Source organism: Oncorhynchus masou, chromosome 5, assembly GCF_036934945.1.
Source record: "Oncorhynchus masou masou isolate Uvic2021 chromosome 5, UVic_Omas_1.1, whole genome shotgun sequence".
Lineage (NCBI taxonomy): Eukaryota > Metazoa > Chordata > Actinopteri > Salmoniformes > Salmonidae > Oncorhynchus > Oncorhynchus masou.
Window position 1 is genome coordinate 53,636,696 of NC_088216.1, and position 237,729 is coordinate 53,874,424.

At 42.2% G+C, this 237,729-nt stretch overlaps 6 protein-coding genes and 2 long non-coding RNA genes across 13 annotated transcripts in view; 5 read left to right on the forward strand and 3 right to left on the reverse strand.

Annotated features, from left to right (window-relative positions):
- The first annotated feature begins 31,166 nt into the window (after nt 1-31,166).
- On the forward strand, nt 31,167-75,005 carry LOC135539854 (natural resistance-associated macrophage protein 2-like). Of its 3 annotated transcripts, none has more exons than XM_064966036.1 (17): nt 31,167-31,270; nt 42,308-42,424; nt 52,883-53,037; nt 53,705-53,824; nt 54,080-54,199; nt 54,366-54,472; nt 56,242-56,312; nt 56,427-56,494; nt 56,645-56,800; nt 65,438-65,596; nt 66,042-66,128; nt 66,301-66,420; nt 66,571-66,720; nt 67,053-67,126; nt 69,076-69,229; nt 69,429-69,491; nt 72,852-75,005. In XM_064966036.1, exons 2-17 carry the CDS (start codon nt 42,394-42,396, stop codon nt 72,972-72,974), a joined length of 1,758 nt encoding a protein of 585 aa, XP_064822108.1. In that variant the 5' UTR covers nt 31,167-31,270; nt 42,308-42,393; the 3' UTR covers nt 72,975-75,005. The 3 variants fall into 3 exon arrangements, with proteins under 3 accessions (XP_064822108.1, XP_064822107.1, XP_064822109.1); XM_064966035.1 differs by having other exon boundaries at nt 42,322-42,424; XM_064966037.1 differs by lacking the exons at nt 69,429-69,491; nt 72,852-75,005 and having other exon boundaries at nt 42,322-42,424; nt 67,053-67,178; nt 69,076-69,163.
- Nucleotides 75,006-78,329: 3,324 nt separating this feature from the next.
- LOC135539855 (HIG1 domain family member 1A, mitochondrial-like) lies at nt 78,330-81,629 on the reverse strand. Of its 3 annotated transcripts, none has more exons than XM_064966038.1 (4): nt 81,496-81,629; nt 79,312-79,420; nt 78,995-79,129; nt 78,330-78,814 (listed from the first exon to the last, which is right to left on the reverse strand). In XM_064966038.1, exons 1-4 carry the CDS (start codon nt 81,571-81,573, stop codon nt 78,750-78,752), a joined length of 387 nt encoding a protein of 128 aa, XP_064822110.1. In that variant the 5' UTR covers nt 81,574-81,629; the 3' UTR covers nt 78,330-78,749. The 3 variants fall into 3 exon arrangements, with proteins under 3 accessions (XP_064822110.1, XP_064822111.1, XP_064822112.1); XM_064966039.1 differs by having other exon boundaries at nt 79,312-79,407; nt 81,496-81,606; XM_064966040.1 differs by having other exon boundaries at nt 79,312-79,404; nt 81,496-81,602.
- A 338-nt stretch (nt 81,630-81,967) lies between these two features.
- LOC135539858 (uncharacterized) lies at nt 81,968-85,431 on the forward strand. Its single transcript, XR_010455670.1, has 3 exons — nt 81,968-82,151; nt 82,224-82,376; nt 82,998-85,431. It is a non-coding gene; the product is annotated as an uncharacterized LOC135539858 (long non-coding RNA).
- Nucleotides 85,432-87,411: 1,980 nt separating this feature from the next.
- On the forward strand, nt 87,412-121,163 carry LOC135539857 (carboxy-terminal domain RNA polymerase II polypeptide A small phosphatase 2-like). Its single transcript, XM_064966041.1, has 7 exons — nt 87,412-87,532; nt 102,602-102,753; nt 106,436-106,537; nt 114,921-114,977; nt 115,974-116,066; nt 116,574-116,759; nt 117,020-121,163. The coding sequence occupies exons 1-7, from the start codon at nt 87,472-87,474 to the stop codon at nt 117,143-117,145; spliced, it is 777 nt and encodes a 258-aa protein (XP_064822113.1). The 5' UTR covers nt 87,412-87,471; the 3' UTR covers nt 117,146-121,163.
- Nucleotides 121,164-122,401: 1,238 nt separating this feature from the next.
- On the forward strand, nt 122,402-158,752 carry LOC135539859 (advillin-like). Its single transcript, XM_064966042.1, has 20 exons — nt 122,402-122,574; nt 123,020-123,137; nt 123,228-123,302; nt 123,570-123,766; nt 124,149-124,257; nt 124,371-124,481; nt 128,316-128,521; nt 130,343-130,421; nt 130,538-130,636; nt 130,769-130,922; nt 137,763-137,863; nt 137,981-138,118; nt 138,248-138,406; nt 139,065-139,244; nt 139,441-139,592; nt 139,814-139,958; nt 140,096-140,284; nt 140,432-140,500; nt 157,632-157,742; nt 158,019-158,752. The coding sequence occupies exons 2-20, from the start codon at nt 123,078-123,080 to the stop codon at nt 158,130-158,132; spliced, it is 2,448 nt and encodes an 815-aa protein (XP_064822114.1). The 5' UTR covers nt 122,402-122,574; nt 123,020-123,077; the 3' UTR covers nt 158,133-158,752.
- An 857-nt stretch (nt 158,753-159,609) lies between these two features.
- LOC135539860 (probable Bax inhibitor 1) lies at nt 159,610-191,177 on the forward strand. Of its 2 annotated transcripts, none has more exons than XM_064966043.1 (10): nt 159,610-159,741; nt 165,641-165,739; nt 166,164-166,272; nt 177,949-178,069; nt 185,342-185,390; nt 185,494-185,591; nt 187,448-187,527; nt 187,690-187,790; nt 189,115-189,190; nt 189,423-191,177. In XM_064966043.1, exons 2-10 carry the CDS (start codon nt 165,684-165,686, stop codon nt 189,450-189,452), a joined length of 720 nt encoding a protein of 239 aa, XP_064822115.1. In that variant the 5' UTR covers nt 159,610-159,741; nt 165,641-165,683; the 3' UTR covers nt 189,453-191,177. The 2 variants fall into 2 exon arrangements, with proteins under 2 accessions (XP_064822115.1, XP_064822117.1); XM_064966045.1 differs by having other exon boundaries at nt 189,426-191,177.
- On the reverse strand, nt 190,370-194,081 carry LOC135539861 (uncharacterized). Its single transcript, XR_010455671.1, has 3 exons — nt 193,836-194,081; nt 192,434-192,571; nt 190,370-192,291 (listed from the first exon to the last, which is right to left on the reverse strand). It is a non-coding gene; the product is annotated as an uncharacterized LOC135539861 (long non-coding RNA).
- A 19,058-nt stretch (nt 194,082-213,139) lies between these two features.
- LOC135539862 (nck-associated protein 5-like) overlaps nt 213,140-237,729 on the reverse strand; it is a 135,850-nt gene continuing 111,260 nt past the window's right edge. The window contains exons 8-14 of the mRNA XM_064966046.1: nt 235,178-235,270; nt 225,876-229,177; nt 222,987-223,155; nt 222,802-222,880; nt 222,413-222,700; nt 222,022-222,164; nt 213,140-220,066 (exon numbers count right to left, since the gene is read on the reverse strand). Coding sequence (XP_064822118.1) covers nt 219,821-220,066; nt 222,022-222,164; nt 222,413-222,700; nt 222,802-222,880; nt 222,987-223,155; nt 225,876-229,177; nt 235,178-235,270 — 4,320 coding nt within the window. The 3' untranslated portion in view covers nt 213,140-219,820. The remainder of the gene's footprint in view (nt 220,067-222,021; nt 222,165-222,412; nt 222,701-222,801; nt 222,881-222,986; nt 223,156-225,875; nt 229,178-235,177; nt 235,271-237,729) is intronic.

Here is a 237,729-nt window from a genome sequence, read left to right on the forward strand (position 1 = left end):
AGACTTACCCCCTCCTTCTGGACACACTGGCTCACCTGAGCAAGGACAGGACTGTGACGTACCTCTCATCCAAGATGCGAGGAGATCACGGGACACCTAGCTTCTACTGAGACACTCTGCCTCCGTAGAAGGTTCCATGAAGAGCTTTTGCACCGCTACCCCACACAGAACATCAACATCTACCGCGCTACTCAGAGAGGGAAGTAGTAACCACAATGAGACTGGATAGGGTTGGGAGACTGTGATGAACAGTTGAATAGGTTGAGACCTGGAGGGGAATAACACAACAGTGAATCCTCTGGTCAAGAGGGAGTCTTCTAGACATCCTCTCTGAGACAAGTACATGACTGTTACTAGTATTTTACTGCCAGAACACGTATACCCTGATACATTACTATGGTCAGATAGAAAAGGAAGAACATGCACACATACAACAACTTTTTGTATGCGCTGGATACCAAAGGAGAGACTTTAGAATAGACATTAAAGAGCAACGGTTCCTCACTCAATTTTGAGTATTCCCAACTGTTATTTTACACAAATATACACCAATATGTGTTCATGTTGAAGTAAGAAACAGAGATAAAATAATACTTTGTGAGCAGTAAAAGCAGTGCACAGATACTTTTCCTGTCTTTGTCTGGTTACTACAGTCAAATCATGTGAAGTTGTGTTTGATCCAGTTTGATGAAGTGCTATATTGTAGAGGTTGAAGGGGTTGTTGATTACTGGTTAAAATATTGTTTATACCATGACCATCCACTTGCAGAACATTTTAGTCAACATCGACAGATTCTGCCCCCACTCCCCCTCCCTCTGCCTGTACATACTTCATCCCCTCTCTTCTGCTCTCTGCTGATGTGCAGAGTTTCTGTTCAGAAAAGAAAAGCCTGTTTGTTCCGCTGGAGAGTTTCAAAGAAAGAGAGACCGGCGGTCTTCCCCCCTCCATCTCTCTCTTTGCTATAGCACTCCTGACAAAACAACAGATCCCTATCTATATTCAGAGTCTACTCTCCACCAGCGATCCACAGAGTCCCCACACTAGAAACTGTCATTCACTGAGTGTGTAATAATCCTTTGATCAACATTGATATAGACCTTAATTGTAACGATAATGCCCAATGCAGGTTGGACGAGAAGTAACTTATTGTACAACATAAAATACAATGTTATATGCATTACTTTAAAATGCTTATTGTGCCTGTAAGATAAAGTCATATTATTTGAATTATCAAATGATTGATTTGGCAGCAAAACTTCAAAGAAATAAAGTCAATTAAATGTTTTTTTAAATGTTGCAACGTAATATCCTTGTCTGCTTTGTCGGTATAATTGATTACTTGTTGTTATGCTTCTTATAGTGCTTTTTTACTTTGTTTTGTAATGTCAGTCACTTATAAGCACATCAACAAAGTGAAGCATGTCAACCATCAGTGTCATTTCAGCATTGTACAAGCTAACATGACAATCAAGTCATTTCATATCAAATCTTATTGGTCACATACACATGGTTAGCAGATGTAAATGCGAGTGTAGCGAAATGCTTGTGCTTCTAGTTCCGAAAGGAGGACATCAGGACATCATTGGAAAGATATCATCTTGTATAGTGTCATCCTCAAATCTTCCACCCCTGCAGTCCCTAATCCTCAATCTGACCCCCATGCTTTCAGTTAGTCAGTCCCAATAAATTCATGGTGGACAGCCTTTGTCACCCCCAAACAATTGACTTCAGCCAAAAAACGCTGAAGTAAGCGTTTGGGAGCAACCGTTGTTTTTTGAACTACTATGCCACATTGGTATGTACAGACACAGTCCATTTTCCCACTTCTCTCATCCTTCTAGCTGTCAGTCTACAGAAGGTGACTGAGTGGGGGATGTTTGTTTTGACCAGGAGACTGTGCCTTTTAAAATACTTTAATTAAAGAATTCCATTGTGATGTTTTGACTGGGAAAGTTGGATGTGCACAAGAGGAGGAAGGCCTCTCTGGCGCTGACAGGGGAGTGAGGGTGTGTGGCATGAGGAGGGGGGGCTCAATATCATTCTCTTTTTAAACAAGCTGCCCAGTTGGCGTGGACAGCATCAGACCATACCCTAACAGCAAGGACCTTCATCCAGACGCGCTGACCAGCGGTATGTGTGATGTGACAGTCATTGGATTATTATGTGCTATAACTACATTTTTAGTTCATATTTATACAAACCCACACTTGTTGACATTTGTATGCAAGTCTGGACTATAAAAGTGTAGTTTTCAATAGTGAAACTGCATCTCATTTGATGAAACAGAGAAAACATATTTTTTCAAAATTCTAAGAGCTATTCTGTAGTCAAAAAGGCATACATTAGGGATAAAATAATAACATCATTTTTTCCTTCTACAATAATTTCAGAAGTCAGAAGTCAGTCCATGGTTTCAAACCTAGTGTGATGGAGTTCTGGTCTGGGAGTCAGGGGCAAACGCCCCTGTATGCCAAATTTGGGACTGTTCCTGGACAAAACTTTGCACATGCGTGAGTTCAGTTCACTTTAAGCTGTTTCAAGGTGATAGTGTGTTTGTCTCTGTGAGACACATTAACAAATAGCTATAGTCTGTTTAGATTGTTTTGATGTCTCTTTGTTTTCGAACATAAGCAGGGCAGAATGTTCATAATCCTAAACAAAAGAAACCTGCTTGCAATAGTATCACATAAAGATCATGTAAATAAGGTTGTTTGTATTCATACAAAAATACATTTGATTTACAAGTAAAGATGGATTAACCAGAATTGACTATATTATGCAATATGTTCTTTATTGTTTATGTGAGTTATTAGATGTCCTTGTAACATGTTACTACACTGTGTCTTGCAATGCTAGTTATGGGGGTAATCTCCATGTTTTATTTTCTATATCCACAGATATCAGGACAAGCATCAGGCAGCAGATTTTCAACCGTACCTTTGTGAGCGGCAAGACCGGGCCAGGGAGCCCAGCTGTTGGACAGTACCAGGTTCTAGGACCGGAGGGGTCCTACAGGACTATACCAACGGGACTGATCAAGACCTGTCACCCTCTGCCCCTCATTTCCCCTTTGCTCTAGACAGCCAGCCTCGACAGCTTCACGGTTTGAGGGACTATCAGGCTCAAGAGAAAAGAGAGAGAGAATGGCTGGTGGGAGAGGCTCATAGAGCAGCAGCTAGGGAGAGGGAGTGTGAGAGGAGGATGCAGAGGGAGGTGTTGCAGAGGAGGTGGGAGCCCTGTAGTCCTGTCCACTACAGGAGGGAGCCAGCCAAGAGGAGTTTGAGCAACACTAGCTATCGGGAGCTGGAGGCCTGGGCGGCACGCTACAGCCACTCACTCCCCAGGAAGAGACGCCTGGAGGCAGGGCTATGGGGATCCCAGGGGCCGCAGGAGAGTGAGAGAGTGCTGGAGAAAGATTCATGGGGCAACAGAGGTGGAACAGAACACAGAGCAATACATCTGGCGGGACCTCTTCAGCCGAGAGAATGGGGACAGTGGGAGAGAAGGGACACACAGAAAACTATGTCCCACTACTTGTCTCAGCCTGTCATTCCTGATACAACATACCCATCAGACACCAAGGAGAATGAGACAAGCTACCAGAAGAGGGTGTTTAGTCAACCTCCAGGCTACATTCCACCTCCGCCTTATAACACCCCACATAACATTTCACCAGTAATGCAACATGCTAATAAATATACCACTAAAAAAGCAGTGGCTTCTGTGTACGCAGGGTGGAATCAGGGAGCTAGCAGACACATATACTGCACACTGCCTACTCCAAGGAAGCAAGACAACTCTGTACTAGACTTTCATAGCGAGAGGGGAGGGGAAGATAGGTTTACAAAAGAGGATTGGAAGCAGAGGACCTGGTCTGATCCTGGAGGGCATAGGCAGCAAGGACATGCTGTAGTTGGTCAATGGACAGGTTCTTCTGCCCATCCACAGAACATCCGATCTGATAGCCTCTCACCTCTGCTGCAGTCCCCACAACAGCCTCAGACGTCCAACATCTGTGAGATGGCCAACCTCAGTGCCACCATGGAAAGGAAAGTCAGCCTAAAGAAAAGCAGAGGAGGGGAGACCATATTTTGCTTGGTGTCTCGCATGGGTGGAGCGGCAGGGTTGTCAAGTTCTCCTGAAGAACCACTAAAAACCCTTTCCCTGCCTCTCTTCACCACCTCACCTCGGACAACTGTGTCAAACAGTGAGGTAGACAGGGTATCTAGAGGCCTAGAGGAGTGTGGTGACATTAATGAATCGCATAAGCTTGCAGATGAAGTTGATTCAGATGTGCCATCACTCCAGCATGAGTCCAGTGCTCCAGCCCAGACCCCTGCCTACAAAAGAGACAGCAATTTCAAACCTAAACTGAAGGGGGTACTAGAATGGATGGGAAGTGAGCAGGTAGCAGCCCACAGGGAGGAGCTTCTCAGGGCCATTCAGAGCCGACCAAGACTTCAAGGAGAAGAAAGAGACCGTCAAAGCCTACCCAGTACGACGGACATTGAAGTTGCTTTGCCAGAAGGCACCCAGGTTAGTGCTTCATCCCCTGTATCCAGGAGAAAAGGGATGCAGACATTGGCTCCTGTGTCAGTCAAGTATCCCTTATGGAGGGAGCCCAGTTACATGGGCGGAGTCAAGAGTGACAACCCCTCACCTTGCTATTTGAAGGGTACTTGGAAGGAGGGCGAACCAGGTAAGAATCTGAATGATGATCATACAGAAAATAGCCCTGATGATGGCAATCATCCCCTTGATGTTGAAGTGAAGCGATTGGAGTTCAAGAGAGACACAGAGTCTGACGGAAGCAGTGGTCTTCTCGTCATCGACGCAACTTGTGTTGTAGTCAGAGTGGAGTTCATTTTCCCCCCTAAAAAAGAACATGTCCAGTATTTGTGCTCACCATCTCCTAGTGACCCAGCTGAGCCTGGTCTAGACCCAAGCTCCCCTATCGACCTTAACCCAATACATAACCAAGTCAAGGAAGATACTTCACCTGAACAGAGCACTGATATATCAGCCCAGGTCTGCCCCCTGTTAGATAGTGAAGAGCCTGTGATTGATTTTAAAAAGCTAGATGTAGAAGAGCAGGTGGATAAAGATCAACATACTCACTCTAACACACCTTTCACTGAAACATACTTACCTCAGCAGAGAGAGGACACAAGCCAACTCCCCGAATCGCTCTCGCTCTGGCCCTCAACTTCAATTACTGACAGTAAGACATTGGAGGAGCGTGCTGAAAGGATTTTGGGGATCCCTCTTCTGAGCTGTAGTGTTCTGGATCAAACAGAGGAGGATGAGTCGCCACAGCCAAACAATGACAACAATGACTCCCTTGAGGGCCTTCCCATGATTACTCTGGAGGAGTCAGTGTCAGAAAGATCACCTGAGATTGTTCAAGCTAAAGATGACATTTCAGTTGCAGAGGCTGGTGTCACTTTAGATGCCCAGTCTTCACCAGACATAATTGTGGAGCCCAAGATGGAGGTGAGAGAACAGACATGTGATTTCTCAGTGCAGTATTCCAGTGATGGTCTGCCTGACATACAGGTAATGTATTTGCAGAAGACAGATACCACAAATGTGCCCCCATTCAAACACTGTGTTCCGGTCAGCCCGGAGGCAGGTGAAATTGGTGATGCTGGTTTTTCCCCACCCATCTCTCAGTGCCTCAACCCACAGCGAAGTTACACTGATTCTCCCCCACACTCACCTTTAAATATGACTTCCCCCTCTAATTCAAGATCCTCATCTCCCTCTCATCACTTCTTGACTATACCCTCCCAGTTTTCTTCTCAATCTGCTCATCCTGAATCTAACACAGATCCCCTCTGTCTTCCTGAGGAAGTGCCACTCTCTAAATCAGACATAAGCTTACCTCTTCACCCTGATCCCTCTCCCTCGGTCCCACTCTCCATCTCTAGATCTCCCTCTCTCTCAATCCCACTCTCCCCCTCTCGATCTCCCCCATCCTCTCTCTCAGTCCCCCTCTCTCCCTCTAGATCTCCCCCTCCCTCTCCCTCAGTCCCACGCTCCCACTTTAGATCTCCCCCTCCCTCTCTCTCAGTCCCCCTCTCCCCCTCTAGATCTCCCCCTCCATCTCCCTCAGTCCCACGCTCCCACTTTAGATCTCCCCCTCCCTCTCTCTCAGTCCCCCTCTCCCCCTCTAGATCTCCCCCTCCCTCTCCCTCAGTCCCACTCTCCGACTTTAGATCTCCCCCTCCCTCTCTTTCAGTCCCACTCTCCCCCTCCAGATCTCCCTCTCCCTCAGTCCCACTCTCCCCCTCCAGATCTCCCCCTCCAGGCCCCTCCTCTAGACCCCAGAGTCCAGAGATACTGGTCAAGTCCTTTACCCCTGTCCTGTCCTCATCTTCCACACCCACCACACATAGAGAGGGGCCTGAATACCCCAAGTCCCTCTGGGATGCAGTGAAATGCATCCGGAAGCACACAGCACCTGATTCAGAGAATGAGGAGGAGGAGGGAGGTGAGCTGTGGGATCCAGAGAGTGCGGGTGAGGATGGTGCTCCACTAAATGATGAGTTTGATTTGGGCACGGGGAATATGTTGTTCCAGAGTAGTGATAACCTGAGACAGGGGATCATGTTCAGCTCTGGGGGAAGTTCCCTTGAAGTAGCAAATGACTTAGAGGTGCAAAGGGATCACAAAGAGGAACACATTTTGGTAACGGATGAAAAATGCAGTGAGAAGGAGCCCAGCAGGCCGGCTGAAGATGACACGCTCTCCTGCAGCAGCACAGACAGCCACGGCTCAGGGGAAACAGTCATCATGGGGGCCGAGGGATTGTCTGACTCTGAGACAGAGACTGAGACTGATGAGGAGACAGATTGTGAAGCTGAGCACCGTGTTACTGAGGGAGAGGAATGGAGCTGCACTGTGAGGCCAGAAAGCTATGTTGTAGTGGAGGAGGAGCGAGAAGATGAGAGAGATGTGGAGGTGAGGGACCCAGCTGAGCCTTGTCAAAACCAGGGCTATCTGTCTGAGATACAGGCGACAACACAACAAATTGAGGACAGGGATATGGTAAACTGTCAGAAAGCAGGGGAAGTGCGAAGCTCTGAGGGGGAGGAGAGCAGTGGTTTGGTCAATGCAGCCACATCTGAAAGGTTCTCTGTTGGGGCTATGGGTGATGAGGGTCAGTGTGGATGCGTGACAGTAGAGGGGCTAGAGGAGAGTGATAATGGGCAACATCATAACAATGGTGAAGGAGTTTACAGTAGTCCATGCACTGAGGTGGTGGAAAGGGTTGAGGAAATGTGTAGCAGCAATGTGACATCAGAAATGATGGATGATAAATCCTGTGACTCATCCTTAATGGAGGAGTCCTCTCAGGAGCATATTTCCTGTCAGTCAAGTCAATAAGTAGCGCTGCAAGTGGTATATCATGCTATCAGAGCATGAACTTGAACTTGCATACAATTGAAAATGAGCTAATTTACATTTTAAATTCCTTCAGAACCTTATATTGACATTGAGGACACGTCTATGTGTGTGGGATCTGACTTTTTATAGACATACAGGATTTTAAATAGTAGAACAAGGGTATTTAATTTATTAAAGCGCATTTTGCAAGACCGCCGAGATTTGTTGTATGGCAGGGTGTAGTTATTGCCAAAGCATCTCTCAATGGGTCCAATCTGTTTGCTGTGTTTTTCATTAATATTCATGCTGTGGGATTGTTGGTTTAGAGATGTGTGTTTTGAATTGTGCATTTTGACATACTCTGACATAATTTTGCTTCAATAATTGTGCTGTTTTAATGTAAAATGATGTAATAAATGAACCATACTTTAGTCTGTGTAAAACATGTTTTTTCAACATCCACAATTTGTTTATTGGTTTTGGTCGCCTTTTTAAGTATTGACATGTCCTCTTCATGATTTACATGACACAACAATAAACAACTCATTAGGCCTACTTTTAGCAAGTTGTCTTAAATATTTAATGAACAATTCATTCATATATGACAGAGATTACATTTCCATTTTGTAGAAATGAGTAAAACACACTGGAATTATTATCATAGAATTAAATGTATGCTACCATTTACTTTACAACTATTGAGGTTTGATAACTGTCCTATGCAAACCTTCCTTGAATTAGTCCTACATGATTCCGATATTTTCTTACAAACCTTATTTATACACTTTACAAATGCATTTCTATACAATTTGTGCATCACGTGAAAACGAAATATATATTGAACATTTTCATTTACTGTTCCATGTTTTATTTATCTAATATTTATTCTTCTGTCTTGTACAGAATACTATCTTAGTAGCAGTTAGATATTTATGTGCCATGAATACTTGGCCACTTTTTTTTGTTTGTTGCAAAAAAGCTATATAGTTAGCTACCTAGATGTTATTAGCAACATACCCTTATATTACCAGATCCTCTTCTTCTTCAGCCAGTGAAGGTCTTTATTTAAGCCCTTATCATTTCTACCATCTACAGTATATGGACGAGGTCAAATCTATTTCAATTCATGGTGTCAGAATGCACTGCTGTATTAAAACAATTCAGAACTAACTTGACATGTTCTGTTGCAGATTCAAATCCAGATGAACTCTTTACAGAATATATCCATAATCATGAATGAATAAGCATATTTATTTGACAAGAATGCACCTAGTCACCCATCAATCACATCAAACACCTGAACTTTACCAATTCCATTGTTTTAAAGAAATCAAAATAGTAAACAATGCATACATATGCATTTTATTCATAACATACAAACATCTGAATTTAAGTAAACATTCAATTATGTATTCATCAATGCCACAGACCTGGGACATCGAAGAGCACCATATGAACTATTATTACTATCCGAGAGCACACAGAATCTTATGCTTTTCCATTTTAGGAATTAGACCAGCACAAATAAAACAAAATGTAAAACAATGTTAGGTTCTAATTTTGAGTAAATAACTCACGGACACTAGAGAAGCTCAAGTTTAATTCTCCCTAAAGGCTCGATACAGCTGTAACTCAGACAAAAAAAACATTTCACACAAGCACTGATATTTAACCCTTTCTCCTAGACTGAGTCTCCTCCTCCACAACCGAACAGCCAATGCATCTCTGTTGCTAGACAGAACCTTAGTGATATCTGTTCTTCCTCACTTGTCTAACCTGACCTCGACCCCAAAGTGCTCACTCCTCCACAACTCAAGGCTGACATGGTTATTGATACCAGACTGTGTCTCTCCTCCTCCCAGAGGATCCCTGATGGCTAACAATAACATATCTTGACATAATGTAAACGTTATACATTACTCTCTCTCCCTCAGCGACAGTGTTAGTTTCTAAGATCTCCACCCGTCTCCTCTTATCAATGCCTGCCACATGTAATCGCTTCCCTGCACTCAACACATTCCAAGCTTAGTTGCTCACACTATATACCTTCCTCCTATAACCCTTAACCTCTGGTGTAGACCCTCTAAACCTTAGCACTCCATCAGTGACATGAATAAGTATATTTTCATATTCTCAGAACCCAACAACAGCATTATGGTGATTTTGGTGGCTGAGTTACAAAATGAGAAACTGGATGTGTAAGGTAGGTTTTATATACACTGAAGAAGAATATAAACGCAACATGTAAAGTCTTGGTCCCATGTTTCATGAGCTGGAATAAAAGATACCAGAATTTTTTCCATACAAACAAAAAACGTATTTCTCTCAAATTCCTTTGCCAAGATAATTCATCCACCTGACAGGTGTGGCATATCAAGAAGCTGATTAAACAGCATGATCATTACACAAGTGCACCCTGTGCTGGGGACAATAAAAGGCCACTCTAAAATGTGCAGTTTTGTCTCACAGCACAATGCCACAGCTGTCTTTGAGGGAGCGTGCAATTGGCATGCTGACTGCAGGAATGTCCACCAGAACTGTTGGCCAAAAATGTAATGTTCATTTCTCTACCATAAGCCACCAACAACGTCGTTTTAGAGAATTTGACAGTACGTCCAACCGGCCTCACAACCGGAGACCATGTGTAACATCGCCAGCCCAGGATCTCCACCTCTGGCTTCATCACTTGTGGGATCGTCTGCGACCAGCCACTCGGACAGCTGATGAAACTGCAGAATATTTCTGTCTGTAATAAAGCCCTTTTGTGGGGTAAAATTAATTCTGACTCCCCAGTGGGAGGGGGGGGGGGCTATGCCCTCACAGGTCCACACATGGCTGCACCCCTTCCCAGTCATGTGAAATCCATAGATTAGGGACTAATGAATTATAGAGTGCAGTGATGTGTCCTATAAGGAACATTGGACCAGTTGGAGTGAGAATTTTGGAGAGAATGGATCCTTGCCTTCTGGAAGATCCATATATGGTGTCAGGTTGGTTGGGGAATGTTGGGTCGTTGAAAGTGACTGAAATTGGAATCGTGTCCATTTTTGTTGCGTTTCTCCGCACCAAACGACTGGGGACAAGAACTGTGACTTGTTGAAATGACTGGGGTGGCGTTAAGTATTGAGAAGGTTCAACTGAATCGATGAAAATGTATATAAATCAGAATTCAACAACATTTGGATGGATCCTATAGCCTTCTTAGACTCACCAACAACGAAGAAATGATCAGCAGACAAATAAGAATGACTAAAAACAGAGCACCCAGAAATAAATATTAGATACTGTTAATAAAACAGTCACGTGGCGAAAAGTACGGATGGCTTTCCCATATAATTATTTTCAACATTTATGGGACAAAAATGCACACAAATGACAACACATATATCACTCAATTCAGTACTTCCTACTTCCATTTACCAAACAGTTATTTCAGTTATATTAAAACCAGGAAAATCTGCAGAGTTCCCTGCTTATTATAAACCCATAAGTTTAATAAATTGTGACAATAAAATAATAAGCAATAGAATGGCAAATGTCTTACCAGACTTGATACATATCAATCAAATAGGTTTATACAAAATATACACATAAAAACAAATACAAGGAAATGTTTCAGTTTAATACAATATGAAAAAAACCAAGATGTAGATTCATCAATAATGGTTGTTAATGCCGAAAAGGCGTTCAACCGTCTTGAATGGCCTTTTCTACTCAAAACTTTGGAAGCTTTCAACTGCCCAGCTAAAATAATACATTAAATAAACATATTATATAAATCTGCTAATATACCTGACTAATACTGATAATATTTTCATAATATTTTCATAATACTCTAAAATCTCAGGATATACAATGTTACGTGAAAAAATGAAATAATGGAAATAAGAAAAAGAATAACTCACGATCTACAGCAATCCTTTAAGTGGACCACACAAAATATTACATACTTAGGATACTTAATAAGTGACAACAAACAACAAATATATAAAGATAACTTTATTCCATTACTCAACAATATGAAAGCCGATCTAATTAAATAGAACAATCTTCCCATGAATCTTACAGGTAGAGTATACCTCTTCAGAATGGCATGGCTCCCACAGTTTTTGTATTTATTTTCTATCACACCAATTACCCCATCAAGGACATTCTTTAAAAAAGTTTACTCGATAACATCAGACTTTATATCGGCAAATAAAATGCATAGAATAAAAACGAAAGTTTTACATCTTCCCAAGACTGAGGGTATTTTTTACAATCAAGACTTGGAATTGTTTCAACTCGCTACCAAAGGCTTTTACTTGCTACTTATAGTTAAATTCACTAAATAGGAACAATGGATAACTATTGAAGACGCACATGCTCATCCCCAGAATATTTTTATTTTCAAAGGATAAAGCAAGGTACATTTAACAACGTCATACACTACATGGCCAAACGTACAGTGGGGCAAAATAGTATTTAGTCAGCCAACAATTGTGCATGTTCTCCCACTTAAAAAGATGAGAGAGGCCTGTAATTTTCATCATAGGTACACTTCAACTATGACAGACAAAATGAGAAAAGAAAATCCAGAAAATCACATTGTAGGATTTTTTATGAATTTATTTGCAAATTATTATGGTGGAAAATAAGTATTTGGTCAATAACAAAAGTTTATCTAAATACTTTGTTACATACCCTTTGTTAGCAATGACAGAGGTCAAACGTTTTCTGTAAGTCTTCACAAGGTTTTCACACACTGTTGCTGGTATTTTGGCCCATTCCTCCATGCAGATCTCCTCTAGAGCAGTGATGTTTTGGGGCTGTTGCTGGCCAACACGGACTTTCAACTCCCTCCAAAGATTTTCTATGGGGTTGAGATCTTGAGACTGGCTAGGCCACTCCAGGACCTTGAAATGCTTCTTACAAAGCCACTCCTTCATTGCCCGGGCGGTGTGTTTGGGATCATTGTCATGCTGAAAGACCCAGCCACGTTTCATCTTCAATGCCCTTGCTGATGGAAGGAGGTTTTCACTCAAAATCTCACGATACATGGCCCCATTCATTCTTTCCTTTACACGGATCAGTCGTCCTGGTCCCTTTGCAGAAAAACAGCCCCATAGCATGATGTTTCCACCCCCATGCTTCACAGTAGGTATGGTGTTCTTTGGATGCAACTCAGCATTCTTTGTCCTCCAAACACGACGAGTTGAGTTTTTACCAAAACGTTCTATTTTGGTTTCATCTGACCATATGACATTCTCCCAATCTTCTTCTGGATCATCCAAATACTCTCAAGCAAACTTCAGAAGGGCCTGGACATGTACTGGCTTAAGCAGGGGGACACGTCTGGCACTGCAGGATTTGAGTCCCTGGCGGCGTAGTGTGTTACTGATGGTAGGCTTTGTTTCTTTGATCCCAGCTCTCTGCAGGTCATTCATTAGGTCCCCCGTGTGGTTCTGGGATTTTTGCTCACCGTTCTTGTGATCATTTTGACCCCACGGGTGAGATCTTGCGTGGAGCCCCAGATCGAAGGAACTGATCAGTGGTCTTGTATGTCTTCCATTTCCTAATAATTGCTCCCACAGTTGATTTCTTCAAACCAAGCTGCTTACCTATTGCAGATTCAGTCTTCCCAGCCTGGTGCAGGTCTACAATTTTGTTTTTGGTGTCCTTTGACAGCTCTTTGGTCTTGGCCATAGTGGAGTTTGGAGTGTGACTGTTTGAGGTTGTGGACAGGTGTCTTTTATACTGATAACAAGTTCAAATAGGTGCCATTAATACAGGTAACGAGTGGAGGACAGAGGAGCCTCATAAAGAAGAAGTTACAGGTCTGTGAGAGCCAGAAATCTTGCTTGTTTGTTATTGACCAAATACTTATTTTCCACCATAATTTGCAAATAAATTCATTAAAAATCCTACAATGTGATTTTCTGGATTTTTTTTCCCTCATTTTGTCTGTCCATAGTTGAAGTGTACCTATGATGAAAATTTACTGGCCTCTCTCATCTTTTTAAGTGGGAGAACTTGCACAATTGGTGGCTGACGAAATACGTTTTTGCCCCACTGTATGTGGACATGACTCAATGAATTTAGCTATTTCAGCCACACCAGTCACTGACAGGTGTATCAAACGGAGCACACAGCCATGCAATCTCCATAGGAAAAACCTTGCCAGTAAAATGGCCGTACTGAAGAGCTACGTGACTTTCAATGTGGCAGCATCATAGGATGCCATGTTTCCAACAAGTCAGTTCATCAAATTTCTGGCCTGCTTGAGCTGCCGTTGTCAACTGTAAGGCTATTATTGTGAAGTGGAAACGTCTAGGACCAGCCGCGAAACCACAAAGTAGTAGGTCACACAAACTCACAGAACATGACCACAGAGTGCTGTAGTCTGTAGCGCGTAAAAATCGTCTGTCCTCGGTTGCAAAACTCACTACAGAGTTCCAAACTGCCTCTGGAAGCAATGTCAGCACAATAACTGTTAGGTCGGGATCTTAATGAAATGGGTTTTCATGGCAGAGTAGCCGCACAAAATCCTAAGATCACCATGTGCAATGCCAAGGCTGAATGGTGTCAAGCTAGCCGCCATTGGACTCTGGAGCGGTGGAAACGCGTTCTCTGGGGCGATGAATCACGCTTCACCATCTGGTAGTCCGATGGACAAATCTGGGTTTGGCGGATGCTGGGAGAATGCTACCTGCCGGAATGCATAGTGCCATCTGTAAAGTTTGGTGGAGGGGGAATAATGGTCTGGGGCTGTTTTTCATGGTTCGTGCTAGGCCCCTTAATTCGAGTGAAGGGAAATCTTAACGCTACAGCATACAATGACATTCTAGACGATTCTGTGCTTCCAACTTTGTGGATAAAGTTCGGGGAAGGTCCTTTCCTATTTCAGCATGGCAATGCCCCCATGCACAAAGCGAGGTCCATACAGAAATGATTTGTTGAGATCGGTGTGGAAGAATTTGACTGGCCTGAACAGAGCCCTGACCTCAACCCCTTCAAACACTTTTGGGATGATTTGGAATGCCGACTGCGGGCCAGGCCTAATTGCCCAACATCAGTGTCTGACCTCACTAACGCTCTTGTGGCTGAATGGAAGTCCCCACAGAAATGTTCTAACATCTGGTGGAAAGCCTTCCCAGAAGAGTGGAGGATGTTATAGCAGCAAAGGGGGGACCAACTCCATATTATTGCCCATGATTTTGGAATGAGATGTTCAACGTACTTTTGGCAATGTAGTGTAGTTAATTAAGAACACTATAACAATTATGGAAGAAAATGAAACGTATTCTAAAAGAACCAATATCACTCCCTAAAAACACAACCCTATGGAATAATCCTTGGATTGCTTTTCAGAATTCACTGATAAACTCCACATGGAAAACTAAAAGCATAGAAACCGTAAATGACTTGGTAACAGGAAATAAATGTATTTCCATCAAATAATTAAAAAGCAATTTTGGACTGACCAATGTGGATATTTTCAAATACATGATGCAACTTAAAAGTTACATTTCACAAAATGTAGATTTGAAATCTTTTGGACATCAAAGCAACTTTGAAGGAATCTTATTTGAGTCAGAAAAGGATGTTCATATGATAGGTAAGATATACAGTAGGTAATGCTACATTTGGTAATGCTGATGTGCCAACTTTTGTCTGTAGCGTCTGAACCATTTGGATGTAGAAAGGGGAGACTCTCAAGAACACAATAGTGTTCCCCGTTTTGCTCTATGACCCTCACAAGTGTCATGGGACTCATATAAAGGTAACCCATACAAATGAATAGTAGTATGTAGGAAGTTTTGTGCCCCCCAAAAAGGGGGTTAAATGTGTCCCAAAAACAAAAACATTTCCTGAGCTTTCTTGTATATCCTAGATATAGGACAGACATTTCAAAACCCTTTTCCTTGTGATTTATTTGGACTTTTCCTGCCGTTTATGAATGTGTTATTCAATGCTATTCAATATTGGCTATAGCAGTAAAGGTCAAAATCAATTAAATTCCAAATGTCAGCTTGGAGAGGACCTATGTCTGCACCAGGTACTCACACTACTGGTGTCCCCCAGGGCTCGGTCTCCACTTCTCTTTATACACCAAGTCACTCGGCTCCATCATATCCTCACATGGTCTCTCCCATTCTGACACCCAGGTGGCAACACGCATCTCTGTGTGCCTGGCAGATATCTCAGCTTGGATGTCGGCCCACTACCTCAAGCTTAACCTTGACAAGACGGAGCTGCTCTTACTCCCAGGGAGAGCCTGCCCGCTCCAAGACCTCGCCATCACGGTTGACAACTCCACAGTGTCCCCTCCCAGAGTGCAAAGACCCAAGACAACACCCTGTCGTTCTCTGCAAACATCAAAGCATTGACTCAATCCTGCAGGTTCATGCTCTACAACATCCGTAGAGTACGACGATACCTCACACAGTAAGTGGCGCAGGTCCTAATTGTCATCTCCCATCTGGACTACTGCAACTCACCTTTGGCTGGGCTCTCCGCTTGTGCCATAAAACACCTGCAATTTATCCAGAACGCTGCAGCCCACCTGGTGTTCATCCTTCCCAAGTTTTCCCATGTCACCCGCTCCTCCGCACACTCCACTGGCTCGCATCCACTACAATCCCATGGTTCTTGCCTACGAAGCAGCAAGAGGAACTGCCCCTCCCTACCTTCAGGCTATGCTCAAACCCTACACCCCAACCCGAGCACTCCGTTCTGCCACACCTGGTCTCTTGGGCCTCCCACCCCTACAGGAGGGCAGCTCCTGCTCAGTCCAGTCCAAGCTCTTCTCTGTCCTGACACCTCAATGGTGCTGTCCCCCTGAAGTATCTTAAATAATCCCACAGCACCTCCCCTTGCACCACCTCCTCACTTTTGTGATCTAACACATGCATTTGACTTTTTTCCCCCCTTACTAGCTCTGAACTTGTTGATCGCTACTTTATTGAGGAACATTTTTCTTACTATGACTTTGATATGTGGTTGTTCCACATAGCTACCTTAAGATGAATGCACTAACTGTAAATTGCTCTGGATAAGAGCATCTGCTAAATGACTCAAATGTATAATGTAAATGTATTTACATATTTGTTGTATTGGTGATCTTTTGCAGAAATATTTGAAATGGAGAAAGTGAAGAATTAGATGAAAATTCTGAAAATGAAGGAAAACGAGGAATGTGGAAACGGAACAATTAACTGTGAAAATGGTGAAAACCACTGGTCGAGTACCTAAGTTTGAGGCTACAAAATAGGATTTTGATTCCTATTTAGAACATTTTGAGTGTTGGCTGGCTGCAAATGAAGTCAAATATGAAAAGAAATCAGACATATTTCTCAGTGCTCTCAAATCCGTATGGATTGCTGAAAGGTCTCATTGAACCATATGCAGATCTGACTGAAACTCTCTCAAGGTATTTCAAGCCTAAGCCAATTCTCATTGCAGAATGCGTCAGATTCTACCAATGTTACCAGAGTCAAGGGAAACCGTGGCTGACCTCATCATTGCTTTGAAAAGGCTGGCAAGTACATGTGAGTTTCCCAATTTCTTGATGACGCTCCCCGAGTCACCATTGTGACTCAGCATTTTTAGGTCCTATATAATATAATTTTTTTCATTTCCAATTAGGCTCTCAGCCTAACAGTCAGAACAAGACTGTTGGACTGATGGTTTCATTATTGCAATAATTAATCAATATTAAATAAAGATGATTGTTTGAAGAAATGACCAAGTCTCTCTCAGTACTGAATTTCCACGACAGATGTCAAGACTGGAGAAATACGGAGTGAGATTGAAACACAGCAAGTGTGAGTTTCCCCGGGACTCGGTGGAGTATCTCAGATACAAGATTTACAGTGCCTTGCAAAAGTATTCATCCCCCTTGGCGTTCTTCCTATTTTGTTGCATTACAACCTGTAATTTAAGTGTATTTTTATTTGGATTTCATGTAATGGACATACACAAAATAGTCCAAATTGGTGAAGTGAAATGAAAACAATAACATGTTTGAAAAAATTCTAAAAAATAAAAACGTAAAAGTGGTGTGTGCATATGTATTCACCCCTTTGCTATGAAGCCCCTAAATAAGATCTGGTGCAACCAATTACCTTCAGAAGTCACATAGTTAGTTAAATAAAGTCCACCTGTGTGCAATCTAAGTGTCACATGATCTGTCACATGATCTCAGCATATATTCACCTGTTCTGAAAGGCCCCAGAGTCTGCAACACCACTAAGCAACAGGCACCACCAAGCAAATTTAGCTTTTTGGCCATCAAGGAAAACACTATGTCTGGCACAAACCCAACACCTCTCATCACCCTGAGAACACCATCCCCACAGTGAAACATGGTGGTGGCAGCATCATGCTGTGGGGACGTTTTGCATCGGCAGGTACTGGGAAACTAGTCAGAATTGAGGGAATGAAGGATGGTGCTAAATACAGAGAAATTCCTGAGGGAAACCTGTTTCAGTCTTCCAGAGATTTGAGACTGGGACGGAGGTTCACTTTCCAGCAGGACAATGACCCTAAGCATACTGTTAAAGCAACACTCGAGCGGTTTAAGGGGAAACATTGAAATGTCTTGGATTGGCCTAGTCAAAGCCCAGACCTCAATCCAATTGAGAATCTATGGTATGACTTAAAGATTGCTGTACACCAGCAGAACCCAACCAACTTCAAAGAGCTGGAGCAGTTTTGCCTTGAAGAATGGGCAAAATCCCAGTGGCTCCATGTGCCAAGCTTATAGAGACATATCCCAAGAGACTTACAGCTGTAATTGCTGCAAAAGGTGGCTCTGTAATGTATAGACCTTGGGGGGGGGGGGGTGAATAGTTATGCACGCTCAAGTTTTCTGTTTTTTGTCTTGTTTCTTGTTTGTTTCTCAATAAAAAATATTTTACATCTTCAAAGTGGTAGGCATGTTATGTAAATAAAAAATCAATTTTAATTCCAGGTTGTAAGGCAACAAAATAGGAAAAATGACAAGGGGCACTGTAAGCACAAGGCCTGCACCCAACCAACAGCAAGTTGGAAGCAATTGTCAACACACCAGCACCAACAAATGTCTCAGCTGAGACAAAATGTTTGTGGCAAACTGCTGCAGGCCGATACAAAGTGGAATTGGTCTCCACAATGCAACGAACCATTCAAGACTTGCAAACAGTGTCTGCTGAAGAGCAAGTGGCTTGCCCACTATGACACAGAGATGAAGCTGAGACTCGGGTGTGATGCATCTCCATATGGAGTAGGAGCCTTCGTTTCACATGTTCTACCATCAGGTGAAAAACACCCCATCGAGTTTGCATCATGGACTGCTCATATTGAGAAGGAAGCCCTGAATATAATATTTGGAGTGAAGAAGTTCCAACTGCTGACAGATCACAAGCCTCTGTTGGCCATCCTTGGACCAAAATCAGCCATACCAACCCTGGCTGCACTTTGAATACTCTGATATTGTTAGCCTACAACTACGAGATCGAGTACAGACAATCCAGTGATCAGGCAAATGCCGATGCACTATCAAGACTACCATGCAAAAGTGACACCAACAGTGAAGATGATAGAGTCTTCCAGATCTCTCTCATCGGTGAACTGCCCATATCTGCTTCAGACGTAGCAGAGGAAACAAGAAAAGACCCAGTGTTTTCAAAGTCTTGGACTTAACATTCGCCGGCTGGCCAACCTTCGTAAACGATGATAACCTTTGTCCAGTCATCAACAAGAAAGACCAGTTGTCTACTGATCAATGATGTGTTCTGTGTGGATCAAGGTTGTGGTGCTTCACAAATTCAATATGAGTATGCTCTCTGACCTGCATGAGGGACATCCAGGGATCAGTCGAATGAAAGCACTCGCCCGCAGTTATCTGTGGTGGCCTGGACTGGATCAGGACATTTAGCAGCATGTAGGCCACTGCTCACCCAGTAAAGCTGTTCACAACAAGCCTGCTACTGCACCTCTTCATCCATGGTCGTGGGCTGCAACACCATGGGAACACATCCATGTGGATTACGCTGAGATTGACAAGCAACATTTCCTTGTTGTCGTCGATGTCTATTCTAACTAGATGGAATTATTCCCTAGCGGAAAGAGCCATGCAAACCTTGAAGAAGGCCTAGACTCGAAGTTCAGTCTGTTCCCACCCACCAAAGGCTTCCCCGCTTCCTGTTTACTTACCGTAACACACCACACACAATAACAGAACGTGCACTTGCTGTTTCTGAAACGCCAACCACGTACCCGCCTGACATTGTTGAAAGCAGACTTGTCAAACAATGTGGCAAAGCACCAGCTATGCAGAAGAAAGCTCATGACAGACACTCAAAGACGGTCAGAGAATTCAAAGAGGGAGAGAGGGTGATGGTATGTGATTTCAGACACCCCAAGAGCCTGTGGAACTCAGGTGTATCTTCCGACACAGAGGACCTTTGTTGCTGTCCAACGCCCCAGCAGAGGCATGCTGAGAGAACAAGAACAATAATGACTCCCAGGACTATTCTCCTGACTGTGGACATACGGGTCAGACAGAGCCTGACCTTCCAACCAAACCTGGCCCACCACCAGAAGCCCAGGAGGAGCAGAGATATCCTATTCAAAAGCTTGACCTTTGAGTTGAGCTGTTTCAGGAGATAACGAAGAGTGAAAACAAAACATAAAAACTTGAATATGTCCTAGATAAAAGGAAAGAAAAAGGACATTACCTGGGTTAGTTATTAGGACACAAGTTCTATGTTCGTGGGAAGAAAAAGCCCCCAGATTTGTACTGGGCTCTGAAAAGTCTGCTTCAACCCAGTAGTTGAGACATTTTTAAGAATGCGTCGTTACGATATTGCATTAATATTTCACAAAGGTACTTATCTTGTCTTCTGGGAGTTAAAAGCTATTGGGGAGGAGTGTAGTATTGGTGATTTATATCTGTCTATATTAGTAGCTATGCTGTTACTAAGCAGTAATGTATTACGGTAGTGTTACATTACGACACCTAATAGAAAGTGCACATACGCATTATTGGGCCGGGGGCTGTAGAGCAAGAGATATTTTTACTAAACCACATTCAACTTTACTCCTGTCTCCTACCTGGTGATATTCTCCACTACACAAATACTACAATATTGAAATAGGATGGGTGACCGAGAAAAACAAAGTGGTACAATTTAAGGCCATGTGGCAAACAATAATGCAGGCACTAAGGATGGGGGTGTGAGCATGCGGGTCTGGGCAGAGGAGATTAGTTGTGGTTTGAGTGCGTCTGTAAGTTGTTGTTCGCATGTTTATTTGTGTATTTGGTGTGGGAATTTTTTAAATTGTTGAAGGTTCAAGGTGTCTGTGATGCTCACCGTTTGGTGAGACGCAGACCCAGTGGAGAGCGTGGTGAAACAGAGACTACTGAGACTACTGTACTACTGAGTTTTGATGCCGTCTTTAGGAGATAAAGTCAAATTAGGATGTGTCAGTTATCTCGTGAATGCTTTTCTCCCAAATCCATTATGGTGTTTTAGGTGTCAGGCTTATGGTCTAGTGGCAGCCGTATATAGGAGGGTGATTACTAGATGTGAGAAGATAGCAGGAAGACATGAGACAAAGGAATTTGTTGTATCGGTGGAAAAAGTTATGTGTAAACTACAGGGGTACACATGGTGCTGGAGATGAGATGTGTCCGATGAGAGAAAGGCAGGTCGAGGTTCCCAGGATCAGAGTAGTGCAGAAAGTGTGAAGAGAGTAGTAGAGGAAGATGAGTCCAGGGTAGGCTGAGGCCAGTAGAGAGAGATAGGAATAACATGTGCTTCAGTAAGGTTGTTTTTTTGGCGCTCATGGCCATGGTTGTCAATTGTACCGTAGGAATGGGTGCAGGTTTAGAATGTTGGGCAATTTTTTCACAAAGCGTAATGAATTCATACTACAGTATAGTAGGCTGATACACAGCCAATACAGTAGGTGGCGGCATGCACCTAAGAAGAAGAAGAAGGTGGGTATTAGAGAAAGGCCATCAGTGCGTGTTCTGCAAGCAATACTGTGGATGAAGGTGCGGCGAGAGCGTGGTAAACAGATAGATGTGGTTATGGACAGCGAGGAAGAAAAGAGAAGAGCCGAGTGCAAAGGGAAGATATGTGTCGAGAAAGAATGACGCCAAGTACAAACCGCACTCTGCTGTATCTGATAGCTCAGAAATTGAACTTGACGAGAGTGAGGATGAATTACCCGCCAGCCACACATTGGTGTGGCTGGCGCCACTGTGTCAAGAAGCACTATGGCTTGCTTACATGGCTCTCGACCTTCGCCTCTCCTGAGTCCGTATGGCAGTTTGAACGATGAGACTAGACTGTAACTACCAATTGGATACCACGAAATTGGGGATAAAAAGGAGTACATTTTTATTTTATTTTATTTTATTATAGAGACGTCTGGATACTGTGTACCAGGATTTTGTGGCCACTTACACAGATGGCTCAAAAGATCCAAGTGCTTAGTAGTAGGTATGTTGATGTTGTACGTGGAACGAGGAAGAGTTTGGTTTTGTTTGTTTGGAAAGTTTGTTGTAAAGTTTGTTGTTTAAAAGTATATTTGAAAGTTCTTGGTAGCTAACTAGCTTCTTATGTTGGATCCCACAACACAGTTGGCACCAGTTGCTGGGACTGCTTGAATCTTTCCAGTGATCTTTCCAGTGATTCAAGCCGACCAATGACGTGTCTCAGGAACTATTTGGCAACGAACATGTTAAGAGACCTATAAGCAGTTGTTACAACAACAAGAAGATAGTTTCAAGTTTTTTGTCCAAATACTCGTGGATTCTACTAATAAAAGAATGGACGACCTGACCAGAGAGGTCCAGGACCTGAAGAACAGTTTGCAGTTCTCCCAGGGTCAGCTAGATGAGCTGAAACAGGAGAACGGCAAGATGACAGCAATCTGTAAGTCATTGAGAGAGGACATCAGTTCTTTCTGTGAATCCATGATAACAATGACAGATAAATCAGATTCTCAAGGGTCAATCAAAGCAAAACAACATGGTTGCAGAATCACCACATGAGACCTGGATGGAGTCTGAGGACAACGTGAGGGAAATGATCTCTGAAAAATTGAAGATGGACCACAGGAAGATTGAGGTGGAGCACGTCCACAGGATTGGAAAACCCACCATTGGCACAGGTGATAGTCCCAGGCCGATGGTGGTCAAGTTTCTGAGGTTCAAGGGCAAGGTAGCTGTTCTGGAAAGAGCCAAGAACTTCAGAGAACGTATATCTTCCTCAACGAGGACTATCCTGAAGCTGTGCGCCAGAAGATGAAAGAACTGATCCCAGCCATGAAAGCTGCCAGAACGCGTGGGGACATTGCGTACATCCTCTACGATAGGTTCATTGTCCACCCTCCCTGCCAGAAGCCTGGAAGGGATGAGAGAGCCAAGCCTATGGGTTCATAGCCCCGCAGCACACACATACCAATTGATTAATGGACTGCTGAATGAATGAATTTTTTTATCTTGCTTTGTCTGCTCTATTCAATGATATGTCTATCTCTGATAAGCTACACAGGAAAGGGCTGAAAATAGCCCATATTAATACATGTAGCCTTAGAAATAAGGTTAATGAAATCAATAACTTGCTAACATCAGATAACATTCATATATTAGATATTTCTGAGACTCGCTTAGATAATTAATTTGATGATACATCACTAGCAATACAAGGAAATAACATTTATAGGAGAGACATAAATGCTTATGGGGGAGGAGATGCTGTATATATTCAGAGCCTTATCCCTGTAATGCTTAGAGAAGATCGCCTCACGGGTGGTGCAGTGGTTAAGGGCACTGTACTGCAGCGCCAGCTGTGCCACCAGAGACAATGGGTTTGCGCCCAGGCTCTGTCGTAACCGGCCGCAACCGGGAGGTCAATGGGGAGACGCACAATTGGCATAGCGTCGCCCGGGTTAGGGAGGGTTTGGCCGGGAGGGATATCCTTGTCTCATCGCACACCAGCGACTCCTGTGGCGGGCCGGGCGCACTGCACGCCAACCAAAGTTGCCAGGTGCACGGTGTTTCCTCCGACACATTGGTGCGGCTGGCTTCTGGGTTGGATGCGCGCTGTGTTAAGAAGCAGTGCGGTTTGGTTGGGTTGTGTATCGGAGGACGCATGACTTTCAACCTTCGTCTCTCCCGAGCCCATACGGGAGTTGTAGCAATGAGACAAGATAGTAGCTACTAACAATTGGATACCACGAAATTGGGGAGAAAAAGGGGGTAAAATTAAAAATATAAAAAAATGCTTAGAGAAGATCATATGTCAAGTGTTGTTGAAGTGTTGTGGTTGCAGGTTCCCTTGGCCTTTTCTTTTGGGGTGTTGCTATAGGCTAATATGTGTGAAATGCTTGATACTGTATGTGATGTAAACAGAGAGGTTACATTCTTGGACAAAGAATATTGACTGGTTTTCATCAAGCTGTCCGCTCAAGAGGAAGCTTCTTACTGTAACCAGTGCCTGTAATCTGTTTCAGGTTATTCATCAACCTATCAGGGTGTTTACAAACACTACAGGAACAAGATCATCCACATGTATCGATCACATTTTTACTAATGCTGTAGAACTTTGTTCTAAAGCTATATCTGTACTCATTGGATGCAGTGATCACAATATGTATTTTATTTATTTATTTATTTCACCTTTATTTAACCAGGTAGGCAAGTTGAGAACAAGTTCTCATTTACAATTGCGACCTGGCCAAGATAAAGCAAAGCAGTTCGACACATACAACGACACAGAGTTACACATGGAGCAAAACAAACATACAGTCAATAATACAGTATAAACAAGTCTATATACGATGTGAGCAAATGAGGTGAGATAAGGGAGGTAAAGGCAAAAAAGGCCATGGTGGCAAAGTAAATACAATATAGCAAGTAAAACACTGGAATGGTAGATTTGCAATGGAAGAATGTGCAAAGTAGAAATAAAAATAATGGGGTGCAAAGGAGCAAAATAAATTAATTAATTAAATACAGTAGGGAAAGAGGTAGTTGTTTGGGCTAAAATATAGGTGGGCTATGTACAGGTGCAGTAATCTGTGAGCTGCTCTGACAGTTGGTGCTTAAAGCTAGTGAGGGAGATAAGTGTTTCCAGTTTCAGTGCTTTTTGTTGTTCGTTCCAGTCATTGGCAGCAGAGAACTGGAAGGAGAGGCGGCCAAAGAAAGAATTGGTTTTGGGGGTGACTAGAGAGATATACCTGCTGGAGCGTGTGCTACAGGTGGGAGATGCTATGGTGACCAGCGAGCTGAGATAAGGGGGGACTTTACCTAGCAGGGTCTTGTAGATGACATGGAGCCAGTGGGTTTGGCAACGAGTATGAAGCGAGGGCCAGCCAACGAGAGCGTACAGGTCGCAATGGTGGGTAGTATATGGGGCTTTGGTGACAAAACGGATTGCACTGTGATAGACTGCATCCAATTTGTTGAGTAGGGTACTGGAGGCTATTTTGTAAATGACATCGCCAAAGTCGAGGATTAGTAGGATGGTCAGTTTTACAAGGGTATGTTTGGCAGCATGAGTGAAGGATGCTTTGTTGCGAAATAGGAAGCCAATTCTAGATGTAACTTTGGATTGGAAATATTTGATATGGGTCTGGAAGGAGAGTTTACAGTCTAACCAGACATCTAAGTATTTGTAGTTGTCCACGTATTCTAAATCAGAGCCGTCCAGAGTAGTGATGTTGGACAGGCGGGTAGGTGCGGGTAGCGATCGGTTGAAGAGCATGCATTTAGTTTTACTCGTATTTAAGAGCAATTGGAGGCCACGGAAGGAGAGTTGTATGGCATTGAAGCTTGCCTGGAGGGTTGTTAGCACAGTGTCCAAAGAAGGGCCAGAAGTATACAGAATGGTGTCATCTGCGTAGAGGTGGATCAGAGACTCACCAGCAGCAAGAGCGACCTCATTGATGTATACAGAGAAGAGAGTCGGTCCAAGAATTGAACCCTGTGGCACCCCCATAGAGACTGCCAGAGGTCCGGACAGCAGACCCTCCGATTTGACACACTGAACTCTATCAGAGAAGTAGTTGGTGAACCAGGCGAGGCAATCATTTGAGAAACCAAGGCTGTCGAGTCTGCCGATGAGGATGTGGTGATTGACAGAGTCGAAAGCCTTGGCTAGATCAATGAACACGGCTGCACAGTAATGTTTCTTATCGATGGCGGTTAAGATATCGTTTAGGACCTTGAGAGTGGCTGAGGTGCACCCATGACCAGCTCTGAAACCAGATTGCATAGCAGAGAAGGTATGGTGAGATTCGAAATGGTAGGTAATCTGTTTGTTGACTTGGCTTTCGAAGACCTTAGAAAGGCATGGTAGGATAGATATAGGTCTGTAGCAGTTTGGGTCAAGAGTGTCCCCCCATTTGAAGAGGGTGGATGACCGCAGCTGCTTTCCAATCTTTGGGGATCTCAGACGACACGAAAGAGAGGTTGAACAGGCTAGTAATAGGGGTGGCAACAATTTCGGCAGATAATTTTAGAATGAAAGGGTCCAGATTGTCTAGCCCGGCTGATTTGTAGGGGTCCAGATTTTGCAGCTCTTTCAGAACGTCAGCTGAACGGATTTGGGAGAAGGAGAAATGGGGAAGGCTTGGGCGAGTTGCTGTGGGGGGTGCAGTGCTGTTGACCGGGGCAGGAGTAGCCAGGTGGAAAGCATGGCCAGCCGTAGAAAAATGCCTATTGAAATTCTCAATTATGGTGGATTTATCAGTGGTGACAGTGTTTTCTATATTCAGTGCAGTGAGCAGCTGGGAGGAGGTGTTCTTATTCTCCATGGACTTTACAGTGTCCCAGAACTTTTTTGAGTTAGTGTTGCAGTAAGCAAATTTCTGCTTGAAAAAGCTAGCCTTGGCTTTTCTAACTGCCTGTGTATAATGGTTTCTAGCTTCCCTGAACAGCTGCATATCACGGGGGCTGTTCGATGCTAATGCAGAACGCCATATTATGTTTTTATGTTGGTTAAGGGCAGTCAGGTCTGGGGAGAACCAAGGGCTATATCTGTTCCTGGTTCTAAATTTATTGAATGGGGCATGTTTATTTAAGATGGTTAGGAAGGCATTTAAAAAAAATATCCAGGCATCCTCTACTGACGGGATGAGATCAATATCCTTCCAGGATACCCCGGCCAGGTCGATTAGAAAGGCCTGCTCGCTGAAGTGTTTCAGGGAGCGTTTTACAGTGATGAGTGGGGGTCGTTTGACCGCTGACCCATTACGGATGCAGGCAATGAGGCAGTGATCGCTGAGATCTTGGTTGAAGACAGCAGAGGTTGTATTTAGAGGGCAAGTTGGTTAGGATGATATCTATGAGGGTGCCCGTGTTTAAGGCTTTGGGGAGGTACCTGGTAGGTTCATTGATAATTTGTGTGAGATTGAGGGCATCAAGTTTAGATTGTAGGATGGCTGGGGTGTTAAGCATGTTCCAGTTTAGGTCGCCTAGCAGCACGAGCTCTGAAGATAGATGGGGGGCAATCAGTTCACATATGGTGTCCAGAGCACAACTGGGGGCAGAGGGTGGTCTATAGCAGACTGCAACGGTGAGAGACTTGTTTTTAGAGAGGTGGATTTTTAAAAGTAGAAGTTCAAATTGTTTGGGTACAGACCTGGATAGTAGGACAGAACTCTGCAGGCTATATTTGCAGTAGATTGCAATACCGCCCCCTTTGGCAGTTCTATCTTGTCTGAAAAGGTTGTAGTTTGGAATTAAAATGTCAGAATTTTTGGTAGTCTTCCTAAGCCAGGATTCAGACACAGCTAGAACATCCGGGTTGGCAGAGTGTGCTAAAGCAGTGAATAGAACAAACTTAGGGAGGAGGCTTCTAATGTTAACATGCATGAAACCAAGGCTATTACGGTTACAGAAGTCGTCAAAAGAGAGCGCCTGGGGAATAGGAGTGGAGCAAGGCACTGTAGGGCCTGGATTCACCTCTACATCGCCAGAGGAACAGAGGAGGAGTAGAATAAGGGTGCGGCTGAAAGCAATAAGAATTGGTCGTCTAGAACGTCTGGAACAGAGAGTAAAAGGAGGTTTCTGGGGGCGATAAAATAGCATCAAGGTATAATGTACAGACAAAGGTATGGTAGGATGTGAATACAGTGGAGGTAAACCTAGGTATTGAGTGATGAAGAGAGAGATATTGTCTCTAGAAACATAATTGAAACCAGGAGATGTCATTGCATGTGTGGGTGGTGGAACTAATAGGTTGGATAAGGTATGGTGAGCAGGACTAGAGGCTCTACAGTGAAATAAGCCAATAAACACGAACTAGAACAGCAATGGAGGGGTGATATCCAGGAAAGCCACAGTTCCAACAGCCGGGCCTAAAATAGTGTATAAGATTTGGTTGTGGTTGTGGATGATGTTAAAAAATATTTGTTGGTCTGATGTGATTAATGAGGAGCATCCAGACGCTGCACTTGATGAATTTATGAAATTGCTTCTTCCAATTAATGATAATTATTAATTATTGAACTGTTACGGCTCCATGGATTTATGAGGAATTGAAAAACTGTATGGTTGAAAGAGATGGGATAAAATTAGTGGCTAATAAGTCAGGCTGTACATCTGACTGGCTTACTTACTGCAAATTGAGAAATGTGACTAAACTCAACAAAAATAAGAAGAAACTTTATTATGAAGCCAAGATTAATGGTATAAAGAATGCTGGAAAAAAACTTGAGTACTTTAAATTAAATTATTTGATGTTGCCAAGTATTTTAATGATTATTTCATTGGCAAAGTGGGCAAATTTAGGTAGGAAATGCCCATGACAAACATTGAGCAATTATATTAATGTATAAAAATAAAAAATGAAAGAAAAGCAGTGCAAGTTTGAAATTTGTAAAGTTAGTGTGGGAGACGTGGAAAACTGATTGTTAACGATTGTTACGAATCCCTTTTGGCCCGACAGTTTAGGGGGGATGGTAATGAGACCCGTAACATAACTCATGCAAATTAGAATTGTGACAAAGTAAAAGTGAGAACAAAATAGCCAGGACAACTGAAATCTGTCAAACTCAAGGTTTATTTGAAAACACACGGTAATGGGGAGCAGGAAAAGGGGCAGAGCTGGACCAAAGGAAAGAAACAATAAGTATTCAAAAACCCCTAAGCTAGACTAGCCTACTTTAACAACAGCTAACTAACCAAAAATACAGTGGGTGGTCCGCCCAGTTCTAACTAGTGTATATAACAAAGTCTACCTACAGGTAGTGTATGCCCATGGGCGACTTGTCTTGGTTTCCCCTTTTCCCACCAGCAATCAAACACAAACACCATAACCAAAACAATACTCACAGGTGATGACAAAGTGCTATGGAGGTGCTCAAACAACGAGAAGTTAATAAACAACAAGAGGTTAATAAACAACAAGAGGTTAATAAACAACAAGAGGTTAATAAACAACAAGAGGTTAATAAACAACAAGAGGTTAATAAACAACAAGAGGTTAATAAACAACAAGAGGTTAATAAACAACAAGAGGTTAATAAACAACAAGGTTAATAAACAACAAGAGGTTAATAAACAACAAGAGGTTAATAAACAACAAGAGGTTAATAAACAACAAGAGGTTAATAAACAACAAGAGGTTAATAAACAACAAGCGGTTAATAAACACAGAGCCCTACAGACATGGCATTTACAGAAAGATTGAGCTGAAGAGCAAACAACTGACAGGGTTTTTAAACCAAGGGAAAGGAACTGTGATAGGGTAGGAAAACAGGAGGAGGTGTGTCTTCTGATTGATGATTGATTGGTGACTGATTGGGGAGTGATGATTTTCACCTGTGAGGGGAGAAGGAGAGCAAACACAGGATACATACACACACACACAGGATACACACACAGGATACTGGTATCCGTAACAACGATCAATAATGACAAACCTCCTGGCATTGACAACTTAGATGGAAAGCTTCTGAGGATCCTATAGCCACTCCTATCTGTCATATTTTTAACCTGAGCCTAGAGGAAAGTCTTTGTCCTCAGGCCTGGAGGGAAGCCAAAGTAATTTCGCTACCAAGAGTGGTAAAGCGGCCTTTACTGTTTCTAACAGCAGACCTATAAGCTTGCTGCAAGCTCTGAGCAGACTATTGGAAAAAATTGTGTTTGACCAAATACAATGCTATTTCTTTGTAAACAAATTAACAGACTTTCAGCATGCTTATAAAGAAGGGCACTCAACATGTACCGCACTGACACAAATGACTGATGAGTGGTTGAAAGAAATTGATAATAAGAAGATTGTGGGAGTTGTACTGTTAGATTTCAGTGCAGCCTTTGATATTATTGAACATAACCTGTTGTTGAAAAAACTTAAGTGCTATGGCTTTTCAACCTCTGCCATATCGTGGATTCAGAGCTATCTATCTAATAGAACTCAAAGGGTTTTCTATAATGGAAGCATCTCTAATGTCAAACATGGAAAGTGTGGTGTACCGCAGGGCAGCTCTCTAGACTCTCTACTCTTTTCTATTTTTACTGCCACTGGCATTAAACAAAGCATGTGTGTCCATGTATGCTGATGATTCAACCATATTACCATCAGCAGGCTCTAGTTTTGCCTAATCTTGATTATTGTCCAGTCGTGTTGTCCAGTGCTACAAGGAAATACCTAGTTAAGCTGCAGTTGGCCCAGAACAGAGCGGCACATTTTGCTTTTATTTGTAATCAGGGGGCTAATATTAACACTATGCATGCCAGTCTCTCTTGGCTAGGAGTTGAGGAGAGACTGACTGCATCACTTCTTATTTTTATAAGAAACATTAATGTGTTGAAAATTCCAAATTGTTTGCATAGTCAACTTACACACAGCTCTGACACACAAACTTATCCCACCAGACATGCCACCAGGGGTCTTTTCATAGTCCCCAAATCCAGAACAAATTCAAGAAAACGTACAGTATTATATAGAGCCCTTATTGCAAGGAACATCCTTCCATCTCATATTGCTCAAATAAACAGCAAACCTGGTTTCAATAAATAAATAAAGCAACACCTAACGGCACAACGTCTCTCCCCTTTTTGACCTAGATAGTTTGTGTGTATGCATTGATATGTAGGGTACGTGTGCCTTTTTAAAAATGTATGTAGTTTTGTCCTTGAGCTGTTCTTGTCTAATGATGTTCTGTATTATGTCATTCTGTATTATGTGTCATGTTTGTGTGGAGCCCGGGAAGAGTAGCTGCTGCTTTTGCAACAGCTAATAGGGATCCTAATAAAATACCAAATGAGCAAGGCAAAGGCAACACGCCTGATATGGAGATGGTGCAGACATGGCAGGAGCAGTGGAATAGATATATTAAGGCATTTATTTCAAGTACAGAGGAAGGTTGGGGAAGGTAGAACGGCAGGAAGGGACAGAAGAGAGGAGCCGATTCTTTACAAAATTAAAGGTGAGACCCAGCCGGTTGAATAAGATCTGAAATGTGATAGAAAAGCATCCAACAGGAAAGTGTTATTCTTGCCATTAAACAGATACAGTGGAGCATGTATTGCTACAGTGTGAGCAGTTTCAGATCTAGTATGAGGGATAAGGGGATACAGGAAATTAGTTTAATTGGAATATTGAGTAGAATGTTATTATATATAGTCTCAAATATTTGATTTTTTTTAAGAGCAACGGGGCTGGCAGATAGGATTTAGTTTCTCACTGTCTCTGGGCCGCACTCCAGTACAGTAGGTGGCAGTAATGTACCATAACGTTGGATGCCAACTACTGATAAACCCCACCGAAGAAGAAGTTGTGTTACTGGCTCAGTGGTGTCACTGCACTTGCTTGTGTCGACATCTAACGTCAGCTATGTGTTATTTAATGTAATGACATTTACACGACCATACTTTTTACACGCTATATCCAGGTAAGACGGCGCATTTTTTTTATTTATTCCAGTGGTTGTTTTATTTGTGAACTGTGCAGCTATTTAACCGGCTAATTGCTTGCCAGATAGGTCAAAGTTAGCTAGCTAGCTAGTTAACGTTGACTGTTAATAAAAAAACGAAAGTCACGATAACATCTTTGCTTCACTGCTTTATGGTAACGTTACTCATTTGATGTCTACTTTTTGGTCATTTTAAGTAGCTGCCAACCATAGAAATGTCTAGACTTTCTGGCTCCCTTCCTAATCCAGTTGACCACTCTTGCTTGCTATTTAACGTTAGTTGTTTTTGACTGGGTCTCAATGTCAAAGTGAGCCCATGTGGTCAAACAGTTTACACTAAATAAATATAGTCTAGTGTTAGTCCAAGTAGTACTCTTAAGGAGCCTAATGTTAGCGTTACTACTTAAAGTGGAACTGACAGCCTTTTAACTACTTTGCAGATATGAAACACAAGCATAATATCAGTAAAAAAAAAAAAATCGAATTCCCAGTTATGCTTAAAAACATTTTTTTTTAAATAGGTTTTATAGGTTTTTTTTCTACTGCCTGTGAACACAGTCCAATTCAAAGGGAATGATGGCAGGCCCGTGTGACAAATGCCTTATTTGCCTATAAGCCTATTGCAGCTTTGATTGGCTATGGGTCACCGGTCTGTGTAGACTGTCCTTGAAAATATGTTTTTATTAGGTTTTATTGACTAATTCTATGAATTTATGAAAATATGAAAATGACCATTTCTAACTGCTCGCTTGTCAGAAATTGTACAAAAAAAAGTGTCATATTCTTCCTGGGGGTGTATATGAACAGATTTGAATAAGATTTAATGTTGCTAAATTGTTGTCAGTTCCAGTTTAAAGGTCCAAAGACCTTAAGTCATTTTCAGAAGTAGACTGGCTCTGGCAGCCAATACTGCATCTAAACGTGAATCGGTTCTTCATTGCGATACAGTTCTTGAAATATAGAGCCTTTTACTTTCATATCACAATTTCACAAATACAAAACACACTTACTGTACACTGTTTTAACCAGCTTTATCACAGCTGCAGCCAACAGTATTTTTCTTCTGTTACCTGTGCTAATTATCTGTCTACAGTCTGTTTTCTGTAAACACATGTTTTTAACATGGATATATGCCCATGTGGGAATACTAACTCTAACCCTATAACGGTGTGTCTCAATTTAATGTATTTTTTAAAATATCACTCTGTGATATGAAAGATGAGGGCCTTATGCTTCCAAAAATGTAATGTAAGCGATGCGTGTTACTGTTCAGACAATGTCGGCGCTATTTACAAAACTCCACCGTACAAAATACTCCTTTGTTCAATGACTCTTATGTGTACTGTAATGGAACTGAGAGTCATGATCAAGGGCTAGTCTCGTGTATGCAGTGCAGGTTGCAGGTTCAAACATCTACCTTACATAACTTCACTGTTTGAAATACTGCTAGTTCATCATTTTAATCTTCTCAATGGAGTCGTGTGGATATAGGTACAGTGGCATATCCCATCCTTGCATTGAGGTATGTTTTCTGACCCATATCTCGCACCAGCACCACAGTGTCTTAATGTTTATTTTATTTTTATTTCACCTTTATTTAACCAGGTAGGCTAGTTGAGAACAAGTTCTCATTTGCAACTGCGACCTGGCCAAGATAAAGCTTAGCAGTGTGAACAGACAACACAGAGTTACACATGGAGTAAACAATTAACAGGTCAATAACACAGTACAAAAAAGGGGAGTCTATATACATTGTGTGCAAAAAGCATGAGGAGGTAGGTGAATAATTACAATTTTGCAGATTAGCACTGGAGTGATAAATGATCAGATGGTCATGTATAGGTAGAGATATTGGTGTGCAAAAGAGCAGAAAAGTAAATAAATAAAAACAGTATGGGGATGAGGTAGGTGAAAATGGGTGGGCTATTTACCAATAGACTATGTACAGCTGCAGCGATCGGTTAGCTGCTCAGATAGCACATGTTTGAAGTTGGTGAGGGAGATAAATCTCCCAATTTCAGGAATTTTGCAATTCGTTCCAGTCACAGGCAGCAGAGTACTGGAACGAAAGGCGGCCAAATGAGGTGTTGGCTTTAGGGATGATCAGTGAGATACACCTGCTGGAGCGCGTGCTACGGATGGGTGTTGCCATCGTGACCAGTGAACTGAGATAAGGCGGAGCTTTATCTAGCATGGACTTGTAGATGACCTGGAGCCAGTGGGTCTGGCGACGAATATGTAGCGAGGGCCAGCCGACTAGAGCATACAAGTTGCAGTGGTGGGTGGTATAAGGTGCTTTAGTGACAAAACGGATGGCACTGTGATAAACTGCATTCAGTTTGCTGAGTAGAGTGTTGGAGGCAATTTTGTAGATGACATCGCCGAAGTCGAGGATCGGTAGGATAGTCAGTTTTACTAGGGTAAGTTTGGCGGCATGAGTGAAGGAGGCTTTGTTGCGGAATAGAAAGCCGACTCTTGATTTGATTTTCGATTGGAGATGTTTGATATGAGTCTGGAAGGAGAGTTTACAGTCTAGCCAGACACCTAGGTACTTATAGGTGTCCACATATTCAAGGTCGGAACCATCCAGGGTGGTGATGCTCGTCGGGCATGCGGGTGCAGGCAGCGATCGGTTGAAAAGCATGCATTTGGTTTTACTAGCATTTAAGAGCAGTTGGAGGCCACGGAGGGAGTGTTGTATGGCATTGAAGCTCGTTTGGAGGTTAGATAGCACAGTGTCCAAGGACGGGCCGGAAGTATATAGGATGGTGTCGTCTGCGTAGAGGTGGATCAGGGAATCGCCCGCAGCAAGAGCAACATCATTGATATATACAGAGAAAAGAGTCGGCCCGAGAATTGAACCCTGTGGCACCCCCATAGAGACTGCCAGAGGACCGGACAGCATGCCCTCCAATTTGACACACTGAACTCTGTCTGCAAAGTAATTGGTGAACCAGGCAAGGCAGTCATCCGAAAAACTGAGGCTACTGAGTCTGCCGATAAGAATATGGTGATTGACAGAGTCGAAAGCCTTGGCAAGGTCGATGAAGACGGCTGCACAGTACTGTCTTTTATCGATGGCGGTTATGATATCGTTTAGTACCTTGAGTGTGGCTGAGGTGCACCCGTGACCGGCTCGGAAACCAGATTGCACAGCGGAGAAGGTACGGTGGGATTCGAGATGGTCAGTGACCTGTTTGTTGACTTGGCTTTCGAAGACCTTAGATAGGCAGGGCAGGATGGATATAGGTCTGTAACAGTTTGGGTCCAGGGTGTCTCCCCCTTTGAAGAGGGGGATGACTGCGGCAGCTTTCCAATCCTTGGGGATCTCAGACGATATGAAAGAGAGGTTGAACAGGCTGGTAATAGTAGTTGCGACAATGGCGGCGGATAGTTTCAGAAATAGAGGGTCCAGATTGTCAAGCCCAGCTGATTTGTACGGGAACCATGATTGCGTTCTGACCTCAGTGTAAACTATCATAACGGTATGGTCGATCTCTTTTGGCAAGGCCTATAGCCTAGTATAACATTTTAAACAACTTTATAAGATGTTCTAAAGTTGCTACGCTGTTCATTCAGCCCTCTGAGGCATTTCTAGGTCAAACTGTTCCTTGTCTTGTGAGGAATGTAGCCTAAAGATTTGTGCTTCAGTCCTAATTTAGGCTGTTGTACCTTTAAAAGAGATTGTGTGTGTGCAAGGTCCTTGTTCCGTTAGGGAGGTGACATATGGAGTGAGCTGTTTTTTACAGATTAGGTCTGGTAGAGAGAGGGGGGGGGGAGAGGCCTGAGGTTAGGGAGAGAGCAGAACTGCTCCCACTCTGTTCTCTCTCTTCTGCCCTCATTCTTCTCAGTCTCATGCGTCTGTTCTTGGGAAGAATGAATGACCGGGACTGGTAATTTGACAATTTTGACTAAGTAGTCCTATACACAGGTGCTATAAAATTTAATTTGATTTACATTGATTGGGGTGCAAGTCCAAGGTTGACAATGGATAGGGAGTCGTTCCATGTCATTTCAGCATGCCATGACACCCACCATCTCAGATTGTTCTGAAGTTGTTTCTGTAGTTCGAACCAAGTAAAATAGGCATTCTTGAAACATTATTTTGTTGAAATTTGATCTCAGAGAAATTAAGAATTGCACACATTGGCCATTTTTAATTTATAGGATTCAGATAATATTAAATAATTATATTACCTAACATCTGATTTGGGACCAAACTTATTCCTACCCATTAGGGCTGACCACATTTAGTCAATTGTTTGGAGGATAGGCTGTTGGTCAAGCATGATTTTTTTATTTATTCGAGCAGTGGCAAATAAATTATTTTTATATATGGCACACAAGTCACCTGTCTGAGTGGACTAATCCATTATGGAGGCCGCAGGGATGGCACACCAGTATCACCAGTAGTAACCTACATTTACTGTTAAATGAACATAATTTATCATCTAGAATGTTTGTTTGGTTATTTCGGTTGATACATTCAGCATACACTAAATGAAAATATAAATGCAACATGCATAGTGTTGATCCCATGTTTCATGAGCTGAGATAAAATAAAAAGCTTATTTCTCTCAAATGTTCTGTACAAATTTGTGTAAATCCCTGTTAGTGAGCATTTCTACTTTACCAAGATATGACACACCTGTCAGTTGGATGGATTATCAAGAAGCTAATTAAAAAGCATAATCATTACAGATTTGCACCTTGTGCTGGGGACAATAAAAGGACACTCTGAAACGTGCTGTTTGTCAGGCGTCACAATGCCACAGATGTCTCAAGTTTTGAGGGAGCGTACAATTGGTATGCTGACTGCAGGAATGTCCACATGGAGCTGTTGCCAGATAATTGAAAGTTCATTTCTCTACCATAAGCTGCCTCCAATGTCGTTTTTAGGGAATTTGGCACTACGTCCAACCAGCCTCACAACCACAGACCACGTGTCTGGCGTGTTGTGTGCGCGCAAGTGGTTTAATGATGTCAACGTTATGGTATGGGCAGGCATAAGCTAAGGACAACGAACACAATTGTATTTTATCGGTGGCTATATGAATGCCCAAAAATACCGTGACGAGATCCTGAAGCCCATTTTTTTTTATTTTTTTTATTTGTTGTCTTTTGTTTTGAGCACTCCTGTCAATTTTGATTAAGGACACTCACCCGATTATGCTTAGAAGGAGACCTCGGCTGCCTGGCCTGCATGCAAATTTAGGCCCCAAAATTTGTCCATTTGGGGATCTGATACTATTTCTGATTGTCTTAACTCAGCATCACTTTGGAGCTTCTCAAAGTAAGTTTTTCTTCGCCTCAAACAGCAAGTAAATTATGTCTATTTTTACATCCATTGAGAATGACAATAGTTCCTCAACTGTTTCCAGCTCTATCCCTTGCAATAACCACTCACCATGAAAGGGGAAACAAATGTGATGCTCTGATCCGGTGGAAATTTCATAAAATAGGCCTACCTGATTACAGTACTTTTTTGAAAACACCTTTGACAGCGATTACAGCCTTGAGTCTTGGGTATGACACTACAAGCTTGGCACATTTGTATTTGGGGAGTTTCTCCCGTTCTTCTCTGCAGAGCCTCTCAAGCTCTGTCAGGTTGGATGGAGAGCGTCGCTGCACAACTATTTTCAGGTCTCTCCCGAGATGTTAGATTGGGTTCAAGTCCGGGCTCTGGGCTGGGCCACTTCAGGACATAGAGACTTGTCCTGAAGTCACTCCTGGATTGTCTTTGCTGGGTGTCCTGTTGGAAGGTGAACCTTTGCCCCAGTCTGAGGTGCTGAGTGCTCTGGAGCAGGTTTTCATCAAGAATCTCTTGGTACTTTGCTCTGTTCAGCTTTCCCTCGATCCTGACTAGTCTCCCAGTCCACATCGCTGAAAAATATCCCCACAGCATGATGCTGCCACCACCATGCTTTACCATAGGTATGGTGCCAGGTTTCCTTCGGACGTGACGCTTGGCATTCAGGCAAAACAAAGCATGATTCGTTGACAATTATAATCCAAGTCCAACCTTATTTGTTGTCTTTTGTTTTGAGCACTCCTGTCAGTGTGACACACTGAGGTTCCAAACTCAGTTTTAGACTAGACTGACTTTGATAAAAATGATCCTATTTACACTTTGTAGTCAATTTTGACACCAGAATAAATGTTTGACTCGTCAATCCCACATAGACCGTTTTCAAAGGGATTAGTTTCTTTTTAGGGGCAGTCGCTCTTTACAACTGAATTAATGAGAATCACCCTGCTCTCTTAGGGGGCTATCCCTATGCAATTCTCAAATGAAGACTTTTCCTATAAGCCCAAAATATTGATTAAGAAATGGGAGAGGGACTACAATGTTGGGACTACAATGTTGTAATAACCTTAATAAAATAAATAATTGCATGGAAGTCTCATTTAAAAAAAAATGAAATAATCAGGAAACAGCTCTATCTATTGTGATTAGTGACATTTACCATTAAACCCAACACAACCCAAAACCATTAAAATTGCAAATCAATACACAGTGTGTTTGGGACTTTTACCATTGATGATCATTACAGACCATACCATTGAAACCATTAGAACTGCTGTAGCCTAATGGTTTGCTTGTTCAACAGGAATGGTCTAACAATAACTAATCCAGACCTTTCTTGAAGAGAGAACTACACACAAAGGGGTGGTTTCCTGGACACAGATTAAGCATAAAAGACCAACAAACAGATTTGCTTTCATGGAGGACTGGCTTGAATTGTGAGGATGACCGCACTTTTTTTTTTCATCATGAGGCAAATCTATTGGTTTTCTGCACAAAGTTGCAAAGAATATGTTGTGATCTATTTAATTAACATGAGACCTGCAAAATATATAAAAGACTGGCGGTATTGCGGGAACAGCTGCATTTAGTGAACAAAACCTGGGGTTTCCGCACTACTTCATGGTAAACAATATAAGTGACTTCAATTATTCTCTCTGAACAGGGAACACATTACATAGAATGGAGAAGCACTCATCAGTAAAAGGTACACTACAGCCCGCTTGGAGTTTGCCAATAGGCACCTGAAGGACTCACAGACCTTGAGAAACAAGATTCTCTGCTCTGAGGAAACCAATATTGACATTTTTGAACAATGAGAACTTTTTAAACTTAATATAATACATAAATAAAATCAATTTAGTCTCAAATAAATGATGAAACATGCTCAATTTGGTTTAAATAATGCAAAAACACAGTGTTGGAGAAGGAAGTAAAAGTGCAGTATGTGCCATGTAAAAAAGATAATGTTTAAGTTCCTTGCTCAGAACATGAGAACATTTGAAAGCTGGTGGTAAAATATTCCCAGTTCTTCAATATTCTCATTTAAGAAGTTTTAGGATGTATATATTATAGGAATTATGACGCATAGACTATTTCGCTCTATATACCATTTGTATTTCATATACCTTTGACCTTTGACCTATTGGATGTTCTAATAGACACTTTTGTATTGCCAGCCTAATCTAAGGAGTTGATAGGCTTGAAGTCATAAACAGCACTGTGATTCAAGAGTTGCTAAGAGCAGCTGGCAAACGCAATAAAGTTTGAATGAATGCTTACTAGCCTGCTGCTGCCTGCCACCACTCAGTCAGACTGCTCTATCAAATATCAAATCATATACTTAATTATAATATAATAAACACAGAAATACGAGCCTTTGGTCATTAATATGGTCAAATCCGGAAACTATTATTTCAAAAACAAAATGTTGATTCTTTAGGTAAAATACAGAACCGTTACGTATTTTATCGAACGGGTTGCATCCCTAAGTCTAAATATTGCTGTTACATTGCACAACCTTCAATGTTATGTCATAATTATGTAAAATTTTGGCAAATTAGTTTGCAATGAGCTAGGTGCCCCCAAACTGTTGCATATACCCTGACTCTGCGTGCAATGAACCCAAGAGAAGTGACACAATTTCCCTAGTTAATATTGCCTGCTAACATGAATTTCTTTTAACTAAATTTGCAGGTTAAAAAAAATATACTTCTGTGTATTGGTTTTTCTGATAAGGTAAAATGTTTCTGTTTCTGTCTGATAGGGTAAATATATCCAATGCAAAGAAAATCTACATTTAAATGGTATTAATATTAATTTGTCGGAAGTTGACAAACACCTTAGCCAAATACATTTAAACTCAGTTTTTCACAATTCCTAGTAGAGAATAATAGTAGAGAACATTATTTATTTCAGCTTTTATTTCTTTCATCACATTTCCAGTGAGTCAGAAGTTTACATACACTCAATTAGTATTTGGTAGCATTTAAATTGCCTTTAAATTGTTTAACTTGAGCCAAATGTTTCGGGTAGCCTTCCACATGCTTCCCACAATAATTTGGGCTCCTGACAGAGCTGGTGTAACTGAGTCAGGTTTGTAGGCCTCCTTGATTGCTCACACTTTTTCAGTTTTGCCCACACTTCTATAGGGTTGAGGTCAGGGCTTTGTGATGGCCACTCCAATACCTTGACTTTGTTGTCCTTAAGCTATTTTGCCACAACTTTGGAAGTATGCTTGAGGTCATTGTTCATTTGGAGGACCCATTTGCGACCAAGCTTTAACTTCCTGACTGATGTCTTGAGATGTTGCTTCAATATATCCACAATTTTCCTACCTCATGATGCCATCTATTTTGTGAAGTGCACCAGTCCCTCCTGCAGCAAAGTACCTCCACAACATGAAACTGCCACCCCCGTGCTTCACGGTTGGGATGGTGTTCTTCGGCTTGCAAGCCTCCCCCTTTTTCCTCCAAACAGGGTCATTATGGCTTCATCAGACCAGAGGACATTTCTCCAAAAAGTACGATCTTTGTCCCATGTGCATTTGCAAACCGTAGTCTGGCTTTTTTATGGCGGTTTTGGAGCAGTGGCTTCTTCCTTGCTGAGCGGCCTTGCGAGTTATGTCGATATAGGACTTGTTTTACTGTGGATATAGATACTTTTGTACCTGTTGCCTCCAGAATCTTCACAAGGTCTTTTGCTGTTATCCTGGGATTGATTTGCACTTTTCGCACTAAAGTCTGTTCATCTCTAGGAGACAGAATGCGTCTCCTTCCTGAGGGGTATGACGGCTGCGTGGTCCCATGGTGTTTATACTTGCGTACTGTTGTTTATACAGATGAAGGTGGTACCTTCAGGCATTTGGAAATTGCTCCCAAGGATGAACCAGACTTGTGGAGGTCTACAAATTTTTTTTGAGGTCTTGGCTGATTTCTTTAGATTTTTCCCATAATGTCAAGCAAAGAGGCACTGAGTTTGGTAGGGTAGGCCTTCAAATACATCCATAAGTACACCTCCAATTGACTTAAATGATGTAAATTAGCCTATCAGAAGCTTCTAAAGCCATGACATAATTTTCTGGAATTTTCCGAGCTGTAAAAAGGCACAGTCAAATTCGTGTATGTAAACTTCTGACCCACTGGAATTGTGATACAGTGAATTATAAGTGAGTGAAATAATCTGTCTGTAAACAATTGTTGGAAAAATTACTTCTGTCGTGCACAAAGTAGATGTCCTAACCAACTTGCCAAAACTATAGTTTGTTAAACAAGACATTTGTGGAGTGGTAAAAAACAAAAAAATCCCACGGAAAGTTTCCACCTGTGAATAGTCCACAAAATGTGCAAACTTAGTTTTGTCACAATCACCCAGCACTTGTGGGGACTATTCAAGGAGAGTTGGGCTGAAGCGTTAGGTTGTGATTAGGACAAAGTGAATTGCTTTCCTGGAGGACTGGCTTGATTTGTGAGGATGACCACACAATCTATTGGTTTTCTACCCAAAGTTGCAATGAAACTGTTGTTATCTATTTAAACACAAGAAACCAGCAAAATGGATTTAAGTGTTTGGTGGTATAGCACGAACAGCGGCATCTAGTAGTCTGAATTTGGTAATTTCCCATTACTTTATGGTAAATAATGCAAACGTCGATGACTTAATTTCTGTGAACATGCGAAAAATAAAGTAAAAAATCACCAGATTCACAGGGAATACATTACATGGTACTGTATGTAGAAGCAATACTCCAAGCCACAGCTTCTTACTACTTGTCAAAAGTCAAGAACTGATACTGTATAATCCTACAGGTTTTTAGTTTGTGATTGGCATGAGGGGTCTGAGTGGCTTTTGTTTTGTTTTTTTTCCCCTCATGTCTTACTCACCCTTAGGAAAAAGTTTGGTCCAAATCGGATATATTTATTTAATATTATCTGAATCCTCTAAATTTAAAATGGGCAATTTGGTTTCAATGATTTAGCTTAATTTCTCAGGGTTCAAATTCTATTTCTGCAAAGTCTTTCATGAGTGCTAATCGTGTCGATCTAAGATGGTGGTTGTCAAAAACATCTCATGCTTTTTGAGGTGGAACGACCCGAGGGGTTTCTGATATCTCTTGTATGGGCATTTGTAAAGCTGTACTGTGTAAATGAGGTGGGGAGGTTTTTGTTGACTTCACATTGAGGGAAGTACTGAATAAGATGTATTCTAACCATGGTGACCATATTGAGGTCAATTCAAGGCTTTTGTTATGTTCTCACTATTAGGCTAATATGAGGGAAGTGGTCATGTGCATTTCTTGCTGAGTCATTTTTCTGTTGCAGAACTAGTTACTTAACATCAATATCAGTTGTCTCCTGTCATAGCTTATCGATAGAGTGCTTATTGAGGATTTCATTGTTATCATTGTTATGAAAAACTTTGGAGGTTACTTTTGTTTAGTTTAGCTTAACTCCTCAAATCCTCAATTTTCTTCTCAGGCAAAGCAGTATTAAGCTGAGAAATGGTGGAAGGAAACGGAACTCTAACCGTACACAAACATTGATCCTTCTGTGATTTAGTGGCTGACTAGAATGAATGATACCCACAATGACCAGAGTTGAATTGGTCAGGATTTTAAGACTAGATCATTTTTAAAACTCTAAATAAGAGTGTTACTGGTCTCTGCAGTGTTTGAAATTATATTTGTCTTAATATTTTTGGTTTAATTTCAGTTGTCTGTTTCCAGACAGATCTCCAGTCCCTGCGTTTACAGAGCTCCCCCTCCCCTCGGGCCCCCCTTTGACCCCACCCCACCCTAATGAAGACAGCGCGGGAAGCAGACCAGGAAGGTAACTTATGATAACAGAAGCACGACACACTCACTCCTACGCCTTACTGTGGTCAGCTCAGCACACATGGTGCACTATAGGCCCTATGCCTGCCTACACAATACATAGAATTGTAGAATTGCTTTACTAAAACTCATTTATTGGTAACATTTCGGTCCAAGACCTTTTTTACAAGACAATGTGAGAATCACACATTGTTCTAGAATATAGAAATGCTTTTGCAAAAACGTCCTGCACTACAACGAGAAGCTTGGTAGTGGGAGTGATAACTCTCTTCTAAAGTGCACACAATAGATTCACTTACAGTGCCTTCAGAAAGTATTCACACCACTTGACTTTTTCCACATTTTGTTGTTACAGCCTGAATTTAAAAATTATTCTATTTTGATTGGCCTACATACATTACCCCATAATGTCAAAGTGGAAAAGCTTGAGTCAAGTATTCAACCCCATTTGTTATGGCAAGCACCTAGGGGGCAGTAATTTCATTTTTGGAAAAATAACGTTCCCAAAGTAAACGGGATATTTTGTCAGGACAAGATACTAGAATATGCATATAATTGACAGCTTAGGATAGAAAAGACTCTAAAGTTTCCAAAACTGTAAAAATATTGTCTGTGAGTATAACAGAACTGATATTGCAGGCGAAAGAAAGCCTGTGAAAAATCCAATCCGGAAGTGCCTCATGTTTTGAAAGCTCTGCGTTCCAATGCGTCCCTATTGAGCAGTGAATGGCCTATCAACCAGATTACTTTTTCTACGTATTCCCCAAGGTGTCTACAGCATTGTGACGTAGTTTTACGCCTTTATGTTGAAGAATACCCGTAAGCGGCTACATTGTGTAAGTGGTCACCTGATGGCTCTGAGTGATTCTCGCGTAAAATACAGAGGTAGCCATTTTTCCAATCGGTCCTACTGAAAAACCAATTGTCCCGGTGGATATATTATCGAATAGATATTTGAAAAACACCTTGAAGATTGATTATAAAACGTTTGCCATGTTTTTGTCGATTATTATGGAGCTTATTTGGAATATTTTTCAGCGTTGTCGTGACTGCAATTTCCGGTCGATTTCTCAGTCAAACGTGAAGAACAGGAGCGGAGCTATTTCGCCTACAAAAATATAATTTTTGGAAAAAAGAAACATTGGCTATCTAACTGAGAGTCTCATGAGTGAAAAATCCGAAGCTCATCAAAGGTAAACGATTTAATTTGATTGCTTTTCTGATTTTCGTGACCAAGTTACCTGTTGCTAGCTGGACATAATGCTATACAAGGCTATCGATAAACTTACACAAATGCTTGTATTGCTTTGGCTGTAAAGCATATTTTGAAAATCTGAGATGACAGGGCGATTAACAAAATGCGAAGCTGTGTCTCAATATATTTCACTTGTGATCTTCATGAATAGGAGTATTTTCTAGTAATATTTATGTCCATTGCGTTATGCTAATGAGTGTCAGTCGATGATTACGCTCCCGGATCCGGGATGGGGTGTCAGTAGAGGTTAAGTAAGTTCAGGAGTACACATTTGCTTAACAAGTCACATATTAAGATGTATGGACTCTGTGTTCAATAATAGTGTTTAACATGATTTTTGAATGACTTTGTCATCTCTACCCTACACATACATTTATCTGTAAGGTCCCTCAGCTGATCAGTGAATTTCAGACACAGATTCAACCACAAACACCAGGGAAGGGCACCTATTGGTAGATGGGTAAAAAAAAGAAGCAGACATTGAATATCCCTTTGAGCATGGTGACGTTATTAATTACACTTTTCATTACACCCAGTCACTACAAAGATACAGGCGTCCTTCCTAACTCAGTTGCCGAAGAGGAAGGAAACAGCTCAGTGATTTCACCGTGAGGTCAATGGTGATTTTTTTTAAAAATATGCTGAACAAAAATATAATCTGAACATGTGTTGATCCCATGTTTCATAAGCTGAAATAAAAGATCCCAGAAATGTTCCATATGCACAAAAAAACGTATTTATCTCAAATTCTGTGCAAAAACGTGTTTACATCCTTGTTAGTGAGCATTTTTCCTTTTCCAAGATATTCCATCCACCTGACAGGTGTGGCATATCAAGAAGCTGATGAAACAGCATGGTCATTACACAGGTGCACCTTGTGCTGGGGACAATAAAAGGCCACTGTAAAATGCACAGTTTTGTCAAACAACACTATGCCGTCGATGTTTTGAGGGAGTGTGCAATTGACATGCTGACTGAAGGAATGTCCACCAGAGTTGTCGCTAGAGAATATAATGTTAATTTCTCTATTATAAGCCACCTCAAGTTGTTTTTGAGAATTTGACAGTATGTCCAACCAGCTTCACAACTGCAGACCACGTGTAACAACACCAGCCTAGGACCTCCACACCCAGCTTCTTCACCTGCGGGATCATCTGAGACCAGCCACCTGGGTAGCTCATGAAACAGGAGTATTTATGTCTGTAATAAAGTCATTTTGAATAACTCCCCAGTGGGTGGGCCTATGCCCTCCCAGGCCCACCCATTGCTGCACCCCTGACCAGTTATGTGAAATCCATAGATTAGGGTCTAATTTCACTCTTTCAATTGACTAATTTCCTTATATGAACTCTAACTCAGTAAAATTGTTGTGTTTTATATTTTGTTCATTATACAATTTACAAAAATCACAATTTACAAAAATACACCTAATTTTACAAGTATAAGTACTGTAATTACATGCATGTGTTTTCAAAAGTCAAATGTGGAATTAAGCATAAGGTGTGTTTTTGAAAAAGTACTTTCACCACAAGGTTTTTCTAGGTAATATTGGTATTAGGATGTGGATATGTGTGGTTCAAATGTATTTTAGATGTATATATTGAATGGGCAAATGGCATAACATGATATGCCTATAAATGATCTAAATATGTGGTATATGGACCGAAAACTCTCTTTGGATCAATAAAACGGTATAAGTAAGTGCTAAAACAGGTACACATGTCAAAATGGGGAGATATCCTCATTTAAGTGTGCTTACTCTTTTCTGAAACACAAACTCCAGATTGTGGCTTTGAGTAAATTAAATGGGGTTTATATTATATTTATATCTGAATGGCGATGAATTAGGGCCGCTTTCAAGTTTTCATAACAATCGGAAATTGGTATTTTTGGACACCAATTTGGCCGATAAAAAAATAAATGTTTTTATTTTTATTTTTTAACACCTTTATTTATCCTTTATTTAACTAGGCAAGTCAGTTAAGAACACATTCTTATTTACAATGACAGCCAACCGGGGAACAGTGGGTAAACTGCCTTGTTCAGGGGCAGAATGACAGATTTTTACCTTGTCAACTCGGGGATTCGATCCAGCAACCTTTCAGTTACTGGCCCAACACTCTAACCACTAGGCTACCTGCCACCCCGGTAATGATGGGCCAATAGCTCAATTTGCAAGTAATAGGAGACAGCCATTATGAGTCTGCAAACAATTGTTTTCATCACTAAAGCCCATCCATGTCTCCATGTTGGTAAGTTAATGGTTCTCAATTTCCCAATTTTTGTCATTTGGGGTGACGATTTGGCAATAATAGAAATCAGGAGGTTGTGACCAAGCTTCCACGGATTGAAGGGGTTGTAAGACAGTCTTTGCCATTCTGACTCATATTGACATTGGAAGTTCTTGAGACATTCAGTGAGGTAGGCTACATATAGCCTACGGAACCGAAGTTCAGGTTAGAAAGAGGATTGGATTTAGACACCAGAGAGTCCGTGGGAGTTGAGCAAACAGAAAGAAGCACAATGAACACTCCAACCTGAGTGGAGTACTTGTCCTTGTATCAGACTCCGTACACTTCGGTGCTGTTATAGTGTGAGGACACATCAAGGATCTACTATACTTTCATAATGATGTGCTGTTACTAGGGCTGTTTAGGTGTCTATAATACCGCCACACCGGCGGTCACGAGTCATGACTGCAGTCAAATTCCACTTGACCTTTTAGTCATGGTAATTCGGATTGTCCAAGCTCTGCTGCTGCTGATGGTCATTAGTAGCCTACCAAACATGCTAACTGCCTGGTACTCAGCACTTTATTGTCCCTCTAATCACTCTGACATCGATGCAAATGTATTGCCTCTATTAAAAGAGGATCCCATCAGCTTTCTATAGGCTAGGCCTACTATATTTATTTCTCACATTTCCTAATATTAAGCACATTGCTTCTCTTTACAACAGGAGTAAAGCCTACCTGGCTGGCATGAAAATGAACCGCGGGAAGAGTGTCCTCCATTCGCTATTTAAATGCATACAGTAGATTACTTTTTTTTCTGCCCCTGTTTTCGAGACCCGGTGCATGATAATCATCTATTCTAAATCAAAACAAATTTCACATATTATTTAGTATATGACAAGATAAATCAAAAATAGTCTAATTGGTGGCAATATTAGCTGAAAACTTGTGAATTATATATGATCAATTGTGAGTGATGCCCAGCTTAAGGCAAGAAACAGCCATGCATTTGCAGCTTTTTAAAATCATTGTCGCACACCTCATGTAGCCTAGCCCATAGGCCTATAAGGTTTGTATCATAACTAAAGTGGCCAAATTTATGGTCACTTTTGAGAATGGTGTTTTCCTGCTAATGGAACAAATACGCATATACCCTACTGCCGTGTATGCATTTCTGTGCTAATAATGTGAAGAAATAGTCAAATAGTTTCTCAACATTTTAAGCTAAATGTTCTCATCTGTTGCGTAAACCTCATTGCTTAAAACTGTTTTTTTTATGCTAGTCGTTGTATTAATTTGGGATCCATTGCATCCCACAACTGTCCCAGACTATGTTTGGATAGTTATTTCTAGCACCAAATAGAATATGTAAACTTTTGTACTATGGGGATAGTAGATTGACATAGGCTACTGCTTTTGCTGTTTGTTAAACCTACTCATCTTGTTGGCTGACGAAAAGTAAAGGACAGTTCTTCCAATATCTTAATTATGCATCTCAGATTTGGATAAGGATGCGCGCAGTTGGGTCCCCGATGTGTCTGTCTTCACTTTTAGCCTGTGAGAAAGACCCAATCACCAGACAATGAGAGGTGCTTCGGAATGCATCCGGGAGAATGAAATTATAATGATTATATTCTGCCTAAGGGCGCAATGGCCACTGGCTGCAAAAGGCATGGATTTTTTGGGGAGGAATTACAGCCACACAAAGGGGATGAAGCTGGGAAATTTGAGGCATTATCAAGTGCTTGTCAAATTGTGAATGAGAGACTGATGAACTGTGTACAGCCTGCACAAAAAACAACAAAGCAAAGCTCATGCCTTTCATGCAACTTTTTTCAAATCATCATTAGTCGCATCATGTAGCCTTAGAATGTGTTGAATCAAAACATATAGCCCAACATATGTAGCACAAATAAATGTACATAAATAACTCTAAGCATATAAGACTACCTGTATCTTTGTTAACCGCTCAATGCAGAATAGCTTCCCTCAAGTCGTTTGGAGGAAATATATTAATTTTATTCAGCGATGATTAATTGTATTCAGAATACTATAAAATAATGCCACAGAATTCTAAGAAATCTTGTCTGCTAAATTATCTTGTGTAGCCCACAGCCTTATGGCATAGCCAGATCAGGCCCTAACATAAGGACAACGCAGAGTATGCTATTATGTTCTTCTGAAATAGACAACATTTTCTTCATATCATGTTTCTTTAGACCTGTCTAAAATAAATAATGGATTTATTGTGATGGTGTAGGCTATATTACATGGATTTATTCGATTTGTTTTAAATGTAGTTTTTCCAAAGGTCTGCATCAGTGGCTTGTATGCTGTGCGTGAAAGCCAGGAGATGCTAAATAGGTTTATGTTAATTAATGCTAAATTAACGTGAGACCGCTTTTCAAATCAAATTTTATTTGTCAGATGCGTCGTAACAACAGTTGTTGACTAGCAGGGAAATGCGTACTTACGAGCCCGTCTCAACAATGCAGAGAGGAAGAGAAGATAAATAATAGTAAAGTAAGACAAGTAATAATAAATACACAATCAGTAACAATAACTTTGCTATATACAGTGCCTTTGGAAGTATTCAGACCCTTTGCATATAGCAAAGACTCGAAATTGCGTTCAGGTCCATCATGTTTCCATTGATCATCCTTGATATGTTTCTACAACTTGATTGGAGTATTTTATTTTTATTTAACTTTTTAATTTAACTAGGCAAGTCCGTTAAGAACAAGTTCTTATTTACAATGACGGCCTACCAAAAGGCCTCCTGTGGGAATGGGGGTTGAGATTAAAAATAAATAAAATAAAAATATAGGACAAAACACACATCACGACAAGAGAGACAACACAACACTACATAAAGAGAGACCTAAGACGACATGCCATGTGTTGCTGCCATGCTATCACAGCATGGTAGCAACACAACATGACAACAACATGGTAGCAACACAACATGGCAGCAGCACAACATGGTAGCAGCACAAACATTGTTGGGCACTGACAACAGCACAAAGGGCAAGAGGGTAGAGGAGACAATACATCACGCAAAGCAGCCACAACTGTCAGTAAGAGTGTCCATGAGTCAAAACTGTCCAGTTTGAGCATTTGTTGCAGCTTGTTCCAGTCACTAGCTGCAGCGAACTGAAAAGACGAGCGACCCAGGGATGTGTGTGCTTTGTAGACCTTTAACAGAATGTGACAGGCAGAACAGAACATGTGGATGATGAGGGCTGCAGTAGATACCTCAGATAGGGAGGAGCGAGGCCTAAGAAGGTTTTATAAATAAGCAACAACCAGTGGGTCTTGTGACGGGTATACAGAGATGACCAGTTTATAGAAGAGTATAGAGCGCAGTGATGTGTCCTATAAGGAGCATTGGTGGCAAATCTGATGGCTGAATGATAAAGAACATCTAGCTGCTAGAGAGCACCCTTACCTGTCGATCTATAAATGACGTCTCCATAATCTAGCACGGGTTGGATGGGCATCTGAATCGGGGTGTGTTTGGCAGCTGGGGTGAAAGAGTAGCGATTACGATAGAGGAAATCAAGTCTAGCTTTAACCTTAGCCTGCAGCTTTGATATGTGCTGACAGAAGGAAAGTGTACCGTCAAGCTCTAAACTACCTCAAGTTCTAAACCCTCAGAGGTAGTAATCACACCTGTGGAGTATACTTGTGTGTGTGTGGTAAATTGAGTTGATTGGACATGATTTGGAAAGGCACACACCTGTCTATATAAGGTCCCACGGTTGACAGTGCATGTTAGAGCAAAAACCAAGCCATGAAGTTGAAGGAATTGTCCTTAGAGCTCCGAGACAGGATCGTGTCTGGGGAAGGGTATCAAGAAATGTATGCAGCTTTGAAGGTCCCCAAGAACACAGTGGCCTCCATCATTCTTAAATGGAAGACGTTTAGAACCACCAAGACTCTTCCTAGAGTTGGCCACTTGGCCAAACTGAGCAGTCGGGTGAGAAGGGCCTTTGTCAGGGAGGTGACCAAGAACCCGATTTTCACTCTGACAGAGCTCTGGAGTTCCTCTGTGGAGATGGTTGTACTTCTGGAATGTTTTCCCATCTCTACAGCACTCCACCAATCAGGACTTTATGGTAGAGTGGCCAGACGGCAGCAACTACTCCGTAAAAGGAGTAAACTAGGAATAAAAGCTATTAACTATTTAGCAGTCTTATGGCTTGTGGGTAGAAGCTGTGAAGGGTCCTGTTGGTTCCAGAACTGGTGCATCGGTACAACTTGCCATGCGGTAGCAGAGAGAACTGTCTGAGTGGCAGGAGTATTAGACCATTTTTAGGGCCTTCCTCTTACACGGCCTGGTCTAGAGGTCCTGGATGGCAGGGAGCTCGGCCCCAGCGATGTCCTGGGCCGTATGCACTACCACCTGTAGCACCTTGCACTCGGATGCCAAGCAGTTGCCATACCAAGCCGTGATGCAGCCAGTCAAGATGCTGTCAGTGGTGCAGCTATAAAACTTTGAGGATCTGACGACCCATGCCAAGTCTTTTAAGCCACCTGAGGGGAAAGAGGCATTGACGTGCCCTATTCACGACTGTGTTGGTGTGTTTAGACCATGTAGTGTGTTAGTGATGTGGACACCGAGGAACTTGAAGCACTATGGGGGGCGTGCTCAGCCCTCTGTTTCCTGTAGTCCACAATCAGCTCTTTTGTCCTGCTGGTTGTTGTCCTGGCATAGAGTATGTGAGCGGAGTTAAGAGGTTCTTCCCATCTATTTTTAACTACCTAGACCTGCCATTTGGTTTTGAAGTATTGAAACCAAACCATATGATTTGAATGATGAGTATTTTATTAAGCAACATGGAAAGGTGACTAAGAGGAGCTCATAATTTCAAATAGGCTACATGTCGTATTAAACAGCATATAAACACTAGGTCAGTAGCCAGACAGGTAGCCTAAAAAATGAATTATTTAGACTATAATATTAGCCTATTTCAAGGCTATAGCCTACAAGAAATTAATTGTGAATCATTTGTTTGTGCGACACACTAGGCTGGTGGTAACATTAAGCACTCAGCATTTAAGCCACATTTTGTTGTATTAAATCATTATAGTCTATAAATTGTGCATATAGGCTATGACCCTTGAATTAAATGGGCTCCCGAGTAGCGCAGCGGCCTAAGGCACTGCATCTCAGTGCTAGAGGCGTCACTACCGACACTGGTTTGATTCCAGGCTGTATCACAACCGGCCGTGATTGGGAGTCCCATAGGGTAGCGCATAATTTGCCCAGCGCCGTCCGGGTTAGGGTTTGGCCAGTGTAGGCTGTCAATGTAAATAAGAATATGTTCTTAACTGACTTGCTTATTTAAATAAAGGTAAAATAATTTTAAAAATGAAACGAAAAATGTGTTGCCTTTTGAATTCACTTTTAGAAACACGAGTTTGACCAGAGTTTGTAGCTTCAGGCTGATGCAATGTTGCATGAGCCTTAAGCTGAGAATACCCTTTCTCCACTCTTGCAGAGCCAATAGGGATGCTTAACACCCTTCGTGCCACTCTTGCTTGACTGGCCAGGGATGCAGAGTTAAAACAAAAAAAATCTGGATGGTAGGCTTAAAGGTTTTTAGGCAGAATAGCCCTATCAAAACAGAAAGCTCCTTGAAAGAGGTCATATGTCAGGTCTATTGGGCCAAAATCAATGTGTGTGTGTGTGTGGAGATAATAGAACGAAAATGAACTAAACTTTTAAGAGATCCGATTTTTCATTTATAAATGGTTGGCTACAATGACTCACTTAGCTAGCTACCAACCTCGTTCCTTTCTGTTAGCATATGCATGTAGTACACTATCAAGCTTTTAGGATATGTGTCTTTTCAGATTCCACAATGATTCATTAGTTGTGGACACTACATCACCGCACTCCCTCTCTTACTCTTGTTACTCCTCATCTTTGTAAGCACCTTTGTGTTTTATCAGTTTCTTTATGAAAATATTTAGCGAATTCCATGACAGTAGCTAAATCAATGGGCTTATAGCAGCACCCAAGTAGCCTACAAATGCATGCTGGGCTGGGCATGCCCTGAACTCGCGAAGTGAGCGGTACTGGACCAAAATTGTTGCGGGCGAAAAGGCAGACAAGGCAGACGCTCTAGCCTTTGGGGAAACTCGCTCTGCGCTCCAGTCAAATTAGGCACTCTCCACTCCTCCCTCCGCTCACATACTCTGTCCTGGCATCACACTGCCAGGTCTTTGATCTCCCTATAGGCTGTCTCAACGTCGTCGGTGATCAGGCCTACCAATGAATATTTATTCATATCACGTGTCGTGAACAGTCGTTTGATCAGTCTGTTAATATTTTAACTTTTAAGGAAATGCATATATAGCATTGAAGTACTATTCTTTGTTTACTTTCTAGATGTATAATTAGGCCTAGATATAGCCTATTTATGTAGACAAATGCCTTCAGAGAAAAAGGTGTCCTTCGTCGTCTTGCGTTAACCTATTGTTGACATTACATCTACTTTTACTTTTTAACCTGAAGTGTTTAAAATTGTGTCAAAACAGGTTTGTGGGTCCTTCCTGTGGACTCAGCTGATTTCAGAGTATTGATTGACGCACTCTTTACACATGACTTTGATGTACCGGGCTATATGTGGCACTTTCTTGTTGAAAATGGCAAATGCTGCCTTCTAGGCATTTATGACATTAATGACAGAAATGATTGTGGAGAATGAAAGTAGAGCTTTCAATCTGTTGACTCTGGCAAGGTTGCCAATGAAGGTCTGCTTTTATCTGGTGCTGTATAGAACAGATGGCTTGTCATGGGAATAGTGGGGGAAGAATAGAATCTCTTCATATTGTTTAGGGTCATATGCTCACAATTGATGTTTTCATGTCAACAGAATGAAGTATAGGCAACATGCTGCTTTTGTTGAAATTGTTGAGGGACCTTTTTGCCTCTCCCCCCCCCCTCCTTTCTTCAGAGGAGCCTCCACTGGAGAATGGGGTTATCCAGACCACCCAGGACCAGCACAGCTCCATCTCTCCGCCATCCTCAACAGTGTCTGGGGCCCCGGACGACGAGCCCTTCTCTACATACTTTGAGGAGAAGGTGCCAATCCCAGAGGATGTCACCCAGGTACTGAGGCCATTACATGGCTTATGACCTCACAGGGATTATTAACACAGCCTATGACCCCCAGGTTCTATGACATCACAAGGAATACTATGGTTCTTTCAAGACAATTCAGAACCTCAGAGTTAAAAGTGTGCATATATTGTTTTGCGTAGAGCTTTCTATTGGTTGATTCTGATACTTTCCAAGTAGGAAACTCAAACATTTGACTTGGAAATATAAAGGTGAGCTCTATTTCCAAGTCGAAAGTTTGAGATGTTTTGAACGCGGCATTAACTCAGAGCCTATGGCATTTAAGGGCTTTCATGACCGCATATGGACTCTGACCTCAAAGTTATTGAGTCATCGAGCCTATGGAATCACAAGAGTTATTATAACCTCACCAGGTATGACATCACAATGATTATTGAGTCATGGAGCCTATGACATCACAGGGATTGTTATCTGTCTGACATCACAGGGATTATTGTTACCTCAGTCTGTGACATCACAGGGCCTCAGAGCCTATTACATTAAGTTTATGACCTGTATAAAGTGATATACACAAAGTTGCTTTGACTATAGAATAGTTTAGAAATTATGAATCATTGTAACTTCAATGACAGATAATACTTCACGCTAAGATTTATTTTCAGGTGTTAATTGTGCTATTTGTGATTCTCTCATTCAGATGTTCAGTTTCCGTAAACTCTGGGCCTTTACGGGACCTGGTTTCTTGATGAGCATTGCCTATCTGGACCCAGGGAACATCGAGTCTGATCTACAGTCTGGAGCTAAAGCTGGCTTCAAGGTGAACACAGACACAACATCAGCCACGGGTGACCTCACTCTCTCGCGGCAGGGGTACTATGCTCAAAAACTATGGCAAAAAATGATTTAATCTGCAAAGTTCTATCTCCGTTTGACAGTGAAGTTGTACTTTATTCCATTCAATTCTATAATCAGCATTCCCTGTTCCTTCTGGTCGTTTTGCTCTTAGTTATCTCTTTCATTGACTCATTTAATCCCATGCTTCATTACCATTGTACCGTTCTCCCTCTTTCAGCTCCTGTGGGTATTGTTAGGGGCTACCATCATCGGCCTCCTCTTGCAGAGGTTGGCTGCACGCCTGGGGGTTGTCACAGGGATGCACCTAGCAGAGGTCTGCAACCGCCAGTACCCTACTGTGAGTATCCCTCCCTCGCCTTACACACACACTCCAGTTCTTCATACACACTCTGGGATAACACCATATAAAAGGGTTTGGTTTTGTTTAATGTAATTTAATGTGGTTGCTGGGCGTGTTATATCCAGTCTTGTTATTCACACCTCCATCCCCTCCTCACTCCCAGGTTCCTCGTATTATCCTGTGGCTGATGGTGGAGCTGGCCATCATTGGCTCAGACATGCAGGAGGTCATTGGCTGTGCCATTGCCTTCAACCTCCTCTCTGTTGGCAGGTAGCTACAGTACCACCAGCCAGTGCCCAACTAGACTACAATTTACTACACTAAGAATCAAATTCTATTTGTCACATGCTTCGTAAATAAGTGTGGACGAACAGTGAAATTCTAACTTACGGGACCTTCCCAACAATGTAGAGACAAACATATAAATAGTAGAAGAAATAGAAAAATAATAACACAAAGAGTTTGCTATATACACAAGGTACCAGTACTGGGTCGATATGCAGGGGTAATACCTGTATGTATAGGTAGGGATAAAGTGAAAATTAGTTAACTTTTGAACTATTTAGCAGTCTTCTAGCTTGGGAGGTAGAAGCTGTTCAGGGTCCTGTTGGTTCCAGACCTGGTGCATCGGTACAACTTGCCATGCGGTAGCAGAGAGAACAGTCTGACTTGGGTGGTAGGAGTATTAGACCATTTTTAGGGCCTTCCTCTGACACCGCTTGGTCTAGAGGTCCTGGATGGCAGGGAGCTCGGCCCCAGTGATATACTGGGCCGTACGCACTACCCTCTGTAGCGTCTTGCAGTCAGATGCCAAACAGTTGCCATACCAAGCCGTGATGCAGCCAGTCAAGATACTCTCAATGGTGCAGCTGTAGAACCTTTTGAGGATTTCAGGGCCCATGCCAAATCCTTTCAGCCTCCTGAGGGGGAAGAAGTGTTGTTATGCCCTCTTCACTATTGTGTTGATGTTTGTTGGCCATGATAGTTCCTTAGTGATGTGGACACCAAGAAACTTGAAGCTCTCGACCTGCTCACAACAGCCCAGTGGATGGGGGCGTGCTCGGCCCTCCGTTTCCTGTAGTCCACAATCAGCGCCTCTGTCTTGCTGACGTTGAGGGAGAGGTTTTTGTCCTGACACCACACTGCCAGGTCTCTGACGACCTCCCTGAGGCTGTCTCGTTGTCGGTGATCAGGCCTACCACCGTTGTCATCGGCAAACTTAATGATTGTGTTTGTTGTTGTGCGCCATGCAGTCATTGGTGAACAGGGAGTACAGGAGGGGACTAAGCACTCACCTCTAAGGGGCCCCTGTGTTGAGGGTCAGCGTGGCAGATATGTTGTTGCCTACCCTCACCACCTGGGGGCGGCCCATCAAGAAGTCCAGGATCCAGTTGCAGAGGGAGGTGTTTAATCCCAGGGTCCTTAGCTTAGTGATGAGCTTGAAGGGCACAATGGTGTTGAATACTGAGTTGTAGTCAATTAACAGCATTCTCACATAGGTATTCCTTTTATCCAGGTGTGAAAGGGCAGTGTGGAGTGCAATAGAGATTGTGTTATCTGTTGGAGTGGTATGCGAATTGGAGTGGGTCCAGGGTGTCTGGGATGTTGATGTAAGTTATGACCAGCCTTTCAAAGCATTTCATGGTTACATATGTGAGTGCTATGGGGCAATAGCCATTTAGACAGGTTACCTTGGTATTCTTGGGCACAGGGACTATGGTGGTCTGCTTGAAACATGTAGGTATTACAGACTGGGTCAGGGAGATGGGACGGACGGACGATTTAACCCATTTTAGAATAAGGCTGTAACATAACAAAAAACGTGGAAAAAGTCAAAGGGTCTGAATGCACTGTATAATGAATGCACTGTATAACCTTTGTTCAAAAGTAGTGCACAATATAGGGAATAGGGTGCCTCTGGTCAAAAGTGGAGATGCAGACATGCAGTGACTTTTGGGATGTAGACATAGGCATAAAACGGCCACTCTAGAGGTCAATTTATTGGACTCAAACTAACATTGTTGTTTGCCATCTACCAGGATTCCACTTTGGGGAGGTGTCCTCATCACCATCATTGACACCTTTGTGTTCCTCTTTCTAGATAAATATGGTGAGTGTTTCTTTGACGCACACCAAGATGTGTATGTGATGTAATGGTTCTTGGGTACTGGTGTGTATCAATTTCTGCCTGGGTGTGTTTCAATGTGATTTTCAACTTTTTTAGGCCTGAGAAAACTTGAAGCCTTCTTTGGGTTTCTCATTACAATCATGGCTGTAAGCTTTGGGTATGAGGTAAGAACAAGTTTTTTTCTCTGTATTGATCATTAACACTTTCCAACTTCTCCCGTGGTTGATAATATATACCGTAGCTTTGATAGAATTTGGTAGGTTTTTGTTTCTGCGTATGTGTATCTGACTGTCTTTTCTTGTATGTGCCTGTAGTATGTAATGGTGCGTCCGGACCAGGGGGAGCTGCTGAAGGGGATGTTTCTGCCGTACTGTGAGGGCTGTGGTCCTGCCCAGATGGAGCAGGCTGTGGGCATCGTAGGAGCCGTCATCATGCCCCACAACATCTACCTGCACTCAGCTCTCGTCAAGGTAGGTCTCTTGCATTATGACATGGTGCAGGGGAGTCAAAGACCTGCTTTGACATAGTATGAACCCTCAGATCCTCCGTTATACAGCTGAACCATTGAGAGCATCTTGACTGGCTGCATCACCTCTTGGTATGGCAACTGTGGCATCCGACCGCAAGGCGCAACAGAGGGTGCGTACGGCCCATAGTGTAAGAAGAGCTAAATGCCTTTACTGTGACAGTACAGTTTAGTCAAATAAGTAATTGGGACATAGTACAAGGAATCAGACCTTCACTATGACTTAAGACCAAACAAGGGCCAACCGAAATTTGACTTCCGCTTTTAACCCAACGCCTCCGAAAGATAGACATACATAGGCTTACGTAAGGGTCTTTCTATAAATAATGGGGCCAATGTGTGACATTGGGATCAACATTAAAAAATGCTTTGAAACGTAAATAAAAAAGATTTTCATGCAGTTCCACATATGTACTTAGAGGAATGAATATATGCAAATTGGCCCATAACTCCAGCTATACAACAATATAGGCCTAGGACTATACATCCTTTAAGCAGGGTTCATACAGACATCGATAGGTCAACTTCAAGGACTTTCATGGACCTTTTAAAATACTTAATTGTAATGTTCAAGGACCTCAATGTTATATAGGGCCTAATACAGACACCCCCCCCCCCCCAAAAAAAAAACATGCTAAAAGTGTCAGAAAAAGTAGACCATTATCACTTTAAGAATAATGCATTTTGTAGGCCTTGCCAATGTATTGATATTCAAATGATTAAATGTGAGAATAATGTGGACATTGCCTGACGAAATAGATTGGATGCATGCATTTATTTTCTGTAGACTATGGCAGACGCAGGCACACATAAAAAACGGTAGCATTAATCTCACCATTTTTAATCTCACAGTCGCTGTTTTTATAATGAGAAAGTGACCAAAAAGGTTGCTTTTTTAAACGGAAGGATTTGTATGGAAAGCCAAGTTGAAGCCAACATTGGATGTTGTCGTCCTCATAATAACCGCACATGGTTTTACCTCAACAGAGTAGAGTAACACCCTTTTATTTTACCAGGCAAGTCAGTTAAGAACAAATTCTTATTTTCAATGACGGCCTAGGAACAGTGGGTTAACTGCCTGTTCAGGGCAGAATGACAGATTTGAACCTTGTCAGCTCAGGGGTTTGAACTTGCAATCTTCCGGTTACTAGTCCAACGCTCTAACCACTAGGCTACCCTGCCACCCTTCAATTGAAGTAGCAGGAAACAAACGAAAGTGGCGACATCTCTCTCATTACAGATAATTATAAGGGTGTTAATTATGACTTATAAATTGTCTCCAATAATTACAAGGGCTTTTCAAGCAACAATGTCTAATTTTTAAGGCTGGCCTATTTGAGTATTTTAATTTCTGAGCTCCAAATTCAAGTTGTCGTCTTTAAGCCCCTCGTATTGTTTAAATTGCAGGTGTAACATGGAAAACAAAATGTATTTGTCATGTTATTTAATTACCAGAACATATTGTGAATAAGCCCACTGAACAAAAATATAAATGCAACATGTGAAGTTTTGGTCCCATGTTTCATGAACTGAAATAAATGATCCCAGAAATGTTCCATATGCACATTATGCATATGCATTTCTACTTTGCCAAAAGTAATCCATCCACCTTACAGGTGTGGCATATCAAGAATCTGATCTAAACAGCATGATCATTGCACAGGTGCACCTTGTGCTGGGGACAATAAAAGGCCATTCTAAAATGTGCAGATGTCTCAGGTTTTGAGGGAGCTTGTAATTGGCATGCTGACTGCAAGAATGTCCACCAGAGCTGTTGCCAGATAATTTAAAGTTAATTTCTCTACCATAAGCCGCCTCCAACGTGATTTTAGAGAATTTGTCGGTACGCCCAACAGGCCTCACACCCGCAGACCACATGTATGGCATCGTTTGGGCGAGCAGTTTACTGATGTCAACACTGAACAGAGTGCCCCAAGGTGGTGGTGGGTTTATGGTATGGGCAGGCATAAGCTACGGACAACAAACATAATTGCATTTTATTGATGGCAATTTGAATGCACAGATATAATGTGACGATATCCTGAGGCTATTTGTGGGGACCTTTTTTTTTAAGGTATCCGTGACCAACCGATGCTTATTTCTATTCCCAGTCATGTAACATCCATAGATTAGGGCCTAATGGATTTATTTCCTCGTATGAAATGTAACTTAATAAAAACCTTTTGAAATTGTTGCAATTTATTTTTATTTAACCTTTTATTTAACCAGGTAGGCAAGTTGAGAACAAGTCCTCATTTACAATTGCTACTTGGCCAAGATAAAGCAAAGCAGTTCAACACATACAACAACACAGTTACACATGGAGTAAAACAAACATACAGTCAATAATACAGTAGAAAAATTAGTCTATATACAATGTGAGCAAGTGAGGTGAGAAGGGAGGTAAAGGCAAAAAAAAGGCCATGGTGGCGAAGTAAATACAATATAGCAAGTAAAACACTGGAATGGTAGATTTGCAGTGGAAGAATGTTTACATATTTGTTCAGTATAATTTGTCATTATATCCAGAATAAATCATAGGAACATGGTTTGGTTTTGCGCAATATTCCATCCCAGTGGATCCCAAACTGTGCGCGGGGTTAAAGGAACTCTGTCTGTGGAAATCAACATCTAAGAGGTTAAAGGAACTCAGTCTGGCTTTAAACTTACTCTTGAAAGTTGTAGTAGTAGAATGCACAAGGTATAATTTTGAAATTGGAATCAGTTCCTCTTATCATGTCAGTCATTGCAGACCTTGGAGAGCTATTTATAACTTGTCAGAAATGTCCAGATTAACTGGCCCATGTCAGCTAATGTTTTTTTAGACCATAGATATTGGTGCTATTTTTTAGTATCTTTTAGTGACACATTAGACATGGCAACATGTATTGAATTGCAAGAAAACTTGATTTAAAATTGCAGATTTTTTTTTTTGCATCCCATGACAAAATATGTAGAATAGCATGAAATGAGCTTTAACCTGAAAAATTCTCTCCACCAACAAGTGGGTTGTGAAGAGTTTGTGTTATGAACAGTGCATTTACCCATATAAATAGGCGTGACTCATGCTCAGCGGGGGTGCAGGATGTTGCCCAATGCTGGAAGGGGGTGATAAAGTTTGGGAACCCCTGGTCTATCCTACTGTTAGGTTCTAATTATCAGTGTAAGAACTCGACGGACTATGAAGGCTTAAACCAAATGTATTCTTCCCAAAGGATCGAACAGGTGAATCGACAAAGACATGGTTACAATAGTGGTGGTATATGTACCCCACTTTGGGTGGGGTCTCCTCCTTCTCGCTAAACATTGCTTTATTACTAGGTAGGAAACTAAGTGATATGGGAAATAAACGGTTCCTCTTCCCTTAACCTGACCTGACCTCGACCCCCTCATCCACGGCTCTCTCCCCTTATCAGTACTGCCACGTGCGTGTGACCGTTTCCCCTGCACTCAGCCCCTCCCACCCACCATAACCCTTCCTCCTACAGACAACTCATGGTGTAAACCCTCAACTATTGCACCCCTCATGTCTCTATTAGATCTTATGATTAATAATAGTTAAAGCTCAGAAATCCAAACCCATCACTACACAATTGCACACAGCAGACTCATATGAACTCATTACCTTGATGCGTTCTCTATTAAATCTAACACGATGCTTCTGTAAATCAAGCAGACAACAACAGATCCATATCAATTTGCTAGGGATATTTTGAGCCAAGGTAGAACCAGGCACAACTGTCTTGACTTGCGTAATGAATGAGACTCCAAAATATGCTGGACGAGTGGTTCCCAAACTTTTTTATAGTCCCGTACCCGTTCAAACATTCAACCTCGAGCTGTGTATCCCCTCTATCACCAGGGTCAGCTGACACTCAGTTGTTTTTTGCCATCATTGTAAGCCTGCCACACACACACACACACACACTATACGATACATTAATTAAACATGAGAATGAGTATGAGTTTGTCACAACCGGCTCGTGGGAAGTGACAGAGCTCTTATAGGACCAGGGCACAAATAATAATATTCAATTATTTTGCTATTTATTTAGCCATCTTACATTTAAAACCTTATTTGTTCATTGAAAATTGTGAATAACTCACTTCAGCATAATGCGAAGGGTGTGCTTGAAAGGATGCACATAACTCTGCAATGTTGGGTTGTATTGGAAAGAGTCTCAGTCTTTAATCATTTTCCACACACAGCCTGTGCCTGTATTTAGTTTTCATTCTAGTGTGGGCTGAGAATCCACTCTCACATAGGTACGTGGTTGCAAATGGCATCAGTGTCTTAACAGCATGATTTGCCAAGGCAGGATACTCTGAGCGCAGCTCAATCCTGAAATCTGGCAGTGGCTTCTGATTAAATTACATTTTCACAGAACCGCTTGTTGCAATTTCGATGAGGCTTTCTTGTTCAGATATCGATAAGTGGACAGGAAGCAGGGCATGAAAGGGATAATCCAGTTTGTGTCGTCCGTTTCGGGAAGGTACCTGCGTAATTGCACACCCAGTTTGCTCAGGTGCTTCGCTATATCACATTTGACATTGTCCATAAGCTTGTTCATTTGCACACAAAAAAAATCAATGATGGAAAGACCTGTGTGTTCTTGTTAATGCAGACAGAGAAGAGCTCTAATTTCTTAATCTTAGGCTCAATTTTGTCCCGCACATTGAATATAGTTGCAGAGAGTCCATGTAATCCTATATTCAGGTGAGAAAAAACATCACCCAGATAGGCCAGTCTTGTGAGAAACTCGTCATCATGCAAGTGATCAGACAAGTAAAAATGATGGTCAGTAAAGAAAACTTTAAGCCTGTCTCTCAATTTAAAAAAAAAACAAAACATGTCAATACTTTGCCCCTTGATAACCAGCGTACTTCTGTATGTTGTAAAAGCGTTACGGGTTGCTGCCCATATCATTGCATAGTGCAGACAATACACGAGAATTCAGGGGCCTTGCTTTAACAAAGTTAACCATTTTCACTGTAGTGTCCAAAACGTATTTCAAGCTGTCAGGCATTCCTTTGACAGCAAGAGCCTCTCGTGGATGCTGCAGTGTACCCAAGTGGCATCGGGAGCAACTGCTTGCACGCTCGTTACCACTCCACTATGTCTCCCTGTCATGGCTTTTGCGCCATCAGTACAGATACCAACACATCTTGAACAGCAAAGTCCATTTGATGTCACAAAGCTATCCAGTACTTTAAAAAGATCCCCTCCTGTCCTGGTTTGCAGAAGAAGATGTCTTCCTTAACTGAACCCCCCATAAGCGTAATGAACATATACAAGGAGCTGTGCCTGGCCCGCCACGTCTGTTGACTTAAGCAGCTTTAATGCATAGAATTCACTCGCTTGTATGCTAAGCAGTAATTGTTTCAAAACATCTCCTGCCATGTCACTGTGTTTGGAAACAGTATTGTTTGATGAAGGCATTGTCTGTATAGTTTTTTTCCCACAGCATTGTCCCAGCCAAATCCGCCGCAGCAGGAGGAATTAAGTCCTCCACAATAGAATGGGGCTTTCCTGTCCTAGCCACTTGGTAGATCATCATATAAGACACTTCTAGCCCCTTATTAATGGTATCTGTTGCTTTTATACATGTCTTACTACTTGAAAGTCATCTTAATTCACGCTCAAAAAACTTCCGTGGCTTATTTTTGAAATTGGCATGTTCTGTTTCTAAATGTCTGCGCAATAGTGAAGGTTTTATTGAGTTGTGAGATAGTACTTTTGCGCATAGGAAAGGCACTACTCCCTATATAAGTGACCCCCAAATCAATGTAGTTCTCATCATATTTGCGCCTCTTCGATGGTCCAACGTCCTTGTCTATTGTTCGGGGCTTTCCCGGGTAAGGGGGCAGTAGCTCTTCGGCTGCATCAGATTCACAACTGTCAGTGTCCATGCTAGCTATGCTAACAACACATGTAGAATTACTGATGCTAGCATTGGATGTGCTTGTGAAAGCAGAACAACTTGTGTCGTCGACAGGTGTAGTACTGCTGGTCGTAGCAGTACTACCAGTAGAGCTGGTATGTGTCTCTATGGACTCGGGCCTTACTTTTTAATTATTTATTTTTACAATTTATCAGTTTTCAAGCAAGCGGAATGAGCAGCAGCTACTTTTGGAATTCCCGCGAGAGAGTAACGGTTTAATGTGATTGGATGTTAATTATTGGACTTGGCTACCCGTATTCGACATTGTGTTGTTTTTTCGCTCATTTCACTATTTTTGGCAGTGAAATGAGGCTACTCAGGCGAGGAAATAAAACCTCATTCAAATGTATAAACCCGTTGGAAAATCTAAATGGACTGTTTGAAAATGTGAATCACATTTTTATTTGGCGTACACCCGATGGCAACTGGGGTACCCCCGTTTGGGAATACCTGTTCTGGACATTCCTCGCAAACTCTTTTTTTTCCAGCACTTGTGCTGTTGTTGCATCACATGTGCCTTCACAACAGCTGTTTGTCTCTTGATTGTCATTTGGAAAATTCCTTCTTGGATCAGATGATGTGAAAATATCACAGCTTTACTAATCAGCTGGACACCGAATGCATAATTATTGAAGAACCACTGACTGCATCGATTTAGGTTTTAAGTATCAAGGTAAGGTGAATCTTTTGGTTGGAAGCATTTGATTTTGCAATTGCATACATTATTTTGAATTTGTGTGCCCATGAAAACTGGGATTTGATACCAGCAATCCTCCAGTTTGCCAGCTCACTTCCTGCCTCCGGTTGCTGGCTCTCCTCTGTAACCTCTAGGCTACCTGCCGCCCCAGAGCCATCATAGACCTTCACTATGACATACAGTGCCTTGCGAAAGTATTCGGCCCCCTTGAACTTTGCGACCTTTTGCCACATTTCAGGCTTCAAACATAAAGATATAAAACTGTATTTTTTTGTGAAGAATCAACAACAAGTGGGACACAATCATGAAGTGGAACGACATTTATTGGATATTTCAAACAAATCAAGAACTGAAAAATTGGGCGTGCAAAATTATTCAGCCCCCTTAAGTTAATACTTTGTAGCACCACCTTTTGCTGCGATTACAGCTGTAAGTCGCTTGGGGTATGTCTCTATCAGTTTTGCACATCGAGAGACTGAATTTTTTTCCCATTCCTCCTTGCAAAACAGCTCGAGCTCAGTGAGGTTGGATGGAGAGCATTTGTGAACAGCAGTTTTCAGTTCTTTCCACAGATTCTCGATTGGATTCAGGTCTGGACTTTGACTTGGCCATTCTAACACCTGGATATGTTTATTTTTGAACCATTTCATTGTAGATTTGGCTTTATATTTTGGATCATTGTCTTTTTGGAAGTTAAATCTCCGTCCCAGTCTCAGGTCTTTTGCAGACTCCATCAGGTTTTCTTCCAGAATGGTCCTCTATTTGTCTCCATCCATCTTCCCATTAATTTTAACCATCTTCCCTGTCCCTGCTGAAGAAAAGCAGGCCCAAACCATGATGCTGCCACCACCATGTTTGACAGTGGAGATGGTGTGTTCAGGGTGATGAGCTGTTTCTTTTACACCAAACATAACGTTTTGCATTGTTGCCAAAAAGTTCAATTTCGGTTTCATCTGACCAGAGCACCTTCTTCCACATGTTTGGTGTGTCTCCCAGGTGGCTTGTGGCAAACTTTAAACGACACTTTTTATGGATATCTTTAAGAAATGTCTTTCTTCTTGCCACTCTTCCATAAAGGCCAGATTTGTGCAATATACGACTGATTGTTGTCCTATGGACAGAGTCTCCCACCTCAGCTGTAGATCTCTGCAGTTCATCCAGAGTGATCATGGGCCTCTTGGCTGCATCTCTGATCAGTCTTCTCCTTGTATGAGCTGAAAGTTTAGAGGGACGGCCAGGTCTTGGTAGATTTGCAGTGGTCTGATACTCCTTCCATTTCAATATTATCGCTTGCACAGTGCTCCTTGGGATGTTTAAAGCTTGGGAAATCTTTTTGTATCCAAATCCGGCTTTAAACTTCTTCACAACAGTATCTCGGACCTGCCTGGTGTGTTCCTTGTTCTTCATGATGCTCTCTGCGCTTTTAACGGACCTCTGAGACTATCACAGTGCAGGTGCATTTATACGGAGACTTGATTACACACAGGTGGAATGCATTTATCATCATTAGTCATTTAGGTCAACATTGGATCATTCAGAGATCCTCACTGAACTTCTGGAGAGAGTTTGCTGCACTGAAAGTAAAGGGGCTGAATAATTTTGCACACCCAATTTTTCAGTTTTTGATTTGTTAAAAAAGTTTGAAATATCCAATAAATGTCGTTCCTCTTCATGATTGTGTCCCACTTGTTGTTGATTCTTCACAAAAAAAATACAGTTTTATATCTTTATGTTTGAAGCCTGAAATGTGGCAAAAGGTCGCAAAGTTCAAGGGGGCCGAATACTTTCGCAAGGCACTGTATATAATATTAGTGAATACATTTTGAGAATAATTGGAACAGAATCATTGCAACAGTTTTTGGGGCAAACAACCTGAAAGTCCAATGTCACAGCAATTGTGATTTTATATTTTAAATAATATGAATGATATTTTATCGTCTAGTCTCGGTCAATAGATCGTGGGAACAAGAAGGAGGTGAAGGAGGCCAACAAATACTACTTCATCGAGTCGGCTATCGCTCTCTTCATCTCCTTCCTCATCAACGTCTTCGTTGTAGCAGTGTTTGCCGAGGCCTTCTACGAGAAAACCAACATTGAAGTGGTGGGTATAATGACTAACCAGACCCAGCATGTCATCTTATGTCTCAGAATGTAACACTCCTTTACAGATGTTTTATTTAAGCAATAAGGCCCGAGGAGGAGTGGTATATGGCCAATATACCACGGTTAAGGACTGTTCTTATGCACTACGCAACATGGAGTGGCTGGACACAGCCCTTAGTCGTGGTATATTGGCCATATATTACAAACCTCCGATGTGCCTTATTACTATTATAAACTGGTTACCAACCTAATTAGAAGAGTAAAAATAACTCTTGTCATACTTATGGTATACGGTCTGATATACCACGGCAATAAGCCAATCAGCATTCAGGGCTCAAACCACCCAGTTTATAAATAGTAATATAGCATGGCCAGTATGGCACCTCTAAATCAGTGACGTCCTTTGTTTGTGATGTGCTGCTGCTCTTCTCTGTGTGTCACAGAATGCAATGTGCAATGCATCAGACAGTCCACACACAGACCTCTTCCCCCTGGACAACAGCAGGCTACAGGTGGACATCTACAAGGGGGTACGTCTTTAATGGATTAACAACAGTCTACATGGCTCCTGTGATAGGAAATGACAGGATCTGTCAATAAATTTGTCATGAAATAACATTTATTTAGGTCTTGATAAGATGCATAACCATAAAGGGGACTGTCTTTCTGTATGTATCTGTCTGTCTCTCTCTGACTATACAGGGGGTGGTGCTGGGTTGTTTCTTTGGCCCTGTAGCCCTCTACATCTGGGCCATCGGGATCCTTGCTGCAGGACAGAGCTCCACCATGACTGGCACTTACTCTGGCCAGTTTGTCATGGAGGTGAGAACGTGCTGATATACTCATTTTCTGTGTGTTTGAGAGCGTTTGCAAATTGTATTGTTAACCATTAGTGTGTGTGTGTGTGGGTGATAATGGGTTTTGTGTAGGTGTGTTGACTGTTAGTTTTCTCTCTCTTTGCCCCTGCCTCAGGGTTTCTTGAATCTGCGTTGGTCCCGTTTTGCACGGGTTCTTCTCACCCGCTCCATCGCCATCTTCCCCACCCTGCTGGTGGCCATCTTCCAGGACGTGCAGCACCTGACGGGCATGAACGACTTCCTCAACGTGCTGCAGAGCATGCAGGTCGGAGCGAGTGGGAGGTCTGGGGACATGGAGGACAAAGAGAGAGAGGAGACAGGGAGGCTTGACAGAGAGGAGACATGAGGGCTGGAGACATGCAGGTCAGAGAGAGGAGACAAGGGGGCAGGTCAGAGAGAGTAGAGGCTGGGTCTGGGGACATGCAGGTTAGAGAGGGAACACCATGGAGACTGGGTACTGCTGTCCTCCCAGTGCAGCTAATCAGGGCTGGCTGGGAGTCTTTTAGGGTGTTATGCTGATACTTGTATTCAAAGGTATAGAAGGGGACTGAATGCAGTCAGTTTTAACTGTTCTTTCTGCCTTTCCTTGTTCTATAGCTGCCGTTTGCTCTGATCCCCATCCTGACCTTCACCAGTCTGACATCCATCATGAATGACTTCGCTAATGGACTGTGAGTCATCATAACCCTCTACCCCAGAGATGGGCGGCAGGTCTCCTGCCAGGTAGGGGTTAGAGCGTTGGGCCAGTAACCGCTTGTTCGAATCCCTGAGCCGACAAGGTGAAAAATCTGTCGATATGCCCTTGAGCAAGGTACCTAACCTTAATTGCTCCAGGGTTGCCTTTGATAATGGCTGACCCTGACTCTTAGGGGAGTTGTAATATGCAAAAAAACCTAACACATTTCCGATTCACAGATGCGTATAATTCATACGTACATAAAATATGAAAAATATAAGCACCCACCAAATTATTATTATATGACTTCGATTGGTTCTGTGTTTTCACCGATAGACCAATTAATTCATAGACGTGATGACAGGGATGAGTCTCAAATATAACCTACTTTTCTACTTGTGCTGAGCGATTAGTGCTTTTTGAGGTTGGTTCGGTTATTAAAAAATAATCAGTATTATTTTAAACATTAAATGCATTTTGAAATAATGACTTAAAAATTATTTTAGAGCTTCCCTCAGCCATCACCTGCATTTTTCCTGCCACTGACAGTGGGTTGAATTCTGTAACAACACAGAATAAAACAATAAGAGCCCCATGATGGTAGTGAATGCCTATTACTGCTTCTCAACCAAAATGTATTCACATTACTTACACAACTGAAATATTGTATTAAAGTATATTACTTAGTTTTTATTTGATGACTTTATAATTTAATTCCTTTTAAATCATCATCTCATTTTACATTTACATTTTGAGTCATTTAGCAGACACTCCTATCCAGAGCGACTTACAGTTAGTGAGTGGATTCATCTTAAGATAGCTAGGTGGGACAACCACATATTACAGGCATAGTAGTTGAGGTGAGGAGGAGATTATTTAAGATATTATTTGAAGAGTAATGGTTTCAGGTGCTTTTGGAAGATGAGAAGGGACTCTCCTGTCCTAGTTTCAGGGGGAAGCTGGTTCTAACATTGGGGTGCCAGGACAGAGAAGAGATTGGGCAGAGTGAGGGCTGCCCTCCCATTATCGGTGGGAGGGCCAAGAGACCAGAGATGGTAGAACGGAGTGCTCGGGTTGAGATTAAGGGTTTGAGCATAGCCTGACGGTAGGAAGGGGCAGTTCCTCTTTTTGTTTTGTAGGCAAACACCATGAACTTATAGTGGAACATTTGAGTTATTTTAGCAGATGCTCTTATCAAGAGTGATTTACAGTAGTGAAAGCTACGTTTTTTTTTTTTGTACTGGTCCCCGTGGGAATTGATCCCACAACCCTTGTGTTGCACTCGCCATGCTACCAACTGAGCCACACGAGACTCCAGCTCATCTCTGCTCAAGCAACCATCTGTTATTTCTGTGCTTCCCATTGAACAAGTCATCCTATTTAGGTAGGATAGTAGTAGCTAAACTATCAATCAGGTAGAGCTACCTCACAAACTGTCTGTCCCTCTCTTCGTTGTGTTGTCATTCCTCTTTCATGCGGTCTCCTATGGTCTGTGTGTATCCGCCTCTTTCTGTGGCCAGAAAGAACAGGCGCAATGGATTATGGTCATTCATTATAGTTAATTACCAAGTTTCTGTGTTGAGCTAGGTTGAATATTTGCCGAATGAAAACTACAACTTCCAATGAGACCAGCATCCAACATAGTTCTTGACTTAATTTATCTTGTGAATTACTTGATTTCTCTAGAGAAACTAATTGAACCGACGTCTGTCAATTAGCTGTTTAATAACCGAACCCCACCTGAAATTTTGGTTCATCGCTCAGCACTATTCCCTACATAATATACTACTTTTGAACAGGGCCTGTAGGAAATAAGGGTGCCATTGTGGATGCAGTTAGATTTTCTGTATTTGCAATGATAGAGAAATGATGTCATACATGTGATGACGGTGACAATTTATCATTGTGCCAACTTACCATCTCAGCTGTGCCTGTGCTCCTCAGGGTGTGGAAGATAGGCGGAGGGGTGGTCATCCTGGTGGTCTGTGCCATCAACATGCACTTTGTGGTGGTCTATGTGACCAGCCTAAGCAGTGTGGCTCTCTATGTGCTGGCGGGCTTTCTTTGTATAGCATACCTATGCTTTGTGGGCTACCTGGTGAGTTTTTATAGCAGTCATTATAACACCATGGACCGGGCTAGATTAGCACACAACACTGTATATTAACACCAGAATGAGGTGATTACTTTTCAATGCTGAATACTGAATGCAGGGTTTGGAAAGATTCATTGTAAACTATTATAGGAAGTACAATGACCCTTTTCTGACCTCCTACCCTCTTTGTGTGTGTCCACAGGTGTGGCATTGTCTGATAGCCCTGGGGGTCTCCTGTCTGGACGTGTCCTGTCTGGCCAGCAGGGTAAGCAACAACGGACCTTCTGTGTTCATAGAGGAACAGCCAGAGTATGACACCTAAAACTGAACAAGACATTGTTTAAAAGATAGACCAACACAAATGTTGGCTGTGCACACAACCTGCAGGTTGTCAAAGAACGGTGGCAATTCACAGGGTGTCCGGAGGTTCGTAGTCTTAAATTCATTTATCTGTTTTCAAAGGTCTTAAAAAATGTGAAGGAAGTGACTAGTGTTTCCGTTATATTGTGCAGCTACTTAATTGTTGCCACCACGGCAAAAAAACCTTTTGAACGTCATAATACTCAAGGCGCACTTTCAAGATGTTAGAGAACTATCCACGTGTGCGCCTCTGCGTGTGCCAGTGCGCGTCGGTCCGTTGCCAGAGGAGATAACAAGGTAGCCTTTACAATTTGATAGACACCAAGACTAGAGTTTTGCTTTGCTGACAATTTTGCTTCCATCGGTGATTTGGCTACACAACATGCCTGCAGATATTTTGGTTCTAAAACCGTTATTTGGTCAACAGTAATGTGCATTCACCTGCTTCCCACAATGAAAGTATCTGCCCTTTCCTTGTTTCGTTGCTGGCTCTCACTCCCGCTCCACTCTTTGCACAAGGAGTAAAGGAAGAGATCCATTCTGATAGGCGCAAGCGTACTGACAGATGAGCAACATTTCAAAATGTAGGCTAATTGCAGGAAAGACAGTTTTTAAAACAACTTACTGTTAAAAAGAGGAACGTCTCTGCTTTATGAGTATACCAATTATTTCTCAACTGTCAATATAGAGGAAATAACACCACTTTATAAGCATAGTATGTAATTGAGATTGTGCTGGCAAAATGGAGTGGAGGGCGCCATTTGTGGTGAATAGGCATCAAGTAGCCTATATAGGTCTACCAATGGAAAGTTTTTGTAGAACATCAAATGTACTGTTAGATCAATTGCATTGCTATCTAGAAACCATATAATATTTAGAGTTAGCAATCTTGCTAATGTTTTTCGATTTCCCATTTCCTCAGGTGATAAATTATGTAGCATATAGCCTAGGCCAATATGCACAAAACATGCAGGCAAATTCATCTCTCAAAAGATATCTGATTATTCTGGATCCTATTTTGACATGTTGCACATCAAAATATCCATTATGCATTCCCTGAACATGTGAGCTATTTCATCTAACTTCTTTCGTGTCTTACTTGGCAGTGGAAAAAGTCAGTCTAGAGCCCTCCTGCTTAGCTACCTTGCTTTGAAGTATGGCTATTTGATAACTGATTTAATGAATGAGGGAATTATTTTATTAAACTTTCTGGTTGTAGGCTAATGTTCAAATGTTATATCATAATACCTCCAGGAGAGCTACTGGGTGAGTAGACATTTATTTCAGCACAACTCTAGCACCAGATTCTACAAATTCACTGCTCAACAGGACCTTGTTAAGCTGACTCTGTTGTATGAGCAGTGCTGAATCAAAAGCTTGCACACCCAGTGTAAATTTGACTTTAAGGCATTTTTATTTCAGCCTAACTCTATTGAGTGAACATTAAGGTGGTATTGGTATCGAAGCCAAAATTCTGAACATTTAGTTTGAAATCTAGCTAATAATTAGCCCATTGGGGTAGCCTAAACAAATGCAGATGGGCAACCCCATGCTTCCGCCATCTATAGCATAGCCACTATGCTACTAAATTCCTTAGGCTACAGGACAAATGCTCATGGCTAAAATGGCACACCTGCCTGATAATATGAGCCATGTAGGCTAAAGCCTTTGGTGAAAGAGCTAGCCCCAAAAATACTACTTTTTTTGCCAACATGGGCTCATTTCTAGAGGGGAATATTAGCAGGTGTATGGAGCACGCAGACCTTAAAATTTGTATTTAAATTGCATTCCGAGTAGCATTAATAAGGTCTTAAATTCAACTTAATTGAATCTGCAGATATCCTGGATTTAACATGTAGAATCATTGGGAAATGAACACAAAATGAAGCCTGAACAGAAAATGACGCACCAGCTGTGCACAACGGACATTATGTAAACCCCAATGACAACAAATACACTTGTTCCTGTTCAGAGGCCTCTCTTTCCCTTTTGAGAGGATTCGTTTTTGATATCCTATCTTTCATGCTCAAGCAGAGCAAGTGTGACTTGTTCTCATGTTTGTCAATGAGAGAACTAAGTTTGAATTTGATTTCTCTCAAATTATTGCAGTCCTATTCCAGGTTAAGATGTGAAAAGTTAATCTTGCACAATGAAAATTAATATCCTGCTGACATGATAATAAGCCCTTGATAATAGGGCATTGTCATGCTGAAACAGGACAGGGCCTTCCCCAAACCGTTGCCACAAAGTTGGAAGCACAGAATCGTCTAGAATGCCATTGTATGCTATAGCGTTAAGATTTTCCTTCACTGGCACTAAGGGGCTTGGCCTGAACCATGAAAAACAGCCCCAGACCATTATTCCTCCTCCATCAAACTTTACAATTGGCACTATGTATTGATGCAGGTAGCATTCTCCCAGCATCCGCCAAAACCAGATTTGTCCATCGAACTAACAGATGGTAAAGTGTGATTCATCACTCCAGAGATCGCGTTTCCACTGCACCAGAGTCCAATGGCGCCGAGCTTTCACCACTCCAGCCCACACTTGGCATTGCGCATGGTGATTTTAGGCTTGTGTGCGGATGCTCGGCCATGGAAACCCATTTCATCAAGCTCCCGACTAACAGTTATTGTGCTGACATTGCTTCCAGAGGCGGTTTGGAACTCAATAAAGTGTTGCAACTGAGAACATACTATTTTTACGCGCTATACGCTTGTGTGGCCTACCAATTTGCGGCTAAGCCGTTGTTGCGCCTAGACTTTTCTACTTCATAATAACAGCACTTACAGTTGACCGGGGCAGCTCTAGCAGGGCTAGTCTGTAGCAACCACTTCATAATAAAAGTCCCGATGAACCATATTCCTGCAGCTACACATTGCACTGGGCTGACCACATTTTATGTTGAATAAATATCACCAGGCCCTAGAAAGCCCAATGAGAAAAACTTGGTAAGCACTACTTTTGACACTACATTTGGTTGGTGTCAGTGATAGATTTCTTTGCATTTGTCAATTTTTGACACCATAGATTACAACATTTGCATTGAACACTCACAATCACTTGATGAAAAGGGCTTTGCTGCTTACAGTACATAGCCTATGCACAGTCAACATACAACTGCTTAAGCATTTCCCAGGAATGGTTAATGAGTTGATGAATGAGATCCTACCAATCGAGTGCTTATGACAGTCAGTAATAAGAGAATCAAACTCGCATTGCATGAGATTAACCATCTCTCACGCTCTTCTTCACTTCTCAACAGATGCTGACTGGCAACGATGACATTTACCTGCTGAAGGACATGGACAGCGACACGATGGTGGAGAGATTAGAAGAAGAACACGTTGGAGGAGTGGTTATTAACAGTGATACAGTCCGTAGCTAGAGAGAATTCACAGGGGTGACCTAACATGGAGGATGCAGTGCGCCTCCTGTGCCTTAGTGCCAGCCAGACCTTCGTAAGTGCCCATCCTCATCATCTGACCCTTACAATAAGCCTTGAACCCCTCACTTGACATTCCACTAGGCAGGTAGCCTAACTATGATTGGCATTATATGAAGGTTAGGCCTATGATCAAGTTTACCCCAATGAATTGTTGGTTTTTATCATGTCGAGCATGCTTGATCAACGTGGCACTATAAAAATTCTGCAAATGAGCCAGCTTTTTCACGGAACAGCATTTTTATGACTTTGAAAAGCTGTGATCATTTTATATGGGAAATACACTGTGTGTAGTGAGTTTGTTACAAAAAAGGCAATTGTCACCAATTTATATGCATGTACGTTGTAGAATTTTTTAAATTTATGAACACACAGAGAACTTCATTTTCGTAAGACTTTATCAGAGCAAGCACTTAAAGGGCCAATTCACAATTGTTACATCCATTTTTGAGCGTATAAATTAATGATATACACTGAGTACACAAAATATTAGGAAGACCTCCCCACAACCCCCTTTGCCTTCAGAACAGACTCAATTCGTCAGGGCATGGACAGGAATGCTGGTACATGGTGACTCCAATGCTTCCCACAGTTGGCTCAATGTCCTTTGGTTTGTGGACCATTCTTGATACATATGGGAAACCTTTGAGCGTAAAAAACCCAGTAACGCTGCAGTTCTTGACAGACACTGGTGCGCCTGGCACCTACTACCATATCCCATTCAAAGGCACTTGAATATTTTGTCTTGCGCATTCGCCATCTGAATGGCACAGATACAAAATACATGTCTCAATTATCTCAAGGCTAAAAGTCCTACACTGATTGAAGTGGATTTAACAAGTGACATCAATAATATATCATAGCTTTCACCTGGATTTACCTGCTCAGTCTTTCATGGAAAGAGCAGGTGTTCTTAATGTTTTGTATTCTCATTGTATATCAATTGTTTCTTGAAGAATATTACTTAGAAATGCCTCATGACCATAGTTTAGTCGTACCCCATCAGAACACAGTACATCAAATCTTGGAGGGTCAGTCCTTGCATCCATAGCGCGGTCTATGAATTTAAGTGGTTACATTTCTCCAGGCCCATCCCTCAGCTTTTTAACAAAACAGAGGCGGGGTGTCTCTGTTTCACACTCAAGGTGCTAATAGATAAATATTTTAGATTTTGGGTGTAGTCATTTAAAATTTTCTACAAATGTCCTGCTATTTTGGTCATTCCCTCCAAAGCACCCCAGTAAAACTAAAGCTTTGGCTTTACAGTGAAAGGCATAAAAGCAGCCCACATGCCCAAATTATCCCATTTCCTTAAAATAATTTATCAGGGAAAATGTTAATGTGATACTAACAATTGTACTGACCTCTTTCTGTGAATTCAGTGTTTTTGTTAGCACAAAGCTCTACTCATTGAAATTCTGTTGAAGTTTAAATTCATACCCAAAGCCCAATATAATGAAAGATGCAGGCCTTTTCTGCTTCTTGACGCGGTCTATGAAGTTAGAGGTGTCACTGCTAAATACAGCTCCTGATGACCATTGTAAAATTTACATATATTTATAGACTGATATTTTGAGAGTAGATCTATCATAAATAGAAGGTATCTGCGTGTGCATGATCACATCACTTTAGTGAAGTCATTACCCTGGATTGTTTTAATTATGAAATGTTCATACAGAAGTCATTCACTTGTATGGTTTACATGTTTAGATATGACATTTATTTTTAATGTGGAATTATATGTACTGTAAAGCCAGCATTTGTATTTGGTCAATTTAACAATCGCATAGATATCTTGACTTTATTTTTTATATATCTTTTTCAAAGAAAACTAAAGTATCAACAGTTTGTGGCTGTTGAGTTTCGCTGGTACCATACATTTTTAATGAATAAAATGACATCATGCCATATAAAATAACATTGTTTTTTTGTCACTTTCCAAAGATAAATCATTAAATACTTTTCACTAATTTCCCTATGTACAAACTCATTAACGGCATTATATATATTTTTTTAAACAGTCCGGACACTGAAAATATAATCTTTAAGACCCGTTGAGCTTCATGAGGTTGTCAATACTTCTCTTTAGGGAGTGAACGTTCTTTATAGTAAGGGTTACATGGAGAAAATCGGGCCGCTCTGAAATGAAATTGGATGGCTCTCCCTTCAGCAAAATATATTTTATCTAAACCCTCCCCCAACGCTTGGGGGGAAAAAACAAGTAACCATCCCCTATACCCAAAATAATAATTAAATCAAAGTGGATAGCAGAGAACATTCCTACCATTTTCCCTCACTTCCTGGACAGATTAGAGCCTTAGATAAGCAGTTTTAGAAACTGTTCTTCATCCTGTAAGCATTAAATGGCAACACAGGAGTTGATAGCACAGAGGGCTACAGGCCAGAAAGTTGTGGGTTCGCAGACCACCGTGGACAAGAGTAGGGGTGGAATGAATGTCTTTATAGTAAAAGCATTGCATGGATCTATCATTGTATTTGCAGGTCTGAGAAAAACTGGCCTTTTTCTAAAAATGTCATGCAATTCTACATATTAGCAGAATTTTTTAATACCACACAAATTACAGGCCTCTCTCTGTCCATTCTTATCTTATTTCTACAATGCTAAATCAGTGTGTCTTGTTGGCAAACAATTAAATCTGCGACATTCAATAGGGATCTGAGCATAGTATTTTTAAAAGTTGGGTCTACTTTTCCACCCCAGACAGAGTAGGCCTACCAATGCAGAAATATGTAAGCTTTGACGACTGGCTACTCTTCTTTTGTAACTTAACTCAACGAGAGTTGGTCATAAGTGTTTACCTAAAAGCTGTCTGGGTTTTTATTTTATTTCACCTTTATTCAACCAGGTAGGCCAGCTGAGAACAAGTTCTCAATTACAACTGCGACCTGGCCAAGATAAAGCAAAGCAGTGTGACAAAAACAACAACACAGAGTTACAAATGGGCTAAACAATTGTACAGTCAATAACACAATAGAACATCTGTATACAGTGTGCAAATGAAGTAAGGAGGTAAGGCAATAAATAGGCCATCGTGGCGACGTAATTACAATTTAGCAATTAACACTGGAGTGATAGCTGTGCAGATCAGGATGTGCAAGTATAAATACTGGTGTGCAAAAGAGCAGGAAAAAAACATATGGGGATTAGGTAGGTAGTTGGTTGGATGGGATATGTACAGCTGCAGCGATCGGTAAGCTGCTCTGACAGCCAATGCTTGATGTTAGTGAGGGAGATATGTCTCCAACTTCAGTGATTTTTGCAATTCGTTCCAGTCATTGGCAGCAGAGAACTGGAAGGAAAGGCGGCCAAAGGAGGTGTTGGCTTTGGGGATGACCAGTGAAATATACCTGCTGGAGCGTGTGCTACGGGTGGGTGTTACTATGATGACCAGTGAGCTGAGATAAGGCGGAGATTTATCTAGCAAAGACTTATAGATGACCTGGTTCCAGTGTGTTTGGCGACGAATATGTAGCGAGGACCAGCCATCGAGAGCATACAGGTCGCAATGGTGGGTAGTATATGGGGCTTTGGTGACAAAACGGATGGCACTGTGATATACTGCATCCGATTTGCTGAGTAGAGTGTTTGGAGGCTATTTTGTAAATGACATCGCCGAAGTCAAAGATCGGCAGGATAGTCAGTTTTACGAGGGTATGTTTGGCAGCATGAGTGAAGGAGGCTCTGTTGTGAAATAGGAAGCCGATTCTAGTTTTAACCTTGGATTGGAGATGCTTAACGTGAGTCTGGAAGGAGAGTTTACAGTCTATTCAGACATCTAGGTATTTATAGTTGTCCACATATTCTAAGTCAGAACCGTCTAGAGTGGTGATGCTAGGCGGGTTGGTGCGGGCAGCGATCGGTTGAAGAGCATGCATTTAGTTTTACTAGCGTTTAAGGGCAGTTGGAGGCCACGGAAAGAGTGTTGTATGGCAATGAAGCTCGTTTGGAGGTTTGTTAACACAGTGTCCAAAGAAGGGTCAGATGTATACAGAATGGTGTCGTCTGAGTAGAGGTGGATCAAAGAATCACTCGCAGCAAGAGCGACATCATTGATATATACAGAGATAAGTCGGCCCGAGAATTAAACCCTGTGGTACCCCCATAGAGAGGTCCGGACAACAGGCCCTCCGATTTAAACATCTATTGTACAGAAAGTGAATAGCTTAATCAATTGATAGTAACAGAATTAGATTACTTCCCAAGCAAAGTCTATTTTTCTTCTCGGCTATAGAAGGTTGTAGCTCAATGTCAAAGACACGAGGCAATGATATTCCCATATGCATTGGAGTCGTGTCTTTCCCGGGTGTTTTACAGCATAAAGCATCACGGAACAAAGCGCTGTTATAGATCATGCTTTTTGCCATTTTCTTAAATAAAAGGTAGGCATACCCTCTCATTACCCCTCAATTCGAGTCTTGGATTTAACTTAGCTTACCTCCGTGACAGTGAAGGGCTGTTATTTAAAGAGTGCATGGTGGGTTTTTTAAACAAATATTTATTTAAGTCAGTTAAGAACAAATTCTTATTTACAATAACGGCCTAACCCGGACGACACTGGGCCAATTGTGCACTGCCCTATGGGAAAGCCTGGAATCGAACCAGGGTCTGTAGTGACACCTCTAGCACTGAGGTGCAGTGCCTTAGACCAACAAATCTATGGATAGCCTATTTTTGTCTGTCAAACAGGTACGCCTACCTCTTTCGTAAATAGGCTCCAACACAAAGCTCTCTTGTTGTTAGTTAAGTCCAATTAACATTAAGACTATGAATGAAGTTTTTGATCAGCAAGAGCTGGCCAGGACTCAGGGTTGGAATATCTATTGCAGCCTAATTGTATTTACACCATCCCAGCAGCTTTCTTAGAAATGTAACTTTGCTCTTTGCTTCTCCGAGCATGCACTTCGTAGCCTATAGGCTATAGATCATATGATTGTCACCACACTAAATAGCCTATAAGCACACTTGACATTGCGCATCCAGGCACACATGGATATATAGCCTAATAAGCAACAAATTCAAGAACACTGAAAAATATTGAAATTTCATCAATTACATGACCCTCCTCTGGACTAGAGTTAATACAAAAAATACTAAACCCTCCACTTGACTGAAATTGAAAAAGCATGACCCTCCCCCATTTTCCTCCAGGTAACCATTCTGTAAATTTCAATCCATCCCCTAGAAGAGTTAGTAGTGTGCGGATAGGTAGTTGAAAATAACCTTTTACCTACTTCTGTACCTGTTAATTAAATAAAAACTTCACTCATAATTCAAAGTAGATTTTAGAAAATAACCAATATTATTTATTATATAATAACAATAACACTACATGGTCAGGCTGACAATGGTCAATGAGTGGATCGGCTATAGGAGTTTATGGGTGTGCTGGTCGCCTTCAAGGTGGCATTTTACTGGTGGTTTACAGCAGGTGTCTAGCAATGAGGTAATGATTGAAACAGAATGAATGTGCCACTCGACTTCCTCTGAAATATACTAACCTTCTTCAAAGTGACTGCCAGATAAAAATGCTGCTTAGTTTAAATGACACCCTCACCAAAATAAATGACTTGCCATGAATGGAATGTTATTTTGACAGATATAATCCATTCTATGATTTCTATTTCTAAGGGTAGAATGCAGAAATGGCAGGCATGGAGTGTTTTCTGGTCATGTCACTTGCTGATTGGCTAGTAGGCTCACTTGCTGTCTTTACCTGGGTCCGTGGGGGCAAGGTATTGTTTGTACATAGAGTAGATCACCCCTACAAATAGACAAACATTACAGTCATGTTAGTGTTTCATTTTATGGTAGTGGTACGTGTATAAGGGCACAACACAGTCACAGTCTTGTTTGATACATGTTGCTCCTGTAAATTGATTAAGAGATATTAGCTGTTTGGCCTGTGTATCTGTTATACAGCACATATTGGATTAAGACTTACCTAATGTCATTGCGCCTACTATAAAGCCTTGAGCTCCAACACGCATATGGATGAGGTGGACTGACATCTTTGTGTCTCCCCGCGACTTGAGCCTCCACAGACCAAAGGCGACCACTGCAGCGCATCCTGCCATGCCTGTAAAAAAAACACATGGGAAATGCAATGATGGTCTGGGTGCATGATATCTAACTTTAGAACCAGGGTTGGAAAAGTGGATTACAATTTATTCCATGACTGACTGGGATTCAATCAAACATGCACTATGAAAAGGTTCCACTGCGGTGGAACCACCAACATCATTCATGCTCTTCACTTACCTATTGGGACAAACGGAGACTCCTTCGCTTTCCTCATAAATTTTGATTCATTCTCATCATATGTTGGCATATCTTGGTTGGAGGACATGGTGACTGCTGGGAGGAGAGGCTGACATAAGGAATACTGGCTTGAATAACACACAGTCCAACTTCTATCCCTCACTAATTACAGTAGGTACTATAGTATTGTCATACACACTACTGTTGATAAAATATAATGTACAGTGTCTTCGGAAAGTATTCAGACCCCTCCACGTTTTCTTACGTTACAGCCTTATTCTAAAATTGACAAACATTTGGTTTTCCTCAATCTAGACACAATACCCCACAATGACAAAGCAAAAACAGGTTTTTACAAATAATACAACTGAAATATCACATTTACATAAGTATTCAGACCCTTCACTCAGTACTTTGTTAAAGCACCTTTGGCAGTGATTACAGCCTTGATTCTTCTTGGGTATGATGCTACAAGCTTGGTACACCTGTATTTGGGGAGTTTCTACCATTCTTCTCTGCAGATCTTCTCCAGCTCTGTCAGGCTGGGTGGGGAGCATCGCTGCACAGCTATTTTCAGGTCTATCCAGAGATGTTCGATCAGGTTGAAGTCCTGGCTCTGGCTGGGCCACTCAAGAACATTCAGCGACTTGTCCCAAAGCCACTTCTGCATTGTCTTGGCTGTGTGCTTAGGGTTGTTGTCCTGTTGGAAGGTGAACCGTTGTGCCTGTCAGGTCCTGAGCGCTCTGGAGCAGGTTTTTATCAAGGATCTCTCTGTACTTTGCTCCGGTCATCTTTCCCTCGATCCTGACAAGTCTCCCAGTCCCTGCCACTGAAAAACATCCCCACAGCTTGATGCTGCCACCACCATGCGTCACCGTAGGGATGGTGACAGGCTTCCTCCAGATGTGACGCTTGGCATTTAGGCAAAAGAGTTCAATCTTGGTTTCATCAGACCAGAGAATCTTGTTTCTCATGGTCTGAGAGTCTTTCGCTGCCTTTTGGCAAACTCCAAGCGGGCTGTCATTTGCCTTTTACTGAAGAGTGGCTTCCGTCTGGCCACTATGGTGGACTGCTGCAGAGATGGTTGTCCTTCTGGAAGGTTTATCAACAGAGGAACTCTAGAGAGAGTTCTGTCAGAGTGAACATCGGGCTTGACCAAGGCCCTTCTCCCCCGATTGCTCATCTCTAGGAAGAGTCTTGGTGGTTCCAAACTTCTTCTATTTAAGAATGATGAAGGCCACTGAGTTATTGGGGACCTTCAATACTGCAGAATTTTTTTCGTACCCTTCCCCAGATCTGTGCCTCAACACAATCCTGTCTCGGAGCTCTACGACAATTCGTTCAACCTCGTGGCTTGGTTTTTGCTCTGACATGCACTGTCAACTGTGGGCCCTTATATAGACAGGTGTGTGCCATTCCAAATCATGTCCAATCAATTGAATTTACCACAGGTGGACTCCAAGTTGTAGAAATGTTTCAAAGATGATCAATGGAAACAGGATGCACCTGAGCTCAACTTCGAGTCTCATAGCAAAGGGACTGAATACATGTAAAAAGGGAGGTTATTTGTAATACATTTGCAAAATTTTCTAGCAACCTGTTTTCGCTTTGTTATGTGTAGATTTGAGGATCTTTTTGTTATAAATTTTTTGAATAAGGCTAACATAACAATGTGGAAAGTCAAGGGGTCTGAATACTTTCTGAAGGCACTGCAAAGATACTAATTTAATCATAATACATTTATATTTCAGATGCATTGCTTATAACAAATGTCACTTTGCCACATAACGCTACTGAGCTACGTGACACAAAGCAGGAACATGCCTTGAACTTATACATTTGAGTTTACTATTCAACTTCCTGCAGTACAGTAGACGAGGGATGGACCCAGAGTTTAGAGCTTCAGCCCGGTGGCTTGATGTGGCATTTTAAACTACGGCGTTTGACAATAATTTACAGTCACTGCTTTGTGTTAATGTATGTTTTTTTATTGCAAGTTATTTGTCCTCGTGACCTTAGAATGTCACCTAACGTTACAAGCTAGCTAGTATCCCAGACAAGGACAGAATCCCAAAAGACAGTCCTAATCATCTATAAAGCTAGGATGGAGCAGCATTTACAGTGAGAGTACAAGTTATTACACGGCCATTCGAGTGAGCTTTATACTATTGGTTAATTACTTACATTCGATCTGTCGAAAGATCCCGATAAAGAAGCAATGTTTTGCCTGCGTTTGCTCTCTGTTTCAACCTCTGAAGTCATGCAAAGATAGTGAAGTCCATTTCCCGTGACCTCGTTTCCGTATCACGCAATATTCCTACCGCGATAGAAAAGCTACCGTAACGTTAGTGTACCGTAATACACCGTAATAACGTGCATAAGGACAACATTATCGAATATTTGTATATTTTTTTCAACATAGGATTTGATTTGTAGGTAGGTTACAGTGATTTTTGGAAGCTATTAATTTGTTTATTTAAAATGTGTAAGAGGTGCTGATTGATCAGTCAGCAAGTTGTGCCTGGGTCAGCAAGGTGTAGTAGCCGTATGCCTATTGCACTCAATTGTTTTTTTATTATTTGTATTTAACTTTTATGTAACTAAGCAAGTCAGTTATGAACAAATTCTTATTTACACATCACGATAAGAGATTAACTACAATGCTACATAAAGAGACCTAAAGACAACAACATCACATGGCAGCAACACATGACCACAACATAGCAGCAGCACAACATGGTAGCAGTACAAAACATGGCACACACATTGAGCACAGACAACAGCACAAAAGGCAATAAGGTAGAGAGAACAATACATCACGCGAAGCAGCCACAACTGTTGTGAGTGTTCATAATTGAGTCTTTGAATGAAGAAATTGAGATAAAACTGTAGTTTGACTGTTTTTTTTGTAGCTCGTTCCAGTCGTAAGCTACAGACCGTTAACAGATGTGACTGGCAGAACGGGTGTTGGATGAGGGCTGAAGTAGTTATCTCGGATAGGAGGGAGTGAGGCCCTAATCTCTGGCGATGCTTACCGTCTGAATACACACGGGGGTGCCCGCGAGGTAAAACAAGTGTCTTGTGTCAACCAGAGAGGATCTTTGCCTCGACAGTTATTTATAATACTTGCCACAGTTTTTTTTAAACATTTTATTGCTTATTTGCTGTTGTTGCAGTTACATTTATTGCACTCCCAAGTTATTCCATTCTGTCTGTTATGATGACATCCTTATAAATAATGAAAGTCTCTGCACATCATTTCTACATTCATTTTTTATTTATTTTATTCTTCCTCAAACATCTATTCCATTTTACAGGTAGGCCAACTGGTGTTACTCTACAAAGGGTTTCTCCGTGAAATCCCTTATTTTCCCAAAGTGAGCAGTCTGCACTGCTGGACAGTGAGATTGCTTTAGGATTTATGTAAAATGGGAGGGGTTTTCTCATTTTCTTTCCTTCTCTCCCCCACCTCTCTGATTCAGAGGGTTAAATGCAAAATACACATTTCAGTTGAATACATCCAGTTGTACAACTTCTGTCTCCCTCAATCTCTCGATTTGGGCATTTTTGTTTGCTTCTCTTGTTTTATCACCTCTTTTTACTACGCCTCTCTCTGGGCTGTCTCTCTCGTTCTGTAGTTCTCTTATTCCCACTTTCTCTCTATCCTCCTGTTCCACTCTGCCCAGGCATCACAGTTTGCATTCTAGGCCCCTTTTCCTGGAACCAGGGCTCTACAGCAGAGGCCACCTCAGGGCAGGATGGCAAGGAGGGGGAGCAGTCTTCCTGCAAATCACATGGTACAGGAGGTGTCTTTACTTCATGAGTTCAGCTTGTGGTCTACGATGTAGTTGAGATATAAATATATTTGTAACCAGTGGTATTAATCAAAAGGGACTATTACACCACTGTTTTAGTTAACGTCGCTATGTGTGTCTGCTTGCCCCACCCTTGTGAGTTCTGGTGTTCTCTACTTATCCTGTCTCCCTCTCTTCAGCCCCCTCGTTCCTGCCAGACACTGAGGATCACGTGACCTCTGTATAGGTTTTCCATAAATTCCTCACATTCAACCAATAGGTATCCAGTATCACACCCTTCTATTTCCCTGTTACTTCACTGTTCTGCTGCCTGCACATGTGTGCTCTCTCTTCCCCTATAGGTCAATGTATTGGTTTACTGTATATAGTGCCAGACCTCGCACAATGCAGCGCACACTGTATTGCTCAGGCATATATGGGACAGGTTGTTGGAGTATGTTGTCAGAGAGTGAGATATTACAGTTGAAATCAGAAGTTTACATGCACCTTAGCCAAATACATTTAAACTCAGTTCTTCGCATTTCCTGACATTTATCTAATCTTAGTAAAAATTCACTGTCTTAGGTCAGTTAGAATCACCACTTTATTTTAAGAATGTGAAATGTCAGAATGATTTATTTAAGCTTTTCTTTCTTTAATCATATTCCCATTGGGTCAGAGGTTTACATACACTCAATTAGTGTTTAGTAGCATTGCCTTTAAATTGTTTAACTTGAGTAAAACATTTCTGGTAGCCTTCCACAAGCTTCCCACAATAAGTTGGGTGAATTTTGTCCCATTCCTCCTGACAGAGCTGATGTAACTAAGTCATGCTCGCGCACACTTTTTCAGTTCTGCCCACAGATTGTCTATAGGATTGATGTCAGGTCTTTGTGTTGGCCACTCCAATAACTTGAGTTTGTTGTCCTTAAGCCATTTTGCCACAACTTTGGAAGTATGCTTGGGGTCATTGTCCATTTAGAAGACCTATTTGAGACCAAGCTTTAACTTCCTGACTGATGTCTTGAGATGTTGTGTCAATATATCCACATAACTCTCCTCATGCCTCATGATGCCATATATTTTGTTAAGTGCACCAGTCCCTCCTGCAGCAAAGCACCCCACAACATGATGCTGCCAATCGGTTCACGGTTGGGATGGTGTTCTTCGGCTTGCAAGCGTCCCCCTTTTTCCTCCAAACATAACGATGGTCATTATGGCCATACAGTTCGATTTTTGTTTCATCAGACAAGAGGACATTTCTCCAAAAAGTATGATCTTTGTCCCCATGTGCAGTTGCAAACCGTAGTCTGGCTTTTTTATGGCAGTTTTGGAGCAGTGATGTCTTCCTTGCTGAGCGGCCTTTCAAGTTATGTCGATATAGGACTCGTTTTACTGTGGATATAGATACTTTTGGACCTGTTTCCTCCAGCATCTTCACAAGGTCCTCAGCTGTTGTTCTGGGATTGATTTAGCGCTTTTTGCACCAAAGTCCGTTCATCTCTAGGAGACAGAACGTGTCTCCATCCTGAGCGGTATGACTGCTGCGTGGTCCCATGGTGTTTATACTTGCATACTATTGTTTGTACAGATGAACATGGTACCTTCAGGCATTTGGAAATTGCTCCTAAGGATGAATCAGACTTGTGGAGGTCTACATTTGTTTCTGAGGTCTTGGCTGATTTCTTTTGATTTTCCCATGATGTCAAGCAAAGAGGCACTGAGTTTGAAGGTAGGCCTTGAAATGCATCCACAGGTACACCTCCAATTGACTCAAATTAGGTCAATTAGCCTATCAGAAGCTTCTAAAGCCATGATATAATTTTCTGGAATTTTCTGAGCTGTTTAAAGGCACAGTAAATTGAGTGTACGTAAACTTCTGACCCACTGGAATTGTGATACAGAAAAATTACTTGTCATGCTAAAACTAGTTTGTTATCAAGAAATTTGTGGAGTGGTTGAAAAATGAGTTTTAATGACTCCAACCTAAGTGTATGTAAACTTCCGAATTCAATTTTACATGTGAAGATTTACTCAATGACATTAGTCCTCAGAGGCCATGATAAAACATTAGAATCAACATATATAAAACAGATATCATTGTGATGTCAACCATAAGCCTATTCATCATTGGCTGCAATGCATTTTTTTTAAATGTATATCACAATGAAATTAATATAAATCATTTATCCAATCTGCAGCCTAGTCACACTGCTGTTTTTAATGAGCTTTGCTCTTAGCAAAACACATCCTGTGTTCTTTGCTTGGTGTTTGTTAGAACTTATGCATGTCCACCTGTTATATTCTGTTTTCAGTAAATTCATTTTCCAGCTGTGTTGAAAACTTTCGATTTCTATATGTCGTCATCTCTTAAAAACAAATTCAACAAGCCCTTATACAAACATACCATCAATGTAGATTAATTACATTTTTGCCTGGTATTACATTGTTATGCAGACAGTGTTGCAGATATTCTATATTTTCAAACAACAATCAAACTTTCTCTCTGCATAATCGAGAGAAAAATCTTAGAATTTACTTTGTGTTATTACATGCATGATTAAGAGGATATGTAGGTTAATCAGACACGTATGTACCTAATAATGTTTATAAGCCGTTTATAAGCAGTTTACAATCATACTCTGTATGACTATATAGAACAGGGGTCCCAATTTCATTCAGCCATGGGCCAATTTTCTCTTGAGCAGATAAGCGGTTGTCCAGAACATGTAAATTAACCACAAACCTCACAGACAAAAACAGAATTTCAAAACTTGATTACATTGGGATACGATCACATAAGCCTCTCAATTTATACATGGGAATACTTGAACAGATTTCCTAAATTAAAATTACCTTGAGCTGATTTCCTGTTAATTTCATGGTCTTTTATGTCCCCCAAAAAACGATTGAAAGCGTTTTTTTGGGGAAACCCTGACATAGAATATCAATCAAAATACAAATAACTAGGTGGTGAAAACGGTCCTATAAATGCCGGTCTAAACGGGTTGAACTAGGCTAATTTTAGCCTATGATGAAATTATAAAATGTGGATTGTAATCAAACGATTAGTGCTGCCACAAGGTCAAAACATAAAGTATGCAGACTTTATATTCTTCAGTTCAAATATTTCACATGGCAGTAATTTATTTAGTCCTCAATTGCCGCAGATAGATTATCATTTTTGGCAATAGGCCTTTGCATAGGCTTCAACCACATAGGTCTACTACTTAATGTATATATAAATAGCATTTAGAATAGTATTCAGCATTGAAATATGCAATTTATTAAATGTATATTAAATGGCAAACTCGTCTAAATAAGCATAGTCTACGGATATTAAACACATTGGCCGTGAGCCATATGCTATATTGATAATGGGCGCATGTCTCTGCCCAGGCGTTGCTGATTGACGCCTGCCAGATTGTACAACGTCTGGATAGGTAGGCCTGTATCAGCTAACCAAATGATGTGTTATAGTAATATGTCAATCGATGACACAGCATGCAACCATTGGTTGATGCATGCAACATCTGAGCAGGGAACGCAACCAAACATGGTCATTGCTAGGAGGGAAATTAACTTCAAAAGCCCCCCTGTTCCTAACCTTAACCTAATTATCCTAACCTACTGCGTAACATTCTACGAAAAATCCAATCTGATGTTAATTTGACAAAAGATGCCTGGACCATCAAACCTGGCCGTAAACCCTGCGACAACTAGTGAACACAGGAATGCGCTCAGAACGAACTCCGAAGCGAGTTGAGAAGAATGCCTGTGGTACTCCCACTTCTACGTGATCCAATCCGAGACGATGAGCGGTTTCAAGGCGCCCCCAAAATCATCAGAAGAGCAAAAACAAAGCGTCATCCAATATACTAAAACAATCATTTATTAATCAGACATATATGCATTTGGACCAAGATAAGGAATTATTTGACCAACATATTTTAAGTTTTCTTATAGGGGATTATGATCACTCAATGTTGTTTATCAGTATTAAGGGGAACTTGAAACCGCACCCTGCCCCATTTCCTCGGTTGTTTTGCTTTTTTCGCCTGGATTCTCCATGTTGGAGTATTAGCGAGGTCTTTCCTAGTGTTAGCTAGCTATCAGAGGGGACCGCAGCGTTACACTAATACACTTCATGTTGAACGCATGAAGCACACTGCCTAGTTTGAACTAGGAAAGATAGCGGAAGCTATAATTGATACGAGAAAAACCAAGAAGCTGTTTTTATTGGGATATTTTCGGATACCAAACGCAACGGGTTGGTAAACGTGATTGCTAACCAGCTAGCTGAATGTTGAAAGTACCTGCAAATTGGGGTAACGGATTGGACTTTGAGGGGCTGTGCATTTGTTAGATGGAAAGTTCTATTATCACTCAAGTGCAGAAAGAAGATAGTCAACTGCCGTCCAAAACAGGTAAGTCCTCTTGTTTATCCGCTCAGTGAGATCACTTTCGCAATGTATAATATTGTTTGTTGAAGCGGAAGAAGCCAGCCAACTGTCGCGCGAGCTAACTGGTAGGCGCTGCTAGCATGCTAATAGCTACACGCCAATCATTGGCTTGCGCCCGTCTAATTAATGAATTTCAGGTTTGAGTGAGTTTTGTCATGTGAACAAGTTATTGGTAAATGTGTCTGACATTACATGTACGACATGAAGATATTCCAAATGCTGGTTGTACTGAATCAGGTTTGCCACTGTGTGGGTGTCCATTTTACATTCAGCATGCGAGTCAAATAGTAGAACGTAACTCGTTAGTTCGTTACGGGTAGCTAAACGACCATCTCGCAGACGATAGCGTCAGTCAGGTATAGGGAACCTCCTGGATAAAGTTATTTTAACAGCAAACTCACTAGCAAATTACGTTGTTGGAAAAACAATCGATTGTAGCCTATATTATGAGCCACGTAGTAAAGAACTATATACACTTTTTTTTGTACTTTCAATTACGTTTGACATTGTTTCACGGCTTTTCAATTGAGACAGACAAGTGGTGAAAGTTTAGAAGTTACTAGTTGCCTGGAGTATGCCTGGTCAGCTTCTTTTTCCAGACAGTAACAGAATTCTTTTGTTTGCAATTTGTCATATCGGCTTGTATACATTCATTTGTTTGGCTCGGATGTACGTACTTTAAACCTATGGTCTGTAATCCAATTATGTCTGTCAAAGTAGATGCTATTTTAATAAAACAGAAAAACATTGGTAAAATTGTCTACTTAATTATACTTTAATACCTAAGCATTACAGAAAGTCAACACAAGATATGGTTAAGGCCACAGGCGACAAAGATGGTTACAATGTATGTCTGTTGAGCATGTTTGTGCACGTTTCAGATGTCACCCCTAACCAGTACCCTACCCACATGTAAAAATATGTGACCAACAGGCTTGATTCGGTCTTATGTAGCAAAATATGAAATAGTTTTTTTTATTGAGTAGATTCAGAGCTAGAAAACGGTATATCATACACTGCAGTTGAGGAACAATGGATAATGAATTCTGCTTTGAAAGTTGATGAACTTGTAACCTCAATTTTGAGAAAATGGCCTTTTAATGTTTTGATACACCTACTGGAGAGCTCTTCTTGGTCCCATTCAGCATGGTTCACACCCTCTAAAGCCTAATCCCACCCATCTCTTTTAGGATTAACGTGAGGCCATGTACTGAACAACCAAAGATTTCAAGACTAAAGGCTGGTTTATGCTATGGGTGTGTTTGTAAATTTAATCTGGAGTGCCAGAGTGCGCTCTGGTCATTCGTAAACTCAGCGTTGTCAGATTGTCTGTTTGTAAATTCAGAGCGTTTCGCTCTAGGAGCGTTCAGGGCCCATACTGGACGCTCTGGCCCGAGGAGTAAGATTGATCTGAGCATTCTCACTTAACAGCTGTCAAGCACCCAAGCTAACATTGGCTAGCTTACTAGCTACTTCCAGACACAAATGAGAGAACAGTTCACTAACCATTTTACTTGCCCTAGTAGAGCTGGTTAGGCTGTTTTCATCTCATCCAGGGTGTTGGTTACTGCAACTATGCTGCTGGCAACAATTTTAATTACGCTTTTTTGCCAACGTTTCTTGACACCGGCCATATTCTACGGGTGTTGTGTGTTTGAAAAGTTATTCTGCGCTCTGGCACACCCAGACGAGAGTGCTCTGAAATCAGAGTGGATAGCCAGAGCGAATTTACCAGCTCCGCTTATTGACAGTTGTTGTGGTGACATAATGACATTCTATTGATATGGTTACTTGCATAGTAGTTACTCTATGGGGGTGCCACAGTAGTTACTCTATGGGGGTGCCTCATAGTAGTCTCTATGGGGGTGCCACAGGGTTCAATTCTCGGGCCGACTCTTTTCTCTGTATATATCAATGATGTTGCTCTTGCTGCGGGCGATTCCCTGATCCACCTCTACGCAGACGACACCATTCTATATACTTCCGGCCCGTCCTTGGACACTGTGCTATCTAACCTCAACGAGCTTCAATGCCATACAACACTCCTTCCGTGGCCTCCAACTGCTCTTAAACGCTAGTAAAACCAAATGCATGCTTTTCAACCGATCGCTGCCTGCACCCGCATGCCCGACGAGCATCACCACCCTGGATGGTTCCGACCTTGAATATGTGGACACCTATAAGTACCTAGGTGTCTGGCTAGACTGTAAACTCTCCAGACTCATATCAAACATCTCCAATCGAAAATCAAATCAAGAGTCGGCTTTCTATTCCGCAACAAAGCCTCCTTCACTCACGCCGCCAAACTTACCCTAGTAAAACTGACTATCCTACCGATCCTCGACTTCGGCGATGTCATCTACAAAATTGCCTCCAACACTCTACTCAGCAAACTGGATGCAGTTTATCACAGTGCCATCCGTTTTGTCACTAAAGCACCTTATACCACCCACCACTGCGACTTGTATGCTCTAGTCGGCTGGCCCTTGCTACATATTCGTCGCCAGACCCACTGGCTCCAGGTCATCTACAAGTCCATGCTAGGTAAAGCTCCGCCTTATCTCAGTTCACTGGTCACGATGGCAACACCCATCTGTAGCACGCGCTCCAGCAGGTGTATCTCACTGATCATCCCTAAAGCCAACACCTCATTTGGCCGCCTTTCGTTCCAGTACTCTGCTGCCTGTGACTGGAACGAATTGCAAAAATCCCTGAAGTTGGAGACTTTTATCTCCCTCACCAACTTCAAACGTGCTTCAAACGTGCTATCTGAGCAGCTAACCGATCGCTGCAGCTGTACATAGTCTATTGGTAAATAACCCACCCATTTTCACCTACCTCATCCCCACACTGTTTTTATTTATTTACTTTTCTGCTCTTTTGCACACCAGTATCTCTACCTGTACATAACCATCTGATCATTTATCACTCCAGTGCTAATCTGCAAGGTTGTAATTATTCGCCTACCTCCTCATGCCTTTTGCACACAATGTATATAGACTTGCCTTTTTTGTACTGTGTTATTGACTTGTTAATTGTTTACTCCATATGTAACTCTGTGTTGTCTGCTCACACTGCTAAGCTTTATCTTGGCCAGGTCGCAGTTGCAAATGAGAACTTGTTCTCAACTAGCCTACCTGGTTAAATAAAGGTGAAATAAATAAAATAAAAGTTGAGTCTTTTGTTTAGACATGTAGCTAGCTAGCTAAACAATTAACCATAATCACAATTTATAACATTACTACCCTCCAGGTAGCTAACCAACCAGGTTCAATGTTAGCTAGCTAACTTTAGGCTATAACAACACTGGAAGTGACTCTGAGATATGAGTAATATAACTACACACAGATCATACACGTAACAATAGCTTGTGAGCCAACCAGCTAACATTAGCTAGCTACTAACAGTGCACTTTAACTTGAAATTAAAACAACTTTCTGACAAAATTAGAAATGTGTAATGTGAAAATGTAGCAAGCTAGACTGGTGTTTTAGACTGGTGTTTTATGCAACAGCCTTCGGTGTGTTCTCTTTTCTATTGTGTCTGCATATTTACTATAATTTGTTAAATCTCCTTAGCTATCATATTCTAGTGCCACTGATTTCAAAACCCAGTCCTCCAGAAAGTGGAGAGCAACACTTATGTAGTTCTACTATGTGATATCTTTCATAAAAGACGAGTTGGAAATGATTACCTACACATACTGACCAGCTCATTTTATAGACAGAAGCCTGCTACATGGCAGACCAATCCAAACTCATCTCGGCATGTCCAGCCCACTCATTATCTGTCAATTATGGCTAGCAGGAAGGTTACAGACTTTTCCTTTAGCCTAACCAACTAGGTTCGTAATTTAACAATTGTATTCATATTTACAGATGGGATGCAAGTTTAGTATTAAGTCACACAAACCTTCACATGTTCCAGAAGCCATTTCTGCCAAAAAATGCATTTTGATTTAAAAAAATAAAATGTTTGCGTTCAAATGGCTCTCCTGTGAAGTAGTGACACGCGACATACGCTACATTTCCTGAAACGAGTCGCTTATAGTAATAGGATGTTGCAGCTCATATGAAGGCACTATGTGTTGTTTATGCTCCTTCTCTGATCAGGATTAACCCCGGCCAAACTAGAACCCGGATGGGACTATGGGACTCCCAATCACTGCTGGGTTGTGATACAGCCTGGAATTAAACCAGGGTCAGTAGTGACACCTCTAGCACTGAGATGCAGTGCCTGAGGCCGCTGCGCCACTCGGGAGCCCAGATGGGAGACTCCATATTTGTTTTTCAGGTTGACTTGAGCTGCGGTGGGTAGGTGTTGTTTATTGCACGTCAACTGTCCTTTGTTGTCCTGCACAGGTAGGCCTACATGTCTGACAGGCAAACAGGAAGCAGTTTATTGTTTTTCAGCAATGTAGGCTAGAGGTAGACCGATTATGATTTTTCAACTAGATGCCGATTTTTTGGAGGACCACAAAAGCTGATACCGATTTAATCGGACAATTTGTAAATGTTTTATTTGTAATAATGACAATTACAACTCTCGACAGATGTGGCAGGACTTGTAAACTATCACTTCTAAACTATCACAGATTACAAAGGGAAACCCAGCAGTGAGCTGCCCAGCGACCTTCCAGATGCGCTAAAGGCCTTCTGTGGGGGAAAATAAGAAAGAAATCTATCGAAATATCTGCATATTCATCTGTTTCAGCACCAATTGGTTGATCAAAAAAATATTCTGATTTTATAGATAATTTAGTTTTTGGAAGTATTTATGAGTCATGAACAGGTTGGAGAGCCTTTATGCACAAAATAAAGTGTTTTCATTCAGAAAATTGCCACATTCAGTTCTTCATCCCATGGTAATGTAAGATTAGTGTAAATATAATTATAATAGTCTATAACCTCTATTGCTTGCATTAATCATGGAATTGTGTGATGACACGGCCAATTATCGTGTTATGCATCGCTTTCAAACGGTTACGTCTTGGTCTGTGCTCCGCTCCGTATCCGTTTATTTAGCATACATGTCTTATATTATCAACTGTTACTACTGACCCTAAGCACCAACCACACGGCCGTGACGGCGTTTACAGAGGAAGCAAATGAAGGTAAATTGAATGTTAATGTAGGTTATATCACCTGAAGGGAACTTACAGTAAATTGGCATTTGAATGTGTTTATTAGGCCCACTGCCGGTCGACAATGATAGTGGCTAATATTTAACATGATTGAAATAGGAAACCGAAAAGTCAGGGTAGCCTATAATTAAGACATTCGAGAGTGCCCATCCCTGCAAGTACACATTTAAATTCTGCATAATGAGACAGCATTTCATAAACTTGGGGAAAGTTGATTTGCTACAGTTTGCTACCTTTAGGACTGGTTTCACATTTGTCTCCAGCAATTTTATGATAAAATAGATCTAAAACAAGTGTGATTTCTATTTACAATTCTGTTAATCAAACAGATCTTCTCTAGACCTTATTCATGGTTTCCTCACGTGTAAAAGGGGTGTAATTATTAGGTAACTAAGTCAAGGTCAGAATATGGAATATCTGTAGACACACCTCCACAACACCTTAATTTGTTCAAACTCCACCCCAAATAAATAGCGGATGAATAGTATGCTATTGTCATGGTCAAGTTCAAGGTCAGAATATGCATAGAGTAAAAAGGGAATTGCATTCCATTTACTCACGTTTATCTCTGGTCGGAATTCCCCACATACTACCCCAACAGACCCACAGATGACATGTTCTCTATTGCACTCCACACTGCCCTCACCCACCTGGACAAAAGGAATACCTATGTAAGAATGCTGTTCATTGACTACAGCTCAGCATTCAAAACCATAGTCCGCTCAGGACCCTGGGACTGAACGCCTCCCTTAACTTGGTCCTGTACATTCTGACTGGCCACCCCCAGGCGGTGAGAGAATAACACATCTGCCATGCTCCTCATCAATACGGGCCCTTTAGAGTGGGTGCGTAGTCCCCTCTTGTACGCCCTGTTCAACCATGAATGTGTGGCCTCACACGACCCCACCACCATCAAGCTTGCTGACGACACAACGGTGGTCGGACTGATCGACGTTGAGGTCGTCAGAGGCCGAGCAGTGTGGTGCCTGGACAACAACCTCTCCCTCACGGTCAGTATTGAAAATAAGATGATCGTGGACTACAGGTAACAGAGGGACGTGTACATCCAATCCACATCTTTTGGGCTGTAATGAAGCGGGTCGGGAGCTTCAAGTTCCCCCGTGTCCACATCACTTACAGATTAAAGGTCTTGAGCAAGTTGGATGACATTTGGAATGAAACCAGTTCAAAGTACGGTGACTCAAGTATGGAAAATGACTGGAGCTGATACATTGCTGAAGTTTGATCATAAAGGTACTGGTGCCCTCCCGTGTCAAACACTTGGATTCAGGAGGCAAGGATTTACTTCATGCTTTATGTACCAGAGCATAAAGCTCATGATTATATACACCAATAGTTGCATCTTGAATATGTACCGCCTTAACCGTCATTACATGTGTGCCTATGCCATGCTTTGGCCTTGTTTACAAACTACTAGTAGCTAGCTCAAGCATAATGTGTAGACAATCAGACTACAAAAAAACATCTATGTCACGGACAAGCTAAACACGTTTTTTTTTGCCCGCTTTGAAGATCACACAGTGCCACTGACCCGGCCAGCTACCAAGGATTGTGGGCTGTCCTCCTCCGTGGCCGACGTGAGACATTTAAACGTGTTAACCCTCGCAAGGCTGTCTGCACAGACGGCATCCCTAGCCACATCCTCAGAGCATGCGCAGACCAGCTGGCTGGTGTGTTTATGGACATATTCAATCTCTCCCTATCCCAGTCGGCTGTCCCCACATTCTTCAAGTGTTCCTGTACCCAATAATGCAAAGGTAACTGAACTAAATGACTATTGCCGCATTGCACTGTCATCATGAACGTCTTTGAGACTAGTCAAGGATCATATCACCTCCACCCTTCCTGATAACCTAGACCCACTCCAATTTGTTTGCTGCCCCAATAGGTACACTGACGATGCAATCACCATCACACTGTACACTGCGCTATCCCATCTGGACAAGAGGAATACCTATGTAAGAATGCTGTTCATTGACAATAGCTTAGCATTCAACACCATAGTACCCTCCAAGCTCATCATTTAGCTCGAGGCACTGGGTCTGAACCCTGCCCTGTGCAATTGGGTCCTGGACTTCCTTACGGGCAGCCCCCCAGGTGGTGAAGGTAGGACCCCACAAGGGTGCGTGCTCAGCCCTCTCCTGTACTCCCTGTTCACCCATGACTGCGTGGTTATGCACGCCGCCAACTCAATCATAAAGTTTGCAGATGACACAACAGTATTAGGCTCGATTACCAACAATGACGAGACAGCCTACAGGGAAGAGGTGAGTGCTCTGGGAGTGTGGTGTCAGGTTAACAACCTCTCACGCAAAGTCAGCAAAACAAAGGAGATGAGCACCCCCCTGTCCACATCGACGGGACAGCAGTGGAGAAGGTGGAAAGTTAAGTTCCTCGGCACACACATCACGGACAAACTGAAATGGTACACCCACTCAGTGTGGTGAAGAAGGCCTCTTCAAGCTCAGGGGGCTGAAGAAATGTGGCTTGTCCCCAAAAACCCTCACACACTTTTACAAATGCACAATTGAGAGCATCCTGTCGGGCTGTATCACAGCCTCGTACGGCAACTGCACCGCCCTCAACTGCAAGGCTCACCAGAGGGTGGTGCGGTCTGCACAACGCATCAACAAGGGCAAACTACCTGCCCTCCAGGACACCAACAGCACCCAACGTCACAGGAAGGCCAAAAAGATAAAGTACAACGACCTGAGCTACGGCCTGTTCACCCCTCTATCATCCGGAAGGCGAGGTTAGTACAGGTGCATCAAAGCAGGGATTGAGAGAGTGAAAAGCCGCTTCTATCTCAAGGCCATCAGTCTTAAACAACCATCACTAACATAGAGGCTGCTGCCTACCTACAGACTTGAAATCATTGGCCACTTTAATGTTTACATGTCTTGGATTACTTATCTCATATGTGTATATACTGTATTCTATACTATCTACTGTATTGTAGTCTTTGCCGCTCTGACATTCCTCGTCCATATATTTATATATTCTTAATTCCTTTTCAAAAACGTTAAAGGCTACATAGACTGCTCCTGAATCTCCTCTTCAACAAGGTCATCCTTGATCCAGCGCCATGTGTGGGGAAGCTGTGTGAGCTGTCCAGCCCAGGACCCCTGTCTGCTCAGTGTGGGAGGCCTGATAAGTAGGCCATAGCTGCAATTTCCTTCCGTTACAGTCTTGGGTGACTGAAGTCAAGTGGATGATGGAAGCAGGGTACATGAGTCCTCCTCTCCCACTCCCCTCCCCATCAATCCCTGTAGTTGGTTGTAATTCACTTTTACATGAAATATCACATTTTGTTACTTAGTATTCTTTTCATTGGATGGGAGATGAGTGCTACAAATTGTACAAATCAATGTGTGCTGCACACTGTAGGGCAGTCAGGTGCCTATATTAGGCTTATGCCTCTAAGATTTAAAAAAATGTTTTTACGTGAAATGTCTCACCATTATTTCAACTTTATTTCTAATGAGTGTTCATGTTGATTAATGTTTTGGCTATGCTGGCGAGTTGTAAATGATCAAATAAATGTCTGATCAATGTGTACAATTCTGAACATATTGTCATTTTTAATGCTAATGCAGATGCACCGATAATTTGTCTAGTACACTTATTGTATGCTGTTTTCATGTACATTCCCTTATGTTTAAGCTTCAAAGGTGAATTCTGGTGAAATGTATCAGTGAACTATTCTGTAATTGGTTACAAAGCAATAGAAATGCAATTGTGTAATTCCTTTTTGTCTGATATCCAACAGTCCACGATCAACTCTGTTGACCATGAGAGCATTTTGCTGAGAATGGTTTGAGACATACTATTTAGGCTTGGAATGACATGTGCACCATTGTTTACCTTGTTATATGGCAATGACCTCAAGGGCAAGCTCATGAATATAAGCTCCCCACCCACTCAGCTTGTTCTTTCAGGCATCCTGATAGTTGGAGATGAGAGAGAGGTCACATTTCTATTCTATTTTCAATTCTGAGCATTTTAATAGTGTAAAAAAATGTAGTGGGTGATGTTTTGGGCGGGGATATGTAGGACGGTAGTGTCCCACCTCGCCAACAGCCAGTGAAAGTGCAGGGTGCCAAATTCAGAACAACAATCTCAATTAAAATTCCTCAAGCATACAAGTATTTCACACCATTTTAAAGATCAAATTCTTGTTAATCCAGCCACAGTGTCTGATTTCAAAAATTCTTTAAAGCGAATGCACCACAAACGATTGTTAGGTCACCACCAACTCACAGAAAAACATAGCCATTTTTCCAGCCAAAGAGAGTCACAAAAGCACAAATATAGGTAGAATTAATCACTTTTTATGATCTTCATCAGATGACACTCAGGACTTCATGTTACACAATACATGTATGTCTTGTTCGATAAAGTGCATATATCAAAAAATAATTTTACATTGGCACGTTACGTTCAGTAGTTCTAAAACATGCGGTGATTGTGCAGAGAGCCACATCTATTTACAGAAATACTCATAAATGTTGATGAAAATACAACTGTTATACATGGAATTAGAGCGATACTTCTCAATGCAACCGCTGTGTCAGATTTCAAAAAAACTTTAAGCAAAAAGCATAATCTGAGTACAGCTTTCAGACAAAGCAGCCAAAAAGTTTTCTGCCATATTGGGTGGTCGACATTAGACAGAAATAGCATTATAAATATTCACTTACCTTTTGATCTTCATCAGAATGCACTCCCAGGAATCACAGTTCCTCAATAAATGTTTGTTTTGTTCGATAATGCCTAATTATGTCCAAATAGCTTCTTTTGTTAGGGCGTTTGGTAAACAAATCCAAAAGCGCGTTCAGGTCCAGCTAAACTCCGGACAAAAAGTTCCTTTAAAGCTCGTAGAAACTTGTCAAACTAAGTGTAGAATCAATCTTTGATTGGATGTTTTTATCATAAACCTTCAATAATGTTCCAACTGGAGAATTCCTATTCAGAGTCTGCTTCAGAGTCTGTGGCAATCTGCCAGACACCTGGCTCATTCCTCTCTCATTCGGTTCCACTTCACAGTAGAATCCTGAAACAAAGTTCTAAAGATTGTTGACATCTAGGGTAAGCCTTAGGAAGTGCAACATAACCAATATCCCACTGTATCTACAATAGGGGCTGAGATTTTTTTTTAACTACAAGCCTTAGATTTCCCACTTCCTGGTTGGATTTTTCTCAGGTTTTCACCTGCCATATGAGTTGTGTTATTCACACTGGGGCCACACTCACCACATATGCTGCTGCTACTGTCTGTCTATTCTTTTGCCTAATCACTTTTACTTCTACGATATGTACATAGCTACTTCAATTACCTCATACCCCTGCATATCGACTTCGTACTGGTTCTCCCTGTCTATGGCCATGTTATTTTTAATTGCTTTAAGCTATTTACTGTGCAGTTATTTCTCGTGTCACTATTAAAAAATATATATCTTTAACCAATGAGTTGTTGGAAAAGGATCCGTAAGTAAGCCTTTCAATGTTAGTCTACACATGTTGTATAAGATGTTCTTGATTTGAGGATAATTTTTGGTTGTGAAGTTGAACCCAGTCCCAGTTTAGAACAGGGAGTGTACTTCGTTGCAGCTTCATACCTGTAGTTGAGAGTATGACCTATAAAACTTGGTTGCTCGTCAACTTGGTTTAGTTGGAAAATCCAAATCCCCTGTCACAGCAGGCCGATCTAGAGTCAAAAAGTTTTATTTAAGTTCCAGCGAGGGGAACCTGAGTCTGAAGTAGATTTATGCCTTAACCTGAACAGGGCAGAGGGAAGTTGGAAAAAATAATAAAATAGGAGCGCTCAAAAAATGTAGGAGCGCAATGAAAAACATTTGAACTAACTTGTTTTGTTGTAGTAATGGTCTAAGATGACTGTCAAGAATCTGTGGTCAGTGTATTCTCCATGGCATTCAGGGGCTGCAGTGAAGTAATCATTGCAACAATTATCAGTTTTATTTTTGTACTTTTAAATATATTTTTTTAAATTACAGTTTGCATGGCTGCATATTTTGCCGCAAATGTGAGTAAAATGGTCGCGCTGAAGAGCCCTGTAAGCATTTAGTTCTGATAAGTGAGAGACCCACTCTTGCACCTCTTCACATTCACATCAAAGTGTGTGTTCACCTTATCCAGGAGGGAGGATGTTCAGTAAGGTTATTTCCATTTAAAAGGACTCATGAGCACCAACATTACGTCTATATTTTTGAGAAATTGAAGGCATACGTTTTTCAAACATTTTGCATCATAAAAATGTTGAAAAATCAAAGGCTTTGATTTCTGGTCAAAAAGATGGAAAGGGGATCTTTGAAAACATCTACCAGAATAAGTCTTAACATTATTAGAAATGCATCAAAACACAGCCAACTAATATCAAAACTTATATGTAAGTTTAAAAAACGTTGTCTTGTGCCTTGAAATTCCGTTACCAAAAACCCATATCTTTAAGATCTTTTCCAATTTTTCTCCTTCATGAGGAAAGATAGGTCTGCCTTTACTTGTTAATTCTGTTAACTATCAATTACTTGTAGTGTGTTTACAGTTAAAGTAATTCATACTCAAATCTGTTACCAAACCGGTTATGTAAATTCTGAACAATTGTACATGGAATTTATGCACCTGAATTGGCTACATTGGGAAGTCATAGTAGTCACAAACCACAGTTGTATTCACAAGTTTGGACAGTAAAGAACTAGAGTAAATGTAATTTCTATTTGTCACATGCTTCATAAACAACAGCTGTAGACTAACAGTGAAATGCATCAATGCCGAGATAAAAAGGGGAAATAATAGAAAAAGAATAACATGAAGAATATATACACATTTACTAATGATAACTTGGCTATATACACGGGGTACCAGTACCGAGTCGATGTGCAGGGGTACGAGGTCATTTACTTTATTTATTTAACCTTTTATTGAACTAATCTAGCTAATTGAGGTAGATATGTACATGTATGAAGGAAATAAGGGACATAGTTCCGTTTGAGTTCATTAAAATACTAGCCATTGTGTAGAATAATATCCAAATATGCAAAGGAGATATTGCATATTTATACCTTTCTGTGTACCTATTTTAGGATACATCACAATGAAGAGAATGACATTCATATCCATAAATATGCATTTCCGTATAGTTCAGATCAGGGTCCCATGATGAAATTCCGTTACTGCAATTCCATTACCTGGTGTATATCCACTTCACTTGCTGCAGTTCAATAACCAATATTTTTTTTCTTCTGTAGACATCATAGAATCTTAATTCAGAGCAGATATTTAACAAAGTTTTTGGGAAATGTGGTCACGTTTACTGAAATTCTGTGACCAAACTGCATCTGCACAGTTCTTCCAGTAAATGTGTTTTTGTAAAATATTCAGTGTGAATTCTTAAAAGTAGTCCTTGTGCATAGTTCTATGGTTGGTTAAACTTTCAAATCAGTGGATTTTGTTTGGAATACATTTCAAGTGAAAAATCAATGTCTCGCCACTAGTTCCGTGACCGTGGAATTACCCGTAATTCAATTGGATTCTCTTGAGTCAGCGAATGTGTCCCAAACGCCCCCCTATTCCCTATGTAGTGCACTGCTTTTGACTAGGGCTAAGACGACACCAGTATTGAAATATTTTCTTCCATGGTAAAACTGAAAACACGAAGCAGACCAAACTCTGGTCCTTCAAAAACCTGCTGTATCTAAATTTGTGTGTGCTACAGCTTGGAAAATAAATACAACATAATAGGGTTGAATAGAGGGAACCGAGTTACTGAGATTTTCTTGAAGCGGCAAGTAGCCTAGTGGTTAGAGCGTTGGTTGCTAGACCGAAAGGTTGCATTATCGAATCCCTGCGCTGACAAGGTAAAAATCTGTCATTCTGCCACTGAACAAGGCAGTTAACCCACTGTTCCTAGGCCGTCATTGTAAATAAGAATTTGTTCTCAACTGACTTGCCTAGTTTAACAAACTCACTCCCTTTTTCCTGGGATAACAATGTGAACTGTCAATTATAATACATAATTTATATGAACACCATGGTGTGAAATGGAACTTAAATGATGTCTAAATGTCTAAATAGGTCTACTCTACAGCCTCTATCTGCATCAATTACACATATGTCTGGCCTAGCCCGAACCATGAAAAACAGCCCCATTATTCCTCCTCCACCAGACTTTACAGTTGGCATAATTCATATATATATAAAATATATTGATGCGTCAGCCTACTAAATGAAAAATTTACATTTCTAAATTAAAATCAAATTTACTAGCTTATAATTGTAACGTTGTCGGACCCATGTCCTGCACCAGTATTGCATGTTCGTTTTCATCTTCATGGTTTGATCGAGATGCGTAATTCTACGTTAATACAGTACAGTAGGCCTAATACAGTCCACACTCAAAAAGATTAGCCTACTGGAGCTTGTTCCATTTATCTATGGGCTTTTATGGTTTTCTGGAGTGTGTAATGTGCTATCCATGTGCTGAATCACAGCACAATCCTTTTGGGCTCGGGCTCATGAAATGTCTTAAGCTCGTAAAATATCTTTACTGTATGGTTCAGTGTGCATCAGGCTTGAATTTTCATTCCTACAAAATTTGTAATCAAATCCAGACATATTTATATGCTTTAGAATGACACTTCTGGTTTTGGTCGGAAATACTGGGTTACCCAGGAGTAAAGTTATTTATCCTCGGGATGGAACATTTTGTAAAATAACTGGAAAATATTCAACCCTACAGCATGTTTCTTTCCAACATTAGTGCTGTTTTCCTAAAGTTAAATGCGCTTCGTGTTTTGTTTTCTTGCATGATACTAACGAGTGTTGAGATACTGGTAGCGTCCTGACCCTACTTTTGACCAAGGCTCATACTCCACTACATAGAGAATAGGGTGCTTTTTGGGACTCAGGCCAGTCAGTCAGTGGCTTTTTATACTTCCTCTCTCGTGCCTCCCAGATGCCTGAGTGTGTAAATGGAGCCGACTCCCTCTGACCCTGTGAACTGAGCTCATGCAGAAATAGACCCACACAGAGAGCAGGATCGGTTTCCTGCCTGCTCTGATCTGTCAGCCCTGGTAAAGACTAGGGAGGGAGGCCTGAAGGATATATTCTAGTGACAACAGGATTCTCCTCTAGAGAGCGATATGGAAGGCATATAATGGCCGTCAGAGATGAAGCCTAATCCTGGAATAAAAAAACAAGCCCAATCTCCGCTACTCCAGGACTAGGCTTAATTGGTGTCTGGAAAACCGGCCTTAAGGGTATACTTAAGCGATAAGGCCCGAGGGAGTGTGATATATGGCCAATATACCATGGCTAATGGCTGTTTTTTATGCACAACGCAACACGGAGTGCCTGTATACAGCCCTTAGCTGTGGTATATTGGCAATATACCACAAACAGTAGAGGGGCCTTATTGCTATTATAAACTGGTTATCAGTGTAATTAGAGCAGTAAAAATACATATTTTGTCATACCCATGGTATACGGTATGATATACAATGGCTTTCAGCCAATCAGCCTTCAGGGCTCGAACCACCCAGTTTATAATGGTTATCAGAGAGGGTGACATCATAAATGTTTGGTACCAATTAGGTTGTCAGTTATTGTAGGTCTACTTGTTATGGGTGTTAGTTAGTGATTGAGATTGACTGGAAGACTCATGATTGCAAATGAAAGTAGTCCCGGCGAAGTCTGTTTAGGGGTAAGGGATTTAATTTTTGTGTCTTCTCTTTATCCCATATTAAAACACTGAGTAACTTATATTCTAGGTGTGGGATTACCCATATGGGTTTCACCTGCTGTGAGTTTATTTACATATTTGTTGATATTGTTTTTGTTCCTTCTCTCCCTAGGCCAGGTGAACAAATCTTCCCCAAAGAAGCCTCGGAGCCGAAATATCTTCAAAGCGCTCTTCTGTTGCCTCCGAGCACAGGATGCCTCTCAGCCTCCACCCCCTGCCCAGGATACCTTACTTCCTCCTGAGGACAATGGGACGATCGCCAAGGTAACACAAACAGCCCCCCCCCCCCCCAGCAACTTCTGTCCAAGAGGCTATGGCAAGTAGTGATGCAATTTACATCAGAATTGGTCTTAAAAAGTGGCAAATTCTATGAAATGTCATGTTAGATAAATCAGAGTGAATGGAGAATAAAGCCTAGATGGAGATTTTATAACTTCTCCCTGACAGATAAATTGGTCTTCATGCTCTACAATCTTATTTCCTCAGATTCAGTATTAATCTCATCTGTTTTCACACTGTTCAGTACTCTAGATAAACCATGTAATTACTATATTAAATGGCTAATGTGGCCTAATATGAATCACTATGGCTCTATTAATGTAATTTACCAACTATAGTAGATTCATATAGTACAACACTTGTATTTGGGTCAGTGGGTAAGCATAACTACATCCCAAGTGGCACCCTGTTTTCTGTGTAGTGCACTACTTTTTACCAGGGCCCACAGGGCTCTGGTCAAAATTAAGGCACTTTTTAGGGAATAGGGGGCCATTCGGGACGCATCCCATATCATTACCCTGCAGATTAATATCTGTGACTTTGAATTACAGTTCCTTTTAACTTAATGACTCATGTCCCCACACCATGTGCAGATGTTAGACTGCTCATGAACAGTCAATCCCCAGTTCACTTAAGTCTTCAGGATTTAATTGGGCCAAGATAATAGGGTGTAGATAAATATAATTAAATTATTCAAATGCCACAGTTGAAACTACCACGCTTCCCAGATCTTCCCCCTGTATTTATTTATTTATATTGTAGGGTGTCCAAACAAAACACAGATTTTGACCATGGGTAAAATGTTAATTGTATAGATAATCCTCTAAGAAAACCAATGGTCCTAACCTCATGTCTCTATCATAATCGGTTCAAAAGTTAGTTTTTGCCCTTGTAAGATGGACAAATAAATGGAGGCCAGAGAAAGAGTGGTCAGAAGTAAGGAAAATTGCACAGCATCATGTCAGCCAGGCTGGATGCGGTGCGAGAATGATTGAACTCGTCATCTTTCATCTCGACTCTGCAGGATATCAAACAATTTAGAGGTAAGAGAGATCCATTTTGAGACGTAGTGTTTTCAACCGAGCACTGAGCTTACTGGAAGCTTTTTATTTTCAAAACCTTTTACATTTAATTCATCCCGTACCATACTTATTTAGATTTTTGCAACCCACGAAAACAACAGGAAGACTACCATCACAACATGTAAAATCCACTAAAGGAACTCGGTGCTTATTATCGGATGTAATAGGTTGCAAAATCTGCCTTTTTGGATACTGTTAATGAAATGTTTGATAAATACTCCACTGAACGATTCAGAACATGAATAATCATATTTGTCGTGTTAAATGTATTTTATAACATAAGGAAGTGAAATTTCCTCTCACGTGTGTTTTCACCCACTCTGGGCATAGTGGGTGGACACCCTATATATTGATGACACTGGTTTAGTTAACATGTTGGTCAATGGACTTTTTAAATATGAGCTGTTCAGACAAAGGCTAACCGTTTAAATTCTCCCCTGTGCTAACTAAGGCTAACACCTTAAACTCTCCCTTGTGCTAACTAAGGCTAACACCTTAAACTCTCCCTTGTGCTAACTAAGGCCAACACCTTAAACTCTCCCCTGTGCTAACTAAGGCGAACCACTTAAACTCTCCCCTGTGCTAACTAAGGCTAACCACTTAAACTCTCCCCTTTGTTAACTAAGGCCAACACCTTAAACTCTCCCCTGTGCTAACTAAGGCTAACCACTTAAACTTTCCCCTGTGCTAGCTAAGGCTAAACTCTTCCCTGTGCTAACTACGCACCCTCTTCGACTGATGATGCTTCAACTGTTTACCAAACACATTAGTCAGTAAAAAAAAAAACATCTGTTATGTTTGACTTTATAACATAGATTAACACAACCGTGTGGACCTCACTGTTCTTCTGTTAAAAGTGTTTAGAGAGAGAGCGTGGATAGGTTTAGAATAGATAGGCAGGCTACTTGTAGGCAGCAGCACATTTAGACCAAAGAGGAAAATACTTTGGTTGCAGAAATTAAGCTACTTTTCTCCCAACGCTAGGCTGTATTAGGCCTGTCCTCAAGCCAATAAAATACTTTGTTGCTGATATGTAGCCTAATGCTGGTTTGTTTTCTTCTAGGCACAGTTCAGAACTGTCATGGATATAGGCCTAGAATAGATGTTTGTGTTGAGCCCTGTTGGTGGGTTTGGGATGGATGAGTGGGAGACTAGAACCTAGTTAATGGTCTTTCATCTCTCTGATTAGCTTGATCTACTTCAAAACCTTCGCTACCAGTTTCAAGTACGTAAAGGACAATATCACTGTGGTTTTTGTGGAAGTTAGAACTATACTGAATGGGGTTAAATTAAACTGTCAAATTGGGGATGATGCTCAGGCAAATGTTTGTTATGACAGTTTTTTTGTTGTTATTTTGATCCATTATCGTCAGACATGTTATACACAGCTGTTAAATGCTATTGTATTTGGGATGGAAAAGGAAATTAATTCAGTTTTGGAGGACAGTGTATTGTGCAATAGGATACGTGTCTTCAATTTTGATTGTAGATGGGCCATAGGTTATTTTTCTGAAACTCACATTGAACGTGATTCCTGTATAGAATTGTACCCAGGTTATTAGATGATGGATTCCCTCTGGAATCTGTCGTCAAGTGTGGGGTGTGATGGGTATTCAGGTACTGCAGAGGGTCTGAGATTTTTATTTATTTTATTATTGTTTATTTCAATGTTTTTATGAATATTGCTAACAGAATAAACACATGTTTAATTACATACTTAGAGTAGAATAGAGGATAATATCATCTTTCTAATAATGCCCACATTATTTCTCAACTCCTAATATTGAGCATTACACTCATTGAAGCCAATTCCACTCACAGGAGTATCTGCCCTAGGCTTTGAAAAAGCACCCGTGAATAGGCTACCAGTGCGGCACACAGCTGATAAGCGTTGCCAACACATTGCTTACCTTTGTTTTACCAGCTAAACAGCTGCTTTTAGTGAAAATGTTTTTGGAGTTGCCCTTCTAGCTAATAGGCTATGTTAGAGTTTCTACTTCCTCTTCCAATTATAATGTGGGGAGATCAAAATAATGAAAAACTATTCACAGTCTATTAATTTTAAAATGTTAATTACTTCTCCTTGCCATTCATCTGATAAGCCAAGAAAAACTGTTTTGCTAACGTATGATGGTGTCCCTGACATGCCGGTTTGCCTGGGAGAGATAAGAGCGTCTGCTAAATGACTTAAATGTAAATGTAAATGAGAGGATCCCTGGGCAAGAAAAGGTTCAACACAGGGAAAAGTGTAACCTGGTGGCCAAACATGTTACTACAGTGCACTCTGAATATAAGAATCCTAGATATAAGAATTAACCACTTACAGTAGTTTTAAATGGTGGGAAGGAAGTATTTCTAAACTAAAATCAACAATGGCCACTTACTTACTGGGACTTATGTGATTTTTATAGCCAATGCGATTCTTACAAGGCTGGTACACTGTAATGTGAAAAAGAGAGTAGGATGAGTGCAACATGTAGTGGTGCAGGCTGGGTAATGAGGTTCCTTTTTGACCTCCCCACCTCTACCCTGCCTCTACCCTCTTACTCCTCTCCCTACCATTCTCCCTGTCCCGCCCCTTTCAGGTCCCAGAGACCAGTCTACTGCCAGAGGTAACCCTTGAGGATGAGGGCAAGATCTGTGTGGTCATTGACCTGGACGAAACGCTGGTGCACAGCTCATTCAAGGTAACACACACACACACACACACTTAATAAGAAATGGTGCTTATGGAAAACCTTGACCTATTATCTCACCACATATGAAGAATTCCGAGAGATGTTGTTTTGATCCTGTGCAAGCCAGGGCAGATGATCATGCAGTATATACAGTTGAAGTCGGAAGTTTACATACACTTAGGTTGGAGTCATTAAAACTCGTTTTCAACCACTCCACAAGTTACTTAAAAGCAAACTATAGTTTTGGCAAGTCGGTTAGGACATCTACTTTGTGCATGACAGAAGTAATTTTTCCAATGATTGTTTACAGACAGATTATTTCCCTTATAATTCACTGTATCATAATTCCAGTGGGTCAGAAATGTACATACACTAAATTGACTGTGCCTTTAAACAGCTTGGAAAATTCCAGAAAATTATGTCATGGTTTTAGTAGCTTCTGATAGGCTAATTGACATTGTTTGAGTCAATTGGAGGTGTACCCATGGATGTATTTCAAGGCCTACCTTCAAACTCAGTACCTCTGCTTGACATCATGGGAAAATCAAAATAAATCAGCCAAAACTTCAGAAAATAATTATAGACCTTCACAAGTCTGGTTCATCCTGGGGGAGCAATTTCCAAATGCCTGAAGGTACCACGTACATCTGTACAAACAATAGTACGCAAGGATAAACACCATGGGACCACGTAGCCGTTGTACCGCTCAGGAAGGGGACGTTTTCTGTCTCCTAGAGATGAACAGACTTTGGTGCGAAAAGTGCAAATCAATCCCAGAACAACAGCAAAGGACCTTGTGAAGATTCTGGAGGAAGCCGATACAAAAGTATCTATATCCACAGTAAAATGAGTCCTACATCGACATAACCTGAAAGGCCGCTCAGAAAGGAAGAAGCTACTGCTCCAAAACCGCCATAAAAAGGCCAGACTACGGTTTGCAACTGCACATGGGGACAAAGATCATACTTTTTGGAGAAATGTCCTCTGGTCTGATGAAATAAAAATATAACTGTTTAGCCATAGTGACCATCGTTATGTTTGGAGGAAAAAGGGAGAGGATTGCAAGCCAAAGAACACCATCCCAACCGTGAAGCATGGGGGTGGCAGCATCATGTTGTGGGGTGCTTTGCTGCAGGAGGGACTGGTGCATATCACAAAATAGATGGCATCATGAGGTAGGAAAATTATGTGGATATATTGAAGCAACATCTCAAGACGTCAGTCAGGAAGTTAAAGCTTGGTTGCAAATGGGTCTTCCAAATGGACAATGACCCCAAGAATACTTCCAATGTTGTGGCAAAATGGATTAAGGACAACAAAGTAAAGGTATTAGAGTGGCCATCACAAAGCCCTGACCTCAATCCTTTAGAAAATGTGTGGGCAGAACTGAAAAAACGTGTGCGAGCAAGGAGGCCAACAAACCTGACTAAGTTACACCAGCTCTGTCAGGAGGAATGGGCCATAATTCACCCAACTTATTGTGGGAAGCTTGTGGAAGGCTACCCAAAACATTTGACCCAAGTTAAACAATTGAAAGGCAATGCTACCAAACACTAATTGAGTGTATGTAAACCTCTGACCCACTGGGAATGTGATGAACGGAATAAAAGCTTAAATAATTCTCTCTACTATTATTCTGACATTTCACATTCTTAAAATAAAGTGGTGATCATAACTGACCTAAGACATTGAATCTTTACTAGGATTAAATGTCAAGAATTGTGAAAAACTGAGTTTTAATGTTTTTGGCTAAGGTGTATGTAAACTTCCAACTTCAACTGTAACTCTTACTTCACTGGTTTGCAACAACAGGTTGTAATCTCATGGCTCAGTTGGTAGAGCATTGCGCTTGCAACGCCGGGGTTGGGTGTTTGATTCCCACGGGGGGCCTGTACAAAAATGTTTGTTCTCACTGCTAGTGATGCACCGATATGACATTTTTGGCCGATACCGGTATCCAATATTTTCCTTGCAAAAAAAACAATGCCGATAACCGATATTTAAACTTTTAGCAGCCTTTTAAGCGTTCTAGTACAGTTAAATAGTTAACACACACATGGACGCAGCGGTCTAAGGCACTGCATCTCAGTGCAAGAGGCGTCACTACAGTCCCTCGGCTGTATCACATGGTACGTTCTTGCATCCATAACTGTTTACGAATTTGAGTGGTTGCATTTCTCCAGCATCATCCCTAATTTGTTTACCTAAACGGGTGGGGGAAAGCTCTTTGTTATTGTTTTTTTTACTCCCGACTGGTGGCCTAGTGGTTAGAGCGTTGGGCCAGTATCCAAAAGGTTGTTAGATCGAATCCCAGAGCTGACAAGGTACAAAACTGTCATTCTGTCCCTGAACAAAGCAATTAACCCACTGTAAATAAGAATTAGTTCTTAACCGACTTGCCTAGTTAAAATAGCGGTTAAATTAAATTTTAAAATCCGGCCGTGATTGGGAGTCGGCTCACAATTGGCCTAGCGTAGTCCGGGCCGTCATTGTAAAAAATGATTGTTCTTAAAACCTCTTACAGCTACCCCCTACTTTTTTCAATTTCCGCCTGAAGACATAGCCAAATCTAACTGCCTGTAGCTCAGGCCCAGAACCAAGGATATGCATATTCTTGGTTTCATTTGAAAGAAAACACTCTGACGTTTATGTAAATGTGAATTGAATGTAGGAGAATATAACACAATAGATCTGGTTTAGATAATACAATGAAAAAACATATGTTTTTTAATTTTTATTGTCGTATCATCATCTTTAAAATGAACAAGACAAAACAAACATTCAGATAGGATGATGGGGATGATAATTTCAGTGAAAAACATAAGAGGGCAACAGTACTTTTGCATAGTTTCAGAATGATAACTTCCAAAATGAATGTGCTACATGACATTTATCATGAAGTCACCCAGGTGTCCCACACAAGTAGCCCAAATGTACCCAAGTGGCCAAATTGGTGAAGTTATACATTTTGAATGGAATAACTATATACAAAATACCAAAATGGTATTCTAACACCCCCCCAAAAAAATGGAGAGAAAAAATGGGAAAAAAATATATACATTTACAAAATAACACTTTCAATATTTGGAAAACCCTCAGTCCTCTACACAATATTGTGCTGCTGATGCCAGGTGCCATAGCAGTCTCTTTCTGCTGTAAAGCAGAGGGTCACCAAGCATCTGGTGCAGGTGATGGGGGACTTCATTTTGCAAAGAACACAGCGACGCCTCCATGCTGTGCCCTTTTGGCCCTGAGGCACATCCATGCCTGCAGAAATACATTTGGGCAGATGAACACCACTTCTGGCAGGAGCTGGATGAACCTGCTTCAGTGGGGGATGTACACCTTGGCACAGGGGGCTCCCATTCGGAGTTAGTGTCACTGTGAAAGAAAATGTTCAGTAAGAATAGTTTCACATATGAGCCCTGTATCAACAGGTATAATAAACAGATATACAGTGCCTTGCAAAAGTATTCGGCCCCCTTGAACTTTGCGACCTTTTGCCACATTTCAGGCTTCAAACATAATGATATAAAACTGTATTTTTTTGTGAAGAATCAACAACAAGTTGGACACAATCATGAAGTGGAACGACATTTATTGGATATTTCAAACTTTTTTAACAAATCAAAAACTGAAAAATTGGGCGTGCAAAATTATTCGGCCCCTTTACTTTCGGTGCAGCAAACTCTCTCCAGAAGTTCAGTGAGGATCTCTGAATGATCCAATGTTGACCTAAATGACTAATGATGATAAATACAATCCACCTGTGTGTAATCAAGTCTCCGTATAAATGCACCTGCACTGTGATAGTCTCAGAGGTCCATTAAAAGCGCAGAGAGCATCATGAAGAACAAGGAACACACCAGGCAGGTCCGAGATACTGTTGTGAAGAAGTTTAAAGCCGGATTTGGATATAACGAGATTTCCCAAGCTTTAAACATCCCAAGGAGCACTGTGCAAGCGATAATATTGAAATGGAAGGAGTATCAGACCACTGCAAATCTACCAAGACCTGGCCGTCCCTCTAAACTTTCAGCTCATACAAGGAGAAGACTGATCAGAGATGCAGCCAAGAGGCCCATGATCACTCTGGATGAACTGCAGAGATCTACAGCTGAGGTGGGAGACTCTGTCCATAGGACAACAATCAGTCGTATATTGCACAAATCTGGCCTTTATGGAAGAGTGGCAAGAAGAAAGCCATTTCTTAAAGATATCCATAAAAAGTGTTGTTTAAGGTTTGCCACAAGCCACCTGGGAGACACACCAAACATGTGGAAGAAGGTGCTCTGGTCAGATTGAACTTTTTGGCAACAATGCAAAACGTTATGTTTGGCGTAAAAGCAACACAGCTCATCACCCTGAACACACCATCCCCACTGTCAAACATGGTGGTGGCAGCATCATGGTTTGGGCCTGCTTTTCTTCAGCAGGGACAGGGAAGATGGTTAGAATTGATGGGAAGATGGATGGAGCCATATACAGGACCATTCTGGAAGAAAACCTGATGGAGTCTGCAAAAGACCTGAGACTAGGACGGAGATTTGTCTTCCAACAAGACAATGATCCAAAACATAAAGCAAAATCTACAATGAATGGTTCAAAAATAAACATATCCAGGTGTTAGAATGTCCAAGTCAAAGTCCAGACCTGAATCCAATCGAGAATCTGTGGAAAGGACTGAAAACTGCTGTTCACAAATGCTCTCCATCCAACCTCACTGAGCTCGAGCTGTTTTGCAAGGAGTAATGGGAAAAAATGTCAGTCTCTCGATGTGCAAAACTGATAGAGACATACCCCAAGCGACTTACAGCTGTAATCGCAGCAAAAAGTGGCGCTACAAAGTATTAATTTAAGGGGGCTGAATAATTTTGCACGCCCAATTTTTCAGTTTTTGATTTGTTAAAGTTTGAAATATCCAATAAATGTCGTTCCACTTCATGATTGTGTCCCACTTGTTGTTGATTCTTCACAAAAAAATACAGTTTTATATCTTTATGTTTGAAGCCTGAAATGTGGCAAAAGGTCGCAAAGTTCAAGGGGGCCGAATACTTTCGCAAGGCACTGTATATATAGAGTACAGGGAACATAAGGTTGAATATATTATTATAGACTGTCACGGCTTTCTTCCTGGGAAGGAGAGGCGGACCAAAACGCAGCGTGGTTATAGTTCATGGTTTTTTAATAAGAAAACTCAAACATGAACAAACTACAAATCAATAAACGTGAAAACCGTAACAGTCCTAACTGGTGCATAAAACACAAAGACAGGAAACAGCCCCATAAACATACAAAAAACCCTAGACAAGACAAAGCACATAAATCCCCCATGTCACACCCTGACCTAACCAAAATAATAAAGAAAACAAAGATAACTAAGGCCAGGGCGTGACATAGACCTGCTCGATCTACTGTCTCATTTATATTATGGCAGACCAGCTAGATCTACTGTCTATTTTATATTATGACATTTCAGCTAGATCTACTGTCTTTATTATACTACAACAGACCAGCTGTATCTACTGTCTCCATTTCACTTTGGCCATTGTTGTGGGCCTGCCCTCCCCTCAACAGTCTCAAATAGGCTATTTCATGTGGGGGTGGGGTGGGGTGGAGCAGCAGACACACGCATCTCAGCCATGCTCCCTCTCATCCACAATATGTATATATACACACCCAAATATAGGCTATGGGTCATAAACATACATACAAACATACCCTCACCCACAATGTATAGCTAACATGTACTTTAAAAATCGCAAATAATATTTTATATTATTAATTTCAAACAACGGCATTAGTATGAGAAGAACTTACCAGTCCAAAACGATGTCCTCTCCGTTCAAAAAATATTCTGTCTCACTTTCCCAATCAATTTCTTCTAAAATTGTGTGTACATCTGTATATCTAGACTTGGATTTAGCTTTCCCTGACTTAGTCGCCATACTGATTGATATATAAACAGCTGAAGATGCGCTTTACCAAAAAAGTGCTGTGCGTAACATGCGCTCCTTCCAGTATGAATCTTCAATGGCGAATGATCCTCTTTACGCCGGAGTTTACTACATGGGTTGGTATTCCAACACATAACCATTACATATTGCCGTTTACCTCAGCTCATTGGCTATCTACCCAGCTAGATTTCAAGATGATCAGTGGTCATTGGGTTAAAATACAGTCAATCAACGAAACAGCGGTCGTATCATTGGTGCACAATGATGTCATTACTTGTTGTCTTCAAATCAGGTCCTTTAGCGGGACATATTGACTGAAAGAAACCATCAAGTTTGGTTGTGTTACAAACAAACCAGTTGATTGCAATGAAACCGAACATGACTGGAAAAGTCACGTTTAGTGTGTGTATTTACATCGAATGTGTCATCGAAAATTGAATGAGACGGAATTCACAACACAAGCGGTTAACAAAATGTTTCGTGTTAGGCTATAAAAATGGATTTTTATCAAACAAAAGACCATTCATTGTGTAACAATGAGCATTGGGATTGCAAACAGAGGAAGATCGTCAAAGGTAAACAATTTATTTTATTGCAATTTGTGATTTTGTTACGCCTGTGCTGGTTGAAATAGTTTTTTTATGGGGCTCTATCCTCAGATAATCGCATCGTATTCTTTTGCAGTAAATCCTTTTTTAAATCTGACAACGCAGTTGGATTAGCAAGATTCTAGGCTTTCGAAACATGTATGACTATTTATGTAGCGATCACCGTATGTTGTCGTATTTAATCCCGCTAACAGGTTCGGTGCGCAGAGAGGTTCAGTAGCTGGCTAGCGATCATTTTCATGAACTGAAGTTCGATTTCAATAGGCAAACAACAAGTGGCAACCTTGCTAAAACTTACTCATAAGGTTTCCTAAATCATTGCTAAGAATAATAAAAATGACTGCAGCTTCTGCTGGTCATTGTTTTCAGGCTGGTTGTATTGGTGCTAGCTAGGTACCAAGCTAAAGCTAGCCACCCTATAAGTTGCTTTGGAACAAATTATGCTTTATTACCAACTCAGTATTGTAAACACATCATTCGTGTCCTTGTTTGTAGACATCGTTCGTGTCCTTGTTTGCTCGTTTGTATACTGTTTTTGTACAGCTTAGACAGTGCAGAGAACGGTATCTATTTTGACACGCAAAGACCCAAATGACGTTCCATAGTGTGTATGTCGTGAAGCTAATAATGACGCTATTACTGTGTAACTCCAGTAGGGCAACATCTAAAAAATAGCACACTTGGTAGTGTGTACCCGTGCTCGACCAGTCGGCGAAAGCCAACATCACCCTTGACAGAAAACGGTTGATTATTATCATTATCTTGGCTTTAATGGATTTCACCTTTGAGTTGTCTCGCTGAAATGTTCTTACTCTTTCAAATGACTGCTCGACTTGTTGACTGCTCGATCCACACAGCAGACATTCTGTGTGCTAGGTTAGGAATGCTGTGTTGCACGTGGAGCGCAAAATTTGACGTTGCAGTATAACGTCATGTACCTACGTTATATAGGTTTGCACGGTGGCTTTGACATAGGTTTTTTACATCGGCATTTTTGGCTATTATTGTCCGATTTCCGATATGTTCACCAATATATCGTGCATCCCTACTCACTACTGTAAGTTGCTCTGTATAAGAGTGTCTTGCTAAATGACTAAAATGTAATCATTTGATTTAGTACTCTTGTTTGTGGTCGTCTCACTTGTAGATCCCCCTATTAGTCTGTGTGTCATATGTAGTAATGGACAGCTGTTAGCTGGATCAAGTAGCTCATTACACTGGCTGGGAGAGTGAAAGAGGAGATGATGATGCTGTAAACACATTCATCAACAAAACATTGGTCACTGGCAAACAGACCACTGTTGTACATATCCCCCTTAGTTTACATGTTTCTCTTGATAGGGCATGATTTCAACTGCTTTTGGTGGGGAGGAGTGGTTTGTTTTTTTCCTCATTTAAAACTTGACTATGATTTTAAATGTGTTTTATATGACTATATCATCTCTGTTAGCCAGTAATTAAAATATTGTGTTAGTTGGTCATCTGTGTAATTCAACTTTTGTGGTTTACTTGTTAGAAATTAAGAGTTCTGACAAAAATGAAGTCTCCACCCTCACAAAAGGAAACTCTTAGTCAAAGCCCCTCCTCTCCCGGGTGGTGTGGGTGCACACACAAAGCACTCAAGGGGAATCTGCTCAGATCTCACGCATCTCATTCAGTCCTGGCAGATTCTCTCAGTCTACACTCAGAACCTGCGCACGCAAGATTACAGAATATCTAATTTTTGTGGTTAATGTATACTTTTTTTCTTTTGAGTGTCACTGCAACTGGTTTTATTGGATTTGAAAACTGATGATGGTGAATGGTTGTCCTTTTCTGATCCTGTAGCCCATCAGTAATGCTGACTTCATTGTACCTGTGGAGATTGAAGGAACAACACACCAGGTAACTTACAATGCCTATGGCATTCAGATCAACACACATGTATTGTGTGTATATACTGTATGTGTTCCATCAGACAAATTCAAATAATCAGCCTCCCTGTGTTTATGTTTAGCTATTGCAGCCCATTAGAGAAATACAACTGCTTCGGAAATTGAACACATTTAACGTTAATACATTAAATCAAATTTGAAATCAAAAGGAACATTTGTTGTATAAATATGTTATTTACCATGATCAAGATGGATTTACTTCGTAGTTATTGTAGAAGTCATAGCTACATATGTATCAATTGTAAAAATGTTAAAGCTGTATAGTACAGTTAAGCCAGGGGTCAGCGAGGGCTCCCTCACCCCATAATGGCCTCCTCGCCGTGGGACACTCGCCAAAGCTCTCTGGCTTCGGCCTGATTCAAGTAATCCAGGATAGGCTGGTTCCCGCCAGCACGGCCTATGCTCGATTACTTGTTTCAGGAGGCGGCTGCCAACTTCAAAACACACCCTCTGGAACGACCACACCGACAGACGCTTGGACACATTCCCTGACCCACAGACGGAATGAGTAGGAAAAAGCAGGCAGACCAAACAGGGAGGCAGGCCTCCATTGTATTCAGTAAATGTTTAACCCTTTTTTAACCTTCCTTTTCAGTTGTGTTTTATATGTTGGCTTTCTTTTATTTTCTGAAATGTTGAACCAGGTTGTTGAATGTATGAAAGATGGATCCACTTATGCTTACTAGCCTCTGTTTTCTTTTCACCATTGCCTTTTCAATTTGCCAACACGTTAAGCTTTTTAAGCCAGGTGAGTCAACTCTGTAGCCAGTGAATAACTTTGATCAGATTGCAGATCAATAGATACTGTGGTCCTTGCGGACTGGAGTTGTGTGAAGTTGCTCCAATCAGTTAGTCCATAGACTAGTGTTCATAGATGGTCGCTGCTGGATAGCTGTACTTGATTCTCCTAGCCAGATGCTTATAACCGTGCTGTGATGTGTCCCAGGTTTTCGTCCTGAAGAGGCCACATGTCGACGAGTTCCTCCAAAGGATGGGAGAGCTGTTTGAGTGTGTTCTCTTCACTGCAAGTCTTGCAAAGGTAACATTGCTTTTACTGTTTTGGAAAATTAACTGGTACTTATACCATTTGCTCCACCTGGTGGTGATGAGATATGCCTCTTGAAAACGTAGCAATTCCAGCATTGTTAAAGGGATACTTCGGGTTTTTGGCAATGAGGCCCTTTATCTACTTCCCCAGAGTTGGATGAACTTGTGGATAACATTTTTATGTCTCTGTCCAGTATGAAGGAAGTTAGAGGTAATGTTGCTAGCCAATGCTAGTTAGAAATTGCGCTTGTGCTAGTTAGCAATTAACTTCAAACCGCCGCAGAGACATAAAAATGGTATCCACGAGTTCATCCAACTCTGGCGAAGTAGATAAATGGCATCATTGCCAAAATCCCGAAGTATCCCTTCAACTCATCTGTACCACCCAACATACCACTCCCCAGACATCCTACTCTCTGTCCTACTCCCTTCCTGGCCCTCGCTACCTTTCTGTTTCTATCTTTTTCTCTCCATCTCCTCCCTCCCGTCTCTCTTGCAGTATGCAGACCCAGTGACCGACCTTCTAGATCAGTGTGGTGTGTTCCGGACGCGTCTCTTTCGGGAGTCCTGTGTGTTCCATCAGGGCTGCTACGTCAAGGACCTGAGCCGCCTGGGCCGCCAGCTCAACAAGACCCTCATCCTGGACAACTCCCCCGCCTCCTACATCTTCCACCCTGAGAATGCTGTGAGTGCTGCTGTCCAGCCTGAGCTTTACTGTCTCACCAATGGCCTTCCAGGCCTGTCCCAATGTAGAATCACTGAGGTGATCTTCCTGGTTTAAGCAAGAAGCTATTTGATGCCAACATTCCTGGGTTTTTTTTCTGAATGTGTGTTTTAAACTGTGGAAATCAACATTTCCCAACTGCAGTGAAAAGTTTATTTCCTTAATTAATAGCCTAATTTCTCTAAAATGTAAAATGTTTTAATCTATGTGTGTCCCCTCAGGTGCCTGTGGTGTCCTGGTTTGACGACCTGGAGGACACAGAGCTGCTGAGCCTCCTGCCTGTCTTTGAAGAGCTGAGTGAGGCGGAAGACGTCTACGCCAAACTGCAGCAGCTACGGGCCCCCTGACACGACACACCCCCTCTTATAAGCCAGAATCTCCCCCTCCCAGCCAGACCACACCCATCAACCGACGGAAAAAGACCAAACCTTACTTACATACACACACTGTGTGCGGTGTTAGTATCCTAGACACACTCAGTAGTGTGTTTGTTTGGCCCCTGAACTTTGTGTCTGGACGGCTGTCCACTGTTCCTACTATTTTCCCCTCAGTATGTTAGCTGGTGCTGCAAAACTGCTGTTCTGGAAAAAATCCAACAAACACAATGCAAAGTGGCTCACTCTTTTCTCATTTTAAATGTACTCAAACACATACTAGTACTCAAATCATTTAAACTGACTGGCCAGATCTTTGTTTCTCCAAAAACGAGACTTAGATTTCATAGCACTAATTGCGACACAAAACAATTGACTGTACACACAACATCTCTGCTTCGACAACAATCTCTGTACAAACACTTTGAAGGGGGACTCTAAAGCATTGCAAGGAAACTACAAAAACCACATAGTGATTTTAATTTCCATTTCGTAGTACAACGGCCTGTATAAAGGCGTTTTTTAAGGAAGTTTCTCCTGAATGGATTGAGTCCTTCAGGAAATTAAATGTAAAAGATAAACCCAGTGGTCTTTCTGATCCAAGGCCAGCATGACATGACATTACAGTGCATGACATGACCTCATTTGAGCAGACCTTACATGGGGAGCAAAGGATCTCCATCTTTGTGCCTTCTGAAAAGAAAAATATATTAATTCTGTTTTGGTTTTGTTTTTGAAGTAAGAAAAAATTGCGTTCTTTCCAGAAAATGGTTCTTTTTCAATTGTTAGGTTTTTCTATACATTTTTGAGATGTCTTTTAAATGTTTGATATGGTAAGAAGTGTAGATGACTTTTGTAATGTCTTGGATGTTGAGGAAGAACAGCCATACGTTAACAGCCTCTGTATGTTGTATTTACATGAAATCCTCCATTCTCATTAGCTGACGATAACCTAATCCCCGGCCAATAGGGACCATTACAAACCAAGGGTCACACCATCGTGTAAAGGCAGGGCTGTAACATAAACCCTGCCTCTTTATGCAGATTCACCCTGAGATGCATCAGGTACAGGACACTTGAACTGGTTTCCCTACATTTTTGGCGCCCCCTTTAAAAAATGCCCTTTAAATGAACAGACTAATTTAGACTTTAAAGTTCGGTAGCAAATTTGGAGTGATTCTCTGCTGGTGTATAGTCTGCTAAGGATGCCATATTGGTTAAACCGAGGCCTTTTTGTTACATTTTGTGTCAAGCCTTCTGGGTGCCATATTTGGGTCGCGTGAGGGACTTGTGATAAGTAGGCTGCTAAGGGTGAACACAATGCACACTAGTTTACCCCCTACCGGTTGCCCTTTATCCATAGTTTGCCAAGTCATTTCCACTCAACTTTTACTATTTTAAAATGTATCCTATTTAAAGTAAGATATTTTGGTTTGTAAAAAAAAAAAAACGACACTGCTGAGAAGTAAAAGTATGTGTTTTACAAATTTTCTTTGCGTTATTGCCTGTTCCAGAGGTTTGACAGTACTCACACTGACATATCTAAGGTTTTGTACACATTGTGGGGCGGCAGTGGTTTTGTGGTGGCAAAATATGGATTGATTTAGCAAGATATGTTCTATTGCTCAAATTGTAACTGTAAGCACACACAGGCATGCCCAATCCTGACTAGTCACTGTATCCCAAAGAGATTTGTTTTGTGGTTGTTTTATTCACAAGATAAAACACCGCCTTGTACTATTACACTCTATGAAGTGCCTATGGTTTCTTTCTGCGTTGAAAGCTTTAGAATAAAACATCAAGGGTCTCCATCATCCCCATTTTTCATTTTAGAATTTTACAACTGATAACCTGTCTAGTGTTGTTCGGAAATTGAGTAATCCACAAATCGCTCTTTGCCACGTGATGCTACTCCACTGTTTCATTGGGATTCAAAGAAAGGGCAGTGTGTTGTAATGTTGTGGACCCCACATCCACACCGTCAGAGAAATGTATCTACTGCATGTTTGTCATGTGTTCTGTAGATATTTATAAGCGTGTTAATCCCTGGCTGCATTGCAAATGGCACTCTATTCCGTATATAGTGCACTACTTTTGACCAGAACTATGGGCTCTGGTTAAAAGTAAAAACTAAAAACGGTTTTATTGTCACATACACTGGATAGGTACAGTGAAATGTGTTGTTTTACAAGGTCAGCCATAGTATTACGGTGCTCCTGGAGCAAATTAGGGTTAAGTGCCCTGCTCAAAGGCACATCGACAAATTTCTCACATTGCCAGCTCGGGTATTCGAACCAACAGCCTTTCAGTGACTGGTCCAACGCTCTAACCGCTAGGCAGTGCACTATATAGGGAATAGATTACCTTTTGGGACGCACAAGAATCCTCTTCTTTTGTCAGTTGGATAGGATGTTAAGTTTTGTCTTCTGGTGGTGGGATTTGGTGGAGGGTGCACAAGGTGTGACCTGACTGTGTTATTGTTATGTCTGAAACACGAAAGGTAAAGTGGGGTCATAGACATCAGTATTTACCAAAGCTCAACACTTTTATTTTGTGGAGGTGGGTTGTAGAAGGGGAGGGGTGTGGGCACCAAATATTCACACTACAACTTCAACTTCACTACAAATTAAAGCATTCTTGCGCCAGTTTCCCTTCTTCTAGTCGAAAGAACCAGTATTGTTGCATTAAACATGCAGCACTTCACTGTCAGTAATGGTGAATCGGTAAAAGAGGCCTACATGATACCTGGTATATTCAGTCAAAATGTCTACTGACATGAAATTACTAAATGTAGTGAAAGATATTGGCATTCAAATCAGAGGTGACATGTCAAACGTTAATTACAGTCATGTTATGGATCATGGTTTCAGGAGAAAGTTTATCGTCTATGATTGTGAGGTAATATGTAACGTCTATGAAATGCATGCTATGGCCCTCAACAAATGCGACTTTAAAAATGTCCTGTGTTTGATTCAAATATTGTTTACTCTTAAGTGAGAAATACAAGATTTCATGATCCCTTTGTTTCTATGCATCGGAATGATGCAATTATAATTGAGATCATACTATTGATTTTATCTTCCACATATACATTTTATTTTCTCAAAGACCTGGAGAGAAATAAAGTAAAGAACCAGAGTGTTATGTCCTTGAAATTAGTTTGTCCTAAAAAGTCCAATTGTAAAAATAAATAAAAAATAATTATTGGTACTTGGTAATTCTTTTCTTTTTTACATGAAATATTATAAGCAAATAATGGATTGAAATATAGCCCTAAAAAGCTTTGTGTTCTCTTGTTTTGGACATGGATTATTCCTATTTGGATTATTTTGTCATTTCTAACATATATGGAGATCTTTCTGCAATCTCTTTATTTTAAGTGTTCAGTTGGTTTACTTACTGTGCGGCTTCTTAGATGCCAACCAACGATCAGAACAAAATAAGGTATGATTCAGAGGGTACAATCTATTGATGCCTGTATGTCTATTGATCAATCTATTGAATAGATTGTCATGGTGACCAATATAGTATTTTCTGATAATTGATGGGAAAATTTTCAGCAAGTAAGTTCTGTTTGGATCAAATTATTTTCCCATTTTAGATTTTTTTTGTTAACTGGATTCTTTAATGGGTTGATTGTGTGGTTGGGTCAGGATTTGTGTACCATGAACAAACTGCTGATCTTACACAGAAACTATGCAGAAGGAGATACTGAAATACATACAGTATATTGCTAAAACGATCAACCCAGTGGGCACAGACATCAATTCCACATTGGTTCAATGTAATTATGTTGAAATGACGTGGAAACAACGATTCAACCAGTATGTGCCCAGTGGGAACTATTACTCTTGAAAATATGTTTTGTACAGCTATTTTCTGAAAACTTTAACGTAAGATTCCTGCATTATATTTTTGGGGGCTTTTTTGTTAAACTAGCAATTCTGAAAATTGTTTTTCAAAGATGGAATAAAAAAATTGATTATAGTGAGTTTGTCTACTGTGGTGTATATCTGTCCGCATTTCCAGAGAGCAGTAACACATTCATTCACCTTGCTACACACACCAAACAAACATACCCAAACCTCAATGCCCAATCACAAAGAGATTTGCATTCCACAAACAATATTGTAGAATCAGAAAGTCAAATTCAGAGTAAGCACCCCAAACTAGATTTGGGAAATAGCCAGGGCAGAGATGGGGCGTACTGAGATTGGATCATTCTGATCACATCCAACCAATCACAGAGGTCAGCATGAGTAGATGTGGCTCCTTCCCTGGGGGTTAACAAATCCTTTCACATTTCACTAATCTTGCCTGGGTGGCATCATTTCCATTCTGTAGGGTTTTCCCTGAGAACACAACAGACCACTGCTGTAGTTCTTCATGTTCCTCTGAAATTGTTTGCATTAACGGTGAGGTAGCAAACTGTGACTGACACCGTGTCCAAAATATATGGGTGTGTGATATCCTTAGCATTGTGTACACTTCATTTGCCTGTCAAACTTCTCAGGCTGGTAAGGGCCCCCCAGTATTTGTGTGATGCGTCCAACAAGGTTGAGTTCTTGAATAAACCTTTCAGACTGCTTCCGTATGTCTGGCATGAATCATCAGATTTCATGGAAAGGTACTTTTACACTGCAGCTAGATTTGTCAGTAAGGACATCCAGTGAGAGCATTCTGATGTTGAAAATCAATAACACCATTCGAAACATAATCAATGTAGAGTGAATGTCACATAGCAATGTGGCCTCGTGAGATTCTCTCCTACAGTATAGGCCTCTACTTGGGGTGGCTGTTAGGACCTTCTAATGCATGAATATTATAGGCAGCAACTGCATTAAAGCATCAGTGGTCCACCCTCTGTGCAGTACATAATTTAACTAAAAATCCATAGCTCTGTGGCTTCCTTCCAATACAGCCAGATCCATTTCCTGGCAAAGGGAGGGTTTTAACTACTCCACCTCCCTCCCTTTCTTTCTCTCCCCCTCCACTCCCCCCTCCCTCACACAGTCCCACCACCACTACCACTAAAGTGTCTTTTCAGCCTGTGGTCTTTTGAATAGGAGTCGTGTCTGCTTTATCCTCATTTGCCTGCTGGTTTGTGTATCTTTCCCTTTCTCTAATCAGCGATTGGACGGAGCGATAGGAGGTCCTGGAACATGCAAACTCAGGCAAATCTCTCAGGGGACGAGGGCCAGGAGGAGGAAGAGGAGAAGGATGCTTTGATGCCCCAGTGACAGCCCTAAATCGTCTGGTTCTCTCCTGAGGGTTGCACTGCTGTGTCCAACCTTGAGTCAACGGAAGAACCATCCAGACACACACAGAGACAGTTACTCCTACAAGCAAGCAACTCTCTAGCTGGACACGCTTGTTTTCTGTCTCCGCAGCCGCAACTCAAGGTACTGTTTGACTTGATCATATCTGCCCTCTGTTATTTCAGACAGTGGTTCACTGAGTTTCATGATGTGATTTGAAAGGAGAGAGTTAGGATGTTTTGTGGCTGGATCGATGGAGTTAATGGTCAGAGGGCTGAGGCAAACACATCTCTGACTATCAGAACAGTAAAATACAGTATGTCGTGAACTTTGTGAGATTGACTGAATCAAACGTATAATAGTGGGTGTCAACAACAATGCAGTGCTTTTGAATGCTTCTTTCTCTTCTTCCGACAACACGCTGTCTGACCGGTTTATGATGTAAATACATTAGTCCTGCAGTAATCCTGCAGTAATCCTGAAATGGATATTGAAGTCCTTTTAATATCCATCTCAATAACCTCCGGTTTTAGATCATTTCATTTGTTTAAGTGGTTAACAAATTACTCCTTCCTGGGTCCAAAACCAGGAGGTGGGCCAAGGAACTCTTTCCAACATCAGATTGAGATTGCCTGAATCTGAGAAACATGGAGTACACATTCCGCGCAGTAACCCACAATCCTGGGATTATAATCTGGCGAATCGAGGTAAAGAGGCTGTCAGTCAGTATATTATTTAAAATTGATCAGGGTGTGTATTCACAGTCAGTGGTGAAAACGATTTCTTTGTCCTCCCAGAAAATGGAGCTGGTGCAAGTCCCTGAAAAATCCCTTGGCAATTTCTACGAGGGTGACTGCTACATCCTACTCTCTGTGAGTCCGGGGGCCATGATACTTATCGGGGGTGTCATGTCAGCACATTCATTTGTTGAATTAGGGAGTTATGACTTAGCTTAATGCCCTGGAGTGAATCAGTGTGTTTGCACTATAGATTATGTTTGCTTTGGAGTCTGTGCTACATGATTATCAATGCTCTATGTGATGTTTCCTCTTTCCATCTCTGTCTTTTTGTCTGTCTGCCTCTCCCTCCATGCTTTTTGTCTCCCCCCCAATCTCTCTATCTCCCCTTGTCTGTCTCAGACCCAGAAAGTGGGCAGCTCTCTGATCTATGACATCCACTACTGGATCGGCTCCCAGTCCAGTCAGGATGAACAGGGTGCGGCCGCCGTCTACACCATCCAGCTGGATGAGTTCCTGGGATCAGGGCCTGTCCAGCACCGTGAGGTCCAGAACTATGAGTCTGATGCCTTCCGAGGATACTTCAAACAAGGGGTCATGTAGGTCTATTTGCAGAGCAGCCAGGGAGCCACATTAACCTTATAGGCTTACAGAGAGAGAGAGCAATCTCATCATTACACTCTGTTCAGTATTCTCACTAAGGGTAATTCTTCTGTGGGTGTAGTTTGGGGAAATGAGTGTAGTTATCAATGGTGATTAGTGTGCAATCTCAAACATTTTATTTTAGAGCAAATGCTCTATTTCTTGAACTGCATTGTTGGTTAAGGGCTTGTAACTAAGCATTTCATGATGAGGCCTGTACCTGTTGTATTTGGTGCATGTGACAAATAACATTTGATTTGATATATATAAAAAAGTCCATGCACTGTAATAAAAGCAAGAGATTGATTGTTTTGCCTACTTACCTCTCCGCCCTTACAGCTATAAGAAGGGTGGGGTGGCGTCAGGAATGAGACACACAGAGACTAACAGTTATGACATCCAGAGACTGCTCCATGTGAAAGGGAAGAAAAGGATAAGCGCCATGGAGGTGAGAAACACATACAGGGGGAAGTCATTCTGTGGAACAAAACAGGAGGTGCCTCTGATAATGCCTGAAATTTTACTTGTAATATATCTTGCACAATTTCCTGCATACTGTAGGTAGAGATGAGCTGGGAAAGCTTCAATCTTGGGGATGTCTTTCTGTTGGACTCTGGTAAGACCATCATTCAGTGGAATGGACCAGAGAGCAACAGACAGGAGAGGCTCAAGGTACGGTAATGATCTGTGCAAATGCTGTTCTCAAGGAGTGCACCAACAGTAGAGTCAACCCACACTAGTTGAATCAATGTTGTTTCAACGTCATTTGTCAACCTATTGTGATGTGGAATCTACGTAGGAAACACATTTGTATTTTGAAAAAGTCATCAGTGAAAAGTCATCAATTTTCATCTCATTTCAATCAGCGCTGTAAACATTGAAATTAGAATAAAACCTTTACATAAATACAACGACTTAACATCATATAACATCATTACACCACTACATACAGTATAATACCACCATGCAACAATATTACAATGTACTGTACATGTGCGTAGTGTGAGTGCTAGCGTGTGTGTGTCTCTCTTCACAGTCTGCGGCATTGTTCCATAAGGTGTCGTTTTACCAGTTTTTAAAAAATCAGATTTTACTGCTTGCATGAGTTACTTGATATAGAATAGAATTCCATGTAGTCATGGCTCTGTGTAGCACTGTGAGTTTCTTGGAGTCTGTTCTGGACTTGGGGACTGTGAAGAGACCCCTGGTGGCATGTTTTGTGGGGTATGCATGGGTGTCTGAGCTGTGTGCTAGTCGTTTGAACAGACAAGTAGTGATGTAGTCAATCTCTCCTCTACTTTGAGCCATGAGAGATTGTCATTGATGTCAGCTCTGTGTGTATATTTAAGGGCCAGCGGTACTGCTCTGTTCTGGGCCAACTGTAATTTGCCTATGTCCCTCTTTGTCACATTTGACCATATGACTGGGCAGTAGTCCAGGTGCGACAAAACTAGGGCTTGTAGGACTTGTTTTGTTGATAGCAATGTCAAGAAAGCAGAGCAGTGCTTTATTATGGACAGACCTCTCTCCCCATCGTAGCTACCATTGCATCAATATGCTTTGACCATGACAGTTTACAATCCAGGCTTACACCAAGCAATTTAGTCTCCTCAACTTGCTCAATTTCCACATTATTTATTGCAAGATTTAGTTGAGGTTTAGGGTTTAGTGAATGGTTTGTCCCAAATACAATGCTTTTAGTTTTTGAAATGTTTAGTGCTAGCTTATTACTTGCCACCCATTTTAAAACTGACTGCAGTTCTTTGATAAGTGTGGCAGTGATTTCACGAGCTGTGGTAGTTAACGCGTATAATGTTTAGTATTCAGCATACATCGACACACAGGCCTTACTCAGTGCCGGTGTCAGGTCATTAGTAAGGGGCCTAGACAACTGCCCTGGGGAATGCCCGACTCCACCTGGATTATGTTGGAGAGGCTTCCACTAAAGAACACCCTCTGTGTTCTGTTAGACAGGCAACTCTCAATCCACGATATAGCAGGGGATAAAAAGCCATAACATGTACATTTTCCAGCAGAAGATAATGATCGATAATGTCAAAAGCTGAACTGAAGTCTAGCAAAACAGCTCCCACAAGCTTCTTATTGTCAATTTATTTTGTAAGTGTCAGACATGTATTTGTTATTTAACCTTAATTTTATCAGGGAGTCATACTGAGATCAAGGTCTCTTTTATAGATGAGCCCTGAATTACAGAAATGACAAAAAATACACATATCAAAATATAAATACAAATTTAAGAACATTTTGAAGATTGTTCCACAAATAATGTGCAAGAAAACTGGAAGCTGATATACGTAACTCAATAGAAACCAAATTAATTTCCAGAGTTAGCCATCCCTGAAACCGGGTATGGTAACTCACATGTCCAAAGTTTAGTAAAGATGTTAGGTTTAGTGGGACTTCATGTAAAAGGGCATTGTAAATTAAATAGCAATATACAGTGCATTCGGAAAGTATTCAAACCCCTTGACTTTTTCCACATTTTGTTACGTTACAGCCTTATTCTTAGACATTTAATCAATGTTTTCCTCATCAATCTACACACAATGACAAAGCGAAACAAGGTTTTTAGAATTTCTTGCAAATGTATATAAAAAACGAAACTGAAATTCTTTATTTACATAAGTATACAGACCCTTTGCTATGAGACTCAAAATTGAGCTCAGGTGCATCCTGTGTCCATTGAACATCCTGAGATGTTTCTACAACTTGATTGGAGTCCACCTGTGGTAAATTCAATTGATTGGACATGATTTGGAAAGACACACACGTCTACAGCATATAAGGTCCCACAGTTGACAGTGCATGTCAGAGCAAAAACCAAGCCATGAGGTAGAAGTAATAGTCGTAGAGCTCCGAGACAGGATTGTGTCAAGGCACAGATCTGGGGAATGGTACCAAAAAACGTCTGCAGCATTGAAGGTGCCCAAGAACACAGTGGCCTCCATCATTCTTAAATGGAAGAAGTATGAAACAACCAAGACTCTTCCTAGAGCTGGCCACCGGGCCAAACTGAGCAATCGGGGGATTGGTCAGGGAGGAGACTAAGAACCCGATGGTCACTCTGAAAGAGCTCCAGACTTCCTCTGTGGAGATGGGAGAACCTTCCAGAAGGACAATCATCTCTAAAGCAATCCACCAATCAGACATTTACAGTAGAGTGGCCAGACGGAAGCGACTTCTCAGTAAAAGGCATGACAGCCTGCTTGGAGTTTGCCAAAAGGCACTTAAAGGACTCAGAACAGGAGAAACAAGATTCCCCGGTCTGATGAAAGCAAGAGTGAACTTTTTGAATGCCAAGCGTCACGTCTGGAGGAAACTTGGCACCGTCCCTACAGTTAAGCATGGTGGTGGCAGCATCATGCTGTGGGGATGTTTTTCAGCGCAGGGACTGGGAGTTTAGTCAGGATCGAGAGAAAGATGAACTGAGCAAAGTACAGAGAGATCCTTGAATCCTTGATGAAAACCTGCTCCAGAGCGCTCAAGACCTCAGACTGGGGTGAAGATTCACCGTCCAACAGGACACCGACTCTAAGCACACAGCCAAGACAACACAGGAGTGGCGTCGAGACAAGTCTTGGAATATCCTTGAGTAGCCCAGCCAGAGCCCGGACTTGAACCTGATCCAAACAAAGACCTGAAAATAGCTGTGCAGCGACGTTCTCCATCTAACCTGACAGAGCTTGAGGATCTGTAGAGAAGAATGGGAGAAACTCTCCAAGTACAGGGGTGCCAAGCTTGTAACGTCATACCTAAGAAGACTTGAGGCCTTAAACGCTGCCAAACGTGCTTCAACAAAGTACTGAGTAAAGGGTCTGAATACTTAAGTAAATGTGATATATAAATATATATATTTATTTAATACATTTGCAGAAATGTCTAAAAACATTGTCATTATTGGGTACTGTGTGTAGAGTGATGAGGGTGAAAAACAATTTCATCCATTTTAGAATAAGGCTGTAATGTAACAGAATGTGGAAAAGGTCAAGGAGTCTGAATACTTAACGAATGCACTGTAGTTCTGATGATTATTTTGAAATTAAATTGATGTAGCAACCTGTTAGTCAGGTTAAGTCATTGTATTTATGTTTTTAAGTTTTACCCTGATTTAAATGTTTACAGCGCTGGTTGAAATGATGTGAAAACAGTACTGGTTGATGACTTTTTGCAAATCCAATTGAGTTTTCCACGTAGATTCCACTTCATAATAGGTTGACAAATGATGTTGAAACAAGGTTTATTCAATCCGTGTGTGCCCAATGGGAATGTAATCTTATTGCACCTACCATCCTACCAGTGACACAAGGAAGCTAATTCCACATTGGTAGCTCAATAAATCAAGAGTAGTTGAAGGGAAATCCACTTCACTCCCCTAAAGATTGGCTGAAGAGACCCCTAGTAGAAACACATTAGAATTAACGTTTTTGAATCACAGAAAATCAATCCATGTCACGCACCTCTAATTTTACATTCAATGACTCTTAGGGCATGCTGTTGGCTAAAGACATTCGGGACCGGGAGCGAGGGGGTCGGGCGGAGATAGGAGTGATAGAAGGGGACACAGAGGGGAACTCCTCTAAACTGATGGAGATCCTTATTAGCATCCTGGGGCAACGGACCTCCAAGCTTCTCAATGGAATGCCCGATGAAACAGCGGACCAACAACAGAAAGCTCAGCTTACTCTGTACCAGTGAGTGGCTGAGGGCCATATCCAGATGTCCTGTCTTTTTGCCTGTTTAAATTGTTTCAGGAATTTATTACAAAGAAAGTGGAACTTAACAAAGTTTTATACTGTTTCTAAATAATAGTCACAGGCCTAGTCCCAGATGTTTTTGTGCTCATGCCAATTCCATTGCTAATTTTCAAGCCAAACCATGTTTGCATGATAGCATGACTGGCACGCAGGCTAAATCATACTTACTCATTAGTAAATACAGTGCATTCGGAAAGTATTCAGACCCTTTCTCCACATTTTGTTACGTTACATTCTTATTCTCAAATTAATTTAAAAAAAATCCTCATCAATCTACACACAAAACCCCATAATGACAAAGCAAAAACAGGTTTTCAGAAATATTTGCAAATGTATAAATAATTAAAAACAGAAATACCTTATTTGCATAAGTATTCAGACCCTTTTATATGAGACTCAGGTGCATCCTGTTTCCATTAATCATCCTTTAGATGTTTCTACAACTTGATTGGAGTCCACCTGTGGTAAATTCAATTGATTTGACATGATTTGGAAAGGCACACACCTGTCTACATAAAGTCCCACAGTTGACAGTGTATGTCAGAGCAAAAACCAAGCCATGAAGTCAAAAGAATTGTCCGTAGAGCTCCGAGACAGGATTGTGTGGAGGCACAGATCTGGGGAAGAGTACCAAAAATGTCTGCGGCATTGAAGGTCCCCAAAAACACAGTGGCCTCCATCATTCTTAATTGGAAGAAGTTTGGAACAACCAAGACTCTTTCTAGAGCTGGCCGCCCGGCCAAATTGAGCAATCATGGGGCAAAGGGCCCTGGTCAGGGAGGTGACCAAGAACCCGATGGTCACTGACAGAGCTCAAGAGTTCCCCTTTGAAGATGGGAGAATCTTCCAGGACGTCCAACTCTGCAACACTCCACCAATCAGGCCGTTATGGTAGAGTGGCCAGACGGAAGCCACTCCTCAGTAAAAGGCACATGACAGCCCACTTGGAGTTTGCCAAAAGGCATCTAAAGGACTCTAAGACCATGAGAAACAAGATTATCTGGTCTGATGAAACCAAGATTGAACTCTTTGGCCTGAGCGTCATGTCTGGAGGAAACCTGGCCATGCCTACGGTGAGGCATGGTGGTGGGAGCATCATACTGTGGGGATGTTTTTCAGCGGCAGGGAATGGGAGACTAGTCAGGATCGAGGGAAAGATGAACTGAGCAAAGTATAGCGAGAGCCTTGATGAAAACCTACTCCAGTGCTCAGGACCTCAGACTGGGGCGAAGGTTCACCTTCCAACAGAACAAGGTCCCTAAGCACACAACGCAGGAGTGGCTTCGGAAGAAGTCTCTGAATGTCCTTGAGTGGCCCAGCCAGAGCCCGGACTTGAACCTGATCGAACATCTCTGGAGAGACCTGAAAATAGCTATGCAGAGAAGCTCCCCTTCCAACCTGACTGAGCTTGAGAGGATCTGCAGAGAAGAATTGGAGAAACTTCCCAAATACAGGTGTGCCAAGCTCATAGTGTCATACCCAAGAAGACTTGAGGATGTAATCTCTGCCAAAGGTGCTTCAACAAAGTACTGAGTAAAGGGTATGAATACTAATATAAATGTGATATTTCAGTTTATACCTTTGCAAAAATGTCCAAAAAACTGTTTTTGTTTTGTCATTATGGGGTATTGTGTGTAGATTGATGAGCGAAAAAACGATTTAATCAATTTTAGAATAAGTCTGTATTGTAACAAAATGTGGAAAAAGTCAAGGAGTATGAATAGTTTCCAAATGCACTGTATATCTTTTCCCCAACAGTGTGTCTAATGCTGAGGGCCAGATGAAAGTCACGGAAGTTGCCACCAGGCCACTGGTTCAGGACCTGTTAAATCATGATGTGAGTCTGCACAGCAGCAAACTGTACAAGTCGGACATAATTTGATCTTGGCATTATAAAGAGTAATTGGCTCCCAAGCTATACATATTACCTCATGTGACTTCATCTTTCTCCAGGACTGTTACTTCCTAGACCAGGGAGGGGTGAAGATCTTTGTGTGGAAGGGGAAGCGAGCCAACAAGGCCGAGAGACAGGCTGCCTTTTCCAGAGCTTTGGTGGGTACAAGAAATCACACATACTGTACATACTGTAACAAAAAATAAGCCATAGTTGAGTTTTGTGTGTCAAATACCAGTTGCAGTATCTGATGGGAAGACTCTGAAACTGTCTCCTGCCTCTGTGAACAGGAGTTCATTAAGCTGAAGAACTACTCCACCACCACCAACGTGGAGACAGTGAATGACGGGGCCGAGTCGGCTCTCTTTAAGCAGCTGTTCCAGAGCTGGAGTGTGAAGGACCAGACTGTAGGCCTGGGAAAGACACACAATGTGGGGAGAGTGGGTATGTGTTTCTATGTTATCTAACAGAAGCAAATCAATCACTAGAAAAACTCTAAATGGTTCTACCTAGAACCCATTATAAGGGTTCTTCCTACTACCCCCTATAAATCGTTCTGCCAATAACCCTTTTATTATCTAAAGGGCCGGGCGGGCGCAGTGCGCGCTAACCAAGGTTGCCAGGTGCACGGTGTACCCTCTGACACATTGGTGCTGCTGGCTTCCGGGTTGAATGCGCGATGTGTTAAGAAGCAGTACGGCTGGTTGGGTTGTGTATCGGAGGACGCATGACTTTCAACCTTCATCTCTCCCGAGCCCGTACGGGAGTTGTAGCGATGAGACAAGATAGTAGCTACTACAACAATTGGATACCACGAAATTGGGGAGAAAGAGGGGTAAAATTTAATAATAATAATAAAAAAATATATATATTTTAAAACATTGTTTCAACCTAATTTGTCAACTTACTGTGACGTGGAATCTACATGGAAAATGCATTTGATAAAAAAGGGTGAACCACGGAATTGTCGTCATTGAAACCAATTTTCAACATATACAAACCTTGTATAAAGTATGCTGAATTTGTACCTTTGAAACAACGTCAGATCTTCAACTATGAAATAACGTATGTGGCCTCCACAATCTCCCAACCTCAACCCAATTGAGATGGTTTTGCGATGAGTTTGATTGCATAGTGAAGGCAAGCAGCCAACAAGTGCTCAGCATATGTGGGAATTCCTTCAAGACTGTTGGAAAAGCATTCCAGGTGAAGCTGCTTGAGAGAATGCCAAGAGTGTGCAAAGCTGTCATCAAGGCAAAGGGTGGCTTTGAAGAATCTCAAATGTAAAATACATTTTTATTTGTTAAACACTTTTTTGGTTACTACATGATTCCATAATAGAACTGGTTAGGCTGTTTTCATGTTATCCATAGGTAAACAAATCATCGGCCAGAGCGTCAAGTGTGTGCTCTGAACTCTCCAACTTTCAAAGCATAATTACTTTCCCATTGTTCCTTAAAAATGCAGTTTATGATAAACCATTTTGTAGCTCTGAGTCTCTACTTTTCTCCATTGTAAAAAACACAATTTCAAATTTTGCTACATAAGACCGAATCCGGGTGGTGAGTCACATATGTGTTATTTCATAGTTTTGAAGTTTTCACTATTATTCTACAATGTAGAAAAGTAAAAATAAAGAAAAACCCTTGAATGAGTAGGTGTGTCCAAACTTTTGACTGGTACTGTATATGCCTAGGGTTTCAAACTTTGGTTGATTAAAGTTTGGTAATCTTCAAGTTAATCATTAGTATGTTGGATTCACATCCACTTCATTTTCTTTGTTATTAAACTCACCAACTGCACTTACTTCATGACTCCCTGTGTCCGCGTTACAGGTTGACATGGCAAATGAATAATTGGTGTGTTGGATTCATGTCTATTTCTCAATCAAGAATCAAAGTTAAAGAATAGGACTAAATCGAATCAAACTTCAAATGCACTTTAAAAAAGTTTGATTTGATTTAGTCCTATTCTCAAACTTTGATTCTTGGTTGAGATATAGACGTGAATCCAACACACCAATTATTAATTTGCCATGTCAACCTGTAACGCGGACACAGGGAGTCATGAAGTAAGTGCAGTTGGTGAGTTTAATAACAAAGAAAATTAAGACATAAAAAACTGGAAAAGCATACTGGGAATGAAAACAAAAACAATACTGCCTGAAGTCTGAGACTATTGAGGACTAAATAAAGATGGAGTAATCAAGGTACTGATGAAGTCCAGGAGTGCATAACTATGGGGAGCAGGTGTGCGTAATGTGGGTTGCAAGGACTAGTGGTCAGCAGACCAGCGACATCGAGTGCCGGAGTGGGAGTAAGCATGACAGTAACCCCCTCCTGACGCACAGCTCCAGCCGCAGGACGACGCCATCCAGGGGGAACACCCCAAGAGCGAGGAGCGTGCTGGTCCGGAGGTGGAAATCCCGGATGATGTTGGGATCCATGATGTCGTCCACCGGGACCCAACAGCGCTCCTCTGGACCGTACCCATCCCAGTCAACCAGGTGCTGGAGCTGACCCCCACAACGTTGGGAGTCCAGGAGGGATCTGAAGGCATAGGCAGGGCTCCAATCGATGTCCAGGGGAGGCGGAGGGGTGTCGCAGGGGAAGGAACCAGCCAGGGGACCAGGATCCACCGGCCTGAGGAGGGAAACATGAAAAGAGGGTGAGATCCGGTAGTTAGTGGGGGAACTATAATCTATAGGTTAACTCATTGACCCTCCAGAGGACCTTGAACGGCCCCACAAATCAGGAGCTCAGCTTTTTACAGGGCAGGCGGAGTGGGAGGTTCCTGGTGGAGAGCCAGACGCGATCACCAGGATGAAACACGGGAGCCTCACTGTGGTGGCGGTCCACCTACTCCTTCTGGCGGTGGACAACGTGCTGGAGTCTCACATGGGCATTGTTCCAAACCTCCTCTGCGCGCCTGAACCACTCGTCCACAGCAGGAGCTTTGGTCTGCCTCGGTGTCCACGGAACCAGGGCTGGCTGATTTCCCAGGACACCCTGGAAGGGGGTCAGTCCGGTGGAGGTGTGATGCAGTGAATTCTGGACGTAATCTGCCCAGGGAAGAAACCAGGACCACTCCCCCTGCTGGTCCTGGCAGTGACTGCTAAGGAACTTCCCCAGCTCCGGGGTCATCCTCATCACCTGCCCATTGGACTGAGGCCTGTACCCGAAAGGGAGGCTGACCGTGAACCCAGCTTCTCCATGAAGGCTTTCCATACCCGTGACGTGAATTGGGGGCCACGGTCGGAGACAATGTCTTCCATAGGCTATAGTGTCAGAAGACCTGCTGCGACAGTGCCTCAGCGACCTGGAGAGCGGTATGAGGACTAGAGAAAGGGATAAATCGGCAAGATTTAGAGAATCTGTCTATAATAACCATAATCGTAGTGAAATCATCTGAAGAGGGGATATCAGTGATGAAATCAAAGGACAGATGAGATCAACCAAGGCGGCTGAGGCACTGGAAGGCAAGGAGTATCACTGCTGGAGCGTGCCAGGCAGATTTGGTTTGGGAAAATATGGAGCAGGAGTTGCGTAGCGGGCAACGTCCTGTGCCAAAATGGGCCATCAGTACTTAGTGGAGATGAATCGAATGGTGCAGGTGATACCTGGGTGTCCAGCGGCAAGGGATGTGTGCGCCCTGGTCAATAGTAGCAGGCGCTGGTTCCCTCTCCAGAGCCTGGCGGATGTCCACGTCTATGTCCCAATGTATGGGAGCAACGATTCGGGAGGGCGGAATGATGGGCGCTCTCTGGACAGGAACCTGTCCCGAATCGTGGACGGAACAGGGCATCGGCTTTGGTGGTACTTCAGGTTCCGATGGTCTTTGAGGATGAGAAATGGGTCCTTGGCGCCCTCCAGCCAGTGTTTCCACTCCTCTAGTGCCAGCTTCACCGCCAGGAGCTCCCGGTCGCCGACGTCATAGTTCCTCTCTGCAGGAGACAGTTTTTTTTAGTAGTACGTACTCTTGTAGTAGTAACATTTTTGTGGGTTACCTAGGCGTTGTGACTGGACAGCCCACACACCCACTTCTGAGGCGTCAACTCCACCACGAAGAGCAGCGTAGGATTTGGGTGTTTCAGAATCGGGGCAGAGTTGAAATGCCCCTTCAGTAGGTGGAAGGCCTCATCGGCTGCAGGACTCCACACCAACTTACGGGGGCCACACTTGAGGAGAGAGTTGAGAGGAGAGGCGATGGAGCTGAGGTTCTTAATGAAGCGGCAGTAGTCCATTGTAGTCCCTTTATGGTGGTTGGGACTGGCCATTACCTGACTGCCTCAAACTTCCTTTCATCCATAACCACTCCATGCGGGCTGATCCGGTATCCCAAGAATGAGACAGCGGCCTGATGGAACTGGCACTTCTCCGCTTTGACGTACAGATGGTTCTCCAGGAGGTCGTCCCAGAACACCTTGTTCATGAATGCCTGGAACAACGATGGAGAATTGGCTAATCCATAAGGCATCACCAAGTACTTGTAGTACCCAGACATCATGCTAAAGGCTGTTTTTCATTCATGCCCCATCCGGATGCATGAAGTTGAAGCCACAGAGGCCGAGGATGACTTTGTGTACGGGTGCCTGAATGATGACAAAGGTAAGGCTTTTGTGGTGCAGGGGTCCCATGGTAATGGTGAGTGGTGCTGTGATGTGTGTGATTTCCCGGATCCAAGTGGTCGACTATCCAGTGCTTGAACTGAAAAATGAGAGGAGAGTGGGTATGAGGTGATGTTCAGGGAGGAGGCAAGGGCCTTGTCAATGAAATTCTCCGTGGCACCAGAGTTCGCTAGAACAATACATGAGGGACAGCCAGCCAGTGAAATTGAAACCAGAAAGCGTTTGGTGGAAAGTGATGATGATGGAATACTCACGCCTACCCGGGGAGACGGTTGATCACCGGGCTGTTCCCCTGCCCTCGTGGATCCCTGGTTGGGACGCACCGGACACTGTTGAAGCTGGTGCCCCTCCTGACCGCAATAGGGACAGTGCCCCAGCTCTGCCGCCGGCAGGTTTGTAGACCCTACCTCCATGGGTTCAGGCTCTGTCTCAGGATGGCCAAAAGAGGAGGGCGAGAGGCAATGTGGGTCCCCACGCTCGCGAAGAAGATTGTCCAGATGGATGGCCATCGCGGTGAGTGCGTCCAAGGAGTGGTTGTCATTTCGACACGCCAGCTCCGTCTGGGGCTCTTTGCACAGTCTCCTTCTGAATAGGGTGCGATGCGCCAGCTCATTCAATCCACTGGAGGCTGCCATGGTCCGGAAGGTGAGGGCGTACTCCGCAGCGGTTTGGGCACCCTCCTGAAGTTGGAGTAGTCGCTCACCTCCCTCTCCGCCCTCCGGTGGATGATCGATGACCACCCTGAACAGAGCCATGAACCTCTCATTGGAACCCAGATCCTCCTCTTCTCTCTCCCAGACGTCCGCGGCCCACTCCAACGCCCGTCCCCTCGGGTGATGTCAAGGCGTTGGAGAACGCAGAGGACCTCATCCATAGCCGTACCCAGTTGCACCAGTTGGTCGTGGTGTTGCCGGATTAGGTGTGCCTGTTCAACGACATTCTGGGAGATGTTTGGATTTTCTGCTGCTTCCTTCGATCACTGGAGCGGGACAACGGGAGTAGGCTTGACACAGCCAAACACAATTCAATATTACTTTTGTAATACAGTAAATAGCCTAAAGTTTAGGCTATCTTAAACTAATGTAACATTATTTATTCAACCTTAAAGTAACACATTTATGGCCACATTGAGGTTAGCCTAATATAACTATAAATGTATTCTTATGTATTCTTATGTAAAGCGTGCATGCAAAGGTCAAAGATATGTGGAGGTCATCAAAATTGCTATAATAACAGCATTGATCACTCTCACTATGAACTTTTAATGAAATTTCAACCGCAATTTAGGTCATTTAGTTGGTTGTGCTATTAGATGAAGCACAGTGATGACACGTAACGTTGTTGTATAAATACAAAATATCTGACAATGTACTCCCATTTTAACTGTGTTGTGCTTTTAAAGTGCAGTGAATACACATGTAGATGACAACTAAACCAAAATATCTGACTGTTTTTCCATTGGAATTTGGTTATGCTTTTAGATTGTTGAAAGCATAGTGAAAACACATTGGGAATTCAAACAACTTCTGGCTGTCTTTTTGACCAACCAAATATTACCCAAATTCCCACGTTGAAATTACATGGTGTGCCCAGTGGGACATATCATAAGGCCTTTCTTTGAGGGACTAGTTATACCTTAACACAGTGGTTTTAGAAAACACCTGGTTTACAGGCCACATCATGATGTGGCCTGCAAGTCACCTTATGCAGGTGTGCAAATTGTTGTGTAATGCCTATCGGAATCCAGCAAGAGGTAGGATATCCAACAATTGGAACTTTTAATCACCCATGACTTGCATTCAGAATGACTGCCAGGGTAGGAGAGATTGATAATATAGACTACTTAAAAGATGTAAACTGAAACAACCATCTCAGTAATTGGTGCAATAAATTAGAGGTTTGCAGAGTAGTTGGACAAAAGAAGTATATTAAACGGATATGGACAATTTACTGGATACAATTATATTCAGAGTATTTTTGTAATTATCCGTGATCTGAAAGAAATTACGTTTTGGGTGCCAGCACGCCTCTTTCTCATGTCAGTCAGTCAAGTGAGGTACTATGTGGTCTAAATAACTCAACTGGCTAGTTTGCATGTTTGTAAAGAGAAAGAGTAGCTGTAGGACACAACTGCTCTGATTGGATAGAATGAAGCTGTATTTCTCTGTCCACTCACTTCATCATTTCACACGATCACTTTCACTTCTCTGTTTGTCTTTTTCAACTGTAGATGGTTAAAGTTTATGCACTGAGGTAAACCTTCATACTCACAGCACTATTTAAAAGAAGAAAAAGTACATTAACTCGGATTCAGAAGGGTTTTATTTAAAATGTTCTTGCCTTCCAAAGAATTATCAAAGAACCCTTTCTTCCAACAATGATTCTTAAGATGAAAAAGGTTCTTGGTAGAACCCTTTGCCTTACAAAGAACCCTTGTCAATCAAAAAATGGGTTCTTCAGATGAAAATGGTTTTCAGTAGACCCCTATCCCTCCACAAAGAACCCCTATGGAACCCTTTTTTCTAAGTGTACCTTTCTTCCTTTTTGATGTATGATTGAGATGTGAGTGCTTGGCAAATACTACATTTAGTATTTTAATTCCTCACCTTGTCTTTGTTTTGTGATTCTACACTGTCTTACCTACATATACACCTTAGCCATTGTGACTCAGGAGAAGTTTGATGCCACACGGATGCATGTGATGCCAGAAGTAGCGGCACAGGAGCGCATGGTGGACAATGGCACTGGTCAGGTGGAGGTAAACTCACCAAAACATTAACTCTGATTCATGTAATTTGTTCCAAGATATCTCGGCGTCATTCTACTCACCGTTTGTTACTTGTGGACATTTTAACACTCTCTGTTACACATGCAGGTGTGGCGTATCGAGGACCTGGAGTTGGTCCCAGTGGAACCCCAGTGGCATGGCTTCTTCTATGGAGGAGACTGCTATCTGGTGCTCTACACTTATGAGGTCCACAGCAAGCTAAACTACCTCCTCTACATGTGGCAAGTAAGGGAGCTCCCTGCCATTGTAGAACGCATAAAGTTGAATCCTTTTATTTGTAATAACATGGCAACAAAATGGCATACCTTTAGAGCTAAATGCCTCATCATTTTATAAATAAATATTTTGTTTTAGGGGCGCCATGCCTCTCAGGATGAGATAGCAGCGTCTGCCTTCCAGGCCGTGGCCCTGGATCAAAAGTATGGCAACCAGCCTGTACAAGTGAGGATCACCATGGGCAAGGAACCCAGACACTTTATGGCCATGTTCAAGGGTAAAATGGTTATCTTTGAGGTGAGATAATTTTGTTTTGATTTAATGGTACAATGATAAAATGTAAATATTGTGAAACTGGTTGTCATTATCTGATAGCAATGGATTGTCTTTGGTTCAACCATGATTATAGGTTGATATAGGATTTCTAACCATGAAGTAATTTATTACCACATACTGTACATTTAAATCAAACCCGACTTGTTATCAAGTTTTAGGGTAAGACCCAGATGCAGACAGTGTCAAAGTAAAAAACGTTTATTATTAATATATGGGCAGGCAAAAAGACATGTCAACGACATCATTAATCCAGATAGGGTTAAAAAGGTCCAGAATGGCAGGCAGTCTCAGGGTCAGAGCAGCCAGGGGTCAATAATCCAGTGTTCTGTGGCAAGGTACAGAAAGGCAGGCAGGCTCAGGTTCAGGACAGTCAGAAAAGTCAAAACCGGGAAAAAATAGAAAACAGGAACTAGAACAGACATGAGCAAGGGGGAAAACGCTGGTAGGTTTCACGATACAAAATGAACTGGCAACAGACAAACAGAGAACACAGGTATATATACACTGGGGATAATGGGGAAGATTGGCAACACCTGAAGGGGGGGGGGGAAGACAAGCACAAAGACAGGTGAAACAGATCAGGGTGTGACACCTGCTTTCCTCATCTTCTGTTCTACAGGGCGGTACCTCCAGAAAAGGCGTGTCTGAACCAGAGCCACCCGTCAGATTGTTCCAGGTCCGCGGTTCTGACGCCTCCAACACCAAAGCCATCGAGGTGCCTGCCCTGGCAGCCTCGCTCAACTCCAACGATGTCTTTCTGCTGAGGAGCCAGTCAGGGATTCACCTGTGGTGTGGCAAGGTACTGTTGGGAGGGGAATTAGGTATATGAAGTTGTGGATACTACAGATATAGCAGTTTAGAGATACTGTGCGTGTGCCAAATGACCAGGGTCCAATGGTCAAAATAAGTAGGAATAGGTTGCCTTTTGGGACACAGACACCGAGATATAGAGATGGTAAAACATTCTGTCTAATAGTCTCTCTCTGATTGGCCAGGGATCAAGTGGGGATGAGAGGGCCATGGCTAAAGAGGTCAGCTCTGTGATTGGACAGCACTCGATTGCTGAAGAGATCATGGCAGAGGGTCAGGAGCACATTGAATTCTGGAATTTACTTGGAGGGAAGGCCCCTTATGCCAACAACAAGAGGTAATACACAAGTTGCCTTGCCATAATCTGTATTTCAACCAACTATTATCTAATAAAATGTCAATGGGAGCAGCTGTACGAAGTTAGCAAAGTGATTGCGTCCTTAACCATGTACACTTGATGGATTGTGATTCACTGTGCTAGATATTATGAATTTTAACTAAACAGTGTGGTGTATGTAAAGTTGTATGTGTTCTCTGTATGTGTTTTGTGTGTGAAAGACTACAGCAGGTTGCTCTGGATCATCAGCCGCGTCTCTTTGAATGCTCCAATAAAACTGGTCGTTTCATCGTTACCGAGGTGACCCAGTTCACCCAGGATGACCTCAGCGAGGATGATGTCATGTTGCTAGACACGTGGGACCAGGTACCGTGTGTATTGTTAAAATGTCAGTTTAACAGCCTTCTTCAGTGTGTAGGTCCAAACATTAGACTATAATACTATTAGACCACTGCCAAGCACCCATTTGTGGGCCGTCATCAATTATTTGATGTTGCATCCAGGTCTTCCTCTGGGTGGGGAACGAGGCCAATGAGGTGGAGAGGAAGGAAGCGGTGGTCACCAGTCAGGAGTACCTGCGTACCCACCCAGGGTCCCGGGACCCTGACACCCCTATCCTCCTCATCAAGCAGCGGTATGAACCCCCCACCTTCACCGGCTGGTTCACCGCCTGGGACCCCTCCAAATGGAGTGTGAGTGCAAATCTCCTTCTCTTACAGATGAACTCTTGGTCTGTGTGTGTGTGTGTGAGTGCGAGTGTGTGTGTGTCAAATAGTGTACACAACTGTTTAAGTTAATATATTCCATCAATAATACTGTACACGCATGTTTTGTGTTAGGGTGGGAAAACGTACGAAGAGCTGAAGAAAGAATTGGGTGAGGTGACATCCCTCGTAAGGATCACAAATGTAAGCACAATTGTATTTATCTATGCACTCACCAAAACTTGGGATAACGAGTGGGATTGAGACAATGATGAGCTGGATCCAGAAAATCAATTTATCTAACCTTGCTGTGAACTCAACCCAACAGACTCATGGTTACATCAATTTTATTGGTCCCATACACACTTCCCACTGGGCAAAAGCTGGTTGAATCAACGTTGTTACCACATCATTTCAACAAAAAAACGCAATATGATGGTGTTGAATCAATGTGGAAAACTCATTGAATTTGCAAAATGTCATCAACATTTCGTACATTTTTCAACAAACTTTTAACCTACAGTAAATCCAATGACATTGTGAAATGTTTTGTTGATTTCACATTGAATTCACGTTATTTGACAACTCAACCAAATGTAAATCAAAACTAGACGTTGAACTCGTGGCGAAACGTGACTATAGGACCTAGGCCTTCAGAGGGACCAAAAATATTACAATACATTGTATCAAAGAAAATAACATCACTTAATGCGCCCGACGTTATATCTTCTGTAGTCGGACCAGAGGAGCAATTCTTTTTGATGACATTACGAATTAATAAAATAGGCCTGGCAGCGTTTTGGGCTGTGGCAACACAGAGCCGGAACCTGGCATGGACACAACATGTGACACATAGCATAAAATAATGCGACCAGCAAAACAAAAACACACTGTTTATACAACCAATAGTAACCTGGCACCACTATCACACTATCATCAATAGCGACAACAACAGTGTCACATCAAAAGTGACACTCATGGTGCTGAAAGGACAGCGACCGTAATACCTCGGGACTCCATGGCGCTAAAGGAGAGACAGATTTGATCAAACACATAGACACAGCTGATAGACAAAAGTCACACACAGCATCAAATCATGTTAAAGAATAAGCAGCCCATTCACTCCAGCAGGCCCCATGAAATCACAACAATTCAAAATCACAGCCATTTAATTTCCAAAATGAAATGAACAAACCAGCTATTACTTCCCATTGCAAATATATTTGATCACGTTCATCACAGTAACTCAGGGGTTCCCAAACCTTTTGGGCCCACGACCCCAAATGATCGCGAACCCAACCATGTGAAAAAAAGGTATGTAATTAACAGCCAATGTTTACTTTTTAAATTGGGGCTATGGCAGTCAATTGAAAAACATTATAACATTATTTCTGATCGACTTCTCAACTCACCATGATATACTTTTAATGTGGGGCTATGGCAGTCAATTGCAAATTGCTTGATTCATGTGGAGTGGGAGCTTCTCAAAATCACGGGCGTGCTCGACAGTGTGCACATAATCTCTCAGGGAGAGACGGCAGGGTATTTATTCCAAGCGTTGAAGGTGAACAGTCAACACTCGTGTGAGACACTTACAGAAGATGTTTTCTGTTAGAAACATGTACAGCCTAAGAAAGGGGTCTTAGTTCGGTTTGGAAAGTCTCTCTCGAATAAGAATTATTTCCTCTGAATCAACTGATTCGGTCACTCATCTCTATAATGTTTTTTTATTTCCCCTGCATGCTTGCGTTCAATTCGTTCAGTTTCCTAAATATGTCTGTGACATCAACACAATCTCACACTCAAATTGTGCAAATACGTATTAAAAGTATTTCAGCAGATTTCGTGCGTATTTTACGTTTTTGTGTGGGTAAATTCGTGTGAAAATACAAATTTCTTTGCGACTTAATTCGTAGAAGAAAAAAAAATGTATGACTTCATTAATAGGAAAATATATTTGGGTGGGGGGGGGGGGGGAACTTCAGAACAATTTTATGAAAGTTATTGGAGCAATGCATTTTTGGGTAAAGGGTTCTACACTGCCTTTTTTTGAGTCCAACATTTATTTATAAACATTTTTAAAAAGTGTTAGCAACCTAATATTAGTAATAAACCAGGTTGTCACCGAAATACTTGTCATATAATGGTAGCCTTACATTTTTTTGTTTTGTTTGATGCCAATGCTGTTTTATATTTTTGTTTTCGCTTAATACTTTGGGATACTTGTGCTATGTCGGATTTTATGAGGGTTGCCAGATTATAGTAAAAAGTTGTATTTGTCTGTTTTTTTGTGTGGTATCAATGGAAGGAATTTGATTGGGGAAGGGGGCTACATTTTCATGATGGGAAATTCATTTATCAATAAATGTGGGGAAACCTGCAAAAAAGATCTGCTTGGTTAACATTTCCCTGGTGCAACTGCATGGTATTTGCAACTATAACGAGTCTAGACTATGATCAATTATACCATATCAATACATTTAAATAGGTTAATGTAAAATAACAAATTATGTTGGCTTAATCTTATGGCACTCCAAGGCCGTTTCATGATGATTATTACGGTCGTATCATTCATGTTTTATACTTAGGCTATTGTAACAAGGCATATGCCAGCATTCTAGGCCGACTGCCTCTGCCTAGAGGCTTACCAGAGTCGTGTAAATTATCGCCAGGGACACATGAAGTTAATATTAAATGAATCATTCTTTCATATCAGCAAGCTGGAGAGGTTCCAACCAACTTAATGCACCATAGTACACGTCGGTCGGGCTCTCCCCCGGGGCAGTCCCGTTAGTTCTTACAGTGCCTTGCAAAAGTATTCATCCCCCTTGGCGTTTCTTTTGCTTTACAATCTGGAATTTTAAATAGATTTTTATTTGGATTTCATGTAATGGACAGACACAACATAGTCCAAATTGGTGAAGTGAAACGGAAAAGTGGTGCGTACTGTGAAGCCCCTAAATAAGATCTGGTGCAACCAATTACCTTCAGAAGTTACATAATTAGTTAAATAATGTCCACCTGTGTGCAATCTAAGTGTCACATAATCTGTCACATGATCGCAGGGTAGCCTAGTGGTTAGAGCATTGGACTAGTAACCGGAAGGTTGCAAGTTTAAATCCCCGAGATGACAAGGTACAAATCCGTCGTTCTGCCCCTGAACAGGTAGTTAACCCACTGTTCCTAGGCCGTCATTGAAAATAAGAATTTGTTCTTAACTGACTTGCCTATTTAAATAAAGGTAAAAAAGGTGTGTATATATATATATGTCGGAAGTTTACATACACTTAGGTTGTTTACTTAAATAAACATGCTACCCTTAGATACAATTAACCTGATAACATTATTATCAAATGTATTACTTTTTCCCTCTGCCGCAAATGTCGTACATTTCTCAGTGTAAGAAATCCTTAATTCAATCCCAAATTTTTTACAAAAATGTAAACGTATTTTCCCTTGGCTCCTTCAACTCACATATTTTAGATAACTTCCATCCGTCCCGGTATAAAGAATCCTACTTAAACACACCAGAACAAATGCTCAATTAACTTAAATCAACTACTAGAATAAACAATCATCAGTAACCAAATAAACAAACCACTTTTATCAGCAAAAAACAAACTATACAAAAACTCACTACTATAATGCTTCAGATGACAAAATTACTCAGACTCACTGTTTACATCTCAATAAAACAAAACATCATCTGCGTGTTCCTCAAGAAAAATCAACTTGCCCCTGTTACAGATGTCTACGTATCAGGGGAAAAACTCAAATAACCAAATTCAACCTAGCTAGTTTCCCAAAACATATGCAATTATGTTTTACTATAGAGGTTGCTTTTCAACATTAATACCCTAACATTGTTTCACATAATGGAAACAGTGCTCAAATTCACTGGTGTTACATAAACAATCAAACCAGGAATCAATAACCATCAGAATCCATTATCACGATGTTTTACGATTCAGACATTCAATCTCCCTTTCTCATAGCCTAATACAGTCCAAATAAACGCCACAAATCAATGATGCCCACCTAGCGAATCAGCAGCTAGTTTTTAGAATCTTTTCTGACAACTTACATATTCCTTTTAAAAATGTATTTCGACATTTTTATCAACTTCTGAAAAGTGACTCAAAACAATAATGCACGCATTTTCCTTCTAAAAAACGCAAACAATTTTCTCCGTTACCCCCAGTCACGACATCATTTCCGTGGCGACGAAAGCCCCTTGGGAGTGATGTCATCAACAAGCGCTCAACCTCGACTCAATTCGCAACGATTTTCAATGAATTGTAAATAATTGTTGGCTGTCTGCAGCAACAGTATTTCGGGTTCGATAAATCAAACCTAAATTATCACATCTGTTGAATTCTGAATTAGAGTTTACAACATCAATCAACATCTCTCATCTCCCAATTCGCTAAATTTATAAAAACATTTAGATGGGCACAAATCTATAGTAATTGTTTCCCCGTTATTATTCAGAATTAATTTGATTTAAGTTACTGTCTCGTCTTTGATTTAGCATTTTAATTACGACTCTATTCTCAATACATTATTCAAACAGATCATTTAGTGAACAGACATCATCTTGCATCAAAATTCGCTTCGTCCTTATTTTAAGTTGAATGAATTAGTTTTTCAATTTGAACCAAACAAACTATTTAAAACGTTCAGTTTATATCTAATACCAATACTAGTGACTATAACTTTCTCTGCTAAACAAATAGTTTAATTACAACCAAAAACTCAGATATATATATTTTTTTAGTTTACGTCTCAGCTGGGAACCGAATCCTGGACTGCAGTATGTTAGACTACTATGCTCACCACTACACCACCAATGCTATGGAACTGACTGAGATTCTCCGCAAATAGACCCATTTTACAGTTATCTGTATTTGTTACTGCGGCATCTGGACAACAGAAAATAGCCCTAATTTAAACGCCCAAAGTTTTCCCTCAGTTAGGATTCTCATTAATCTAGCTCTCTTTGTATCTGACCCTTTTTCTTTTTCTTTACCCGATTGTCGCCTCTGACCTTCCCCCGAGTTAAATTACAATATTGGTGGTGACGTTTACAGGGAGTGTTACACTCCCGGGCGAAATGTCCAATTTCGTTACAATTAAAACATTTTCTCTTTTTCCTTTTGACTCACCTTATCCACCTTTCTCGACTTTATAACTCTCGTCTCCCATTAGTTCCGACACCTCCTTTGAGGAATTTCTACCCAACTTTAATCCTTACCGTTACTAGTAGCTATGGTATTTAATCACTTACCTATGTGCGTGTTTTCTATGAATCTGCTATTTACCGTTAATTACTTTAGTTGCTTTTCTGTCTGACTATGTGTGTGTCTCTTTAATAATAATCAGTATGTATTCTCCTTTCTGGAAACCTCATCTATAGATTACTTTTAATTGGACATTACTGTCATGTCTTGTTATGTCTGTTCCTGTCTTCTCTTCACTCTGTCTCTCTCTGCTGGTCTTTTTAGGTTACCTTCTCTGTCTCTCATTCTTCAGCTGTTCTACATCTCCCCTAACTAGCTCATTCACTCTTTCACACCTGTTCTCTCTTCTCCCTCTGATTAGGTCTCTATTTCTCTCTCTGTTCCTGCTACTTTCGGTGTCTGATTCTTGTTTGTGTTTTTGATGCCAGAAGCAAGCTGTCGTCGCGTTTGCTTCCACCTTGTCCTATCCTGTCGGAGTCTGCCTGGCAGGTGCATCCTGCATTATACTAACGTTCTTTTTGTTCCATTGACTACGTTGGAAGAGGATTTATGCCATTCCTGTTTTTTCATTAAAGAACTCTGTTTTCTGTTAAAACCACTTTTGGGTCTTCACTCAAGTACATAACAGACGAATCAGACCAAGAATGGACCCAGCGGCTCCGGACCCTTTTCACTCCGCCGTCGAGATTCAGGGAGCGATGCTAGGCAGACACGAGGAGGAATTGTCTGCTGCTCGACATGCCGTTGAGACCCTGGCCGTCCAAGTCTCCGACCTCACAAGACAGGTTCACCAACTCCACCTCGATCCACCGCCCACTTCCAGGGTTTCCGAGTCTCCGGAGCCCAGGATCAACAACCCGCCGTGTTACTCTGGGGAGCCCACTGAGTGCCGCTCATTCCTCACTCAGTGTGATGTGGTGTTCTCTCTCCAGCCCAACACTTACTCCAGGAGCGCAGCCCGCATCGCCTACGTCATTTCTCTCCTTACCGGACGGGCGCGTGAGTGGGGCACGGCAGTCTGGGAGGCGAGGGCTGAGTGTATTAACCAGTATCAAGACTTTAAGGAGGAGATGATACGGGTTTTTGACCGTTCTGTTTTTGGGGAGGAGGCTTCCAGGGCCCTGTCTTCCCTATGTCAGGGGAATCGATCCATAACGGATTATTCTATTGAGTTTCGCACTCTCGCTGCCTCAAGTGACTGGAACGAGCCGGCTTTGCTCGCTCGTTTTCTGGAGGGTCTCCTCGTCGAGGTTAAGGACGAGATCCTCTCCCGGGAGGTTCCTTCCAGTCTGGACTCCTTAATAGCTCTCGCTATTCGCATAGAGCGACGGTTTGATCTTCGTCGCCGAGCTCGTGGAAAGGAGCTCGCGTTCTCCGTTGCTCCCCTCTCCACATCACTGCCACCTGCCGCATCACTGCCACCCTCCTCCGCCGGCTCGGATGCTGAGCCTATGCAGCTGGGGGTATCCGCATCTCGGCCAAGGAGAAGGAACGGAGAATCACCAATCGCCTCTGTCTCTACTGCGGCTCCGCTGGTCATTTTGTCACCTCATGTCCAGTAAAAGCCAGAGCTCATCAGTAAGAGGAGGGCTACTGGTGAGCGCAACTACTCAGGCCTCTCCTTCTGGATCACGCACTACTTTTCCGGTCCATCTCCGCTGGCCCGGTTCATCTGCTTCCTGCAGTGCCTTGATAGACTCTGGGGCGGAGGGCTGTTTTATGGACGAGACCTGGGCTCGGGAACATGACATTCCTCTCAGACAGTTAGGGGAGCCCACGGCCTTGTTCGCTTTAGATGGTAGTTCTCTCCCCAAGATTCAGCGTGAGACGCTGCCTTTAACCCTCACTGTCTCTGGTAATCATAGCGAAACCATTTCTTTTTTAATTTTTCGTTCACCTTTTACACCTGTTGTTTTGGGTCATCCCTGGCTAGTGCGCCATAACCCTTCTATTAATTGGTCTAGTAATACTATCCTATCCTGGAATGTTTCTTGTCATGTGACCTGTTTAATGTCTGCTATCCCTCCTGTTTCCTCTGTCTCTTCTTCACAGGAGGAGCCTGGCGATTTGACAGGGGTGCCGGAGGAGTATCACGATCTGCGCACGGTGTTCAGTCGTTCCAAGGCCACTTCTCTCCCTCCACACCGGTCGTATGACTGTAGTATTGATCTCCTTCCGGGAACTACTCCCCCTGGGGTAGATTATACTCTCTGTCGGCTCCCGAACGTAAGGCTCTCGAGGATTATTTGTCGGTTTCGCTCGACGCCGGTACCATAGTCTCCTCCTCCTCTCCCGCCGGAGCGGGGTTTTTTTTGTTCAGAAGAAGGACGGGTCCCTGCGCCCATGCGTGGATTATCGAGGGCTGAATGACATAACAGTTAAGAATCGTTATCCGCTTCCTCTTATGTCTTCAGCCTTCGAGATCCTGCAGGGAGCCAGGTTTTTCACCAAATTGGACCTTCGTAACGCCTACCATCTCGTGCGCATCAGGGAGGGGGACGAGTGGAAGACGGCGTTTAACACTCCGTTAGGGCACTTTGAATACCGGGTTCTTCCTTTCGGCCTCGTTAACGCTCCAGCTGTCTTTCAGGCACTAGTTAACGACGTCCTGAGAGACATGCTGAACATTTTTGTTTTCGTTTACATGGACGATATCCTGATTTTTTCACCGTCTCTCTCGATTCATGTTCAGCACGTGCGACGCGTCCTCCAGCGCCTTTTGGAGAACTGTCTTTATGTGAAGGCTGAGAAGTGCATTTTTCATGCCGCCTCTGTCCCTTTTCTCGGTTCCGTTATTTCCGCTGAGGGCATTAAGATGGATCCCGCTAAGGTCCAGGCTGTCATTGATTGGCCCGTTCCTAAGTCACGCGTCGAGCTGCAGCGCTTTCTGGGCTTCGCTAATTTCTATCGTCGTTTCATCCGTAATTTCGGTCAGGTGGCAGCTCCCTCACAGCCCTTACTTCTGTTAAGACGTGCTTTAAGTGGTCCGTTTCCGCCCAGGGAGCTTTTGATCTTCTTAAGAATCGTTTTACATCCGCTCCTATTCTTGTTACACCTGACATCTCTAGACAGTTTGTTGTTGAGGTTGACGCGTCAGAGGTGGGCGTGGGAGCCATTCTTTCTCAGCGCTCTCTCTGACGGCAAGGTCCATCCTTGCGCGTTTTTCTCTCATCGCTTATCGCCGTCAGAACGTAACTATGATGTTGGTAATCGCGAACTGCTCGCCATCCGCTTAGCCCTAGGCGAATGGCGACAGTGGTTGGAGGGGGCGACCGTTCCTTTTGTTGTTTGGACTGACCATAGGAACCTTGAGTACATCCGTTCAGCCAAACGACTTAATGCGCGTCAGGCTCGTTGGGCTCTGTTTTTCGCTCGTTTCGAGTTTGTTATTTCTTATCGTCCGGGCTCAAAAACACCAAGCCTGATGCTTTATCTCGTCTCTTCAGTTCTTCTGAGGTCTCCACCGACCCCGAGGGGATTCTCCCTGACGGGCGTGTTGTCGGGTTGACTGTCTGGGGAATTGAGAGGCAGGTAAAGCAAGCACTCGCTCACACTCCGTCGCCGCGAGCTTGTCCTAGGAACCTTCTGTTCGTTCCCGTTCCTACTCGTCCGGCCGTTCTTCAGTGGGCCCACTCTGCCAAGTTAGCCGGCCACCCCGGCGTTCGGGTACGCTCGCTTCCATTCGCCAGCGTTTCTGGTGGCCCACTCGGGAACGTGACGCGCGTCGATTTGTCGCCGCTTGTTCGGTCTGCGCGCAGACTAAATCTGGGAACTCTCCTCCTGCCGGCCGTCTCAGACCGCTTCCCATTCCCTCTCGACCGTGGTCTCACATCGCTTTAGATTTTATCACCGGACTGCCTTCATCAGCGGGGAAGACAGTTATTCTTACGGTTGTCGATAGATTCTCTAAGGCGGCTCATTTCATTCCTCTCGATAAGCTCCCTTCTGCTAAGGAGACGGCTCAGATCATTATCGAGAATGTTTTCCGAATTCATGGCCTTCCGTCTGACGTCGTTTCCGACAGAGGCCCGCAGTTCACGTCTCAATTTTGGAGGGAGTTTTGCCGTTTGATTGGGGCTTCCGTCAGTCTCTCGTCCGGCTTTCATCCCCAGTCTAACGGTCAAGCCGAACGGGCCAATCAGACTGTTGGTCGCATTTTACGCAGTCTTTCTTTTCGTAACCCTGCGTCTTGGTCAGAACAGCTCCCTGGGCAGAGTACGCCCACAACTCGCTTCCCTCGTCTGCTACCGGTCTATCCCCTTTTCAGTGTAGCCTCGGGTACCAGCCTCCGCTGTTCTCATCTCAGCTCGCCGAGTCCTGCGTCCCCTCCGCTCAGGCTTTTGTCCAGCGTTGCGAGCGCACCTGGAAGGGGGTCAGGTCGGCACTTTGCCGTAATAGGGCGCAGACTGTGAGGGCCGCTAATAGCGTAGGACCAAGAGTCCTAGATATTGTTGCGGTCAGAGAGTATGGCTCTCCACTCAGAACCTTCCCCTTAAGACAGCTTCTCGCAAGTTGGCCCCGCGGTTCATTGGTCCGTTCCGTATTTCTCAGGTCATTAATCCTGTCGCAGTGCGACTTCTTCTCCGCGCTATCTTCGTCGCGTTCACCCGGTCTTCCATGTCTCCTGTGTTAAGCCCGTTCTTCGCGCCCCCGCTCGTCCCCCCCCCCATCCTTGTCGAGGGCGCACCCATCTACAGGGTTCGTAAGATTTTGGACATGCGCCCTCGGGGCCGTGGTCATCAGTACCTAGTGGATTGGGAGGGGTACGGTCCTGAGGAGAGGAGTTGGGTTCCCTCTCGGGACGTGCTGGACCGTTCGCTGATCGATGATTTCCTCCGTTGCCGCCAGGTTTCCTCCTCGAGTGCGCCAGGAGGCGCTCGGTGAGTGGGGGGTACTGTCATGTCTTGTTATGTCTGTTCCTGTCTTCTCTTCACTCTGTCTCTCTCTGCTGGTCTTTTTAGGTTACCTTCTCTGTCTCTCATTCTTCAGCTGTTCTACATCTTCCCCTAACTAGCTCATTCACTCTTTCACACCTGTTCTCTCTTCCCCCTCTGATTAGGTCTCTATTTCTCTCTCTGTTCCTGCTACTTTCGGTGTCTGATTCTTGTTTGTGTTTTTGATGCCAGAAGCAAGCTGTCGTCGCGTTTGCTTCCACCTTGTCCTATCCTGTCGGAGTCTGCCTGGCAGGTGCATCCTGCATTATACTAACGTTCTTTTTGTTCCATTGACTACGTTGGAAGAGGATTTATGCCATTCCTGTTTTTTCATTAAAGAACTCTGTTTTCTGTTAAAACCGCTTTTGGGTCTTCACTCAAGTACATAACAATTACATTTCACCCGTATACAATTATAAGCTCATTATAAACTATTGTTCCTTGGGCCTTTCAACGTTAATATCTCATATCTCACTACTCTAGATTTGGCTTCCCTCTCCTCCCCTAGATATGAATCTCTTTCAGTATTGAATGGGTTCAGTTATTATGTTCGCCTAGAATTGCCCTGCCTTCTCACCAAGCCTAATTTATCCTCACCTGTTTCAATATATCTATCTGCTACTTTTCATATACAGATAGACTACTAGGTTAAAACTTTATTTAGGTATATTTATTGAATTAATGGCTATCCTATTTGTACAGAATGACCGTCCCATCTAACAATACTTACTATATCTCACCCTTAAAAAATCTTTCGGTTTGCAAGGTCAAGATTTATTAAGTCCTAGTTTACTTTCGGTAGTGCACCTTACCACGAGTCATTTCAGACTCATGTCCTTCCTTCCTATCGATTTTGGTTACACGCAAAGTAGAAAGCCATTGTATTTGTTCAAAATATTCAAGCAACTATCATTGATTAAATCCAAACTCCTTTAGCACCTTCAATCAAAAATATCTTAAATAATTCCTCCCAAATTCGAGAATAAAGACTATTTACCTTCGTCCTGTAGACTGGGAAAAGCAATGCCGGTAACGTTATCTGTCGACCTAAGATATATATACCGGCCTATTATTAAACCTCTGCTGGAGGCCAGGACTTTAAATAACGAGTCCAGCCTCGTCCGTGCACGGTTTTCGGCTTTTCCCTTCGGACGACAGAGAGGTTTGTGGAATCCACTAGAAGGACCAATTGTCACTGTAATTTAATTATGCCAATGTGCTTTCATCAATTGAAAGCCCTTAATCTATTTTATGAGAATTTGTAAGATTTCTTGTTTGCATAAAATGGACGCAGACCAGTCTTTCAATAATAGGTAATAGAATTTATTCTCGGTGCGCGCTACCACTTAATCACGTGCAGCAGTTTATATACAGATCATGACGTCATTTCACTGCTTTAACAGAATCCCCTCCTCTCAACCGGGACAAAGTAAGGTGAAAAGTTCATTCTAACTTACTAACACACTCCCAGATAACTTTTGACCCCTCAACATTATCAATCACCACTGAACTGACAGTTTTAATTAACAGAAAACCTAGGAATGCACTCACTGTTTTATCTAAAAACCCCCAGAGCTGTTTCTGCAGGGTCAACTATAGGCTAACGACCTTCTGTTTTCACAGTCCACAACCCATTAGTTTCTTCCTAGTTGGAATGGTGTTCATTAACTTTTTATTACTCCGTGTCACACAATCCCTTCTTATGTACTCATATTGTTAATCACTTATAAAACAGAGTATACGTTTACTTAGTTACAATTCTATTTAAAATGGGGATATTGTTTATTCATTTATCCATAATAATTTCAACAGTTATATCCTAATTTTACTTTGGTGGAGCTCATGTTGTTCTTCACATTGCCGTCTTTGTAAATGTTGTAAAAAAAAAAGAAAAAAGGTTGTATTTCTTTATTTAACCATTATTTAACTAGGCGAGCCAGTTAAGAGCAAATTCTTATTTACAATGATGACCTACCAGGGAACTGTGGCGTAACTGCCTTTTTCAGGGGCAGAACAACAGATTGTTACCTTGTCACCTCGGGGATTCGATCCAGCAACCTTTTGGTTTCTGGCCCAACGCTCTAACCACTAGGCTACCTGCCGCCCCCAAACACTATATCAAATCAAATCTATGTTTATTTGTCACATGCACAAAATACAGAAGGATTAAAAGGTACCTTGAAATGGTTACTTGCATAGTGGAGTCTTTTGTTTAGCTAGCGAGCTAAACAATGAACCATAATCCCAACTCATAACGTTACTTCCATGCATGAATATGCAGGTAGCTAACCAACTAGGTTCAATGTTAGCTAGTTGGCTAACATTAGGCTATAACTAGCAATGCAAATGGCTTTCTGAGATAAGAATAATATTACTACACAGATCGTACATGTAACGTTAGCTAGCGAGCCAGCCAGCTGACGTAGTCTAGCTATCTAACAGTACACTTTAACTTGCTATTAAAACAACATTCTGACAAATTTAGATATAATAACTGAACATTTAGGTAGCTAGACTCTTATCCGTATACATGGATGAACGCTTCTCCCTCTCCGTCACGGATGCCATGGTTGCCCTTAGTTTTCAGATGTAATCCGGAGACAGGTGTTTTATACAACAGCCTTCTGTATTCTCTTTTATACTCCCTCCGCATATTTGAAATCAAAAGCCAGAATTTTCTCCATCTTCTTAGCTATCATACTCTGCTTTTACCGGGCATTCCACTGATTTCAAAACTCGGTCAACTTCTTCCATGGCAATAAAACTGTTGATCGCTGTTTCTTCCCCATCACTGTCATCAGAAGACTCTACAATGTCTGGTTCAATGAAAATGTTTTTACCCAAATCAGGTATTTCCTCATTGTCTGATTTTTTTCAGAGTCAGAGAAGTCAGCAAGGTATGATCGTCTTCCAGAAAGTGGAAAGCATTTGCAACACTTTTACAGTTCTTTGTGATATCTTAAAAAAAAATGCGTTAGAAAGAATTACCAACACGTACCGAGCAGTTCATATCATATACAGAAGCATGCTACATGGCAGACCATTCTGAACTCATCTCTTGGCAAAATTCTGCTCTGATACAGTTGAACCACAGAGTTTCTAAACCCAGAGGCACAACATTGTGAGACTTCTGGGAACGCTTGTGAACCAGACCAAGCAGACCAGGCTGGGGTTTGGGGTTGGAGAAGTCAATGAAAGAAGTTAAACATTTTTCCTGAGTTGTTAATTTTAGAGAAATCTAAAGGCACAACCTATAATTGTCACGCCCTGGTCGAAGTATTTTATGTTTTTCTTCATTTATTTGGTCAGGCCAGGGTGTGGCATGGTTTTTTGTATGTGGTGTCTTTTGTATTGGGATTGTAGCTTCGTGGGGTGTTCTAGATAAGTCTATGGCTGTCTGAAGTGGTTCTCAATCAGAGGCAGGTGTTTATCGTTGTCTCTGATTGGGAACCATATTTAGGCAGCCATATTCTTTGAGTGTTTCGTGGGTGATTGTCCTATTGTCCTTATGTCCGTTGTGTATTAGTTTGCACGAGTATTAGGCTGTTTCGGTTTTCGTTACGTTTATTGTTTTTGTAGTGTTTGTATTTGGATTCGTGTTGCTTCAGTTTATTAAACATGGATCGCAATCTACATGCCGCATTTTGGTCCGACTCTCCTTCACACCTAGAAAACCGTAACAGAATCACCCACCACAACAGGACCAAGCGGCGTGTCAACAGGCAGGAGCAGCAGGAGAAGCAACAGAGGCAGCGGCAGCAGCAACAGCAGCAGTGGGAGAGGCTGCATTATTTGGATAAATGGACTTGGGAGGAGATCCTTGACGGAGAAGGACCCTGGGAACAGCCTGGAGAATATCGCCGCCCCAAGGAAGAACTGGAGGCGGAAAAAGCGGAGAGGCGCTGGTATGAGGAGGCAGCATGGCGACGCGGATGGAAGCCCGAGAGTCAGCCCCAAAAATGTCTTGGGGGGGTGGCTCACAGGGAGTATGGAGACGCTAGGTAGGAGACCTACACCAACTTCCTGTGGTTACCGGGGGGCTGGAGAGACCGGGCAGGCACCGTGTTATGCTGAGGTGTGCACGGTGTCCCCAGTGCGGGTGCATATCCCGGTGCGGTACATTCCAGCTCCACGTATCGGCCGGGCTAGATTGAGCGTCGAGTCAAATGCCATGAAGCCGGCTCTAGGCATCTGGTCCCCAGTGCGTCTCCTTGGGCCGGCTTACATGGCACCAGCCTTGCGCACGGTGTCCCCGGTTCGCCTGCATAGCCCAGTGCGGGCTATTCCACCTCGCTGCACTGGCAGAGCGACCGGGAGTATTCAACCAGGTAAGGTTGGGCAGGCTCGGTGCTCAAGAGCTCCAGTGCACCTGCACGGTCCGGTCTACCCTGTACCACCTCCACGCACCAGCCCTCCGGTGGCAGCTCCCCGCACCAGGCTTCCTGTGCGTGTCCTCGGCCCAGTACCACCAGTGCCAGCACCACGCATCAGGCCTACAGTGCGCCTCGCCTCTCCAGCGCTGCCAGAGCCTTCCTCCTCTCCTGCGCTGCCGGAGTCTCCCGCCTGTTTAGCGCTGCCAAAGCCTTCCGCCTCTACAGCGCTGCCGGAGTCTCCCGCCTGTTTAGCGCTGCCAGAGCCTTCCTCCTCTACAGCGCTGCTGGAGTCTCCTGCCTGTTCAGCGCAGCCAGAGCTGCCAGCCTGCATGGAGCAGCCAGAGCTGTCAGTCTGCATGGAGCAGCCAGAGCTGTCGGTCTGCATGGAGCAGCCAGAGCTGCCAGTATGCATGGAGCAGCCAGAGATGTCAGTCTGCATGGAGCAGCCAGAGCTGCCAGTATGCATGGAGCAGCTAGAGCTGTCAGTCTGCAAGGAGCTGCCAGTCTGCAAGGAGCTGCCAGTCTGCATGGAGCTGCCAGAGCTGCCAGTCTGCAAGAAGCCGTCAGAGCTGCCAATCTGCAAGAAGCCGCCAGAGCTGCCAGTCGGCAAGAAGCCGCCAGAGCTGCCAGTCTGCATGGAGCAGCCAGAGCCGCCAGTCAGCATGGAGCAGCCAGAGCCGCCAGTCAGCATGGAGCAGCCAGAGCCGCCAGTCAGCATGAGCAGCCAGAGCCGCCAGTCAGCATGGAGCAGCCAGACCCGCCAGTCAGCATGGAGCAGCCAGAGCCGCCAGTCAGCATGGAGCAGCCAGAGCCGCCAGTCAGCATGGAGCAGCCAGATCCGTCAGTCTGCCAGGATCCGCCAGTCAGCCAGACCCTTCCAGATCTGCCAGTCAGCCAGACTCTTCCAGATCCGCCAGTCAGCCAGACTCTTCCAGATCTGCCAGTCAGCCAAACTCTTCCAGATCCGTCAGTCTGCCAGGATCTGCCAGTCAGCCAGACTCTTCCAGATCCGCCAGTCAGCCAGACTCTTCCAGATCCGCCAGTCAGCCAGACTCTTCCAGATCCGCCAGTCAGCCAGACTCTTCCAGATCCGCCAGTCAGCCAGGATCCGTCAGTCAGCCAGACTCTTCCAGATCTGCCAGTCAGCCAGACTCTTCCAGATCTGCCAGTCAGCCAGACTCTTCCAGATCCGACAGTCAGCCAGACCCTTCCAGATCCGCCAGTCAGCCAGGATCTGCCAGATCCATCTACCTGCCTGAGCTTCCTCTCAGTGCTGAGCTTCCTCTCAGTGCTGAGCTTCCTCTCAGTGCTGAGCTACCCCTTAGTCCCGAGCTGCTGCCTCAGTCCCGAGCTGCTGCCTCAGTCCCGAGCTGCTGCCTCAGTCCCGAGCTGCCCCTCAGTCCCGAGCTGCCCCTCAGTCCAGTGGGGTTCTGGGTGAGGACTACTAGGCCATGGTCGGCGGCGAGGGTGGACTATCTAAGGACGCGAGGAGGAGGGACTAAGACTTTGATAGAACGGGGTCCACGCCACCATAGACAGACGCCCACCCGGACCCTCCCCTATGGTTTTTGGTGTGCGTCCGGGAGTCCGCACCTTGGGGGGGGGGTTCTGTCACGCCCTGGTCGAAGTATTTTGTGTTTTTCTTCATTTATTTGGTCAGGCCAGGGTGTGGCATGGGTTTTTGTATGTGGTGTGTTTTGTATTGGGATTGTAGCTTAGTGGGGTGTTCTAGATAAGTCTATGGCTGTCTGAAGTGGTTCTCAATCAGAGGCAGGTGTTTATCGTTGTCTCTAATTGGGAACCATATTAAGGCAGCCATATTCTTTGAGTGTTTCGTGGGTGATTGTCCTATTGTCCTTATGTCCTTAGTGTCCGTTGTGTATTAGTTTGCACGAGTATTAGGCTGTTTCGGTTTTCATTACGTTTATTGTTTTTGTAGTGTTTGTATTTGGATTCGTGTTGCTTCAGTTTATTAAACATGGATCGCAATCTACATGCCGCATTTTGGTCCGACTCTCCTTCACACCTAGAAAACCATAACAATAATTGAGCCAAGTAGTTGATGATATGATATTGCTCCAACCCAATGAAAATTGCAAACTGAGATGTTTTCAATTTTGTCAAAAATAACTTTATATTGAATGAGTGCCTTTGATTTGATGGCTGCACATGCGCAGTTCGGAGCATGAGCATTGCTAGCCAATGTCGCCATGACATTACCTACAAGTGTTTTCAGGGATTTCTACTGGAGAAGCAGTTTTAGCCTGTCTTTTGTTGAATGGCAGAGGACTTCTGTCCAGATTTTGAAGGCCTAGCCAATGGCTGGCTGGACTAGCTAGATTTTTCTACCTATGGACCACCAAATAAAATCCTGATTGGATATTGTTTTCTCTTTAGTATTAATGAAATCAGAAGATGATAAAAAAAAATTCTAAAGATGAAATAGAAATCAAAACTAAATGTGATAAAAAACATGTATACATTGAGACCAGTGTCTCTTTTATATGAGAGCTCTACATATACAATTTCATAAAATACATCAAAAAACAAATACAACGTGAACTCATGGTTCCCCACTGCGTTGAACTGATATTTGTGGACAGTGGGTAAGGTCGTACAACACATTTACAACCCATTTTGGTTGTGATACAACTGCTAGTTTTGTGATAGGCTACAACAGAGAGCTTGTATAAAGAAAAATGATTACACAACTATTATGCAATGACTCGACAACCGTTGTGTTAACATTTTTGTGCAGACAAACCTGAATCGAATCATTTACTCTCAGGGGCAGAATGGTGTTGAGACCAGGAAGAGCTTCCAGTCTTACCCACCAGAGGACCTGATCAACAAACTAGCCAATGAGCTGCCTGAGGGTGTCGACCCCACCCAGAAGGAAGTAGGTGTTCTGAGCTGCTATAATGAAGTGACTAGTGTTGAAAGTACTGCCACACTCAGATGCATACCTTCAGATGCAATATTGTTCAGTAGTTTTTGAAGTGTGAAAAGTAGATTCCTCCATACACTACTATGAGTTACGGTGTATTATAGCTGGTTTTAATAAAGTGTCTTGACAAATGTATTCTTTACGCTTGAATGTTGCCTTGAAAAATAACAATGGTCTCCTTCGCTCTCTGTCTGTCTCTCTCTCTTTCCTCCTTCCTCTGTCTTCCAGAAACATCTCTCAGACTCAGACTTCAGTGCCATATTTGGAATGTCTAAAGACCACTTTGCCAGCCTGCCTCAATGGAAGCAGCTGAGCATTAAAAAAGGCAAAGGCTTATTTTAAGGGGAATTCATCTCTGATGAATTGATGTCTTATTATTTCAATCTAATGACAGTCAGTCTAAAAAAAACCTGCACTTGTCTGTTCCTAATTGTGCATTTAAAAAAGATGTTCCTATATACTGTATGTCTGCCTCTCAATTAAGTATATGAATGTCCATGTTGAATACGATCAACCTAATCACAAAATCTGTGTATTCTTTCTGAATGATTGTTTTATTGGCTCTTCTGTGTTCCGACCACACACTACTACCATATCTCCTGTAGTTTTGTTGAACGTAATATGGTATGGTGGGACTTAATATACAAATAAAAAAAGGGGGAAATGTTATGTATATCTCATCTTGTAGTGCACAAGTCCTGAGTTAGAGAGTACACCCCCCCCCATCCAGATCCAATAAATTGTTATTAATAATGTCAAAGTCAAACACTCATTCACATACAGTGCATGTACAGTGCTGTGAAAAGGTATTTGCCCCCTTTCTGATTTTCTCTACTTTTGCATATTTTTTTAAATATTGAATGTTATCAGATTCTCAACCAGAACCTAATATTAGATAAAGGGAACCTGAGTGAACAAATAACACAACAATTACATATGTATTTCATAAACAAAGTTATGCAACACCCAATGCCCCTGTGTGAAAAAGTAATTGCTCCCTTACAATCAATAACTGGTTGTGCCACCCTTAGCTGCAATGACTCCAACTAAATCCTTCCTGTAGTTGTTGATCAGTCTCTCACGTTGCTGTGGAAGAATTCTGTCCCACTCTTCCATGCAGAACTGCTTTAATTCAGCGACATCTGTGGGTTTCAAGTCCTGCCACAACACCTCAAGTGGGATTAGGTCTGGACTTTGACTAGGCCATTCCAAAACTTCACATTTGTTGCTTTTTAGCCATTTTCATGTAGACTTGATTAGTGTTTTGGATCATTGCTGCATGACATAGCTGCACTTCAGCTTCAGCTCACAGATGGATGGCCTGACATTCTCCTGTAGAATTCTCTGATACAGAGCACAATTCATGTTTTCTTCTGTTAAGGCAAGTCACGGATGTCCTGAGGCAGCAAAGTGTCCCCAAACCATCACACTACCACCACCATGCTTGACAGTTGGTATAAGGTTCTTACTGTGTAATGCAGTGTTTGGTTTTCGCCAGGCACTATGGGGCACATGCAACAGTTGCAGCTGAAGCTGGTGTAAGTGAGTGTAAGTGGGCAATTACTTTTTCACACAGGGGAATTGGGTGTTGCATAACTTTGTTAATGAAATAAATAAAAAAAGCACAATTTATTTTTGTTATTTGTAAACTTAAGGTTCCCTTTACCAATATTAGGTTTCGATTTTCTCAAAAATATAGAAAATCAAAAAGGAGGAAAATACTTTTTTCACGGCACTGTATAAAGGTTTATTCAATGCAATTCATGCAACTGTTGCACTTGTGTTGCACTATATTCGGGGCGTGTCTATCTAGCTCCTACGATGTCACAACGTACCCTATAACTTGCATACGTACGCTTTGAAACAACGACATCATCAAAAGGCTGAAGTGTGGAAAGAAATAGCTTGCAAATCAATCTGTTGCTGACCGCTGTGGAAATATTGACATCAGGTATGTTAATTCAAGTATATTTAATTCAGCCAACCAGTAAATTGTGAACGACACCTGAGATTATTGTTGTTTTGACGTGATACTGAAGAGCCAGGAGACCGAGAAGCAAAACGTCGTTAGCCAGCAATGTCAATGGCAGCTACTGGTAACGAAGCTAGCTAACTAAATGGCCGACTTTCTACTACATTTTGTTGTCGATAAATATAAACAAACTGTCCTGATACAATGTTTTATTTTAAGGCTCGTGCTTCTATTATTGTTGGTAATTGGAATTTAGAGAGTGAACGTTAGCTAGCTCGCTCACTGTTTCGTATAATCACCATTCGATTGAGTTGCGCTTGATTGGGGGAGAGGGCCTTCGTTAGCCAAATTGGCTGGCTAGCTAGGATAGTTCGACATCAAGTTACGTTACATGTCTGGCTATAATGACAACGCCCCCTTCAACGAGCCGAATCATGGTTTGGGAGCATTATGTTACACTACCCAAATATCTAGTTAGGTAGATTTGACTAACTCAAATTGCCAATGACATATGTTGTAGCCTGAAATTAGCTACCTACTGTAGCTTCCTGGTTACACTTTGTCCTCTCACAAGTAGCTAACGTTACTGTCATGTTGAATCCATTGCGTAGGTAGCCTGATGTAACTGGGCAATTGTTAACTCGTTTGCGATTACGATAATGTTTGATCACATTAGACAGAGCTGTTAAATATTTCCCGGTAGTTAGCCGTAATAGTTTCTAGTTACTGGTGGCGGGGTGATTTTGGCCTAGATCTATTTACAGTAGTCGTGTGTTTAGGTTAAGCAACTGTCGCTAGCGAGCTCAGTAAATCTGAACGATTTGAGACTCAGAATTGAGGTTTGAACTCAGGAAGCCCATAACTGAGCTGCACTTGGTCAGAACACAATTATGGTTAGAGACAGATCGACATTTACTGTGGGGGTTGTCAAGTAAAAATGTTTTCCTTTGGGGTGGGTTGTGTATTTAATTTTTGGGGGGCACAGGGTAGGGAATTTAGTTTTTCCCCCTGGTTTACATTCAACCCTCTGCTCATTTCCCCAATAAACAATGTCTCAACTTTTTGATATTAAGTTCAGAAACATTTGGTATGGCGTGGCTATTAGTATGCTTTAGCTAATGCAGGCCTATGATATGAAGGCAGTGCGTCCCGTTGCTCCAACTGACTCCACTTGAGGTGAGGAAGACTGTTTCTTACCTACTGGAGTTACTTCTATAATCTAACAATATAATGTTTATCTTTATACAAAATATTATGTTTCACAATTAACAAATGATCCTCAATGTTTATATGCCGGTATTTATGCACGGACCGGTTTGGGTTTTACTTTACCTTCTATACGCCATGTGTAACTAACTTCCATTTGTATATTTTACTCCGCTACTTGAGTCATATCTATCTCTCGCTACAAAGTACTGTGTCAGAGGAAAGGTAGCTAGCTAATTTTTATTTTATTTCACCTTTATTTAACCAGGTAGGCTAGTTGAGAACAAGTTCTCATTTGCAACTGCGACCTGGCCAAGATAAAGCATAGCAGTGTGAACAGACAACAGAGTTACACATGGAGTAAACAATTAACAAGTCAATAACACAGTAGAGAAAAATGTCTATATACATTGTGTGCAAAAGGCATGAGGAGGTAGGCGAATAATTACAATTTTGCAGATTAACACTGGAGTGATAAATGATCAGATGGTCATGTACAGATAGAGATATTAGTGTGCAAAAGAGCAGAAAGGTAAATAAATAAAAACAGTATGGGGATGAGGTAGGTAAAATTGGGTGGGCTATTTACCGATAGACTATGTACAGCTGCAGTGATCGGTTAGCTGCTCAGATAGCAGATGTAATACAGCCTGATACCAGTACTGGTGGAGGCTTAAATTTGCATGTTTGTGCAACAGTATCTTTTAAGTCAGAGAGAGGAATAGGCCAAGCATGAATATGTTGGCAAATGAATAAAGAGATTTAATGTAGCCAAAGATTATAGGGTCCCCTAGGAAACACTTTGGTTCCTACTAGAGGTCGACCGATTTATGATTTTTCAACACAGATACCGATTGTTGGAGGACCAAAAAAGCCGCTGCCGATTAATCTGCCAATTTTTTAACATTACATTACATTACATTTAAGTCATTTAGCAGACGCTCTTATCCAGAGCGACTTACAAATTGGTGAATTCACCTTCTGACATCAGTGGAACAGCCACTTAACAATAGTGCATCTAACAATAGTGCATTTTAAAATATTTTTTTGTTTGTAATAATGACAGTTACAACAACACTGAATTAACACTTATTTTAACTTAATATAATACATCAATAAAATCAATTTATCCTCAAGTAAATAATGAAACATGTTCAATTTGGTTTAAATATTAAGTGTTGGATAAGAAGGAGAGAGTGCAATATGTGCTAACGTTTGAGTTCCTTGCTCAGAACATGAGAACATATGAAAGCTGGTGGTTCCTTTTTAACATGAGTCTTCAATATTCCCAGGCAAGAAGTTTAAGTGTAGTTATAGGAATTATAGGACTATTTCCCTCTACCATTTGTATTTCATTAACCTTTGACTATTGGATGTTCTTATAGGCACTTTAGTATTGCCAGTGTAACAGTATAGCTTCCGTCCCTCTCCTCGCTCCTCCCTGGGCTCGAACCAGCAACACAACGACAATTAGCGCGCGCTAACTAGCTGGCCATTTTTCTTCGGTTACGCGAGCCTCATCTCGGTAGTTGATAGGCTTGAAGTCATAAAAAGCGCAATGCTTGACGCACAACGAAGAGCTGCTGGCAAAATGCACGAAAGTGCTGTTTGAATGAATGTTTACGTGCCTGCTTCTGCCTACCACCGCTCAGTCAGATACTTAGATACTTGTATGCTCAGTCAGATATGCAACGCAGGACACGCTAGATAAACTAGTAATATCATCAACCATGTGTAATTAACTAGTGATTATGATTGATTGTTTTTTATAAGTTTAATGCTAGCTAGAAACTTACCTTGGCTTACTGCATTCGTGTAACATGCAGTCTCCTTGTGGAGTGCAACGAGAGAGAGCCAGGTCGTTATTGCGTTGGAGTAGTTAACTGTAAGGTTGCAAGATTGGATCCCCCGAGCTGTCAAGGTGAAAATCTGTCGTTCTGCCCCTGAACAAGGTAGTTAACCCACCGTTCCTTGGCCATCATTGAAAATAAGAATGTGTTCTTGCCTAGTTAAATAAAGGTATTTAACATTTAAAAAAATTGGTGCCCAAAAATACAGATTTTCGATTGTTATGAAAACTTGAAATCGGACCTGATTAATCGGTCGACCTCGAGTTCCTACCCTGTCACAATAACTAGTCCATGGCAAACAACACTCTATTCAAAGTGCCTACTGTTATTTATATTATAATAAACATTCTATTTCCATGTTTCCAAAAGTCCACCCAAGTGTTTTGCTCTAAATCGTAATTGCAACATTTGGTTAAAAATAAGGCCTAATATTTTTGCACATATCGTGGAAATGATCTCAAATGAGTGCAAGAAATGCAGAAATTGATGCAAATGCAGGAAATTATTTTAGGTTGAAGTTGAATTGAACGGTATAAAACAATACGAATGGAGAAAGACCCATTGAAAAAATGTAGAATATGTGTTGCTACCCTAGGGTCACGCACTACCCTTAAGCAAATTTAGAACTTTTATTTATCAAAAACATAGAATACCGTAAAGAAAATACCATGTTATTTTGCCCATTTCGCCTCGCCCTAGCAGAAGCCGTAGCCAACTGACATAAAGAAATGCATCTCAGTGTCAGAGCATGCCACCAGCATATCTCTCTGGGGTTATCTATCTCACTACATGGCCAAAAGTATATGGACACCCAAATCAGTGGATTTGGTTATTGTAGCCACACCTGTTGCTGCAGTGTATAAAATTGAGCACACAGTAATGCAATCTCCACAGACTAACATTGGCAATAGAATGGCCCGTACTGAAGAGCTCAGTGACGTTAAACGTGGCACCCGTCATAGGATGCTACCTCTCCAACAAGTCAGTTAGTCAACATTTCTACCCTGCTTGAACTGCCCCGGTCAACTTAGACTACTGCGCCACTCAGGAGCCCATAAGGGACTGCATCTCAGTTCTAGAGCCGTTAATACAGACCCTGGTTCGATTCCAGGCTGTATCACAACCGGCCATGATTAGTGTCCCATAGGGCGGCACACAATTGGCCCAGCGTGTCCCGGGTTAGGTTTTGGCTGGGGTGGGCTGTCATTGTAAATAAGAACTTGTAATTCACTGACTTGCCTACTTAAATAAACTAAGTGCTGTTAATATGAAGTGGAAATGTCTAGGAGCAACAACGGCTCAGCTGTAAATTGGTAGGCCACACAAGCTCACAGAACAGGACCGCCAAGTGCTGTAGCGCATAAAAATAATCTGTCCTCTGTTGCAACACTCACAACATAGTTCTGGATACAACGTAAGTGCAAGAACTGTTCATTGGGAGCTTCGTGAAATGAGTTTCCATGGCCAAGCAGCTGAAAACAAGCCTAAGAACACCATGTGAAATTCCAAACGTCTGCTGGTGTGGTGTAAAGCTTGCCTCCATTGAACTGTAGCAGTGGAGATAAGTTCTCTGAAGTCCAACGGACGAATCTGGGCATGGCAGATGCCAGGAGAACGCTACTTGCCCCAACTATGAAGTTTGGAGGAGGAATAATGGTCTGGGCTATTTTTCATGGTTCGGGCTGGGCCCCTTAGTTCCAATGAACGGAAATTTTAATGCTACAGCATACAATGACGATATAGACTATTCTGTGCTTCCAACTTTGTGGCAACAGTTTGGAAAAGGCCCTTTTCTGTTTCAGCATGACAATGCCCCATTGCACAAAGCGAGGTCCATACAGAAATGGTTTGTCGAGATCAGTGTGGAAGAACCTGACTGGCCTGCACGGCCTCAATAATACTCTTGTGGCTGAATGGAAGCAAGTCCCCACAGTAATGTTCAACATTTTGTGGAAAGCCTTCCCAGAAGAATGGAGGCTGTATTATATTCACATGAAAAATAATAAGTCCCCGACTTTGCAATCCCGGTCACTTAAAGTTGTGTATTTTTATTTTATTTTTAACTGAGAAATAACATCAATCCAAACTGTGCAGCTGCCAATTTGATGAATGGAAAGAGACATCTGTTACAAAACAAACGTTTACTGACATTCGGAGATTGCCGACCTTTCAATACTGGGAAAGCCGACAAGGTAGGGAGGGCTGTATTTTCTGTTTGTGGAGTTGGACATAGTCTATTTGTTAGAGGTTGACCGACTAATCGGAATGGGCGATTTAATTAGAGCCGATTTATTTTATTTTTTATTCCCCCCCCAAGTTTTCATAACAATCGGAAATCGGTATTTTTGGGTGCCGATTTTAAAATAAATAAATTTACTAAAGTGGCAGTCGTTATCCACGTTTAATCATAATTGCGTTCCTACCCCAGTGCAGCTCAATGTAAATAACCGTGACTGTAGGGTCAGTATCTTTTTGGCAAAGCCCCCATACAAGACCTAAGTAATGAATGCAATGTAACTTAGGTTAATCAAAACAATTTAATTCCTTGCATAAGTGGAGGAGGCTACATTTGTTCATTTTCAGACCCAGAGAGTTAACGTTAGCTATCTATTTGATCTACCAAAGCATGTGATCCAGAATAGATAGGAAGTGACAATGTACTTTTGGTTCTGGTGACGCAGACACATGTTTCAAGTTCTACCAGTCCAGGATATGTAGACTAGTTCAAGTTTCTAAATTAAGAAGGCTGTATTTATTTCATGCTGTTACTGTACTAATCAACAGCAATGTCTAATGTCCATCTCATATCTGTTTTGTTTCAGGAAATTTTACTTCTGTGACAGGGTCCAACCAAATCCAGACAAGATGAACGTGTTCGATCGAAGTATAAATTTTGATTCCCTTTTTAAATTTTCCCAAATGTAAGTATCTTGGTTTACTGTTTCCACACAATGTCTGATAACCGTAAGGAGACTCACTGTCACAATGACTGTATCATCATCATCATCATGAGTCATTCATTGAACAGAAGCAGTCTGTACTGGTCACAAACTGGTTGTGCTACAGACAGTGATGTGCTACCAAATTAGAATATGACTAGATAGGCCTAACTGATAAGGAGGCGGACATTTTTTGTTAGTGTATTTTCTGTAGAGCTAAACCTGTTCCTTGTACAATTAAAAACTCTCCCCTCTATCTTAGCTCCCACTCCACTCAGTCTACAAACCTAGCTATAATGGGGTAGGGTAGTGATGCATCAATTTATCTGTGTCAATATAGTTTTCTCTTGATGTATTGCAACTTAAGAAAAATAAAATCTATCCATATATTCCTTATACAATACAGCTCCCACTCCACTCAGCTGCACCTGAAGAATGTCTACTCCAGCCTGGCCCTGTGCATGTTTGTGGCTGCAGCAGGAGCCTACGTCCACGTCGTCACCAGGCTTTTCCAGGTAAGCAGAGGCAGTGGGAACAAGTACATCCAAACTGAAGCACTTTTATTAGTGTGCTGTAATATTAAAGGCCCAATGCAGTGTATTTTTTAAATATTTTTTTTTTATCTCAATATCAGATAATACCTGGGTAACAATCAATTACCTTCCTGGGATTGTTTTGAATTAAAATAGCTTAAATCACAAATGGCTCAAATCAAATTTGATTTGTCACATGCTTCGTAAATAAAAGGTGTAGGCTGGGAAATGCTTACCTACTGGTCCTTTTTCAACAATGTAGATTTAAAGATAAAAATTTGAAAAAGTGACGCATGGCTATATACAGGGAGTACCAGTACTGAGTCGATGTGCAGGGTTATGAGGTTGTTGAGGTAGCTATCAAATTGTATTGGTCACATGCAGATGTTATTGCGAGTTTAGCTAAATGCTTGCAAGGACTAGAAGCGAGGCAGCCCTCTATCGGCACCACCGTTTTCTATGTTAGTTATGTGCATATAGGTACGGCCAAAGTAACTAGGCAACAGGATATATCATAGACAGTAGCAGCAGTGGGTAACCATTTTAATTAGCTGTTTAGCAGTCTATTGGCTTGGGGGTAGAATCTATCAAAAAGAAAAGAGAAACAAAGCATGCTTCATATAATTAATTAAAATGCCTTTATTTGTATAGTATATTTTAATGGAACAAAGATTTAAATACTTTGACGTGTTTCGGCTGCATGGACTTCATCGGGTAGTACAAATATACGATGTTGTCCTTTGAACAAACCATTTTCCAATCAACCCTAATTGAAGAGGGAGTGGTCACAGAACAGCTTCTCGTCAAAATGAATTGGACAACAACTAGTAAACACTATACATTCATCATTGAAATAGATATGCTATCAAAATGCACATCAAGGTCAGAAGTATTAGAACCACTAGAAAACAAAGTAATTCTACCCTTGAGTGGGAGAAATTGAGAATGGGAGAGCCCTACATTTATAGTACACTAGATGATGGCTAACATGGACCAACGCAGTCCAAACATAGCATAGGGCATTATGTCCACTAGATGACAGCAAAGGGACCACTAAGACCCTACAGGAACTGTGAAAAATCCATGTCTTTCTTTTAAACCAGTGTACTTAGTGGGCTGTAGTTTCTAAATCCCCAAACTTTCCCTTAGGGTTAGCAGTCCCCTTCAAGTTTAGGCCTGAACATGATCAATACCCATAGCCAGGGAGACAGGGTTGACAGGGTTGCCATGGTGTAAGTACTTGTAGCCCCTTGCAATGGTGTCTTTTTTAAATTTTATTATTATAAAAATTAAGGGGTAGATTGGAAATGATGCAGACAATTACATTGATGGAAGTTACAATCTATGGGGTAGTCTTTGTTGCCTACCTGTGTGGCATACGTGTGTCCCTTTAAGCCAAGGTGGCATGCATGCAGTATCTCTAGAGGCATAGCTAGCACTGTGATGCAGTGCCTTAGACCACCGCGCCACTCGCGAGGCCCCACGAGACATAAAAATAAAAAAAGATTATATTTGAGTTCCAATTTTTGGCCAAAAATGACTCATTCCATGATATCCAAACAACCTCCAATAGATGGCGTTGTAGCCTGGCAGGGTGCTCTGTATTTGGTCCTACAGTCAGAATTCAGAATGCCCTCAATCATCATAGCCACTTCATTGCTTGACGACTTTTGATGTGAAAAATGAGAAGTGGACTCTGAATGTTGTGTGTTTTTAAAGAAGAATGGACAGCAAAGTACTTTTATACTAATATTGGACATAAGGCGGTATGTCTGATATGCCAAGTTGGTGTTGCTATTTTTAAGAAATATAATCTCAATTGTATTTTTCAAGCAAGCATGCTAACTACGCTAGCCACCTGTCCTCTCAGGAAAAGGCAAGGAAGGCCTCAACTTGCCACAAACTTAAAAGCCCAACAAAATACGTTTACCAAACGGTGCTCTACTCAAGACTAACTAAGGCAAGCTACACAGTGTCACATAAAATCCCAAGCATAGCAAGCCTTTTGCTGAAGGGGAGTTTGTGAAAGACTGTATGGTGGAGACTGCTGGTGTACTTTGTCCTGAGAGTAAAAGCCAATTCGCGACAATCACCAGGCGCATGGAAGTGATAGGTGAGGAGCTAATCTCCGAATTGAAGAAAGAAGCAGATGGCTTTGATTTTTTTTTTTCTGTAGCACTGGATGATAGTACTGACATCAGAGACACTGCTCAACTTTACATTTTTGTCAGAGGAATAAATGAGAACTTCTTGCGTTGGACTCTGATGGGAACAACCGGGGGCTCTGACTTATATGACAGGGAGTCTGCCCACTTGGAAAAAATTAATCTACCTTGGAGCAAACTGACAAACGTAACAACGGATGGATCACCAAATCTAACTTGTAAAAACATTGTAATTTTTTTAGTAGGCTAAGACATAGAACTTTCTTCTTTTACTAACTTGGAGGAATTTATATTTCTTATATTTCTTCACTGTACTTTTCATCAGGAAGATGTGTGTAAAAAAATGTTAAAGCTGGAAAATGTTGTCAAAGTGGCTGTAAAACTTGTCAACTTTAAACGGGTAAGGGGGCTTAACCATGGTCAGTTCGTTCAGCTGCTCAATGACACAGAGACACAACAAGTCCTGGTGCTATCATTCAAATGTGTGCTGGCTAAGCCTGGGGAAAGTATTTAGCTGTGTGTGGGAATTGAGGTGATGTAGGTATGTTCCTTGATACGGTTGGTAAAGCTGATGACTTCTCCGAGTTGAACGACAGATTGGCTGGGCGACTTTGCTTTCGTTGTGGACATGTGCATCTGGACCATCTAAATGTGAAACTGCAGGGAAATTGTGATTTGTGCATGAACTGTATTCCAATGTGGAAGTATTCAAGGCCAAACTTATGTTCTCAAGACAAATGAGCAGCTGGTCTCTCGCTCGTCTTTTGACACTGGCAGCAGTGCCTCACCCAGACATACAGTAACACTTTGATCGACCTGCATCCTGAGTTTTCCTGCCGCTTCTCAGACTTCACCAAGACTGAGCTGGGGCTTGTATCGTGCCCCCTGTTTTTCGACACTGAGAAAGCACCACCCGACACACAATTGGAGCTCAACAACATCCAATGGGACAGTGCTTTGAAGGAGAAGTACAAAACGGCAACAATACACCAGTTCTATGACTCACTGAATGAAACACAGTTTCTAAACATTAAAAAGCACGTCCAAAGGATGCTTGTTTTATTCGGCTACGTGTGTAAACGTTCTCAGTCATGAATTACAACAAATCCCGTCACAAAAAATGACCACTTTTATTTTACCTTTATTTAACTAGGCAAGTCAGTTAAGAACAAATTCTTATTTTCAATGACGGCCTAGGAACAGTGGGTTAACTGCCTGTTCAGGGGCAGAACGACAGATTTGTACCTTGTCAGCTCGGGGATTTGAACTTGCAACCTTCCGGTTACTAGTCCAACGCTCTAACCACTAGCCTACCCTGACGCCCCGTCATCTCTTCTGAGAATCTCTACATCAAAGATGACACCACACTTTGCCCTTGCCAAGAGAGGTGACCAGACTCATTGTTCACATTGACTTGAATAAGCGTGACTGGGGTAGGCAAGGATTATTTTTCATGTTGATGGTTATGTAGTGAGAATTATCCAGCAATGCACTTGGATACAGGTCCCCATACATCTGACAATGAACACTTATTCAGTCAGATTTGGCCTGAGGTGATTGGATAACTGTAAATATGGCTCGCAATTGAAATGAGAAATGTTACTTAATCTGCTTTCAAAAACAGACCCTTCCAAATGAAACGAATGCTCTTACCATATGTTTCAGTCAAATTTTAGAGTAGTTATTTTTACACCTGCTGTTACATTTTGCATGTCTCCAGTTGTTTATAATATCTGTTTTTAAGTTTGCATATTGTGACTACGTTTGTACTTTACAAGGGTAGAGATGCAGGATCTGTGTGTTTTGACTGTCTGTGATGTTATAAATTATATCAGTATTTTGACATTTGTTCATAAAACAAGGGTAGAGATGGTACAAGGGTAGAATTGTTCTGCATATGTACACCTACAGTACACTAGTAGTTGCATGTCGGTGTGGAAATGAATAAAGGCTTCACATGTTTTGTCACGCACATAGTATGTGGCCTTTCACTTGGTTTCAAAAACTCAATGTGGCCCTTGAGCCAAAAGGTTTGCCCACCCCTGTGCTAAGCTGTCTTGAAGGCGTCTCTTTGTCCGTCCAATGTAGAATACCTTGCACTGTGGACATTCCAATCTGTAGATGACATGAGTGGTTTTGCAGGTAATGAAAGGCTTGACTTGATACTGCGTGCTAGTTGCATTCGAAAGAGCCCCTGGGTTTGTGTTCTAGCCAAATCTTTTGAGTTACCATTTTACAATGGTCATTTAGCAGGTGCCCTTATCCAGAACAACTTACAGGAGCAATTAGGGTTAAGTGCCTTGCTCAAGGGCATGTCGGCTCCAGATTCGAACCAGCAACCTTTAGGTTACTGGCCCAACACTCTTAACCACAAGGCTACCTGCTGCGAAGGTAGTTGTGGACTAATTTGTTATTCAGGGTAAGAGCTCTCTTAAAGCTTATGTCTGGTGGCTCTGGGAAGACTTTGTAGTAGCGTATCACTTTAATGATTCCACAATTATTTTTGGTTATTTTAATGCTCTCTGCTTCAGTGCTACATTTTAGAACAAAGTACACTCTGGTGCATCACAAGGAGCTCCCCTCTACAAAAAGTCCTCTCTGTCAAAATGTTCACTCCTTGTCCCTGCTTCTTATAGAACCTGACTGCTGTAACTTGGTTCACGAAGCGAGACTCCCAATTCAGTGGATTTGACACTGGTCTGTTTACTGATTGCAAATTCTGCAGACTGTTTGGAATTCTCCGTAAGGAATGTTCTCTCTTAGCCTTTTGGGGTAGAAACTGTCTGTTCAGGATCCTGTTGGTTCCAGACTTGGTGCAAGGGTACCGCTTGCCTTGCGGTAGCAAAGAAGTGTATGGCTTGGGTGGCTGGAGTCTTTGACAATTTTTAGAGGCCTTTCTCTGACACTGCCAGGAAAAGAGGTCCTGGGTGGCAGGGAGCAAGGCCCCAGTGGTGTACTTGGCTGTACTCACCGACGGTCTTCACAAGTCAAAAAAAACTTTTGCCACACGGAGTAGGCTCTATGATTGTAGCCTATTGCTGCTTTGATGACTTATGACTGGCCAATAGCAAGCTACATGTGCAACGCTCTACTCGTAAAAAGGAAGAGCAGCAGCCTAAATGATAAAATGTTTCCCTACTGCAGCAGTCATGTTCAGATTTGTACTAGTCCTTCCAGCCAAGTCAGTTACAATTGCACATGCTAAAGACCGAAACAATCAGATCTGACTCAGACCCGTGACATTATTTAGAATTCGGGTCTTGGGTACGTGCGGATCCGGAAAGACCTCTACTCACAACCCTCTGTAGTTGGTGGTGCAGCTGTATAACTTTTTGAGGATCTGAAAGCCCATGCCAAATCTTTTCAGCCCGCTGATTGGGAAGAGGCACTATTATGCCCTCTAAACAACTGTGTGGGTGTTTGTGGACCATGTTAATTCCTTAGTGATGTGGACACAGAGGAACACGAAGCTCTTGACCCGTTCCACTACAGCCCCATCGATGTAGATGGGAGGGGCGAGCACGCCCCCCATTTCCTGTCGTCCACGATCGGCTCCTTTTTGTCTTAGTGAAGTTGAGGGAGAGTTTGTTGTCCTGGCACCACACTGCCAGGTCTCCGTTCTCCCTATAGTCAGCGTAGTCGGTGATCAGTCCTACCATCATGTCGTCAGCAAACTTAAGACAATCAGAAATTGTGTCAGACATCCCCAAATGGACACATTTATACATATGCTCGCAGGCAAAGTAGCCTAGGCCTAGTTCTTTCTATGTGTAATCGGGTACACGTCTTTACTCAACATAGACAGGAACGCTCCCAAAATACTCAAATGGAATGAAAGCAACTAAAACTTGTTTCTCACAAGTGTAGCATAGGTTGTGAGCTCTACAAACAACTAGTAATAACCTATTGAATGCATTAACAGAAATTACCGTCACCAAACAAACACGGAGATTAGAAATTAAGGTTAAATATACTACTGGTTATGTATGAAATAAATTGATAAACATTAACAATCAGAGGCAAACAATTCACACAATTAAGTGATGAAAAAAATAAATAAATGTGAATGAATGGGGGGGGGGGGTGAGACTCTAAGCTTAACTCCCCTTGACACATTTAAAATGTTTACCCAAGACACATAATGTAGGCTCTCACAAACGGTGTCAGGTCCAAAGCAGTAGCCATTGTATGGGGAACCAAGCAATTTCACTTATTTGATCACTTAAATTGATTGGCGTGCTGAGGAAAATACCCTTGCGGCACAGGTGCCTTACAATGCCAATGCATGTCTTAGAGTGATGACTGCCATCCCACTGCCTCTGCAATGGATTAGTCTGAGACCGGCGCCAACAGACCGGTGTCTCGTGTGCCGTGAAATAAGTCCTTTGCAACTTCTCAATTCAAAAATCTCAGTTGACTAACTGCCTATCGACCAGTTGACTAAATGGGTTCAGCCCTAGTTCAGTCCCAGGTTCCTGAGCTTGGAGAGGGCTATGGTGTTGTATGCTGAACTGTAGTCAATGAACAGCATTCTTAGAGGGTATTCCTTTTGTTCAGGTTGGTTGGGGCAGTGACGAGTGAAATGGCGATTGCATCATCTGTTGGGCCGGAATGCAAATTGGAATAGGTCCAGGGTGTCTGGGATGATGGTGTTGATGTGAGCTGTGACCAGCCTCAAAGCATTTCATGGCTATAGACGAGTGCTACGGGGTGACAGTCATTTAGGCTGACCCTGGCGTTCTTGGAGACGGGGACTATTCACGTCCTGGTGTTCCGTCTGGCCACGCAGCCTTGCAAAAGTTTACTTGTTTAAAGATCTTACTCACATTGGCGAGGGAGAACGAGATCACACAGTCATCTGGAACAGATGGTGCTCTCATGGCTCGAGTTGCTTGCTTCGAAGCGAGCGTGGAAGGCATTTAGTTCGTCAGGTAGGCTTGTGTCGCTGGGCAATTTCCCTTTGTAATCAATGATTGTTTGCAAGCCCTGCCACGTCTGAGAGTCAGAGCTGGCGTAGTAGGATTTGATCTTAGTCCTGTATTGACGCTTTGCCTGCTTGATGGCTCGTCGCAGGTCATATCGGGATTTCTTATAAGCGTCCGGATTAGTCTCCTGCTCCTTGAAAGTGGCAGCTTTAGTTCAGTGTGGATGTTGTCTGTACTCCATGGTTTCTGGTTGGGATATGGTCACTGTGGGGAGGATGTCGTCGTTGCACTTATTAATGTAAATATTGATGACAACTCTCTTGGTAAATAGAATGGTCTGCAGCTTATCGTTAGAATACCTAACTTGGGTGAGCAAAAACTTTAGACTTCCTTATTAGAGATTGGGTGTGTCTTAACAAAAGGCTAAGCTGTGTTTTGCAATATTGCACTTGTGATTTCATGAATATAAATATTTTTAGTAATATTATTTGACTGGGGCCGCTATGCTAGTCAGCGGTTGCTGATGACAATTATCCCGCTTAAGGGATGGGTAGCGTCAAGACGTTAACAGCTGGTGGCGCAATCTCATCGTCTTACCCGAATCTGCCATCCAGTCTTGACGATGCATAAAAAAACAGTGAAATGTACAGTACCAGTCAAAAGTTTGGACACCTCATTCAAGGGTTTCTTTATTTTGACTATTGTCTACATTGTAGAATAATAAGTGAAGACGTCAAAACTATGAAATAACACACATGGAATCATAGTAACCAAAAAGTGTTAAACAAATTCAAATATAATTGTGTATTTGAGATTCTTCATAGTAGCCACCCGTTTCCTGGATGACAGCTTTGCACACTCTTGGCATTCTTTCAACCTGGAATGCTTTTCCAACAATCTTGAAGGAGTTCCCACATATGCTGAGCACTTGTTGGCTGCTTTTCCTTCACTCTGTGGTCCAACTCATCCCAAACCATATCAATTGAGTTGAGGTTGGGTGATTGTGGAGTCCAGGTCATCTAATGCAGCACTCCATCATACTCTTTGGTAAAATAGCCCTTACACAGCCTGGAGGTGTGTTGGGTCATTGTCCTGTTGAAAAACAAATGATAGTCCCACTAAGTGTAAACCAGATGGGATGGTGTATAGCTGCAGAATGCTGTGGTAGCCATGCTACCCAAGCCATACAAATAAATCAGTGTCACCAGCAAAGCACCATTCCACAGTGAAGCATGGAGGTGTTGTGAACTACCTATGCAGAGGTCATCTGTTCACCTACTCTGCATCTCACAAAGACAGCGTTTTGGATCCAAAAATCTCAAATTTGGACTCATCAGACCAAAGGACAGATTTCCACCTGTCTAATATCCATTGCTTGTGTTTCTTGGCTCAAGCAAGTCTCTTCTTCATGCAGTCTCCTGTGAACAGTTGATGTTGAGGTGTCTCTTACTTGAACTCTGAACCATTTATTTGGGCTGCAATTTCTGAGGCTGGTAACTCCAATGAACTTGTGCTCTGCAGCAGCGGGTCTTGGGTCTTCATATCCTGTGCTGGATATTTTTCGCATTGATTGACCTTCATGTCTTAAAGAAATGATGGGCTGTTGTTTATCTTTGCTTATTTGAGCTGTTCTTGCCATACTATGGACTTTTATTTTACCAAATTGGGCTATCTTCTATACACCTTCCTTTTCACAACACAACTGATTGGCTCAAACACAAAATTTTAACAAGGCACACCTGTTTAATTGAAATGCATTCCAGGTGACTACCTCCATAAAGCTGGTTGAGAGGATGACCGCTTTGCACACTCCTGACATTAAGGCAAAGGGTGGCTACTTTGAAGAATTTCAAATATTTTGATTTAACCCTTTTTTTGGGTTACTACATGATTCCATATGTGTTATTTCATCGTTTTGATGTCTTCACTGTTATTATTATTCTACAATGTCGATAATAGTCAAGATAAAGAAACGCTTGAATGAGTAGGTGTCCAAACTTTTTTGACTGGTACTGGTATATTAGAGGTCAACCGATTTTAATCGGAATGGCTGATTTATAAAAAATAAAATAAAAATGTAAATTATTTTTAAATTAGGGCTGATATCAAGTTTTCATAACAATCGGAAAACTGTATTTTTAAACACCGATTTGGCCGATTTTTTTTTTTAAATTTATTTATTTTTGTTAAAAAAAGATATATATTTAAAAAAAAAAAAAACTTATTTTATCTTTATTTAACTAGGCAAGTTAGTTAACACATTCTTATTTTCAATGACGGCCTAGGAACGGTGGGTTAACTGCCTCGTTCAGGGGCAGAACGACAGATTTTCACCTTGTCAGCTCGGGGGATCCATCCTTACAGTTAACTAGTCAAATGCTATAACCACCTGCCTCTCGTTGCAGTCCACGAGGAGACTGCCTGTTACGCGAATGCAGTAAGAAGCCAAGGTTAGTTGCTAGCTAGCATTTAAACTTATCTTATAAAAAAACAATCATAATCACTAGTTAATTACACATGGTTGATGATATTACTAGTTTATCTAGCGTGTCCTGCGTTGCATATAATCTGACTGAGCATACAAGTATCTGACTGAGCGGTGGTAGGCAGCAGTAAGCATTCATTCAAACAGCACTTTTGTGCGTTTTGCCAGCAGCTCTTCGTTGTGCGCCAAGCATTGCGCTGTTTATGACTTCAAGCCTATCAACTCCCTTGATGAGGCTGGTGTAACCGATGTGAAATGGCTAGCTAGTTAGCGGGGTGCGCGCTAATAGCGTTTCAAACGTCACTTGCTCTGAGACTTGGAGTGTTTGTTCCCCTTGCTCTGCATGGGTAACTCTGCTTCGAGGGTGGTTGTTGTGTTCCTGGTTCGAGCCCAGCGAGGAGAGGGACGGAAGCTATACTGTTACACTGGCAATACTAAAGTGCCTATAAGAACATACAATAGTCAAAGGTATATGAAATACTAATCGTATAGAGAGAACGAGTCCTATAATTCCTATAACTACAACCTAAAACTTCTTACCTGGGAATATTGAAGACTCATGTTAAAAGGAACCACCGGGTTTCATATGTTCTCATGTTCTGAGCAAGGAACTTAAACATTAGCTTTCTTACATGGCACATATTGCACTTTTACTTCTCCAACACTTTGTTTTTTCATTATTTAAACCAAATTGAACATGTTTCATTATTTATTTGAGGCTAAATTGATTTTATTGAAGTATTATACTTATAAGTTAAAATAAGTGTTCATTCAGTATTGTTGTAATTGTCATTATAACAAATACATTGTTAAAAAAATCGGCCAAGTAATCGGTATCGGCGTTGAAAAATCCTAATCGATCGACCTCTATTGTATATCCATGTCCTCGTTGAGCCGTGACTCTGATAAACAGGATATTACAGTTTCAGGTCCCATTGATTGGATAGTCTCGAACGGAGCTCATCCAGTTTGTTCTCCAGTGATTGCATGTTTGTCAATAGAACAGAGGGCAATGGCTGTCTATTTGCTTGCCAAGGTAGTTTCTTCAGGGTGCCGGCTCACCTGCCTCGCTTTCATCGCTGCTTCCTCTTTCGAGACCCGGTGATTTTGGCCTGGTCCAGAGTAAAATCAAAATGTTTTGTCACATGCGTTGAATATAACAAGTGTAGGTAGACCTTAGTGTGAAATGCTGACATGCAAGCCCTTAACTGACAATGCAAATTTGCTAAAGCAAAAAACACAATAAAATAACAATAACGAGGGTAATGGTACCGAGTCTGTGCGGTGGTACAGGTTAGTCGAGGTAATATGTACGGGGGCGGGGGGGGGGTCGTCAATGTGATTCCTAGGAGTAAAGTGACTATGCAGCAATGTTAAAAAAAGGGGGTCAATGCAAATAGTCAGGGTAGCCATTTGTTTGACTGTTTAGCAGTCTTTTGGCTTGGGGGTAGAAGCTGTTAAGGAGCCTTTTGGACCAAGACTTGGCACTCCGGTACTGCTTGCCATGCGGCTGCAGAGAGAACAGTTTTTGATTTTGGAGGCTAGAGTCTTTTGACCCGTAAAAAAAAAAAAATAGGGCCTTCCTCTGACCACCTGGTGTAGAGGTCCTGGATGGCAGGAAGCTTGACCCCAGTGATGTACTGGGCTGTACTCACTACCCTTTGTAATGCCTTGAGGTCAGATGCCGAGCAGTTGCCATACCAAGCGGTGATGCAACCAGTCGGGATGCTGTTGATGGTGCAGCTGTAGAACTTTTTGATGACCCGTGCCAAATTTTTTTATTCTTCTGAGGGGGAATAGGCATTGTCGTGCCCTCTTCATGACTGTCTTGGTGTTGTTTGGATCACGGTAGTTAGTGATGTGAACACCAAGGAACTTGAAGCTCTCGATCTGTTCCAGTACAGCCACAAACTTCAGTGTGTCTGTGGGGGGAGGGGGGGGGGGGGGGGGGTAGATTTCACAAAAGGTGGCCACATAACATATGATTGGTAATGCTTTGAAGGTTTATCATTTAACTGGTGAATGACAATTGCCATTGATGTTTTTACATTATAACTGTTGCTGTGTGTTTTGTGTTCATTAGGGTGGGATGTTGACCATGCTGGGCTCCCTGGCCATGATGGCTTGGCTGGCTATGACTCCCCACAGCCCTCTGACTGAGAAGAAGAGACTGGCCATCCTCTCTGGTTTTGCCTTCTTCACAGGTAACCTCATCTGCCCTATAGCTCTGTCAGAAAAGGGCCTACACAGTGTGTGCACTCATTCAATCACCTTCATGCATTTAAAAGCATTGGATTGGTGCAAACATGGCTGGAGGGAGTTTTCACCATAGAGATCATATTAAATTACAAAAGGGACTATTTTATAAACCATCACTTCCAGAATTGGGTGAAATTGGCAGCCATAAATGCGGTAAAGAGGTCAATCGAACTTGACCACAACAATGGAATTGCCATAGAAACTCTTGGTGGAAAGATCCTGAGTCACCCCATTGCCCCCTAGCAAAATTAGGTTACATTTTAGGCTATTGTTTAAATGTGTATTAATAATCAGGAGTATAGTGCTTGTATGAACGGGAGTTAGCATTTAGCAGTCGCTTCTTATAAACCTGAAAAGGGACAACTTCTACATGTTTTACACCAAAAACAGACAAATGTATCGAAATTGGACTTTAGCAACCACATTGTGGGCCTGTTACAATACATAAAACTTGACGGATGACAAATATCCCTTTTGTTACATCAGATTCGTTGAATGTGGGCCAATCTGGTCAATGGAACATCTGTGTTCCGTTGACTCTTTTACCGCATCTTATATTGTTCATGGAGAAATCCAAACCAGTCTAATTGGAATGAATGGCAGTCGAGGCATAATCCTTTTATTGTTATCAACCTTTTATTTATTTTTAAAGGAACACAGACAATAACAAAAAGCAACCGGAATGGTCATGCAGTAGGTAAATACAATTAGAATAGACCACATGGCCTATACATCCATACATTGTTACATCAATAAGGGATCAGAGCTTTTACCTGGTCAGTTGGTCATGTTTTGTACACTCAATGTATATTGCTCACCCGTGCTGCATCAACCTACACTCCAGCCCCTCCTGGTGACCACCCCAACTCACCCAACCTGATCTCCATGACATTAAATACTGTAATCAAGCAATTGTGATAATATCAGCAGGGTACACTTTTGCACATGAGTAACAAGTAAAGAAAATGATAATGAACAGGTAATCTTTTGGGAAATAAAGTTGCTACAGTAGTTCTTCAATAACCAGCTGTCAATTGTTTTTGTCAAACCTGACAGTTATACAATCTTTACTGTAATGACATAAGTGGTGAATTATCATTAAAACCTCTACGGGATCGGTGTCCCTAACCCGGGACTGTTGTTGCTAACGTGCACTAATGTGACAGACATGTCTTATATGAAAGCTTAAATTCTTGTTAATCTAACTGCGGTGTCCAATTTACAGTAGCTATTACAGAAAAAAAGACCGTGCTTTTGTTTGAGTAGAGTGCACAACAACACTTCATGGTAACTGGTTTGATACATTTACCTCTGAAGCTAAGTAATGTACTTACATTCAGTAATCTTGCTCTGATTTGTCATCTTGAGGGTCCCAGAGATAAATATTTAGCATAGTTTAGCACAATTTGTAAGTCGCTCTGGATAAGAGCGTCTGCTAAATGACTTAAATGTAAATGTAATGTAATGTTTGATAAAAATCCATTTTTATAATCAAATGTAGAAACTGGGGTCTACAGTTTGACTCTCTTGCTCCACACCCACCCTGCCTGGCCATCTAGATGTGTATAAGTTAATGAGCCATCATGTATGACATTCCTGGGAGTGTGTAAACTTATTTTTATATTACCATAGCATTTTTGTATGTTCCATCTAGTTATGTACTTAAAAATGTATCAATTGACCAATTTGGCACATTTGGGCAAACTCCAGGCCGGCTTGATGCAAAATATTGTGCAGTAATGTAATTCTTCAGTGGATCAGTGTAAAATGTTGTGCACACTGCTGGCATCTGGTGGCCAAAATCTGAATTACACTTTGACTCCTGTCTGAAAGTATGGCCTTTCTCTTGTATTTCAAAGATGATGAAATAAAAATAATAGAAAACACATGTTTTATTTGTTTAGGTAAAAGATAGGGTTTACAGTTGTGTGCGTACTTTCACTACAAAGTGTGTACCTAACACTGGGAAAGCTGCCTGTGCAAAATCACACCATTGCATCCCAACTGTATCAATATTAGGTTACCTGTCTGAGTTAACTTGAATAACTTTAACCTGTTAACTTTCAAGGATTTGAATAGAACCTACCGTGTCAGTTGTGGTCACAATAAAATCCACTGACAGTCAAGGAATAGCTAATCAGCCTGTACATTATACGCCTTTAACAATAGTCCAGACCGACTCGTGTCCATCTTCCTGTACTAGCCAGCTCTCTTCGTTGCTGTTTAACTCACTCCAGGCTAGTATTGATGTAGTATGTGAACTAATCAGTCTTTCTGAACAGTCAGTTAGTATCCCACCAGAGAAGCGTCCTTTTTATCCATGCCAAACTTGGTGCAAAACCACACCAAAGGGAAAAACCTAGCAACGTTAAAAGCTGCGCTGACTGGTCAGTTTGGTTGTTCCCTGGGACGAAGTAAAGGTTTGCCCTGCATTTTCCTGGATTTTGATATAGCTTTTTATTTGAGTGATTGCAGCCAGACTAGAGAGCCTTGACATCATGTATAGTTGCATTGTTTTTAGAGGTAGGTAAGCTGTGAATTATCACTAGATTACAACGCCGATTTTTGCTGACGCTGTCTAGTTGTGTGCGCCGTCTAGCGTTAGTTTAGTGTGGTTAACTGTTTACGAAAGGACTATTGAAGTACTTAGCAACATGACATTTGTGCTAGTTTACAACTAAAAGATGCTGCATATCTAGCTCTAGCTGAATGTGCAAAGCAAGCACCCATGATTCCGTATTACTGACAATCATATCATTTTAGCCATCTACAGTTGCTTACCTTTCGTTTAGCTCATTTCAGACGAGGCCGCATAACTGCTCGTCTCCCATGGCTCATGGCATGGCCGGCATGGGCATTCTCAAAACTCCCTGTTCGCGGGGATTCCCTCAAGCGTTCTTCCTCTCTCACGCGCATTTACTTTGTCAAATTGAATGTCCAAACTCTGACCGATCAGTGCGGCTTTGAATGTTACTAGGTTACCCGTGGGCGTGGTTTTGCACCAAGTTTGGAAAGGATAAAAAGGACACGCCAGAGAACAAGTCTGAATGCTGGCCATCATGTAAACTATCCAGCGGCACAGCAATACCCACTGTTGGATTCTGGGGGAAACTTTGAACATTGTTATACTCAAGTTTAGGAACATTAGTTACAGAAGAGACCTGAGGGGTGCCATAATGAAGCTTGGGAGGGGCTGAGTGCAGGGAACACGATTGCGTGTTCTCCCATTATCAGTGGAAGTACTGATAAGGGGAGAAACCGTTGAAGGCTCATATCACTTAGCTCCCTGCTTAGCAATAATGATGCAATGTTTAGCAATTAGGAGACTCCCACCCAAAGTGGGGTGTGAATACTACCACGGGGGAAGCCATGTCTGTGTCTGAATTATAGCTGTATCGAACCTTAGAGAAGCTTAACCAAGTTGAATTCTTCCTAGTGTCCGTGAGTTATTTACTCTGAAAATTAGAACCTAACATTGCTAATCCTCGTCAACCGCGCCTCGCAAATTGAGAGAATCCTCCTCCTTTGGACTGGAAAGTTATAATTTCTGCGCCATGTTTGAGTGTGACAGCAGAAATGCTTGGAATCTGCTTTTCTGAGACCAGTCCCTTGTCTTTGAGAAGGCCAGATGCATGGTGTAGTTGCATTGGTGAAGTTACTGTAGTCTGCCCGGCCAGAGCGTTCTTCCTAGCCGCCTTCAGAATGCAGTGTCGGTCAGTGAATCTGCGCACCAGGAAAATCAAGGTTTGGGATCCGGCTGAGTTGCCAATGTGCCTGCCTATGCAAAGAGCTCTCATAACTTCCAGTTCGGTACCAGTCAGCTCTGGAAACCACTCTAGAAGTTCTCTTGATGAAAGAGTGCATTCTGCCCTATTCTCACATTTTTCTGTTGCATGCCCTCATAGCAAGCCATTTTCTCCTCCATCGTCCAATTCTGGTTTGGCCCTGAATCGACTTCTCCTTACATTTTGTCAAGTCTATTGTCCAGCTTTGCTCTCAGCTCATTTTTCCCCGTTTTTTTCCCCCAACATCAGTAATGCACTTGGAAACGTAATCCTGAATAAAATCAAACTTTTTTTGTACTCCACTAAACTCTGAGGCGATGAACTCTTGTTGGTTTACAATAGCTTCATCTAACATGGAAGCTAGCGCTTTGTTGTCAGGAGATGTCTTCTTTGATTTAGCTCGTAAAGCGTGGCGTGTTATCGTAAGTTACTAAATACTGTTACAGGTTAGCTGTGTTAAATCAACTGAAATGCTTCTGAAAAAGCAGCCATATTTCTGTCACATGACTCAAATCAAATTTTATTTGTCACATACACATGGTTAGCAGATGTTAATGCGAGTGTAGCAAAATGCTTGTGCTTCTAGTTCCGACAATGCAGTAATAACCAACAAGTAATCTAATTAACAATTCCAAAACTACTGTCTTATACACACAAGTGTAAGGGGATAAAGAATATGTACATAAAGATATATGAATGAGTGATGGTACAGAGCAGCATAGGCAAGATACAGTAGATGGTATCGAGTACAGTATATACATATGAGATGAGTATGTAAACAAAGTGGCATAGTTAAAGTGGCTAGTGATACATGTATTACATAAAGATGCAGTATATACATATGAGATGAATAATGTAGGGTATGTAAACATTATATTAGGTAGCATTGTTTAAAGTGGTTAGTGATATATATTTTACATTCCCCATCAATTCCCATTATTAAAGTGGCTGGAGTTGAGTCAGTGTGTTTGCCTGATGGCCTTGAGATAGAAGCTGTTTTTTAGTCTCTCGGTCCCAGCTTTGATGCACCTGTACTGACCTCGCCTTCTGGATGATAGCGGGATGAACAAGCAGTGGCTCGGGTGGTTGTTGTCCTTGATGATCTTTATGGCCTTCCTGTAACATCGGGTGGTATAGGTGTCCTTGAGTGCAGGTAGTTTGCCCCTGGTGATGCGTTGTGCAGACCTCACTACCCTCTGGAGAGCCTTACGGTTGTGGGCGGAGCAGTTACCGTACCAGGCGGTGATACAGCCCGCCAGGATGCTCTCGATTGTGCATCTGTAGAAGTTTGTAGGTGCTTTTGGTGACAAGCCGAATTTCTTCAGCCTCCTGAGGTTGAAGAGGCGCTGCTGCGCCTTCTTCACGATGCTGTCTGTGTGGGTGGACCAATTCAGTTTGTCTGTGATGTGTATGCCGAGGAACTTAACTTACTACCCTCTCCACTACTGTTCCATCGATGTGGATAGGGGGGTGTTCCCTCTGCTGTTTCCTGAAGTCCACAATCATCTCCTTAGTTTTGTTGACGTTGAGTGTGAGGTTATTTTCCTGACTTCACACTCTGAGGGCCCTCACCTCCTTCCTGTAGGCCGTCTCATCGTTGTTGGTAATCAAGCCTACCACTGTTGTGGCGTCCGCAAACTTGATGATTGAGTTGGAGGCGTGCGTGGCCGCGCAGTCGTGGGTGAACAGGGAGTACAGGAGAGGGCTCAGAATGCACCCTTGTGGGGCCCCAGTGTTGAGGATCAGCGGGGTGGAGATGTTGTTGCCTACCCTCACCACCAGGGGGCGGCCCGTCAGGAAGTCCAGTACCCAGTTGCACAGGGCGGGGTCGAGACCCAGGGTCTCGAGCTTGATGACGAGCTTGGAGGGTACTATGATGTTAAATGCCGAGCTGTATTCGATGAATAGCATTCTCACATAGGTATTCCTCTTGTCCAGATGGGTTAGTTCAGTGTGGTTGAGATTGCATCGTCTGTGGACCTATTTGGGCGGTAAGCAAATTGGAGTGTGTCTAGGGTGTCAGGTAGGGTGGAGGTGATATGGTCCTTGACTAGTCTCTCAAAGCACTTCATGATGACGGAAGTGAGTGCTACGGGGCGGTAGTCGTTTAGCTCAGTTACCTTAGCTTTCTTGGGAACAGGAACAATGGTGGCCCTCTTGAAGCATGTGGGAACAGCAGACTGGGATAGGGATTGATTATGTCCGTAAACACCAGCCAGCCAGCTGGTCTGCGCATGCTCTGAGGGCACGGCTGGGGATGCTGTCTGGGCCTGCAGCCTTGCAAGGGTTAACACGTTTAAATGTTTTACTCACCTCTGCTGCAGGCCGTGTCAGTGGCACTGTATTGTCCTCAAAGCGGGCAAAAAAGTTATTTAGTCTGCCTGGGAGCAAGACATCCTGGTCCGTGACTGGGCTGGTTTTCTTTTTGTAATCCGTGATTGACTGTAGACCCTGCCACATACCTCTTGTGTCTGAGCCGTTGAATTGAGATTCTATTTTGTCTCTATACTGACGCTTAGCTTGTTTGATTGCCTTGCGGAGGGAATAGCTGCACTGTTTGTATTCGGTCATGTTTCCGGTCACCTTGCCCTGATTAAAAGCAGTGGTTCGCACTTTCAGTTTCACGCGTATGCAGCCATCAATCCATGGTTTCTGGTTTGGGAATGTTTTAATCGTTGCTATGGGAACGACATCTTCAACGCAAGTTCTAATGAACTCGCACACCGAATCAGCGTAATCGTCAATGTTGTTGTCTGACGCAATACGAAATATATCCCTGTCCACGTGATGGAAGCAGTCTTGGAGTGTGGAATCAGATTGGTCGGACTAGCCTCTAACTAACTCCCATTAGTTAGAGGCATAATCCTGATTTTAACTTGAGCAGGAAAATGTAAGTGAGGCATGTGATATCAGGACACGTATAATAGAATTGTCAACCTAAAAATATTGTCATAATTATAAATACAGCTTATTCAGAAATTTGTATAAATATCCTCTAAATATGTAAACAGACAGACATGTCTCCATTTTTTGTTTTCTTTGAAAGCTGTGAGTGCTATTATATGATACAATATCACTGATTTCAGCCAGTGTGTGGCTGTAGATTGACTCTATTGTTTGAATGGAATGTTTGTATATTGGCAGTTAATTTCATAAATATTTTTTCCAAATTATTTATTTAATTGGATGGCTAGCTAGTGAACAAACATTAAGTCATTCTTCAAACTCATTGTGTAAAATAATCTTATCACAATGGCTGACCTTTTATTCCATCATAAGGTTCATGTCTGTTCTAATTCTATGTACCCTCCCCTCATGGGAATATGGGGGGAAACGAATATACACTTCCAAAGAAAGGTAGAGAATCAGAATGCAGCCTATGTATTTTTAGCTATTGAAGTAGCCATGAGCTGATGTTTCTCTTCATTTCAGGTGTTGGTTTGGGCCCAACCATGGATTACGTCATCTCTATTAACCCAAGGTAAGATGACAGTAATAATGTGTATAGTAGCTAGTTTCTTTCAATGAGGGGTTTCTCCTGAGGTGACTGAATGAGCCTCACATCTCTCTGCTCCTACAACCAGCATCATTGTGACAGCCTTCCTGGGGACCTCAATCATCTTTTTGTGCTTCACGCTGAGTGCCCTCTACGCCCAGCGCAGGAGCTACCTCTTCCTTGGAGGTAAAGTGCTGAACTTTCTTATTCATGCATAACGGACCAAATAATGAAAGACTAGCACTGTAGTTTTGAGTTCCACGAAGTGGGTGTGGAAGTGGTGACATTTTTTGCTATCTATAAATAAGTATAAACCACCTGGTACCAACAACCTGTATGGTAAATTGTTGAGGTTGGTGGTGGAATGCATTGTGACTCCTGTTTGTCACATCTTAAATGTAAGCCTAGAAGATGGTGTGTGTGCCCTCAGACATGGAAGCAAAGGTCATTTCGCTACCCAAGAATAGCAGAGCACCCACCACTTTAATGATTTAAACAGCCGACCAATCAGCCTGTTACAAGTGCTTAGCAAACTTTTGGGTAAAAACTGACCTTGAATAAAGCCTGTGTGTCTATGCACGCCGACGACTCAACAGTATACACATCGGCTGCCACAGTAAAATAATTAACATCCTTAACAAAATCAAATCAAATTTATTTGCCACATGCGACAAATACAACAGGTGTAGTAGACCTTACAGTGAAATGCTTACTTACAAGCCCTTAACCAACAATGCTTTAAGAATTTTAAGAAAAAGGCGTTAAGGAGAGGTATATCTATATTTCCATGTCTAACAATTGTATTTATCGACATTTATAATGAGTATTTCTGTAAAATGATGTGGCTCTCTGCAATATCACCGGATGTTTTTGGAACTAGTGAACGTAACGCGCCAAAGTATACTGAGATTTATTTATATAAATATGAACTTTATCAAACAAAACATACATGTATTGTGTAACATGAAGTCCTATGAGTGTCATCTGATGAAGATCATCAAAGGTTAGGGATTCATTTTCTCTCTTTGTGCTTTTTGTGACTCCTCTCTTTGGCTGGAAAAATGGCAGAATTTTTCTGTGAGTTTGTGCTGACCTAACATTTGTGGTGCTTTCGCTGTAAAGCCTATTTGAAGTCAGACACTGTGGTGGGATGAGGAATTTTAATGATTAGATTTCTGTTGTTTTGAATTTGGTGCCCTGCACTTTCACTGGTTGTTGTCATAACGATCCCGTTCACGGGATTGCAGCCCTAAGAAGTTAACTACATGGAACTCTGCCACTGCAGGTTTTTTTTTTTAATGTAACCTTTATTTAACTAGGGAAGTCAGTTAAGAACAAATTCTTACTTGCTATGACTACCTACCCCGGCCAAACCCGGATGACGCTGGGCCAATTGAGCGCCGCCCTATCCCGATCACGGCCGGTTGTGATAAAGCCTGGATTCGAAACAGGGTGTCTGTAATGACTCCTCTAGCACTGAGACGCAGTGGCTTAGACTGCGGCGCCACTCGGGAGCCCAAGCTAGCAATAAAAACAGATTAAAAAAAAAACAGATAAAAGAACACCTCTTCACAGTCCCCTTTGTGCAGTAAGATGGTCATTTTATATCTTGTTTTGTATTAGACCTAGATATTGTGTGTATGTACTGATTTGTAGGCTGTGTGACGCTTTTTTTATGTATGTATTGCGGTCCTTGACTAATGTTCTGTATTGTTTCATGTGGACCCCAGGAAGAGTGAAGGGGATCCTAATGAATACCAAAGTGTTCTGTGCTGCTTACCAGATATTGTGTAATGTAAAGGAACTGAAACTATAGAAAGTAAACTCACACACCTTGAAGTGCTACCAGGTGCATAGAGAAAAAAAGTGTATTACCAGTGTGCTGGAGTTTTCCTTTTTTATTAAGGAACTGAAACTTACCACTCTGGATTTAGTGAGACTGTGCTCACTCAATAAATGTTACCAAATGCACATACCCTTTAGAAAGTTGGAAACTTCTTTACTTTCTGTTCATTTATCGCAAAAATATTTCTGTCTTTCAGGTACTCTAATGTCCGGACTGTCCATCCTGCTCCTGGTCTCTTTCCTCAACATGTTCCTGGGGTCTGTCATGTTGTTTACGGTAAAGAGGAAAATAACCCAATATTGTTATGTTTGCTTTGTTTTGATCCATTATTATTGCTAACACAATGCTACTCTTCATGGACTTAGCTATTAGTTACAGTATGACTTAGTGCGCTGGTTGTCATTTTCACCAAGCATTTCTCTCTCTGTGTGTGTCTAGGCTCACATGTACCTCGGTCTGGTCATCATGTGTGGATTTGTGCTGTTTGACACTCAACTCATCATTGAGAAGGCTGAGATGGGAGACAAAGACTACATCTGGTAAGGGACACACACTCTCTCTGGGCCTGTTGATGAGGGTGAGTGGTTAATGTTGAAACACATTTTTTTTGCCATTGTCATCTGGAATTTAGTCTGTCAGCCTGTGACTGTAAATTAAAATGTTTCATTGGTACCACTCCTAAAGTTAGGAGCACAACATAACATTTTTGGAGCACCAGAAAAAAAGGATAAACATTTTTGTTGTTGTTGAGATATAGCCTTATATTGGGCAAAAATGATTTTGACTTTAAGCACATGTTGTGCAATAGACACTAATAGGTAACCCTGTAAATAGATTTGTTAATTTATAAAAAGCTAAAATGTTGACGTAAATACCCGTCACTGAAAATAGTTATTTCTGGAATATTAGATTTCTACATAGATATGGCCCTATAAAATGTCTTTATTTTTGTTAACATAATTTCCCATTTTTGTTTTGCCCAAATTACGTTTCATCCGTGTGTATGTACTGATTTGTCATCCGGGAAGAAAAATAGAACATCCAGTTTCAAGTTCAAAACAATACTTAAACCACATCAGGAGACTGTTTTTCTAAGACATTTACATTTTTTAGTGTAGTTACCCTTTAATTCAAGTGCACACCATGCACCTATAGCAAGAGACTGTTTGGTTAAAAGTGTTTCTGTAGCGTGCGCAGAGCTTGCAAAACAAATGCCCAATGGATTGATGCAAGGAAGCATATCTTTCTGCCAGGTAGGCATAGGCTACTTTGTACTTAACATTTAATTGAGAAGGTTTTTGAGAAAGCCTTTCCATCTACCAGAAGGCAGTTGCCGTTAGCGATGCTAATGATTACACAAAGTGGTAGACATGCGCACACAGAAGGGACATTCCTGTGCTTTGCATCTTCAGAAGGTTGCAGGAAATCCGAATCCCTGATCTGTTCTGTTCATGTCGTCTCATGATATACTTGGGCAAATTGAGTGAATCTTTCAAAATGTTTGGGCAAGAAACAATCTGTTTTGATGTGGCCTAGTATTGGTGCAACCATATTCGCTAACTAATCTTTTGGCTTTTTTTCTCTGAGGCACTCAGAAACAACAGTACAGTGAAACTTAATCATTACAACAATTATCTGGTTGTTTTTTTTTCTAGGCGCACTGGTGCTCCCAAAGAGAAATTCCAGGTCGCACAAGAAAATATTAAGGAGCATGTTTATGGTTGCGCTTTAGGTTGAGAAGAAAAGATTGCACACAGAAACACAATACAATTAGTATGCACTTGGTAATTGGGGCTCTTTTACAATGAGCTTATGAAGTGTTTTGTAAGATATATGATAACTTCTCTTTTCACCCTGTTGAAGGCACTCTGTGGATCTCTTCTTGGACTTTGTGACCATCTTCAGGAAGCTCATGGTTATTCTGGCCATGCATGAGAAGGTACAATATTGACAGTGTATTGCTATTTATATAGCATACCGACTATAATACACTTCCACTATCTCTCATACACGTTGCTATGTTTTGAACCATAGAAAAACATGAACCTAGGACCAGAAAGCATTCTAAATACAATATGTGTGATAAACCAGCATATTGTACATTGTAGAAATGTTGCACTTTGCACTGCTAGGCTAATAATGGTTTAATGTGAAGTGTTCTCTTTATTTAGCAGGACAACAAGAAGAAGGAGAAGAAGTAAATGTGGAGGAATGCAAGCAAATAAAAGATCTGTGACTTGGAATTGCTTCAGGAGTGCTTCTGGTGCATTCACATAACTGCTTAATTATTCTAATTATTTAGACCATGTTTGATTTTGTACTTTGATATAGTGTCTTAATTGTCAGGAATCGATTGGTTTGGAATTTGGCTTTGGCGTAAGGTTTGACGTTTTTAAAAGTTGATGTTAAGGTTTTAGACGTCCCTGTCTTTTTTTTGTTTTTTTAACTCCCATTTTGAAGGGATGGTGTAGTTAACTAACATACTTATTTCGATAGTTATTTTTGCATTGTCAAGTAACGATTGGAGACAATTTGTTCTTTGCTCTTCCATCTGATTAAGCAGGAAATCAATGCCTCAAGTAATTTTAAAATGGCCACTTTTTATATACCAACTGATTTAAAGTACAGTATCAGTTTGGAGTTGTGCGAGGTTGTTAATTCTGTGAATATTATCTGTCCATTTGGGAATTCTGCCATTTTAAATAAGGCACACACTATTAGTCTCAATTATGACATCACAGGCTTTTTGTTGCGATGAGTAATGAAGAAGAACATGATTCATTTGTAAGGTGGACATTTACATGGGATATCATTTATTAGCAAATTACAAATATTACTAGTGCTTTTACAGTACAATCCCTTTTTACTGAAGTTATGCATTCGTAACATTTCCCCTTGAATGATCAGGGTAATTTACTGGTTTAATTTAAGACATTGATTCTCTCTGTGAGGCTGCTCTAACCAGTCTTTCTGTTGAAGTTTGTGCCAATAGAGGATCTTGTCAGTTTGTTTTAATAAGATGCAAATGATGGAGCAGACAGCTTTGCATCTTAGATGTTAAATATTCAGACCTTGCAGGGACTCATCTATTGAAACATAAATGACATTTTCAATGTAATTGCTGGTGATGTTGTCTGCTATGGTGTCAAGAAATGATGTTTTATGGATGGACTTGTATTGAGAAGTGTGATATATTTTCCTGATAATGAATTTTGTCAAGCTTGTTCTCTTTCCAAAACTAACAAAGATTCAGTGCTTGAAATAGAGGTGATCAGTAGAGAATCTGTGTTTCATGTAATTAATTAGGTGATATGAAAGAAATCCCACTAATCTTCATGTTATTCCCTATGTGCAGGGGTAACAACATTTATTTTCAAGGTGCACTTGGTTTTATTGAGAGAATCCCCTGTGACAGGGGTTACGGGATTAATTGAGAAGGTTTGGCAGTACTGCCAAAGTCAATTAACTCACTGAATCACATTGCATAGCATCCAGTTACCAGTCAGAGCTTGTCCTCATCTACCCAGGAATAGCTTGGCTAAAGGATTAGCCATTACAAATGTTTCAACCTCTCGCTTGATGTTGGTAATCTAGATGACGTGAAATGTACTTTTTCTGATATGGGTCGTAGTCATTTTTTTTTTAACCTTTTTTAATTGAATGACATTGAACAGATAATCTGGCAGTCAAACATCCTCTGCTATGCAGCTCAATGCTTTATTTTCTTAGAAGTGCCAATAACAATACAAGTTTACCAAACTAATCACCTGTTGCTTTTCAACTGAGGATTTTACTGTTTCAAAAATGAAAACTGCATATCTTATACTGTGAAATTAGTTTTGCTTTTATGGGAATTACTTTTGTAATTCTGCTACATTTAATGTAATTTAAATTTGTTAAAATAAAGGTTGATTAAGTCAATGACACTTATGCTCATGTTTTAATAATGGTTGCAAAGTAGCACACATCCATCCCTATGGGGATTTTTAACAGGGTTTAGTCACTTCTATCTGACAGTGTACAAAACCATTAGGAACAACTGCTCTTTCCATGAGACTGACCAGGTGAAAGCTATCCTTTACTGATGTCATCTGTTAAATCCACTTCAATCAGTGTAGATGAAGGGGAGGAGACATTAAGCTTTGAGTCATGGGTTGTGTATGTGTGCCATTCAGAGGGTAAACGGGAAAGACCAAAGTGCCTTTGAACGAGGTATGGTAGGTGCCAGGCACACCGGTTTCTGCCAAGAACTGCAATGCTACTGGGTTTTTCATGCGCAACCGTTTCCTGTGTGTGTGTGTATCAAAAATGGTAACTTGACACAACTGTGGGAAGCATTTGGCATCAACATGGGCCAGCATCCCTGTGGAACGCTTTCGACACCTTGTAGAGTCCATGCCCTGATGAATTGAGGCTGTTCTGAGGGTAAAAAGGAATGTAACTTAATATTAGAAAGTGTTCCTAATTTTCTTTGTACACCAAGTGTGTCATCCTAACTGTAAACATTGTGTATAGTACTGAATGTACCCTGTCATCTCTGGGATATAAACACTAGTTATTTGATTCGGTGCAGTCTGCACAAATGATTAAAGTGTAATTTACTATGGATGCAACATATTTAAGAACTTTTGGGTCAGACTTAATATACTTCCTAAATTTCTCACTTCCGTCAACGGACCGGTATGTGTCGGACAGCTCTGTTGCTTTGATTTCAGAATCCTTGTCCAGTCATCTCTCAGGACAGTGTTTGCTCCAACACCAGGCACCTCCACACCTGAGAACATTCAGTCCAATCTAGACAATACCAGTGTCCATATCAGGGCAGTGTTGCCATGGAAACAGTGATGATGAGGAGGAGTGCAGTGGGGGGATGGCTGGGGGCCAGGGAGATCCTGGGGGGGCGGGGTCCGTTGCAGAGGGGGGTGTTACAGCAGCTAATGCAGACAGAGCCCACCCGACCTGGGACACAGAAAGACTGATACCCTGCTGAAACAATCAGACAGGTGGAGAAGGAGGCACAGGCCTTCCTGTAAATCACACCTGGAGGGAGATAGAAGACAAAGCCTTGGCCAAAAATTACACAAAGGGTGCACATTTTAGATCTTGTAAAACAAAAGTTATTTACTATTAACCTACTAGAATAAATTCAGACTTGACGTCAGAAAAAGTCAACAAGGCTCACCATTTTCACCCACAATCACCTCCTTCTGACAGGCATTCTGGATGTTTGCTGTGCAGTTGACAATGAATTTTGGAGCTGAACAGTCATTGTCCAACAGAGTCTCTTCACAGTGGTAACACTGCATCTGATAAGGCCAGACTGAAACGCATGCACACACACTAATTGTGATGCCGGAAATACATGGAAGGAAATCTCTAGTTACAGTGCACGAGAATGGAAGTACGTGTTTCCAAGCAACCTCCATGAAGATAATGCAGTGCAGAAACTCCACAAGAGGGAGCCATTTCCTTCTGTTTATGCTTCTATTCCCTCTAATACATTGATAAATCCATTGTCCAGTCAGTGCCCTTTTCAATCAGTTTGGACAGTAAAACAGCAGAGGTTTAAACCTGCTTAAAATGTTATAACCACTGCTTTTTCAACTACACTGTTACTCATTTTAACACACTATTATTATGACCACTGTCTCCGGAAAAGGAGATATTCAGATGCACTTTTAAATGTGAAGGCTATCCAGTCACTTGTGGTGAAATGCCAAAACCCAACAGCCAATACAGAGATAATCATTAGTATGAAGAATCCTTGACTCACTCAACCTTGCTTCCATATTTGTAATCAGTACAGTCACCCAGCTAGTGTTCAACAGAGACGTTTGGAATAGATCTGTTGTGCTTCCTCTGGCTATCTGGGCTTGATTGATATGTTATGCCTGCATGATCTGATGGATATTGCTTGCAACATATAAAACGCATTATAGGAGCACTTTGTAAAACACATCGCTATATCACTAATTTGACCCCCCCCAAAAAGGATTACATCCTATATTCAAGGTACTGTACTTTGTCTCTGTCTGTCGGGTCATTAACTATAAAATATGAATGCAATGTGGCCAAACATTATTATTGCATTAGCCATAGTTCAAACAAAAATATTAACCTGTCTAACTATAAGGGTGTTGGAGCAGAAATTATTCATGCGTCTGTCTGAATGACAGATTGACAGAATGGCCATTTTAATCATGTTCACCGACTGGTATTATGATTATGACAGGTTGGCTCAGACTCCAAAGGTAAAAGAAGTTCAATCTTTAATTTCTGTCATTGTGTGTAATTGCGCATGTTTAGTCTACATTTAAAGCGATTGCATTCATATTTGCATCATTTTAGAACATAATGTATACATTATATTAGCAGAGAGCCTTAACGCATGGATTTAGTTGGGTAGGCTAAAAGGTTTCTCAAAAATCTCATTTTATTCTAGACTATAAACTTTAAATTGAGAGATTTTGGGGTAACGAGACAGTAATTAAGACATTAATTATTACTCCGGATTGTCACTGTTATAAATAATATAAATAAACCTACACTGACGTTTAAAAAAAAGAGAAACAGTAGTTATGTACCTGAGCAAAGGACGCATCCACACAGAGAAGCGAGGAGAACAAACGATTGCATCGTCCATAAACTCCATCAGGTTACTTTTTCTCCCAAAAAAGCATTACACAGTTGTATGGTCAGCCTCAACTTGAATCCACTTCTGATAAAGTAGGAGCAGTAATATCACCAGTAAGCATGCAGTGTCATGCCTAAAAAGGTTTTTAGGTGGCTTGCTTCTCCTAATTTTGAGTGCGCTCTGTTTGGCAAGCGTCACAGAACCAATCTCAATCTGACGCCTCGATCACACCGACGGTGTCATTGCGCAAAACGTAGCATCATCTGGATGTGTAAAACGTAATCATTCTGCTACCACTTTGTCAAGCCTCCTACGCACACAGTTTGATGCATATTAGATAAATCCAATGTATGTGCCACACAGAACGCACTGCAAGAAGGCAAACACAGGGTTCCATTAGAAATTAATGTAGGTACTTCTGGTGTACCAAAACGCATTAACACTGTAGGTGTGATCCAGTGGCAGTCAGTGCCGTTTATGAGCATGGCCTTGTTTCTATTACAGCATGTTGGATGACTATCATTCATATTCCATTCACGCAGTTCAATGTAACATTGATGGGATTAGGCTACTGCATGATATTCACATGTTCACTATACCCATCATGAGGTTGCTGCAACCTAGCCTATGAATGAAAGTTTACAACGTAGGTGCACACAGGTCGAGAGAAAAAAATTGAGTTGACAGACAGTTACACATTCAATACCGCCTTGCACACTCTTGCGTGCATCTAGCTTATCTAGGGTGTAATCATTAGCCCAACAGTTGCAAACAAGAGTTTCTATTGGATAAATTCAGGTATTTTTTTATCCCTGTGTCGTTTGCTTTCGTTTAAGAAACGTTTTTCAACAGAATCGGCAGATCACAGCCACCATGTTGTATTCATTTACCCTCTATGCACTCTCCTCCTCTCACCTTTTCCCTTCGTTTGTGGACTTCAATGAACAACACATCAGCTGTATGTGACCAGGCGTAAAAACCTTTCCAAGCTAAACCGTGTCATAACCGCTACACACAGCCTCCATCGTTGTCCTGGTCCATAGCTAATAGAACTAATGCATTAATAATTATTTGTAGGCAAGTCAGCTTAGAACAAATTCTTATTTTCAATGACGGCCTAGGAACAGTGAGTTAACCGGCGGCCCCGGTGGCAATAATAAAAACAAAAGCTTAACGAGAACTTGGAAGAGTTCCAGTGTTGTGTGGGATAGTCATAGCCAACTAGCTAACATAGCATACCTCTGTTTGAACCAGGTGTCTGAGTAACTAAACTAGCCAGCTGCATTTGCTAGCTAAGTAAGTGAAACTGAAAGTGAAAAGAAATAACGAAATCTCTCTATCTTGTATGTTGAAAATTGTTAAACTACTGTCTTTCTCTTTGAGTCAACTACTCACCACATTTTATGCACTGCAGTGCTAGTCAGCTGTAGTTTATGCTTTCAGTACTAGATTAATTCTCTGATCCTTTGATTGGGTGGACAACATTTCAGTTCATGCTGCAAGAGCTCTGATATGTTGGAGGACGTCCTCCGAAAGTTGTCATAATTACAGTGTCTATGGAAGGGGGTAAGAACCAAGCGCCTCTTAAGTTTTGTATTGAAGTCGATGCACCCAGAGAAGGACAGAAACTAGCTGTCCTCCGGCTACACCATCGTGCTACCTTACAGAGTGCTGTTTAGGCTACTGTAGACCTTCATTGCAAAAGAGTGTGTTTTAATCAATTATTTGGTGACATGAATATATTTAGCATAGTTTTTCACTGTTTTACCATTTTTATTTGTATGAAATTCACTGTGGAGGATGGTCCTTCACTTCCTCCTCTGAGAAGCCTCCACTGGTGTGATTGCTCCAGTTCAGTGGTTTCAGATAAACAACAAATGCTAGAACATATCTCAATAGCAGAAAAGGAGGAAATGTCTGTATAACTCAAATTCAGTGTGACTACCCTAGTCTTTTACCACAACCCTTACCCTATCGCTTCGTATCCCAGCCCAGCAGCAGCAGCTCCACATCCTGGTTCATCCCTAACCTTAGCTTCATGTCACATCCCAGTTCAACCCTAACCACAACCTTAACCCAAGCTTCTTGCCTACATCCCAGTTCAACTCTAAACCTATATACTCAAAATAAGTGCTAGTTAGTACCACAAAACACATTCTTCATTTTGTCCCTGTAGGGGAAACCTTTTTAGGGCTGTGAAGAACCTTTATCTGTTCTTTGAATAATCCTTTGTGTAGTTCTTCATTAAACTGTTAGAACCAGAGCCCAAACCAGTTTAATAAATGTTGTTTCAATGTAATTTGTATAACATAATGTGAAGTTGAATATATTTATGTAACTAGGCAAGTCAGTTAAGAACAAATTCTCATTTACATGACAGACTAGGAACAGTGGGTTAACTGCCTAGTTCATATTTTTACCTTGTCAGCTAGGGGATTCAATCTTGCAACCTTTCGGTTACTAGTCTAATGCTCTAACCCCTAGGCTACCTGGGGTTGAAAATACATTGGATTTGAAAAGAAATCAATGTAAACTGTTGTTTTCGGGGTGGAATTTCAACCACATGATTATGTGATCTTTAACCATGTTTCCATCCAACCTTTTTATGCTAGTATGTCGGATAAAAAATGTCATGCCAGGTCTGATGACAATAGCCAATTTGGCCGTGAACTTTCCGAATGTCGACAAAGCAAAATACACTAGAGAAGGTGTGATCTTTGTGTCTGTAAAATGAATTATACGATAAATGGCTGTGGACTTTACACACAAATATCAATATAATATCACATTGTGACTGCTCTTTGTTCGATGCGATTCGGTTCCCGAAGTTCACCAAAAATATCTGTTCAATAAGAGCCGTTCGTTCGCGAAGGACCCATCACTAATGTAGGCTACCAAATAAAAAATACAAGTTAAATAGGCTTCCATTGCTCCCTGATTTGCATACTGCTACTACTGCTTTTTGAGCTAAAACAATGATTTTCTGCAGATAAGTTAATAATAATTCTCTAAAGTCAGGGGTCTCCAACCCTATTCCTGGACAGCAACTATCCTGTAAGCTTTCATTCCAACCCTAATCTAATGCACCTGATTCTAATAATTAACTGGTTTATAAAGATGAATCAGCTTAGTTACAACTGGGTTTCGAGTGAAAACCTACAGGAGGGTAGCGCTGACCCTTCTTTTCAATTTTCAACCTAAAATAACATACCGAAGTCTAACTGCCTGTATCTCAGGACCTGAAGCAAAACTATGCATATTATTGATACCATTTGAAAGGAAACACTTTGAAGTTTGTGGGAATGTGAAATTAATGTAGGAGAATAACACACATTAGATCTGGTAAAAGATAATACCATTTTTTTTATTCTGTCATTTTTGAAATGCAAGAGAAAGGCCCAAATGTATTATTCCAGTTTAGGCACAATTTAGATGTTGGCCAATAGATGGCAGCAGTGAATGTGCAATGTTTGTAATGAACCATTACATTTCTGTTCAAAATGTTGTATCAAGTCTTCTCAAATGTGTCTAATTGGTTTATTAATACATTTTCAAGATCATAACTGAGCACTTACCTCAAATAGTAGCATGATCTTTTTTCACTGTGATAGCTACTGTAAATGGACAGTGCAGTTAGATTGGGGGGGGGGGGGAGATACTGGAGAGAGTGAATCCTCACTGCAGAAACAATACATTGTGAGGAGAACGCCTCAATCTGGTCCATGCTGATTTTTTCAGTTTGTAGAAAACTTTTTTTGCAGGCCATTTAATAATTTGGCCATGTACAAAATGTATTTGAACTTGCATTTCCCAATCTTTCACAAGCCTACATTTTGGGCTTTACATTGGAGATTTGCAATATTTTCACAGTTCTAGGCTGTTTTTTAAGCATTTTGAACAAAGAGCCATTTGGGAGCCAAATGAGCTGTCTCTTTTGCGTGAACAGAGCCTAATGAGCCAGCTCAAAGAAAAGACACGGAATGCCCATCACTAACCTACATGGGAATTTAACCACAGATTGTCTGCAAGAGATTGCCTGCAATGACAACAAGCTCAGTCCGATGATGCTGTGACACACCGTCCCAGACCATGACGGACCCTCCAAATCGATCCCACTCCAGAGTACAGGCCTCGGTGTAACGCTCATTCCTTCAACGATAAACGCGAATCCGACCATCACCCCTTGTGAGACAAAACCACGACTCGTCAGTGAAGAGCACTTTTTGCCAGTCCTGTCTGGTCCAGTGACGGTGGGTTTGTGCCCATAGGTGACTTTGTTGCCGGTGATGTCTGGTGAGGATCTGCCTTACAACAGGCCTACAAGCCCTTAGTCCAGCCTCTCTCAGCCTATTGCAGACAGTCTGTACACTGAGGAAGGGATTGTGAGTTCCTGGTGTAACTCGGGCAGTTGTTGTTGCCATCCTGTACCTGTCCTGCAGGTGTGATGTTCGGATGTACTGATCCTGTGCAGGTGTTGTAACACGTGGTCTGCCACTGCGAGGAATATCAGCTGTCCATCCTGTGTCCCTCTAGCGCTGTCTTAGGCGTCTCACAGTATGGACATTGCAATTTATTGACATGGCCACATCTGCAGTCCTCATGCTTCCTAAGGCACGTTCACGCAGATGAGCAGCGACCCTGGGAATCCTTCTTTTTGTGTTTTTCAGAGTCAGTAGAAAGGCCTCTTTAGTGTCCTAGGTTTTCATAACTGTGACCTTATTTGCCTACCGTCTGTAAGCTGTTAGTGTCTTAACAACCATTCCACAGGTGCATGTTCATTAATTGTTAATGGTTCATTGAACACGCATGGGACACAGTGTTAAACCCTTTACAATGAAGATATGTGAAGTTATTTGGATTTTTACAAATTATCTTTGAAAAGACAGGGTCCTGAAAAAGGGACGTTTTTTTTGTTGTTGCTGAGTTTAGAAGTAGGACTAGTGTTCCTGGCCTTTGCGTAAATGCAGGCCTATAAATGTCCCCATTTGGGGATCTGATGTTATTTATGGTTGTCTTAACTCACCATCACTGTGGAGCTTCTCAAAGTAAGTTTTTCTTTGCCTCAAACAGCAAGTAAACAAAGTCTGTCATTCTCAATGGATGTAAAAACAAAGTCATCTTTCCAGCTCTCTCCCTTTCAATTACCACTCAGCATGAAAGCGGAAAAAATGGTATGCTCTGATCTGGTGGAAACGTCAAAATAGGCCAACTTGACTACTTCCTATCCCCTTGCAGAAATAGCCTAAAGCAGTGTCCCGAGCTCACTGGCGCTGGGAACTCTGAGGGCCCAGAATATTTTACACTATGTTGCAAAGTTTGCTAGCACAAGTTTCTGGCCTGACCAAGTTAATAGAATAATTGATATAATGTTTCAAGTTCCTTGCAGACAGGCCATGCACAGCCAATGTGATTTATAGGATATTTATTATTATCAGGATAGTTTCTGTTGGCTTTATGTAGGCTATTTTCACATATTGGCAATGGCAATAGAAGTTACTTCTAGATTTGTATAATTTTCATTTAGATATAATTTTGAGATATGAAGAATTTATTATGAAGTTCAATTAAACTGTTCCACGAAAATGTGCATATGAAAACCATAACTGGCATGCAGATCAGTAGAAATGGTTCAATAACTTGTCACTCCAAATTGAAAAGGTTGCCGACCGATGGTGTAGCCTATTACCGGCAACTTCAGAAGCATAATGGCAGAATCTGCGAAGGCCAGCAGTAGCGAGCAGATGAGGGTCGGGAACAGTTTTTTTTCTTCTGGTTAGGCTATATTGATGTCTGGTGCCCTCTTTAGTAATTTGTGTGTCTTCATTTTTAATCGCAGTGCTTAAAGCATCAGTCGCCTATATATAGTTGATTTCTTTCAAACAGGGTGTTTAAAAACACACCTTTAAAATGTCGACCATTCAATTGGTAGAAAGAATAGACGATTCTTAGTTGACTAAGATCTGTTTTGGTTTGGGAACCGACCCAGTCCCAAGTGTGCTAACCACAAAGAATGCATAGTAGTTGTTAAGTAATGTTAAGCTATCTTGTAATCAGAAAAGTTCAGTCAGTTACTGGCAGCTAGTTGCAAGTAAGTTACTAGCAATTACTGGCTATTACGATACTGAGATTTTTACAATAACTGAGTGAGCGACAGCTGGTTGTCAGTTAGGTAATGTACAATTCACAGAAAATTCCAGGCAACTAACTGCTTTTCGAGTTACTGTGAAATGCACGTTAAGGTTGAATTGGGATGTGGACATGAAGCTAGCTAGGGTTTGGATTTGGGTTAAAGGAAAAATCCACCCAAAACCACTCATTCATTTAATTTACAGTGTTAAATAGCACTAATGAGTGGGAACAATATCTTTGGTAAACAAATGTTTTATTTTGGCGTTACATTTGGTTGGTAGCAACCAGTGACGATTTTAGCATGTAAATCTTGGTGGGGAAAAAAATAAATACATTGTTTTTGATGTATGCCAGAAAGCCACTACACAACACAACACTGAACAATATATTAATTGCACTATAATGTTGACAAACCGTGCCCACAAACTATTAGGGCATAAGAAAACTGTACCAGCAGAGTCCTAACACCTTACCAACGCTACATGTGGCTATCAGCGATTCCTTGTCTGGCAGCGAAACAGTTCATTCAGCCTCATTCCCTGCCTTTATAAAAAACATAGCTGATATGGCTGACTCGGTCTCAACCTTTAAGACTTTATTGAAGACTCATCTCTTCAGTAGGTCCTATGATTGAGTGTCGTCTGGCCCAGGGGTGTGAAGGTGAACAGAAAGTTACTGAAGCAGGAATTGCCCTTGCTGTCTCTGCCTGGCTGGTTCCCCTCTCTCCACTGGGATTCTCTGCCTCTAATCCTATTACGGGGGCTGAGTCATGGGCACACTGGTGCTCTTCCATGCCGTCCCTAGGAGGGGTGCATCACTTGAGTGGGTTGAGTCACTGACGTGATCTTTCTGTCCGGGTTTGCGCACCCCTTGAGTTCTTGCCATGGGGAAGATCTTCATGGGCTATACTCAGCCTTGTCTCAGGGTAGTAAGTTGGTGGTTGAAGATATCCCTCTAGTGGTGTGGTGGTTGTGCTTTAGCAAAGTGGGTGGGGTTATATCCTGCCAGGTTGGCCCTGTCTGGAGGTATCGGCGGAAGGGGCCACAGTGTCTCCAGACCCCTCCTGTCTCAGCCTCCAGTATTTATGCTGCAAAAGTTTATGTGTCGGGGGGCTAGGGTCAGTCTGTTATATCTGGAGTATTTCTCTTGTCTTATCTGGTGTCCTGTGTGAATTTAAGTATGCTCCCTCTAATTCTCTCTCTCTCCCTCTCCCTCCCCTCTTGGAGGACCTGAGCCCTGGGACCATGCCCCAGGACTGGACTGGCCTGATGACTCCTTGCTGTCCCCAGTCCACGTGGTCGTGCTGCTACTCCAGTTTCAACTATTCTGCCTATGGAACCCTGACCTGTTAACCGGACGTGATACCTTGTCCCGGATCTGCTGTTTTTCTCTCTCTACTGCACCTGCTGTCTCTGAATGCTCAGCTATGAAAAGCCAACTGACATTTACTCCTGAGGTGCTGACCTGTTGCACCCTCTACAACCACTGTGATTATTATTAATTGACCCTGCTGGTCATCTATAAACGTTTGAACATCTAGGCCATGTACTGTTATAATCTCCACCCGGCCCAGCCAGAAGAGGATTGGCCACCCCTCAGAGTCTGGTTCCTCTCTAGGTTTCTTCCTAAGTTCCTGCCTTTCTAGGGAGTTTTTCCTAACCACCGTGCTTCTACATCTGCATTGCTTGCTGTTGGGGCTTTAGGCTGGGTTTCTGTATAGCACTTTGTGACATCGGCTGATGTAAAATGGGCTTTATAAATACATTTGATTGAATTTGATTGAGATGTACAAACTATGGCAAAAGGGGACAACAAGCAGATAAGAGGCAATCCGCAATCCGCAAGCTAGGACAGACGTAGTCAATATAACTATTTGTTCAGCGCTTTTGAAATGGGCTACTGACAGCTTACAACATACACTTAGTTTTACTTTCTTAGCTACAGTATACATATCTCTCTGGAATATTACATAATTTATGCAGCAGCATACAAAACACATTTGGACTCACCTTGTTGTGCTGTTTTCACTTGAACAGGAAGGTGTCACGGGGGTCCTTCATAGGGATAATTTTGTCATCAATCTTTGTCAATGTCTGGCATTCTCTGGATTTATGGTGCTTGAAAGACATCTGTGAACTCTGACAAAAAAACAGGTGGAATCATGATGACGTCAGTGATCTTCAGGTGGGAACTCTAGAAAGTGGCCCTAGTTCCTGACTTGCAATTCCGAGTTGAATGACCGTTCAAAATTTATTTTCCCATCCTGAGCTCTTTAAAAAAACATTTTTTTTAGAGTTCCCAGTTGTTTTGAACTCACTGAAGTCTGAGATTTCCCAGTTCAATGTTTCCAGTTGTTTTAAGCGTGGCAGCATGCCCGATGTTGAATTTTTATCCTTTTAAGCTTGTAAAAGAGACTCTTAAACCCAGACCACACACCCACTCCACTGAATAGCAGGCTAGTGATTGCCAAAATGAATGCAATATGCTGCATTTGCTTTAGAACTATTGCTTACCTTTTCGTTGGTGACACTTTGATATCTGTTTAAAGGGCAAATGTTCCTCCACAGATGAAACCATAACAAATCGCCCTGCCTCTGTTTTGGTAAAAAGCTGAGGGATGGGCCTGGAGAAATGTGACCACTCTCAGATTAATAGACAGAGCTAGGGATGCAAGGACTGACCATCCATAATATAAAAATGGTTTTAACCATGTTATGAGGCAAAAAATTGGAGTAAAACAAGCTTATATTTTTGGTTCTCATGGAGTGTGACTGTTGAACTAAGCTCATGAGGCATTCATAAGTTATATCCTTCAAGAATCAATGGATATACACTACCATTCAAAAGTTTGGGGTCACTTAGAAATTGACTTGTTTTTGAAAGAAAATCATTTTTTTTGTCCATTAAAATAACATCAAATTGACTTTTATGGAATGTCTGCATAGGCGTGCGGAGGCCCATTATCAGCAACCATCACTCCTGTGTTCGAATGGCACGTTGTGTTAGCTAATCCAAGTTTATCACTTTAAAAAGGCTAATTGATCATTAGAAAAACCCTTTTGCAATTATGTTATCACAGCTGAAAACTGTGGTTCTGATTAAAGAAGCAATAAAACTGGCCTTCTTTAGACTAGTTGAGTATCTGGAGCATCAGCATTTGTGGGCTCTATTACAGACTCAAAATGGCCAGAAACAAATAACTTTCTTCTGAAACTCGTCAGTCTATTCTTGTTCTGATAAATGAAGGCTATTCCATGCGAGAAATTGACAAGAAAATTAAGATCTCGTACAACGCTGTGTACTACTCCCTTCACAGAACAGCGCTAACTGGCTCTTACCTGAATAGAAAGAGGAGTAGGAGGCCCCGGTGCACATCTGAACAAGAGGACAAGTACATTATAGTGTTTAGTTTATAGAAACAGACGGGTCACAAGTCCTCAACTGGCAGCTTCATTAAATAGTACCGGCAAAACAAGTCTCAACGTTAATAGTGAAGAGGCGACTGCAGGATGCTGGCCTTTTAGGCAGAGTTGCAAAGAAAAAGCCATATCTGACTGGCCAATAAAAATAAAATATTAAGATGGGTTAAAGAACAGACACTGGACAGAGGACTATCACTCCATTTTGCAACGCCATGCCATACCCTGTGGACAGCGCTTAATTGGAACCAATTTCCTCCTACAACAGGACAATGACCCAAAGCACAGCTCCAACCTATGCAATAAATATTTAGGGAAGAAGCAGTCAGCTGGTATTCTGTCTATAATGGAGTGTTTGAGTTCAAGTTTTTTTTTTCAGGGACATGGCACATTAATCAACGTTTCAGTAAAAGTGCCGATTTTAGCCAGCCGGCTAATTTTCAACCGCAGTCCCTGGGCAGGTTATTAAAAACAATTACAATAATAATATAGATAATCATTGAGCAGTGAGCACACGCAGAGCAACCTAGGACAAGCAAGACATAGCACACAGACAGAGAAACATAGCACAAAAAAATGTTTCCACACCTCACAAGCTACAGACAACATGGAAAGCGGCAATACACAACTAGGGATTATGTTCACAAATCTTATTGGCCTTTAGCCATGTCTTCATGTTTTTTGTGTAAGTGTGATAGGTGGTGCAGTTTTGTGTGTCTGATAGCAGTGTATTCCAAACATGGGAAGCTCTCACAGAGAAGCAGATTGACTAAAGGTGCTTTCCCTTAAGGGAACTATACAGTCACCTTTCATGGCAGACCTTGTGGATCTGCTGCCATATGTTTGGGTTTTCTGTTAAACAAAAGTACTGAGTGGAGGGGAAGCCAGGCCATTTAGGATCTTGAATACAAGACATGCGTCGGTGTATTGCACAAGATTCTTCCAACACAGGAGCTCATGCTTTCTGTGGATGTAACAGTGATGACGGCTATTTGGGCTTCCTATCAAGCACTTTGAGAGCCTGTTTGTAGACAGACTGAATGGGTTTTAAAACCTCTTCGGGCTAGGGGGCGGTATTTTCACTTCCGGATGAAAAGCGTGCCCAAAGTAAACGGCCTGCTACTCATGCCCAGAAGCTAGGATATGCATATAATTGGTAGATTTGGATAGAAAAAAACTGATGTCTGTGAGTATAACAGAACTTATTTGGCAGGCAAAACCCAGAGGACAAACCATCCAGGATTTTCTTGTTTGTTGAGGTGACAGTGTTTTCAATTGGTTTCTATGTGGATCTAGATTTCGAAGGCACTTGCTTGCAGTTCCTATTGCTTCCACTAAATGTCAACAGTCTTTAGAAATTGATTTGATGTTTTTCCTTTGAGAAATTAAGAAGTAGCCATTTCCTATCTGGGTGGATAGCCAAGTGTACTGTTGTGGTTGGGGCGCGTGACCTGAAAGCTCGCTCCACTTTATTTTTATCCGCTATTGAACGCAGTTTATCCCATCTTAAATTTTATCGGTAAGTTAAAAAATACCTAAAGTTGGATTAGGAAAGTTGTTTGAAATGTTTGGACAAAGATTACAGGTAATTTATTAGATATTTTGTAGTCATGTTGTCACGTTCTGACCTTTATTTCCTTTGTTTTGTCATTATTTAGTATGGTCAGGGCGTGAGTTGGGGTGGGCAGTCTATGTTTGTTTTTCTATGATTTGGGTATTTCTATGTTTTGGCCTAGTATGGTTCTCAATCAGAGGCAGGTGTCATTAGTTGTCTCTGATTGTGAATCATACTTAGGTAGCCTGGGGTTCACTGTGTGTTTGTGGGTGTTTGTTTCCGTGTCTGTGTTTTTCACCACACGGTACTGTTTTGGGTTTCGTTCATTCCACGTTTATTGTTTTTGTATTCAGTTGTTCATGTGTACATTTTCGTATTAAAAGAACCATGGACACTTACCACGCCGCATATTGGTCCTCTGATCCTTTTTGCCTCTCCTCTTCAGAAGAAGAGGAGGAAATCCCTTACAGAAACACCCACCGACCAAGGACCAAGCGGCGTGGTAAAAGACAGCGACGACAGCAGCAGCAGCAGCAACAACAGCGGCCAGCATCACAGGACTCCTGGACATGGGAGGAGATATTAAACGGAGAGGGACCCTTGGCACAGGCTGGGGAATATCACCGCCCCAAAGCAGAGCTGGAGGCAGCGATAGCTGAGCGGCGGTGATATGAGGATGCAGCACAGCAGTGCGACAGGTACGAGAGGCAGCCCCCGGCATTTCTTTGGGGGGGCCGCACAGCCCTCCATGTGCTCGCCAGAGGTAGCCTGACTGCTATTAGGTACCAAGATGAGACCCCTTGTGAGACCATATGCTGGTGCGGTTGGCCCTGGGTTCCTCCTAATGCAAGACAATGCTAGACCTCATGTGGCTGGAGTGTGTCAGCAGTTCCTGCAAGAGGAAGGCATTGATGCTATGGACTGGCCCGCCCGTTCCCCAGAACCGAATCCAATTGAGCACATCTGGGACATCATGTCTCGCTCCATCCACCAACGCCACATTGCACCACAGACTGTCCAGGAGTTGGCGGATGCTTTAGTCCAGGTCTGGGAGGAGATCCCTCAGGAGACCATCCGCCACCTCATCAGGAGCATGCCCAGTCGTTGTAGGGAGGTCATGCAGGCACGTGGAGATCACACACACTACTGAGCATCAGTTTTAGGGACATTACATCAAAGTTGGATCAGCCTGTAGTGTGGTTTTCCACTTTAATTTTGAGTGTGACTCCAAATCCAGACCTCCATGGGTTGATACAAAATTGAAAAATTGAAATCAAATGTGTGATTTTGTTGTCAGCACATTCAACTATGTAAAGAAAAAAGTATTTAATAAGAATATTTAATTCATTCAGATCTAGGATGTGTTATTTTAGTGTTCCCTTTATTTTTTTGAGCAGTGTATATACACTACCATTCAAAGGTTTGGGGTCACCTAGAAATGTTCATGTTTTCCATGAAAACATACATGAAATGAGTTGCAAAATGAATAGGAAATATACTCAAGATGTTGACAAGGTTATAAATAAGGATTTTCTATTGAAAGAATAATTGTGTCCTTCAAACTTTGCTTTTGTCAAAGAATCCTCCATTTGCAGCAATTACAGCCTTGCAGACCTTTGACAACAAGAATGCCAATCTGAAGCTATTTCCCTCCATGCTTCCTGAAGCACCTCCCACAAGTTGGATTGGAACTTCTTACGTACCATACGGTCAAGCTGCTCCCACAACAGCTCAATTTGGTTGAGATCCGGTGACTGTGAGATCCGGTGACTGTGCTGGCCATAATAATGACCATCTTTAAATCTGGTGACCCTGCTGACGTGAGTAACTACAGGCCCATTAGTATACTACCTGTGGTGTCGAAGGTTGTTGAAAAGTGTGTAGCAGAGCAACTGATTCCCCACCTCAACAGCCTCTTCACATTACCATCCATGAAGTTTGGCTTCAGAGCAAAACACTCCACAGAAACGGCCAACTGCTTTCTTCTGGAAAATGTGAAGTCCAATATGGTCAAAGGGGGCATTGCTGGGGCTGTGTTTCCGGACCTAAGGAAGGCTTTGATACTCTTAACCATGAGGTTCTCATCACAAAATTGTCCAAGTTAAACTTTTCCCCCGATGCCTTGAGATGGATGAAATCATACGTTGAAGGCAGAACTCAGTGTGTCAGACTGAGCAAAGAGCTGTCGCCCACTCGCTATGATGTGGGCGTGCCCCAAGGGTCAATACTGGGGCACCTCCTGTTCAGCCTGTACATTAATGATCTGCCTTCTGTCTGTACTGGGTCTGAAGTTCAAATGTATGCAGATGATACAGTAATATATGTGCATGCAGAGAGCAAACAACAAGCTGCACAAGAACTCACTACTGTAATGGACCAGGTTACAAAGTGGCTCAGTGACTCGTGTTTGCATCTCAATGTGAAAAAAAAACTGTCAGCATGTTCTTCACAAAGAGGGCAACTGATGCTACTGAGCCAGATGTCTATGGGTCAGGGGAGAAGTTCCAGGTGGCATCTGATTTTAAGTACCTTGGCATCATAGTTGATTCCAACCTGTCTTTTAAAAAGCAAGGTAAATCAAATAACCAAATTCAACCTAGCTAATTTCCGATTTATACTAAATTGTTTGAATACAGAGATAGCAGGACTTTACTTCACATCTATGATACTCACTTAACATACTGCTTGACTAGTTGGGCCCAAGCTTGTTGTACAACATTAAGCAATAAAAGCCCCACTTTTATTCCATAGGCTTGTATCCACACTATGCACATTTTTCACTGGCTGTCCGCTGGTTTCAAAAACAATGATTGATGGGCAGCTTAATTCAACCATTGGGTTCAAATACACATTTATCCTTAAGGTGCAAATAGAAAAATGAGAGAGCAGCAGTGTGATTCACATCAATGCGCTATGTAGATATCCATAATAAGTGATATCCGTATTTACATAGACTACACCACTGCTGGCATCCTTACCTCCAAGAGTTTATTCAAATTGGATAATCTTTTGGATGCCGACAGCAGTCGCACCATTGGAAGACAGCTTGGACCGTAGCCTAAAAAAGCCTATTCCTGCTCTTTTCCCACCAAACAAATTTGGTGTCATCATAGTGGTCTCTGAATTTTGGTCAGACTCACTCAGGTGGAACAAACTTATACTTGTGCCTTTTTTCAATGCTGATTTGACTGTTAGAGAAGTGCCAGATTTTTTTCCGCAAACATCCTTTCTTAATTTAAAAAGTAATCCTCAAAGTAATCCACTAGTTTTTCAAAAGTATTATAAAGGCACAAGGCGAGACCCAAATGCAGACACAGGAGGCAGATGGTTGGAGTCTTACAATGTTTATTAATCCAAAGCGGTAGGCAAGAGTGGACAGTCGTGGACAGGCAAAAAGTTCAAAACCAGATCAGAGTCCAGGAGGTACAGAGTGGCAGACAGGCTCGTGGTCAGGCAGGCGGGTACACAGTCCAGAAACAGGCAAGGGTCGAAACATTGTCGAAGGAAAGCTAGTGTACGACGGGACCCTGGATGACAGGTCAGCCTGGAGGAATGAGCCCATTCCAGGACCCGGGACCAGACTGGATTAGGGACAAACAGCCGGTTAGCCAGGCCCCGTTCAGGTCCAGGCTGGGAGCATTGTGCCTTGCGGACCAGGTTCACAATACCCCAATCCACAGTGGCAGCAAGGCATGAGGTATGGAGAATGGTTTCAGAGGTCGAGGGTGTGGCAGGGGAACTGTATAGGTGGGAGAGGGCGTCAGGCTTCACATTCTTTGACCCTGGGCGGTAGGAGATGGTGAAGTTAAATCTGGTGAACAGAAGGGCTCACTGGGCCTGCCTGGAGTTGAGGCGCTTGGCTGTACGGAGATATTCCAGGTTTTTACAGTCGGTCCAGACCAGGAATGGCTGTACTGCTCCTTCCAGCCAGTGCCTCCACTTTTCCAACGCTATCTTCACCGCCAGGAGTTCTTGGTTGCCAACATCGCAGTTCCTTTCAGCAGGATTGAGATGATGGGACAGGAAGGCACAGGGATGAAGCTCCTTGTCCTGGGCAGATCGCTGGGACAGGATGGCCCCCACTCCAACATCTGAAGCATCCACTTCCACCACAAATTGACGTAAGCCGTCCGGATGGATGAGGATGGGTGCTGTTGTGAACTGATGCTTTAAAGGCTTTGTCAGCTGGAGACTATTTGAACGGTACCTTGGCGAGTGCCGAGAGGGGGGCCGCCAGGGTGCTGTAGTCCTGAATGAAACGGCGGTAGAAGTTTACAAACCCAAGAAACCATTGCAGCTGCACCCTGGACGTTGGTTGAGGCCAATCCACCACTGCTTTCACCTTTCCTGGATCCATCTGAACATTGCCCTCAGCAATGACATATCCCAGAAAGGTGATTGTAGAGCAGTGGAACTCACTTCTCGGCTTTCACAAATAGTTGGTTCTCCAGGAGGAGCTGGCGGACCTGTCAGACATGAAGAACATGTTCTTGTGCAGACCAGGGAAAAAACAGGATGTCGTCAAAGTACACAAACACAAACCGGTTTAGCATGTCCCGAAGCACATCATTAACCAAAGCCTGGAAAACAGCAGGGGTGTTGGTGAGTGAAAATGGCATGACCTGGTACTCATAATGTGCACTGGCTGTGTTGAAGGCTGTCTTCCACTCATCCCCCTCGCATATCCAATCCAGGGGGTAGGCATTTCAAAGGTCCAACTTGGAAAATATGGTGGTACCCTGGAGAGGTTCAAAGGAGAGGTAGGCGCCATATCGGGTGCACGAGTATGCCCGAGACCAGACCTTTCACTCTTGCGTTCCCTTAGGCGTCCATGAATTTTAATGGTTAAGGCAATAAGGGAAGGGGATGAGCAGCTAGCTCATCCTTAACCTCCTCAGATAATGCAGAAAAGTATCGAAAAGAGACTCCAGATTCCAGGCACGCTCGGCGGCCAACGTGCGAAAGTCCACCGCGTAGTCTGCCACACTATGGGAGTTGACGTAAGTCAAGCAGTTTGCTGGCTGCCTATCTCCTGGATACCGGAGACTCAAACTTTTCTCACCTCTGCCATGGATTCCTCCAAATACCCGCAAATGGCAAATTGTTGCTCCCAAACTGCCGTAGCCCAGGAGAGCGCCCTTCCCGACATTAGCATAATTATATACGCTATCTTCGATCGGTCTGAAGAAAACCAAGATGGCTGTAGCTCAAAAATAAGCGAGCACTGAGAAAGGAAACCCCGGCAGGCACCAGGATTCCCCGAATATCGCTCTGGAGATGGTAAGCAGGGTTCACTGGGAGTCGGGATAGGCTGTACCAACTCACCACAGATAGGGAAAAAAATTACTGGGCGATTGGGGTTTTTCAGAGGTGGCAGACAGTCTCTGAGCTAACTCCCTGGGTTGTTCAATAATAGCCTTTAACCCATGGTCGTGGTGTTCCGGCAAGGAACTGAGTCCATCCAAAAGGCACTGTAGCAACTCCTGATGTCTCCCACTGGTGGCTCCCTGCAGGGAGACAGCATGGCGGAGCTGATCCAAGTCTGCTGGGTCTGTCATGTCCAGTTCGTACTATCAAGGCACAAGGCGAGACCCAAATGCAGACACAGGAGGCAGATGGTTGGAGTCTTACAATGTTTATTAATCCAAAACGGTAGGCAAGAGAATGGTCGTGGACAGGCAAAAAGGTCAAAACCAGATCAGAGTCGAGGAGGTGCAGAGTGGCAGACAGGCTCATGGTCAAGGTAGGCAGAATGGTCAGGCAGGCGGGTACAATGTCCAGAAACAAGCAAGGGTCAAAACCGAGAGGATTAGAAAAAGGAGAATGCAAAAAATGCAGGAGAACGGGAAAACCTCTGGTTGACTTGGAAACATACAAGACAAATTTGCACAGAGAGACAGGAAACACAGGGATAAATACACTGGGGAAAACAAGCAACGCCTGGAGGGGGTGGAGACAATAACGAGAATAGGTGAAACTGATCAGGGTGTGACATGTATCTGTAATCTGATTACAATATTTTAGCTGGTAACGTAACGGCTTATAGTTACCGGTTTTTGTAATCCTTTACATGTAATCCGTTACTCCCCAACCCGATCTGTGGCCAATGACTTTGCGCCTTGCTGGATTGGCACTTCTAATGTAAACTTTATTGCAGCACCCCAAGGGGCTTGAATTTTTGAGCTCTACCCGTAGATTTTGCAATGATGTAGTGTCCCCATGAGTGACAGAACACTGAGCCAATCACGGCGTAACTAGAGAACATTACCAACCCCTACGCTCCGTTTCTTTTAGCTGGCTGCCCCACCACCACAGTCAGCACCCAATCAGGGTTGCAAAGATACAGGTAATTTACCATAAGTAATTTTTATGAAATACTGCCATTATTTTCAATTAACTATGCAGACTATTGACTTTTCACAAGTGCCACCAGTTTGGCACCAAAACATTTACAACAAAGATATGAACATAGTAAAAGAATTAAGTGTGTAAAAAAAAAAAAGAAGATACAGTATTTCATGCTGAAACCCTCATATTAAATAACGATGGTATTCACTAAGTTGATGGTTTATATTTAGTTTAGTGTTTTACAGCTTTGCCATTGTATTTTTGTGATCATTATCACAGGTGTCTCGCTGTTAGGAACGTTGGGCCAGTAACTGCAAGCTCGCTGGTTCGAATCCCCAAATTGTCTGTTAAATGATTAAAATGTCAAATCTAATAATCGGAAGTACCCAAAAAGATCACTAGATGTCATCTGATAAAATCATTTTTGTTGTTGTTGAAAAATACCAATATTCTGGTAGTTTACTGGTAAACTTCAAAGGATTCTAGTAATATACCTTTCCTTTGCAACCTGAAACCTAGCTCTAACCACAATCCTAACCCTAGCTTCATGTCATCATCCCGGTTCAACTCGAACCCTTAACTACAACTCTAACCCTAGCGTCATGTCCACATCCAGGTTCAACCCTTACCCTAGCCTCAACCACAACCCTTACCTTAGATTCATGGCCACAACCCGGTTCAACCTTAACTCTAGCCTCAACCACAACCACAACCATAACTTGACATAACACTAACCCTAGCCTTATGTTTAACCCCGACTCAACCCTAATCCAGAGTATTGCATATGCAGAGTATTGAAACAGCAAGAACGTTTTGTTTGTGTCAAAATAGCAGGCCCTGATGCTTTGTGGATATTATATACATAGCAGGTTAGCTTTTCAATCAATAGTCTTCAATGAATAAATGAAGAATGTCAAGCGAGCTCAGAGAGATTTTTATTTGTTGGGTTCTTGCATTTGTTTAGAGGCATAAAATGAACATAATCATCATCATTGTGTTTTTACTGCCTGGATAAAATACATTACGGTTTATGGCTTCATTTGAGATCTGGTGGAAATTCTATGTACATAACACCTTGAAATACTATTTACAAATACATGAGTAATAAAATGAGAATACCCCAGACAACAGAACAAAAGACAGGCCTCTGATGAAAATAACCTTTCACTCAATAGAATAAAATAAGAGTATAGTACAAAAATAACGGGTATCAGAATAAAAACAGCAATAACGTCAATGACTCAACAGAAACAAAAATTTCATTTCAGTATGATTTGACCTAAAAAATAAATAAGTACATAAATACAACAGATAGAGATAAATCGCGAGTCCATAAAGCAAACGTACTAAGTAAAGATTCCACGACATCGCCACGCCACTCCATACTAGTCAGCATTGGCATGGTTATTGTACATGGTGTTGCTAAGACTCCTGACCGAGGCATGACCCATGTTTTTGGAGGTTTGTCCACAACGTAGAACACAGGATGTTTTATGAGATGATTGTAAAGCGATTGGCCTTCATGTCAAACCCTTGTTTTAATTTTGACATAAACCAGACGGGCTTGAAAGGGTGGAATGGTAGCAGATATTTTGGAAGACTACCTCTTCAACTGAAATCTATCTGTTCTCACAGAGGACTGTGTATACAGTAACAGTCAGATCTCCATTTTCATAGTATAACAGAGTCGTTTCTTTTTAACTCAGAAGGGGGAGAGGAGGAAAGGCAAGGTTCAAAGTGGGATTATGAATAATTTTCAACTAGAAAAAGGTCAAATTCATGTCGTTTTTGAAAGAAGCTTCTGAAAGCTCAGAGTTTGGAAGCACAAGGATGTCTTATCCCTGAAGGAGTTTCTGGGGTGTTATGAAGTTGAAGTGGATGGACCTATACTGAACAAATATATAAAATGCAACAAGCAACAATTTAAATTATGTTACTGAGTTACAGTTCATATAAGGAAATCAGTAAATTGAAAATAATTCATTAGGCCCTAATCTATGGATTTCACATTACTGTGTAAACAGATATGCATCTGTTGGTCACCTTTAAAAAAGGTAGGGACATGGATCAGAAAATCAGTCTATATCTGGTGTGACCACCATTTGCCTCATGTAGCATGACACATCTCCTTCACATTACTGAACTGACAAATTCTCTAAAACAACATTGCCTGTGGTAGAGAAATTAACAAATTATCTGCCAACAGCTCTGGTGGACATTCCTGCAGTAAGCATGCCAATAGTATGCTCCCTCAAAACTTAAGACATCTGTGGAATTGTGTTGTGACAAAACTGCACATTTAAGAGTGTATTTTTATTGTCTCCATTACAAGGTGCACCTGTGTAATGACCATGCTGTTTAATCATCTTCTTGATATGCCACAATTGTCAGGTGGATGGATTATCTTGGCAAAGGAGAAATGCTCACTAACAGGGATGTAAACATATTTGAGAAATATGCGTATGGCACATTTCGGGGATCTTTTATTTCAGCTCATGAAAACAACCCTTTACATGTTGCATTTATATTTTTGTTCAGTGTACTTATGAGGACATAATCAAGTACATGGGCAGGAAGGGAGGGAGGAGTCCATGTCCTTCTTATTTTATTTTATTTAACTAGGCAAGTCAGTTAAGAACAAATTCTTATTTTCAATGACGGCCTAGGAACAGTGGGTTAACTGCCTGTTCAGGGGCAGAATGACAGATTTGTACCTTGTCAGTTCGGGGGTTTGAACTTGCAACCTTACGGTTGACTAGTCCAACGCTCTCACCACTAGGCTACCCTGCCGCCCCTTAGTGTCTCTTGGTGCTGTTCTGAACTGGGCATTTAAACAAGGGCTGTGTCCCAAATGGATCCCCATTCCCTATAGTGCACTTATTTTGACTAAAGTAGTGCACTATATTTAGGGAATAGGGTGCCATTTGAGAAGCAGTAAAGTTCCCTAATGGGCTAGGATCTCCTATCAGTTTATATTCTGTTCGCAAAAGAAGAATGAAACTGTACCAAAAAAGCGATAGGGGTTTAGCCACAGACAGGGTTGCCACAACCTGAAACGACCCACAGTTGAACATTAAAAAAAACATGTTTTTGGCAGACAGAGAGAATTTAAAACACATTTACATACAGCACTTCACCATTAGCATAACCTCCGATTCTAACAAATGCTAAATGTGTGTAGAAACACAATACTCTTCCTTCTGCAACAAACATCTGTAAGCCTACCTAAACACTTTATTGTATCATCTGCAGTACAGCACTAGTGATTGAATAGCACATATGTTGTCTTAATTGGCCAACAGTAAATTGATTGAATGTGTGTCTGTTTAGGCAAACATTGGCCCATATTGCAGAAGTAAGTAACTACTCTATGTTAATCCTTCACAAGGAAGGCCTACATATATATTTTTGCTTTAGTGGAGCATTTTGTGGACCCAAAGTAGGGTTATCGTTTTTCTGGCACAATAAAGATGGACCCTGTGCCAAACGAAATGTCAGAAGACTATAGTAGGGATTCAATCCAAGGTGAGTTACAGAGCTGCGGACTAAACAGTCGACAATGCACCCTTTAAAGGCATTTCCATGATGTTTACAGAGATCGCATTCATGGTAAACACTGTACATGTCAGATAAAGCAAGCAGTATCTTTAAAAATCTGTTACATTACGCTGCTCTTGAACACGCCTTGGATTGAATCCTGGACCATTTATGCAAACTCAGTTTATAGTCAGTATAAAGGTGGATGAGTCCTGTTACTTGTTTACTCTTTCAGCATGTCAAACTCTCATTTTGAGTATTAAATGGCAGCTTAGTTGAGAACTACATTTTTAATGGTGGCAGTCACAGGCTGCCTTTATAATGCTGTTATAATGGCATTATTCCTGACATAACTGTTTCACTACGTAAAACAGTCTGACAATGGATCAAACACATGTAAAACATTTGACTCTTGGTTGAGATTCTTAGAATGTCATTGTCCATAACACATACACTACTAGGTAATATCTGGTCATAAGGCTAATATAATGGCTGTTGTCTTGATCCGCCACTATCTGTTAGTCCAGATGTTAGGTCGGTTTCTTTGTCAGTGTTACAGTAAGTTGTGATACAGTACAGTATATGGCAGCTTCAGGGAAACTGGTCAAAGCTATCATGGAGACACTGCATTAAGTCTCAGTCACATACACTCATCCATCGATCCATACATCCCCACACTTAAAAAAAAAACTTAACCCTTTACACTCATGGGAATTGGCCTAGATGGATAGGGCTCAATTTAAATGTTTCTTACAGAAGAAATATGAAATGCATAGCAAAATAGTAGCAAGTGAAAGGGAACAGTTTGAAGATTATGGGAAATTAGTTGACCCAAGGTGAGGACAACAGTTCATCTGACACAAGACTGAAACCAAACATTACACTCGATTATATGAGCATTTTACTTTTAGCTGCATTCATTGAGAACGAAATCTGAAAACACTCTGGATACATTCAGTAACATAAGAATATTCCTGGAAATTGTGGGGTAGGTGCAACATAAGACAAAACAATGACAATGGTTTGAGTGGCTACACACCTCTCCAAAGTGTGCACAGTTCCTAAGTAATTTCAATGCACTTTTATTTCTCAAATAAGAGTCTTCAACTATAAAGGTGCTATGTGAGCTCTCCTAGCTGTGCCGTTCAGGAACTAAAGCAAGCACATTTGTAGTTGTTTAGGTTGGAACGCAACCCCTCATCCCCTCCCTCACACAATTACGGTTGTTGTTAATGCAATCCAAAAACAGTTCATTATAAATTGCAATCTGGGTCAGGTGGGCATCATTTGAAAGCTTATTCTATTACCAACATGACTAGATAAGTTATAAAATACAACATTACAGTGTTAGGGTTTTACAATGGAATTCAGGGAAACAGATCGTCATTTTGGTGCGCATCGAAAGGAATCATGAGTTCGTGTGCTGCGACATTTTCTACACAATAGACAAAACATAGGTTTATTCTGTTCAGAACATCTTGTAACTGTACATCAAACATATTGATCCTAAAGTTAACACTGTATATGACATGAGTTTTATCCTATGGAAATGTGAAGTGCACATTTGGATTCATGGGTGTTTGGCTTGCTTGTATGACATCAAAGCTGTATTTATTATAATCCATCTTTCAAAATACATCGAGTCCTCTTCATTTACAGAATTTCCCTCACTCAGACAACAAAAATGTGCAAAGGTTGCCCAATTAGCACGAGGGATGGGGGCAACTTCTTGTCGAGGGAGGTGCTCAAGTTCAGAATGGCTGTCAGTCAAAACCCATACAGCGCTGTCAAGCACAGAGCCAGAGCTCCGACGTTATGTCTAGCATGTTACTTTACAGCCACTGCATTCCAATTTAGGCGTTTATCAGTGCCCAAATCTGCTATTTTCAACCCGTATACGTGTATGAGTGTAAAGGGTTAAAATAACATGATATATAACATATGACAAAGCACAACAGCTTTAAAAAAATAAAATTACGACTGAAACCATGGAAGTCTATGACATATTTATGATCAATCACCACATTGCATCACATTTAATGGACGGTAACATGTTATTTTTTTCTGGCGTTAAAGGCAACCCAGTTCTATGTGACCGAAACCTGTCTACATCCAGGGCAGACAAGATAAACCCCTGATACCAGCCACTTCTTGGGGACCAATGATCCCAGTTACATGATTTAACAACGATTCTTCAGATCCAGGCCATAGTGAGCGTGTGGCTGTCTCGAACTAGGTGATGTTTTTTCCATGCATCTCGTTGGTGTGTGTTAGGCTTGGGCAGTATACCGTATACCGGGGTATTTGGAAATAGCCACGGGATGGTTTTTCAATACAGTCGCATTCTTCATTTCACCTGTTACATAATTATTAATTATGAAGCTTACTGGTAGTACCCAGACACTTGGTGTTTGTTTACAAGCACACAGTGACCGAAGCCTTGTGAGTCACTCACTATTGTGCAGCACATCTAGTTAAAGTATTAAATTCACAACTAAATGTTTGCCAGCTAGATATCTTATAACTATTAAGTTACCTGTCCAAAATGTGCTAAATTTTCTGCAGTAGCTAGTTAGCGATCTAGCTAAGTGGTTAGCTTCTTCCAAAATCAAGATTTGCTTGCCAGTAACAGTAGAAAATCCCATCCTGGATCAAGAGCCTTGCTTTATAATGTTTGTTTTGTGCATGCAGCAAATAGTGAGTAGCATATAACTTTATGAGCTGGGATATCTGTCCTGAAAACAGTTTAGGTCAGAGACTGTATAAAATGTTCGCAAAGTGCTTATTAGCATTTATTTAGCATTCTCTATGGGACTTGACATGTACTTGTTAGCATTGCTAACCTTCGGATTAGGTTTAGTGGGGTTTGAAAATAGTGCCCCTTGTGTCCAGTGCCAATATTACCAAATATCCCGGTATGACACAAGGTCGGTATGAAGGTATGACAATCTGGATACCGCCCAACCCTATTGTGTGTGTGTACAGTTGAAGTCGGAAGTTTACATACACTTAAGTTGGAGTCATTAAAACTCGATTTTCAACCACTCCACAAATTTCTTGTTAAGAAACCATCATTTTGGCAAGTGGGTTAGGACATCTACTTTGTGCATGACAAGTAATTTTACCAACAATTGTTTACAGACAGATTATTTCACTTATAATTCACTGAATCACAATTCCAGTGGGTCAGAAGTTCACATACACTAATTTGACTGTGCCTTTAAACAGCTTGGAAAATTCTAGAAAATTTCGTCATGGCTTTAGAAGCTTCTGATATGCTAATTGACATAATTTAAGTCAAATGGAGGTGTACCTGTGGATGTATTTCAAGGCCTACCTTCAAACTCAGTGCCTCTGCTTGACATCATGGGAAAATCAAAAGAAATCAGCCAAGACCTCAGAATTTTTTTTGTAGACCTCCTCAAGTCTGGTTCATCCTTGGGAGCAATTTCCAAACGCCTGAAGGTACCACAAGTCCATCTGTACAAACAATAGTATGCCAGTATAAACACCATGGGACCACGCAGATGTCATACCGCATCGGAAGAGATGCGTTCTGTCTCCTTGAGGTGTACGTACTTTGGTGTGAAAAGTGCAAAGGACCTTGTGAAGATGCTGGAGAAAACAGGTACAAAAGTATCTATATCCACAGTAAACGAGTCCTATATCAACATAACCTGAAAGGCCGCACAGCAAGGAAGAAGCCACTGCTCCAAAACCGCCATTAAAAAAGCCAGACTACGGTTTGCAACTGCATATGGGGACAAAGATCGTACTTTTCGGAGAAATGTTCTCTGGTCTGATTAAAGAACAATGTAACTGTTTGGCCATAATGACCATCGTTATGTTTGGAGGAAAAAGGGGGAGGCTTGCAAGCCGAAGAACACCATCCCAACCGTGAAGCACAAGGGTAGCAGTGGCAGCATCATGTTGTGGGGGTGCTTTGCTGCAAGAGGGACTGGTGCACTTCACAAAATATATCATGAAGAAGAAAAATTATGTAGATATATTGAAGCAACATCTCAAGACATCAGTCAGGAAGTTAAAGCTTGGTCGCAAATGGGTCTTCCAAATGGACAATGACCCCAAGCATACTTCCAAAGCTGTGGCAAAATGTCTTAAGGACAACAAAGTCAAGGTATTTGAGTGGCCATCACAAAGCCCTGACCTCAATTCTATAGAAATTTTGTGGGGGGAACTGAAAAAGCGTGTGCGAGCAAGGAGGCCTACAAACCTGACTCAGTTACACCAGCTCTGTCAGGAGGAATGGGCCAAAATTAACCCATTTATTGTGGGAAGCTTGTGGAAGGCTACCAGAAACGTTTGATCCAAGTTAAACAATTTAAAGGCAATGCTACCAAATACTAACTGAGTGTATGTAAACTTCTGACCCACTGGGAATGTGATGAAAGAAACAAAATCTGAAATAAATCATTCTCTCTACTATTATTCTGACATTTCACATTCTTAAAATAAGGTGGTGATCCTAACTGACCTAAGATAGGGAATTGTTACTAGGATTAAATGTCAGGAATTGTGAAAAACAGAGTTTAAATGTATTTGGCTAAGGTGTATGTAAACTTCCAACTTCAACTGTATTTGTGTCTGTGTGTACATTTGAGTTGCGCTGGTCTGTCGTATGATGCTTGTTGCTTGGAGGACAACGATGTCCGATTCTCAGCCTAGTTCCTCAAATTATGCATGTGAACATCAGTCAACCTGAGGGAGAGTTTTCCAGCAGTATTAACCAGATCTCAGTAACACAGAGAGGGTCAGCAGAAAGAGGTGTATGTGGAAGAGGGAGGAGGTACTTCAACTCCGTCTGCCTCAGGGGCTGGCCCCACCACTACAAGAAGGGATGAGTGTGCCTCATAGCAGGGGTTTAAAGGGTGTCGGTCGGTCCGTCTCTCTCTCTGCTCCCCTCTCTGTTCATGGGACCTGGGCCTGTCAGCCCTGGCTGCCACAGGAGGACAGGCTGTCGTAGAGGGAGTCACTGAGGGATTCGGGCGTCTCTCTCGGGGACATGATATCTTCTGGTCTCTCCTTCACCAGCTCCAGCCCTCCGTCCTTCCCCACCTCTGGGGCACTGGGCATCCTCCCCTTACCCCGTGTGCTGAGCCCCGTCTGGGGTGGCAGGGGGAGGCTGCATTGGTCAGCAGCCAGGGGGCCCTGGGGGACACACTGTTTCAAACTCTTGGAGGAGAGGAAAGGTGGGCACATGAAGAAGGGGGAGGGTGGATGGGGAAAAGGGGAGGATATGGATGGTAGGGATAGACAGGGATCAGAAGGATGCTATAGTTAATTATTTTACTTTTGACGTGAAATTTACCAGGTTGAAGGGAAACATGCATTTATATCTGCCACTTCAATAAATGCTTTTGTCAGTAACCATGTTTCCAGCCAACCATTTTTATGGTAGTAAACTACCTGTTGGATAAAAAAAAAACTCACAACAGGCCTAATGTCAGTAAATTTCCTAAATGACATCAAAAAGAATATTTCACATGAGTGGATAATTTTTTTGTTGGTGAAAGAGATCATGCGACAAATGGCAGTGAACATTTTTTTTTCTCCATAGAATTATGTTGATATTGCAATTGTTGATAAATTTGCAGTCACGTAATTCTATGTTGTGTGGTCCTGCCTCTATGACTTGGAAAAGCATGCACAGTTTATTAGGCTACCGATCAAATAAGCTATATGAACTTCACATGGTGGTGAATGTGCACTGTCATAAGATTGATGCTCCTTTCCAATAAATATCGAGGGTCTTAACTTGTATGGTGGTGACATGATGATCGCTGCTTAACTGCCAATTGACAAATAAAAATGATCTAGCTTTTATTCATCATCTCAAAATGTACCCTCTACACTGTATCTGTGAGCACGTGCCAAGATGAGTGGGCAAACTTGCCATTTTTCGCAGGTCTGAGACAAAACCATTAAAATCGGTACATGAAAAGTTATACGACGAAGTGATTCTTATATGCACTAGCTAGGTCATTGTGCACAGCTCTTTATTTGCAAAAAGACTTTGTTTGAAACACACTGTTGCTGAGAAAATGCACATATTTCTTTGTGCAAATGTTAGAATAATTTATTGCTGGAAAATCTTTCCAAAAATTGGATGGAAACCCAACAAAACATACTCCCCCCCATGAACTTTCTTGTTGTAATTTCTTAAGAAAAGCAAAGGAGTGTCTGGAGGGAACTTGCTGTGCATTTCAGTCCAGGCTGCCATTAACACAGCCCGTTCAAAGGGAGAGAGTAAAAAACAAGTTAGTCAAAACTCTTTTTGACTTGAGAGACATGATTGTGCCTCGTTCATTATGACTGAGACTTGTATGTAAAAGTGTGTTTTAAACAGTGTACATTTGTCAAGCATTCCACCAAAAATCTTTCACAATCTAGTCCGGTTGCGGACACAACTAGACCTCGTTTCAAAGGAATCAAGAAATAATCTTATTTTATGCCTAGCTATCACGTATGTACATTGTTTAAAACACACTTTTACAAGTCTCTGTCACAAATAACTGCTCCAATAAGCCCCTTATGGTGAAAGGGGGGCTTGCAGAATCATGACCCTTTGAGTTTTTAGTTCATCATTCGCCTGTAGGGGGTCCTGAGTGCTCTGGGCATTACTGAATCGAATGAACGAAACGAGTCAGGGGGAGACGGGGAGTGGCTGAACGAGTTGAAAAGATCAGAGTCAGTAAGCTGAAGATCCCATCACTCGTCAAAACCCCTTCTCCATCTCGTTTCCACAGCAACCCCCACCTCCCCCATCCCCATCCCTGAGAAGTGGCATGAGGAGTTAGACGTCTTTCAATCTAAATGCAGATAACTAACATTGCACTCCGCTTCATCCCTCCTTCCGTCTCTCTCTCTTGTTGGAGGGCAGAATCTGAGGATAATAATGTCAGCTAATGGGACTATGGTATAAAGTGCTGACAAGGGATGACAACTGACAGACAAGTGATCAAGGCCCCAGCTGTCTTTCTATCAGCCTCATCTCTTAAAATATTAATAAAGAGAGGAGCTTTCGTCATTTCATTTTTCACTGTAGATGAGAAAGATGGCACATGTCAGCACAGAGTACTACATTTCTTTTTACGATGGAGATGAACTCAGCTCGCTGACTCACTCACCCTTCTGGAGGGGGTCCTCTGGCTGCCCGGGTCTCCCTGCACATCCAGGAAAACATCACTGACTCCTGCAGAGCCTTTCAGGTTGGGAAAGGTCCAGTCCTTGGTTGGGGGATTTTGCATATGAGCCCCGTAGGCATCAATGTCTGCATAAGAACAAATGTAATTCAAGATGTAAAAACAGAGCTTAGCTCAGGTGTTTTGTTTCAAGATTTAAGCTTGTGTGAATAGTTAGTCCACAGTTTTAATAACACACAAAATGTTGGTTTTGCAGAATTGATCAAACTTACGCAACCATATCTAAATCACTATTGTAAATTGTCAGCATTGAAATGGTCTATATGGAAACACAACAAGTCCTATGGGAATACAAAGTCCAAGAGTCCAAGCTGACCCTCATGGATGGTGCTGGACAGGTGCATGTTGGGACCTTTTCCCTCCAGTCCTGAGCCATACAGGATAGATGGGTTGACTTCATCCAGAGATGACAGCTCTCTCTCCAGTGTATGGGCTTTCCGCAAAACTTTCATCTTGGCCCCATGTTTCGCCTGGGAGCCTGAAAACCCTTGCTCTCGATGTGGCTTCCCCTTAGTGATGCTCTTCCCTGCTGCATTACTGGCATAGTCTGGCATGGGGAAGGTGCCGATGCCACTGTCGAGGGTACGCATGGATGCACCAGAACCTAAACATTGAGGAAAGAACAATGAAGTGAGACTAGTGTCAGGGGGAGACGGGGAATGTTAGTCAAGGGAAATGGATGACAGACATTATTATGACTCTCACCTGTAATGTGCTGGGAACTAATGGACTCTGCCAAGCTCTCGTCTGATGTGACCTCATCCTTGCCAATCATTTCAGAAGCCTGAAACAACAAGGGTTACACTCCACGTAAGATTGAAACATATTACTGATGTGTCATTTATTAATTTGTCTATAGTGTATAAGAGGAGAAAGAGAAGAGAGTTTACCTGGTCCATCTCGTCCCTGCTCTTTGTGTGGCTGATCCCATCCCTCTGGTGACCGAATATGGGCCGCGACCTCTTCGAGTCAAAGGAGAGGCGTCTGTGTGCCATTCCAAAGGTGGTAGGTATAGCTCCCCTCTCGTCCACCCTGTTTCCAGAACAAGACGTCGAGGGACTTAAGAAAGAAGAAGTTACAAACTCATAGGGGAACTAGTTTTCGACATATACTAATCAAATTAGATCAGATTTGATCATACGAGAAAGAGTTTAACCCTGTGGCAAGTTTTGTAATTACAGTGCATTCAGGTAAGTATTCAGACTTTATCCACATTTTGTTACGTTACAGCCTTATTCTAAAATGGATTAAATCGTTTCCCCCCCTCATCAATCTATGCACAATACCCCATAACGGAATTTTTGCGAATTTATAAAAAACTGAAATATCACATTTACATAAGTATTCAGACCCTTTATTCAGTACTTTGAATCACCTTTGGCAGCGATTACAGCCTCGAGTCTTCTTGGGTGTGACGCTACAAGCTTGTCTGTATTTGGAGAGTTTCTCAAATTTTTCTCTGCAGATAATCACTAGATCTGTGAAGTTGGATGGGGAGCGACACTGCACAGCTATTTTCAGGTCTCTCCAAAGATGTTAGATCTGGTTCAAGTCCGGGCTCTGGCTGGGCCTTTACAAGAAAAGACTTGTCCCGAAGCCACTCCTGCATTGTCTTGGCTGTGTGTTTAGGGTAGTTGTCCTATTGGAAGGTGAACCTTCGACCCAGTCTGAGGTCCTGAGCACTCTCGAGCAGGTTTTCATCAAGGATCTCTCGGCACTTTAATCTGTTGATCTTTCCCTCGATCCGGACTAGTCTCCCAGCCGCTGAAAAACATCCCCAAAGCATGATGCTGCTGCCACCACCATACTTCACCATACCATATTTCCTCGAGATGTGACGCTTGGCATTCAGGCCAAAGAGTTCAATCTTGGTTTCATCAGACCAGAGAATCTTGTTTCACATGGTCTGAGAGTTCTTTAGGTGCCTTTTTAGCAAACTTCAAGTGGGCTGACTTGTGCCTTTTACTGAAGAGCGGCTTTTGTGTGGCCATTCTACCTGATTGGTGGAGTGACAAAGAGATGGTTGTCCTTCTGAAAGGTTCTCCCATCTCCACAGAGAAACTGCGGAGCTCTGTGAGAGTGACCATCGGGTTCTTGGTAAACTTTCTGACCAAGGCAATTCTCCCTTGTTTGGCCTGGCGGCCAGCTCTTGGAGCAGTCTTGGTGTTTCCAAACTTCTTCTATTTAAGAATGATGGAGGCCACTGTGTTCTTGAGGACCTTCAATTAAGGTACCCTTCCCCAGATCTGTGCCTCAACACAATCATGTCTCGGTGCTCTACGGACAATTCCATCAAGCTTTATGGCTTGCTCTGACATGCACGGTCAACTGTGGGACCTTATATAGACAGAAATGTGCCTTTTCAAATCATGTCCAATCAATTGAATTTACACAGGTGGACTCCAATCAAGTTGTAGAAACATGTCAAGGACCATCAATGGAAACAGAATGCACCTGAGCTCAATTTCGAAGGTCTGAATACTTACAGTACCAATCAAACGTTTGGATACACCTACTCATTCAAGGGTTTTTCTACATTGTAGAATAATAGTGAAGACATCAACACTATAAAATTACACATATGGAATCATGTAGTAAAACAAACACAATTTTCCTTGATGACAGCTTTGCACACTCTTGGCATTCTCTCAACCAGCATCACCTGGAATGCTTTTCCAACAGTTTTGAAGGAGGTCCCACACATGCTGAGCACTTGTTGGCTGCTTTTCCTTCACTCTGCCGTCCAACTCATCCTAAACCATCTCAATTGGGTTAAGGTCAGGTGATTGTGGAGGCCAGGTCATCTGATGCAGCACTCTCGTTCTTGGTCAAATTGCCCTTACACAGCCTGGAGGTGTGTTGGGTCATTGTCCTGTTGAAAAACAAATGATAGTCCGACTAAGCGCAATCCTGATGGGATGGAGTATCGCTGCAGAATGCCGTTGCAGCCATGCTGGTTAAGTGTGCCTTGAATTCTAAATAAATCACTGACAGTGTCACCAACAGAGCACCCCACACCATCACAAGTCCTCCTTCATGCTTCAAGATGGGAACCACGACGATCATCCGTTCACTTACTCTGCGTCTCACAGAGACACGGCGGTTGGAACCAAAAATCTCAAATTTGGGCTGGTCAGACCAAAGAACTGATTTCAACTGGTCTAATGTCTATTGCTCGTGTTTCTTGGCCCAAACAAGTCTCTTCTTATTATTGGTGTCCTTTAGTAGTGTTTTTTTGCAGCAATTCGACCATGAATGCCTGATTCACGCAGTCTACTCTGAACAGTTGATGTTGAGATGTGTCTGTTACTTGAACTCTGAAGCATTTATTTGGGCTGCAACTTCGGAGGCTGGAATGTGTCGGTGTCCAAACTTTTGACTGGTACTGTATGTAAATAAGGTATCAGTTTTAAAAAAATCACATTTGCATACATTTCTAAAAAACCTGTTTTGCTTCGTCATTTTTGGGTTATTGTGAGTAGATTGATGAGGATAATTATTATTTTTTACAAAATGTGGAAAAAGTCTATGGGTCTGAATACTTACCGAATGCACTGTATTTTGTAATGATCATTCAGTACACTCATGGCTGCAATATTATACATTTGTGCAAGACTTTGATGTATTTAATGAAATCTTAGCAACATAATTTAAGATTACGGGTGGCCGGGAGACTTGGAATGGGCCCATGAACGGCCGGACGAGTAGGAACGGGCAACAGAATTCCTAGGACAAGCTCGCGGCATTACGGAGTGAGAGCGAGCACCTATCATTCTTACCTGTTGAGGAGCTGCTGCATGAAGTTGTCTGCGGTCACTCCTCTGTACATGAGTGACAGTTGGCCCTGGGCCTGGTCCATCACCACCTCACAGGAGTGGCCCCTGCCGGAGCGGTCCATCCCGACCCCATTCACATATGCCCGCTCCTCCTCCAATGCCTTCCGCAGGTCCTCTGCCTTCTCCATCAGCATGGAGATGTTCAGGCTCTCCACCACCTTCCGGGGCCCACCTGATTTAAAGTCCTTAGCCCCTCCGCCGGAGGCAGAGGACGACGAAGGAGAGGATGACATATTGTTCTTGAGCTTGGACACTTCTGGTTTACGGCTGAGGGCGGGGAGCTTGCTCTTCCTCAGGCCAAACCAGCTGGCGATGCCGTTGGAAGCCTTTTGCTTGGGCTCAACCAACTGGCCCCGGTCCTGCTCCTGCAGCTTAAGCATGTTCTCCTCGATGCCACGCATTACTTTCTGCTCGATGGCCGACTGGGGCACTGGTGGGCCGGACGAGTACTGCTTCTTGTCGTTTTTCATGATGGCTTCAGTAGACGACCGCGGTGGCAGAGGAGGAGGAGGCGGGAAGCTCTCTGCATGGACGAAGGTCTTCTTCTTGCTGGCCAGGAGTTTGCTTTTGTCCTCCAGCCTGGGCAGGTGTCTCTGAGCCAGGGCACGGTCCTCGTGAGCAGGCCTGACCCCTCGGGGGTAAGAGGAAGCCTTGCCGACCTTTGAAGGGGACTTTGAGGAAACTTTAGTGGGGCTGTTTTGAGGGCTAGGGGTAGTTTTACTGTGGTGGCTCCGGGTGATGGGGCACTTCCCATAGCTCCTAACCACGGAAGAGGTCTCTGTATTGGAGGATAATGTGCCCATCTTGATCTTTGGACCATCTGCTTTCGCTACATATATCCGGGGAGAGAATGATGACTCCTGCTCTGCTTTGGGTATGGATGATGGGGTAGCTGATGATTTGGCGCCTGATTCATGTATTTGACCTGGCACCCTGGGGTGACTGCAGAGGCTGGTTTTGGGGTATTGCTTCCCTTCCAGGGAATCAGTGTATTTCTGATGTCTGTGCTGCTCTGTCCCAGTTCTCTCGCCTTGCCTTTCAGCAGTCTTGCTTTTCTCAATATTGTTGGTGGGGGGTTTACCCACATTACTTTGTGCATCCTTCTTGTCCATGGGCTGTGCGCCTACTGGCAGGTTCTCTGTGCTCTTCAGTTTCCCCAGAGCAGCCAGGCGCTCTTTGAATGGGTGGTGACTGGACTCACTCTGGGGTTTTCCCTGCACCAGCCTCTTGGGGGTGGAAGACCCAGGCGACCGGTCACCTTGCCTGGCTGCAGACTGGGTTGGCTGGGGGGGTTCACAGATTGGCTGACTGGGCTCCAGAGTTGCATGGTGCTCCTGGTGCCTGTTCCTCATGCTGGAGTAGCTGGGGCGACTACTGTGTGCTTTACTAGCAGCGGCGGAGTACGAGGAGGGTAGGCTGAAGTGTTGGTGGGGTTTGTGCCAGACAGGGCTTTCTGAGTCAGTGCCCTGGTCAGTGCCCTGGTCAGTGTCCTGGTCAGTGTCCTGGTCAGTGTCCTGGTCAGTGTCCTGGTCATCTGGTTCTGGGGATGAGTCAGGGTGCTGTGAAGATGGGTGGCTGAGGAGGTTCTCCTCCTGCTGCTGCTTGTCTACAAGCCCCTCAGGTTGTGTGTAAGGGAGGTACTGGGGCGTCCCATCTGACGTGCAGACTTTCTCGTAGTGAGCCACCTTCTGAGAGCCCCTTTGTGTGTGAGAAGAGGAGGAGGGGGCTGCCTTTGTACTGTGGCTGGGTTTGGGCGCAAAGTGGCTGCTGAAAGCTATCTCCTTGACTGTGGGAGGGGGTCCCGCACTGTTCTCTGGCTTGGGTGGCGAGGTGGGGGCAGAGTGTGTGGCAGTGTAGGGGGATGAGGACAGCTGCTTCTCCCTCTCCGTGGTGGTGGCTTTGCGGGTCAGGACAGGTGAGTGGTACACCTCATAGTTGTTGTTGTTCCTGCAGGGGATCTTGGAGCTGCGGGTGAGCTGGGGACTTAGACGGAGGGGGTTGCCTGGTTGTGCCTGGTTCATCCCCGTCGGGATCTTCAGGAACTTGAGCAGCCGGGATGGGGAGGAAATGGGGGAGGGCTTGACTTCACCTAGGCCTGTGGAAAAGGTGGGGCTGAGTGCAAGCTTGCTCTTGCCAGAGGGAGGCAGGGCCTCAGCTGAGCTGGTCCTCTCGGGAACCGGGGCTGGAGAGTACAACTCCACCGCCACCTTCTTGCAGACAGACGTCTCATTGGAGGAGAAGTAGAGCCCGTTGCAGACCTGCTCGCTCACTTCCTGCTCGCTCACTTCCTGCTCCTCTTGATACCCTGGGTCCGTCTCCGTGGCAACAGGGTCTGTATGTGAGGTAGGGGTGTGCAGGCTGTTGTTCACATTGTGTGCCACTGATGCAGCCTCTTCTTCCAGGTAGCAGCACTCCTCCGGACTGTCCCTGTTTTGGGTCAGCGACGTGTGCTTCACATCCTCACTGTGAGAGGGTTGCACCTCAGCCCGAGGCAGCAGTTTGCCAAACGGATGCCTGTCTTTGTGTCTTTGAAAGTTCCTAGTCTCCTTCCGTAGCATCCCGTTGAGGTTGGCTTGGATTAGCGAGGAGATTGGATCAGAAGAAACCAGAAGTTCTGGAGGCTGCTCTAGAGAGTCCACTGCTGTTTTGTGCATGTAGCACTGGCTTGTGCTGCCAGTAGAGAGGAGGTGGGGGAGAGCTGCTGCCTGGGGAAGGCCTGTGCTCTGTGTCAACGCCCCCTGGTCCTCTGCCCAGGCCTGCCCGTTGAGGCTCTCCACTCTGCCCGGGTGTGCGGCGCCGTGGACCTGGGCACACTTCAGCAGGCTGTCCAGGCTACTCTTCTGGGAGAGCATTTGGCAGGACTGGCAGTCCCTGTGCTGGTGCTGTTTGTGCAGGGAATGGTCATCCTGGAGAGCCCCTTCTCTGTTGGTATAATCATGGTTGTCTGAGCTGGAGAAGTGGCAGCGTGACGAGGGATGTGCTACCAGGCGCTGAGAAGAGGGTAACCCCACAGAGGACATCAGGGACATCTGGTCTCTTTCCATGGAAACCAGCGCCTGACCCAGGTCGTGGTGTGGGGACAGGCAGGAGGAGGGGTGGAACTTGAGGGGGTCCGACTCCTCCAGCTTGCGCAATACTTCCAGGATGTGTGCTTTCTTTTTGAAGAACGGAGACAGGGCCTCTATGGAGGTGGCAGGGGCCAGGGCCAAGCCGGCTGTTCCGTTCTGTGTGTGGTCCCCATTGCTCTGCATAAACAAGGACATCAGGTTGTAACTCCACTACATCTTCATCAGACAATACAAACTAAAAAAGTTAAGTACATTATGGCTAAAATCTAAAGAAAAGTTTACATAGCCTCCAACATCTAACACATTGCGTGCATAGTGCAGCAGGACTCAAATGTATTGATTTCATGTTGACAATCGATTGTGGAGGTTCCTTTTTACTTTGATGAGAACAAAACAACATTTGCTTCGATACTTCAGGACTTTTTGAGGGGACCTGCAACTCATGTTTCAAGTGAACATACTGTAGTGAACTAACCACCCAAGTCCCCAATGACTCTGTCACAGCAAAAGAGGACATCCTGAGAATGCTGAGCACCCCTGTCCTGACAGGGGGAGGAATAAATGAATGAAGGAGAGAAGAGTGGAGAGGCAACTGAAGTCACTTTGGTTACACATGGCCAGCCAACCTTAGGAAGCAGTCTTTATCTTTAATTAAAGAAGCAATTAATTCTGTAATCAGTGAGAACTTCTCCTCTACCCTCCTCCTCATCCCGTCTTCTTGGAGAGGAGCCAATCTGTTAACTAAAATAGTCACCGCCAGTGGGGACCTCTGGGATTATCCAATTAAGACAGAGGGGCGTGAGACAGAGCCACTTGCTTAGCTTACACAGACCATTCGTTCTCTTCCCCTGTCATTATTTCCAATACTACTCCACTGGCATTCTCCAAAGCCATGGCATGTAAATTTGATGAATCCAAGCAACAGGCCTGGTTTCTACAGGTTAGGGCCCACTTGATTACCTCAGCATACACTGTGCATTGTTTTCCCTTTTCAGTCTCCCTCCATCTCTCCCAAGTGAACCCAAAGAGCCATTGCGTGCAAATTTGACAAACCCAGTCGAATGAGGTGACTTTGAAAACCCCTCTGCCATCGCTGCAGAAGTGCCTATTCTGATGCAATGATTTACGTCTACCTAATAAATTCTCAGTCTACACCTGGGAGCTCTGATAAGCCCATATATATGCAGTATGTATATATATATATATATATATATATATACAATCTGGACGGGTGATGCACTTGGATCAGGGGAGCTGGGAGTGATGCAGAGCTTAGCTGAGGATATGGAGATGGAGAACTGAACTGTATGGGATTCGGTCAGTCAGTCAATACATTTCTCTACTTATGGTCCATTAAAAGCACCGTGGAGTCAAAAACATGAATATACATTGATTATACCAAACATTAGGTTACACCTTCCTAATATTGAGTTGCCGCCTCAGCATCCATGAGAGAGGATCTATGTTGTAAAGTAGCCCTTCAACAGTGGACTCCATTCAATGTGTGTGATGGGTTAGTGGTATGGGTTCTCTTAAGGGGTGCCGCATTGATCCAAAACCTCCATCTCACTATATTCTTGTTTAAAATCCCAGAGCCATATGGATGGTATACTAAATGCTTTGAGACTTGGGGCCAGAGAGAAACCATTGGCCAAGGAGATTTGATGGAAATAAAGCCTCAACTTCACAGAATTACGGAGGAGTGGAGACGGAGGGAGAGAACGAGAGGAATGCATAGGGAGAGTGTTTGTTCAGAGGGAAACAAAAATCTATATTCAATTTGACACCTCTCTCTCTGCCTGATAACAAGAAACCAATCAGTTGCCCTCAGGGTTGAAATGACTGGGTCTCTCTCGTTCCTGTCTTCCACTTGCTTCTCAGTCATTTGTCAGCAGGAGTCTAGTGCTGCTCCTTGGGGCACCAATAACACTGGCCTATTTTAAGAGAGAACATTACAGGGGGGCACGGTGAGCGCCGTTGGGGGTACTTCGGTGAGTGGTGGGGCAAAACAGCAGGAACCTTAAAAGCAGAAAATGTTATGGTGGCGCTAGAACATTGAGCGAGCCGAGCCCCTTTAAATGATATTAATTTGAGGGTGAATTCACACTGGGAATGAGAATGGACTTTGTTCACTGAGGAACCTCCTTTGAACACATTAAATTAGTGGATTTGGCTAATTCAGCCACACCCGTTGTTGACAGATGTATAAAATCGAGCACACAGCCATGCAATCTCCATAGACAAACATTGTCAGAAGAATGGCCTTACTGAAGAGCTCAGTGACTTTCAACGTGGAACCGTCTTAGGATGCCACCTTTCCAACAAGTCTGTTCATCAAATTTCTGCCCTGCTCGAGCTGCCCCCGTCATCTGTAAGTGCTGTGATTGTGAAGTGGAAACGTCTAGGAGCAACAACAGCTCAGCCGCAAAGTGTTAGGCCACACATTCTCACAGAGCGGGACCGCCGAGTGCTGAAGCGTTGGAAAAACAGTCTGTCCTCAGTTGCAGCACTCACTACTGAGTTCCAAACTGCCTCTGTAATCAACATCAGCACAAGAACTGTTCTTTGGCCTAAGATCACCATGCTCAATGTGAACCGTCAGCTGGAGTGGTGTAAAGCTCACCGCCATTGGACTCTGGAACAGTGTAAGCGCGTTCTCTGGAGTGATTAATCACACTTCACCATCTGGTTTGGCGAATGCCAGGAGAACGCTACCTGCCTGAATGCATACTGCCAACTGTAAAGTTTGGTGGAGGAGGAATAATGGCCTGGGGCTGTATTTCATGGTTCGGGTTAGTCCATGTGAACACTACAGCATACAATGACATTCTAGATGATTCTGTGCTTACAACTTTGTGGCAACAGTTTGAGGAAGGTCCTTTCCTATTTCAGCATGACATTACCCCCATGCACAAAGCGAGGACCATACAGAAATGGTTTGTCAAGATCGGTGGGAAAGAACTTGACTGGCCTGCACAGAGCCCTGACCTCAACCCCCTCGAACACCTTTGGGATGAATTGGAACGCCGACAGTGAGCCAGGTGTCATTGCCCAACATCATTGACCGACATCACTAATGCTTGTGGCTGAATGGAAGTCCCCGCAGCAATGTTCTAACATCTAGCGGAAAGCCTTCCCAGGAGAGCAGAGGCTGTTATAGCAGGCAAGGGGGAACCAACTCCATATTAATGCCCATGATTATTTTAGAATGAGATGTTCAATGAGCAGGTATCCACATAATTTTGATCATGTACTGTAGTGTATGAGTATGAAAATAAACCATGATAACTAACAGAATGTGTCCAATGCTGGTGAAGCAGAAGTAAACAAAATATGAGTTTTCTGAGCTGATTAAGGGTCCCTCCCTTTGCCCTCAGAACAGCCTCAATTCGTCAGGGCATGGACTCTACAAGGTGTTGAAAGCATTCCACTCCAACGCCTCCCACAGTTGTCAAATTGGCTGGATGTCCTTTGGATGGTGGACCATTCTTGATACACACAAGACACTGTTGAGCGTGAAAAACCCAGCTGCGTTGCAGTTCTTAACACAATCCTTAACACAATCTGGCTAGGTCTGTGGTGGTCACGAAATTTCATCAGCCGGTGATTGTCAAGCAAATAACTGTCGGCCTCAAGGTAACTGACAGTTAATTAACATACACATTTACTATCTCCTGGCTTCCACACAAGTCTTTTTAAAAAGAATAATACATCCATGTAATATAGCTTATTACACCTTCACAATAAATCCATTATTTATTTTAGACAGGTCTAAAGAAACATGATAGAATTGAACAAAGCTGAATAAAATATAAATATTTTCTCCAAACGATTTGAGGGAGTGCGCACGTGATGAGCGGTTAACAAAGAAATAGGTACTCCTACATGCTTAATTTAGAGTTATTAATATAACTTTAGTTCTACAAATGTTGGGTTGTATGTTTAGATTTTTAATACATTGTAAGGCTGCATGATGCGACCAATGATGATTTGAAAAAAGTTGCTTGAAAGGCATGAGCTCTGCTCAGTTTTTTTTGCGCAGGCTGTACCACACTCAAATAGTCTCTCATTCACAATTTGATAAGCACTTGATAATGCCTCGAATTTCACGGCGGCGTCCCCTTTGTGGCCGTAATAGACCCTAAAAAAATCCATGCCTTTTGCGGCCCATAGTGCTGCGTTGTGCCCTTCTCCCTGAGTGTGCTGCACAATCCAAAGCGTCTCTCACTCACATGGCTCGCCGTCACGTGATCGGGTCTTTCTCACAGGGTATAAGTTAAGACAGACACATCTGGGACACAACTGCATGCGTCCTTATCCAATTCCGAGGTGCATATTGAAGATATTGGAAGAACTGTCCACATTTACTTTTCGTCAGCCAGCCAGATGAGTAGGCCTAATGAACAGCAGAAGCACTAGCCTATGTCAATCTACTATCCCCCATAGAACAAAAGTCGACCTATTCTATTCCGTGCGAGAAACACATATTACAAACAGTCTGGGACAGATGTGGGATGCGATAGATCCCAAATTAAATCAACCACTAGTATCAAAAACCTTTTTTATGCAATGTGGCTGATCAGAACGTTTAGCTTAAAATGTTGATAAACTACTAGGCTATTTCTTCACATCATAAGAGCAGCAGGAAAACACCATTATCAAAAGTGACCGCAAATGCATTAATGCATGTAATGCTTTTATTATAAAGGTGCCTTGTTATAGTAAACATTATCTTCCCCAAACCTGAAAGCTGCTTTTATGCCAGTTAGGCTCCACAACCCTTGTAAAGTGGTTTTCATGTGCTTAATTTTAAGAAGTTATTTAACCACTTTAGTTATGATACAAACCTTATTAAAACATATAGGCCTATGGGGCTAGGCTACATGAGGTGTGAGACTATGATTCGAACATTCACAAGTGATAGGCTAATATTGTCACCCATCAGACTATTCTTGATTTAATATTGTCTTTACATATACTAAATAACATATGTGTGACATTTGTTTTGATTTAGAATGGACCATTATTATGCACCTGTATTGAAACAGGGGCAGCTGGAAAAAATACATGTCATCTATGCACTTAAAGTGACTGGAGAACGCTTTTCCCCGTGGTTTATTTTCATCCCAGCCAGGTAGGCTGTACTCCTGTTGTAAAGAGAAGCAATGTGCTTAATATTAGGAAAAATTGAGAAATAAATACAGTAGGCCTCGAAAGCTGATGGGATCCTCCTCTTTTCAGAGGCCATCACTCCGTTTTCTCACGCAATTTCATAGCCTATTGAAATGTTGCACAACATGAGCTCATGGGCTCTCATGAAGTGTTTGATTAGATTTTTTCGAATACCTTTGCATTGATGTCAGAGGAATTAGAGGGCTAATAGAGTGCTGAGTACCAGGCAGTTAGCAAGTTTGATGGGCTACTAATAACCATCAGCAGCATCAGAGCTTGGAGATGCCTAATTACCATGACTAAATGTGGAATTTGACTGACTTCATTTTGCACAATTTGTTTACATCCCTTTAAGTGAGCATTTCTCCTTTGCCAAGATAATCCATCCACCTGACGTGTGGCATATCAAGAAGCTGATTAAACCGCATGATCATTACACAGGTGCAGCTTATGCTGGGGCCAATAAAAGACACTAAAATGTGCAGTTTTGTCACACAACACAATGCTACAGATGTCTCAAGTTGAGGGAGCATGCAATTAGCATGCTGACTGCAGGAATGTCCACCAGAGCTGTTGCCAGAGAAATTAATATTCATTTCGCTAACATATGCCATCTCGAACATTGTTTTAGAGAATTTGGCAGTGCATCCAACCTGCCTTCCAACCACAGACCACGTGTAACCACGCCAGCCCAGGACCTCCAAATCCGGCTTCTTCAGCTAAGGGATCGTCTGAGACCAGCCATCTGGACAGCTGATGAAACTGAGGAGTATTTTGTCTGTAATAAGCCCTTTTGTGAGAAAAAATGTCATTGATTGGCTGGGCCTGGCACCCCAGTGGATGGGCCTATTGACTGATTTCCTTATATGAACTGTAACTTAGTAAAATCTTTGAAATTGTTGCATGTTACGTTTATATTTTTCTCCAGTATATGTGTTCGTTATTCTATGGTCAAAGAGAAGTTTTAGTCAGGGGTCAGGGTTTGTGTGTGGGTCAGTTGCTCACCTTGAGTTCCCTTTGACTCTGGGACACCAGCAGCTTGTCACTGTCCATGGTCAGGGGCTCTGTGCCCTGCTCTGGGACAGACACCAACTGCAACTGGAACGGGAGAGAACAGGGAGAGAGGAATGACAGTAAGGGCACCATATTGACTATTGTCATTCTCTGCACCCTCTCCTGATTTCCTTTAACCTGCCTCCTAATACACAGATAAAAATGGCATTAAAGGAGCGGGCCAGCCTCTTTTCATTCCCATCTCAGCCCTGAGTAATTAAATTGCTTCGGCAGTGAGATGGCATCAATTTTCCTTATGATTATTATATTCATCACAAAGAAAGGCGATGGCGGGGGCAGAGGCTCTCACTCTGTATGCGAGGAAAGATGTTTATTTTTTCCCCACAGGTAAGAGACGCAAAGAGAACGACTAAAGAATACAGAAAAATGGAGGAGTGGTGGGAGAAGAGAGGTAGGGAGAAGGTGTTAGATTTGGGGGGAGTTGGGGACAGTTAAAATGTTCATTTACAGTAATAGAGAATGTGCCATTTTGCTGCCCTGGCAATTACAGGGCACATTTATTCAGATTAAATACTGTTTTGAGATTTCTGCCGCAGATTGCTTCTTTCTCCTATCCGCTCGCTACCGTGTAGCGGTTTGAATACTAATACAGTTGATAAGAAAGAGAGAGAGAGAGCCGAAGGAGTTGGGGTTAATAAACAGAGCTGAAGAAAGAGAGAGGGAAGGAGGGAGATAGTGTCATGAACGTCATCAGGGAAATGACCAGACCAAGGTGCAGCGTGGTGAGCGTACATTTTCTCTTTATTGAAAATGTTGCCAACAAAACAACAAACAGGACGCTTACTAGGGCTAAACAGGACGCTTACTAGGGCTAAACAGGACGCTTACTAGGGCTAAACAGGATGCTTACTAGGGCTAAACAGGACGCTTACTAGGGCTAAACAGGACGCTTACTAGGGCTAAACAGGACGCTTACTAGGGCTAAACAGGACGCTTACTAGGGCTAAACAGGACGCTTACTAGGGCTAAACAGGACGCTTACTAGGGCTAAACAGGACGCTTACTAGGGCTAAACAGGACGCTAACAAAGACAACTACCCACAACTAAGGTGGAAAAACAGGCTACCTAAGTATGATTCCCAATCAGAGACAACGATAGACAGCTGTCCCTGATTGAGAACCATACCCGGCCAAAACATAGAAACAGAAAACATAGAAAGTAGAACGCCCACCCTAGTCATACCCTGGCCTAACCAAAATAGAGAATAAAAGCCTCTCTATGGCCAGGTCGTGACAGATAGAGAGGGAGACAAGTGGAGAAAGAGGTGCCCTGTGTCACACACAAAGAAATGAAAAATATTACCAAGGTCACTGAACATCTTTATCAAAGACAATCTCTGCCTCTGTTCTTTTGAAGCCAAATTCTTAGAAACTTAAGAGTTGCTGTATAAACACATCAGCAGGGGATTCTAAAACTATATTATGACAGCAGCACTTTTGTCCTTGGGTTCTTTCAACAAGGCCAAAATGGATAGAGTAAGAGCTCCAAAGAGCTTTTGGGCTCCAAGCTACAGTTCATGTTACAATTAATATTAGATATCAGTTAGGATAAAATAAATCCAAAATAAGGGATATCTAAACATCTATCGGACCTCAATGCATAATACATCACTAGCTGCACTTCAATAGAACTACAAATAACCTTTCCTTCATTTCAGCTTGACAACAGTCACCTAAGCAACAACAGTGATGAGATCCGTGTGACAGAGATGAGGGAGAACATCTCATCTCCCTCCCAAATGAAAACAGATTAAAATTAGAAACACTGTGCTTATTAGGTAGGAAACAGAAACAGCATGACACATGGGTCCTATTAACTTTTATATAAAACTTTGATAAAACAGCAATATAATCATAATGAACAGGAGACAAGCAAGGCAGTGGTTTAGATACAGATGTACGATCTTAATTTGATCACTGTCACAGAGAATTTTCCTGCACACTTGAAATGCAAACTTGTAGTGTATTTGAGGCTTAAAAAGGCCTTTACAGTGCCTTCAGAAAGTATTCACACTCCTTCACTTTTTCAACATTTTGTTGTTACATTTCAAATGGATAAATTGAGATGTGTCACTGGCCTACACACAATAGCTCATAATGTCAAAGTGGAATTATGTTTTTTGAAACGTTTACAAATTAATTAAAAAAAGCTGAAATGTCTTGAGTCAATAAGTATTCAACCCCTTTGTTATGGCAAAGCCTAAATAGGTTCAGTAGTAAAAATCTGCTTTATTAACATGTTCCATAATAAAGTTGCATGGACTCGCTTGGTGTGCAATAATGATTTTTGAATGACGACCTCATCTCTGTATCCCACACATACAATTATCTGTAAGGTCCCTCAGTCGAGCAGTGCATTTCAAACACAGATTAACCCACAAAGACCAGGGAGGTTTCCCAATGCCTCGCAAAGAAAGGCACCTATTGGTAGATGGGTAAAAAAAAACAGAATATCCCTTTGAGCATGATGAAGTTATTAATTA

Coding starts and splice junctions, on each gene's coding strand:
- LOC135539854 (XM_064966036.1), top strand. CDS start 42,394: ATGAAGACAGCGCGGGAAGCAGACCAGGAAG. Junction 42,425..52,882: donor GCGGGAAGCAGACCAGGAAG/GTAACTTATGAT, acceptor TCCTTTCTTCAG/AGGAGCCTCCACTGGAGAAT. Junction 66,129..66,300: donor AGGTGGACATCTACAAGGGG/GTACGTCTTTAA, acceptor CTGACTATACAG/GGGGTGGTGCTGGGTTGTTT.
- LOC135539855 (XM_064966038.1), bottom strand. CDS start 81,573: ATGACTTCAGAGGTTGAAACAGAGAGCAAACGCAGGCAAAACATTGCT. Junction 79,421..81,495: donor GATCTTTCGACAGATCGAAT/GTAAGTAATTAA, acceptor TCCTTATGTCAG/CCTCTCCTCCCAGCAGTCAC. Junction 79,130..79,311: donor GTCTCCGTTTGTCCCAATAG/GTAAGTGAAGAG, acceptor TTTTTTTTACAG/GCATGGCAGGATGCGCTGCA.
- LOC135539857 (XM_064966041.1), top strand. CDS start 87,472: ATGGAAAGTTCTATTATCACTCAAGTGCAGAAAGAAGATAGTCAACTG. Junction 102,754..106,435: donor ACAATGGGACGATCGCCAAG/GTAACACAAACA, acceptor CGCCCCTTTCAG/GTCCCAGAGACCAGTCTACT. Junction 116,067..116,573: donor TCACTGCAAGTCTTGCAAAG/GTAACATTGCTT, acceptor TCTCTCTTGCAG/TATGCAGACCCAGTGACCGA.
- LOC135539859 (XM_064966042.1), top strand. CDS start 123,078: ATGGAGTACACATTCCGCGCAGTAACCCACAATCCTGGGATTATAATC. Junction 123,303..123,569: donor ACTGCTACATCCTACTCTCT/GTGAGTCCGGGG, acceptor TGTCTGTCTCAG/ACCCAGAAAGTGGGCAGCTC. Junction 140,501..157,631: donor CCCTCGTAAGGATCACAAAT/GTAAGCACAATT, acceptor ATTTACTCTCAG/GGGCAGAATGGTGTTGAGAC.
- LOC135539860 (XM_064966043.1), top strand. CDS start 165,684: ATGAACGTGTTCGATCGAAGTATAAATTTTGATTCCCTTTTTAAATTT. Junction 166,273..177,948: donor TCGTCACCAGGCTTTTCCAG/GTAAGCAGAGGC, acceptor TGTGTTCATTAG/GGTGGGATGTTGACCATGCT. Junction 189,191..189,422: donor TTCTGGCCATGCATGAGAAG/GTACAATATTGA, acceptor CTCTTTATTTAG/CAGGACAACAAGAAGAAGGA.